Raw genomic sequence first — 263,950 nt, 5'->3', positions numbered from 1 at the left:
CGCCGCTTCCGCCGCGCCGGCAGGGGGGCGCGTCGGCAGGGGGCGCGCGTTCCCCGAGAGCGGGAGGGGCGGGGCGGCGGCGGCGGAGGGCGCCGCCTGGCGGCGCGGGCGGGAGCCCCTAACCACAGAATTCCAGAGGGGATCGGGCTGGGAAAGACTTCTCGAGGTCATCGAGACCAATCTGTGACCGAACACCACATTGACAGCTGGCCCGCAGCACTGAGTGCCACATCCAGCCTTTCCTTAAACACCTCCAGTACTCCACCACCCCTGGGCAGCCCAATGCAATGTCTAATCTGTGAAGGAATCCCTCCTCATGTCCCAGCTAAACCTCCTCTGGTGCAGCTCCAGACTGCATCCTCTCATGCTGTCACTGGTTGCCTTGGCAAAGGGGCCAAACCCCAACCAGCTGCAACCTCCTTTCAGGGAGTTGTGGAGACTGATAAGGTCACTCCTGAGTCTCCATTTCTCCAGATTAACCCACCCACAACACCAGGCACCCACTGTTCACCCTCCTGCCTTGAGCACCACCTACCTCCCTTCCCAGTACCTGCCAGATGTGTGCAGTCCTCTTTCTCCAACCCCGCTGGAGGTGCCACAGCAGCAGCAGCAGCAGCATCCATGCCTGGTGCCCACTCGTTCCCACTGCAGTTCCTCAGCATTCCAGACACGTGGTTCCGAAACGGCATTCACGGTGCTGTTAAATCATTCCTGGCTGCCCGACAGCTGTGGATGTAATCCCTGGATTTAGGTATAAAAATTTTAAAAAATAATGGATTTACAAATAAAAATCAGTCAAAGAAGTAAGTAGTGTCCCAGTGACGCTGGGTGCAACTCCAAACACACAGGTGTTGATGCAGATACCCTACCTGCTAGGATGGCATGGAGCACTGTGCCCTCAGCCTTCGGTGGGATGAACTTGGCCATCTCTTCCACATCTCCTCCTGCTGTGCTTTTCTGACCAGCTCTCCTCTACAGGTACATCATCTGCCTGTTGGACGTCTGCAGCTGCTCAGCTGAGCAGTTGCACTCAGTTTACCGTGTAACTGTTTCCATTGTCCTCCAATTAATAAATGTGCAGTTGTGCATTTGCACTCTTTACTGTGTAACTGCTTCCACTGTCATCCAATTAATGAAGCGGTCACAGCCCCAAGCCTGGCAGAGCTCAAGAGGAATTCCGACAGGCACATGGTGTGACTCTTGGGGCTGTCCTGTGCAAGGCCAGGAGCTGGAGCTTGATGATCCTTCTGGGTCCCTTCCAACTCTGGATATTCTATAATTCTATGATTTTATTAATTTACTGTGTTATCAGTATCATATTCTTCCCCATTGCAAAATAGTTTGAGCTGGTTAAAAAAACACAAAACACACAAAAACCTACCAAACCAAAATTTTCCTACATTATTTACTTGGCAAAATATACCCAACAAAAGTCATAAATGCTGTTTTCATTTTGAGGCAGACACAGGTCATTTGCTGGTTTTCATTTCTTTTTTGGTTGTATGATGGAGAGGCTAAAAAATAAGTGTACCAAGGGAGTGATTTGATCTGCAAGTACATTTCTATTTGTATGACAAGAACTCTAATTTCTATAATACCAGTTTTTAGTTCTAGTTTCTATAATACTGCTCTAAAAAGAGTAAAAATTTAAAGCGAGCCACTAAAATAATATAATAACTGGTTATTATTAGAGCAGTACTATAACATTTCTGGAAAAATATTTACAATTTTTTATTAGAAAAATATTATATATAATTCAAAATCCCTCTTGTTTCTCGGTAATAATTTTGTCTGTCATTTTGAGACCCCAGAAAATACTCTTAGACAACTGTGACAGAAGACAACAAATAGAAATTATTTTTTACTCAGAGAAGCTGCTGATAACACAGTGGAGCTGCTAAAAGATGTAATAGCATGGGAAGAACCTAAACCTTGTTAGAAAATATTAACAGCTGCTGAAATAGAGGAGATAGAGACAGAAATATCTGCTTTTAAAAATAATCAGCACTCTGATTAGATATCTCCTGCCCAAGGTTAGTGATCCATTGTGAGTGGGAGCACAGCTCGTAGCATCATGGATCAGAGAGCAGGGCATTTGAAAGGTTGTGCAAATTCTGATTACTGAAGTGGTTAATTGGTCACAGAATCAGAATTATTAAGTTGGAAAGGAAGTTTAAGACCATTGAGTCCAATCAATAACCTAACTCTGCCAAGCCCACCATTAAACCATATCCACAAGTGCCACATCTACACATCTTCTAAATACCTCCTGGGATGTGACTGCACTACTGCCCTGGGCAGCCTGTTCCAATGCTTGACAACCCTCTCAGTGAAAAAATTTTTACTGATAACCAATCTGAACCTCTCCCAGAACAACTTCCTTTTCCTCTAGTTCTGTCCCTTATTACTGGGGAGTAGAGACTGATTCCCACCTGGCTGCAACCACGCTTTCAGGTAGTTGTAGGTGTTGGTCCCCACACAGTCCTTTTCTCCAGGCTAAACAGCCCCACCTCCCTCAGATTTTCCTCATAAGACCTCTGCTCCAGACCCTTTACTAGCTATGTTGCCCTTCTTTGGACACATTCCACGATGGAGTTGATGTACTTGAAAAACGGGATAGTCAAACAATGATTCTGTCTAGTCCTTCTACAGCGTCTGCAATACAAATAAAGCTTTCAGATTCTGGTTACTTATAATTCCTCTTGCTTCTTTATCTGTGTCCATTTTAGTATTCAATAACCTTTTCCTTTAGTTCCATTTCTCCCTTGAAAGCTCAGGCTTTGAATTTTAGCTTGCCTCACTGCAGTGCGGCATGTAAGACTTCACAGTTTGAATTCCTGCTTATGTCCAGGCATATCAGTCTGCATCTTGATCTGCTTTAGTTCATCATCTCCCATGCATGCTGAGTTTCTGCTGGGAAAAAAAAATCTTTCTGCCTGTAGTTAAGGTGTTCAAGTAAAGACTCCTGTATCTTAAGACAGATTTGAGGGTTGACAGCATTTGACAGGATTCCTATCTTTTTGGTCCAGGGACATAACTCACCTGTCCATCCTTCTCCCTTCACCAGATGTGCAAGAAATACTTATGAAGAGGCAGGGTCAAGGAAGAATTTATTTTAATCCAAAGAGCAGATTTAGTTTTCTACTGAAAAATGGGCAAACATTACATATATTTCCTTAGATGCTATGTAACCTTTCAGGATGTTGAGAGGAAAGATGATTTACATATTAAAAGCACATGAAGGAAAATGAGGCACAAAAATTACCTATCTTGGTCTTTGAAGTTAAGACTTGGTTGCATTTAGTGGCATATTGGATAGATTACACAAAGTTGTCCCACTCCCACCAGTCACAACATCCCACAGCCTGTATAAACACATTCTGCTTTGTACTAACTCTCAGTTTTCCACAAGTTGCATTAGGAAGACAAGACTGCCTTTCCAGACAGGCATTTTGGTTCAATGTGTACTGGCAGTGTTGCAGTACTGCATTTTTAGGCAAACCACCAGTGATGATAAGCCACAAAGATGCATTGCCTGAGAAAGCTCCCCCAAGCTGGTCACTGGGAGATTTGAGTAAATACAGCACAACCATACTGCACACTCCATATCCAGGGGCTTTCAGGCTGGGGCAGCCTCATCCACTAAGCAACTATTGTGTGGTGCAATAGAGCATGCACAAACCAGCTCAGACTTGAAACTACCTTCTACATGTATTTGCAGTATTTGCTACACTGAACTAAAGCTTTTTTTCCCCTCCCTTTGAGAAACCTTCTTCTGTGGGGAAAAAGTCTTGGAGGCACACAGTCCTGCTTTCCAGGGTACGCACTAGTAAGCTGATGTGTTTGAAGGAGTCTAACTGTTTTTATGGGATTGTTTCTTTTTGTAGTGTCTAGGAGAATGGCATAAGCAGTAGCTGATTATCTAAAGCAAGACAGTTTGTTCTGACATGTCTTGCTTGGGGCCCATCAGGGAAGGTGCCCCCCGTGGGGTGGTCTCTGGTGGGACAACACCAACCCTGAGGCTCTGCTCTGAGACCAGACTGTGCTCAAAACACAAACACACAGATCTAGACAACATCACTAAAGCCCTCGGATGTAAGTACAAACTTGTTTTAAGAACCAGAAAAATTTTGGCTGCATGATTTCCTTTGGGGGAATTTAGCTGTTGCATTGCTATTATACATAAGTCATCTTTATAAGTTCAGGATATTCTCAAAGACATGCAAGAACTTTTTAGAGGTTAATTGTTTTCTTCCATCAAATCTGTTCAAATTTGTAATTTAAACACCAACTATTAGTTACCAGTGCTGTAGGACATTGCTTTTTACTGTATGCTGTAAAACCAATGCAATAAACATGAGCATGCTAATCACTTTTACGACGTTTATCAAATCTCTCCAGTAAAGCCTTCCATATGTTGCCTGGGATTGTTTGGTGCTTGGTTATGAGAGCCTGGACAGCAGTCTTTGTCTGAAAAGAGAAGAGAAATTTGCCTTTAAAGACCTATTTTATACATGGAAGAAAAGCCTAATCACTAACTTCTCAGAGGTTCAAGAGGCTCTACTGTAAGAAAATAATTGTTTTATATTAACTAGCTGTCCTAATGACACATTTTTTGGAAAAGAAAGGAACAAAAACCATGACTGCATTTTGGGTAGGCTGAAATTATTGAGATTTATCAAATGTAGTCATTATTTAGTCAAAGTAGTTTTTAACACATTCAAACATCAAGTTTCTGCAATCTCCCATCCCTGAAAATTTTCATCAAAAAAGGATGGATAAAACCTGACTCACCTCATCTGATCTTATAGCTGACCTATCTTGGACTAGGAATTTGGAGTAGGAATCTTTGTCTGTCCTTCCCAACATGAATTCTCCCATAATTTTGTCATACATAGCATGTACATAAGAAAATTCGTTATACTCATTACATGAGATTCAAATGAAAGTTTAGGAACAAAATGAATACAATATTCTATATTTCTAAAAGAAATAAGAAATTATCTTCTTTTGTTTTCCCTCGTGTGTTCAAACTTGAAATAAGGGTAGCTACATACTCCACTGATCTACCCCAGAGTTATAGTAGAATATCACTGTGAATATAAAAAATGAGTAGCCAAACCTTTCCTGACAGATTCATGTCCTAACTCCATTGCAGGGCAGGATCAGAGAGAGGTCAGTTAGGCCACTGCTCACCTCAAACTTCATTTATATTACATTTTTTAAAGTAATATCAGCCACAGAAGACCTAACTGTACTCCCACCAAGGTGGGTGGTGGTCAGAGGGGGCAGCCAAAGGCTTGCCTTAGGAAGATAAATCAATATCATGGGAAATTTCAATTTCATCTTTGCAGGTACACAAAATACTGTTCCCCTAAAATACAAGAATATCAATAACCATAAGGGCAGTCATATTGCTTCCAGCCTCCTAAAGGTGCTAAGAGCAAACTCTCCAGCTTGCTGGGGCTGTTCCCTTGTGACAGACCAAACCTGTCTTTCTGGTTTCACTTTTGTGAAGCTCAGCACAACCTGCAGTAGACCCTTAAAAAAGGAAAAAAGAAAACAAAAGAAGAAAAACTAGCCTTGTTGCATCTTTTTGGGTGCAGTGAGATGTTTTTTAATAAGTGATTTCTGACAGTTGATTTTTTCATGTATTTCTAGCTTGTAGCAGATTTTTTTTTCTTCATAAAATCCTCCTTTATCTTCCATGAAAAGTTTTAAAGCTGTATTTTCAGTTTAGCTTTATATTTTGAAAAATGCTTAAACTCTAGATCTATAAACACTTTTATGCTCTTGGGCATCACTAATTTCACCAAACTGTAGGTACTCAAAATATTTTTATATTTTGGATGCAACTTTTTAACATTTTCATTTTGACAATGAGACTGAAGCTCTTGAAGAACTTTGCTTCTAGAGCCCTATGCTATTTGGTGAAGATTCTCAAAGTTATTTGTTATTTATTAAATTTATTTTCATAGTTACTGAAAACTGCATTTAAAACATAATTTATGTCATTTCAATTATCATAATTATTATCAAAGTTATCAAAGGCATGGGAGAAACAAAGTTAACATAACAAGAAGACAGAGCTCATACGTTTGGAAAGGATGAGGGCATCCCAACCAACTGTGACTATGTCATTATTTATTGGTAGGTATTTGTACATTAAATGATCCCAAACCTCAACTACCCATAGGTGAACAAGCTAGTAAAAGTGTATTTGTCTTTATTCAAGCATGCAAAAAACTGGTTTGCAAGTGCACCTATAGTAGAAAGCAAAGTATGTAGTTCAATATTGCAAGGAGAGAGAACTTACCTTTTCAGCTAATTCCTCTGCAGTTATATTAGGATCATAAGGGATTGGCTTCCCAATGTATGTGCGAAATTTAACTGGAAGTCCTCCGTATGGAGGGGTAAAAGGCAATCGAGTGCTTTCATATAACTGTCTAAAAAATCCTGAAATGGTTTATGGGAGGAAAAAATGAGATTATAGTCACTGTAAACACAATCCAAACGTGAAATCTGATTAATGTAGAATACTTCGTAAAAATTCATGCTTTATTTGACAGTCAGGAAGTTGTTACAGGATTGAAGCAATTGTTCACCAAAACAAAGCTTGATAGACTTAATAGGCCATAGAAATAAGACAAATAGACCAGAGAAATAAGACAAATCACATACACAAACCAGTTATGCACAAGCTATTTCCAAATTTGAGCTATCTCCAACCCACAGCAAGTGTTAGAGAATCCAAAGTAAGCAAAAGTCCAAAAAGCAAAATCTAAGATAAAACCAAGAGAAATCTGAGAGAAAAGAGATAAAACATTCAAAATATATAAAATATATTTTAAGTTCTTACTTCTTTCTTTGAACATCCTATAGCCTTCACGGACATTTTGAGTATACATTGGAATGATGGGCTAAGGAAGTCGAAAAAAATAAAAAGGTGGAAATGTTATACCAGGTTTGAATTTCTGCTTTAGTGCTTGTTAATGCAGCTAAGAAAATCACTCAAATACAGAGGGTAATTACCAGTTAGTTAAGTAGTAAACAAAGAATTGCTTTAGTGCTTATTAATGCAGCTAAGAAAATCACTCAAACAGAGGGTAATTACCAGTTAGTTAAGTAGTAAACAAAGAATCTTGATTTTAAAAACTCCAGAATAGAAATAAAATGCTATTTTTCAGCTGCCATAAACACCTGTTTTAAAGTCACTATCTGTAAATAAAATGACTGACACTGTACTAGGTTTTATATAACTTTTATGTTATGTGTTTACTGCAATATCACTGACTGGAACATAAAACAAATTTCTATTGTTTCTCTGTCTAAAGCTTTCATTGTGAGTGGTGAATAGAGAAGTATTCAGTTTGTGAAGTCTTGCAGAAAGCAAGCAGACATTCACGGTTGGCTCATCTCATCTGCTTTTCAAATAGGGTCTAACTGAAGCAGTAATGTTTGGATAAAACTTCACTGGAAAAGACTTCTGCAGATCCCTGAGACAAAAAAAGGCAATTGTGTGTCCTCATTGACCTGGACTACACACCTTCTGAGGGTGGATCCTTAGGCACTTACAGGACAAGTTCACTTCATCTTTGTGACTGAAAAGACACGCTTGAGATACCTGCACTTGAAACAGCCATGCCTTACAGCCTGAGGTAAGATTTTGTAGCTTGTAGACAGACTGACAGTAGTTGTACCCATATATGCAAAGACTTTTTTCTCCTCTATTGTCCCTTTTTCTGAAACTCTAATTTGAACAGACTGTGGAACAACTTGTCCAGAAGGTAATGAAAGAAGACTTCTGTACTGTTAAGAATCACTACCACAGAACAGAAGCTGCAGGATGAGGAAAAAACAAGCAGGAAAAAGACCTAACTAGAGCCTACCAAATAACTCATAGTGATAGAAAGTATTAAAAGGAAAAAATACCTGAGGGAGAACAAAAGTATTAAACATGCATAAAGCTGTAATAGTAAACTTTTCAGAATGCAAAATTAAGGGAAATTGTTAGAAATAAACCCTTAAAAATAATCAGTAATGTCTTTTAAAAATATATAAGTACTGGACACTAAAAATACCAAACTTTGTTTTAGCTATTAATTGAATACTGTACATCTAAGATGTAAAATGTTTGAAACCTATCTGTCACACAGACAAAACACTTTAAATTTTAGGAGTAGTACAAAAGAAACATATGGAAGGCTACAAAGAAATCTGGCAACTACAGAAGTTACTCTCATACAATGACCAGCAATTGATGTGCAGGGTAGGCAGCAACATTCAGTCCCTAAGCTGGAAAACACAGGTATGCACATAAAATCTTACATTTGTAAAGCAGCACAACCAGATCTTCACACACATTCATACTTGCTGTGTTGGAACTGAGCTGGATCATCCCCAGCCAGCTTGAAAATCACAGAATTACAGGATAGTTGAGGTTGGAAGAGACCTCTGGAGATCATGTAGTCCAAACCCCTTGCCCATACCAGAGAATTTTATAAATCATAGTTCCTGTTTATATTTTACCTGGCTCAGCTTGAAGGAATTTTTTGGCACAGGTAAAATTGAGGGATCTTCAGAAATTATGATCTCTCCCTATTAGCCTGTAAAAACCAAACCATAGACAGAGAGTATTTCTAAAAGTCATGGGTGAATTTGACTGAGACAAATATATGTCCGAGAGGTACACTGAGTCATAACATTAAATAGTAACACTCTGACTCCTGTTAAGCAGAGTAGTTACACAAAATGAAGTGGAAACCAAATGCAGAAACTTTACAGGTAAGGACTGAGGCTGAAACTACCTTCCTTGTTTGCTTTTCTTCAACTTTTTCAGTGGAAGAACTATTGAACTTCTGTAATATGATGGATGGGAATGTCTATTCTTATATAAAGTAGGTTTTGTCTTGAAATCCCCATTCAAGTGACAGGTGTGACAGGTTATTAACCACCATGTAGTCATTTTGATAAAGTGTGTGTAGTACTTTGAGGTCTACACTGTATACAGAAAAACTTTTAAAATCCCTTATAATTCTATCTTGCTTTCATTTATGATATCTGAGTAACTATTAGCAAATTTATATTAATTGCTACATAATAGAACAAGTTCTGATACCTGGATGAGTCTATCCCCAGTGTATTTGGGTTTTTTTGGCCAGATTTTGGTAGAGGGGGAGCTACAGTGGTGGCTTCTGTGAGAAGCTGCCAGAAGCTTTCCCCATGTCTGGCAGAGCCAATGCCAGCTGGCTCCAGGATGGAAGAGCTGCATGCCAAGGCCAAGCCCATCAGGAATGATCACAACACCTCTATGATAACATGTATAAGAAGGAAAAAACTGTTGTACATATGTAATTGTGGACAGAGAAGAACAGGGTGAGAAAATGTGAGAGGAACAGCCCTGCAGACACCAAGGTCAGTGCAGAAGGAGAGGGAGGAGGTGCTCCAGAGCAAAGATTCCCCTGCAGCCCATGGAAGACCACAGCAATGCAGCGATCCACCTGCAGCCCATGGAGGAGACCCACACCAGAGCATGGATGTCTGAAAGAGAGCTGTGTAGGTGCAGGAAAGCAGTGCTGGAGCAGGCTCTTGGCAGTGGTCTGCAGACCCATGGAGAGAGAGGCCCATACTGGAGCAGGTTTCCTGGAAGGACTTGTGACCCTACAGGGGACCCTTGCTGGATCAGGCTGTGCCTGAAGGACTGCACCCTGTGGAAGAGTGACTCACATGTTCATGGAGAACCTGTTGCCCAGGGGATGGACTCAGTTTGAAGTTTGCCTCCTGTGGTATGGACCACGCTAGAACAGGAGAAGGACTCTTCTCTCTGAGCAGTGACAGAAACAACAAACTGACAACGACCCCCATTCCCCATCTGCCTGTGCCACTGCAGGGAAGGAGGAAGAAGGGAGCCAAGGAAGCTCAAGGAAGCTTTCCTCAGCCACAGAAGAAGGGAGAGGTGGGGAAGAGGTCTTTTTAAGACCTTTACTTTATTTCTCATTGTCTTGCTCTGATTTTGTAGCTAATAATTGCAATTAATATTCCTAAGTTGAGTCTGGTTTGCTCATAATAGTATTCGGTGAGTGATTTCTCCCAGTCTTTATCTCAGCTCATGAATCTTTTCTTTATTTTCTCTACCCTGTCCACTTGTGGAGGGCAATGATAGAGAGGCTTTGATGGGTGCCTGGCATCCACTATACCTCAGTCTTTGGTCAACCAGGAAGACTAGTCTGGCCAGTATTGAAAAGGATGCAGCAAGAGCAAATAATCAAACTTGAAATGTGTCAAAAGATGGGATCCAGTGACTACTGTGGACCTAACTTTATACAAGTGATATATAAGGTTAATATTGCCCTCTTTACTGTTAAATGCACATCAGTTCCCTTTTTTTTTTTTTTTTTTTCAGGTGTTTAATTATATAAGGTATTAGTGATTCCAGATTTCCAGAGAAAAATCAATGATGCCCAAAGTTCAGTGAAGCTTGCATGCTAATTACAGCAATGTCCACCATGCAGAGATCTAATCAGACTTCCTGATCATAAAAAACCACAAATCTGAATGAGGGTAATAAAAAGAGTTATAAGAACTGCCAGCACTGTAAAGGTAAGACCAGGCTAGTAGCTGTCAAAGGATAATATATTCTCTCTGCCCTCCTGGTAACAGTCCTACATAGTGCCTGTTTTACTAAACATTACTCAAAGGACCACTTTTCACACTACAAGAACCTTACCCTCAAAAATACCCAATTCAATAAATAAAATTTTAAAAACCTCCATCAAAAATCAAACACAAATTCTGTCAAGAAAAGGAGGTAACAATATTATGTACTACAATTCATTTATTTTCATGTGCTTCTATATTATGGAAGACTTGTAGAATTAGGAGAATTACTGGCAAGGATTCTTGTGATGTGTTTTGATGAGGGTGGCAATCTATGTAAGGGCACTCAGAGTTTTTAATTCAATTTCTATTGAAAAATCCACAACCTGTTACATTGCATTACTGTAAGGTTCCAGGTGAAGGAAGAATATCTGGCAAAAGTTTTTCCAGATGTTTGAAGTAGCTTGAAAGACAGACATGAAAGCAAAATCAATTGAAATCTCTCAAGTTTTTAAAGTGACAACTCTTTCTAACTGTCTCAGCATATTATTCATTTAATACATAAGAATGTATTAAATTCAATGGGAACTCAAGATGCCCATATGAATTTGACTGAGTTTATCCCATTCACATTTGGATACTTTCTTTGTAGTGGTCGTGCACAGGCCCACACAGTATATGAAATATTATGACTAACATTTACCCTTTTGAAAAAAAGGGACAGGAAAGGGAACAGAAGCACCTAAAACCTGACTTTTAAAAGGTCACATAAGACAAGATGTGGAAACAGGATTCCAGGCCTAAAATTATTTTATCCATTGGGTAAATGCCCCTAATTATTCTAGTGTTTAATTATATACCCACATTAATTTATAGATAGAGTTATGAAGAAATATTAACCTGAAGCATGCATTTTGCACCTTCAGATCCTTTGTACTAGGAGCCACAGCACAAGAGACCAAAACAAAGTTTGAGAAGCAACAAATCAGATGAGGTGCAAAAGTGATATAACTGCACAAAAAGGGATATTAAGAAATTAAAGTTTCATGGGAAGAACTCACCTCCCTGGACAGCTTCTCCTATATAGACAGAAAACTTTATGTGGAAGATCAAAGAGCACTGCAAGTGATGAGATATTCATAAGAATGTCAGAAAAAAGGGATGGTTGTACAGTTCATGAGAAAGCAGCAGAAAGTGCATGGCAGAACAGATAAAAAAGCCTGGATTTGCACCAGTATTGTCAGACACAGAAATCACTAGGTACGCTAAGTCTTAATTAAGGAAGAAAACTTGTGTCTCAAGGTGGTGATGATGATGAGGATTGGCAGTTAGGAAAAACATAGGGTTGCTGCTCTTTCAGCTGCATGCCATCCCAAATAAAATAATTTCCCAGAGACTGCGTCAGACAAACAGTCTCCCATGTAGATTCAGATACAAGAAGTCAGAGTTAGTGGTAGAAGGTTGTATTTGTAGATCATCATCCATATGGAAACTAACTGAAACCTTGGCCATGAGTACATTGGTGGAATGAAAATCGAGAGAAGTGCTCACCTAGACGATGCTGAGAATCTGCACACCAAACACATTTCAGTGCTTTGTTTTTATCTAGAACTAGTTCATGTTTGGCACCATTGACCAAGACACCATTTGACACTGGAGAGTATTAGGTTCCAATTTTGGTTTAGTTTCAGCCAGAAGGAATGCAGCTCAAGTATTCTAAAGTGTTCCTTCATGTGAATGAAAGCATGGTGAGGGAAATGCACAAACTGCTTCAAAAGTGCACACAATTCAAACTCTGCTGATGTAGACACACCTTGAGTTAGTTGACGCAATCTTTCACAAACATGAAGAACAGTAAAGGTAAGGACAAAATCCTAGACCCTTACAGAATAAATGAGAAGAAAAATTAGGATAATACATTAAAGAACCATAAGGAAATGACTGGATATGTGGAAGTAAGATAAACATGTAAGTCTATTGGGATAAGAAAAAAGAATGAAACCTTAGGGCAATATGGAGAAGGACCACAGTGAAGATTCCTGAAATACAATTAGGATGAAACACTGGATGCCTGCATGATGGAACCGTAGGCATGGAAACACAGAGATGGATGCTTTGAAACAGTCAAGAAAAAGTTTGACAGTTCCACAAAATTCTTGCTCCTTGTGCATGAATATGTTCGAGGAAAGCAATGGGAAAAGGAAATGAAATCTTTACTTTCCAATCATTTCTTCTGTAAGATTTTCCAACAAATGCTCCTAAGCTGTATTTTATAATGCAGCAGATATGCAGAAAGCATAAACTGGGAATGGTAACGTATGGCACTCACCACTTTTGCTTCTAGAGCGACCTGAGCAAAGCCTTTTCGATTTCCCCACATGAGCTGATAACTTTCATCGCTGAACAGAGCTTCTCGAACTCCACCCGGTGAGATGGACACCAAGTATCCATTCTTCAGGGCAACCAGACACTCCTCCCTCGTACCTGGTATGACACCCGTCACTCCCAGCAATAATCTAAGTCCTGAAATAAATAAGGAGCAAATCTACATTTAATATAACAATATATATCCCAAATGCTCTTTGCATGGAGGAGCCAGATTACAGCTAAGTTAAAATCTACTAGCTATATATTTAGGCTAAGACAAATTTTTATAAAGGAAGTAAGACACCTACAGAGTAAATGCTGGCAAAATGACAGATACGTGACAATATTTTTGCCCAAATATTATGAAGATGAACCATATTGTCAGGAGCACTTCAATTAAAAAAATGCTTCCACATGCTATCTTTCATAATGATCAACCAAATTATGTAAACAAAACTTGTGGGTCATAGCTAGAAATCAGAAAATAAACATCTATTCCTCTCTCCTTTTCACACATTTTAATACAGCAAAAAGAATCAGTACAATAAAGATTGGTACAAAAATAAATACCTGACAAGCAGCTTTTTTTGATCTTCTTTTAGAATGTGACATTTAACATTTTAAACATTGAGGTTTTGAGTTGTTTAATTGAGTATTTTGTGGTTAAATTGCAAACTATGTGAATCAAATTAAACTGCTCTAAGACTGTCAAGATGCATGAATGACAGAAACTAGCAGGGCAATTTCAGCACCACATGAATGAATTCACCACAGTGAATCTCCTTCCTCTGTTTCCATAGCTGGGATTTCTCTAAAGGACAGATTGAGAACCATAGAAGTACTCGATGATTTCTAATATTATCTTCATATTTTAAATATATCACTTTGGAACTCTGATAGAAAGCAAACAAGCATTTCCACAATCTTCAAATTCCCTGTTCAAAGAGCATAGTTTGAAAATAATTTTTTTATATTAATAAATGGAAGCAACAGCTCTGGACTGATAGAGGTCTGCAACAAAAACTTTGGAAGACAACAGATAACAGTGCTGAATCCTGTAATTTAATTGTATTTAATCTTATTCAAGGTATCATGCTTAATAGATCTTTCTGTCAAAGACAGATGATGACTTTGTTTAATCATCTTTTGTGAACTCATATCTGTTTCATCCTAAAGTCAGGAATGCCATACTGTTATTAAGCAAAGAGGTTCTTCATTTACTTGGCTTTAAAACTTTTGAGAATTATAATGTATCACATGAAAATATTATCACTTCTTATTCTCCTTTTCTAGGTCTCACAGAATTTCTTATCCCTGAGCCATGCAATGCTTCTGTCTGATGTCCTAGCTCTTCCAAGGAAGCTATGCCATGCCTCTGAATCATCCTTATCTTTTCTTTGTATCTTTATTACTCAGAAGCTATTCTGAGATGGAGAGACTTATTAATTCACAAGAAGAAATCTCCTGTAACTGTAATTAATCCTGTAAATAAACTGAATGAGGTCCAGCATAGGCTCATGAGCATTTTTTTAATGAACCAATCTGTGAAGTGTAACATTTCTCTGCAAAAAGTAAGCAGAGTAGAGCAAAAGAAGGTTAGGGAGGAATTTCACTTATAGCCACATCTTCTGGTAATGCAGTGGGGAGGTCTAACTTCAATTATTTGTAGTCTTTCTTACCAGATAGCCTTTTTGAAGGCTGACACAGCATTTGCCACCTTTTGTTGCTCTAGCATGAACATAATGAAATCAATATGTTATGTACACACCGGTATTCCAGGAACTGCACAGCTGAGAGTGTTGCTTAGTCACAACAAATGTGTATTTTATATTTGTAATAAAAATCTGTGCTAAAGACACTTCAATTTGAACAGTGCCCTCTTATTTATCCCTTAAGAAAGGAGTCTCCATTGCAATGTTTTGCTAAACTTTCTCTTTTTTTGAGGGTACTCTTCAAAGCCAGTCATCTTTTGATGATTTCATACTTCCAATGTGCTCAATACTATACAGTATTTACTAAGTAGGACTTAAGAAAATTATTGTTATCTATCCAGGAGTGCCTGAATATGGTTTTAGCATCAAATGTACTTGAGTTTATAATATTTATGTTCAGGAAAATAAGGATATCCTTCTAAATAGCTTCCTCTATTCTCTATTTTAAAACAGCTTTCAATATTAGTGGCATAAAGGTGCCTTTAAATAATTCCTCTGCTATTCCTTCTGGACTCTCTTCTTTATGCCTTGTTTTTCTAAAATTGAATTCTCTTTGCTTCTCTGTATCTTCTCCTGACAGGTCAGCACTAGGTCAATAGTAGAGTCCTATCCAGGCACTTTCTACTGACAGATGACATTCCATCCCAAAAGAATTATAATGTCTGTTTGGTGGCATTGGAATGTTACCAATGTTTTCACTGAAAAGACAAGATAATGCTACTCTGTTTGTCCTGTTACATCTACCAACTTTTAGTCTAAAAATCTAAAAGCATCCTTTTAGTTTAAAAACTCTCTTTCAAGTATAGTAAATGTAAATTTCACCAAAACCAGGAGAGGTTTTGAATCCAAGAATCTTAAATACAAGAGAACAGGTTCTTACCTGGTAAACGAAACACAAAATGATCAGCTACTGACAGGCAAAGTCTTTTCTTCCACAGAAAGAGTCTAGACAAAAAGTAAAGGTAGTCTATAGGAATAGCTCCATGGTAATACACCAGAATGCCTGGTCCTTCTGGGAGGTTTTTCACACCATGAAGCTCATAACCTGATTGGGACGGAAAGCAATACAATGATATCTGTAAATCATCTGGCAGTTTAGAAAAATTTTTTACTTGGTTAAGTGAGCTTCAGAGACTTGTGAAACCCTCTCTAGTAGCTTTCAAAATACTTAAGTTCTGGATGGATCTTTTGGTCAATACCACAGAGAAAGTCCCTCAGACAGCACAGCATATCACTAGACTGATTTGTTGGTCAGTTTAATCATGAGATCAGACTTGAACCTGACATTTTTCCCAGTGAAGGAGCTAAAGTAATTATTTCCCATTAGGAACTTTTTGCAAATAGTACAATAATAATACTTAAAAAAAAAAAATTAGTAACTAGTGTGAAAATGCTTCATTTTCAGAAATAGTGGGCAACAGTCTGGATACTTTCCTGAAATCTGGAAGTATGAATCTCCAATCTGTGTCAATGAGAATGAAGAGTTTGGTATTTTCCACAATAAAGAGTTTCTCTTTTAGAGAAGGTGAGATGTTTAAATTGAAACCATAATCATTAAGAATCCCAAAGAGAGGTTCTCCCCACAAGAGTTAAATATATTCACTTCACAGTGGGAGGGAATTTCCTCACAGACATGCTCTTCTATGAATCCTTGTTGTGATTCTTCCTACATTTGATTCAGGTGGAGTCACAAAGGCTTGGGAAAGACACAGCTTTTGCCAACTAAGAGCTCTGTTCCACCTTGTCTGCCTTCATTGCCATCCCTGCTACAGCTCCTGCCATGAGCCATTGAATGGGATTGGAGTAGGCAGAGTCCTAGGAGCAGGTGGAGACAGTTTTATACTGCAGGTTGTTCAAAGAAGCCATACAAAGTATAATAAATGTAATTTATTTGCAAAAATTAAAACTTCTGTGTATTTACCACTTACTGTAATTCAATACTTCAGACAAGTCAGGTTGTACTTACCATGCCATATTCTTGCATATATATCCCAAAAGCTTGCTATAGTTTTTCTTACACTATTCCAAACATCACTCAAGGGATCTGCTTTTAACTCATTGTTCCTCTGATATATTAAAAGCAAAATATTAGTAAGATAAATGAAAAAGACGATTGCTAAAGGAACTATAAAAAAAACTAATATTGCACTAATTGTCAGTGAGGCAATGATCAGATGAAAAAGGTATTTCTTCAGGAACTCCACAACAGTCCATTCTTCCAATGCATAGAAAAGGCAGTTGAGGCTGGTCATTGGTAACTGTCCTGAAGCACAGGATTCTTTTCTACCTATCATGTCCTGCATGGAGAAGAAAAAAGAAAAACAAAACAAAACAAAACAAACCAGCTGTAGTTTCTCAATTTAGGAAAAATTTTTCTGTAAATACACCTGATCTGTATTTTGGTACAACACAGATTCAAACATTTTGCGTCTCTCTGTCGTGCTAAGATAGCTGCTGATTAGGAGATTGTCCATGTATTTATGGAATAGGGGCTGAAACAAGAAGGACTGGAGTTCAACAAAGCCTTAGAAACCCTGCAGCATGGCTGATCAGACGATTTCTCTCAAAAGAGAGTAAGTGGATAGTATTTTTAGCAGGGGAGTGAGCAGCTGAAGGGACAGCAGCAAAACCAAGGCAGTCATGGCTTCTTTGCAAGGCCTGGAAGTGTCAGGGACAACACTTGGTATTGCTGTTAACACTGGGACAAGCAGCCTCATCCATGCAACACACCTTTCTTTCAGATCTTCCAGCCCTAGCAAAGGCCAGGAGAGCTCCATGGTATGTTTTCCACATGCAACTCCCTAGTTTGTCTATTCCTACAACTGACCCTGCCTCCCTGACCCTGCCTCCCTGACCCTAGTAGGTAGTGGTTACACGGGAATGCGAGAGCTCTCCAGCGTTGCTGGCTGCTTTAAAGAATCTTGAGCATTAGCCAGAGATTTAAACATTGCAATCCAGCTCAGCAATCCATAACTGAATACGGATTCTCTTTGCCTGAATCAGGTTGGTGCTTGTTTAATGAGTGGATTTTTCCGCTCCACCACCAGAACAAGTACCTACAAGAAACAAATCGTGAGTGCCAAAGTCAGTGCCAGGATCAGAAAATACAGCAAGCTCAGACCTCTCTGACTTTACGTCTTCAGCTGTGTACTTATATGAGCAAACCTGCTATACACTTCTGTTTTACTTCTTTGAAGCTTTGGGTAGAATATAGGGGTGGACTGGTGTAAAGCACAAATCCCTTCAGAATTACAGATGACCAGGGGTACAGCAAACAGCAAAAGTGGAAAGCAGCCATGGCCAAGCACTAGAGCCTAACACGCATCAAGGCAAGCAAGCCCCATGGCAAGCCCTGCAGCATGAGTAGCTGCAGTAGCTATAAATTTGGTCTCATACACCCCAATGAAATCTGTCCTTATCTCAAACCCTTTGAACTCCACACTGGCCACAAAAAGGACCACTTGGTTTAACCCCAGCAGGCAGCTGAGCACCACACAGCCACTCACTCGCTCCCCACTGCAGTGAGATGGGTGACAGAATCAGAAGATTTAGAGTGCAAAAACTCTTGGTTTGAGATAAAGGCAGCTTCACAGGTAGAGCACAAGCTGGAAGGTTAGTAAACAAAAAGGAAGCAAGCATTGTGTTAAAAGATGTTCAACGTGGTAAAAAACAAAATCACTATGACAAAAAGTAACAAGAATTAATATAGAATTGTTTATATCCTGATCACTGGTTCCTCACTAAGATACAGGAAGATCTGTACATTTTCACTGAAAAGAGATTTATCAATAACATGAAATAAAAAAGGAATAGTGTGCATGATTCAGATATTAAAATATCTGTTTAGACAGTGTTTAAGAAGGATAAAACTGATGGTATGGTGCCACACTATTGTAAGTTATTGTTTATAAAGTTCTGATAAGAGCAAATACTCAGTGTGTGCAAAGCTCTGTGCTGACAGAGCCCAGGAGAAGGCCATGTTAAGGGGCCTTGCCTCAGCCTACTAAATCAGAAATACTGAGCTGTACTTGGAATAATTTGTTCAGCCTGCAACATAGGGTGAAGGAAGTGAGTGGATTTTGTATTGTTATTGGGAGGTCTGGAACACAGACTACTACAGCCAGCAGCAAAAGTATCTTAAAATCACAGATAAAATGTCCATATCCATAGCAAGTGCATCAATAATGACCTCGATATGATATGGGGATTAATTTGGATATACAGATCACTGATGAACAAGAGATTGTATAATCTACCAACAAGATTTATGATGATTCCAAAGCCCCCAAGCATGAGTAATTGCAGACTCAACAGCCAGATAAACTTCTGGCGAGATAACTGAGAAGATGGTAACTGATGCCACTCATTCTAATTCTGTGGGAAACAGACCTTGTAAACAAATTCACTTCCATTTTTTGAAGAAATTAAGTTTAACAGCTTGTACAGGTTTCATGCACATATATTTTTAACAGAAGCTTCTTAAAGAGTCACTTTAAGCCACTACTTGAAAGTCATCCTTCCACCAGTGATTCACTCTATGTTCTTACCCCAGCCTAATCTCCCACAGGATCTCCTGGCTCCCTACTAAAGAGATGCCAGTGAAAATGATGGTGCAAGTAAAATCACTCTTGGGAACAGCCCAAACTTAGGTCAGTATATGCACATATATTACCAATGCCACTTGACATTTTTATTAAAAAATAAATCTCTTTGAAATTGAGCATATATGCAATGAATGATGCAATCAATTAGCATGACAAAAAAGGATCCATCAGTGGTAGAATCTCTACCAAATAAGAACTGAATCTATTTTCTACCTTATTCAGCATTTTCAGAATTTTCTTCTAATAGTAATAGGATGTTTACATTGATCAGTTTTAATAGTGTAACATTCCACTGATTCCTCTTCCTCCAACTCAATTTTTATGTAGCAGAAAATTTCTTTCTGGCTGGAAAACCACTACCATTAACTTTGATAGCTGATAGACTACAGTATAAATTAACATCTTACTAATTTTTGATTTTAAGTTCAATATAGACACTGGAAAAATGCTTTAGAAAGGAAATAAAATGCACCGATGTGCAAAATCATATTTTTTAAAAACCTACAAAACATATTCAACAGTACAGATTTGACCAAAGATATCTGAAAGTAGTTGTGTAGATACAGAGTGAATTCACCTTCTGCCAATTAGCTGGATGGGTGGGATGCAAGCTAATTCAACATCATTTCAACTGAATCCAAGAGCAGAAAAAGAATAAATGATTGACTGATTGAGGAAAAGCTAGAAGCAGCATGGCTTCTTCTGGAAATTGGGTACTCAACCGTGGTTCAGTTACTGTTCTCACAGTTCAATTGCAGACTACCTCCAGTATTTATTAAGAAAAGAATGAATTGCAGCCACTGAAACCTGGACCCTGATATTTGGACTATATGATGCAAGTCCAACATGGCAAATGCATCCCTCTGCTGTCAGTATATCAAAGGGCTACAACAGGACAGGACTTCTATTTTTCCATGTTCCACTGGCTATGTCTCACCCATCCGCTGCTGAAACCCCAAATACAATTTTGAAGCATTCTTTCTATCAAACACCATATATTAAATTATTATAACTATGTGAGTGCCTAGTGCAAGCCTGTTACTAACAACCTCCTTGATTATGTTCTAGGAGACAATGCAGGAGTGCTACCACAAAGTAAACACATTTACTTATAATGGCTTTGGTTTGCCCCAAATGTCAAATTTAAGAGAGAAATTTCTCTTCTGCTTTTATCGAACCTGAGCCTGGAGCAGCTCCAACATACTTCAATACTGAATATCCTCTAAAAGGTTAGCAAGTGGGTATAGTGGCATATTATTTAACAAAAAACCCAAAACATTTTTTTAATTGTCTACATTTTTCTTATCTTATGTAATGATGGACTTGAAGCTACTGTTCTGAGTGATTTCTTTGTTCTTTCTTATAGAGAACAAAGTCATGTCATGTGTGTTGACATGTGAGGTATTTGTTTGGGCTCCACCTCTAAAGAATATCAAATTCCAGAGTAATCACTGTATCTACAGTGTAAAATTACAGGTGATGTCAGAGAAAGACAGAACTACTGTCTCCCTACATAGAGAGGAGCTTCCCTTTCAACAAAAGTCTGATGTAGTACAAGTTGTTCATATCTAAGGTCTTGCTGCAGCATTATTTGCTGATAAGGATAATCTTACCAACACTATAATCCCAGGGAAGAACAAAGCTGCCACAAGAAACTTACTACATTAAAATTAAAACCTTGTAGCTGGCTTTCAGTCATGACTGAAGTCACAATCTTCGTCCTGCTGCTCACTAGTTTGCTCTTGACAATAAGTTTAGCAGATCATAGTGAGAAGACGCTTTACACAGAAGCAAGTGCAAGGTAACTGCAGACTCTTGGAGAGATAATTTTTTGACTCTTGCTCTCTTGTGACAGGCTCCTACTCCTTGCTCCGACTCAATTGTTCTGTTTCGTGAGGGGAGTCATCTAACAGCTACAATTCTGCCTCTTGCTTTTCAATGTAAATTAAATTCCAGTTTTATATTTCATGGATGTTTTGTGGCAGTTCCATGGCAAATAACTCTCTTGCTGGTCACCCTGCCAGAACCCACTTTATTCATCTCCATAAATCCACCCATCTTGTACCCTCCTGTGTTTGTAGAGCTTCCCCCACCTTCAGCACATCCATCCCAAAAATGGTCTATCCCCTCCAGACAGAAACTGGCCATTACAGTGCTCGGTCCCCCAGGTTTTTGCAGCCATTCTACCTTTTTCACACACTGAGGATACTAAACCCAGAACACTGTTTCCCATTTACAGCCTGAGCGTACATGAATAACTGAATTCCCACTTGGGTTTGATTGAGCATGTGGGTATTAGGCACTACCCCTAGCTGAGCATCCTTGCTCAGCTTGGATGCCAGAAATGTGGCAGGTAAGAGCTAGAAGAATAATAAAATCATAGAATGGTTTGGGTTGGAAGGGCCCTTAAAGAGCATCTGGTTCCAACCCCACCTGCCATGGGCACTGACATCTTCTACTAGCCCAGGCTGCTCAAAGCCCAATCCAGCCTGACCTTCAACATTGCCAATGATGGGGCATCCACAACTGCTCTGAGCAGCCGGTCCAGTGTCTCATCGGTCTTATGGTAAATTTCTTACCGATATTTAATCTAAACTTCCCTCTTTCAGTTCAAAGCCACTCCCTCTTGTCCTGCTGGTTACACGCCTGTGTAAAGAGTACTCTCCCACCCTCTTGTAGGTCCTTTTCACACACTAAAGGCTGAAATGAGGCTTTCTCTTCATCAGCCAGAACAATCCCAATTCTCTCAGCTTGTCTTCGCAAGACAGTCCTCTGATCATCTTTGTGATCCTTCCCTATACCTGTTCCAACAGGCCCATGTCTTTACTACACGGAGAAGCCCAGAGCTGGATCAGCACTCCAGGTGATGGCTCACGCCTGGAGCACGGTAGATGGGAGGAATCACCTCCCTCACCACATGGTGAGGGATCCAGCCAGGACATGGTTGGCTTTCCTGACCTGTGAGCATACATGAAGAGGGTGTACAAGGAGCAACATCTGGCTTCAGATCTGGTACCTGTCCTGCTCAGGCACAGGTAAAATACCGCAAGTGCCCAACACCTACATTTGTCCCTTTTCTTCACCCGGAAATGTCATTTAGCGTTTCCAAACGTCAACACCGCGAAGACTCGAGGGTTTCCTCAATGTCTGGCTCTAAGGGCCCCAAGGAGCAGATCGCTGCTGAAGCGCGGGAGTGCTGGAACGCGGCTGGACCTCCCCCCGGCGCCCCCCGTCCCGAGCCCTGCCCCGCTCACCTGCCCGCGGCGGCGGCGCCGTGCCGGACGCCGCGGAGGAGCCCCGTCCCGGGATAAGCGCACCGCCGCCCCCGCAGCCGGGACGAGGAGGAGGAGCTGCGCCTGGCGCACGCAGCAGGCTCCGCGCCCACATCTTCGTGTCATTCTTCAACGACAAAAATCCCGGGAGCCCCGCCTGGGCGCGCTGGGATGGAGGAGCCGCTTCCCATCGCAGGGGAGAGCGGGACGCGCAGAGCCTTCTGCGCCCTTCCCTGCTTGGGAGAAGGAAGGCTCCCTTGGACGTGCTTCCAGTCAGTTCGGGTCTGCGTTGATCAAGGAAACTTTCCGGCAGTGTCATTGACTGCTAAGTTGAGAAAATGCGCTGGTTTTGCAACGGAAATAACCTCTTTAGAAAGGTTAAGAAACTTGGGTGTCACATGGGGTTGGGCTATAATTAAAGCAGAACACAGACAGAACATGTTAACATGGCTGAATTCAGCAGAGGGAACCTGAAATGTAATAAATATCTTTACGTTGTACTGTTGTTCACCCTCTTCCCTATATCACGGAGGTCTTATTTAGACTGATACAACCAATAGGTATCAGTTTTGAAATTCAGGAAATGGTCAATCCAACCTGTTTGAGGCAGGTGATTAAATTTCGTTGATTTTATTTGATGCAGAACAAGAAATTGGCTCCCATGAAGTAAAATGCATGACTGCAATTCATTGCTTCCCACACACGTACAGTGCTGTAGCTGTGGTCCAGGGGAAGGGGAAACACACCTGCAAAAAAAGCATCCACCACTGATGCTTTTCTGTTGGCTTCTGGTTTTTATGGCACAAGACAGATTTGTCCAGAAACACATTTTCTTGTGAGGGAATAAAAATCTTGATACTCCTTGCCTAGCATGAAGCAACAAATCATTGGAAAAGTGGTTTTGCTAGTAGAGACTTTGATAGAATGCAGATAGAAGCTATTTGAGAGGCAAAAGTATATTTAGATGATCGGTGCAGAGAGAAAAAATGTTGTACATAACACTTATCATCACTTTTCAACACTTATCAACACCAAATGTAGCTGAAATTATTTTGTTTTGTTCACATGTGTTTTGTTTCCTTTGTGTTTGCATGATAGTGTACTATCACCCAAAGAGTCTGGATGGAAATACAAGAACTAAAACTACTGTTGAAGAACAGAACTGGAATGAAACAGCAACATGATAATATGGATATTGAAAAATGCATTGGAATAAAAAGTACTGAACAGTATTGTGTGAAGAAGAAAAAATTTTTTTTTTTTTTTCTTGAGAGTCATCTTGAAGGAAAAGAGTGAGGCTTTTTCAAAGTATTTATAGGAATCTGATATGGGCTTCTTTCAGCAGATTTGCATATGAAGGGAGATTTCTAATGGTAGACAAAACTACTCTGAGGAATTCATGTCATTACATGAAATAAAAATATAAGTATTTGGATCTCAGGGAGTGGGAAAATATAATAAAGAGATGCAAAATCAGTCCGGAATTTTTAGGTGAAATAATGGTCAAAAATTTTAGAAAGTTTCCAAAATTCCTACAGATACCTGGTGTACAATGTGTATTATCATGACTATAAAGATTCTACAAGAAATGGAGCAAAAGGAACTGATTGGTATAATAAACTGTGTTGTGTGAATCAGAAGCATATGTTAAACTTCAGCTAAAAATAAAAGTAGCAATCAAGGTGAGATAAATATAAAAAATTAATAGAGCTGAAAAAGTACTTTGCTCTAATTTTGAATTAAGGTAATGAGATGGAGAATTGGCAGATTGATCATAAAGACGAAGGAGGAGAAATAATAAAATGGAAATGAAAAACCAAGGTTCAGATATGGTAAGAATAGAACCAGTTCATTTTCACAATCTGTGCAACAACAGGGTCTATCAGATTTCATTCCAGGCCAAATAGTAAGTGGTTTCGAGTAGTTTTGTGGGGTTTAGAATACTATGTGACCAAGAATAGCAGATTGAACACTTATATTTGAGAAATTAAGAATAATTAGGAGTCTCCTGTATTCTACACTACCCAGTGTGTTCCAGACCAAAAAGTGTTAAGAAAACCAGAGTTCAAGATGTGGAGAAATGGTAAACTTGTTTCCTTTTCTAATTGTTAATGTTGCCAGGCAGTTCCTGCCAATGGCATGAAGCTATGGGAAGAGTAAATATAACCTTAGGGCTTATCTCACAACGTTACAGATAGGATTACTGAAGTGTTACAGCTAACATTGAAGGCATGGCTGAAATTTCTGAAATATTTTATATAATTCTATTTCTTCCTTGTTTACATAGATCAATTTAGATTGAAACAAGGACAGAAAATGGTCCAAAGAATGAGGCAGATGCATGTGGGTTTTCTAACCTACTGAAATGAAATTTAAAATGGGATATACCTGTTGCTGTTAAATAATTTTGGGAGTAAGAAGGTAAAAAAGTAACTCAGTTAAAAGTCAGTCAAAGCACAGAATAAATCAGAGTTAATGGCAGTATAACTTTGGCATATTTTATATTCCAGTAAGTTTTCCAGCAAGAAAAACTGAAGTTATGAATCTGTTTATAAGAGAAGTAATAGAGTTTCTACTGATATTTGAAAGTTCAAAATAAATAGGTTACAGAATTTGGCAGTCCCAGTCTGGTGTTGCTTGCATGACACTGCAGGTGAGTTGTGCTGGGAGCTGGCTCCCCTTCATCAAGGATGATTCCAGTAGAACATGGAATGATTAATCCTGTTAGTAGCTGATCATGAGTGGTGTTCCCCAGGGCTCAGTCCTGGGGCCTGTCCTTTTTAATATGTTCACAGATGACCTGGATGAGGGGATTGAGTGCACCTTCAGTCAGTTCACAGACAGCACTAAGCTGGGCAGGAGTGCTGATCTGCTGGGTAGTTGGAAGGCTCTGTAGAGAGATCTGGACTGGCTGGATTGATGTGCCTTGGCCAGTTTTATGAGGTTGGACAAAGCCAAGTGCTGGGTCCTGCCTTTGGGTCACAACAACCCCATTGTGGCTCTGCAGGCTGGGGCAGAGTGGCTGGAAATCTGCCCAGTGCTAAAGGACCTGGGAGTGCAGCTGAACATGAGCCAGTGTGTGCCCAGGTGGCCAAGAAGGCCAATGCCATCCTGTCTGCACCAGCAATAGTGTGGCTAGCACCACCAGGACAGTGATTGTCCCCTGTACCCAGCACTGGTGAGGCCACACCTCCAGTCCTGTCATCCCTCTTCTCTACAGCAACAAGCAAGATGAGATGGTGTCAAGTTGCACAAGGGGAGGTTTAGATTGGATATTAGGAAAAACTTCTTCACTGAAAAGGTTTGTCAGGCATCAGAACAGGCTGTCTAGGGCAGTGATGGAGTCACCATCCATGGAGCAATCCTGGAGGTATTTTTTTTAAAAAACAAGTAAATGTGGTGCATAGGAACATGGTTCAGTGGTGGACTTGACAGTCTTAGGTTAATGCTTGCACTAGATCATAAACGTCTTTTCTGCCCTAAATTACTGTGATTCTATGCTTAACATAAAATTGTGTTATAGCCTCCAAACTTGTGCTTGGAGGCTATAACATTTCTTACTAAAATAAACTAATTACTTGGTTCAAAAAATTTGCCTCAGTCTTGCCTCCTGTCTTAATACTTGCTTGAGCATATATGCCTATATATGAACCTAGACAGGTTTAGCAATTGCTGCTAACCCCATCCTGGAGCAATGGTGGTCTTTGTGGGTTCTTAGGACTGTATCCTATTTCAGGCAGTAATGTTGCAGAGTGATGGCAAGAGATGACTGTCTTGGAGGTCTCAATAAACTGAACTTGAATGCTTTTCTTTTTTCTTTCTTTTTTTTTTTTTTTTTTTTTTTTTGTTAACATTGACATTCTAAACATATCAATCACTGATGCTAAAATATGGGAATCAGGATAGTACCACAGATGTGGGATTATTTGCAGGCAGGGTTGGAAGCTTTAGAGGTGGCTGCCAGTTTTTATCTTCTTGGAGAGATGTTTCTCTGATGAGGAAGAAAATGAGCTTTTCCTTTATTTCCTGAAGGAAACATCCCCCACTAACATTCTTGGAAAGCTGCTATGTGGATGGAATTTGCTGACTGTAGGTGGTGTAAGAAACTACATTGCTCATGCAGGATATTGAGACATTAAGTGTGGAAACTTGTTCTGTTTTTTCCTATGTAAATTCAGCAGAATCAAACTAAATTCTGCCAGGGCTCAACCAAATCCTGTGCTTGCAAATATCGCCACTGTCCTGGAGGAAAAAAAAGGTCACTTGGCATTAGAATTTAGTGGTCTAAAAACTAACTCAGTTCATTTGTCTTGAAGCAGAAGATGTAATCTGAGGAACAGCACTGAGTATTTACTCCTAGCTCCAGGAAGAGCTCCTTCATCCAGTATCTGTGTAAGCCATCCTCTTACATATGCAAGATCATAAGAGCCAAGGCTACTTTGCTGCACAAGTCTCCCAATTCCTTTTTCATAGCCTCAATTCCATTCTCTTCTACAGCTGTCAGCGTGGGCCAGCTGGCTCTAGATTCAGCATCTAACTACTGGCAGGGACAGTGATGTCAGCCTGCAGGGCTGGAGACCTCCTAACCACTGCAGCTGGAGCTTGCAGCTTGGCAGAAGGGTATCCTTCACTATCCCACAGAAGGGTATCCTTCACTATCCCACTATTTGCATCCTGCCTTCTTGTTATCCATGGTTTTCAGCACATCATTTGCTGACAGCAGAGATGTGACAAATTCATCAGGAATTTTTGGTTCTCATCCAATTTATAAGAAACTATGGTCTCGAGCAGGTATTGTTATTTCTCTTTTCTATATACCTTAATATTTTGAAAGTGTCCTCTGCATTCTTTTCCAATATATGTGCACTCTATTGACGTTCATATCATTTTCCTGCCTTCCCTTTCTTTTTAACCTAATTTCAGTCTGCATTATTCTTACTCCCTATTGCTTTCCCAGCACCAGTTCTTAGGCTGAGATTCTCTCTCCTACTGTATTTTTTCTATTCTCAACATTAATCCATCTCACTTGAACAAGCTCTGCCTTGTCTCCATCACCTTGATTCCTAATTTCTTTGCCCAGCTTATCACAGTGTCATCAAAGGAAACTCCCTTCTATGGTTAGGTGCACTCTTCCCAGCATCCTTCCATTGACCCCAAATTTCTGAATCTCCACAGCCTCATTATCTAGAAATGCCATTGTCATTCCCAGCTCTTTTACACACCATGGTTTGTTTGAAAGAAAGGCTGTTCCCCAGCTTCTTTCCCACTCTGGTGTCTGTAAAACCCCACTGATGTTTCAGAATTCCCACCCTTCCTTTGCATAACCTTCACTACTCCCTTGCACTTCTCTTTCACTCCAGTCTGCTGGAATTCATCAGTTGCCATAAAATTTCATTTCCTGCACTGATAATGTTGTGTTGTTTATGTGCCTAGAGGCAGAAAATAGAATGATTTTTCCTGTTTAATTATTATTTTAGCCTGATTTAGTCGAATTAACACTCTATCTTGAGAAAAATATAGCATAGATCATCTAGTTACAACGCCTCTGCCATTTAGATATTGAGGTCTTAAAAGGTGACACTTTTCTGAACATAGGCACACTACATTTTTTATGCTTCGTAGTAGGTCAGCCTAGATTGAAGTCAGAAATATATCTGGTGATTTCCCTCCATTCAGTCCAGTGTCATAGTGCACAGTTTAGCCTTTGAGTCAATGGCTCAAAGGCTAAATAAGCAGTTGGAAATGTAACCAAGAGCAACATATGGGTCAAAGGATAGAAATACTTTAAATTTACCTCTAGACCATAACAATTGTGTCACACACAACCTGCTGACATCAAGTTCAGAGAAGAGGGAGGAAGAAACAATTTATCCCAAATACAAACAGAGGTTCAGAAATGTTTGCGGTAGTTGCACAGTTTCCGGGGTTGGAACACCCACAGCACCTCAACAAAACCATGGACACATAGTTTCTCTGATAAATCAGTGCTATTTTGAGCAGAATAAACCAAGACCAGTGTGGTGTGAGCAGTCAAAATACTAGTGATGGCCATAAATGTACATCTCTTAGGAGGACTGAAGTGTATCCAATGTACTCACCCTGTGTTGCTGTTACTAAGAAACACACATGCAAATAACATGGCTATTAACTCTTACATCCACATTACATGGTTATTTTCTAAACTCATGTACCTATAGATACAGTAGAGTATGGCCTTATCTCATTAAACATTTTCCATTATGTAGAGTTGTAAGGCTTATCCCATGGATGGACTCAGGTCTTCCCTTCAGTGCAGTCCAATGGTTCCATTTCTCCTGACTGGTTGTGCACCACTTCAAGCATTATAAACAGCATTCACCATAAAATCCCAAAATCAACATCAATAATATAATTTAGGTCTGGATTGTCAAGAGTCTGAATGACTTTGCTCTAGTTATTACTTCAGTTAAATACTGTAATAATAGCATTCTTTCAATTGCAAACTGAGTGGGTGTATATTATCTATGCAATTATCTAAGGGGGTAGAATTTGCACAGATGAAAATGAAGCAGATGACCTGTAATATCAAGTGTGGGTGACATCCTCCCTTTATACACCCTTTCACCTTGCCCACGCAGGAGGTACACACCAAACAGAGCAGCCTTCTGTAGGCCTGGAAGGTCATAAAACCTTACTGGAGCATGGGTTTTGATGAATGGATCTGTCTAGGATGCTTTATGCTTCAGGAATTTAAGAGAAAATACTTGTTTTGGACACTCATGAAACTGTAACTTTAAATATTCTGCCTAAAATGAAAATTTTGAGAATGTTTTCTTCTGCATAATTAAGAAAAGGTTATGTGAATTATAATCTTGACTAAGCCATAGCAGATAAGATTCGCTAAAACCTATTTCAGGAGTTTTTTGTTTTGGAGTTTTTTGGTGGGATTTTGGGGTTTGGTTTGGTTTGATTTTTTTTTTTTTTTTTTGGTTTTGTTTTAGAGAGAAACCACAATTCTTTTCATAGGGGAATGTATTTAAAGACAAATGAGAAAATATTGTAATATCATTCCAGATTGCAGGTGTGTTTCATTCTTCAATAAAACCAGAAAACTCAGCCTGAAATGTGACAAACATCACCTGTAGGTTGACAAAGAGTCAGAAGCTGCAGTCAAGTTTCTTACTGAGGCAGTTTTTCTTATGGTAGAAAGTACAACAGATTAATGCCTCAATAACATGCTTGGTCCAGCGTCACTAAGACATTTGAACCATCTCTTCAGCACGAAACTGGAAAGGAGTGGGTCACCTCAAGAGGGAATCAGATTCATCCCCTTACTTATGGCAGTGCTGCCTGTGTCTGTGTTGTCATAGATGTTTGTCTGTATCAGTCTAAAAAACAATCCAGTGACAGATATTACCCCACAACCCTCCAACATGATAATTAATATTATTGTTTTGTTATGAGTCTTCTGTAAAACAAACGGGCATTTCAGGAGATAAAAGATTGTCTCATGGAAGGGACTGAAAGACAGTAAATTAAAGCACTTTACTATTCCATTAAATTTAGTGGTAATCAGAGATACACATTTTCTTTGCTGCAATTTTAAATGCTCATTGCATGACACAAGAAAAAAATTTACGAGCTGTTCAGGAGCATGAAAAATACAGTAATCTTCAAAATTAAACAATAATAAATCATGATTTCAAGTAATTTTGCAAAGGCAATGCTATTAGCTGAAAGGAACCTAAAAAATGGGGAAAAACTTAAGCTTATATTTTAGTAATAGAAAGTGAATCAAAAGCATCACACTTTCTTAATTAGACTGGCTTAAACCTTTTTTCTCTCCTGCATGTTTTTCAGTCCTTTTTTCCTTCTAGAAAAAGTACCAACGTGCTTCTTGACCTTCCTTTTTTTTTCTGGATTTTCAGTTTCTAGCTTTTCAGTCATCAGCCACACTTTGTACCAAATCAAACAAGTATTTTTCAATATCTCTATGACTAGTAACGAACTAAATAGCAGATTTACAACATGGAGAATTTATTCTATCTTAGATATACTGGTATCTAAGGTTACATTGTGTCATGTTTTAACCCCAGATGGCAACTAAGAACTACTCTGCTGTTGTTGAATCCACTCCCCAGTCTACAGGCAGCATGCAAAGGAGAATCAGAAAAAGTTGAAACATGTTGAGATAAGAACTGTTGAATAATTTAAATAAACTAAATAATAATAGTAACAACAACAACAACATCCATGAAAAGGGAGTTAACAAGAAGAGATAGAGGAGTAAAACCCAAGACAGAGAAGTGATGCTCACTACAGCTGCTCACCAGCTGCTGACCAATGCCCAGCCCATCCCTAAATTGGGACTGGCCCCTTGCAGCCAACCACCCCCAGTTTATACACTGAGTATGACACTCCGTGATATGGAACATCCCTTCGACCAGTTCAGGGCAGCTGTCCTGACCTGGCCAGCCTTCTCCTGGCTTCCTGTGCACCTGCTCACTGGCAGAGTGTGGGAAACTGGAAAGTCCTTGACTTGGGTAAGCCCTGCTTAGCAAAAACTAAGCAATCAGTTATCAACATAAATGATGTTATCAACATCATTTACATACAAAACCCAAACCAAAAAACTGTACCAGCTACTAGGAATAAAATTAACTCTATCCCAGCCGAAACCGGGACACATTTGTAACTGCAGTGGTGACTAATAAAACTTGTTAAAACCTCAAGTTTTTAACTTTGTTAAAAAATTAATTCAACATGATTCTGAAATAGAATTCTTCATCCAAGAAGGAAAAAATACCATCTTTTACATGTTTCAGAATAAAATCTGAATTTACTAGACCCACTGCAATGTGTTAAATCACTTTACTTCATTCACTGTGCCCCAGACATATTTAGGAGTACTGCCGATTCAACAGAGCAGGATCCTTGGTTCTCATCCACATTTGAACTCTTTTTATACTGCTCTAGCAGAGTGAGGACACCTGAAACTTACTACTTACTATTCATATATCTCTGGGGCTTCTTTATAGTCCTAAAATATAAAATGAGGTTTCTGTAAAAAGATGCAGTTTATATTTTAAATACCATTCACCTAATGAAAACGTAATTCATTTTAGATGCAGTTCATTTTGAAAACATGTCTTGTATTTTCACACATATTCATTTTCATGCCCAACATGGGAATGTGCCTATGCTTGGCCACCTCAGATCAAATAATCTGAATCACAAAAATCCTTCTCATAATTTCTTCTGAGGGTATTTTGTAATAAGTACTGCTTTGCTTTGTTTGAGGATTGAACTAGTTTACTTTTTCTGTCTGGATAACTGGAGGGATTTTTCCAGAGTTCATTAGGTGCTTTCCTGGAAGATATTTCTGGACATGGATTCTGAGCCACAGAACAGTCTATTCAAGTCATTGAACAGCAGGAGATAAAATGGTGTTTCCAGCTAAGGATGCTGGCCTTGATCTGGACAAATCACTTTGATGTAGTTGTTTCTTTTGTCCTTTATTACAGGAATATTGATAGGAGCTAAAAAGTACTGCCCAAAGACATTGTCATCACTTATTTCTGGCTCTGCCTATGAGAAAATTATGGAATCTTGGTCAATCCAATATGTTCTTGAATGCTATGATTAAAATGTCACTTGATAATTTAGCATTCATGGGAATGAAAGAGAAGGAAGCAAGTGGCAGGGAAATTAGGGAAATTTCCCTGTCTTTTTCAGTGAGAAATCCCTGAAAAACTTTAGCTTTGACTTTTTATTCCCAGCTTAGCACAGAATTCTGTGATACTCTTCTATTCCAGCCCAGGGATGCTTGACATAAGAATTCATCTGCATTTGTAGAATGCTTTTTCTTTCCTTGTGAAACTGTTTTCCTTGTTCTTGCTAACTATAAAAATGGATCATGATATGTATTTGACAAAATACATCAGTTTATCAGTTTAATGTGTTCTTGCCCCTTTCTGCATGCTGATTTTTAATCATTCTGAACTCTCAGTTACAGCTGAAGGAATCTACAATATTTTTGGGTCAGTCAAGAACTGTATCATTTGGTAGCTAATCTGGTAATTCATTTAGGCTACTGCATGTCACTTCTATATTTCCACAAATTTATATATATATTTCAATATTTTAATATTTCCATATCAAATTACACACAACTGTTTAAAGGAATTGGCCAACTTTTTGCCCATCTGCAAAAGACTGTCACTTAGTAAAGACCTGATGTAGGTATTTGCAACCTTCCTGTATTCACCTATTGAGCTCCTGGAAATTTATTCATCATTACATGCACTCAGGAAGGTGTTTTTCCCAATGATAACAGTTTCCATGAGATCCTTGAGTGATCAAGACCATTGTGGCTGCTTCTTCAAATGTAGTATTCATGTTTGGATTGGGTACCTCTGAAACAAATTTTTCTCAGATGTTAAAATTCAGTCAGGGAAATGAGCTGTGCTCTTTCCTAAACTTTGCCATTCTGAGGCTGAGGTTTATGCTGCAGATACCAAGCAGGTCATCTCTTTTTCCCCTCTTGCAACACTATTTTTTCCCAGGCAGACTGTGTAACCACAAGGCAGATTGCACCAAGGCTTGTTATGACACTGCTAAGGTGGACAGAAGTGCACTCTGTCCTCACAGCCCACAGCACCAGTGTTCCAGCTGTATCTGTGGCCCCAGTGTTCTGAAGATATACTGCCATTCTCACACAGCCCACACATCACCTGTGACTTTCTGTAACTGCATCCACACTGCTTCTCACTACCCTGCCACTACTGAGCCCTTCCAAAGGACTTACTCTAGGGATAAAGCCTTCCTCATTCCTTACTTGCCTCCAGGATTATAAAACACATAACTCAGTAACTGTGAACACCTCCTGAAAATCTCCCATGAAGTTTTAATAGAAACTTAAACAGCCATGTGAAATTAAAAGAGAATGTGACTACTCCCAGCTGCAGTCCTTTAAAATGCATTGCCTTTATGGATATTTGCTTCTTGCCACTCCTCCTTTCTCTTTCAGAATCTGCTAAGAATCTGGATTCTGAGATTTTGGCATCAGGAGAGAGTTTGCTTGATGCCAGACATTTTCCATCCCACAATCTCATGCAGCAGGCATGGAGGGAGAAGGGGAGATTATGATCGATACACTTTAAGAGTGAAAACTCTCCAAGCTCTGCAGACTGGGCATGCCAGCATGCAAACCTGGTTCACACACTTTCAAGACTCCAATTGCTTTGCTGCTGAGATTACCTAACAGTTGGCATAGTCTGGCTAGTTCTTAATGCAGCAGCAGCTTTGATACAGGACAGACTCGGGACTGTCTCATGTCGGAAATAGCCTTAGCCTACTGACCTTTGATGGCCAAGGAAGTTTGTTAATGCCTAAGGAGTGAAATAATTAATTCTGGTGGGAGATTATAAAAGTATCTATAGGTTTTTAAATGCTCTGTTATTACCTCTGATTGTTAGGTAAAAGGCAAGAGCACTCCCTCATGATTTGGTCACGGTATTACAGATTTAATCTTTAATGTACGACCTCTTTCATCTGCTACCCTAGGCTTTGTGCCTGCCTGTGTGTTACATGACTCAGTCCCCAACCTGAGATCATTCTTGTTTCCAGCCATTAGGGGTACTGGTTGTCCACATAACTCTAAACCTAAAAACTGAAATGGCAAACAAAATACCATTGCTCCTGGTAAGAAGTTCTTAGTCCTGTTGTCCTCAGGTCGGAAGCTACTGAAATTTTCACCATTTTTATTTGCAAATATGTGGTCGAATTATGAGTTGAACAGTACCTGAAAAAAACATGTCTTTTTAAAGGAACTCTTTAAAATAGAGGATATTTGCTGAGCACTGTGTGCAGTTAAGTGCACCTGTCATTACACGGATGTTTTCTATAACATCATGAGCTCAGCTAAATTGCTAGATAGCCTACTCAGTTAACAGGACTCTCAGAAGTTATGTCTTCTAGTAATAAAGTCCAAGGACCCCTAACAAAACACTTGTTTCCTATACCCTGCAGGGCTTTCAGTACCATGTCTTTGGATCATTCACCCAACAAGGCAGTTCTGCTAAATGTGCAGCTGAAAGTAGCCAATAAGAAGAAAAAACAATATTTGTTCGATTTTTCTTTTCTTGGTTTTCTTGCCTCAGTGTTGTGCCTCCATGGAATGATGCATCAGTGAAAAAGCATCTCCTGACCTTCACAAATGTGGCCAGTATGAGAAACACCTTAAAGTCAGGGAGTTCTTTGAGATTCAAGATCCCTTTTTATCCTGCTCAGAGCTGACCAGGCTCATTAGAGTAAAAGTAAGAGAACAAACCACTAATTGATTGCACATCTGTGGGTCAAGACCATTTTTAAAACCAATGAAAGGGTAATTTACCTAGACACTATAAAGAAAAAAGCAGATATTAAAGTACAGCTTCATAAACAGCTTAATCACAGTTCTAACAAATAATTAACTCTTGCATTAACACTGGCCGGATGTGGAAATAATATTATTAATCATCCTGGGAAGAGCAGAGCTTGTAAATAATCTTGCATAACAGTTGACCTTATGTAGAGCTTTTCTGCATAGAAATTTTTCTTTATATATTTTATATGTCTAGATACAGACTGAGGTTTTGGGGGTTGTTCCTTTTCTAAGAAGAATCTCATAAAAATTCCTATTTAAAAACAATTTTTTAGAATAACAACAATGATGTTAAAAGGATTTTTAGTTCCTTTAGTGTCTTGATGCTTCTGCACCCACTTGCACAAACTAATATATGAAACCTATGAAAGGAAAATTATGCCTTGATCATCTAGAAAAGAGACCAGCTAATGTAGTATTGAGCCTGAGATTGGCAACTTGTGATATTACATTAGCAAATCTTAACATCCTTTCTCTTTAGCCCTTGTTTGCATAAATCACTTGTGCTTGGCACCAGAATGCAGCAAAGGTAGCCTGGCTTACATCTAGAGCTGGAAAAATCTAGTAAGGTGGTTGCTCCCAGCATAAATGGAGATTTTGAGGGAAGCTAGAGGCAGTTTGAATAAAACTCATTATCATACTGGACATTTGCTAGGTTAGAAAATCGTGTTCTATTGACATGCTATTATTACTGTGTAAAGTTCATAGGAGTCCCTCAGGCATTTCCAAAAGCTATGCATGTGATAACTGCCATTTTTCCCAACCAGTTAAGAAAACAAACCTTAATTTTGGAGGGTAAAATGTCTTTTTCATCTCTGACAATATATACCTCATGGCCACAAAAGGATCATCAAGATTTTTTAAAAAATAGTCTGAAATAATCTGGGTGGTCTGAAATTTTGAAAAAGCCCTGCTGAGACTCATAGCATTCTGATATCAGAATATCCACCTATTATTGTCCTCCCAAATTATCACATCATATCCAAATTATAAGGTTGACTTAAAATCCTGTGGAATTCTTGCAAAAAAAACCAAAACAAAACAAAACATAACAAAACAAACAAAAAAACCCAAATGAAACAACAATAACCAAAAACCAAAACAGAAACAATCAACCAACCAAAAAACCAAAACAAAACCCAAACAAAAACAAACAAACAAACAAACAAAAAACCCCAACAACCTAAGGTATATAAAATTATAAAAAAATTTTAAAAATACAGTGCAGAGACCTGAGGGGTCATCTTGTCAATCCCTGCTCTAAAGGAAGTTCAGCCATCTCTCATTTCTCTGCAAGACAGTCATTTCACATGCAGTCCAGAGGGATCAGGATTCAACCCTATGACTTCCCCTGTAAGATCTAGGATCTGCCACTAGAACCCATTGAATGAAAGTATTTCGCTATATTACCTTGCTTGCAAGAAAGCTTTTGTAGATCTTCAGTATCCGCACGTTGGCTGGCAAAATCTTACCTGTCTAAATATATCTGGCTTGAATTAGTAAAAGTGTATTTTGAAGCTGCTCTTTGACCACTAGCTCTGTGATGAGTTCACAGATTTTTCCAACTACTGGTAATTTCCTGATTAGTTGCATAAGCATTACATAAAGTTGTTTTGTTTCTGTCTCTTCCCCAAAATGTGTATTATTGATTTCTAGTTTGGTGAATTTTTTTTCCAGTCTTCTTTGCGATTTTAACTGTTTTGTCTAAGGCATTTTGGATAGATAGTATTGACTTCTTGAGGTGGATGTCCATGAAGCCTCCATGGACGCCTTCATGCACCTTCATGCAGTTCCACTAAGTGTCAAGACACTGATCTCAGTCTTTGTGTTTCTAGAAAGTAAAAATTACTCCAGAAGTGGCATCAGACTTTGCAAAAGGGACAACATATGATCTCTAAGAGAATAGGTCTCCAAATACATTGTGTGGAAGGCTACAATATTACTTTTAATCCACTGTTGCCTAAAATATTTTTGAGACCATGAGATTTTTGAGACCATCCTGAGATCATGGCAGTTTCTCAAGAAAGGGTTATAATAGAAAACAACTGATGTGTCACTGTCATATTTTCTGGAAAAATCTCTTTGTCCAGGATTCTTCTCCTGGGAAGCTGAGAAGCCTCAGAGAAAAATGAAAACAATAATTATCTGATTTGCTTCTCCTGTGTTTTGCTGCTTTGGAATGTGGTTTGGACATTGTTTACCAACAGGTGCATGTTTGATTGGTTTCAAATGAATTGTTTTGACCTAATGACTAATCACAGTCAGGCTGTGTCGAGACTCTGGAGAGAGTCACGGGTTTTTCATTATTACCTTTCTAGCTTTCTGTCTGTATCCTTTCTCTATTCTTTAGTATAGTTTAGTTTAAGTATTCTTAATATAATATAAGATCATAAAATAATAAATTAGCCTTCTAAGAACATGGAGTCAGATGCATCAATGTCCTTCCTTTGATGGGGACCCCAGAAACTACCACACTGATGGACTGACATTACACTCCTTTTGATATGCTAGAAGAGAATCCAAGTGAATGGCTGCACTTTGCATGGATATTTCTTCTCCAACATGTAATTTCTTATCAGCAGTGTGAACACAGTTCCCTAATTTTTCACAAACTAAATCTGGAATACATTGCTGGCTGGTTTTAATGGCATGCAATTCTAGAACACCTTTTCTTTTTTTTTAAGTCTTCTATAATTTCACATCCTCATTTCTCACACTCTTATCTTTTCTTTAGCAGTTGAGTGCAGGAACAAGACTAATTTCTACTGAACATGTCTTTTAAGTTCTGTAATCATAATTTCTTATACTGGTATAATGTGAGGTCTTCATACACAGCTCCACTTTCTTTTGCTTTCCTTCTTGAAGAACACTGTTTTGATTTTTTTTCTCTTTTTCTTGTAACTTAATGATAATGAATTTAATGCTAAGTACTTTTTATCATTTTTCTTCTCATTAAACAGCAGGGAAGATTAATTGCTTAGTAAAAGCAAACACAGGCAACTTACTCAGGAGTACAGATCAGAGTTTTGAACAAATAAATAAAAACAGAAATAAAAAATAGCGATAATTTTCTTTTTTTAAAGAGTGGGATTTTTAACCTTTGGCAAAAAATTTGTTCTGGCTGATTTTTTCCTTCTCAAAGAATATATGTAATATGTATACATACATATATATATATGGGTGATTCTTCCTTGGTGGCTTTCCTTTTATACTATTCCTTGGTCTGTAGAGAAACTGCAATGATGCTGCCTGATTCCTCAGAACTGCTTCCAAGTCCAATACCACCTGTTCACAGGGCACCTGGGTCACCCTTGCCACAGAGAACAGAGATCCAGAACTACAGGTAGTGATTTTCTTGACCCAGGCAAGATCAGAAACGTCTCTGACAGAATGCTTTTATCTCATCCAATCTTATTCAGATGAGAAAAATTTTACAGCTAGTCCAGAGCAGGCATCTCTTTGACAGCCCCCTAGCACTGTAACAATCTCTATTCAAACTCAATTTTATTCAAATTTTAGCCAGATTGTGTACTTTATTGAGAAAACATCAAAATTTTATCTGTTTTGAAGAGTTGAAAAGCTAGAGGGATAAAATAGATATACACTGTAATTTCTTCTCTACTTTTCTTACTCCTAAAAATATTAACTCCTTTAAAAATCCATTATCTTTTTCTGGCTAACCACTGAATTAACTCTTCTCCTAATTCTTTTTTCAAATATCTTCCATTTGATTGTCCATATATTTGTAGGGATTCAGAATAGTAGTCCACAACTTTGTGGATACTGGTAGCTAATTCAAGCAGGAGGTGAGTCAGTAGTTAAGCATGGTTGGTTCACCAGGTGACATCCTTCTTGAGAAATGCAAGATCTCCAAAAGGTAGGCTGTATGTCCAAATCAAACTTGCTTTGTTGCAACATCTTTCCCTCAACCCTTCCCAGTGATTATCTCGGTCTGTTTTGTCAAGGAGAGCTGGATCACGCAAATCTAAACACATACAATTAGGTGGGATAAATATTTCTGTCTTTCTGTTTCATTCCCATGGTGATCAGCAGAGATTAAATTTGTACTTTCCAGGGGTAAAAAAAGAGCCATTAGTGTGCAGAATAACTCTAACAGGAAGAAGCTACTCAACTCCTGTTTGCAATATAAAAACACGGAACTGAAAAGATCTGTATGAATCCAGTCTCCAGAAAACTGTGGAACAGGCTACTGAAGAGGCCCATAAAGCATCTACTCTACTTGCAATGGCACATGATGCTTCCACATCAGCTAGCTTAAGAATTTTAATACGAAGTCAAGAGCCACAGCAATTAAGTGTTACAGGACTAGGACAGGACAGATTAAGGGAGTTGTCAATGACAGAGTTATCTGCAACAAGAAGGAATTTGTTGAAGGAAACTCACAGATGGTGGCAAAAATCTGTTGTCCCTGCCAGACTGACTTAAGGAAAGATTCTCTGTTGACAGTAATTCTGGCCAAAGGTGTCAATGCTGAACGTATAAGGAGTATACACTAGAAATACACCTGGAAGTTTTAAGTCAATAGAAACACAAAGACATTTTGTCCTGCAAGTCCAGGGTTAAGAAAGAGGTGGAAAGATTAAGAAAGAGGCAGGAAGAGCTTTTTGTTCTACTCCAAAGACAAGCACAGAAACTGACACATAGATCAATATAATGTTTGAATTCTGTAGAGAATGTAGAAATGTAAATAAAAGTCCCTTTTTCTTACTCCTTCAGAGGCAGTCCCACATGCAATATATAAGAACTTGATTTTTCTCCCTGAGAATTTTCTGTAGAATCTTTTCAAAGTGTTTCAAACTCAGTTTTGAAACTCTTTAGGTTTTTCACATTCAGGACATTATTCCAGAACCATGTTTTCTGATACTGTTTTGATATAGTTGATTCTTTTTATCAATCTGCCTGTATATCTCAGGGCAGATTTTGTGGCAACTTCGTCTATATTTGGTTAGAATATTTTTCTTGAAAGCAAGAAGGAATCTCACCTGATTCTTTCCCAGCTACTCACCAATGGTGTGTTCTACGCTTTCTCCCTGTTCCCTCCCTTATTCACGGTCTGTTTTACCCCAGGTATAAAATCTAATAAGTATCTAAAGTATCTAAAAGCACAGAACTGCAAACCCAGTTATGATAAGTACCAGATAATCACAAAAGGTCTGCACCTGATCCAAACAGCAAGTGGAAGGCATTCTCAGAGAAAGCAGCAGGACAAGTAATAACAGAAATAGACATTTTAGTAGGGCAAATTGCACTATGTATTGTTTCTACCTAAGTTAAATCACAAGTTTAAAGTAGAGAAAACCAAAGGAAATGGCTGTAAGCAAAAAGTGTAGAAATGCTGGTCTTCTTACCTCTGGCAGAAGTGGCTGCAGGGTGTAATGTTAGGCTGGTTTAGGTAACCACAGCAAAACAAAATTAAGTTAAAATTAGATCTGATTGTCAAGACAGGATATGACCAGCTATGCATATCTACCTCCTCCAGTTTTAATGGAGTTTCATTTTAATAGTAAGATTAGAAGGGAAAGGCTTGTCTTTGAGGCACAGCTCCCTGGCCCTGTGTTTATGCTGGTACTCCCACCTGAAGGTGCAATGAGACTGTCATTCTGCACCATATTATCTTGAAGTTTAGGCAATGTTTATCCCTAAGAGACCAGCCTCCTGCATCTGTTTCTTAACAACTTAGAATGCATACATTTTTAGTATCAAGATTCCTATCTGTCAATGAAATTTTGAAGTGTCATTAGGGAGGTACCTTTTTCTTCCGGCATCATTTGTCCTGTTTTGTTTTATTCTCTATATTAATTTCTCAAGATTTTGGAATGCAGAAGTTCCAAATCAGTTCTAGAGCCAATCCCTTGAACAATTCACAGAGATTAAGTAACCATACAGCTCATTTTACCAATAAATTAGAACAACCAAAAACTGTTTGTGATGAGTTGCAAAGTGCTTTTGAAGTAAGTTACATTTGATTCATAATTCAAAAAAAGAGATCCTGGCATTTAGAAGAGAAGGCAGAGAGAAATATGGCTGGGGTTTATTTTGTCATAAAGGCAGCAGGAAAGGTGAACAGAGAACTCTTCATCAACCCCACAGCACTGGAACTAAGCCAAGCTCAATGAAACTGATAGATTGGTTTAAACAAAGATAAAAGGAAATACTTGATTACACAGCAGATGCTGGACTTCTGGAATTCCCTACCAAAGAAGCTCATAAAGGCTAAGGTTATCAATGGGTTCAAAAAGGGTTCAGACAAAGTCATGAATAACTGGTCCTTTAACAGGACAGGCAGAAATCTACTCTGTAACACTCCTAATATTTTTGCATGCTGCAGAAATACACAGGTAAAAGAGAACACAGCCAGACTTACATGGTCTTCTTAAATAGCATCTGCTATTGCCTCTTTCAGAGGTATTGGGCTAACTAGAATTTCTGGTCTATTGCAGTACAGAATGTCTAATATTCTTGAGAGAAAAACATTATTTGTGCTGGATGCACTTGCAAGATGCTAATAAGTCCAATTTCCCTTCCTGGTATTAAAGAAAATATTTTTGTATAAGATAACAAATATAATATAATATAATATAATATAATATAATATAATATAATATAATATAATATAATATAATATAATATAAAAATATAGATGTAAATGAGCTATACTTGATAGCTGTATACTCTAAGTGTTAAATACTAAGTTACTTGAGACATATACATAGAAGAATTGATAAAGGATAAAAAAGACCAAATAAAGCCTAGTTTTGGTCCTAGGCCAGAACTGTAGAAACGATGGACATGTCAGTTGTAAAAATCTGAGATGGAAATAAACGTAAAATTAATTATTACTAGATTATCTGTGCTTCATCCTGAAATAGCAGTCCAATCACATATCTGATAAGCAGGCTGATAAAGAATCAAACATACAAAATTGACACACAGTGCCAAAAATGTGCAGTGTGACCCTGGTTTTTTTGCAAAATAAAAAAAGTCCCCTGTAATTCTATAGAAAAGTGGGCTCACAGGATCTTAAACCAACAGGTTATTTCATGTAGGGGCATGGCATGGTTCTAAGATGACATCTGTTTGCAAAGGGCAAATACAGATATATGTCATGCAGACATGTGCTCACGCTGTAAAAGAGAAGTCTATTTTGCTCTCTTGAGGAATCACAAGGCAGAAGGCAGAATTTGCACAGTTTTCCAACCAATCCAGCCACTCGGATGGATAACAGACTGTCTCAGGTACATACAGCAGATTATAGACTCTCACTCTTTAGGTTTGGTCATATTTCATCATTTACAGAGAGATTTTAGGAACAATATATATACAGCTCAAAAATTACCCAGCAATTATTTATTGGGTAACAAAAAGCATGAATAGCTGGGACTACCATACAACACTGTTGCTCACCATTTTTTTTTCATTTGAAAATTCTTTATTAAGAAAAATGACCCAAAAGGCAATTTACCTACGGACAGTCCTTTTGTTTGTTTTCTAGGTAGCACTGTGACTAAAAGCCTCAGGCAAGATTACATTTCCATTTTCAGCTCAAAAATTCAAGAACTCCCAGAGACTTCTGCAGCATCTTCTAAAGCTTACAAAGAAGCTTGAACAGTTACAGACTGCCTTGGATTGTTAATTTGTCTTGTATTTGGTGGCAAGCAAACATATCACAAGTGCAGAGGCTTTGGCCAGCTCAAAGAAATACTTTTTCCAGAAAAATACATAACGTACAACATCCTTGGAAGGAGATGGAATAAATAGATTATACCAGACCATCCCTTTCCTTTTGTATAAAAGAATCTCTCACCAGACAACATCTCTTCATATTTAATTCCTAATAAAAAACAACCATAAAGATCAGGAAATGTTTTTATTATTCCCTAATTTTTTTCTTGCTATTTTCTGTTGTTCAGTTACTAGCAATTACCATCTCAACAATTACACTTTCCCTGTCTTATTACTTTTCTCATTTTATGTGGCTATTGCTCAGGTCTTGCAGCTCAAAAATAATCTTCTCAAAGCTCTACGTCACCAACGTAAGGCACCAAACTGGACTCGAGGTCACAGAAAGCTGAACCTGAATCCTTGGGCTGAGTTACATCTTCTGTCTGGGTCATTCTTTGAGTAAGTTGTCTCTGAACTCCTCTTTCTTCTGCCAAGGCTATGCTGTCCCCTGTTCCTTTGCACAGTTCTTAAAATCTGTATTTGCCTTTTCTGCTTGTACACAGCAGTGTAGCATGATTTAATTACTGTGTATGAAATCCATTTGTCATGCTGATGTAAAAGGTTATTTTAAATGGTGCACACCTTTGCTTGTAAATCTGACATCAAATACTTGTAAAAATAATTAAGTAATTAATTCTCCCAGTTGACAAGTCTGTGTCTGAATTGAGCATAAATGAAATACCAAACAGAAAAACAGGAAATCCATCCTGTGTATTTTGGTATGAAGGCTGGTGTCTGAATTTAGATTACAAATCAAGGCTCTAAACATTTTATTTACCACAGAAGTATTTACCCAGTATCCTGCTGATAAAGTGATCACTTGCTGAGTGGCAGAGGCAGGCTGTGTTAATGCAGAAATCAACCATAATCTATAAGAACAGCATCATGGTAATAAGCAATAAACAAAGGTCCTTCCAGTGTGGTTTCTGCATCATGCTGTTCATAAATGGTCAGGTGCTCAGAATGCAAAACTTCAAATCACAGCTTCAGGCAAGGCATCTTACAGTGTAACTCCTCAAAACATGCTGAGGACACAGTAACTGAAAATACACATTAGTCAAGATTCAGTGGGCAGTCAAGAATTAAATATTTTTGCAACTATCATTGAGTCTCGGCACTCAAATATTTTAGAATGCCAATGTGGTCAACGTTCTGTGAAGAAAAACCGAGAGCATAGCATATGGCATGCTTTGCTTGTGTAGTGTTCATTTTATTACAAGAGGCCTAAAATTTGTTGATTATAGTGCTCCTGTGACACTTATGTACTTATTACAAGCCAATTCAATAACAGCTTTTTTAGCACCAGTTTGTGTAACTTATGAATACATGAATACATGTACCATGCTATCATCTGGAATTTAAATTCACACTTAAAAATAACACCAAAATAAACAAGCACATGGAGCAAGTAAGAATAATTCTGAAATCAGAAAACTGAGCTGAATATGAAATCATCACAGGCTGAGCACAGGAGATTGCCCTAGTGATAGTTACCCATTTTTTGGTAACTTTTCACTACACTTTGCAAAGCTGCTTAAGAAATCTGTACCTGAGACTTTATTTCTTTGTTGTTCTATGCACAATATAGTATTTCTGCATACAATATAATCAAGTGCAGGAAGCTACTTCATATTAGAGGTACTAAAATTAATGGGGTTTTTTTCCTCTGGTCATTATAAAAGAGAAAGATGCATTGCACATTCACATCCAACAGAGGAAGGTGACAAAAAATTTACATTTAATTCAGAAATGGTAAAGGAAGCCTCCTAATAAAGGAGCAATTTTAAAAGCAAAACACACATACACACACAATTTGAAAATTCTTTATTAAGAAAAATGACCCAAAAGGCAATTTACCTACGGACAGTCCTTTTGTTTGTTTTCTAGGTAGCACTGTGACTAAAAGCCTCAGGCAAGATTACATTTCCATTTTCAGCTCAAAAATTCAAGAACTCCCAGAGACTTCTGCAGCATCTTCTAAAGCTTACAAAGAAGCTTGAACAGTTACAGACTGCCTTGGATTGTTAATTTGTCTTGTATTTGGTGACAAGCAAACATATCACAAGTGCAGAAATTTTGGCCAGCTCAAAGAAATACTTTTTCCAGAAAAATACATAACGTATAAGTCCTGAAAGTGATTTGGGAATGAGAGGACAACCATAAAGATCAGGAAATGTTTTTATTCTTAAATAGCAATTTTAAAACAAGTTGTAATCACTCATTACATATTGCTTAACAGTTTAAATAGCAATGATTGAAAGAACATTTCCACAGTTGTTCTTTCAAAAATGAAAGCCTATTTTCTGACCTGCTGTCATTTAAAATAAGTATGAAAATACATATGCCACTATTAACCTGCACTAATATTTGGAAATTCCAAGTCAAAATTATTTTAAAGGCACTCTGCTAAGAAAACCAAAGGGATGTTCTGAAGAAGTTTGTCATGCAGCACGTTACAGCCCAGTGCACTACAGGCTCTTTCTTTGTTTTTAACTTCTGAACACCAAGTTCAAAGATGCACAGTTCTCCTGCAAGTGCTTTCTCAAAATGAATGAAATCAAAAGTGTCCTGCAAAGGGAGCCAGGACTGCTAACAGCGATTACAACTAAGAATGTCATTAATAAATAGTAGGAATTACGGTGCTAAGGCACAGGTATGACAAGTGTTAGGTGAAAAAAAAGAAGAAGTGAGAGGCAATAAAAGAACATGGCTAAGGTTTTGGCAGGTAAAAGGAGCTGAGGTAAATGAATCCTACTGGGAACAGATAAGCAGCAGTAACTATGATCATTTCCCTGAACTCACGTGGTAACACCCTATATTATTCCACTATCAGAAAAGACCTCTGAAAGTCATTGGCAAAACCCCGCCTGCTTGCAAAGACTCACAAGCTACCAGTGCTCTAGTACAGACAGCCCTAATCCCATTGACAACAGCAAAGGAGCTGAGTGAGCTGCACAGTAAAAAATCACTTTCTAGGATTTTTAAGTGCTGAAAGCGAAGTGCCTTTATGCAGAGAACTGCTTTAAAAGGAAAAAAAAAAATCATGAACTACTATGCTATTTATCTGATGTCAGCTTTATAGCTCTTCTTATTCTGGTCTTACCACTACAAGACTTGTTGCAAAATCTATTGAAATGCTGCAAGGGTGGTGTTTCCAGAGTAGTCTGCTCATGTCTGATTTATTTTTGTTCTAAAAATCAGTTTGGTGGTCTAATCTCTCATCACTTCCACAGGAATCCCTGAAGAGTAGCAGGATGTCACTTGCAGGCTTTTATATCAGCTATTGCACTTTCCTGATTCATAAAGATGTCACTGGCTTTATCTGGTACCATAGATTCACAAGATACCTTACCCAGAGCATCCCACAGTACTTGCACACAGTGTGAAAGATCCTGCTTTTTGTCTCAGACCTTTCCTCTACTTTAAAGTCCCTTATTTATGCATTGAAGCTGTCTGTTGTGTGCTCAAGTGCCATGGCCCCTCATTTTTCCCAGAAATCCTCCCATGCCCATTACTTTATCAGAGCCCTCTTGTACCCTGAAGCTGACCCTCAGAAGGGAGGGAGACGCCAAGAGGCCAGGAAAGAGATGTTCCCCTTCAAGGCAGATAACACCCTGTGTTGAGGGTATTTCTGCTCAGATCCTTCCACCCTCCACTCTGGCCTTTCCCACCATCTGCCGCAGAGTCCAGGGGAGCAGCACTGGGGATCCTGATGGGACCTCCCTACCCAGCTGGTCTCCCTGGTGGTGGCCTGGTTTCAGAATTTATGTAATTCAAGTTCATCAGGAGACCTACAGCAGCATACATGGCTTATTCTTTTTTTCTTTCGTCAGTCTTGGTTAGCTACAGTTGGTCAGGGCTGAAGAGACTGAGGTAGCACCCCCTTTGGTTTGTCCCTTTATGTCACTTTTTTCCTTACCAGAATTACTGTAGGTATACATTTTTATCTGTGACTTTCATAAAAACCTTATAATCTAAAAAACTTCTTATTTAGCATAATCTCATACAATGAGAATATTTCCCTGGCATTTTAACTGTGAGATGACCAGCTATGGAGTGACAGAGCCTGTGCCTCATGCTGGACAAACCAGCAATGTTAGTAGGAGTCACCAAGGATGTCTCCATAGTGAGTGATAGACCACCTGGTGTTTCTTCCACCCCCACAAAGCTCCTCTCCTGTCAAAACCATAAAATGTTATAATAGTAATTTTATACCAGTTGAGTTTCAAGGCAACAAAACCTCCTGATTGACCTGTCTTGAAGAGTAACTCATTGCATGAAAGGAGAGTGAAAACAGCATGTAAAGACAGGACATCCCAAACTGCCTGATCTGAGAGAACAGATCTTTTACCCCACAACAGGAAATTAATAATGACAATGTTTGCTTACTATAGGGATGTGTTGGATTAAGCAGAAACCAGGGGATTGCCGACAGGCTTTTGAGAAAAGAGCATGGGAAGTATAAAAAATGGAAGGAAACTTGAGACTGTGGGGTGGTGTGTGGGAGTGGAAGGCACTCATCACAGCAGTTTGATCCCTGGCTCAGATGCTGCCAGGACTCACCCCACTGCCATCATGTCCTGTATCCTCCCAAAATGGGGTGCAAGAGCAAAAGAACCCACAGCTTGGAACCCACGGAATTCCTTCTCGGCAGCACATGGACTAGCAGGTAGCAGAGACCTGCACTGGGACACACAGGAACCCCCTCTCCAGCAGGAGAATATGCATGGCCACAAGAGAGGGGTGGACATGTCACCCCCTGTCCTGTCAGAGAGAGAGGTGCACACCTAAGCATGCTCCTGTGGGACTTATGAATGGTGGAGATTAGGGAGTTTAGCAATTTATAGGTGTGTTTTAACATCCTGCAAGTGTTTTGCACTCTGGTTTATCTGTCAGCCTGTTGATATTGATCCAGAAGGTGAAGTTCACAGAGTGTCAGCTAATTATGTGTCATTAATAAATCAGTAAACCACTTAGATCCTGATCTGAGTTAAACCACTTAAGTGAAACAAGTCTTGCCTGCCATAGTCCCTGGTGTTCAAAAAGTCATATGCTATTAAAAACACAATGAGCAATTAGCTTAAGTACCCCTGAATTGCACTCAAGTTACAATAGGCATTTAACTCAGATGATTGACTATTTCATTTCCTAGCAGAAACGCAGTAAGAAGTTAACATGCTACTTCTTGATGCTCTAATTATCTCAGAAACAGTAGCTGGCTACAGTCCTGTGCATTCCTGTGACATTCCTCTCTTTATGTTGTCACCTTAATATGAGCTTCTATTACAGAAATTACATTTCAGTAGGTAGTCTCTTTTCACATGCACTGGTGTAATTTGCAGCCCAGATGCTGAACCTGGGAAAATACCTCCCAGGTGAACAGTCTCTAATTTCTCATAGTTATCTTGCTATAACTAAAGAAATTAAAAATAAGTGATGAGCTGAGAGAGTGCTGAAAGAGCAGAATTAAATAAAAGTTTTCTCTTCAACAAAAGCATTGAAAAGTAAAATGTAGCTAAGGCTTTTGGATCCTCAAGTATAAACTGAAAAGCAAGAGACTTCAACGATTAGTTTCAGAGAAACAAAACATCCCCTAGAATTTTATTAAAGATATTAATCATAAAACACTGCAAATAAATTTAAAACACATCATTCAAATGTCCCATGGAAGAAATACACATATAATCATTATATATTTAACAGAAAGAAAATAATAAAGCTACTGGTCACCTAAAGTTTTCAACCTAAAAAGAAGCTCTATCAAGGGGCAGCCCACCAAGGACATCCTTGCATCTGCAGATCAGGACCTCAGCAAGTACAAGCTCAGTTTCAGAGGAAGATCCCTGCATGGAAGACCTGTTTTCTGTGATGGAAGGACTAACATTAAACTGCTTTACTTGCAGAGAGGCAAGGGCACATCCCTAATTTGCCACCCTGTTTCTTGGGAGGTTAGATCCATCACATTTGTTTTGTTACCCTGCAGTTACTTAAACCAGCAGGATCTTGTTTTGTGGTTAGTGGTGGCTGTTGAGGTGAAAATTAATGGTTTCTGAAAACACATGCCCATGGCCATATGCTTTGAATTGTCTTTCTTTGACATCACTTTTTGGTCTGAAAGCATAAAAAGTCTTGCATTCTTCACACAAAGTTGCTACTCACTCTTTAGATTAGAAACAATCTTTTCAGTGAGATGTAGATGTTATTAAGTATAATGAGTTTATGATTAAGGTTCTCATACTATGACAAAAACTCCACAATTATTTTAGTAAAAAATAATAACCAACAAGAGAAACATGAAGTTATAATTTCAGGGCTATATTGGAAAAAAGAGCTCCTATAAAGCACTATAAAACTTACTTATAGGAATATATATATAAACCCAATTACATGATCAATATGCTTTATGATGAAGAATAAAAGCTACACATCTTCAAAATAATTTTTAAGACGTCCCTGATGGATTCACAGTCCTATTATGTGGCCTTCTTTGGCTTAAACTACATCAGCAGCACTTCCAAAGGTGCAAACAAATAGTGGCCATTTGTAAAATAAATGATCTGGTCCATTATCTATCTAAAGCTATGGAACTGGATATGATTTAACTGTATTTACTACCATACAAAAAAAAAAAAAAAAAAAGTTAAACCAAGACAACACTGGGCAGAAATAGAAGCATTAGGTTAAGAGTGTCTGATAACTGGCAAGACAAAATAGGTACTGTTCCAATTAATTACAATTCCCACATGATTCAAAGGTGCTTTGACAGCAGCAGGCAGCTGAATTTGCTCACAAACAAAAAAAAACAAAATCAAACCCACAAAAATTGCATACACATTAAAAATACAGAACAAAACAAAAGCAAACAAGACAACAACAAAGAAACCCAGAGCACTTCACTATATAAATGTAAGAGCAATTAAAATTCATATTCTGTCCTAGAATCACAGAATGTAGAGCTGTGGCTGAAGTACCCTTTATTATTGTTTTCTAATAGATTTTCTCTTAAACACTTCTGTATTGCTCTGTGAATGTGAAGTAATTACTGTTTAACAGTATTATTGTTTCACTGTAGCTGCCAATACTGAACAACTCAGCTAAGGCAACCACAATGATTACAAGGACCTGCAGCTCCCACAGATTTGGCTAATGACACAATCTGAGTACAGCTACAACATAATTAGAGGATTCTGCCCATTACTAGAAGGCTGAGACTTAAGGTGTCTTTAAAAAGGCAATTAGGAGATAAAAAATGCACTGTATAGTAAGAAACAGACTTAAACAACTTGTCTGGATACAATGTTTGCTCTGTGTCTTTCTAAACATTTGTTTGGCTTATCTACCATTAAAAAAAATACCCAACCTATCTGGGATGGCTTCATGTTCAAGCTGGGATTTCCTTCATGAGGAAATGGCCTCAAGCTGCACCAGGCGAGACCTAGGTTGCATTATTAGGAAAAATTTCTTCATGGAAAGGGTTGTCAAACATCGGAACAGGCTTCCCAGAGAAGTGGTTGAGTCACCATCCCTGGAGGTATTTCAAAGACTTGCAGATGTGGCACCATAGGACATGCTTTAGTGGTGGGCTTGGCAGTGTTAGGTTAATAGCTGAGCTCAGTGATCCTTTCCAACCTAAATGAGTCTATGTATTTTGAAATAAAAGCAAAAGCTGAACAAAAATTAGAAGCACAAAGTTTTCAGGAGGATCATAGCTTAATTCCAGCTGAGATAATATTGCCACATAAAATTAGTTTCTCATGTGCCAGATCAGTCATATCTAAGTGTCAAAGGGGACTTTGACACAGAAAAAAAATCCCCTTCTACCACAGATGGTCACAAAATCATATGTCAAAAACATGTGATTTGCATTTGCTTAGTTGATTCCCATCTTTACCAAAAAAAGTGTAAAGGAGATATTACTGTGAGACCTCTAATTCTGCAAGATAAATAGTATTTGAGTATTTGGTTATTTGCACATTGGCCAATACCTTTCGAGAGGACTGGAGTGTCTCTGAAGCTTAATCCAATTGTATGTCCTTCTGTATACATCTGCAACTGGTGAAGTGACATGTGACATCTTCTCCTCTTTATTAGAGACTATTTTTAAGCTAAAAGAAAAAACCCTCACTTAGCTTGCCATAATTTTCCATACAAGTTCCTCAGATGTCACCATTTGCCACCTTCTGGTCCACAGTTCATTGGAATAATGCCCCTTGAAGCCATTCTTTTTCTTATATGTGTGAAGCTAAAGACTGAAAAGGTACAGAGAACCAGGAAGAAAAAATTCAAGTACAAAGACCATTATAACTAGCATTGTGATCAGCCAGAACCAGGGCACAGGTTGCAGAAAGTTGTCCAGATACTTCAGCTGAATCAAATCTTTCCATATATGAATTACAGGGATTAGAGATTCTCATGTAGGGAATTCAGGTTTACCTATCCCTTCCTGCTAAGAGATAATGCAATGCATTGACTTAAACACTCTCAGATATTTCTCTCAGCTTATCCACCACATAAAGGTGATAGAATCACTTGTCTTTAGAAACATGCAAATTAGAAAATTTTACTCTGTTTAAATACTGTTCTTAATTTCTTAATCTTATCATCTGCTTATAAAGGGAGATGTTGATAAACTATTTGATTTTTTTATTATATTCAGATACATTTCTAATCCAATAATTTCCTTCAAGGAAACAGTGAACGCTGTTTTCTAAGAGTTCATACATAAACATATAAAAAGCTTCATCTTGTGTTAGAAATACTTATTTGTCCAGCACTATTCTTACATGGTAAGGGAGATGTGAATGTAAGGGTGGAGCTCAGAATTATTGAGCAGGTAAGAGTTACTGTGAGAATATGTTCCATTTTATAAACATTGCATGTATTTGCTTTTGTTTTATTTTTAGTAGCTACGGATGTTATTCCCAGAATCCTTCACATTATCATTATTTGGTCAGTATTTGTCATGGAAGTAAGCTTTGAAAAGGTATTTGAAAAGGAAATAATGAAATGCTTTAAAGCCAGTTGGGAGGCAAGGTCACCTTCTGAGAAGCACAGATAAAAGCAGCAAAGCCAGGATCACTGCAAAGGGGAGTCACCTCACTGTCACCTAAGACATATAAAAAACATAACAACAGATAGGTCCAAGAAGGTCTTTGAAGCTGAGCCCCATAACTGCATGTGAGAGCAAGAAGCAAGAAACAGAAATAGGTGGGGGAGTAGAAAAGAAGCATTTCAGAACAGGATGTACCAGAGGAAAGCAGGAAAGGCTGGGCAGGGAAGGGCAAGTGGCTTGAGGAACAAGCTACAGCAATGCAGGTTGCTTTGGTGTCATCCACCTGGATCAGGCAAATTATTCTGGTTCTAGTGGAGGGACATACCAGCCCTGCACCAAGTCAGTGTGAAGCAGTCCATTATCTTCCTGTAAAACAGGCTCCCTGTCAATAGCAAACTCATTTCATTACATATGACTTTTTAAATCAGTAGAATCTCATCAGCAGAAATTTTTTAAGAACGGCTTATTTTACTTTAATTGAAACATGCTACTTGCCAGTGCAACCTCAAGTGAAACCAGTGTTGTCACAAGCCTCTTTCTGCTGGTGTAAGTGCCACATTTTAATGTCACGTGTGCTAGAAATCACAGCCCAAGTGCATTGCCCTGCCTAGGTCAGACCTATCAGTGCAGCCTTGGTCCCAAGGGGGTATCTGTAGTAGGCCATGGTACAACAAGAAAAATAGAGTAATAGAGAAAACCAGAAGTACAGACCAGCTCCCAGAGGAGGAACATTGGATATGCCAGGGTTTGTCATCTTGGAAGAGAATGTAAGGACTGATATCTATAAAATTCACCAGTACAGTAGCTGAGTATGGATCAATTTCTCATTTATTCTCTTCCTATAAGGGAAGCATTTGAAGCTGGGAGAAGCCATTTTCAAAATGAAAAAAGTTCTTTCTCATGCAACAGCTGTGGGGTAAACTGGACAAACATCATGAGAAGAAATCTACTGCCTTACTGAACAGGCAGAAAACATGCCATCAGCTGCAGGTGGCTGGGGAATTGGAGAGCATCAGGAGGCTTTCCCACATAGGTTTAGCCTTACCTGAGGGTGGCTGCTCCTGCAGGCTGCAGGATATTGGGCTGCAATATTATAAAAGAAGAGGCATCTTCTTCTTATACAATAGTGCAACTCACTGCATGTCATTAAAAATGTAGCATCGTTTCCTTAAGAAGAGGAGTATCATAATTCTCAAAATATTTTGCACTTCACAATTTAATTTTACACACAGCATTTGGCTGTTGCTAAACAATTTTTAAAGGTTTTCATTTTACTGCATCTTCACTTCTGAAATATGAAGGTGATATATCATCCTAATTGCAGATGCAGTTGGACCCCTACGAATGCTAGAACTGGTGCAATCTTTCCCTGTATTTCTAAAGTATTTAATTACTGTAGTGATAGACACATTCAAGCCCTGACTAACATTGGCTTTTTTTTTTTTTTTGTTTATACCACAAGTAAAATGGTGGGTGATTCAGGATACAATTAAGATTTTTTTTTTCTGTAAATGGATGGAATTTGTTGTTATAGTTGTGCTACTGTCACCTGAACATCCTGCTGCATCCAAACTCCTCTTTGCATATCTTCTGTAAGAAATGTCTTATAAATCCTGAGCACATCTTGCACCCTCATGAGGCTGTACAGCCTTGTTACCTAAAATACACTGATGCAAACAGAAAGAGACAGCACAGCAGACAAACTGCACACTTATCATGCATTGAATGCAGGTAACATAACACCCAGTATCCCAGCTTGTCAAAAACAAACATATTCCAGAGGGCCTGTTGTGCTTTAGGAATGGTATTCTCCATTTTAGCACCACTGCAAAAAATTAACCTTGTCCTGGTTGAAACCAGGACAGGGCCTAAAAGCAGAGCAGATAGGAAGCTATGTTTTTTTCTCATACTCTTTCACTGTCCATTAAGCAGGTTAGCAGGTAAGAAGAGATTCCAAAGTCTGTATTTTTTATCTGAGAAAGCCTGTCCCAGTGATCTCAAGTGATAATGGCCTTTAGAGACATTAATTTCATGCATCTTATAGATAAACTCTGAGTAATCTAAGTAGAACTGAACAGTCTATCACCCAGTGTTTCATGCAGCAAATCTCTCAAACCTAGTGCACCATCATATAAATTCTTTACAGGAGATAATAGGATAGAATCTGATTCTACAGGGCAGGATCCTGTGGTCTGCTCATCACTGCACTTTCCCTTGTGTCCAACCAACCTCCTATTCTAAACACGCTCCAACTCTCTCAAGTCGTCAGATCCCTCAATGGCATTTTCCCAGGTTATATCTTGAGCTACTGCCTGAAGCAAGGCCCCACAGTAAAGAAATCTGTGAGCAAAACATGGTTATCTGTATCACTGTACTCTATCACACATGGCTGCTTCCCAATGGTTTCCTCCCTCCCTACCCAACCTCTGCCTCCTGAGCCTCATTCCAACCTTGCTGCCTCACCCCAAGCCCCTCTTCTCATCAGGCTTTGTTTTCATTCTGACTCTCTGTGCCCATGCTGTCCCCACTCTCTCACCCTTTTAAGCTCTCCTGTTCATTCTTTACTGTGAGAGAGGTGAGGCACTGGGGTTTCCCAGAGAAGCTGTGGATGCCCCATCCACAACTGGATGTGTTGGACGTGGAAGTGCTCCAGGCCAGGCTGGATGGGGTTTTGAACAATCTGGTTTAGTGGAAAGCGCCCCTGCCCATGGCAGAAGGGCTGGTACAAAGTGATTTTAAGGTCTGCTCCAACCAAACCATTCTGTGATTCTGCTCCCGTCACTACTCCAAAAACGCCTAGCTCGCTTGTTTCCCGCACCCGGTTTTACCAGATTTTGACAGCTCCATATTTTAACGCAGGCTCTTGCTGCAGTGCCCTTTCCCCCCTCCTTTTGACCCTCTTTGAACCCCACCAACACGCTCGTACCCTCATGCAGGGCCCCTGTAAGCGCAGGCCCCGCCTCGGGGCGCTCTCCCGGCCGCGGCGGGGCGGGCGCGGGCGGCGGTTCCGGCGGAAGGCGGCGGCGGGGCCGGCCCGGCGTGGGAGCCGCCGCAGCGATGGTGCAGGAGCCGGGCCCGAGGCTGGTGGCCGAGCTGCTGCTGCGGGCGGGGGCGGCCGGCGGCATCCTGTGCCTCTGCTCCCGCGCCTTCGTCGAGTGAGTAGCGCCGGGCGCGCCCCCGTGGCCCGGGAGCGTCCGGCTGGGGCGGGCGGGAAGGGCCGCGCTGCTGCGCCAGGGGATGCGGGCGGAGCGGGGATTTGCGGCGCTGTGCCCAGAAGCACCCCGGTATGTTTATCACTGGTGGGGGGAGCAGAAAAGGGTGAGAGGAGCCCCCAGACGCCGATCCCTGGGCCGGGGCTCAGCGCGCCCTGCCGCCCCCTTCGCGCCCCCCATCCGCAGGGGAGCAGCCGGTTCCTCAAAGAGAGGAGGAGCGGAACATCTCATTCCGGAGTGTACCGCGTAGTGCGGCGTTTTCTGAACCTCGCTCCTATGGGCTTTCCCGTCAGGCTTTAATTAAAGTGTTGCCTTTTCCAGATGTTGTTACTTTTTATTTGTTTCGCGTGTCTGGAGTCACAGGGCAGCCCGTGTGGGAAGGGACCTTGGGAAAGGTCCCTTGGTCCTGCCTTTCGTGGGAGCAGAGCCTAGAAGAGGTTAAGTACCCCATCAAGGATCATCTTGAAACGTCCACTGCTGGGGATTTTATTGCATCCCTGGGGAGGTTTTTTCCACTGAATGATTGCTTTTACTGTAAAAAACATTGTTTCAATGGTGACTTTCTGCATCTGTGTCTGTATTTTTACAGAGATCGAAAATTATATAAACTGGGATTAAAAGGATTTTATGTCAAAGATGACAATGACAGTACAGGTAAGCTAATGCAGTGTGCTATACAATGTGAGGTGCAGTCTCAAAGTGAGTTATTTATGGTTATTTAAGTTGTTCCTATTTCTGTGTTTTTCAGTACTTTTGCTATGGAGACAGAAGTGAATAATAACTTAAAATTTACATAGCTTTCAGGTTACCATAATATTGATGTAGAAGTTTGTGTCAGACCTAGTGCAGTGCTTATTTCTGTCCAGATAAACTTTACCAGCTCACATAATATTCACCTAGTGCATGGAACAGATTATATCACACATCCCTGACCTGGTGATCCCTTGAAATCCCTGATCCCTTGAAATCATAATTGATCCCTTGAAATCATCATTTCGACTTAATTCAATATTGATTGCATAATGGAGGGTCTGTGGATCCTAGATGTTTGTCTCCTCTGTCTCTACCCCAGCCTAGGATGTTAGCTGTTGCTAGTTAATCTGCTGAGCCAGAAGTAGAGAAGTGCAATAGCACTGATGGGGAAAATTATGATTCACATATATACAATGAATCACATGAGGAGAACCAGAAAAGTAAGTCTCTCACTTGGCATGCTTGTAATCTAGGAATTATCATGGTATACTCTCTAACAAATTCAACACCAGTCCCTTACTCCATCTCCTGCATTCCTCATGTTTGCCTATCTGACCATAATTGTTTTGGTATCTTTTTTAATCATTGCTGTGTTGGTAGATCCAGCAGCATAATATCTTGATTTGAAAGGAAGTCTGTGCAGAAATAGAAGCTGATAAATAATACCACAGAATAGATTGAGGCAATGTGAGAAGAATGAAAGGAGATTGTAAACTATGTTTTTGTATATGTATGAGTGATTTGCAGTGAGAATAATAAGTTAAAAATGGAAAGGTCTCATGTTATGTGATAATTTGGTAGTAAATGTGTCCTAAACAACCAAACCAAAAACCTTGAATGTTTCAGTATTCTCAACTGAGTCAAGAGCTTTTGATTTCATAATTTTCATCCATATACAGCTCCTACTTTCTCAATAATATTTGTAATTTTATTTTTAGTATGTTTTTGTTTAACAATTTGATAGAAGTGCAAGCTTGCTGGGGAGGGCAGAGTCGGGCAAAGAGAAGGTTATGGAGGCTGTGTGAGTACTGCTTAGCAGTAGCCAAAACATCAGTGTGCTGTCCACACTGTCTCAGCCACAAATCCCAAACACAGTGCCATGGAGACTGCTGTGGAGAGCTTAACTCCTTTCCAGACAGACCCAGTCCAGTGCTTTGGCTGTTGAAGTTACATTTTGATTCCTACTGATAGTTATGCAGAAATTGAGCTGTTTATGAGGAAGATTTTTAAGTGAGAAAGAAAGCGTAAGAGGCAGTTCTGCTATCTTTTGTGTGCCTTGCTGTGGCATTGAGGTGTCAGAACCAGATTATATTCATGAATATAACTTGTTAACAGGGGAAGAACAAGCATCTGAGGAGGAGAACCATTGTCCCAATGTGAGATTAAAGGTGAATGCTAATCATGCCCTGGACCTGGAAGAAATTGAATTAGACTCTGAAGCTGAGCTTATGAAGAGCATGGGATTGCCTCTTCAGTTTGGTGGACAGTCAGCCCACAGGGACTTTGTGGTAAATCTTTACTTGCTTTATTTGTTCTGTTTGTGTAGTGTTTCCAGACCTAGGGACGTGTCTCCTCTCAGTTATTTCTGAGATGGCAGTTCATGGAAGTGCATGTGAGCTGCCTTTAAGCTGCCTGCATTGCATCCTGGTAACAGCACACAGCACCTTGGTCTGTCCAGGTTGTAAAACCCCTCTGCCAGTTGGACTAAACAGGGTCAGGGCTGTGCTTTATGTGTCTGTCTATACTGCTCTTGTGACTAGAGAAATGTGATTTAAAACAGCTGTGATAAACCTGATGCTGCACATCAAGACAGCTAGTACACTCCAGTCTGAGCATGTGTTTTCACACTGTCTGCTTTAACCATTTAGCTTTTGATAGTAATGTAAACAGCAGGTTTTTCAAATCTCCCTTGCAGCTGATAAAGCCAGGCTGTTCCAAAAGGCAGGAGTGAGGCTTTGGTGCTCTGCTTCCCAGAGGGAGCATTTGGGCTTTTGAAGGGGCCTGAAGTTTTCACTGATGACAAAAAGACAGTGCAATATTCACAGTGTCCTCTTTATGGAATACAGACTGCCCTGACAGTGAGACAGAGCACTGCATGGTTCTGACCTAATTAATTTGTAAATAAATAGGAGAAACTTGTATGTGATTTTAATGGATAACTTGTAAATAGACCATACAGGTATCCAACTTCAACCCAAAGTATGTGTACAGTTTTTGTTCATGTGTAGTAGTTTGCAAATAAGTTGAATGGGAAAATAATGCATTTTCTTATTAGATTACTGCTAAGCATTGTGCATTGGACTGTGTATAATAACATGAGGGATGTGGATGAAAGATCAATGCCAATTCTTCTGTTTTAACTTTATAGTCCACCTTACATTTTTGTCAGTGTAACAAAACTAAGGATTGCAGCTGTTGGGGCATACATTCACAGTCCTTTGTCCATGTGAGTTTTGTCATCACAGGAAGTCCCTCTGAAACAAGTGAAGTTGTAATTGATAAAACCAACAAGTTACCTTAGTGTTCCTTTCAGGAACAGGTTTCTGTCTTCTGTTCCATCAGATAACTGTTGTAGACAAGTTTGTTGTTACGAGTGAAATGGTTGTACTGCACAAATGAAATGAATCTGTTTGGGCAGGAGGTTGTTGTTTCCTTGTTTCCTATTTCTGTTAGCCAACTTGGAGATTATTATGGGATGGAAAAGGTATTGCTCCCCTCTTTTGGGTCACTCTCTTCAAGACAAACAGATTCAGCTGCAGGATTTATAGAGTTTTTGAGTACAGGGAATGATTTTTTGTGTGTGTGTACAGAATCCAAAAATAGCAAGTATTTAACATTCCATGAGGTGGAGCATTATGTTTGCTATCCTAATAAAACTCCAAAAAGTGTTTCCTGATAGGGCAGATACTAGGTAAAAGTAAGGGTCAGCTACCACAGCCCCATAAAACAAAACCTTGATGTTACCAAGACAGTATTTTGCTGTTGAGCTCAACCTTGTCACCCTTCAATTCCTGACCAACTTCTCTTTAGGATTTTATAGTGTTTCTTGTTGATGACTTTCCTTCTGAATCTTTGAGCTGCTAATGACTTCCCACTCAGCAGCCCCACTTCTGTCTATCATTCTGGTTTTTTGTATTTGTGTGCTTCTACAGCTCTTCCTCACACCTTCCTCAGAAGTGTCACTTGAGGTTATGTAGCAGGGCCCTATCAGACCCAGAAACTCTACAGCCTTTTTGGGGAGAAAGCTAACAGCAGGGTTGCACTGAGAGGGAGGGTTCCAATGGAAACAGAAATGTGACTGGAGAGAGGACAAGATTGTGTATATGTTGTGGACTTCTAACTTTTCCATTATCTTTTAGGAAACAGAAAATTATAGAAAGAAAAATAACATGAAGATTATGAAAAAGAAAAAGAAGAAGAAAAAAGAGTTACAGCAAAAACACAAGGATAAAATGGGGCAGGAATGCCAGGATGAAGCTTGTAGTGGTTTTATCCAGTCTGTTTCTGGTGAGCTGGCCCTAGCTACAGAGCAATGTGAGATGAGCAGCAAACCTCAGGCTGTAATTAAAGAGAACTGTGAAAGTTCAGAAGGCCTTGCAAGTGAGGCTTTATCCAGTGGACTTAAGGAAAAATGGGAGAAGTACTGGAATGAGTACGGAGAGGGCCTTCTTTGGCAAAGTTGGTTGGAAAAGCACCAGAAGGTCTCATCATCTGAGGGCATCACAGCCTCTGAGCCTTGGAGTAGTCCAGATACTAAGGAAGAATGGGAGCAGCATTATAGTGAGCTGTACTGGTATTACTGGGAACAGTTTCAGTACTGGACAAGTCAAGGATGGACTACTGAGAGCTCACAATGTGACAAGGTGGAAATTAATGGGGTTACACAGGAGACTGTATTTTCAGGAGAAATGGGCTTGGTTAGCCCGGGACCTGAGCACAATGAAGTGCTGAGCTTTGAGCTGTCTCCCTCCAACACCAGAAGTGAGGAAATGCTCCCTTCAAGTGCTGAGCCCCACAGTGAAATTATCTCTGGGATTTGTAATTTAAATCTGAATTTGGAGGAAGTGGAGCAGGGTAGTGCTGCTCTAGCAGTAGCCCATGAAGATGCTGAAGAGCAGAGTTCATCTGACAGTGGAAGCGAGAAGGAGCCCTGTGATGGAGGAAGCAGAAAAAGGAGAGCATCTTGTGAAAACAAGAGTGTTAACCAGTCAGGTAATACAAAATCAGATAAAGTTGATTATCATAATTCTCTAGGTAGTTGTATGTAAGAAACAAGGGCATGTCTGTATTATGCCATTTTTAAAAAAGTCAATTAAGTATTTTGTGGAATGATTACATACTCAATTCCTTTTTCTTCCCTTTGCTTCTTTGGATGATTTCTCCTCTCTAACCTGTATATTGCATGTGTTCTTCAGCCAGAAATGCTTTTAACAGAAAATGTATTTCATAAATCTTCAGATGTACTACAGATATTGGTGAGAGATCCCTGTTAATGCATATTTAATTATTTATCTTAGTCTTGATACTGCAGCTGAGAGTTAAGTCTGCTGCTAGTGACTTTATAAGGGAGGAGGAAGCAGATGTGATCCCAGCTTGGTCCTACAGTAGAGCTGGAATGGGAGAAGTGAAAAGAAGATCTCCTTTTGAAAAAGAAATGAGAGGACTGTTTAAATCTTCCCTTTCTAAATCTGTGTGAATATCTTTGCATAGCTAATGAGATGGAAAACAAAGTTTACACACAAGGAGAAACTGTTTCAAATTTTGTATCTTGTAGGCATTTTATTTTTCATGGAGAGATGAGATAATTTGAAGTTGGTACTTCATAAGATTGTTAACACTACTGTGTAATACTGGAAGCTTTATTAGTATGTTGTCCCTCAAACAAAGACAAGTAAAGATGTGTGTTTGTTTGGCACACACTAACTAGCTGTAGCTGCAGGGGTTCTTTGGGGACAGGAAGGTAAGGAACTGATTTATGCAGAAGGAAAATATGATGTATCTTTTTTTAGGTCTGCAGGAGTCATGTAGCTCGAATTCAAGTGAAAAAAAGCAGTTGCTGCTTCATGACCAAGATGAAGATGAGGATGAAGAGCCTCCTGAATACAGATGTGTCAAAGTCAAGAGAAGGCAAGTCATGAAATTTACATGAGCTTTTTTCTTATGCAGTCCAGCTCCAGGAGCCTTCTGATTTATACCAACTATACCTTTGATTGAGGATAGAGTTAAAATGTCAGTACAAAGCCACATAGTCTTCCATCACTGCTTACTACTTTGCCTCACAACAAGCAGTGGATATTTCCTCTCTTCCAGTGCTTTACGTAAACAATGTAAGGCCTTGATGACTGTACAAGGTGATGGTGCTATTCTTGTGCCACTGAAGTGTGCAAGATTGTTAAATTGCATATGGCAGCTTGCTTATTTAGGTCTAATTAGTATAGAAAATACCAGAACAACAGTAAATAATCTGTTGTGTTTAACTGCATTGAATGCTGTCAGTAAAATGCTCAGAGCTGTAGCAGGCATAAAATAGACAGTATCTGCCTTGTCAGGGTTTTTTTTCTTTCTTCTTTAAAAATATATAGTCTCAAAGATGGTGAGGTGGCTCTTCCTCTCCAATGAATTTGCAGACTCAAATGTGAAGGAGTGGGTGGAATTGTTACCTGCTGGTCACATAGCTGTGGTTTCATTCTAGTATTTTGCTGTTGCCACAGCATTAATAATAGATAATAATATAGATAACGTGATAGATGATGAAGATAATTTAGAAATAGGGTGAACAAACACTGTCTTAATCATGTAGGGTTTGCCATTAAGTATCTTAAGAGGTCATTCAGAATAGCTGGAATATTACAACCCCAGTTATAATACCTCAGTAGAAGGGCATATGTCCATAGAATTGAGTAAAAAAACCAAACCATCCCAAAAATTCATGCACAAGAATAGAGTGGTGTTATTTGCTTGGTTTGGTTTCAGCAGTGTGGGGAGGAACTTATTTGAAGATCACATTTAAATGTTTTCAGTTTGCAAGATTTTTAGTGGTATAGCTGTAAAATGATTGGTTTTTTCACACTAAGTGACTTTGTCATCTGTGTTTTTTCCTAGCCATGAGCTGGACATGGATGAGAACCCAGTGGAAGATCCTGAGGAAACCTGCTCTGTGTTGGGTTTCAAGTGTGGCACAGGACAAAAGTAATTACTTACAAGGAACTGTGGGGCTTTTCATAGCAAGTCATCCATCTTGTTTTTATAGAAATAGACCATTCATCTCCATTTCCTTTTTGTTAAACTTTTGAAGCTGATTCCCAGAGTTAGTCTCTGGGAATCATTTATTCAACTGAAAGTACCATACGTTTTACACTAAGGTGTAACATGTAAAGTACTTTCAGTTGTATAAATGTTAAGTGGTTGGTCAGCTACTTAAATTAGAGCACAAAGGCTCTGACAATGAATGGTCCTCTCAGTCTGGAGTCCTGTAGGCTGAGATCGTGATTTTTAACTGTTTCATATTGGAATGAAGTTCCTTTATACTAGTGAAATATTGCCATACTAGCAAAGTATTGCCAGGTGTTGGCCAGTGAAGCTTTTTATAGTTGGTTGGTTTTTTTTAATTACATTTGCCAGAAGGTAAAAGTAGCTGTTTTGGAGGTTCTTGACAGCCGCCAAAAAGATCTTTTATTCTTCTAATCAAGATATTTTTTTCATTTCCTATTCTTCAGGCTGGCCCGGGAAATTGTTTTCATCTAAAGTTATACAACTACTAGAAAAAAAAAATCTAAAACTAATTAGGTTAAACATTTTCAAATAAAAATTTTTAACATTTTTGCGAAGGTACAATGTTTTGCAGTTACACTCAGGCCTATTTTAAATGGAGCAATAAAAAAAATACTTAAGTCTAAATAATATTTTTGTAAACATCAACATTCATGTTAAAGCTTCTAAACTGGAAATTAACCAACTAAGTCCTTATGAATGAATGTATCTGTCTGTCTATTTTCAGGTATGGTGGAATTCCAGATTTCACCCACCGAAGTGTGCAGTACTTGGAGAAAAAAGCAAAACTCAAGTCCAAATTCTTGGATATGCGTAAACCAAGGAAAAGCAAAAACACACACATCTTCTTTACAGAGGAATCTGAAATGACATGCAAAAAAAGCAAAACTTTGAAGAAGGTATGTTTATTTTTTAACACTATTGTAATTTGTAGATTTATCTGTTACCTTAGCTGTTGTTGTATTATGAAAATGAAAAAAAAATATTAATTGCCCAGAGTAGATGGCATTTTTAAATGTCAGTCCACTGCTCCTTCTTTCTTTTTTTTCTTGTTTTCTCCCCCTCCTCTCTGCCTCCCACCGATGTGAAAAGTATTTAGATTAGCATGGCTATGGAAAGGCATTGGTAGACCCTGTCAAAAGGAATGTGATCTTAAATGGCCAGGTTATGTGAAAGTTATTCCTAACATCTGGGTGCACATAGCTTTAGAGGTGTGTGTAGGTTTTTGTTGTTACTAAAAGTAGCTTTCATTGTAAATTGCATGTGAAGCCAGTTGTTAATGCTGGCATTTCAGCAGTAACAGAAAATCTTTGTGTAGATTAGTGTATTTCATGTAACTCCACATTTTTAGTAATTTGGAAAGGGTTTTGCTTATACAGCTACCTGCATTTATTTTCATCTATAACTTTATACTTTTTTTTTTTTTAAACTTAGAAATTGCTAAGAAGTAGAAACGTGTTCACTGCAGATTTTACTTAGTAAAGTCTTTCTGAAAATCTGAGGGCACAGATTTTAATGTTATTTCCCCTTCTGGGATGCTTGGCATTCCCCAAAATCCAAGTGCAAAGCACTCTTTTCTGGTGGTGATGATGCCATACATATTTTATTGAACTCCAGTCACATTGCTATAATTTCTGATTAATTTTTGATTTTGTACCTGGGACCAATATAGTTTGAGGGCAACTTTAATTATGTGAAGGGAAAAAAGTTATGAATTTCCTCAGACTTCCAGATAAGGAACTGCTCCAGGTCTAGAGCCACTCAGAGCAACAGTAATGTAAAAAGGAGCATCTGCATGTGCCTTTGAGGAGTTTGGAGAGGTGTCTGTGCGTTGGTTAGGAGCTTATGTCGAACTCTCTGCTGTGCAGCAGAACCCTTTACCATCTGCACCATTTGGTACATCTTGAAGGTGAGGCAACAAATGTGTGAAGGTAATTTTACCTGTTTATGCTAAAAAACTCTTCCCTGAGAGGTAGAGTACATCTCTGAAAGCAAATTAGAGAAAGATAGTTGCGAAATAGTAAACTTGGTCACCTGGGCTGTGGCAAGTGTGACTATTCAGATATTACGTGAGACTTATTACTGTATTTATCAGTTGATCTTTTTTGTTGGTTGGTTGATTTTTTGTTGCTCTTTGCTACCTCTTGGAGGTAGCTGGCATCCAGTTCCCAAAGACAACTTGTTTCTAAATATTTGTAAAAGGGAGAATAGTTAAGGACTACTTGTATGTTTTGAGTCTGGATATTTTAGTGTTTTCAAAATACACACAGTAGAGAGTACCTGCAGTGGCAAGTGCTTTTGAACTGTAAGGCTTTTAAGCTGTGCTCTGGATAACAGATCTGATCATCTGTGATATTTGACAATTGCAGGTGGAAATGTTCCTGAAGCAGGTCAGTAAACCTGAGGAGGAAGCCACGTCCCAGACAGGCACCCCTCAGGGTAAAGCAGAGGCATCGTCTGTGAGCAGCAGCGACTCAGAGGGTCAGGAGGGCATTGCTGCCACACGGAGTGCGACGCTGGATGCTGAAATCCAGGAGCCACCATCTTCCAGTGTAGCCTGCACAGGAGCTGGAGGGAGTAAGCTTGAGGAGGAGGTGCAGGACGCTGCGGCGAGTGGCTGCGATGAGCAGGGGGCAGGCAGGCCCAGGTGTGGCGGTGGGCGGCAGCTTGTCCCTCTGGATATTCCTGATTATCTCCAGCCAGAGACAGAGAACATCAGCCAAGGTAAATCAGTTTCCTGCAAACTGATGAAATGAATTGGCAGTGGACTTAATACTACTGCCTTCTCAAGTTACTGAGTCATGCATTACTTACTTATTTTGTTAATTTTAATGAGACTCATTAGGTCTGAGGGGTAATGAAAGCAATTGAGAGCTCTGCTAGTGGAATGAGCTTATTTCTGGAATGCCAGAATCCCAGGTCTTGTCTTTAATGGTGACAGTATTTCTTTATAGATGAACAGTCAGTTTATCCTCGACATGGTCTAACAGGTTTGCAATTCATATCTTTTTTACACTTTGCAAGGATGAGGGTGATTAAACCTCAGGTAGCTGCATGGACCATCAAGTTTTGTGTTCAAATGCACATTGCTGAGCGCTAGGGAACATATGTTGTTAAAATTATTTTATAGGATTTAAAAAAAAATCAGTATTATGAACTTTTGTATTTAACATGAAGCAAAGGAAAGCAGGATTATTCAGGTTTTTAAATATAATTTAATCCTTCCTACAGTAGTTCAGTTATGTTAGATTCCTACTGTAAAACTCTTGTCTAGATTGGTTTTTATTCATTGCTGATAAAAGGGCATTAAACTGGTCTCTGAGTCACTTGTTTGGTCATTACATAGAGTTTATTGTCTCCAATTGAAGATTCAGGCCCTTAAATAATGGGTGAACCGTGTTGATTTTTAGGACTGTGACTAGTCCCCTGAAATACAGGATGCTATTTTTTTAATTTAAAGCTTTTAATCTTCATAATCTGGCAAACAGTAATAAAGAACATTTAGCAATGTTTTTAAATCTTAACACTCCCTACCAATTACATTCCCTAGCCTACAAGAACAGTGACTGTTAACTTTTGCAGTATCTTCCAGCTGTGGATGAAAAAATTACTGTGAAGAAGGAGACAAAAAGGAGGAGGAGGAATAAAAATGCACTGAGAACTATACCTCCTGAGATTGCTGCTGATCCAGAGCTCCTCAAATACTGGGCACAACGCTACCGGCTCTTCTCCCGGTTTGATGAGGGAATTAAACTAGACAGAGGTGTGTTCATTACTAAGTGTGCTGACTTGGTGGTATATGTGAGGATCTATCCAAATCTGTGGTCCTTCTTGCAGTTTATTACTCATTTTCTTAAAGGAGGAGCACTACTGAATGTGTGTTTGCACCCATGGATAAATTCCTCCCCCCCATCCCCCCAGCAGGCTGGTAGAAGTCTTGGACTTCAGAAGTGCTTTTAGTGTGGGACATCCCTGTCTGCATTAGTCCTTACATTTGCTGAAGATCTTATCAAATTATACTTTGTCAGGACATGTTCAGAAACTCAGTGGTATTTTTCTATTTCTATATTTTATAAAATAATTTTGTGAAACTTCCAAGTATGCTGATGGATCTGGTTTCATTCTGTTTTGTTCTGACTTGCAGCAGTCACTTGCAAAGCACTTCAAATCATAAATTAATAGGTAAAGGAGAAATTAGGATTACCAGGTATTTTTTGTTGGTTGGGTTTGTAAGCCTTCAGTTTCTAATGCTTTCCCTCATAAAGTTGCAGATTAATTCGCAGACCAGACAGTGTGGTGAAGAAAATAAAATGGTGGATAAAGGAATATATTTCAGGTTTCATTTCCTACAGAGCATCATCATGATGTATAAAGTTTTTCATAGCTGTGCTCGTGGACTTCTCCTTGATAAACTAGAATCTTCAGCACCAAGGTCAACAAAGCATGTACTGAGATTAAGGCATATCAGTTTGCTTCAGTTAGACTTTGTTTGCTTAGCAAATCTCTGGACTGAGCAGAGTTTATCGTCTTCAAAGCCGGTATTTCCTGGTGGAATGCACTAAGCCAAAATTCTTGGGATTAATGCTAAACCTTCAGTTTTATGTGGGGCTTGGTTGTTTGTTTTTAAATTAGTTGACCTTGAAATGAGAGGTTAAAATACATTTCTTCCCCTTCCTCTGCAGAGGGCTGGTTTTCTGTTACTCCTGAGAAAATAGCTGAGCATATTGCCGTCCGCGTCAGTCAGTCGTTCAACTGCGACATCATAGTGGATGCGTTCTGCGGGGTTGGAGGAAATGCTATTCAGTTTGCATTGACCTCAAAAAGAGGTAAGTAGGTGTTGTAAAATCTTTTTCCTGACACTATTCAGGTATGTGCTCTGTTTGTTGATTTATTTTCTTTTTCAGTGCTTCTGTAGCAACAGCAGCTGTTTCACTTCATCAGACTCACAATATGACCTCTCTATTTTCAAAAAGGACCAATAAATCTGCTTTTGTATTTTAAGTCAAAGTCGGATTTGTGCTGTACTAGTCAACGCTATTTTTGTGTGGCACAATATCTGGTCTGTCAGATACTGTGGAGATCACTGGTAAAAGTGGACTTCTGTCAAAGCTGCTGCTTTTCCCCGTTCTTACTTAGTCTATGTACTCAAAATAAAACCAGGTTCCATGTGAACAGTACTTAAAGCACTGAATGGAATCACCTGCAGACTCTGCAGAACTAAGTACACAAAAGTGATGATAACTTCATGTTAATCTAATGCCAGCTAGTGATATTGTAGTGAAATGGTGAGAGTACTTCCTGTAAAAATATTTCCTGGTAGATACTCATCCCATTTTATCTAACTCTTCTGACTAATGTTTGAGCAAGACAAATGGTAGTTTCTACTGCATTAAATTTGGTAGGCTATGATCCAGTCTATACATCTGACTTGGCTTTTTGTATTTCCTTGCTCAATTTTAATTTCTGTTATTATGTACTAATCTTGTATCATCTGTCTCTCTTGGGCTTTGTTGGTTGGAGCTTTATCAACTCAATTTTCAGAGCTATGTGGCCAGCCACAGATAAATGTTTCTCTTTAACAAAGAAGAGTAAGTTTCTAATGGACACCATTGAAGTTGTCAGGCTCCTGCCCAACCTGAGACAAGAAGGACTTGCTCTCTTGGGCAGACAGTGCCATGTCTGGTCCTTGAGCCTTGCGCAGGGCTGTCACAGCAGCAGTGTCTGGCCGCGGTGCCCTGCCGCCGGTCGGATGGCATTCCCGCTTCCCGTTAATCCCAGTGTTGGCCGTCTCTCACGGGCAGTGATCGCCATCGACATCGATCCCGAGAAGCTGCGGCTGGCGCGGCACAACGCCGAGGTGTACGGCGTGGCCGAGCACATCGACTTCCTGTGCGGGGACTTCATGGCGCTGGCGGCCGGCCTGCGCGCCGACGTGGTGTTCCTCAGCCCGCCCTGGGGCGGGCCCGACTACGCCACTGCCGAAATCTTCGACATCCAAACCATGATCTGCCCAGATGGATATCCTTTCCGGGTTATGCCTTGTGCTGGGCTTCTCCCTTTCCTCTCCTCCCTCTCTTCCCGTGGGGTTTGCATGCCCAGTTGGCTGACTGTGGATGATATGGCTGGCAGCTGGAGTTCCAGATGCAAATCATTTGTTTAGTCCTCTTCACACCTAAATTGAAATATTTTTATTTTTTATTGTCAAAAAAAACGGTGATGAGATTTTCCTGAAAGCAAGAAATCCATCAGTGTATTGAGTAGCTCTCAACTTAAAACATTAATTCAGCAGTTTTAACTCCTTTAAATTATTTTATTAAAATACTACATAGCATTCAAATAGCCACGTGGTGTGTGTATGTATATATATACAGATAGATAGAGAGATAGATAAAATAAAAACTGGTTGTGTGAACTATGACCTTGTCATTAATTCCACTTTTTAATTGATTCATAAAGGGAATATCTCATTTAAAATACCTTACTAAAACTGTTCTCAGTCATAGCACCTGCCTATGACTTGGAAAATCACAGAAGAGTGCAAGCAAAATATTAACTCTTTTAATTAATATAGAATTGCATACTAGCTTATTAACAGTGATACTGAGCACTCATTCATCTGGGAAGGTATTAACATAATAGTTTCATCATATATTAAGTGTGGGGTTTTTTTTGTCACAGAATAATCTTAATTTGGTCCCTTTTTTGCTAAAATGTAGCCATATTTGTAAGAAAATCTTGGTATGCATGTGTGAGAGATATCACAAAGTGGATTAAAAAACAAATGTAAGCCAAACATACTAGCTACAAACATTCAAATTTGTCAAATACTTCTCTGTAGTTCTGTCAAATTTTCATGAAAAGTGAGTGTTGGGGGTATTTCTACTTTTAGGGCACTTATGGTGAAAGAGAGTTTCTGCATTTCAGAAGAGACTCCTACCCACACACTCAAAAGATTAACTACAATTTAATTGCATAATAGCTGAAATTGAGACATACTTTCAAAATTAATCAATCTAAAGAAACTTTTCCTTCCCCATTCTTGTTTTTTTTCCTTTACTAGCTTCTACATTTGAAATTTTCAGACTCTCCAAGAAGATCACCAACAATATTGTGTATTTTCTGCCTCGGAATGCTGATATTAACCAGGTGTGTTACTGGATGAGGTCTCGGTAATGAATAAAATGCTCAGCTGACTTAAAACATAAGTATTATAAACACATACATAAGACTTCTAAGTCTGTTCAGCTGAATATGGGGTATTTGTGTTTTTAAATTTAACCCTTGTGTTAAGTGATTTCTGTGTTTGCACTATTTTTGGTATATTTACAAATGGGAGTAGAAGATTATTTCCATGGTTTTGACACTGTTTCTTCTTAAAGCAACAGAATGGAGTTTCTTGTAGAAGTTTCAAAGCCAAATTACTAGGCACATACATCATTATAAAAATATCAAAAAATATATTTTGACCAGCTCTCACTATCTGATAAGTTGGTGAGTCTCAGACTCCATGGCTGTCAGTTTGTGTAAAAGGAGTTGCAGGAAATCACAGCCTGCAGTCACTGCCCTCCAGGGTGGTACTGTTGGTGTCCACACAGGTGTGTGGTTCCTTATAGGCTGCTTGCACTGAAGTGATGTGTGATAAACACAGAATTTGTGGCACTGATGTGGGGTTTTTTGTATTAGAGGTTTTTGGTAGAAGTTTTGGGTTTTTTTAAGCAGTTACTTGACTAACAATTCCCCTGAGTGTCTGGTTTAGTTTCCTCTGTGTACTTTCTATGTTAATTATGTCTTGTAACTTTTTGGAAAGAAGGAAGCAGTTCTCACTGGCAAGATGCACAGGACTGGCAAGATGCACAGGACTTCTTCCTGCTTTTCCAAAAACTGCATCTGACTTAGTGTAGGCAGGGTATCAGGCCATATGGTGGCTTGTGGAATTGTTGCTGACAAACAGCTGGCTTGAGAAAAAGGCTGAAATTCACATGGCCTGAGTATTAGCAGACTCTTAAGTCCATGCTGTGCACAACACCATAGTTTTGGCAGGTGATGATTCAATTCCTTTTTGCATTTCAGGCTGGTGAAATCTCAAATTGGCTTATGAATCCTTGAACAGGGACCTTAATTTTAGGTAGAGTTTCTCTAATTACAAAATCGTGTTCTAACACTGCATTTTATCAAATATTTCATTCCCATGATGAAGAGTGACCTTAGAGAGTTTTCTGCTCTACTCATGAGCACTTTTTACTGGCTTTCTAAATGGCCAAAGGCATCTACATTTCACTTCTGTTTCCACAAAAGCATGCAGGAGTACTCCCCACAGGCCTGCACCTTTTTCTTCAGAAGAGCTGAGTTCTGGGTGATTGGGCCAGGTATCATCTCTACATCTCTGCATCTTGGTGGAGTTGGCTCTGAATAATGTTGATTACATCCATGGGTTTGGTTTAACACAGGTAGCTGCAGACTAACAGCTGTTGCTCAAAAACATGGCTCAGTTGTTAAAAGTTCATGGCTGAGGTCCTGAGTTCAGTTCAGTTCAGTGTTCCAGGCTATGGGCTACTCTCAGGAAGAGAAATCAGCTCCTTATGCCTTTCTTTAGAAATAGTGTCAGTATAAGAACAAAAATAACCCCAAAGTTTGATGATCTGAGAGGGGGAAAGAGAATGTTAATCAAGCCCACCGTTTAAGGAAGTGTCTTCATCCTATGGTGACAAAGGTGTGTCAAACATGTCCTAAACATGACCTTGGTGAATACTCTGGTTCACAGAAGACTATTATAGGTTTGACTACCAAAATCTCTGGCTGTATTTAAGCATGAAGTTTCTGAATTTTCTGCCACTACACTTCCAGGGCTGTGAATCTCCAGCAAAATGAAAATAAAAAATAAATATTAAAAAAAATTTTAAAAACCCAGTAGTTAGAAGCAATCTTGCAATAAAAAAACTGTTTAACCGTTAGTTAAGGTGGTTCAAGTTTAGTGGAAAATATGTAATTTTTATGGAAGATAGCTATCAGATCACTGTTAGATAGCAGACATTAAATAGGGGTACAGGGATCCTGCTGCTGGAGGGAAAGCAGGGTGCTCCCTGACCTTGCCCTAGCTGTGTCAGAGGACTCGGTGTTCATTGCCTTATTGGTAGACAAAATATCCAGCCTTGTTCCACTTGACTTTATTGCAAAAACAGCACTTAATTCTTCTGCAGGCATGGCCACGTCAGTGTGGAGTTGGTCTTGTTGAGTGAAATGGGACTCTTTGCATTCCCTTTAAAAAAATCAACGGAGTTTAGGTCTCAGAGAAGCGAACTTTTGTACTTCTGCCTCAAGAGGGAGCAGCGAACCAGTGCAAGATGGTTGGTTCATTTACAAGAAATATAAAAACATTTCCCTGAATTGCGTCAAGTCTCCTTGTTTACAAACATGTTAGAAAATTTGAAATGTATGGAAGTCTGGTTTTAGGTTGAATTAATTTTTAACAATATTCTTTCTAGCTAGGAATAATCAGGAATAATTATTATGTGTGTACACATACATTGAAAAATATGTATATTTATTACTGCCTGTTCATAAATGTAATTTATGAAGTGTTTATGAAGCTGTGCTTTGCCTCACTGGGCAGAGTGAGAAGTGTGTACTCACCTCTAGGAAATGGAGTCATGCCAGGTAGTCCAATCTCTTTCACAGACTCTTTTCTGTACCAGATAATACTTCTGCATGTTAATATTTGCAGCAAAGAAGGAGGAACCTGCAATTTGTTGCTGTAGGACCTTCTTGCTAATGGTGGAATCTGTTCTTTTCATCCTGTTGTGGAAGTTGTACTCAGTTACTGTTGGTCTCTCACTGATGGTCGCAATGTTGTCAGGATGCATGATGGCTCCCCCCAATAAACCGGTGAGCCTGAAATGTTGGTGACCTGGTCTGTTGTGAGACAGATAACCACATCAGCAGCTTTAGCAGCCTAGCCAGGTTTGGGAGATGGAGTAATGGGGAATTGGAAGTTTATTACTTATCCTACTTATGCATGGTTAGCAGCTCAGATACTGGATTGTGCCTTAGCGATTGTTTGAAACATCCCCATTCTTTGAAGACAGGCATACTGTTGTTTGTGGTAGCTGTGTCTCATTTTGTCAAATTGTGCTGTTGTTTGGAGGTTTTGCTGTCCTAAATGTTGGTGTCTCAGACATGGCTTTTATTTCAAATACTGTCAGAATACAGGAATGGCTTTTTGTTTCTTGTCTAGTGTAGAGTGGTTCTATGAACCTAGAATTAAGCAAAGTGTTCTGGACCTTGATGGTCCTACAAAACATACACATTATGCTGGTACTTTTTTTTATTTTCTTTGTTCTCACCTCATCTCCATCAATCACTTTGAGAAAATCTGGAGTTAGACACTGAGGCCTTGTTCTGTCTGCAATATACTGCCTGGATAGAAAAATATGTTTCTGTGTTGCCGTGTTTCTGTTTGTGAAGGACCAGTTGTTAAAAATGACTGCTCAATGAAGGGAGTGTGAAGATGAGTAAAACCCATTTATTTATTTGAATTCTCTCTTTCAGCTGTGATATTTTAAAATGGAGACTAGCCAAATAGGACTTGCCAAGCAGAGTCATCTTTCTTTAGGAGTAAATAGAACAGCGAGCAAAGCAGGGAGTGAGAGGCCAGTAAATGAACAGAGGTTGATTTGATAGTATTTTTAAGATGCTTAGGTATTAGGGGAGTTGGCAGGTAAAAGACTGTGGCTTGATGTGTTTTGGAGGCTGATAATTTCTAAGTGAATGTAATTGCATACACTTCAGCTGTGATTGTTGTGTTAATAACAACAGCTTTTAAGCAGCCCACTTGAAACTCAGGTGTTTTCTCTGTCCTTGATGAAAGAGAAAGCCAGAAGTTACCCACAGCATACACCAAGCCAGAGTGATACTTCTGAACTTCAGTCTTCCTAAAGCTCATAACGCTTGCATACTGAATCATAATTTGCCTACACAAAGTAAGAAAAAAATAAATGCATGTCTGGCCTGTTAAAGGGTGACAGCACCACTGTGATGGTGTCATTATTCACATGCATATCTCTACACTTTCAAAAATGCTGCCTGAGAACATTTTATTTTATTGTGTTCAGTGCAAAGAATAGCATTTTCTTCTTTTTCAGGTGGGTTGGGTTTTGTTCCCCTTAGCTTTTAGGTTGAATACAGGGGGAGGGGATTCTTCATTTTAGTAGTATTCTATAATATTAATTGATTCACAGCGTCCTTGTGTTACTGCATGTCAAGTCAAAAAACTTGTACTTTTCATACCTCAGAAAAGTTTCTAGGAGGGGAGAAAAAAATATGGTAAGTTTTTTGTCCACAGTTATATTAGTTGGTGGCTGGAACAGATGGGAAGTTACTTTACTAAAAGAGTTTCAGTATGATTAAAAGATGTTAAAAAAAACCCCAAGACCAGTAGGAAAACCTTAAAGATCAAAAGTACACTTGAAAAATGTAAGGGAAGTTTGCACCTCAAGCAACTTGTGCTCCTGAAGTAATCTTCTATGTTTGTTTCCCCTTTCATATTTTCATCTTTTCTGATGTCTCCTTTTCAAACCTGTTGGCTGCTTTTTTGATGTGTTTTGGCTGTGGCTGTAGCTGTGGACTCTTTTTAGCAATAGTCACTGAACTGAAGGATGAAGGTGAGAGGGTTGCAGGGAGGTGTTAAATGAAGTTGCAACCTTTACCTCTGCCTAGGGACAGCAGCACAGCAAAGGAGGCAATATCTGTCCACCCCGGTAGTGTGGGTTTGGACTAAAGAATAAACCAGGGTAAGGAGAGTTGCCAGCAGGGAATCATTGTATGTACACAAGAAAGTGCAAAATAAATACATTTTGAACTAGTCAAGTTTTTAAAAGAAATTAAGAAGCCTTTCTGTATTCACCATTGTAGTGCACTGCAAAAACAGGAGATGTTTATTGGTATCTCTAAAAATAGCTGAGCACCTTTGTTTTTCTCAAAGCATCGTTCCTCAATCTGCTGTTATTTTTAGAGGGTGTCCCTCTGCCAGGCCAGACCCTTCTGAAGCTTGGTGTGTGGCAGCCTTCCCTCACTACACTTGTCGGGGTTGACTGAGCCCTGCTGAGGAAAACTTGGCAACTCCTACGTAATTAAATCTGCAACCTCCAGCAATTTAAAACTAAGCATTGTCACAGAGGATTTGCATTTCTCTCCTCTGTGTATCGGGCGTGTTAGAGTGTACAGTACCAGATCTGTCGCAGCAGAGCTTATTCCCATGTGTTTATTTAATTTTTTTTTTTCACCATTGGGTTTATCCAATACCTTTAGTCATTGTTTGAAATTAATCATAGTTATCCTGGGTTTAACACTTAGACACAGCCTCTGTAAATTTTCAGCTGTCCCTTGGTGGATACCACCCATCAGTGCAGGGGCATCTTGTTTTACTTGGCCTTCTAAGAGAAATGTTTAGTAAATACTAGTGTTTAATATCAATGCATTAGTCATACTTAGATATGCTAGTGGCACAAACTGTGCCCAGAAAGCAGGAGTGCATAACCCCAATACGCTAATTTCTGTATTCTTATACTGACTAATCCAATTAATATTTTAAAATACTTAAGTGACATCAGCTATAAAGTGCAAAACCTCTTAATGCTTTTTGGAAAGGACATTCCAGCTGCTGTTCGTCAAAAATTAAAAGTTAACTTCTTCCTAGAAAAACTATGGATCAACCCACAATGCTTTGTGGATTTCAAGTAAGAACAGATAAGTTGTAAAATTAACATTCCTGATCACTTGCCAGTTTTAGATTCTTGTGCTATTTATAAGTCAGCCAGCCTCTGGTTTTTTACTTAAGTGGCAGGTTCCTCTCTGACAAGAACGCAGAGCGTTTTTTCCTATCACCAGAAGCTGAAGGATGAAGAAACTGCTCACACTTTTGTTTCTGTCTGCAAAAACAAAAAAAATGAAAAGGGAGAAAATCAAAACAGAAAAGTAAATGCTTGATTTAGATAAGTGTGGTGGTTTTCTGAACAAGTCAATAAAGGTTCAAAGTGTAGTTTAAATTAATCTGTTATTTTCTCTTGATAGTAAGCTGTCTTTTTACTCACGATAAAATAGAGGAAGTTCAACATGTTTATATTTAAACCTGCACTACAGAGTCAAGTCTCAAGGGGCTTTAGAAGTGTTAATAACACAGCTTGAACTTAAAGTTTCAGCTGCTAACATCATCTCTGCTTAAAGATGATTTAAAATCTACTGCAGGCTTGTAGACCCTGATAACTGTGCCTGGGAATTTCCCTGCATGGGGAACTATAGAAACAATTTTCCTGCAGCAGCCTGGGAGAATGGCAGCATGGAGCAGAACTGGCTGTGGAGCATGGACTCCCCCCACAGGACAGGTCCTCAGGGTCCAAAGTGGAGTGGAAAAAAGCTGAGCTGATAATGTTCAGTTTTGATGTTTGTCCTTCTGACTGTGCGGTCTCTCCTGATGAGGAATTGATGACCATAAGCTGTTATCCCTCAGAGGCATCCTGAATAGGAGCAGGAGAGGGGAGAATACTGCATGCTCCAGTCCAAAATGCAAAGTCCTCTGTGAAATGATGTCTGTCCGTAAATATTAAGCATTAAATGTGTGCACCAGGCTCAGTCCAACAGAGCATGAATGGTGAAATTCTCACTCCAGTGATCATAAACACAAAGCTGGGACCGGTGCTGCCTGACAGGCTCCCCCAGCCTGCAGAGGCACTGCTGCCCCAGCCTTGCCCTCAGCACTGCCTGCCACTCCAGTGCAGACAACAGCTTTTTCTTTGGTTGCAATAGAAACAGCGATTAACTGTGACCTTTTTTTGTGAGTTTCTCTGCATATTTGGGGCTTGGGTTTGTTTGGGTTGCTCCCTTCCACCCTGCCACTCTTCAGTGCCACCTTTATGCTTCCAAATTCTAATTACTAAAATTGGTTTTACTCTTCCCCCAAAATTTGGGATGTGACATCTTTCAAGCACAGCTTATAGGTTGCTTTTTGCTATACTGGCATGTCTCAAATGCCAAGTACCATGCAAACCAGAGTTTAGCATCTCTTGCCTCAACACAGCATGTCAACTTCTGAGTGTTTCTCTTTGGCTCTGAAATCCTCTTGTTTTCGTGATTTGGGTGAGGAAGGTTTTTCAGTCACAAGCCACAAACGGCTTCTGTGAGTAAAAGGAGACATAAAAAGAGGATCAGAGGCATTAGCTGCCAAGGAACATTTTCCACCAGTATTAACAGAGCAGAGATATTTTTTCTGATTGTTTGTGCTTTAGAGGGTTTGGGGTTTTGCCTCTTTTCCTGTACACTGATTGGTTTACTTTTTGTTCTTTGTTTTTCAGGTGGCTTCCTTAGCAGGGCCAGGAGGGAAAGTTGAAATAGAACAAAATTTTCTCAATAACAAACTGAAGACAATAACAGCTTATTTTGGTGATCTAATAAGGCATGACATCTCCTGAACTCCTTGTGGATTCTTCCAAACCCATCCTCCCTAACTGCTGCTTTGCTTAAGCTTTTGTACAGCTGGCTGGTCAAAAATGACTTAAAGCCATTTTCTGCTTTAATTTCAGTTTACAAAAATTTGTTCTGTTTGTACTGTCAATAAATGTTTTATAACAATTTTGACAAAACTGTAAATGTAGAAAAACTGTGAATGTATGAAGAAAGCTCTTTATAAAATGCAGTCTTTCAAGGTTTGAGCCCAGCCCATGGAAGTGGGGTTCAGGATTTCTTTGTAACTCTTACATGTGCCACTTCTGTGCTTGCTCTGGTTTTGAGCACCCAGAGGGTCAAGAAAAATGGCCTGAAAGCCGCAGGAGCTGCTGTCTGTGCTTGAGAAGCAAAAGCATCTGAACATCAGGTGGAACTAGAGGGTCAGGTGCACCACAAGAGGTTAACCCCAGTCCACCTCTCTCGCTCCCTGCTCTCTGAGAAACCTTTTCAGGTTTTCTTTACAGGATGAAGGTTCACATGTTAATTCTACTGAGTGCTCTGGCTTCTTGCAGTTCAAAGAGAGAGCTGGGTGTGTTTGTGTCTGGAGGTGGGACCCTACCCTCTGGCTATTGTCATTTTATTTTATTTTTTATCTGCCTGCCATTCCTCTTCATTGCAAAGATATTTTGAAGAAACCTTCTGCCTGGAGGTTTGTATCAGTAAGCAGAGGAGTTTCTGTCCCCCTTCTTTTTTAGCCCTTTGGAATCCTCATGCAGGCTTCAGGGAGGGCAGAAATAAGCCAGTTTTTCCTGGTGAGGGCTCTCTGCTCCCACTTGTAGTTTGGATGGGAAGAGGCCTTTGTGCAGTTCTCCAAGTAGAAGAGGAGGCAGGTGAGAAATGCCTAGGGCATGGCTATGGTGCTCTCACTGAAATATTATTACATTAAATCCCCAAGCTCAATTTTGAGCTTGTTTTTGAGGTAAAAGTGTAGGAATAATAATTTCTAAGATAAATTAATGCTTCTCCTCTGCTTTGAATGAAGCAAGATGCTGAAGGCAGCAGAAACTAAGCACTAAACCATGCATTAGTGCTATCCAAGAAAACTAGAATTACTGTAGAATAACCGAATAAGAGGATCTATTTTCCCCATTAAGGAATGAAATCCAACTCTTCAAAACAGCTGAAGAGACCAAATTGTTTGTGTGTTTATGGATTGTTATGACTCAGTGTGAGTTTGCAGTGCAGTAAAATAGCCCTTGGGAAATAGCTGTTTTCTGGCTTTGCTGTCTTTCCAGGTCCAGACAAGTGCTAAACTGTTAGTGTCACATTCATGCTTCATGGAAGGTATTTTATGAAGATGCTTTGGCTAATTTGGATCACTGCACTTTGCCAGTGCAACAGCAAGGAAGAAGTCTTGTGCTGGCTCTGCATCAGTATTTAAAGGGAATTATTAAGGAAATTTCTTAGAAGTTTTCTATTAGGTTGTAGGGGAATTTGGCTAGAGTGCTAATACTACAGGAGCTCTAAACCTACTGTGGCAGTGGCATGTGAATGAAATAATGCTGTTGGACTTACCACTACAAGCTACAAACAGAAATCCAAGTCCATGAGGCTGAATGATGAATAGATTCATTTATATTGTGTATGTCGCACTACTCTACACTAAAATTTTCCTATATTTGTCTTATTGCTGCTTGTAGAAATACCCTTGTCTTATGACTTGGTCCTCTTTTTCTCTGTAAGGAGATTCTTTAGAAGCATTTTGAGATCTTGCTGATGCTACTCCTGTAAAAGGAAGCTCTGACAGTGAAATGCTTGTGAATTTACTTTTACCTTCTGGAAAGTAGTTAGATTTTGTTCAGTGCCCAGTATACAAAGTGTGGAAGTTAACATATAAAAGGTACGACATTTACCCGTTTGAATTTTTACTTACAGTGTAATGAACTTCCTGGTAAAAACGAACAATTTCTTAGAGGTGTCTGGTGAGTTTTGCAGGCACATGGAGTATCAAAAGCAGAAGAATATCTTTGTTCATAGCTGTTCCTCTCTCTAACCAAGAAGGACAAAAGGGGCTTTTTTCTTTGGTCGTTTTTTTTTTTTGTTTTGTTTTTTTTTTTTTTGTAATTACAGCTTGAAGTCAGAATACACTCTTCCGGGCTGTGATAAATGTTTGCCCTCACTTCCCGCTTGCACAGAACTGGTGAAGTTCCCCAGGGCTTTGAATCTACCAGTCTGTAAAGTCTAAAATACATCTGTGAGTACTTTTAGTTTTTTGTTAATAATTTCAGCCAACAAACCCTTCATGCAGGAGAGCTTCAGCTGTTTTAATATCCTTTCTGAATTTAGGTAGTATTTTGTAAATTATACATTGGGCAGCAAAGAAGTTACATTGCTACTGAAAATACTCATAGAAGTTTGATCTTTTACCCATTCTAAGACACAAAATATGCTACAGGAAAAATGTAGATTTTTTTTTTCTAAGGATAAATGCAGTAAATGCATACTGAGTTCTACTTTCTAGTACACTCTTGAGCCTCTAATCTCTTCAGGTTTATCTTCATTAAATCCAGCTTTGAATCAAGCCCATTAGTTTCTTTTTCTAGTGCATGGGATGAAGAGAAGTGATGGAAGATGAAGTTAGGTGCATTACAAGGCTGAAGCTTTATTGCAAGTTCAGGGGAGCCGAGCAGAGCATCAGCAGGGCTGAGCAGCTATCTCTTCATGGTAGAACATCAGTGTGCCCTTCTGTGAATGAGGCCCCATTAGAGTTAAGGGAAAAAATTAACTGTTCCATGAAGTTTTCATGTACAGGTTTTAGAAAACCTTCCCCAAGTGTACTGTTTCTGAAACAACATCTGGGTCTGTATGTGCAACTGAGAGGTTATATAAGCAAATTAATGTTACACCACAGTGACCGTGGTAACATTTAGCAGAGGGAAACCCCGTAAATAGCAGAAGGAAAAAATTACTTGCAATAACTCATTGAACAAATCAGTAGAAAATTGGGTTATTTTCACTTGGTTTACTCTCTCAGCTTTCATATGCCTCATAGTCATTGTTTGCTTTATTTGTCCTCCCCTTGTACACAAACCTTCCCATCTCCAAATACCAAGAAAGGGGGGCAGGCCTGCCACTTAATGATTTACTGTTGCTGGTGTAGCCTTTCCAGCACAGACGTCTTAGTATTCCTGCCACTTTAATCTTTGTGAGATCCAGAATACCTATATAAAGTTGATCTTCAGTGGTGAAGAAGTTTCAGATCTCTTTATGAAGACAGTAGAGATATCTTTGAGTGTGTGTTGCAGTGGCAGAGGAATAAATGCTGTAAAACCAGGCTTGAAATCAGTTCAGACCCTGTCCTGTTTCAGCTGTCAGATGTTGAAGCTGTGGAGTGGCTCAGCCTGGTCCCTCTGGATGGAGTATTAGGAATATGCACTCTCCAGCAAAGTACATGTAAGAGCAATGCTGTGTTGATTCAGTTAAGTGAAATCCCCCAAACACCAAAATTAATTCATACCAAAAAAAAAAACCCACCCAAAACCATAAAAATGCCAGAACATCCTTATTGCTTGGGAGGCTGCAGGGCGCTGCAGAAGCTATCAGCAGCTGAAAGGAGGCAGCAGGGCTGGCTAAAGCCAGCTGAAGTGACTGAACCTAGTGAGGCTGGACATTCACCCAGGCTCTGAAGATCTGAGCTGCACACACGCAGGGAGGAGGCAGCAGTGAATGCTGTCTGCAAACAGGGCTTGTCCCCCACAGGGTTTGGTTTCTGCCTCTGCTCAGCGTGGTCCTGTGGTGTCTCTTAGCAGTGCCTAAGGTTTGATGGTGCCTCTTGGTGCTGAAAGCACGGCTGCTGCCCAGGGCGGAGGTGTGGGGAGCAGCAGCCCTGGGAGCCCTGGCAGCACTGGGCTCTGCTCAAGGGTTTCCTCACCCAGGGGAATTCCCAGTCGAGCTGTGCACAGAACTCTGCAAAACACTCGCTGCAACACCCCTGCAGCCTAAGGGGTCAGCCCTGGATTTCTCCATAGGGACCCAAGGATGGGTGTCTTTTTAACATGTGTTGCAGTAGGGTGTCAGGGAGTGTGGCTTTGCTGCCAGTCCCTGGTACTTCTTCAAGTCTCATGCAAATGTATTTTCTGAGTTCTTGCTTTCCACACATCTCTGAGGTCTTGGCCTGCCACCTTGCAAAGTTCCAAAACCAGAGCAAGTTTCAAGATGCTTCCCCCAGCAGCGTTACTAAAACCCCGAAACATTGCTCTGGGTTTCTGGGTTCTCAGACTGCTGAGGAAAAAATTATGCTGTTGGAGGCAGTCTGGGTTCGATGACAGCACAATTCTTCCTGTCTCTCTGTGTGCCTTTGCTTGTTCTGTTCCTTTTTTTCAAGATTGTGCTTCAACCTTCTTGTGAAATCCCTGTGGTTTATTAGAGGAGTGCAGTGGCAGCAGCAGAGCTTTAGCCCTGTGTAAATATGAGTACAGGGGCTCACAGAGCACCTTCAGTGATTTGGAACTAATGAAATGCCTTTCCCCAGGATTTTATCCTAAAATCTGGCCAAAGAATGGACATCAGAGAGGATATGCCTCTGCATAGTCACCACGGGTTGCTGCAGGTTGAACAAACACTTTTATCACATCAGTGCGTTACTACCTAAACCTCTGGGGGGTCTTTCACTTTGTTGCAGTGTCAGATATAGCTATGGTAACAGTGGCAAGAGCATTGGTGAAAGGCAGTATTGTGATTTGACAGCAAAACCTGTCCTAAGGTATTCATTAAATTGTTCCAGGCACTGGGACAGCCTATGATTATGTCAAACAGGGGAGCAAATTGTACGCTCTGCTTTCCCGGTATGCACAAACTTAATCTTAAAGTCTGCCTGGGAAGGTTAAACACAGACAGCTTTGTTTAGGAGAACTCCAAACTGGCAGAGCCCATCACCCCAGAGGGTCACCTGTGGGGGACTGCCTGTGCCAAACATCTGTGCTGGTGTGGGAATGCTTTCCATGGGTGCAGGTTGCAGCTGAGCTTGTCCAAGGGGTTCCCTCAGATGTCAGAACTTTTGGATGCTCCCAGCAGATGCAGTGCTATCTGTAGCTCAGGCTCTCATCTGTGCTTCTGGAAAGTGGTCCCCAAACAGAAGCTGGAGTTCCCCAGGAAGCAGCTGCGTGGGGAACTCTGGGCTCCTCCTGCAGGAGAAACCACGCTCCAGGAAGTGTTTAGTGTGGGGTTTTGACACGGAAAGGGCTGCTTCTCACAACAATAATGAACCTTGTGGGACTTCTAGACCTTACACAGAAATTACCCACCAGGGTATTCCTTAACCCTGCCAGGAAGAGGTGCTGGTAGAGTCAGGTTTGAGAACAACCCTTGTGGTCATGTAATGCAGAGTGGGACACCAACATGCAGGGGCTCCTGGTGACTCAAAGAGTGAGCCAAGTGCTGGGAGCAGGATAGAGCCAAGGGCTCACGGGGCCATGTTCAGCCTGCAGAGCTGAATGCCATAGTGCCAGGGTTGTGGCTTCTACAAGGCACACTGCTTTTCAGCTTTACTGGCAGTCTTTTGATTTATTTTTTTTTCTGCAGCTTGTAAAGAGCATTGTTGGAAAAAAAAACCCCAACCTTCATCTAAAAATAAATCTGTAGTCCTTGCAGTTAAAAAAAAAAAAAAAATAGAAGAAGAAAAAAACCAACCCAAAAAAATCCCAATAAAACAGCTGACATAAAACCAAGACCGGCGTGCATTACGATAGTTCAGAAATCAGATAAGAATGTCCAAAACGTAACTAATTTTAAATTGCTTTGTAAGCAGGTTCACCTCATGTTTTGGCCTGAGGCATAGAGATAGCAGCTGACATGACTTTTCAGCATTTTGGATTGACCACACTGCTTGTCCCTGCTGCTGCTCCAATTTATCAGCTGTGTTTAAAGATCAAAGCATTTAGTATAAACAAGTTGAAGTTGGAAACAGTCTGACTTCTTACATGTTTATTTCCTCTGTTAATGAGAAGAATTACCTAATCCAAAATTGTTATCATTTTTTCTAAAAATTCAAAGTGGAGAAAACATTTTGTTGCTTTGCAAGTAGAAAAGCAGTTTAAAAATGGATGCAGAGGCTGCAGAACCAAGGCCTGCCAAGAAGAATACAATCTGGCTGAATTGGCAAAATCAACAGTCCAGATAGCTAAGAAAAAAGAAAGAAAGAAAAAAAGAGCTATGCCATCACAGAAGATGCAAAATCCCCTAGAACCTTCATGATCTCAATTCAGCCCAGAAAAGGAACCAGCAAAGAGCAGCTGTTTGACAGCTATGAACCGTGAGTGAAGTGAACGTGAGCATCTGACCAGCTCAGAGCACATTGACAGACATGGTGAGTGACAGGGATTAGGGACCTGGGAAAACTTCCAGGAGAAGAAATTCCAAGGAGCAGTGGGTCCCATCTTGGCAGTCACCTGTTTGGGTGAGAAATAAAAAGAGCCAGAATTTGCAGATCATTATCTGGTCCTGCAAAAAGTTTCATGAGTTTTAAGAGAGAAAGAAGCAGCAGATTGTTGTGCCCAGGCTACTGCAGGTGCTTGAGGGATTGCCTGGGAGCAGACCTGGATTACTGCACAGTTTTTGCTTGTGCTAAAAATGCTGCTGCCCTGCACTGCTGCAGGACCATCGTCAGCAAAGAGGAATGGCAAAAATCCGTGGAAATTTGCAGGTACTTAGATAAAGCAGAATTAAGGAAAGATCAAATTCCTGCTGGAGTCCAGGTTTTGTTAAGCAAACTCTGCCACTTCCTTTCCTCTCTTCATCTGTAGTAGGAGTTTTGTATTGCCTTTTGGGCTGTAAAGGGATCTTTATTTTTCATTTACTCAAGAAAAGGAATCAGATGACCTTGGTGACAGCTATCAGGTCATGTTTTTGAGACAACACGCTGAGTGGCAATGCTAGGATCTCCACCAGCACTATCAATTTCCACAGCTTATTGCTGAGGAAGTAGGAACTTCTGGAACCAGTAGGAACTTCTGGAACCAGTAGGAACTGGCTGCTCCGTGCTGGCCATAGCAGGACTCTCAATCCCTGTAGCACACCAGGCAAACTGCATGTTAAAGAAAAATGCCACAGATGCTTACGCCTGGAAGACAGCTGGGGGTAAAGAATAACTGGCCAATGCAGCCAGAACAGGCAGCAGGGTGATACCAGGTACCATCTTTACAGTATCTGAAACACTTCAAGCTCCCCATGGGTCTCCAAAAAAAGCCAGGGGAAGGAGACAGTGGAATGAGTGGCCAGTCCCCATCTAGGCAGGTTAGCACCTCCACTGCTCTTTCCTGGTTAGATCTTTATTAAAAACACGTCAAAATGTGTCTGGGCTTTAGGTGATGGCACCTTCTGTGGTGTGAGAACTGCGTGTTCTGACCACAGGAGAAAATAACAATGCTGCAGTTTGCTGCTTGCACTGTAAAATGGATTTTCCAAGGGCATGGGGGGTTAACACGAAAAAGCTGCAAGTGAATTGTGTAGTAAGTAAGAAATGTATAGCAACTTTTGAATTATGAATTCTTGCTGATACCTGGTTATTCTAGCTGAATGCTTACTTGGTACCATGGATATCATGAGCCCCAAACCCCTTCCTTGTAGCCAAGGAAAGATTCTCTGTCTTCTCTCTGTCATATTGCCTTCCTATGAGGGCAACACAGATTCCAATCCCAAAATCAGTGTCCAGCCATGGAGAAATTACTATAGCTAGGTCCTTATGAGCAAGTCACACAGCAGCCTGGGAAGGGAACCTGCAGGGGAAAACAGCCAGTGCAGAGAGCCATGCAGCCACACATCTGGGTGGTTTTACGCAGCCCAGCTGCGATTCCTGCGGGTGCACACGCGTTGGTGGTTGGAGGGATGTGAGTGAGTTTCCCCTGGCAGGAAATTGGATTGCACGCTCCAGGGACTGTGCTGCAGGGAGAGCCACAGTAAGGGGAGCAACCACAAAATTATTTTAAAAATGTGTTTGGTGTCCAAAATAAACTACCAGGCTGGAGATACTAGAGATAACAGGTGCCTTGCCCAGTGCCTTAATTCAGTGCCTTAATTCAGTACCTTATTGGTGACTGAACCCTACACAGCTCAGTATCCTGACACTTTCTAGCTGGCAGAACTGGAGTGCCAACTGCACCTTAAAAAAGAAGAAAATCCCTGCTAACTATCTGTCCTTCTCCATATTTTTGTGTCTGTCTGTCTCTATGGGCAGCAACTGAACACTTCTATTTTGCATATCAATATAATTTCACTTTTCTGTCACTTAAAATGTGTTTCAGTTTGAGGTGGCTGTTGTCAGGCTGGCTGGCAAACTACCATTCTCTAGGGAACAGCAGTCCCAGATGGGACTGTACAAGCAGGGGCCACCAGCTGCAGGCAAGGTCCATGTGGATGCAGAGCATCCTGCTTCAAGCTCTGAGGGCTGGTTTGAAGTAGAAAAAGGCAACTGGGAACTGGAGTAATGCTGGCATAGCCTGGGACAGGGAACACCCAAATCCTGGCTGCCTCCAAAATTATAATCCTTTCCTTGCCTTGCCTTGCCTTGCCTTGCCTTGCCTTGCCTTGCCTTGCCTTGCCTTTCCTTCTTTCCCTTCCCTTCCCTTATGGACTAAATCTATGTGTCACCTCAAGTGACAGCAGCAGATGTCGTTACAGGTGTTGGCTCAGAGATTAATTTGCTAATAAATATTATTCTGTTAATTATACATCTGCCATGGGTTTTCCTAAAATACCGGATGCTGCTATGTGAACGCCACAGTTATCTAGATAGGTTATCTCACACCCTGCCTCCCCCTCTTTTCCATTTGTCTCCATTATGTGATGCCTCAAATGCCTGCGGATGCTGGCCATCCTTACTCCCATGGATGCTTGGGACTACACAGTTCTGGAGCTGCAAGGTAGAAGGGAAGCTACTGGGTGTAAGTCAGAAAAGAAATTATGCAACTCTTAGAAATTAATTACATAGTAGCAAGTAGGGCAAGACAGGAATTAATAATTATTGCATACTAAGCTGGTTATGCATCCAGGCTGAGACGTACAGAGTGGGTGGGCTGCACTCAGCTGGGAGGAGCAGGGCACACAGCCAGCCCTGGACAATGTGTGTGTTTGTGTGCCTGGTGGCAAGCAAATCCGTCACCCTCTTCAGAGGGTGGTGCAAATGGGACTGGGGTCTGCCAGATGGCAGACATCCGGAAAGGCACAAGGAGACAGTCCAGCGTGGCCACATCGTGGGTGGCAGGCACCACACTGGGGCTGTCCCCAGATGGAAACGGGCAAACCACAGCCCTGGGCTGAGCTCAGGGAACACTGACAAAGTCAGACCCCAACTCCCCAGATTCCTCTGAGAAACTGAAAAATCAGGATGACAGTCTGGATCAACCTCATCTTCTAAGGTTGCACAAATCTGGGGGAAATGGCAAGCCTAGATGTGGCTGAGCTGATCTTGCAGCAGGGCTCAAGAAGACAAACTGGTTGTAGACAAACTGATTGACAGCTCATTAGTTCTGGAGCTAATTAGAGTCTGGATTATAATCTGCAGCATTTCTCTCTCTATAAATCTGTCTATGCACTAGACAGAATACAATTCCAAAATGAAAAAGCACAAGGAATGCAAATACGTTCCCTTTTCCAGCCTCCTTTGCTAGTCACTCTCCCTCAGCAGCCGCAGGATAAGGTATCCTAGAGCAGCTGAATGCCAATGTAGAATAGGGAGGGGGAATTTTTATGTAGCTATTTTCTCAGTTGCATCATGCTACTACTCCCAAAAATGGAATTCCATTAAATAAAGACAAGAATGACTGGAAGGAAAGAAAGTGCTTTCTTTCTTTTTTTTTTTTTTTTTTGGTTTGGTTTGGTTTGGTTTTGTGTTTTCTTTTTTTTCTCTACAGCATCCAGTGTGTATTTTACTAAGTTTCATGCTTTTTTACAAAACCTTTTGTCTTTTTCTCCCTTTCAAGGCAGGCTGAGGAAACAGAGCAACATGAGACTCTTGCTTGTGTCCTCCTCCCCTGCCTGGCCTGCCTCAGCTCAGCACACAGGGGGGCAAGGATGAGCTGCATCTTCCTGGGGAGAGGGTATTTACTTGAGACTTGTAGCTTAAGCAACGAGCCTCTGTGCTACACACTGAATCACTGTCCTGTGTGATAAATTGGGCCAACCTTTTAGCTTCACATGTCCTTTGGTTTTATTCTTATCTCATATGAGCCCAAATAAGAGAAGGCTGAGACATCTGTCTTGATCCAAGCAAAAACAGATAGCTTAGAATAGTTGATTTAATTTACACCAAGAAACAAACCTGCTTAGGCAAGCCAGTAAATATTTTTGAAACCAGCTACTGTAAAGTTTTTCTGAGTTCCACCTTATACCAGAAACAAAAAGACCTTGCAGAAACACCACGATTTGGGTGTTGGTCTGTGACATATTTTAACACCTTCTGTGCAGCAGCTCCTGAGACCACGATGGGGTGTGTGTTTGTGTCAGAGATTGACAGAAAGGTGCTTTGTAAAGGTACAAGGCATTTCCATGCTGCCATGATATAATGGGTTGTTAGTGACTTGTCAGTTCATGTTTTCAATTACTGTTATTACTATTATTTCTAAACTGTGGGAGTTGCTAAAATTGCTTTATATCAGATAATAAGTATACTCTTTCTTCAGTTACACTAATTAGAGTTCTGAGTATGATTCTGCCACCTTGATGGCTCCAAGAGCTGGGACTGGTTACCATATACACAAAGCTCTTAGCTCTTTTCCATAAATAAATTACAACCTTAAAGTTTTAACTCTTGATGTCCCAAAGACCATCTTTCCTACCTCTGGCTTTTCCATGGCTCATTCCTGTTATTTCTTTAGACTTCCACTCCTATCAAATTATGTATCCCACATAAAAAGTGAATCTTTTTGTCCAAAATAAAAGTGCAATCCCTAAGCAATACCCATCCCACGGCATGTTGCTGTAGAGCACAATTCTTTGAAGCTTCCTGAGTGAACAGCTCCCATGTTTTCTTCTCCTGGGCCGCTCTTGTGTTTCCTCCCAGTTGTGCATGCATTTCCCAGCCCTGGGAGGGGACACTGCTGACCATTGCCAGGCTACGGGCTGGAGCAGCCTAAAAATGCTGTGCATGCCCATCTAGCTGAAAACAAAGCTGGTGAGTAGTGGGTAGAGCTGAGAAAAATCTTGCTTTTAAAAACTGCCTTAAAAAATATATCTGAGTCTGGTCTAAAAGAAGAAAAGTAGCAAAGCAAGTCAGAGCAAAAAGAGGGGGGGATTCAACAGCCTGGCACTACTGCTTACAATAAGCTTCATGTAGGCTATTATACCAGAAAAAATGTTTTCCTGAAAATGTTATGGTATTCTACAGGTCAGAGCTCTAAAGGGGCATTGCAAAGGAAGAACAAACCAAAGAAAGAAAGAAAAAAAAAAAAATCCAGACCATATGAAACCTTGTAAGATGGTCCACACGGACTTGCATTAAAGTGGGGAAAAGGGACTAGGTTAACTAATAGAAATGGCTGAAATTTTTTTAAAGCCTTGTTTAGGAGACTGTGTATGCACTTTATGGTCCACCTCCTGTATGTAGAATATAATTTTCTAAATCTGCCCTTTTAATGATTGGAAGTTAAGCAGAGCCCAGAAACTGTGGCATAACCAGCTCTATTTAATCAGGTAAACTGTTTTGCTCCTCACTAGACTATGCTTGCATGTCATTCACTTCCCTGATTACCTTCTCACCCAGAAATTTGCTGCTCTCCTATTTCCAGATGAAGGGTCCAACCGCTGTGAACTGATACGTGGCTTTCCTAAAGATGCAGAAAGAGCCAAAAGGACTCTTCCTTTAAACATGCTGAGGGGAGAACATAGTGGGTTTATTTCAAGGGAAAAATATACAAATTCTCCTTTTTCTAGGACATTTCTTTGATATCTAGCAGGTCTATTTGTAGCAAGTGTTTCCATCAACACTATGAGACAGCTCCCCAACCTAACCTATCAATGGTCCACTTACTGCATACAATCAATATATCCTTCTTTCTGAGCTAATTGGATGTATTAATAAAGCAAACAACAATCAAATAATAAAAATGAGCTCAAAACACTGCTCATGGCTTGGTTTCTGCTAGGGGCCACATTGTAGATGTGATGAAATCAGACCCTTTTCCTTGTTTCTTGACGTGCTGAGAACACATCTTTGTGTGCCAGAAATGCCAAAGAAGCTGTGTAAATCTTCCTTGAAGGCTGCATCCCAGAATAAACCCCCTGTCTTCAGGAGAATAGTACCAACCTAGTACCAACCCATTACCAACCCTGCTGTTAAGGAAGATCCTAGGTCATTAAGATTCTATGAGTAATATGTTTGAAAATGCAATTTAAAAGTTTTTCAATCATTCATGAAAACTCTTTTGATGCAGAGTGAAGCTTGATAATGTCTGTGATTGTGCCTTGACTGATGAAAGATCTGAATGGAAACTCGTACAGTAGGTAATATTTATTCTGGCAGTGTGTCAGTAGGCAATGTCTACTGCTTTTATTGTTTTGTGGAATAAAAGTTTTGAATTTTCCTCAGTACTGAACCATTTATTGTCTTGAAATTGGCAGCAGTAACACCCAGCTGGATGCCGGTATGTTTTGTGTTTGCGAACAGACTGATCCATGGGAAACAATCTAGCAGACAAATCAACTTCATTATGAATTAAACAAAATCTTTACTTGGGTATGAGACATTTGAGCCTGAGGGAGCTATTATTTTGGAAAAGGCCCATAAAAGGACTTTTTAAGACAGGGACTTTGCGAGTTTTTATGATATTCTTAGACTGCCTTTAGTTATGCCTTGCTTTGCATAACACAGTGGATTTTATAAAACAATAACTTCTATGTAAATGGTACTGGGGTCCAAAACTCTGAGATGAAAGTCAGAACAGTGCTCGGTGCCGGGCCAAACCAGTGAGATGCTTAAATTGTTCCTCTTCTGCCTGTCCCCAGGACAGGAACTGCCATTTCCTATCTGTATCTCTATTGCATAGCACTGAGAAAATCTTTCTTATAAGCAAAGAGAAAGGTAGAAAATTTACCCAGAAATAACTGAGTGCTCAGTACCAAAACTAAGCATAGTATGAAGAGATAGCTCTGTGTGCTTAGAGCCAGTCCTATCAATTCTCACAGACTTGTGAGTGTCATGGGATCTGATGTTTTCTTAATTCCCCAGCTGATGGTAATCAAGGGACCACATGATAACCTTGACTTCATTAAAACAATGAAAAAAAATCACATGTAAATAACTCACTTTGTAATTGCTGAGTAAATATGAAGCCAATCTTAAATCCTGAAGATAAATAAAATCACCTGATGGTAATTCTGACCCTTTATTCACTCTTCATGGGTTATCATTCCCAATGTTTCTTAACTGCTTCTTAGACACGACCACACAAAAACTTGGTTCTTCATGAAATATCCTGTAGCAGTCTTTGCATTCACCCCCAGTCAGCAGCCTTTATGATTAATTTTTTTTTTCTCCTTTGCTGGTCCAAAAGCGTGTGCTGACAATCAGCCTACAGCAATGTGCATTGGATAGTCTCACAATTTACACGTGATTTGTTCTCTCTGTAGCTTTAATGAAGGCCTCGTGTGCTCTACTTCTCTGAAAATGTTGTATGCCCCTGCTATTACACATGCACTTTTAGGAAATGGTTTCCATTCTCACAGACATCCCACGTGATTTTGGGGAAGTCGCCCTAACAGTTCCTCCACTCTTTCTGTATAAAATGAGGATAATTGTAATTCCCTTTCTGATCTGTTTTGGACAGGTTGTTTCTTAGTACAGGTATGTTATATAAAGCAAGGCTTTATAACCCATCTCTGTTTACTTTCTATGTCCCTTGGAGCAGTGACAGGGATTCAGCCTCCCCCACTGCCAGGCTGGGCCAGAGGAGATGTGACAAAGGGAGGAAGCAGACACGGCTTGTCCCCACAGCTGTGCACAGGCTGAGTGCCAGCGATTGCAGCCTGGACACTCACAGGTGAGCAACCTTGCACTGGGTTACATAAAACACCAACTGAGAACAGCTTAAGGCTGTTAATGCTGCTCTGATCTGGGGCTGGCATGATAACCATTCAGGGGCATTTTTAAATTACCAAAAAAAAAAAAAATCAGGTTCAGTCTATAACCCATGTCAAATTCTTTGCTCTGGGCAGGACTTTTGCCAGTGATTGGGATGATACCATTTGCTCTCTTATAGCACAGCTTTCAGAGATGGGCAAGCAGATTCTTGTCACGTGACTTTCTCTGGACTATGGTAAGCTTCAAAGACAAGGTTTCCTTATTCTTGCCTTGAATTCATATAGCTTTAAGATGCTGCTTAACCATAGCTTTAACCATGTTTCAGAGTTTGAATGCTTGATATTTGCAGGAAGAAACATGAAAAAGAAAGAAAAACATAATAGTTTCCGATCATCAAATATTTTGGGTGAGTCATTCGCCTGCATCGCCAGATAAATGCAACAGGACATCCTGTGACCGTTGGGCAGTTTCTTTAACTTCTCCCTTTTTTCCCTACAACATAAATAGCAAAGTAGGAAAGAAAGTGGCAGTAGAGTCCTGTCTGGGCACCTCCTCTTTGCTTGGATTTTCTCCCACATCAGGAGAGGGAAGTCAGTCACCTCGGGGGTTACTACCTGCACTGGTGCTGGGATATACAGATGGATTGTGGTCTGCTCCTGGCCAGCAGCAGGTAATCCAAAGGCAAAGTCTCCTGAGTGAGTTTAGAGAAGCTGATGTAATTTTCCTGAGCCTTTTGCCTTGTGAAGGAGTTTCTTCACTGGAGCTCTTCTGGGAAGGACCTGGAAGGGGCATTTCTGTGCCACCAGTCCTCTCTCTTACCCAAATTCGACACTAATCATCCACAGCTAAATTTTTAGGTCTTGCATGCCTAGAAGAAGAATTCTTAAGAGATCTCACTCATTTCTTTTGGATGCCAGTAAAGGGATACAGATTACCAGAATACCAGTAAAAGTGAAATAACTGAAGTCAAACAAATGCTGCTCCCAACAAAAGAAAGTAATAAATTAGCACACCATAATTCTGGTCATAGAGTTGGCATATTTAAAGAGACAGAGGGAAAAGCTGAATAACTGGAAAAGTAAAACACTTCTTCTTTCTACTCTATATGCAAATACAAACAGAGCTTGGAACCTCTGATCTATAAAAAGCCAATCTGATCTTATGTAAAGGCCTTGGAAAAAAAAGATCTGATCCAAGGAAGATAAACATCTAGTAGGAAATCTTAGAGTAAGCATGAGAGACAGTTTGCATATGTGTGAGTATACATATATAATCACCAAAAATTAAACAGACAGCTTTATGTTGACTGTTCAAGTAAGAGGGAATTAGTGGAGAGAGAAGAAATCAATAAAGCACAACTGTCAGTAATAATTCTTGGCAGAATTTTGGAGGCATGACTTCACATGAAATACCTGGAATCTCCTGAGATTTATCTCCTTCCTCAAAATCCCTTTTCCAAACTTGTCACTACTATGGCACTTAGAAGTTGATGAAACAGAGATTGTCATGTATTTAAAAGGGTTTTATTTAATTTAAAATTGTATTTTATTATATATTCCCTCTACATCATGTCAGGAAGCATTCTACTTTGCTTATACAGTACCTAGCATGGTGGTCTTCTGTTGTGGCCATGCTTTCAATTAACCCCACTAATAATTACCAGGAACAAATCTGTCAATAAATAAGTCTCATAACTTCATGATCTGGCAGTGAAATGAAGAAATAACAATGTCTAACTGCTATCATGTATGTTTAATTGTGGCACTGTTCTTCCCCTCTCTCCCATATACACAGAGCTTCAGCAGGCAGAACAATAAAGATAAGGCTCCGTGGTTTCATTTGTTATTTAATCATCATTACCTTCAAGGTAGAAATTCCCCATAGTTCTTTTACACACCTCTCATCTGGACTTCTCCCACTCCCTCATTCTTCGAGTGTTTTCCTGATCTGGTCACAGGTATGCTGGCAGCAGGCATTCTGGTCTTTGTATTGGATGTTTTTCCCCCCATTTTTCAATCACTGATTCTTTTCCTCTCCCAGTTCCATCTATTTCACAACAGTTTTTGTCAACAAAACACCTTCTACTCCCTATCTGCTTTCCACATCAGATTCATGCCTTAAGTCTAGACTGGAAGTCTTTAGGGCAGGGACTGTCTCTAGGTTAACATTTGTGTATGTTTACTTATCCTCAAAAAGCCCCAGCTTCAAACCTCAAAGTCCAATTACAGTAACTAAAATTGGTGTGGGTGAAAAGGTTTTAGCCTATTAATTTCAGGAACCACTCTAAACACTACTTTCTAGCCTTAATCAAAAGTTGGAGGTTACTATCCATTTCTTCCTGGCCCTCCTAACCCCTGAGCTCTTCTTTCATCTAGCTTCAGGTTCTGCAGCTTCTCTTGAGACTGTTCAATATTTGTAATAATGAGCCTTTTCTTTTTCTCTCTTTTATTTGCAATAGCCTTCCTGAATAATATGGGCTTTCCCGGCTTTTCTTCAAATATTACCTGAACCATATCTTCCTCTTTTAATTGTTCTCACGCTATTGTTTTCTAAAGCCTTTGATTTAGCTGGCTTAGTAAAATATGCTGTGAAAAAAATGCCACAGGAGAAAAAGCGTTCCTTTGTCCCAGACGTTATTTGTATTTCTGTAATAGCTGGGAACTCTATATATAGTTTACCCACTAACCTGCTTTCAGTGTTTGTTGTTGGTGATTACGGTATCACTTTTCTATTACGTTCTTATCACCTAGTCTGGTGTAATCACTGTAATTCTTCACTGCTCTTTGTACTTCAGAGCACACCTAATACTCCAGTTTAAAGTTGTACTTGTTTCCTTTATCTTTGATGACTGACACGGTTAAACCAGTTCACCAAACTAGTCTTTTCTGAGTAGTTAGTTGCAAATATTTTTTTTTTTTTAATCATCCCAGGAAATAAACAGTGGAGCTGGGAAGGTTAGGTTTTCACATTTACATTTAAATTTTTTTTTATTTGTTTTTGTAAAGCCTGCTTCAGTGTAACCCATTACTGGATAATGTCAAAAAGCATAACACTCACAAAGCAAGTGCAGCAGCATATTCAAAGGTGACATACTTGTTTTTGTATGAGGATTGGGTAATTCTCCACCTACTGCTTCTATCTAGCCTGCTTTGTCTGGCCAAAATGCATCTCTGTCAGAGAACTGTGGATGGCTTACACAGAGGTCACACTGCCCCTTTCCTTCAGTGTGGCACAAACAGCCCTCAAGGTTCACGGTCTCGTTTGCAGGCAATGCAGGAGAATGATAAAGGAACAAAGGAAGCTGCCCTTTCATGGCTTGGCTTTGCCCCAGTCTCCCGGGGCTGGAAGCCTGGATGATGGGGCCTGCAGCTGCAGAGCAGGGGTGTCCCAGGGAATGACATGGCCTCCCAGAAGCTGTGGCCTGTGCCTGGGGCTGCCTGAGGCTCTGGCAAATGCTGCGCGACCGCTCTGCACAGGAGTTTGATCCCGGCTGGTGCACTCAGCCTGAGCTGCAGACAGCTGCTGCCAGAGGCAGGGGCACAGCGTGGTGGTCCTGGGCAGGTGCTTCCTGACCGCCTTGGAGCTGAGCTGAGGCATTGCCTTGCCGTCACCCACCCAGTCAGCCGAAAAAGGGCCATCAGAATCTCCTACAGACATCTTTGTGCCTTGCAAACATCTGCCTCTGCCTTCACATCCTGCCACAGCCCAGTGTGGCAGACACACTCCCCCTCTCTGAATTCACACGTACAGGTAGCATGAGCAGCCCTCAAACCACAGCCAAAATGCAAAGAGTGGATTTATTTAATGACCTTGCTGACAAGGCCTGGCCACAGAGACACAGGGACACAGCGACCCTTTGGCTAAGTTCATCCAGCCGGCAGCAGGGACAGGGGCTCGCTGCCTGCCTCACCACGACAAAAGATGTCTGCATGTCCCTGACAGGAATTCTCCTCAAAAAAAGGCAGGGGATGAACAGTAGCCATAAGAAATAGTGTTTTCCCGCATCAACATTTTTAGTGTTCCCAGCTTCAAGGTCACTTTGACCAAAACTATTCCCTCCTCATCAATCTTCCCGTTTTAACCCTTTTCTCCCAAGAGCCTCACAAGTGCAACACTCAGGAAAGCAGCCCTGGAATACTGAGTGAAGCTCACCCACATTGGCAAGGGGGCTGTTGTTCCCCCCAGGCCTCTTCACATTCACACAGTCCCCATTTGAAGGTCCAAAATGTTTTGGGATCTCCTTGTCACTTCCCTCCTGGCACATGCCACTGAAGTGTGGCTGTTCAGTGGAGAATTCCTCTATACTGCCAAGTTCTTCCTTTCTCTGTCTATCTCATGCAACCTGGCAGTTTCTTTGAGCAGTGGGAATCCCATGGGACTCCTTCACAGAGATTTTCACTGTTTCTCTTTTTAAAGAAGTAGCCCATGCTGGTTCCTGTTTATCTTCATTTGTACTCTCCACTGTGCAGATAAGGGGGAAGCCACGAGATCAAAAGTAAATGGGCTGCTTAGTCCTTGAAGACTTTATCTGCTGTGCCTGAGGGATCTGTCTTTTCAATGACATTTCTAAGTGCCAAAATTAAATATTTTTATCACAGAGTCAATTAGGCTGGAAAAGACCTCTGAGATCATCAAGTCCAATCTTCTCATCCTAAGCAGTTTGTGTTCTGGGCTTATTCTTTCAGGAAACACCAGCGTGCAAGGTTTCTTTATGTGTCTACAATTACTGAGCAGCCTTAACTTTGCCCTGCATGCCATAAAAGCAAGTTAATACTGCTGTTGGTAGTCAAAACCAGACTCTTGCAAAAACTGCTATTCATTACTCTCCTTTCATGAAACAACATATTACAGACTGCAGTCACCATGCAGTTATCAGATATATATATATATATATGTATGATTTCGATAAATTTGCAATTACAATATTTATTATCATTATACAATTATAATTGTATTATTACAATTATCATAATTTTGTCCTTTTTTCATATTTTTCATACACTTTGCCTCATACTTGGGGCAGATATTTCTTAATATCTCTGTTGGTTTTGTGTTTTTCATCAAGGTTTTGCTATTCTTGTCATTATATTGGATGTTAAGAATGATATTTCTAAATCTGGCTTTTAAATATTAAGATACAGCATCAGGGTACAATTTCAACGGGTGGGTTCAACCCCATAGGCACCAAGTTGGCTGTGACTCTTCCAGCAGATTTCTTGGTCAATCGATTTCTTCTAGCCACTATCTGCAGATCAGCAAAGAGCTAAAGCAAGTTCCTCCTGTTCAAAGACAACCAGGCATGGGAGAGCATGAAGAAAAATTGCAGAGTGGGAGGTGTGCACATGAATAAAAAGCATGGTCGCACTTTGGGGCCCGAATTGCTGATGGCTGACCAGGTAGGGAAAAAGGCTTGACTGGGGTGGATTGAAGAGAAGCTTATTTGAGAAGAAAGCCTTAAGGAAACAGAGATTAGCAGATCAAAGACATTTAATGTTCAACTTCCCACTCAAATTAGGGCTTGCTTCAAAGTTGGATCAGGTTGCTGAGGGTCCTGTCTAGGATTTCTGACTATCTCCATGGATGGAGATCCTATAGGCTCTCTGGGCACTTATTGGTTTAACTGCCCTCATGAAGAAAACACTTTTCCTTAGATCCATCTGGAATTTTTACAGCTGTAACTTTGGCCATTGCATTTTATAATTTCATTCTGCACAGCCAAAAATCTGGCACCTTCTTCCCTATAACACATCTTCAAGTAGCTGAAGACTAAAATTAGACCTTCATCCAGCCATTTCTTCTCCATGATGAGCACAGGTGTCAGCTTTTCCTCGTGCATTCCTCATTGTGATGCATTTCTCCAGCCATCCTTGTGGCCCTCTGCTGAACCAGCTCTAGTCTGCAAATTGATCACTGATGAGGAAGGGGTGAAAGATAGTAAGGTAGGAGAAAAAGTAGGAGAATAAAGATAACAAGGATGGAAACCTTCAAAAAGCAAAGTCCAGAGAATTAGGATACCACATACAAAAGAAAATAGAAGGTAGGAAGGTGAAAAAATAGCATGAAAAAAGTGGCCACATAGTTCCAACTCTGCTCTGTAGTAGCTCTTTTACTAGATTACCAGAGCATCTCAAGACTTTTTTTCAAAAAGCTTTCATCTGAGAGAGCTGTTGTTCCACTGATTCATTCTAAAGGTTAGTGTTGATGTGGTTTTCTCCCAAAAATGGCTTACTAGATGTCTAATTAATTTTGCAGTGGTGTGCATAAATTATGGAGAGTGTGAAGTAGGAGGTTATTCACATAAGATATCTGCCCAGAAAGTGAGTGATACTGATTTTTAAGTGAGGTCTGTATTGGGACCAGTGTTATTTGTTATTTAATATCTTCATTAATGATGAGTGCACCCTCAGCAAATCTGCAGATGACACTGAGCTGAGAGGTGCAGTTTCCACACCTGATGGATGGGATGCCATCCAGAGGGACCTGGACAATCTCAAGAAGTATGGGAATCTCATTTTAACAAGGTTTAACAAGACCAAATGCTGGTCTTGTTAAACCTTGTTAACAAGGGGACAGGGCAGCCCCCTGTCCCAGCACAGGCTGGGGATGAACAGATCCAGAGCAGCCCTGCAAGAAGGACTTGGGGGTGTTGGTGGATGAGAGGCTGTGCATGACCCAGCAATAGCACTCACAGCCCAGAGAGCCAAACGTGTCCTGGGCTGCATCCAAACAGCATGGGCAGCAGGGACAGGGAGGGGGCTCTGCCCCTCTACTCCACTCTGCTGAGACCCCACCTGCAGTGCTGCATCCACCTCCGGGGTCCCCAGCACAGGAAGGACATGGCCCTGCTGGAGCAACAAGTTCATGCAGAGATCCTCCCCCTCCAGAGGAGGGCCACCAAGATGATTAGAGGGATGGAGTACCTCTCCTAGGAGAAAGGAAAGAGAATTGAGTTTGTTTAGCCTGGAAAAGAAAAGGCTTGGGGTGATGGAATTGTGAACAGAGCCTGCAAAAAAGATGGAGAGGAGATGAAGGATCTTTTTGCAAGAGCAAAAAGTGACAAGGACAAGGGGGAATGACCAAACTGAAAGAGAGCATGTTTAACTTAGACATTAGGAAGAAGTTCTTTCTGTGGGGGTAGGAGGGCACTGGAACAGGTTGCACATAGAAGTTGTGGGAACCCCATCTCACCCCTGGCTGAATGGAGCTCTAAGCAATCTGTTCTAGTGAGAAGCATCCCTGCCCATGCCAGGGGCTTGAAACTAGATGATCTTTAAGGTCTTTTTCAATCCAAACCATTCTGTGATTTTATGATTCTCTGAATCCAACTGAGCTCTTTTGGTGACAATATCCAAGGTGCTGGGAGTCCCTTAGTAGCTACACACCTTCTGGATAGTTCTGATACCCTCCATTCTCCTTGTAGCTCCCTATTTAGTAGCCTTCCTGGGAGGTGAAAAATTTGGAAAACATATATTGTCTTTTTATTTTTCAAGCCCAAAATAATGTTTTTCCTGTTTACCTTCACCAGCTTTATTTAGCACAAATGTAAAACTGGAAAAACTCTATCTATGATAATTTATATAGAAATTTAAATTAAATTAGAATCTACGGTATATCATATTTTAGTTAAGAACACTAAAGATTGGGCTCATTCACTTTATCTCTGGGCCTACACAGTTCATAAGACCACTCACAGCTGCCCCTAAAGAAATTCTGCTATAGATAAGCAAACAGCAAATTAGCCATAATTATCATTAAGCAATTTGCATGCCTAATGCCATGTATGCTTCTCTGTTGGTTTGGGGACTACACAGTGCAGGTCTGTGTTGAGTGAGCTTGACTTACCTCTGAGTACCAGGAAGCTAGAATTTAACCCTTTATGGGCAAGAGGGCTGCCTCAGCAGCAGCAGTGTGTACACATGCTGGAACCTAATTTCAGGTTGCACTAATGACCTTGTGTTAGTAATATGAATGGTTCAACTTGTTAATGGAAGCTGTTTAATAAAATTTAATGTTACAGCATGCACCACAAAAAAAAAAAAAAAAAAACAACAACATTGCCAATATGCTTGTCAATTTATTTCATATGGATGAAAATTAATTTAAATAATCTGACATCTCTTAACAGGCATGCCATCTACAACAGTAGCTTAATTACTCCAGAGCTCAGTCTGAAGTTGCTTTTGACATTTGAGTTGTGTTTCTTGTGCCACCTGTGCCTCCAAGGCTGTGGTCCAACACAACGGTAAACCTCACTTTAAATACTACTGGACCAACATTGCTGCAGCTGTCTAATACAAAACACTGCTCTGATACATACAATGTAATGTTTTGATAGTTTAAGTTTATATCAATGAACTTTAAGCTGACTTTAAATTAAGAAGGTAATAAGTATAAATTCAGTGGCTCTTTCACAGCTAGCACCATTCCAAGAGTCTGCCCAACTGCCCTGTTGTCTCTGCCATGTTCAAGGATAACCATCCTTTGATATCAGCTGCAAGCTTGCAGTCTTACTTGTGTTGGTCATCTCTGAGGGACACTCACCAGTCAAATTTCTTTGTCAAGGATCTCACCCTAGATTTCTGCCTTGCCTCACATATTCTCACCAGATATTTTCCTTAACCCTTTCCTTTGCCTCAGCATTCTCTTGTGGTGCTAATACAGCACCATCCATCACTGACCCACAGCCAAGCCATAAACTTTTGCAAGCCTCAAATACTGCTGGTGCTCCTCTGAAACCACCCTTTAGGCTGCGCCCCACAGAAACTGCCAACAGCTGAGCTGAAACAGTCAGGGCAGAAGCAAGTCAGAGCAAACAACCTTCATAAATTTCATGACTTGTTTAGATAAGGAAAGAACAAGGATTACTTGTATTCACCTGCTAAACCAATTCAGATGACTGTGGCCAAAAACAGAACAGCAAGAACAGGGTGTGCACGGTAGCCAGTAAGCTCAACAGTCCTGTGGCAGCAAGTGGGTGGACACACTAAAGAGGAGGTTGTGATACTAAATAGAGTATCCTAGGACATCCAAAGAGTGGATCCAGGGGACAAAGCTCACATGTACTAGCACAGACTCAGAATAGGTTGATAGAGAGTATCAGCAATTCCTACTTCCTTAGAATTTCCTGCTACCTCAGACTTAGCCTTCCTGACTGCTTCATATCTTATCCTAAACACTTCCACACCAGATAACTTAGCAGCAGCTGCTAAGGAACAACTCCTACCAGAGCAGGCACTGCCAGCAGGAGACACTGTAAGAGCTACTTGCTACAACCTGGTCCAGGACAAGAACTCTGGTAGTTCCCATCCTCCCCACCCTGTGTGTGTGTGTGGAAATAAAGCCTGTGTCCAGTTTTGTTCAAGATATGATTTCCTTTTTGCCTTTGCTTTTCAATTACTTTCTACTTTGTTTTCCAGCCAAGACCATTTTTTGGTGGCTCTCATAGAAAGGCTGGATGACATCAGAGATGTCCAGGGTTGAAATTCCAAATATTCCAAAGTCTGGGGCAAAGAGCTGCAGAGCTGAAATGGATGGGATGGCACAGCTGGGATTCGAAATCCACTAGGGCCTGTCTCCAAGAGCAGGATACAAAGAGCTTCGTGGGGAAACAAGAACTGGGAACAGGAAAGTCAGAGAAAAGATGATTTACTGCTCGTGTCGGACATATGCGTGATTTCAATTTACAGCAAACAGCTGTCAACCACTCAACAGAAAACAATTAGTCAGGTTGTCCCTGACAACATGACCCTCACAAATTTCACAGGAAATGATCAAGCTGCAGCTGGTGGAGGGACTGGCTGTAGTTCCTCTTGTTACACTCCTACCCTGCCACCATCTGCTCTTTTGGCTCTCTGAGTTTTTGTGAAGGAGAGCCTGCAGACGGGAGCCTGGTTTGGAAGGGCAGTTCAGAAGTCGTCCAGCAGCATTTAGACATGCTGCACAGCCATTTGGAAACCCCATCCTCAGGTGGTAAATCCAAAGGTCCCAGCAACAGCTAAGTTGCTGCTAAGTGCAAGAACAGGTAAGCAGGCTCATTCAACATGAGAGTTATTCAGCAACTCCAGTACTCCAAATGGACCCAGCAGCAGGTTTGTACATGGCACGGCTGCACAGCATCAGACAGGCAGGAGATATGAAAGATGTGAGTGCTGTATGTCCTGCTAGACCAGCCAGCCCCAGCTGGTCTAGAGCTGAGAGTAAAGGATCTGTGAAATGATCCACACTAGCTCCTCTCGACATTCCTGATGATGGAAAATTGTACCAGGTCAGGAGACAGGGAATAAAGAGATCACCCCTATGAGGTTGCCCTTACAGGCAGCACAGCCTTCCAGCACATTCTCCATGTCCACAGAAAGTGCAGGCTTTACAGATTGCAGGTGTCACCTCCTAATTTACATAGGTAGCTGTCACCTTCCCAAGCCCAAGTTGATGGGTAATGCACCAGAAAAAAAATTAGACTTCTAGGTTTCATATAACTAAGGCAACCTTCTTCTAGATGCTCAGAGTTGCTCCAGTGACAACTACTTTCTGTCCCAGATAAGAGCTGCTTCTCACAAAACCTGTGCAAGAAGGGGAGGGGTTTGATGAATTGGTACCAATTTTTTACTCAGTGGTACCAGCTGTGACTTCATTAACTCAGCTTCCAGAAGTTACCTGATGCTCTGTGCTGTCCCAGAGGAAAATGAAAGCTGCATGTGGTCCATGGATGCTTCATACAGCTGTGTGGCTGTGAACAGCAATGGGGTTACCTGCCCACTGCAGCTGTTCAAGGGCAACCTGAGCACTGCGCTGCCCTTGCACGGCAGCAGTGCTAACAATGGTCCAGGGCCTTGCCACAGGGAAATCTTCTGCAGCAAGATTTCCAGCTCATCCTGGAAAGGGAAAGCTACTTTTCAACAACAGCCCACTGGGGAAATGCCTCCAGAAACACCAAGTTGCTTCTGAACTAGCAATCTCTGTGGTGCAGGACCTGCAAGACACAGGCTGACTGCCCATCCAGGCTGGCAATAGGAGGTGCAATGCCCCAAATACAAGGCAAAAAAAAACCAAGCAAACAAAAATATCACCACTGTGTGATCTTGCTAATTTGAAATGATCACAGAAACCTGCTCCTGGATTAGCTCAAATCTGTTCTTTCAGGTAATTCAAAATTAGTGATCACAGAACTGTGTACCAAATTAAGCATAAATTAAACACATTCTTTATTAGTGTGGGCAGTCTCTTCAGATCAATAAGAATATCTGCAAATGGCCACAAATGTTTAAAAGAGGAAGATTCCTGGAATCACTTGTCAACTCAACCTTCTCATTGCCTACCTGAACGAACTGTGAAGAACCCATCAGTCCAGCTGCTTTTCTTGGCTCTGTAAGATGATATTCATAAGAACAACAACAACCCTTTATGTGAGCTGTCATTTCTACAGAAAGGCAATTAGGATATGCAGAGTGCACATAGGCCATTTTCAGTCTCCATCAAGATACTCAGGATGCTGTCCCACCAACACAACCTGGTTCAAGGCAGATGGTTCTCAAATTGCCTTCCAGTGTTCAACCTGCTTTGATTCACTGAACAGCAATTTTTCCACTTACAGCCATGGAACAAGTGGAAACAAAATGGGAAAGATTTCTATGTATAAAAACACATAACGGCGAGTGAATAAAATATTTAAAATCAGCAAAGATGCAGAAGAAGCAGCTTTTACTAACTTTCAGCATTGGAGGATCTCAAGCCGAGAATTTTTTCTATCTGCTGTATTATTATGAGTTGTTCACAGAAACTGGAAGTAACAAGATGAAATAAAAAATGCTGAATTGAGGATTATGGCCAGAAAATATCAGTGTAATAAAATGCAAGTGGCTGTGCTTTATGCAGACCACTGCCTACAGGAAAGATGCCAGTTTTCCCAGCTTTAGCCTAGTTAGTATGTGAATTCTTAGTCTGAACAACAGGTCAAATGCATGTTGAGTCAATATACAAAGTTTACAAGGATCTGTGCATTATTCCCAAAAGTGTTTTTAATATTTTCCAAAATTTTAATCACAAAATTAGTCAAAATTGTAAATTATTGTGTGATACATTTCAAATAATCATGATGGAACTACTTTTAAAAACTAAGATTTTGTTTGTTTATTTGAATTTCTCTTTACAAACTTAATTTTCTTAATTTCAAAACTTAATTTTCCCAGGTTCCAAACTGGAAATGAGAGCAGGAACTGACAGATATCCACATATAAGGTGCGCTAACTTGTTGTCTCATGCTTCAGAGTAAAATTTATTTTCTATTTTATTTTTCTTTGAACAAACAAAAGCAACCCACGCACATGAAGGGCATATATAGAATAAAATTTATAAATATTCTACTTATAGGTCATCATGACTTTCCTTAATAGGTAGCAATAGTAGGTGGCAATAAGAAAGGAAATGATGAAAAAAAATCCTAAAGAATATACTGCTTTAATTTTCTCCAGCAACTCTGAGTGAAGAATGACTGTGTGACTTGTATCTCAGTTTTTAAAATCCACTCTTTACTACTTGCTTAAAAATTGCTACCTTATTATAAAGCATGTTGACAATATGCATTTTACTTAATGATAATGTGTTGAGATAAAATTATGAGAAAAACAATACAAGTAGTGACTGTGTAAGTGCTGGAATTTCTAAAGAAAAGGCATTTTACTGTGTCTACTGTGATCCCAAAACTCTGGCTCTAACAAAACAGCCAGATGTCTAAATGTTTCAGCTTTACATGTGTCTGTGCTCTAGCTTTCCTTGTTCTTTTATAAAGAACTTAAATCCTTACAAATCTATTTTTGAACAAAATTATCTTTTCTCTGCTTTTTCCTTAATTGAATGAACTCAGGTATTCCTTGGGATCTCCCTCAAATTATTTCCCTGGTTATGCCATTTATGCTTTACTGACTGTTTTTTAGTCTTCTATTAATGCTCTGCTTTTGTATTCAAACATACTGCAGAAAGAGCTCAGCAACAATGAGACAAAGGAATATATAAAATGTAGACAGAAGTTGGTTGCCTGCTTTCATTGTCCACGACAAAGTTGGATTTACTACCCAGAGTCACTGTTCCCTGCAGTTTGTGCCTCTTCTTGCCCCCAGACACAATCCAAACAGGGATCAGCAGCAACTACCTACACAGGTATGTAGAGGGATTGGTGTGGACCCTACAAGGTTCATTAAGTCAGTAATTAACAGTGCCCAACCAAATATCACTGGACATTCCTCTGAGTCTACTGACAAATTGCTGAACTCATCCCTTGCCTAGGCCACTTTCCACTCAAAAAATATTCCAGAGCTGAACTGAAAGTTAACATGGTGTCGTGGTTTAACCCCAGCTGGCAACTAAGTACCAGGCAGCTGCTCACTTACTGCCCTCTTCCCAATGGGATAGGGAGGAGACCTGGAAAAAGGTAAAAACTCAGGGGTTGAGATAAGAACAGTTTAATAATTGAAAGTAAAAAAGAATAGTAGTAGCAGCAGTAGAATAGTAGTAGCAGTAGTAGTAGTAGTAGTAGTAGTAGTAGTAGTAGTAGTAGTAGTCATGGAGATTTCAGATTTCACCTGAACTGCTACTACTACTACTACTACTACTACTACTATAATAATAATAATAATAATGGTAGTAATGAAAAGGAGAGAGAGAGAGAGAGAGGAATAAAATGCAAGAGAAAACAAGTGTTGTCCAATAGAGTTGCTCACCACCCACTAATCAGTGCCCAGCCAACCCCCAAGATATGATCAACCCCCTCCTGGCCAACTTCCCCAGTATATAATAATATATATAATACGTTTAAATACTGGGTATGACACATATGGAACATTCCTTTGGCCAGTTGAGGTCAGCTCCATCCTGGCTTCTTGTGCACCTGCTCACTGTCAGAGCATGGAAAAGTGAAAAGGCTTTACTTAGGGAAAGCATAAACAACTAAACTACAGTGTGTTACCAACATTATTGTCATACTAAATCCAAAGCAATGCACTGCATCAGCTAATAAGGAGAAAATGAGCTCTATCCCAGCAGAAACCAGGACACATGGGCCCATTTGGGGTTGTCCCCAAGTTCTGGATGCCAAGAGCACGGATGTGGATTCCTACATTGCCAGCTGGCCTTCGTATTGGAGCACTGCCTTGCAGCCATGCTTAAATCAGCTGCAGAGACATTGTCTGGGAGTCAAATCTTCCCAAAGCGGGAAATCAATTGCTGGGCATGAACACTGGCTGGCTAATGTGACTCACAGTCCTTGCTGCAAGAACTTCCCCTTCAGTGACAAGCTTGAAGTTTCATTCTTGCCCCATTTTACACCATCCCCCAACTCTCTTGATCTATGCACAAAGACATTTAAAATGTGATGAACAGCTGATCTACAGATGTAGTGAGGCTGGAATCAGCTTTTTTCCCCCCTTTTGATGAATATATAATGAGAGAGAGTTCCTTTCCTGCTTACACTTTCTAAACTAGTTTTTGAATATATTCTTAACAGTGGGAACAAGGATACATAAACTCATGACATTTCAAGGGATACTAACCTGTCTTTTTAATATTTTTTATAAAGCACAGTGTATTTATTCTACTCTAACCCTTCTTCATATTAGTTCTTTTAGGGCAGACCTGATGAGTTTGTTATATGTCTCCTCAATTTAATATTGCACAGCAGTCTATTAAGGGTAATTCAGCACCTCTTTTTATTTTTCCAGATTATTCACATTATAGATAGGATTGTATTTTACTAAACTGCTGGAATCTATATACATTTATGAAACTAAATTTTATTTTCACCAATGCTTTGTTAGGTGAAGGTGAATATTAAACTCACTAGAATACTTGATAATGAAATGAAGATATAAAGAGGAGAGGAGGGAGAGCAAGACAGATGTGGGATATGTGCACTACTTCTCCAAGAAGAAACTTACAAGATCAAGGTGCTTGCCCTATAGAGGAAAAGGGAAACATGAGGTACTGAAGCGCTGCGTTTTGAGGTGGGGGCACCCCGGGGATGTCCCCGGAGGGCCCCCTAGGCTAAATAGCTCATTTTACATAAACTTTTGGAATCCAAATTTTCTACCAAAATAAACCCCCAAACCCAAGACAATGTATATTTAGTCAGATCTTCCCTTTTTGTATAAACTTTTCACTGGGAAAAAGGTTGTTGTCTGGTTTGTTCCTTTTATTGTTGGTTTCTTTTAATTGTTATTGTTATTATGAAATATCTTTACCTAAGCTGGGGGAGGGGAGAAAACATTTACCAACTTTTTAATAATAGATCTTGAGGAATTCCTTACTGTCTCACCCTGCAGTACTTTTAGAGGCTGGTCTGAGTATTTACACATTATTTTAATCACTGATGATACAATTCAAAGAAGACCAGAAACTATTGCCCGCTACTTTTCAGAGCTCCACAGATGCCCAGGGACATCTGGAACTGATTAAGAAATGTGACAGATTACAGTCTCACTGCTTCTATGGACTGAGAGGACGAAGGCAGTGACTTGTGTGCTGGAGCCAGGGCACGGGGAGGGGACTGCAGCGCACACCAACCAGAGTGAAGTGATTGTGCCAGCTGCAAGTCACCAGGGGTGCCAGGCCTTTACATCAGCACCACAGATCTGTAAGTCCCATTGACATTAATCAGGCTCTCCTCATAAACCCAATCGGGTGTGTGAAGAAACGTGTTTCCTGGGCTGTTGGGATCCACTCCGGCTAGCTATAGACCCTTGCCCACACAACACTTCATAGACAATGGTAAAAGATTAGAGAAGCGCTCTCCTCCACGTGGGAAATGTTGTCCTTTATTCCAAGACACACATCAGGCGGACAAACCCATGGGAGAAAAGAGGGCATTCCCTGGCAGCAGGGAGCTTTTATACCCCCTGGGATGGGGACAGAGGCAGAAGTCCACAGCCAATGGAATACCAGTGAGGAGTGGTGAGGAGAGGGGTAACCCACGGAAGAGACCACCAGGTGGTACCGGGACAAGTGAGGAGAAGTGATCACTGGGATCACCGGGACCATGTGATAGGGGAAAAGGAGTAACAAACCACATGATATAACATAAGCTATACAGTGCAATACAAAACTATTCTGTGTGAATTCCCAATCACCCAGTGCAAGAGAACAACTAAACTGGTGCACCACAACAGGTGTGAGCTGCACTGAGTTATTTTCAGCTATTTGGGTGTCCTGTTAGAAGTCCTCACCAGCTCCCGAGTCCACTCCAACCCACAGTTCGGCTGTACTGGTGGACTTTGGGAAAGTGTACAGAGGTGCCTTTGAGTGACACTTTGACTATTTCTCAAACTTGATCCATTATCTAAACACTTTTAAATGGAAAGTTTAAATGCTTTGCATTTGAAATTCTGCCTTAGAAATCTCCATGACCTGAACTTGCCCGTGTGGTCTGGCAGCACACACATGACACCTTGACTCTAGTTCTTGCAAAGCTTTTCACCTGCATCCTCTGGCTGTTATGTCCACGCATTCATATTTCCTGTTTTGCTGACCTGTGAGATTTTTATTTCACTTTTCACAAGGCTAGTAAATCATTCTTGAAAGAAAAGAAACATTGAAAGATAAGCTTACTTGTTCTTTGTTTCTCTCAACCAAGCCTCCAACGGACCTTAGAAGCTGCTTACAGTGGGTTTTTGGGGTTCAAGATGTTTTTTTGGCTGTTGATGGAACAAGAGAGCCTTTATTTACCTCTCAGACTAACAGGGTTTTATCTAGCTGTAACTTTTAGAGGTTCATGATGGCTCGCTCCCCTCTGAGGCAGCTCGGCGGGGCTGACCCCCGACACCCCGGCACAGCCTCCAGCCGGAGGAGCTGCAGCCGCCGGGCCGGGCCGGGCCGGCCCCCTCTCTGTCGCTCGCCCCGCTGTCCACCACATGCAAATGTTCGCCGGCAGCAGGAAGTAACCGGGCTGCGAGCCTCCCGCGGGCCGCGCCCCGCCCGCGCAGCGAGAGCAGCGCTGCGGCCGCGCCGCCCGGGACACGGCTCCGCGCCCGGCGCGCTCCCTGCGCTTCGCCCGCTGCCGCTCCGCGCCCGGCGCACCGGCAGAGTAAGTGCCTTCCCCCGGCAGCGGCGGGGCCGGCGGTCCCGGCTCGCCCCGCTTCTCCGCGGGGGCTGCCCGGCCGCGCTGCCTGCGCGCCCCCGCCCCGGCGCGGCGGGACCCGGCGCGTTCCGGGCGGCTCTCCCTCGCTTCTGCCCCCGCGGGGAGGTGCCGCCGCCGCCCGACCTGCCCGGTAGGACTGGATGGGGTCTTAAGGGGAATAACCGCGTTTGGGATGAAAGGATGGTTCTCAAAAGCATGATTTATCTCGTACCCCTTTGCCTGGCTTCTGCTGTGATCGGAGGGCTCGGCTGCCTTCTGGCTGTTTCGTGCCGGGGAGCGTGTGAAATTAGCTGGTTTAAGTCCGCAGTCGGCGTTTCGAGCCAAAACGTTAGCCTTGACTGAGGTGAGGTGATGTGATCCCTGGGTATCCCTTCTTACGCCGCTTTTTTCTAGGAGCGTATTTTCTGGTGCGTTCTGCAAGTTAAAGCTTCTTCCTCTTAAGTGTGTGTTCAAATGTGCTTGAAATTAAAAGAAAGATGAGAAAATGGTATTGTGATGTTTGGTGCACGGTGTTTCTTGTAGGCTGCTATTATAGATGCTGTATTCCTGAGGAAAGGTCTTGAAGGGTTTTCTCCTTACAGTTTTAGTTTAGGAGCTGATGCTGTACCTTCAGTAAAGCAGTTAAGAGTTTCTGTTGAAATTGCATCTTTCAAGGGTTTGCAGTGAATGGGTTAGCACAAACTCATCTTGCTGCCTTGCTCCCCTCTTTTGGCACTAAAGACCAAAGGGATTAACACTTAAAGCTTGTTTAGCCAGGTTATATTCCTGTAGATATAAATAGGGAGCACAAAGCTGGTTTCGTCTGGAACCCCTGGTCAATATCCCATCTGAAACCCCCGGTCAATATCCCATCTCCTGCCTTTCGTTCCCACCTCTGAAAAAAGATAAACGTTCTGACCAATCTTAATGTATTGCAGGACCTCGTAGTACAAAATGAAAATGAAAATTTTTAAGCTAGATCCCATGTACGACTTTTGCAATTTAAGAATAGTAATGTTAATGGAAAGTATCTGTGAAGTACAAGTGCCATGTAGATAAGTCTGCACTCAACACAGTATCACTATAGAGTTAAAATAAAAAGCAGAAGATACGTGTTGAGAAATTGCAAAGCTATGTTGGGAAAACATAGCTCAGTTTTACCAAAAGGAGAGTCAAATTGTGTTTGGGTGGATTGTTTCCAACCCAACACTGAGGACAGAATAGCTGTTATCTTTTTAATATGTACCATCAACAGCACTGAAAGTATGGATGAGGAAAAAAAATCAAACAGTTTTCTTTGAAAAAGTAGCAACAGGCTAGAAATCAGTTAGATACTGTTAATAGGATGTTATGAAACCTTGGAGAAGGATCGAAATTAATGAACTAAGATCAAAAGATGTCTCATTTTATGGATCTCTTCTGAGATTTGAAGCTTTTTTCTTTCTCTGTTTCAACTTTGTGAGCTACAGACTACTTAGGAAAGAATTCTTAATAACATAAAAATCTCTTAATTGTTTGCTGTTGACATAGATTTTTTTAAACCATGATGACGTAGAACGATCATCTTTGTATAGTAGCTGGCTGATTTCAAGTTATTCTGCTTTTCTCTATTTTTTAGTAAATAAGAGATTTTTCCTGCAGAAATATGCAGAAGACATGGTAAGGTTTAGGCTTTCCTTTTTAAGCCCCTTGACCAGTTGAGTTGTGCAATGACTCTGACAAAGCAATCAGTTGTGAAACTTTACAACACAAAGTTAAACCCTGTTACCTTTAAGTTGTTTAATACTATGGGGTTCAATGTTACCCTTTTCAAGAGAATTTCCATCAATTTGAAACTATTCCTTGCAGGTATGTATGAATAGATAAGTATTTATGAATGTATAAGTAACTATTTCATAGTATTTCTCCCCTGCCCCCAGTTTATCTGTGTAATTGAAGTGACCTCTCTTCCTATGGCCTTTTTGACTCCTAAGCTAAATGGCATCACAGAGCAGCAAGTGTTGAGGGGAACAATTCCTGTGACAGGCTATGAAAACAAGTCCAAGGTCTCCTGGCTCAGCTTAATTCTGTTCTTCAGTGGGATAAAAACTGTCTCACCAAATGAGAGATGCTACAACTGACCGTTCTTGTGGGGCACGTTAGGGAGCAACACTGACCTCTCTGTAGTTATTTGGGAAAGTTTAAGTGCTGCCGTATTTAATCTCAGATGTTTTTCCATTGCTGTCACAAAAAGGAGGTGTTTGCTTACCTCTGCTCTGCATGTTATTTTGAATCTTAATAGGAATCTTTGAGATTTTGGGATGAACACATGTTGATCAGGAGACAATTTTTATTTTTGTCAAAGGGCTAGGTGATCTGGGAAGGGGATGAGATCTTTCCTCCTTTCCATAAGTGCACATCCTGAGTAACTGAGTGACATTTTTTTCTTCTGTCCTGGGAGTTGTAAAGCCATTTTTACTCTTAGGGTTCAGGGAGCCCTTTTCAAACTGAGTGAACACCGAAGACAAGTACATGGGGACTAACTAACTAACTTAGCTAACTAATTAATGGGGCAGGTGTTAGGTATAACCTAGGATTCCTAGCAATCTGCTGTGGTAGCATGGCTGTACACAGAGGTGGATGTCTGCTGCCACAGAGATCTCAGAAGGATATGAGCCATCAGGTACTAATGCAAGGGATGGGAGGAGAATCCATGGACTGTGGATCCTGAGGGTTGTGTGAGCTTTGTATGCTGGGAATGATACTTCCTTTTGAAGCCAGGGAGCTGAGTGTGTAAATAATTACACCAAACCATGTGACTCTGTTAAGCAGCATTTGTTATAATATTGCCTCTGTAGGATTTCCGTTTCTAAGCAAAAAGGCTTCATTCTATACAAAAACCAATTGCCCAGCTGAGAATTAGGATTTCTGTCCTGTTGCTCATATTCCTACTTCATATTTCTCCCATTTATTTGTCTCTCCTCTTTAATGACAGTGTAGGAATGCTAGAGATGGTGTAATAAAAAAGGCTTCCAGACTTGCTAAGCCATGCCACAGGAAACTGTAGATAAAAATGTAAAATTGCATTTGTATGAAAACAGTCTTTAATGATGCATGCAGGGTGAAAGAGTCTGCCACCCTGTAAAGAGTAATGGTGCCTTCTCAAAGAAATCAGCCTGTACTAATAAAAGACAAATGCAATGTAACTGTCCTCAGTGTGACTGTTCCTAGTTTAAACTTCATTGTCCTTCAGGGAAGGATGGAAAGGTCTGTGCTTTCATATTTATTTTTGCCTGATTCAGATACATTTCCTGTTGACATTGTCATTAAATGCTGTAATTTCCGAGACTGAATTATTCACGTTTGAGTTCAGCATCTTTCCTGAAAAAATGTGGCTTCATGGAACAAAACGTGAAAGCAGAACTCATCATGTGCTGGAAGCATTTCCTCCAAATATTTATGGGATACTTGTATTTGTTCTGTGCCCTAAAGAACTAGTCATAGAGGTAAATAGATTGGTTACTTTTGTCAGGCAAATGTCAGAAGAAAAATGATATTTTGACAGTAACACTTTGCTGGGGAAAAAAGAAAGGAGGACAGTAGGGAAAAGTGGAGGGAATAATGGGTCGATCTAATTTCTCTGGTGGGTTAAAAGGGTGGACTAGTTCTGTCCAGGCCAGCCTTTGATCTCCCTTAGGTCTGCATTGCCTGTCTTTTTCAAACTGCTGGCATCTTAAGTATCTACAATTGGTTCCTGTGTTTGCGCAGCACACTTGCCTTACGTCTTCAGTTCAAAGGACTCCAATGATAAACAGTCTGAACCAAGTGTCCTTCTTCCTCTATGGTCCCTGCTGCATGTGGCAGAAGGCTTCTTCTTCCTGTGGTTGACATATTGTAGAATCTCTTACTTTAATTTGCAAAGTCCAGCTGTGATAGGAAATAGTGCAATTTTAACCGCAACATGTTCACCAGAGGTGTTGAAGTATGGGATGCAGCTACTCTTCTGCAATGGCGCTTTTTGCAGTTTTCTCTATTTTAGAGGGTTGCTCTAAGTATGGAAATTATAAAATTTTGAAGGGAAAGGACTCCCTCTGGGATGTGCTTTTAACTTCTCGTTTGTTGATTTAAAAAAAGCAGTTTCAGGAAGTTCGTCAAAAAAAGCATAATCTGTTAAGTGGTCTTTCTGATGTGGTATCTACAATCTATTGCTTTTTTTCATGTTTCCTTCAATTTTTTTGTTCAGATAGGTGTATAAAAACCTGTTTAATTTTTTTTTTAATGAAATCTTGCTTGGCTTTTACCTTAGGTTTAAGCAATATGGTATCACAGGAATTAGTACAGAAGTATATTTGGCTGCTAAGATTTTCTCTTTCCATGTGTGACTGTACTAGGGGCTTAGAAAAAAATTAATACCAAAAGCTAAAGACCATGTTTGAGTGAATTGCTATGCAGTGGTAAAACATTTATAAATCAGTAGGTCTGACCTATGGCTAAGTTCTACTCTATTCAGACTAAAAGAATATTTCCTGGTAGTATCAACTGAGTAGGGAAAGATCTGAACAGTAGCACATCTATTGCATATATTGAAGTTGCTTGCTTGAATGTCCCTTGCCAGAATATTGGAGTTTATATTCATTAGATCCAGTGGCCAGAAAATGGTTTTCTCCAGGGCAGACCCAGATTTACTATGTGTTTTTTTGGATCTTTAAAACCCTTCAGTAAGTACTAAATGCCCTGGGGAGCTGTGATTCAGGTGTGAGTGGACAAGGACTGGAGAACCAGAGTTAAGTGATCACCAGAGCTGGTGTCACTGAGGAAGTGAAAGTTTTTGGTAAACAAACAGGAAGGGGATGGGCAGGAGAAAGAGGAAATCCTATATTGGATGTTCTGTGTTCGACTTGTTCAAAATACATTGCAAGAGTCATTTGAATGTGCCGTTGTGATGTAGCAGAATGTGCAAATGGGATTCAAAGTACATTTTTGTAACTCTGGACTTACCATTGCAAAAGATATGCTGAACTGTGCAAAGGCTGGGGGGAAGCATTGCAGCCCGTGAGGGGTGTTGGAAAACCTGCCTTTTAAGAAACTCTTCTGCTGCATTGCTGGTGTTGCAATTTGTCCTCCTTTCTCTGTCCAGCTATACTTGCACTGGGTTCAAGAGGGATTGCAGCAGCTGTCGTGGCACCAGTGGAGAAGCACCAAGTCATACTGAGGTGAATTCTGAGCCCATTTCTCTTGGCCTGATTGATGGCAGGCAGTAGACAGCAGTGCTCCCTCTGTGCCTGACCAGGAGAGCTTGCCTCTTCTCAAAATCTCCTGCTAAATTTCCTAGGGAGCAGTTCCCCTCCCTCTGCCATAATGCTTACCAGTGTTTCCAAAAAAGTCCTTGACCCACACTGCTTCAAATGTCTTCATTAGTAATGATGTGCTGTTTGTTTGAGGCTTTTGCTCCCCAGTTTCCTGGAAAAATCCATGTTTCAGTCTTTGCCCTGCTGTAGGAGTATTCCCTAGCATGATTTCCTTTTTTTCTTCTCCCATAATTCTTTTTTTTTGCCAATGTTATTCTGCTGTTTCTTTCTCTCCAGTCTTCAGGACTGTCAGTGTTATAAACTGTTTATTTCATCTCTTGATTTAGACGTCTACGGCAAATTTTCTTTTCCCTTTCTGGAAAAATAAGCCTTATCAACTTTTATAATCCAGTTATCATTTGTACACTACTTATCAGGGAATACTCATCCAGAGATACGTACCCCCAGCCTCTTGAAGAGATATGAAGTCCAGTGGAGTATCAACCTGGCAGAACTGACATGGCCTTCAAAGTATTTTAAGGCTGTGCCTTGTTTAAGGGCAACTTTGTATTTCTGTAGGTGGTCAGCAAGGACTCTTCTGTGTAGAGTACATTTTATGTGTATTTTCTTGATCTTTAGAGACAGCTAACTGCTGTTTGACTCATCTGATTTAAAGCTGTGACCTCAAACTGACTTGAAACAGGTCTCTGTCTTGAAAATGGTCAGTGTGGATTGTCCCCTGCCGCTTTGTCTGCGCTTTTTGTGATGCTGCTTTGACTTTCTCTGGTCAAGTTTCTTTTCTGTTGCATGCAGGTTTTTGTGTACTGTGTAATGGCACATGTAAAAAGTTTTTGAGCCAGCATTGACCCTCCTTGTAAACACTTCTGGTTCAGGGAAGTAGAGCATAGTTTTATCAGCATGTGTGCTGGCCTGTGGAGAAGAAATCAAGTCTTGGTATTGTGGAGATGTAGTGCTGAGACAACAGCTCTTGCTCCAGGATTGATGTTCTGTGCTCACTGGTGTTGGTGTGCCCCATACACTGACCCCACAGAAAGTGAAACTTAAGAAATTTAGCTTTGAGAAGGCAGTGCAAGTTTAGGAGAACCTAGTTCAATGGAGCTGGCAGCAGCAGAAAAGAGTTTTGGTGGAGTGAACAAGTAGGAGAAGGGCGCTTCAGGTGAAATACTTCTGCTCTTAATGGAGCATTTAAGCAAGGCTACAAGTGTCAAAAATGCATCTGAGTAGCTTATTCAAATACTATGTATTGAACTAAGTTTGGATGAGGGAAAGGTCCTTTCCCTACTCCTGCAATAAAAGCAGGTGGCTTGTATGGTATGACACAGGGAAGCAATTTCTCCTTGGAGCACAGAATACATAGGTTTGTTATATGTTCTGTATCTTATCAATCATACTGATTGAGAGTTTTTGCTTTCCTAGGGACTATAATTGTCTCTACCCAATTAGTTATTATCCTTTGCATTCTTATTTGATTGTTTTTTCTCTTTTTGTCTTTTTGCTTCTGCAGTCTTCCTGCTTAATTTGTTTCTCAGTATCAACCCCAATTCTGATTTCTTAAGGTTTTTGGCCTCCCCTCCTACACCTTTTCTCATATGGTTTGTGTTGTCCTGAGGTCTTCCTGTGCATGGTCAAACAATGAAGAAGTCCCACCAGTTGTTAAAGCATCTTCTTTGCACAACACTTAATACTGTGGAATTAAAATGAACGCTGTGGACTCATTACTGTTCTCCTGAAACAAACTTGGATACCCATTGTGGACACTGGTTTGGTTTTAGTTCTTGCTTTGAAAGATAGCTGCGTGGGCTGGGAGTGCTGAAGTCACATTTAAACTCTGGGGCTTGCGCACAATCTAAGGCAGTTTTTCAAAGCATAGCATAATCACATGTCCTGCCTGTGAGCTGTATACTCTTGAGTTATGTGGAGTTATGAAGGGTATAAACTTTAATGAGCAGCCAGTATGGCTGTAATAATAGTGCTGTGAAATTCTTGCACTCTGCAGTATGAATGTGAAAATAATCATTGTCATGGTCCTCCAACTGGCCGTGAGTATAAATCTGCCAGAATTATTGTGAGTGCTGGCCTATTTTTTGAGGTCTGTGTGCTGCCCTTTGTGCATAAAGTCCTGGTGTGAGTCTCCTGAAATCTGTCAAGTTCCTGCAGGCTGTGTGCTGTCACTTGCAGGATCAGAGCCTGGTTCAATGAAACTTGCTATGGTTGTAACTGCTGGGTCTTCATCTGCTACCAACTGACCATGAAGCAGGACTAGAAACAGCAGAAAATACTACGTGCTGTACAGTCCAGTGGTGGCATTTTGTGAATACCAAAATGTTAGTTGTTTTTAGAGTGAGCAAACAAGAAATTTCAAGGCAAAGTTAAAATAGTAGCAGGGGTCAAATTATTAATCAGTTTTGAAAATTAAATAAATTAGCATATTGAGCAAATTCAATGTGCATCTTTAAATCAGTCCCCAAGTCAGATCTTCTGTTTAGTATAGAATAATTTCTCTCAAATAGAAAAGAACTTTAACCAAGTTAATACACTTGCATAGCTGCTGTCCTGGTAATATGGGAGAAACTGTTCATTCTTGCCTTTGGGAAAGATCATCAGCAAAGACATACCTGTGTATAAAATTGGAGCACTCCAGCTCTTCCTTAGAACCTTTGAAGCAGGAATAGTCAAGTGAACTGTCACACCAGATATTTACAATCTTTCCGTCAAAGAGAGCTTTCCAAATTCTCTTTCTCACACCTTTATGAAAATAGAAAGCATGTAAAATATTTCTAATTTTGGTTAACTTTAGTGCTCATGTGTTTACTAAATGTGAAAAATATGCTTAGAAACTTGGGTGGGAATTCTTATTGATGTTCATTCAGTGACATATTTTCTTCGGTGAGGTATTTCCTTTTACACTCTTACTGCCACCCCAGCTTGAGCTGTAGTTTCACAAGACTTCAGTTAGATCATGCTTTCCTCTTTACATGACAAGCTTTCAGACCCAAACTGGTGAAATTTTGCAGCCCCTCACGATATGTTTGGTAGACTTAAGAGAAGTGTACTTGTATCTATTAAATAAACTCCTCTGATTTCAAGGACTTAATCTAAAAACCTCCCCAAATTGCTAGTCATAGAGCTCTTTTAATTTTATTTATCATGTTTGTAGCAAACTGTTAGTTCAGATTATACTCTTTGGTGCTGCGCCATCAATTGTGACAAATTGCAACAGTGACTTGAAACAGTTTACTAAGCTGGGCGAAAAACCAACTGGTACATTCCTTGTTTAGATTCATGCCCTTGAAGGAATATAATAATACAGAGTTTAAAGTTAAGTAAAAAAACTGAGTTATAAACAGGCTTCTGCGAAGTGCCAGAACCTGGAGGATGTTTGTATACCCTTGAAGTTAAGGGAGGTTCTGCTACTTAACATCAGTGAGAACAAGCCATAACATCAGTGAGAACAAGACAAGGTGTTCCTCCTGTGGATACTTTAGCAGTTAGTGCTGAATGCTGGTCTAGTATCCCTGCAAAGATTAAACAGCAAAAAAATTCATTTCTGCCATGTAATTTATTGGCACCAGATTTTTTTTTTTTTTTTGAGAACTCTTGCAGTTTCCTCTTGCAACTTGAGCAACCTTGTCCAATGTTTGCAAACTTTCAGGAGGAACTGTACTTTGAGTGTTAGCTCACGTCAGCATGAATGATTTAACCCCAAATCTTTATCTGAGCATAGAATTCATTCTTGAATCCATATTACATACCCCAGTACAATGTCCTCTGTTTCAGGAGAGTTCTGTGTTTATCTAGTGCTGTACAGCTAATGAAACACAATACAATCTGCAGGAAGAGTAACTTTTTTTTTACAGTTTAAATGTATGCTGGTGTTTGAAGATAGTGAAAAAAAAACTGCTTCTCTTTTGTGAAATTCAGTGTTTTAGACATGCTCAAGATGCAATATGATGCTATTATACAAGAATGCTATGTTTTAGTTGCAAGCTTAGTCATGAGTACATATCAGCATTCAAACATGGAGGTGACAGCAGATAAAGAAGCCTTCTGACCAATGAAGCAGAATTGCAAATTCAGCACGGGGCAAAGTAATATGAGTTGCACAATGGAAAGGCTGTTAACAGTTAGGATCCATTGACATAGAAGTCATTCTGCCCTGATTTAGCCATAACTGTCATAAGCCATGTTGAAAGAGGATTGTAGAATGCATGAAACCAGAATGCATGGTAAGGATTATAAAAATTTATTTATACCCTGGAGATATACAATTTGAAAGAACAAAAGCTAATATGCACTTATGTTCTGTTCCCCATTTCTCTTTTATTAAACACACTGAAAACAGAAGATAAACCCAAAGGAGAAGTGGCATACTTTATATGAGACCACCCTCAAAACCTTCATCAGGGCTTGCTGGCTGTGAATTTTCTGTCCTCCAGCATGTTTATATTGATGTGATGGGGGACTTGGACAGGCTGGATTGATGGTTTGAAGTCAGTTGCATGAGGTTCAACCAGACCAAACAGTGGGTGCTACCTTTGGGTTGCAACAACCCCACACAGCACTACAGGCTGGGGGCAGAGTGGCTGGAAAGTGGCTTGGCTGAAAAGGACCTGGGGATGCTGGTCAGCAGCCAGCTGAACATGAGCCAGCCAGGTGGCCAAGAAGGCCAGTGGCATCCTGGGCTGTATCAGCAGGAGCAGGGCAGGGATTGACCCCTGTACTGAGCTCTGGTGAGGCCACACCTCAAATCCTGTGTTCAGTTTTAGGACCATCTTTACAAGAAGGACATTGAGGTTCTGGAACGAGTCCAGAGAAGGGCAGTGGAGCTGGTGAAGGGTCTGGAGTTCCTATACCACAATTATTGCTCTGATCACTGAAAAGGAGTGGAGAAGAATCCTTATCCTAGTGGGAGGTATAGACATACATAGCAACATACATACATACATAAAGTGCAGAGCAAAGACAGACTACTGAAAATTTAGCACACTGCCATTGTTGGCCAAAATCACCAATTTAAAGCTGAAAAAGCCAGTATGTGAGTCATAGATACACCCAACGTGGAAAGTAGATGTCGACCTTGGGGTTTGCTAGCTGGATTGGGACACTTCCTAATAGTTAGGAAGAATGTTGATCCTTTTCAGTGTAGTGGTTTGGCCAAATTTTGATTTGGAAATGGAGATTTGGTTATATGAAGCTGCTGTTTGTCATTACTTAGAGTTTTTACCAGTCAAGAAAATGACATTTTTACTTATAGCTTGCATTACACTTTAAAGTCTTTAAAGTATTTTGGGAACCTTTGCTTTAAGTTGGTTAACGTGTTGGCACAACTTTTCTGTTCCATGTCATATGATCCTTTTGAAGAATTTGATAGAAGTATTTATTCTGTTATGTCAAATTAAGATGTTATTTGACCTTTTCCCCTATCTTCAAAAGATATAGTACAGTGGAAAAAAGTTGAGGAAATGGAAGATGTGGTTGCCTGAGGGCTGGCAAAGTGAATTAATTCATTGTTGATATTGATTCAAAATTCTGAGGATGCAGTTGAGGCAAATGATTGTAATAAAATGAAGCAAGTATTATAAGGTCAGAAAACAGATGTTATTTTAATGTTTAAAATGGTTTAAAATTAGTGCCAAAAATACTGACTAAATGAATCTGGAACATTTTCATAATGTATAAAGTCTATTATGGAATGTTAGCAAAATTACAATCTTCTGTGGATTAACTTTCTTGTGTTTTGGTATTTTTTTTCTTCAAGTCAATAAACTAGGATCAGTAGTTTGTACAAATTCCACTTTGCTTCAATGTGATGTTTTGTTTCAGGATTTTATTTTCATCCTTCAGAAAGCATTATAACATCATTATACCACCACAGTGACATTATTTTCAGTGTTTCTTGATGACTTTTATTTACTTTAATGTGTTTGGTTTTTTTTTCTAATGACTGCCAAAATTCCTGCATGAAAGCAAAATTTTAACTAATCTAGACAAAACTAGTGAATTTTCAGAAAAATTGAAGATTTTTTTTCCTGGCCAAAGCTTCCAACCCCTGTTAGAGCTACTTTTCATGTCATCAGCTATGATGATATTTATTTTATGTGTCATTTATGAGCTCCAGCAAAGACTGTGTATTTTAGCCAAGCACTGAATAAAGTTACCCTCTCCATGGACACTTAAAGGCAAGACAGGAAAAGGCTGGAAAGTGCCATTTGAATATAGAAAAGTGTTTACTTTGATAGAATTAGTTTTACCAAAGCACTCCTTCCTATTGGAAGTTTGAGGTGTGAAAACTTAAGTCACTTATTTGCCATTTAGTATAGCAATGTGTTAGTTCATATTGGTTAATGAATCACTAAAAAGCCTCATCTAGTAAGAAAAAAAAAATTAAATGGGGAGTATAGGGAAAAAAGACTGATGGTATGATATAGGATGATATGATATTGCTGCTCAGAACGGGTCTGCCTTTTCCAGAAGCACATCAATACAGCATCAGTATGGCAACTCCAGATATTTTATCTCACCTAAAGTTTTTGTTCTTATGTCAGCTGTTGGGGGATTTTTGCTGTATGACTCCTCTATCTTGTGAAGACAGGCTGAGAGAGGTGGAGTTGTTCAGCCTGGAGAAGAGAAGGCTCCAGGGAGCAGCTTTCCAGTACCTACAGGGGACCTAGAAGAGAGCTGGAGAGGGACTTTTTGTAAGGGCATGGAGTGACTGGACATGGGGGAATGGCTTTAAACTGACAGAGAGCAGGTTTAGATTAGATATTTGGAAGAAATTCTGTACTGTCAGGGCGGTGAGGCCCTGGCACAGGTATCCCAGAGAAGCTGTGGCTGCCCCATCCCTGGAAAAGTTCAAGGCCAGGTTGATGAGGTCCTGGCACAGTTATACCAGAGAAGCTGTGGCTGCCCCATCCCTGGAAAAGTTCAAGGCCAGGTTGGATTGGGCTCTGAGTAACTTGGTCTAGTGGAGGGTGTCCTTGCTCACAGCAGGGGGCTTGGAGCTAGGTGATCTTGCAGGTCCCTTTCTACCCAAACCATTTATTGATTCTAATCCACAGTTCACTGCCAATATAGTTGTATGGCAGAACACCTTTTGGCCCCGTTGTAACTTGAATTTCCATTTTAAGGAAGTGGACTTGAGATATAAATATTGGAGAGTCCTTACCCTTCATTTCAATATGAAGGCAAATGTGAGAAAGAAAAACAGGACACCAAACAATAGAGGAAGGGGTGGTGAGAATTTCATTGAGAACAGTATTTAGCTTGGTAGAGGGTTCAGGGAAGGTGTCTGCCAACCCAGACTGGTTTAGTTGGACTGAGATATTTGTGCATTTATGTTGGGAATCAGGGCTTGGAAAAGGAGAGACAGAAATACTGGTACAGGGCTCAAAACTGAACATTGCAAAAGAAGTAGAAATGTGATGTATGAGTGCAGTAGGAATGCAGGTGTTTGGGACCATGAAGGGTGGTACTTTCTGTAACTGATGTGGGAAAGCATAAAAACAATGAGATGGAATGGACAAAGTAGAAATTGTCTTGGTCTCAATTGCTAAGGAAGGGATTGTGAAAGAAGCAGAAGAGGGGGAAGTGCAGCAGACAGGAACCACTACCAGTCTCTTAGCAGGACCACTTTCTGTTTCCTGGTGTTACATTAGCATTACATTGAGACTTTAAAAAACTACTTTCATTTGCAATGAAAAAATGTGAGATCCCTTGTGATATTAAGAGGCATTAGAAACACACAGGTGGCTGAGAAAATTGTGCATGACAAATAGCCTGGGAAAAATAATGGGGAAAAATTTAATATCAGCGTGTAAAATAATGCCACAGGAGATAGGAAAGTCTGCTGTGACAATAGTTTGTCGTTTTGAAAAGTGACACAAACCTGGATGTCTTATTGGATGACCATATGATGATGAAAGGCCAGTGTGATGAAAGTGTGAAAATCATAAATTAATTTCTCGGATTTATTGAGTGGTGTATTTCAGTAGATGGAAGAAATAGTAATATTATTTTCTTCAAGGCATTGCTGAAAATCATCTTGAAACATCTGGGCAGCTCCAACCTCCTGTACTTAAGGGGGATGGGTTCAAAGTGAAACAGATGTGGAGAAGTGCTGCTAGGATAACAAGTGGAAGTGGAAAAAACTGAGAGGGTTTGGTTTTTAAAGTCTAGAAGACAGGCTGAAAAAGATGTGACTTCTTCCTAATCTCCCAAGAGGATGAAGGGCTAAATGCCATTATTGTCTCCAAAACATTTTTAAGACTGGGACTTACGTGACAGCTTCTAAGCCAAGCAGAGTGAGATTCTGAAAAATTTCAGCAATAATATTTTGTTCTTCTCCACCATCACCCATTAATCTCTCTAAAAATGGAGCATGGAAAACTTGCTTCTGAGGTTGTGCCATGTGATTCTGCTGCTTAGAACAGATCTGCCTTTCCAGAGAGTATTTTATAGTTCTTTGCTCTAATCATGGTTGGGAAACTAGGTAGCGATGTTGTCTTGCTGTGACAGACATGCACCTCTGGAAAATTTGAGGGATTAAGTGAGACCAGGTATGAGGAAATTTTAAAATAACACACTTGTTGCATACTTTTTCACCACAATTATGTTGGTGACACTGGGGATTAACTTGTTTCTCTTCTTGTTTGTATGGATATTTATGTCAAAATATTATTTTAACTTTGTCTCACCTTTTCCACCAAGAAGATTGAAGCAGTTAAAAGAATTCCCCCATTATTTTTTCATTTTCTTTTAAATGCTGGCAGCTGGACTATGGCTTCTCACAACTGAGGAGCAGTGGGAGTCTACAGAGGGCAAGTCTGTCACAGCTTCTTTCCAAAAGCGTTGCAGGGAGCACGTGGTGATTTGTGCCCCTGTGTGTATGCCCATGTGTATCATATAAGGCATAAATTCTATTTGGGAGACAGAGAGATGGGGTGATCCAGACCTACAGAAATAAGCTAAATGTAACAAGGTACATGCAGCAAGGATTGACTGAGACAAACAGAACCATTTTAGCAGAAAGGCAATGGAGGAAGAAACTGCCTAAGTTCCCCTAGTTAGCTGCCAGTGCAAAAACAAGATGTAGGAAGTGAAACAAGCTCAAAATGAAAGCTGACCCCGGATTTCTGCATTTGCATGAGTCTAATTTGTTGAAAGTTATCAGACAGTCAGGATTTACAGTAAAATTGTAATGTGTATCTATAGATAATATTATATCTTATTAAATTAATATATAGCTATAGGTATATATGTGGTGAATTGCAGGTATAAGAATAAGGCTGAACAAGCTTAAATCTAACAACTTCTGAGACTGGCGAGGAACAGAAAACGACTTCTCTTCAGCTGCTCTCCAGTTGCTTTTTTCATATTGCTCCCAACCACAGATAATTTATTTTTGTCACTCTTATTCTCACTGTGGTCTAGTGGCAAATCTTCACTGGCACAAATATGTGTAGACCAGTACTCATAAGCAATTGCTGAGCTTTAACTCCTCTAGTTAAATTCCTGCTCTGTATTCCTTGGCAGTTGCTTTGCCGTGTAATGATGGATCAGAAATGAACCCAGATTTCCCAGAAATAGTCTTCCTCAAAGTTCCAATAACAGAGATAAAGGAGATCCTTGAAACACTTGGGTAGCACAGATGATGTGGAAGCAGATCAATGTAAAGTGAAAGTAAGCAATGAAGATTAAGGTAAATGAAGTTACATTTAAGATTTTTAATTATTTTTTTTCGAAGAATTATAAATTTGAGCAGTTGATTGAAGTGACATAGAATGTTGGATGAGCTTCTGAGACAGCAGGTGTTTGTGTCTATGAGCAGAGCTGGCTTACAGTCCTTCCTCCCCAGCAGTTTTATTCTAAATTGATCACTCTGAGTTTTGAGACACTTCTGCCTTGACCTTGAGTGAAATGCACAGTAGTTCAGGAGATCTGATGAAGGCATTGCTGTGTTACCTCTGACTATAACTTGTGAAGTAGCAGCAAACCAACTGGTATTAAAGGCCAGAATGAAGCATCTAAAGCAGAAGAGGTCAGTGGTATTGTTTTCAAATTTTAGAAGAGGTATTAAAAATAAAACTATTTACTCCTCTGCTCTCTAAGCCCCCTTTAAAGCCCCAGGTGTGAAACCAGTTGGGATTTTATATACAGATGTAAACAGTTTCTTCCTGCTCTTTGATTCAGAAGTTTAAATGTAAGTCCAAGACTCAGAGTAAGTTGGGGGTTTTCATTTTTTTCCCCATATTCTTACACATGAGAAATTTGTGGTGTAAAGGAAGAGTTTACTCTTTGTGCTCAATTGAATACAAATTTATTTTATTTATGTACCTCTTAAAATGCATTTATATATATCTTTTAAAACCCTAAGCCATGTAGGTGTTTTGATAAATGATTACTGACCTTTTCAACAGATATTTATTGGATAAAATACATACTTTGATAAAGTAGAGCTTGTATGCTTAGTATTGTAGTTCTAATTGTTTTTAAAGGTACTTTATTTTTGGAAAAGCAGAAGTATAATCTATGAAGATTTGAGAATCATTTCCATGAAGACATGACTTTGATCAAGAAAAGACCAGGCATGTCAAGTGGTTTTTTTAGGAAAAAACTTCTAATATGCACCATATATGTTGTATGTAACAAAATCACAAGGGAGAGAATGGTTATAAACACAAAATGAAAAATTATATCCCCTTTGTAGATTGTACAAAGGGTAAGCACTGGGATGAAATGAAACCCCAAATGCTGCTGATGGGGGATGGACAGGTGATGGTCACATGGAACTTGGCTGCTTGCAGTAGGAAGTATTGTGTCTTTAAACACATTACTTTTCTGGAAGTAGAAAAAGGCATATAAAGCAGTTCTATTTTGGGGACAGACAGCAGATATTAAACCTGGCAGAATGCTGCATTTGTTTCTGACTTCCACTCTTCCCAAACCATTTTGGAATGAAGACCCAAGTGCTGTAGTAACAAGAGATTCAGAGAGAAAATTCAAGGCAAATGTAGACATCAAAATCAGTATCTTGGAAAAACCCTCTGCAGAGGCTCTGTGTGATAGCTCTTATGGATAGCCCTGTGGCTTTTTGAAGGGTGCCTGAACCTAGATTGTTGTCACCTTGCTGCAGCTGTTAACCTAAGTACCTTGTGTTTACTTTTTAGCCATGAACTACAGTATGCTCTTTGTTAAAAGAGAAGCTGTTACTTTTTTTAGATATCTATTTATAAAGATTAACAGCTATGTAAAATAGAATTTATTCTAATTCAGTGTTTGTTTTTCATGTCTAGAAGTGTGGACAGGACAATAAATGAAAAGCATGAATAGGAAGTAGTGTCTCCTGTATTGCAGAACTGTTGGAATGGGAAACATCTGAGTAGGGACTGGCAGCATTTTCTCTGATGTATGGATTATTTTTAGAGCTGATAAAGAATAATGGAGTTTGGTTTGTAATGATGCAGGGCTCTCTGTATTGCTCTTTGCTTACTGTATTCTCTTTTTTATCAGCACAAAACACTTCCTTGTGACACAGCAACAGAGTGCTGGGGAAATAAATATTTACAGCAAGTAAAATGTTTTATTTATTTATACACTCCTCCCTGCGCTGGTGCTTTGGTTAGGTCAGGATGCCACTCCTGAAGCAGTTGCCCACATGCTCAGCTGTAATCTGTGTTCTGGAGCAGAATTAGAATGCAAGAATGGGGCTACTTTGGGAGAATGCAGTGTGAGGCTCAGCTTTAGGTAAGCCCTTGTTGTACTAGATGTTCAATCCTTGGGGCTATACTGGAGTGAAAGGGGCAAAAACCCCCTTGAACCAGCTGTGGGCTTCAGCACCCACTGTTGGGACTTTTTGCTCATGTAGAACCAGCTGGGTCCTGTGGGGGCTGTGGACTTTCACCTCTATGAGGAAAAGAACCCAGAAAAAACAGTGCTTCATGATGAGGCACAGGATCTTTGTCTGAAGCCATCACAAGGCTCATCTCACAAACCGATTTGTGTGATTTCACATGACATCAAGTAAACTTCTGTGTGATTTCAAAGCACCTCTACATAGTTATTACTGATCAGTTCTTACTGTCATGAACAAATGAATGCCAACCTTGAGCTTAACACAGCCTCACAGCAGATTTAACTGACAGTTGTTCATGTGCTTGCAGCTGCAGAAAAAAATCTGAGTAAAAAATGCTTTTCTCTGAGTTTACAGTAACACTGGGCATGCTGCAGTCTCTAAAGATGTGCTCAGCTTTCTTACAGGAATACAGAAAGGGAGTTTTGGCTGACAACTTAGATCAAATTACTTCATGCCCTCCACTTCAGCTGTTTGTTCTGTACAAGCAGAGCTATTCAAGAGCAGAAAGGTTAGCACTTAAGTGGATAAATACCTGATCTTGCAGATACAGCAGGTAATTAAACACTGGCCTTCCTGATGTCTAGGGTGAGTTTGCAAACACCAGTCTGCCTGTGGGTGTACAGAAATTTCCTATGAACCATTAATGACAGAACAAGAGTCATCTACATACCCACAATTATAAATAAATAAAATAAATTTTAAAATCCTTCTCAGTATTACAAAACAACTAGTGTGCAACCCATATGTAGCTGAGCATTACAAAAATTAAAGCATTAAAATTAAGCATTAAAGATGTTTGCTTCTAAGGAAAGCTCCTGCATGAAGATGTGCTCCAGTGCTTTCAAATAAGTGTGGGAACACTGAAATGTTGACAGTCAAGAGGAGGAAACTTTTATTCTCTGCCTGGTCAGTGCCTATTGATTTTCTGTAAGATTCCTTTTATTTTTAGTTCCAGAGAAGACAAGAAGGGGAGCAGTGGGTTCTAATGCTGCTTTAAACCAGGATCACAGATCACTGCTGAATCTTAAGGACATCCAAGACTTGTTGGGAATAGGTGACAGATAATTTGCAGAAATGGTCGGAGAGGAACTATCCTTCTGTTATATTTAGAAGAAAACACTTTGCCTGTGGGTAGGACAGTGCATTGTGTCATTATGTAGCGCTTCCTCAATGGCAGGATGGGACGTTAAATGAAGGTGATGCTGGAAGTTGAGACTTGCCATGTGAGACTGCTTGTTGCCTTGGTTTATTTTTGTAATCAGTTAGGATTGTGATTATCATAGGTACTGCTACAGAAGTATGAGTCTTAACATGAACCCAGTCCAGTCTGGTTAATTTTTGCAGCTGCCAGGTGCTGTCCCATTGATACAGTTGTGTCTGCCAATGGACACTTCTGCTACTACTCTACCTGTTCACTACCATGAACCTTTTCTATCCTAGAGATGAAGGTAAAAGTGGGACGAGAGTCTTACAATGTGCTTTAGCTTCTCCAGCTGTGTTTGTTTACTTGAGCCTATATTTTCACTAAGCTCTTATTTTAGGTTTTTCATTGTTCTTCAAAGAACTGGCTTTAAAGATTAATTAGGGCGGGGGGGGAGTGAGACTGTGTGCCTGCAAGGGAAAATGTGACTGTGAACCTAGCATTAGAGCACTGACCTGAAAGGAGGGAGAGAGGAAGGAAGGAGAGGGTTGAAAAGCATTCATAGTGGATTCTTTGAAGAGTAAGTATAATTACTCTCCTTGGAGGGAGGATTGTAGAGATAATGTTGTATATATATTTGCTGGAGTACTATGTAATTGTACCACGGGATTAGCAGTCAGGTTCCAGTCATGCAGATGCCAACAGCTGTGTCTCATCTGATTTAGCATGGATGCACATCCTGAGAGAAGAATTAGCCTTCTAAATTATACTGAAAAAGAAATCCTTGTGTGGTGATTTGCCATCGCTGGCACACACATTGGCTATTTTAGGCTGTTGTAATGTGCCTGTGTGAACAAGGAGATGCATTGCTGAAGGTCACAGTAGCAGTGTGTCTGCCATGGAGCTGGAACTGCACAAGTCATCAGCCTTGTGTGAGACAGGGATTTGAATCAAACACAGCTCCCTGCTAGACTGGCATCTGCAAAATGAAGTGGGGAGATACAGGCATTGCTGCCTTCAGCTGCAGTTCTCAGATTTTGGACAGAATTTTTTTCCTATATCTTCCAAAAGAGTATTTTCTTTAAAATATACCAATAAAAGTTATCCCTGCAATAATTGAATTTTTGTTATATTTATTCCAGAGCTCAGAGAAGTATCAGAAAGATACAAGGGGTTTGGGCAGGGAAAAGTAGACTGGGAAGAAAACATAAAAAATCTGAAGAAATGGTAAATAACTATTTACTTCATCTGTGGATTGAGATGAGGTAATTTCTTTCCTTTGCAACAGAAAAGAGCAGTCAGTGTGCGGGCCTAACCTTCAGTTGTTTTTCCCTTGAACTATTTTGTATGACAAGGAAGAATATTTTTACTATGTAGCTCAGATGATTTCATGGGAAAGGGCTTGGTTTATGGCGCAATGATTTTGTTTAACACCTTTTTTATTTCAACAGGAAATATGGGGTGTATAAAATCAAAAAGGAAAGAGAATCAGCATGGAGATGGGCTAGATTTCAAGAATCAACCAGTACGTAAAACTGAACGAACTATTTATGTGAGGGATCCAACGTCCAATAAACAGCAAAGGCCAGTAAGTAGATAGTCTCAGGAGAGAATTCCTGTAGCAAGAACAAAGCATGACTGGCGTAACTTAAATTTCAATCCAAAGCATATGCATGGAACAATTCAAATTGTATGCAGTTCACTCTCAATAAATAAGTACCTAGAAGAATAAAAATTAAAACATGGTGGTTTGCTACTTCATGTTTGTCACAGTTTTCTGCATAAAAAAGTAACTTAGCAATGCTTGAGTAGATATAACTATGTAGAATAATGCTAGATGACATTAGAAAACCTGAAGTAGTTTAGATCCATTTTTTAAAGCATTGGTGTTGGGTTTTTAATAGCTATGTGATCCAGGTGTTGGTTATTCCATTTAAAGGCTGAAGTAATCATGGGTGATTCTTTACCAGCTCTAGTCAGCTTTACTCACTGGAGGTCACTGCTTGGCCTTGCCTGAGGTGTGTGGGTAAGGTTGGGAGGGTGCAGTGGTGCAGGGAGCAGCACTCCTGTGCTGCAGGAGGAGCAGGCTAACATGTTCCATGTGTGCTGCCTGGCATTGGAAGGAAGAGTGCTGGGATGGGAAGTGCTGGGTGCCAAGTGGGTTTGCTAATTTGCAGCACGACTGGTACCTTTTTTTCCCCTACCTTCTCTGCTGTGCTGAGGAAACTGTGTCCTGGCTGCCTGTGTTCAGGGACCTGCTCTCTGCAGGTGTGAATGGCTCCCTGCTCTCCTCTCTCCCCAGCTGACACAGTGAACTCTGTGTGCTCTCAGTTGATGAACACACATCACAAACTACCTTTTTTTTTTTTTAAATTACTCTTTTTTTTCCCTTGCACAATCTTAGTGGCATAACCATCCTTGCTGGTCTTCAGCATGACAGCTACACGGTAATAACTGTCCTGCTTAAGTGCCCTACCTAAAGCCACTTCAGCAGAAGTCCCAAAACTGTGAACTTCTTCCCCACAGATTGTTCCACACCTTCACAAGATCTGAGCTGCTCAGTTTAAAATCTAGGGGGACTTACTATATTTTATATTGTCATATAAATAGTATATGTTTTTACAGATAATACATAATACATATTTTGAAGAATGGTGGGAAAAAATCTGAGCAATTCCTTTTAAGACATATGAGATGATACCAAAGCAACTGTATAATATGTAATTGTAATTTTAAGATCATCACAAAGATCTAAAACTGCTTAATTAAGGGCATATTTTATTGTAGGCAAATCCAGAGGCACAGCTCTTACCAGGACAGAGGTTTGTCAGTCAAGGTATGTTTCTATAGAAATCTCACAGCTGTGTGCTGTGCCCATGTCAGGCTGCAAAGTGACGTGAATGTCTTTCTGCTTTTGTAGATGCAGAGGAGCAGGGAGTCATTGTGGTAGCTTTGTATCCCTATGATGGCATTCATGAAGAGGACTTGTCCTTCAAAAAAGGAGAAAAACTGAAAGTTATTGAAGAGTAAGTATGGCAATATTTGTTGTATTGCAGATTTTCTTTGGATTCATCTAATTCCCTCTACAATGCGTTAACATACTACTTGTACCATGACTGTATGAATGATAAGTGAGCTCTCTTACATGTAATAGTACAAATGCTTTGTAGTTATTCCAGGTTGGATGGGACTTTGACAAACCTGCTTCAGTGGAAGGTGTTCCTGCCCGTGACAGGGATGATCTTTTAAGGTCCCTTCTAACCCAAGCCATTTTTGAGTCTACATCTCTCTGGCTTGGCAGCTGGCCTCAGTAACAGCGACCACACATTGATCCAGGGGAGCCAGTGGCTTCTCAGGGTGCTTGACCTCAGAGGAAAGGTTGTGCTTCTCTCTCCAGCCTGGGCAAAGCTCTCAGCAGACTAGAACCCAAATAACAATTTATCGTTTTCCTTTCCTGTGAATACTACTGGGTTTGTTTTTCAGATCTGGAGAATGGTGGAGAGCAAAATCTCTCACGACAAGAAAAGAAGGTTTCATTCCCAGCAACTATGTAGCAAAAGTAAACACCCTGGAAACAGAAGAGTAAGTTCTCCCAGTCTCCAAATTCTGGCAAACTTCTTCACCTTAGTGGTGTATCTTTTGTGGGTGGTTCTAATTCTTTGAAATACTTTCCAGATGGTTCTTCAAAGACATAACCCGAAAAGATGCTGAAAGACAACTCCTGGCTCCTGGAAATGGTCCTGGAGCTTTCCTTATCAGAGAAAGTGAAACATTAAAAGGTAGGTTTTGGGGTGGTACTTTGGAATTGATATAGAGAGAAAAAACATGCAGTCTACACAAAAATTGGCATTGGGTGTGGAGTAGTTTCAGTGCATCCTATTGTGTGAATTTTCTGGAGTTCTCTAGGAGTGAGAAGAATGAGAAAATTACCAGAAAAGGAGAGAAGAGAGTTGCAGGCTAACACCCAAAGCTGAGATAAGGGGGGAAAAAAAAGTGTTACGTGTGTGATGACACTGACAAGATGCAGGAATGAATGAAGTGGCATCTTTTCTCTTCTTAATGTTTCTGTCTCCTTTATTGAAAGACATGTTACTGTAATAGTAGCTGCTGCATTCTATAGTATTCCATTATTGGGTCTGTATCCATTGGTACAAGTTTAAAATTGTAATTAGTGCATAATGAGGGTTTTCACTTCTATACAGTGTAGAGGGATTCTTTTCAGAAAGCTTTTTGGTAAAATTTTGTGCTATAAACAGAGTGCTTTGTGCTGAAAAGCTTAGTGAAGTCTCCAGGCTCTTCAGCTTTGAGAAGAGTAGGGGAAGTTCTGCCCCAGCCTGTGGACTCTGACTGTAAGTGTGGATGGATATTCCATCTGGATGCTATAACACTGCATCCTTCAGAGGAAGACAAGTGAAACCTTTCATCAGGTCATGCCTCTCTACTCCACAGGATAGCTTTTTTGGCTCTAATACTGCAGTTTCTCGACTAGGTACCATCTGTAATGGGCCCATATCATTGTGCTCTCAGATGAAGACTCCTAAATTAAGTTCTCAAAAGAAGTCTCCTAAATTCTGCATAGGGTACTGAGAGTATGGGAAAGTACCCCCCAGAATCACTGGATATGTGTGTGAGGAGAGATAAGGGGGTGAAATCCTTTATCCTTTGAAAATGGGCAAGAATTGTACAAGTAGAAGAAACAAAGAGTGCTGTAGCTAAAAGTAGATGCTCTCCTACCCCAATTTAAATCCCAGATGATGTTAGGCTCCATAAGGCTGCCTAGGGATCAACAGATCTGCTCTCCCCCCTCTATGCCTGAAGCCATCCCCAAACCATCCTTTTGCTAGTTGACAACCAGCATGTTCCTTTTTCAAAATGCTGATCTCCAGATTTCAGCTTCTGCCTGAGCAGGGTGACAGCCCCGGTCCTGCTCTCCCAGCCACTTCTACTCAAGCTGGGGGACTTTCTGCAAAACTGGGCACTGAATGTGGAGCTGCCTGGAATATGGAACCAGTGAGTTTGTTGCATAAGATTGAAAAAGAAAGTGTGATCGTAAGCATTTTGGTGACCAGTTCAGGGTTGGTTTTTGCCAACTTCCTCCTGTGGATTGCAAAATGCTTTTTGAGGAAATAAGGGAGCAAAAAGAAAAGCAGACAAGTTGGTGATTTTCTTAGGCTCAACTGTGCATGTGTGGACTCTGTAGATTTTTGCTATCTGTTAATGAGGGTTCCTTCTTTATCCACAGGCAGCTATTCTCTCTCCATACGAGACTACGATCCGGAGCATGGCGATGTTATTAAGCACTACAAAATCAGGAGTCTAGACAATGGAGGATTTTACATCTCTCCAAGAATAACTTTCCCTAACATCAATGATATGATCAAACATTATCAAAGTAAGTTAAATCATTTAGTGAATTACTTATTAGAATGCTGCCATTATTTCCTGTGAAGGAAAACAAATAGTTTCTTCTTTTGTTTCAAATCTTTTCCTTTTTCTCTTTATTTTAGCCCTAAATAAGTTGGGCATGCATGATATCAAAGATAAAGTAAAACTAATTGGAGCCCAAGTATTGTTGTTACTATAATCAGATCTAGTTCTGGTTGCTCTGTGGCATACCATTGTGAGATGAAGACTAGCTTTGTAATACAATTCATCAAACTTAGGGTGATGTGAAGCTATAATGGGAATTACCTGCATTGTGAATAATATTTTATTTGAGAGTAAATTTTTATTTGTAATTATCAGAAATACATATAGACTGGTGAATGTCTTGTAGCTAATGTTGAGTGTGAAATTGGTTTTATTTTTCCTGTAAATCTGTTTGTTTAATTATTTATTTTTAAAGCAAGAAATATTCCATATACTTCAAAGAAATAAAATTGCACCCACATAGAATACATACATTTATTTAAAAAAAGAAAAGGTGGGGAGAGGAAGGGACAAGTCTATCCATGTTTTAGCTGCAAAACTGACTTCTCATTCTGCATAACCTATTGCTGAATAGCTCCAAAATTCAGGGTTTTTTTCTGATTTTGTACCTGGAAATAAAGACAGGGCAATAAAGTGTAGAACATAAAATCACATAGTAGTTTTTCAAAGCCATTCTGAGGACTTAGCCATGAAATTTTTCTGAATAGTTAGATATGTTTTCTAGCTGTTCAGCACAGCTGGAAAACCTGAGAATTATTCAACATTCATATAAAAGTTATAGCTGGTCAGAGTCTGGAGAAAAAATAATGTTGACCTACTTATGCTTGCATGCACATCTGTCTGAAAATATGTTGCAAGAAAATTTAATGACAAATTCAGAATACAGATCCCAAACCTGACTGCAATGTGCATCTTAATCAACATAGTGTCAGGAATAAGATCTGATACTCTATTTACTTGCAAATTGTACTAAAACCCCTTAATAATCTGACAGTAACCAGATGCATGTGATGCTTTTTTATTGAATTCGTCTCTGAATGCCAAATTTCAGATCAGAGGTGCTTAAACTTCTGTGAAAGCACCAGAAAGGCTACATTTTCATCATAGCATCTGGTTATTTTGAACATTATTGTGGGCTGACTAGTGCAAACAAGCAATGTTTGTCTCGAGTCATGCGGCACAGGAGTGTAATGGATTTTGTATTTGCTTTTTTCTTTGAAAACCAGGGCAATCAGATGGCCTGTGCAGAAAGTTGGAAAAAGCTTGTATTAGTCCCAAACCTCAAAAGCCATGGGATAAAGATGCATGGGAAATTCCACGGGAATCGATTAAATTAGTGAAGAAACTTGGGGCTGGTCAGTTTGGAGAAGTCTGGATGGGTAAGTTTATTCTTTTGAAAGAAGTATTTAACTCTGAAGGAAGTATGTCATTTCAGAGTCATTCAAAAAACATAGTGGACATAAAGCTGATCCTGTATGCTTGTAAAACAGCAAAATCAGGCCCAGAATATACCTGCTTGTGAGGAGAGAGGGCTTGTAAAAGGGAGTAAATACCTGACAAGGAAGTGGAACAAATCCTTTTGGTGTCTTTTAAAGGAAAAAAATAGTGAGTAAGCACTGTAGTTTAGAAGGTCAAAGACAATAGAGTCTTTTGTTATGTTTTGAGGCAGAAATACAAGATCACAGTAGATGTGACTCCTGAATCTCAAAACCAATGAGCCTCTCAGAACTTTGTTTCAAATCAGAAAGTGCTAAAGAATATGAAAGAGACAGAAACAATGTCTTTTAGTGAATTGTGGATAGAGATATTATAGTCCATTTGTGAAGAAGATGCCTCCTGCATGGTACTGCCATACTGGGTGAAAAAATGGAACAGACATAACCCAAGAGTGTTGTCTGCCAGTGTGCTGTTCAGAAAGTAGGTGATTTTATGTAGTAAGAAGACTAGAGATTGAACAGCCCATACCTTGACTCATCAGGCAAGACACCAATAATAAAACTGTCATAAGACTTTTTATTAATATATCATATATATTATATAAACATTAATATATACCCAGCAGAAAATGATAGCATTAATTATTATAACTCGAATAACCTGCTTTGTTGGCTTCTAAGCAGTATTTCCTCAGCCTTAGTGACTTTCTATATCCCAAGGGGCTATGCCCAGTGTCACATTCTGTGAAAATGGTTTAATCATCTTGCTTTGGAAGTGCTGCCTATTCTGACATCAGAATATTCTTTTGGCTTCCTCATTGCATGTTCTCTGTACTATTCATTGCTTACACACTTTTTGCCAATTAGCATCTTATTTGAGGTAAACTATATCTTCCTCCCAAAGTCTTCATTAAGATGTTTTTTTCAGGCCAAGTCATTCACTTAGCCTTTCCCCAAATCTGTTTTTTGGGGTGTTATGTTTAAATAGGAATAAATTTGTTGTACTTATAATAAAAGATCAGATTATGGTGATGATGATCATTATTAATTTTAAGATCTAAGATTCTCTAGGCAGAGCATCTTTGAGCAACTTAAAAGTATATCCCAAAGCTGGCTAGAATTCACAAAGCTGTGAAGGGGTCTCTGATAATCCATGGGAATGTATCAGTCTGATGGGAATGTCAATGCTTTGAAGAGATGCTCTCATTTAGAAAAGCAAAGCACTCAAACAGTGCTGTTTGAATGGCAGATTAAAAACACCCAACTACAGTGTCAATCAGAAAGCTCTGAGTCTTAGGTGCAATCTTTTGGTATAAATCACGTAAAAAGTGCAAGCAACACATCTCTAACGTAATACAGCCAAATTCAGCCTTTTATCTGCCTTCACAAGAAGAGGCCTAAGAAACCCTCTAGCTATGATATACATGAATGACAATTTAGATACTAGTCAGGACAAGTGTCAACCATTGTGCAGTTATTTCTGCCTAATAAACCAGGGCAACAAATGTTTAACTTACACTGAAACACTGTGGAAGACTTTCTGGATGGAGCTAATCACCTACTTGAAAATGCAGATCATTTTGGGAAGTGACTACTTCTGCACATACACACAGAAAAGAATAAAACTTTAAAAGGGTGTTTCTGCTTCAAGATGCTTCCTCTTGTTTTTGTCATTTTTTTTTAACATTTAAGCTGGGCCTGAACCCTATGTCTAAATTGCTGCACTGTGAGAAAAACTAATGTACTGTGAAAGCAATCGCTGCATTTCCTCTTCTTTGCTTTCTTTCTGAAGCGAAAGAAGATGATTTGCATGGCACAGATCCTCTCAAATCAGGAGCATGGTTAATCTTAGAACCAAGGAAGTTCAAGATGGAAAAGAATATTAGGTCAGCTGTGTGGTGCAGGATGTCAGCAAACACTGTGTATTGTAGTGATCACCCTGGGAGTTATGTAGAGGTACTGAGCAATAATCTGGTTGCTGTGCTCTCTTCATTTGAGAGCTGGTTCTTACACTGCCTCCTCACAAAGAACAAAAATTTTTTCAGCCATTGTGTGAATTAGAAATATTGTTCCATGGTTTAATTACTAAATAAATTTCTTCTTGATAAAGGATGCTTAGAATTGTGGTTTCAGAGGGAACAGTGTCCCACTCAGAGTAATTGTGCTTTTGAGTAAAGATGTAGAGCTACTGGACAAAATCCCACCAAGAGCCACAAAGATGATGAGGGGACTGGAGCATGTCTCTTTCGAGGGGAGGCTTAGGGGGATCCTGTCAGTGCATGTAAATAGCTGAAGGAGGCATGCAGAGTGGATGGAGCCAGGCTGTTCTCGGTGCTGCCCAGTGACAGGGCCAGGGGCAACAGGCACAAACTGGAACACAGGAGGTTCCTGCCAAATACTCACTGTGTGAGTGACCAAGCAGTGGCACAGGTTGCCCAGAGAGGTTGTGGTGTCTCCATTCTTGGAGAGAATCAAAAGCCAACTGGACACAATCCTGGACAGCCAGCTCTAGGTGTCCCTGCAGGTGTTGGACTCAGATGCTTTCCACAGGTCCCTTCTGTGTGTCTGAGAGATATGGGAATATAGAGATAATGCTGATACTGCAATGTGAAGACATGCAATTATAGCTTTTATGGTATTTTCTTTTTAGTACATCTATAACTACTTTCTGGGCATCCATGTGGACATCTTCCTCTTGAACAGTTTGGAGGAAATTAACTTATATTATGGAAGGAGTAAGAAAATCCTAGGAACAAAAAGCAGGCCTCCATATGCTCCCAGCACTTGGCTGTGTTCCTGGATGACCTGTGCAGAAAATCTGTTTTATGGAATGGGCAGGTGAATGTCCTCCAGATCTGAAGAGTTACTTTTACACAGAGAAAAGTTGCTATCAGTTTTCCTGGGTTTTTTTTTTCTATCAATGCGAGTGCAGTTTTATGCATTTTATAGAGATTTTCTGGGTTTAGGCTACCAAGTTAGTGTTTATGTGTGCATTTTGGTCATCAGTTGTGCAGCCTGGGCTTTCTGCCTTCACATTTAATGGGCTGTGTGGAGATGAGTGAGAGATGGAGCCGCTGCTGCTTTGTTCTGTTCTGCAGCTGAATGGTGGCTGTAGGAGGTGAAGGAGTGAAGTGCTGATGTGCAGCTGGATGCAGAGAAGCTGCACATCAGCACTGCTGTTCCTCAGACTCTTTCCCAGTACCTCCCCCAACAGTAATTGCTCCAGCCATTATCTGCCTTCTAGCAGTGTCATATCTCCAACAAGTTGTTCCCAGTATACCCTTCAGGGAGTTACTGGAAAAGTAGAGGAAGGAGAAAGCTGCATATTAGAGGCTTATTCACAAAGCTCTGCATCTTCAGAAATGGTTCAGAAATGGTAGGCTCAACCTCACTTGTCTAAGTGCATATCACACCTTGGCCTGATTAAGCCCTTGCAAGAATCTGGGGACAACCTGGCTGTGCAAGACACTGTCAAAATAATAGTAATCAACTTCAAAATAAATACCTGAAACACTTAATTTTTTTGAGAATTCAATTCAAACATGTAGGGAAGAACATGGCTCGTTGTGTGAGACATCATCACACAATCCTCAGACTTCCTTGCTGTGGCTTGCTTCACATTTGATTTTTTTACAGTAGCTAAAACTGCCAAGAGACTGACTTCCTGCCATGGTATGAAAGGTTTTTAGACCATGGAGTTCAGGGCATCTGGGCAGCTGCTTTGGTGATGTGATGAACCAGAGCAGCACTGGTTTTGAAATGGTATGAAAGGTTTTTATAAAGGGTTTTAGCATCTGGGCAGCTGCTTTGGTGATGTGATGAACCAGAGCAGCACTGCAAGAGCAGGGTCTATGTTTTATGCATTTTTGTTCCTAGTGAGAACTGATATGATGTGAATCATGATGCTCTGTGGTATTAATAATCCATGAAGAGACTCCTCAAGCAGGGCTAAGAGGAAAGTTAACAAGGCAAATGCGGTGATTATAGTGTAGTTTATTAATGAGTCACATCTTGCTTGCATCTCAGGCGTAAAAGATTTTCTTATTCAATAAGCTCTGAATTAAAATATAAGTAACATGTGCTTTGGAAGTGTATTTTCTTCTGCAGTTGTTAGAAATACCAGAGTGTGCTCATAGAGCTCATGGCCATCTTGTTTTGGTGTCCCATCCCTCCCAATACATGATGAAATAAATGAACAAGAGAGAAATCCAAGATCAGGTATTTCTAGTGCTCTCACCAGCTATTTGTTTTTTAGAATGCCACCAGAGGGTCAAGGTAGACTTCTTTAAAGCAGAAAACCTCAGTATCACAGAGATGTTGTAGTAAAGCAAACTATCTTTTTTAAAACAAAAGACCTGAGTTTGATGGATATCTTCAGTGAATGTAAAATACTGTTACATAGTTAAGGTTAAGCGTGTTGATCATAATTGCTTCACTGAAATAGTTATATTAATTAGTATATTCAGTAGAGAATTCAACAAATTGAGAGTGGAGCTCAGGTTTTGTTTTAGGGCATGGAATGGAATGGTAGAAATTATACAAATAATCTTTCTGCTTCTTAAACAGAGAGAAATATATTTATTTTCTGTTTTTCTGATAGTTATAAATCATATACCTGAACTTTAATAGCAGATTTGACCTGTAACTGTAATTTCTTACTATTAGGTAACTTAGAGAAATGTCTTTGTTATGTTCTGACCTGACCATCTTGGAAAAATAGATTTAATAATCATGCAGGTGAATATTTTGTGCTTGTGGCACAGTGGTTTTTCTCAGGTGATGATCCTTCTTCAAAAAAGATGCAGTGCTCAGAGCAATCACTTAAGATCTGGAAACGAGGTCCTTGCTTTGCCACTGATTTCTTTTGTTGGACAATAAATAGCATAAGGTGGATTCCAGTTTAGAGGTGTATCCATCATGGCAATGATCTGGATTGTTGCTGAATAAGGAAATGAGGCTATGTTGTTAAGTCATGAAGGTTTTACCTCTTCTGAGAAATATTTCTACAATGTTGCAATGGGTATGGTGAGGGATAAAAGTTGCATTTATATCTCTCTTTCTCTCTCTTTTCATTTTTCCAATTAGATGACTTCACAAGATGAACTTTAGGATCAGTGCTTGCTACGCTATATTTTTAATGCTATTTTAACATTTATTTATTGTTTGGCAAACATTAAATCTGAAAATAATTCACTGTTTTTCTCTTTACTGATAATTGCTTTTTATATAATTAGAATGTTGCATTAGAAGTTTTGCTAAACCTTCAGAGAAATGAACCACAGCCACAGTCTCTTCCACTCCTGGCACGGGCTGTGTGATAAGAAGTTATCACCTTTTAAATCTTGTGCTGAGCACTGCAGGATTGCAGTCCTGGCAGCGTGTCCTTGTTGGTCACGAGAACCATTTGGCTGCACTTTCCCGTAATGCTCCATTTTGAGCACTAAGGGTTACAGGAAGGATTATAAGCATGAGACTGGCATGCATGAAATAAGTGTAATCATGGGATTTAAGATACTTCAAAAACTTCCAGCCAATCCTTGGACTCTATTGTTCTGAGGCAGTTCAAGTGGACATTCACTGAAGCATGCCTTGCCGAGTATTTCAGGGGCTACTTGTGAATGGAAACTTGGTGTGAAGTAAGATCATTTGCTTGCTTTATTTTTTTTATAATTTCTAAAAATAGGGAATGGATCATTTTTCTCTGCAGTGCTGTATAAGTTGCAAAATAAAAAGGAATTCTAGCATAAATATTTGTGCTACATCTGGCACTTGTTTTCACGCTCTTAGCTATTCCTGGAATCCAACCTCACCTGCTCCACGAATTCCTGCTAGTCAGGACACTGTGGGCTGCAGAGTGACTTCAGTGCACTGATCCTATTCCCTCCTTGTAGGTTATTATCATAACAGTACCAAAGTGGCTGTGAAGACTCTGAAGCCTGGAACAATGTCTGTGCAAGCCTTCCTGGAGGAAGCCAACCTCATGAAAACACTTCAGCATGATAAGCTCGTTCGGCTTTATGCTGTAGTGACCAAAGAAGAGCCTATTTATATTATAACAGAGTTCATGGCAAAAGGTGAGAAAAACATCGGATCTGCATCCTGGTTTGGGCTGAGATGGAGTTAATTTTATTCCCGGTGGGTGTATGGGGCTGTGTTTTGGATTTGTGCTGAACACAGAGCTGATAACACGGAGATGTTTTTGTTATCACTGAGCAGGGCTTGCACAGAGCCAAGGCCTTTCCTGCTTTTTGTGCTGCCCCACTAGTGAGGGGCTGGAGATGCATGGGAGGGTGGGAGGAGACACAGCCAGGACAGGTGACCCCAACTGACCAAAGGGATATTCCACACCATGTGGCATCATGTTCAATACAGAAAGTGAGGAAAGGAGGAGGAAGGAGGGACATTTGGAGTGACTGTGTTTGTTTTCCTGAGTAACCATTACATATGATGGGGTCCTGCTCTCCTGGAAATGGCTGGGAGTGCCAGCCATTGAATGAGAATGCCCATGGGAAGCACTGAATTACTTCCTTGTTTTGCTTTGCTGGTGTGCACAGCTTTTGCTTTTCCTCTTCCTATTAATCTGTCTTTATCTCAGCCCATGAGTTCTTTACCTTTTACCCTTCTGATTCTTTCCTTGGTCCCACTGGTGAGGAGTGAGTGAGTGGCTGCCTGGTTGATGGCTGGGGTTAAACCACAACAATCTGCAAGCAATAGTTTAGTGAACTCTTCTGCTTCTCCTAAACTACTTCCTTTTCTTCTTAAAGAAAGGAATGGTAGAGTTATTTTTGAATGTTCAAATATTAAGGGAAGGAGCACCTATCCTTAAGATGGGCTGAGGCTTTAATTTTATGACTCATTACTCTATTTGGGAAATAAACCATTTTTACAGTCTTCTTAAATGCAGTATTTTCTATTGTTTCTGAATTGGAGGATAATCCCCAGAATAGTTCTGGTTCCTCTGGACTCCCCACCTAACTTTTGTTTCTGCTATCACAGCAAGGCAATTAAAGCAAACCTTAGGAATTGCCTTATGTGGGGCTTCAATTGAGAAAGGTGTGTGTAATAAGGTGAGTGAGGAATGGTCCTGCAAGGGTGGCTGCACTACTAGGAAAGGACTCTATAGAGCATTACTACACAAAATATGCAAAGTTTCGTTCCCAGATTATCTTAGGTAGTAGTTTTTCTTGTTTTGTTGTTTTCAAACAATTTTGCTGGTAACTTAATGAACAAATGTTGAAGCATTTAGTCTGTATGAATTGGAAAGGATTGATGTATGTGATTCTCCTAGACAGCTTTCCTGATGGTCCAGAGAGTAAGATGCTTATCAAACTCAGCCCCATTGAACTTAGATATGGTCTCATGGGAGTTTTCCACAGCCAAGGAAATTGCAAAACTTGAATGTCTGACTTGCTGATTTGGGTGTTCCTGTTGTTAAATCATGCAAAGAGACTGTCTTACTGCAGTCAACTTGAAAATACATCAAAATACTTCACTGCATCAGTTTTGTTATTCAGATGTGACGTTTATTCTTGTAATAAGATGCACTGATCTAATCCTTTTCTGTTTTAACAGGAAGTTTGCTGGATTTTCTGAAGAGTGACGAAGGAAGTAAACTGTTACTTCCAAAGCTAATCGACTTCTCTGCTCAGGTAAACTTGAAAAATGTGCTCAAAATTATTTTTTTGTGGTTACTTCTCTTAGAGCCTTTAACTCATACTAGGCCATTTTATCCTAAGGATTTTTACATTACAAAAATGCAATTTACAGGTCAATTTTGAGTAAATACAGTTAATTGAAAGGAGGAAGTTGATGGAAGAGTTTTCAAAGGGAATATTTGGTTAGGCTTAACTCTTAGATACCACTAGTGACGTGTTCAGATGGCAGCAGTACCCAGCTGCCTTCTGTTGTGAAAAGGCTGCTTTCAATTTGAGCAGTTACAAATTGAAAGTGTAAGGACAAGTTTGTGAGTTTTTGCTTAGCAGATCCCTTCAGAGTTAATAAATGTGTCATTTTTTTACTTCTTAAGTTAGGTTAACTGGTCAAACTCCTCTAACCTCAGGGCACTCTTCTTGGTTTCAAATTCTTAGGTAAATTATTGTGAAATGGTGTTTCAGGTACTAGTGTATGATTTATGAAACAGGATGATTGTTTCAAAATATACAAGTTATCTCTGTCTTAAATGAAATCTGAAGAGAGACTCCAGAGTGATTTGTGTGTCAAAGCCTCAATCAAAGCTCGCAGAGCCGGTGTTTTGTCTTGGGCAGTTATCAGAATTGGGTGTCCAGGGAGGCATGTAGCAAAAACAGAGTAATAATTCTTCTTTTGCAGGTTGTACTTCATGTTAGTAGTAGGTAATTATGGCATTTCTCGTAGGTTATTGTTAACCTACCTTTTTTGGGGTTTTTTTTATGTGTATTAGCATTTACAGATTGTTGTACCCTGTTATGTTAACTTGCTATAACTCATGAGGAAAGATGGGAAAACAATAATAGGCATAATAAAGCATTAGGAATTTATACCAAAAATTCACAAAAAGGATATTATATAAGATTCTATGTAATTATTGATATACAAATAAATATAGGATTAGATATTAGGAACTATTTAAATTTTTTTTTAAATTTATTTACCAAAAAAGTTGTCAAACATTGGAACAGGCTTCCTAGAGAGGCAATCAATGCCCCAAACCTGTCATATTTTAAAAGTCATTTGGTCAATATCCTTAATATATGCTTTAATTTCTGGTTAAAGTGGCCTGAAGTGGTAAAGCAGTTGGACTAGATGATCACTGAAGGTCCTTTCCAACTGGAACTGTTGTATTCTATAGTATATTATATATCAACTATTGTTATATAGATGTTCAATATATCAAATGCAGGTTTTTATTTCACATAGACTCAATGGAAGAGATATTTTTCCTGTAGTTGTTGGTTTAGTGTGGCTATAGGCTCTTTAAATTTTCTGAACTCTTTGGGCAATTTGTCCTTGAGAATTTATTTTTAGTGGATAAAATCTTTGTAGATGTGGAAAACCTGCTGGATCCCAGGTCATGGTCTGAAGAAATGAGTGACAGTGGGCAGAAAAGAGGTAGCTTTGAAAATAGTGTCTAGAATTCAAGAGAGAAAAGAATATCTGTGTGTACTGATGTGAAAGGAGACCTGGGATGGGGAGAGAAAAGCACATGTGGTTTCACAGCCGACCTTTTCATTGGAGTTAGGGACGCTGTGTTCATTTTAAATTAATGCTGTGTTTTTAGAAATTTAGGGCTTGAAAAGGGTAATGAACTAAAGAGCAGCTCTGTGTACATCTTGAATAAATCACTTCAAGATAACAAAGGTCAGAGATTGTCATTCACAGAGCTTTGAAGGTCACTTCAAATGGACATCACTTGTCACCCTGATCTGACAGCAGCCTCTCACAGCCAGCTCCTGCACTGGGCCCCAGAGGCCAGTACCTTGTGCTGCACAGGTGATGTGAGAAGTCCCTCTTGTCATATAAGATGTAGACCATCAAGAGAAATTGCTGAGACTGGCTTGCAGTCATCCTAAAGGGATGTTCAGGAATGCCTCTCTGAGGATTTCTGGCTGAGACCCAAACAAAACTTTGGAACAGAGATACTGGGATTTTTCTTATGGAAAGAATTTGTAGGGTTTTTGAGCTCATTTGTGAAGAGCTCTTAATGCCACTGTGTGATAACAGGAGTGTGTGGAATAGACTTGCTGGCTGCGTGTGTGTGTGGTTCCAGACCAGAGATTTCCCTCTGACCACCACAGATGTTCCACTGGTCTTCTCTATCTCTGGCAGTCTGAATTGACTGATAGGTCTTTAGGGCAAAAGATGGACAAAAAAACCCTTTTCAGACCTCTGCTAAGGTAACCTGTGGATCACACTTTTCCTGAATGTAGGCTGTGTTTGAAGGAGAACACAAGGCGAGTGTAGTTTTTTGGCGTGACTCTGGTTTGTACAAATGGAACAGTAATTTATTCTTACAGAAGTGATGTTAACCTCTCTGCAGAGCAAAGAGGAAAGAAATTTGGAGAGGTATGTTTCAGGAGAGTTTAAAATTAATAGAAGGAAGCTTGTGGTGAAGATTCTTATTCTTAGATAAGATCAGGCTTTTTTTTTTTTTCCTTCGTGGACACGCACTTGAGCTCTTCGTTACTCTCTGATCATACCATTCTGGTAAAGTATTTTGCTTTATCCAAACTTCTCAGGAACACTGAAAATGCAAGAAACAGTAGCTGTGCATTAGCTTTTTTTTTGCCCTCATCCATCTGTGATGTTACAAGACACAGGAGGGACTGGGAATGGGAGAAAGGGAGAGGAGGATGTGGTCCCTGTGACCATTAGCTAGGTAAAGAAGGCAGTTGTACAGGAAACCCCAAATGAAGCTGATTTTCCAAGTCAAGAGCACTGTGGGCTGTTGTTTGCATTGCCAGGCTGTTGTTGAGTGCTCTACTCTCTGAGCTCATTGTACCTTTGCCTTGAAGAGTCTTGAAAAAAATATGTGTCTGTGAAACATTCTGACTTTGCAAAATGAGGACAAAATGCTCCTCTAGGTGAAATAAACAACTTTTTTAAAGTAAGCATTTTTGAAGCAAGTAATGAAATACACTGCTGCTCTGCTACACTGACTTAGCTGTCTGGTTAGGTGAACACACCTGCTGATGGACATTTTTGGCAGAGATAGCTGTTATTGGGTTACACTTACATCTAGTGCCTACCTTAACTTACAGCTGTGGGTTCTGGACTTTGGTGGTTTGCTTTCTGTACTAATGGTCACGTTTTATGAAATTAAGTTTGTGGAAAAGATGGCAAGAAAATGCTTGCTGAGAAAGTGGTCCAGCTCAGTTTCTAAAGCAACCTGCTCTCTGACAGAGCTGAAGGTATCTCTCGTGTTTTAATCAGTGCATGTGAATAGGGGAATTTAACATTAGCTATGCCCTGGCACAGACAAGTTTATCCATTGGAGGTGAATGTTAGAAGTCTCTGAAATGAGAATGTTTTAAGTGAAACTGAGTTTTGCAAGCAAATCTTCAAGCACATTCTATCTACATTAGTACAGAGTAGAGCTGTGGCATTTCCCGTAGGAGTCAGCACCAGCCTGGCTCCTTCAGTTCCTAAAGCAACTGGAAGACTCAGGGTTTTGCTAGCTGGTTTCTGTCTTGCCTCAGAGGCAATTTACCAGAAGAGCCTCCAATTCTTTGTTTCACATTTCCTGAATTCATAGTTGCTCCTGCTTGATTAGATCTGCTGAAAACATGACACGAATTCAGCAAACCTTTTGTATGTGTAAACTCTTCCTGCTTCTTATGCAAATCCATTACCTTCTGTGTGGGATGCACATGTGCTGTGGCTGTGCTTAGGAAAACTGGACCTGTTTTTACTAAACAAACTCATAACTTTTGAAAGGGTCAAAGCTTTGTCCTAAAAACAGTAATTTCTTCTTCCTCATGCAATGCTGATACTTTCATTAATTCTTCCATGATCTACAGCTTGACTGGCAACTTCTTGCTGTCTTCCAAGGCTACAGTGCCATTGAAATAATAGTAAGCTTAGAATAAAATTAATGGAGATTTTTGATGCAGTGTTTTAATTCCTCTCTGCCCTCATTTTTAAAGTCATAGTAGAAAGTCATCCCTAGATTACAATTAATTTTAAGTCTTATTTGGCATTGTAACCTTTCCACTATGTATTTCTTTTCATGCTTCTTTGAATTTTAATGATACGTTCTAATGTTCCAGTGCATAATTATATATATTACTTTTATAATATTTTTTTTCCCTGTGAATCTGCTTTAACTACATAGCTGTTTGACTGGGACAAGAGGAATATGATTTTGCAGCCTTTCCTGACTTCACCTTTAGGATAAGCACTGCTGCAAACTGAAAATAGTTATTACACTGATGTATCATTTGAAGATATCTGTCTTTTGCAACAGTTTTGAATGGTCAGACGCAAAGGGTCTACACCCTCTTCCTAGACAAAGTGTCACGGGAAGATGAACTGTCTTTTTGAAAACTCTGTGATCAAGAAATGTATTTTATTTTACTATGCATCTGGACATTGTTGAAAGGTGCAGCTATTGAAAGGCTGATCCCAGACCAAAGAGAGCCCTGTCCAGATCAATAACACCTCCACAGTCTCCTGGAGGACTTTTCTTTCGTTTTTACCCTGGGTATGTAGTCTCTAATATAGTAAATAGTCTCTAATAGTAAAGATTTGTTTGAGGTTTTTTTGAAAGGATTTAATTTGGGTATTTCTAAAAATGTGTGTCGGTACTTCATTAAAGGTGACTGGGAACTACTTCCTTCTTGGCAGTAACACTTGAGCAGTGTAGGCAGAATTCTCTTTTAAAGGCCACAAAACATATTCCTGAAGCCCAAATTAGCTTTCCCATTCTGCTCCCAAATAGATGTTACGTGTAGCTGAGCAGTCTTGACAGGTACCAATGATCATTAAAAGAGAGGGAAAAAGGCTTTAATTTTCTTTTGTTCATATGAATTTCTCTAGCATTAACATTTCATTTAGCAATGAAAACCCAACAATAATCATTAGAAGTTATCACGTGGGCTCTGGCACCCATCTCAATCAAAAAAAATCTCAATTTTTTTCTTTCTTCTTTTCCTAGAAGCAAAGGTTTAACATGACCAGATGTATGAATTCAGTTGTTTGGTCACTGTGTTTCCCTTCCTTCGCTGATTCAAAATTCCTTGCTGTTAATTTTTTCCTTCTTTGGAATTTTCTACATTTTTCAGTGGATCTAGCACAAATAAGAGGAAATAAAATCATCTTTCCAATGGCTTTTCTTTGTTGGACTTGGAAACTAAATATCACGATCACAAATGTTTCTTTTGTGAAGTGATCCTTCATTCCCTATCCAGCAGTTCACCCAAATGTTATATCTGTGCAGGGAAGGAGGGAAGCTGATTCCTCTGTGGTGTTTGATGTATTTTTGGTGGCATTACCAGACCTGTGTGCATTTTGGGTGTATCTGCCATGCTGGCCAGTCCAAACTCAGCATCAGTCTCACAGCAAAACCTTCCTGTTCATCTCTGCTTCCTCCCCAAACCCATGTAATGGCATGGGGAGCAGAGAGAGGCAGAGCAGATGCTAAATTAAATACTGCTCTTCTATTGTGTCTGTAAGACCCTCTGTGGCAATTGTTTACTAGCAGCTACTTCCTTCATTAGTAAATGTTTGACTTGTTTCTAGAAAATGTGAAATGCAGGTGTTGCTCATTCTTTTCATCAGTTTCTTCTTGGTTTAGTGTGAGAACCCCCCTGCACTGTACAAGGGCAATGTCACACTTCTCTGGAGAATGTATCTGACTGTAACAAGAGGTTTGCAGCGGAGGAAGTGGGAGGGCAAGTGGCTCTATTTTTCCATTGCTTAAACCGAAAAAGAGGAACGAAGACTGCGTAGTTTTGTGTTGTAAGTGGTGGCAGTGTGTGCCTTGGCAGTACCCCTTGGGGACTTTTTAAAAACGAATAAGCAGAAGTGATGTTCATGTTCTCTTCAGGTTTGGTCAGCTGCTCTGCCTGCTTTACTGCACAGCTGGAAGGGGCACCTCTGGTGCTGGGGAGGGATCCCTGCACTGTCTGCTCCTCGCAGGGAGAGGAAAGAGCCTGTGGGGAAGGTGTCAGGGACAGGCACTGGTCCCTCACTGCTTTACTGCTGCTCCACTAGCAGATCTGAGGGCGTGGGTGCTCCCCAAATCATGTGGCCAAGAGGGGTCTGTCACCCACAGGCATCCCAGAGAGGTACCTGTGGAACCTTGACTGGGAATGTCCCATCACCAGTCTCACAAGAAAGATAGAAACTGATGGCTCCCAAAGACAGTGTTTCTTTGTTTCTTAACTCTGCTTAAACTTTTGGACAGAATACAGTCTACATATCAGTTTTATTACTCTGAGTTTAGAAACTATCATTTCAGGTTTTTTTTTTTTTTATTTTTTTTTTTTTTTTTTGTTTGTTTTGTTTTGTTTTTGTTTTTTTCCTGAAAGGGAAAATGTTCTTCTTCAGGGAAAAAAAAAAAAAAAAAAAGGTAGTCTGGAAAATATCACCCCCTCTGCATATTTTTGAGGTTATTAATCCTCTTTAATTTGGTTTGGAAATCAATTTGGGCTGCTGAAATGCAGATTATATTTACTTACGATACTATCTGAGAGCTGGCTCTTGCCAAAAATTCCTCATGTATGAACAGGTACGTGTTGCAGAAGAAAATAAAGTTGTTTTCCCTGTCTTAGTAATTGCTTCCTAATTTTCCAGGCTTATACTGGGTAGATAGAAAGTTGTTGGGTTTCTTTTAACTTTCTCTGCACTGTTGCTTTATCAGTACCTGCTTCATAAGAACACCTGTATCCTAAGTCATTAATTCTTTCTATTTTCTTAGTATTTGGAAAATAAGCTGGTTAATAATTTAGGAAAGAGGATATTTTAATAGAAATCTTAGGAACATTTTATTCAAGATTCTGTTTCAGGAAATGTCTTCCATACGTCTCTAATCCTGCCAGCTGTTATTCACCCAAATAATTCTTTCAGAGCTGCTACCGTAAGCAGAGTTTTGCAGGACTGGATCTGTGCATAGGTTTTCCATTGCAATCCCCCCTTTCCTGACTTCCATCTAAAAAATTCTCCAAGGACACCAATAATGAATAAATGGATGTGGCTTTGCTGATACCTTCGAAAAAAGAAGGATCAGACCTGCTAATGGAGCTCTGTGGTATTGAAATATCAAAATAGTTGTTCTTTTGGTTACAGATTGCAGAAGGGATGGCATACATAGAAAGAAAAAATTATATCCATCGAGACTTGAGAGCAGCGAATGTTCTGGTTTCAGACCTGCTGATGTGCAAAATTGCTGATTTTGGACTGGCGAGAGTGATCGAAGACAATGAATACACAGCAAGGGAAGGTATGTATTTTTATTTTTGCCCTTAAAGCTTCTGCCTCTGGGAGGCAGTGAGGCTGTATCTAACAGAAATATGGTCACCAAGGATAGGAAGTGCTGTAACAGCTTCCCAGGGGCTGCATTCTAATGCCAACAACTTCTAAAATTAATAAAGGAAACAAATAACCTTTCTGTGCTGCCCAAGCTTTTTGATGAGTTTATTTTAAATAAATTTGAAAGACAAGGACAGCCTAGAGTATTTAACTGCACACAATTTTTTCCTAAATTGTACAAAGTGATTGCATAGTCTCAGCTTCCATCTCACAGAATTAAAGGCCAAGAAACTGTGATCTGATATTCTCTTAACATCCTTAAGTGCCTTGTGGACCTCCTTTCACAGGAAGAAATACTAGCAGATGTAGTTGCTGGTAACAAGAAAAGCTTGAGCGGAACTGGTTGTTTTGGAAGCTGTTTGAGGAGCTGCAGCATTAATTTGCATGTTCAGCATCATTCTAGGGACACTGGAAGGATGGGTCAGGTCCCTCTTCAGCACATGGATGGGAAGTAGCCAGGTCAGGACTGGCCAGAGGGAAAACATGCTGTGAAAGGTGTATGTCTGGGTTTTGCCATGAGTGTTTTGCTAATGTTGTCAAGGATCCTTTCAAGAAGTGCATTGTTGGTTGTAGTGAAAAGTTTTTATTTTTGCTTCCATGCTTAAGGGTAACTTTCCAGAGTGGTTTGTTAGCTGGCTTTGCCCTTCTCCTTTTAAAGACACTGCCTCAGGTTTTCACAATCTGGATGGATACTCTGGTAACATGGGCAAGAGGGGAAGCACTAAAATATGAAGAAAGAGAACAAGCACTACAGCTGAGATTAAAGGAAGATGAGCTATTCAGCAGGCACTGAGTTATAGTAATTCAATAGATCAGAGGGAAACTGATTAAGCAGTTTTCAGAGGTGCAGACCCATATCTGTGTGTTTTAGCTAGCTCTGGACATTGTATATTGATTAAATTAACTTCTCAGGTTATAAATTTTTATGTCAAGTTTCTTTGATGTGTTTTCTGCTATCAGAAAAGTTTCCTAGCTCACCTGGTATTTTGTGCCAAAATGTTAGAGCAGGCTAAAAAGGGCTCAGAGAGACTCTGCTTGTATTACTCCTCGTTGTCAAATGAATTAATGTAGTATTCCCAACAAAGGCTGCCTGAATGTTTTTATTTAACTGTCAGGAATTTGCTTTTATATGGCAATTTCTGGAATCAGTTAGATATGAAAGACAGTAATTTAAGATATTTTAGACTTTTTAAGGTATGTCTTGCTACTGCTTTTGCATCTATGGCTGAATGTGAAATGGATTAAAGTGACTATTTGAGACTGTACTTTTTTTTTAGGTGCAAAATTCCCTATTAAATGGACGGCACCAGAGGCAATTAACTATGGATCTTTCACTATTAAATCTGATGTGTGGTCATTTGGGATTCTCCTGTATGAAATTGTTACATATGGAAAGATTCCTTATCCAGGTATGGGCCTGTGGTTTTACTCTGTATTTATACTTTGGTGCTAAAAGGCAAAGAAAATATTCAGGAAAAGAGCTGGCATCTGACAGTAGTGATACTGATTGGAAAAATATCTTAGAAGTAATCTTACTGCTTTGAAAACTTGATCCCTGTATGTGTAAGGCACATGCCTCTGCAGGGTAAATTTTAGCAAACAGACTAATGGCCCTATGGGTTATAGTCATTTTTATGTGTTCTAAACATGTTGCAATTGCAGGAAATTCAGATCCTGCGTTTATGACATCCCTGTTTTGTGGACAGAAGCACAGTCCCATGTCAAGGATGCAGTGCTGCAAGTTCTAATAGTGCTCTGTAAGCTGCTGGGGACTTTAATAACATCATATGTGAAGATACTAAGAAAGCAAGTTTTCACAAGCAAATAGGCTGTAATAATTGGTCAGTGCTAGCTAGTCTAAACAAATATGAAAGCAGACCCTAAAGCAGTGTTGATGTACCACTAGGAATGTTTACTGTTTGTTGTTCCATACAGTCAGGTGCAAGGCCACAGAGGTGTGCACATCAGATGTGCTGCACGGGGTAGCTGTGGGATGGTCGTGTGCTTCATGTTTCGTTTTTCGTTGTTAATATATATTAATGTTTCCAGCATGCAGAGACACCTTGTATGAAGGGGTTTTTTATGCACATAAAATTGTTACATCTCAAGCATAGATGATTAATTCTGGGCAACAGATGGCATTCATTTAAGCTTACTGATTCCCATAGCTTGAATTCCCTTATCTTGTGGGCAAATGGGGAATGTACAGCTATGTTCACCTGCACTGCACATCTCATAGGCAGAGTAACTTCTGAGAACAACGCTGGGATCCTGACAGGAAAGGGAGACCAGGTATTTCATCCAAGCAAAGCTTTCCCAGTGCTTCTGGTGCAGCAGCTCTTGCTGTTTAAACAGTGAAAACATTTTCACCACTTCATGAGCAGCTGGAATTCTGCATCCTGAACTGCCAGAGATGGTCAAGAGGCAGACCCAAATCCCTGAAGTGACAGTAGGCTGGACCCCTCTGGACACAGGGAGATGGGAAATCCCACAAGACTCGGGCAGTGGGAAGGGGGTGATGGCACAACTTTACACTGATATGGAAAAACATGTTGACTTTCCATACAGAGGTGGAGCCAAACCAGACATTCTCATGACACAGTTCTAGGCCAGGAAAACACTTAAGCTCAAGACTAGCCCCCTAAACTTCCTGAGGTGATAGGGCTGCTTGTACAGCTAGGTGCTCTGGGTCACTTTGTAGGTGAGGGCTATGAAACACTTGACAGCACAGCAGGTCCTCCCAAGGATCTTCTTAAACATGCTCATGGAAGCACTGCTTAAGGAGGGTGGATGAAGGATCAAGGAAGGGAGATGGGAAGGATCAGAAGGGAGATGTGTGCAGCCCAGTAATGCATGGCTCTTCCCACAGTCAAGATACCTTCTTTTTTCCCCGTTAGCGCTTGCCTGTGTGTACACACACCTCCTGCACTGAGCTGGGCTCACAAGATTCTTTCTGAAGAATTTCTGCTTAGAAAATGGTCCTTCTCTGGGCAAACCTACAAGGTCACCTGGAAACCAGCACTACAAAAATACAAAATCCAATCCATTACTTAATTCTGAAGCTAAATCTGCTCTCTCTTTACCTTCATAAGCCATATCAAGGTTTTATTCTAAGAATAATGTCCATCTGTACAGCAGACGTGGTACTGCTGCACTGCTGTGGGAAAATCTCTCTTCTAGGGGAAGTCAGGGCAATATTTTTTTAAATGTGGTGGCATTTTATGAGCACAATAAATACTCCATGCACTGTGGATTCATTTATCAACCAGCAGTTACATATGGAAGGCTCTTGACTGCATATTAGAAGATTTTAATATTGCAGGTATTTTGTTTTAATATTTGCAAGTATTACTTGCATTAAAATGGGTGAGAGATATACCTCTATTTTAAACAGAAGTATAAATTGAAATAGCCTATTAGACTGAAAGTATATTCTGAGCACCAGAATCACAGCAAAATACATGGGTGACCAATCTACTTTACATGAAGAGATGTGACAGATTTGGGCAAATTACCCCAGCATGGCAATGGTAACCTGGTGATAGGTTGTAACCAGTAGCAACTGGACAGAAACAGTAAATTGATTTTTCACTTCTAGTGGGAATGCTTCAAAATAATATTTTCAATTATTAACCAGCTCTAGCAACCAGAGTATTCAGCATACAGTTGCATATGAAACAGCTGGAGTTGAAATTGGCAAGTAGCTAATACCTGTACTCAACTTGGTAGGAAGCATTTCTAGCCAAGAAATTTAGAGCTTTTGTGATCTTTGTTCTTAAATTCCAGCAGCTGTTTCTCCTCCTGAGTAACTCAAAGCCATTAGAGGAACTAGAGTTTCAGGAACTACTTCTGAAATATTAAACAAGTATCTGATTCTCTGGGCACATAAGTTGAAGTGGTAGTTAAAACCTAATTTCTGGGTGATTACATAGTATGTCAATACTGGCAGCATCCATAATTGCGTTCCAGTTATGCCTGCTACTCTTCACAAGGTGTGACCCTTTCTGTACAGTGGGATTCTTCCTCCTTACCACCCTGTTCACATCATTTCCCAGGCCCTAACATAAAGAAATATGTCTTTGTGAAACCTAACAGGTACCACAGCATAAATTAACGGACGTGTACCAAAACTTTAGCATTCAAGAGGGTGTGAGTGTGATAAATACATATGTGGGATATATTTCTGTTGCTGATTAGGATGTAGATATGGTAAGACAGGTGATTCTTTAGCTACTAAAAGAAAAAAAATTGAAACAATTTTTAAAAAGTAAAGTTAAACAAGTAGATATTTTGGGATTACTGTTTGGACTGTGGATAACCCTTTTTGTTTTAAATAAAACCCCAAACACATGAAGGATGTATATGACATATTTACTATAAAAAGGTTTTAATTTTTTGCTTCTGAAGTCAAATGGATATTAAAGAGATAGTTTTCTGCAGGGTAGCTAAAACACAGGCTTTGTCCTTAGCATTCACAATATAACAATCAGTCCTGCAGACAGCAGATCTAAGCGCAATCCTATTAAGTACTTAAACCCAAAAAATCATCCCCATTCTGCACAAAAGCCCAGTAGCAGCAGTCTTCATGCAGCAGCACAATTAACTAAGATTTTGTAGGGTAGGAATAACTGTTTTACTCCATATATTATATGCAATCCGTTTCTCGAAGTTCAGGCAGTCCAATCACTGTTCTCTATAAAATGCTTTATTGACTTTCTTCCTGTATTTAATTTGTCTCTATATAGCAGTAATTCCTCATTCTGTGACAACATTCCCTTCCCCTACTTTGAAATACTTCTTTTCTGCATATGGGCAGTGTTAGTTCAGGAAAACTTCCCTTCTCCTTCCACAGAGGAACTGAAAATACAAAAGATGTGCCCAAAGTAAGAACTTTGATCCAGACTCAGATTACATGGCTGAGGGTATTTTTGGAAAAGCTTGAAGCCAACAAGCTTGAGCTGAAGTCAACTATATGAACTATGGTCATCTTGAATAATCCAAGTAGTTATACTGGATAAAGCTGTCATTTGGTTGTAATTCAAATGTGTCCTCACCTGCCAAGTGGCTCAACCCACAGCCACAGCAGTCAGATAATATGTGCAGAGGTCTGCAGAGCTGCAGCAAGGATTCAGGGGAACACCACATCTGCATCTCCACTCTTGACCCTGCTCAGAGCAGGACCCATCTCCCCTCCTCTCAGCTGAGCAGAGCTGCTCTCCCTGCACCTCTGGGGAGCTGGTGTGTGCCGGAGACTGTCCCTCATGGACCTGACCAGAGGCTGAACGGCCTGAGAAAACCTGGAGGAACTGTAGTCTTGGGCAGAACTGCGCCACATGGAGCATTTATCCTCATTTGTGGCCAGTGGCTGAGAGGTCTGGGATACCCTTTTCAAAAGGAAAAGCCTTCTCTGGTGAGCATAAATCTCTAGGCTGAAGCACAGGTGCTTCCTGCATGCCCACCCATCAGAACAAACAGCAGTCACTGAGTACAGAAAAGAGTCTGTGCCAGAGAAGGTAATGCAACCACTGGGATGATTAGATTTGCAGAGGAAGGGACAAGCCCAAAGACAGGTTTCTGGGTAGGAAGTGGTGAGCCTAAAATAGCAAAAGCTGGCCCTAGCATAGCTGACTTTCTGAGAGTAGGTGTTGAAATTGTTCTGTGAACCAGTTTCTCAAGAGTTTGATAAGGGGGGAAGGGTGACAGGAAATTTAAAAAAGGGGGAGAAGGATGGAGTCTAGGGCAGGACTCTCTCATGTGACATTAGCTGGCATGTGGGACACAGGATGTATCGCTGGTACTTACAGTTCTTGTCCTCTGGAAGAAAACCATAGCAGGGAAAAATGCAAAGCTTAGCACAGCTGGCAAGATGGTTTTGCATAACAGGAGTAGGACAAGAGGGGAAATTGCCTATTACAATTAATGATTTCATGAGTGACTGTCCAGTATCTTGCAATCAGCAGCATTTACACAAAAGCTGATGTAGAAGAAATCCTGAAAGTTTTGGGCAGGCTGACTGGCAGTGTGGTCAAACAGGGAGGCTGCTCTCCATCTCAGGATGGATGGGTCTCCAGCAAGCAGAGCAGCAGCTCTGCAGCTAGAGATGAAGGCTGGTGCCAGGGCAGGCTTTTGCTGGGAATCACACCACCATGGGAAGCAGAGTAAATGAGAACAGGACTGGTCAGGAGAACAGAACAGAGATGGTTCTGGAGACAAGAATTGTGATTTTTCCCACAGTCTTGTTAGACTTGGCACTAAGGAGGTTGTGGTGCTCAGCTGCAGAAATGGAAATGTTCCCACCAGGATTTTCAGAGCAAGTCCCTCATTGCTTGGTGCACACCTTGACCTTGTTTATTGAACTCATGCTAGGAGCTACCTTTAATAAGTAGCAAAGGTGTTATACTAGTGGGAGATCTTTGGAGTGAAGTAAAAAAAAGAAAAAAAAACTTCTCTGAACTTCTCTAGGAATGGAGATAATTTCATGAAATCTTTTTTTTTTTTTTTTCGAAGGTATGAGCAATTCTGATGTGATGGTTGCTCTTCAGCGTGGGTACCGAATGCCACGCATGGAAACCTGCCCAGCTGAGCTTTATGATATCATGAAAACATGCTGGAAAGACAAAGCAGAAGAGAGGCCAACCTTTGATTACCTACAGAGTGTGCTTGATGACTTCTACACAGCAACAGAAGGGCAGTATCAACAACAGCCATAGAGCAAAGAACACTTTTTCTATTGCCACAGATCATTGGCACAGACTGTCTTTAGAAGAGACTGCTCAAACCAGTTACTTCACGCATTCAGATGTCTTAACTGAGTGTGGAAGCTGAAATGCTGAAGAATAATTCTGCAGAGAAATAATGGTTTTATTTAGTTGAAACAGTTCCTCTAAAGCTTCAAGTTCTCCTTAAAGGCTCTGTGGTTTGCATCTGTAGATACACCCCAAAGCAAGCAGGCTTTTTGGGGTGGAGAGGGCAAAAGAAGGAAAGCAATCATGCCCTGGTACAGTTTGACAAGACCTTCTTAGGATCTAAGTCATGCACTGTGTTACAAGGAGACCTTGATAAAAGGGTTGGGAGGATGCATGAACAGCTATTTTCAAAACAAAAAGTCACAAAGGAGAACTTACAGATTTAAGACATGGTGATGTTCTTAAATCATCTTTTTTGGAATACAGCATATTGCAAAAATTATTTTTTCTATGCTTGTTATTTCACATTAGTATCAGGCATACTATCACCTCTTGTAAGACTTTCTAAACAATGTGAAGGTTTCCTTGGAGGAAGAGTTATGTAATGTGTGCAATTCTTTACCCTGAAAAATGTTCCCTAAATTTAAAATCTTTTCAAAGCATTATGGAACCATCAAATGCAGAAGTGCAAGACGAACACACGTGACTGCAGACACGGCAGCACACCTCACTCTCTGTTCAAGCTTCAGCTTCCCACAAGGCCAAAGTCATTGTTTGAAGTCCATGGAAAAGCACAGGACTTTGAAGGAAGTTAATACCTTCATTGCAGTCGCTGAAAATGTTACCAGTGAAAATATTTTAATCTTCATTTTTAATCCTCTGTGGTTATTCAAGAATATTCCTTATATTTTTGCTGCTTTAATCAACTAACCTCAAATCTGTTTGAAAGCTAAAACTAGCTCTAGCACTATCAAAAACAATTTGTGGAAACATGCAATAAGATATCAAGTTATATTGCAGTGACACTGTCATTTGTTGCTTAGTATTACAAATCTGATTCTTAAAAGGCAAGTTGCTGTGCTCTCTACATTGAATTGTTCTATCAAATTACTTATCCAAAGAGATGAGCTAGTGCACTTGCAATGTAAGCACAGCCCAGCATAGATTACTTCTTTTTCAAAGTGACACTGGTTCTTAAAACTGAAACCCAGTACACATCTTTGCCATCCTTCAGCCCAATTATTTAGGCAAATGGTACTTTGCAGAAGCTTAAAACTTTTCTGAGAAAGCTTCAGTGTGCCTGCAGTTGAAGCTCAGCAGCAGAAGTATTCATGGCTTTTATTTTCCAGGGGCTTCCTTCAGTCCAACTGTGCAGTTTAAACAGACTATCAGTTAAATATGTAAATAGTTTCTATTGTATGGTGATTTTTAATTTTAATAAACACTTAATCTGAAGCTAGTAGTATGGTAGTGATTTGAGATAAAACAGATGGCTGATGTTCTATCCAGTGGTAGCTTCATGTGGAACAGGGCAATCTCTGATTATCACCACTACCAAGATTAATGGACTCTGCTCTCCTTACACCTTTGAGAAACTGAAAAAGACCAAACCCACCATTTTTGCATCCTTCTTGTGGTTTCTTATTATCCTGGAGGGCTTGAAGAGAAGAACCAACCCACAACTATTCTTGAAAACAGCTTCTCAAAAGCCTTTAACATAATAGCTACACTGTGCAAAAGTTTCACAACTTTCGGGAAAACTTTCACAGTTCAGCACAGGCCAGTAGTTCACTACAGGCTTCATTTTATTTTAAGACTAAAAAAAAAGAAAAAAAAAGCTCAAGGTAATGTAACTTTTTCTTTCAAACTATTTCCTGTAGCCAACCAAAGAGCTCTGGGAAGTAAGAGGGAACATAGAAAGAGCAGTTGCTCAGGGAGTAGGAGGTTACAGTTAGTGTTACATAAAATTGCTAGACAGGCTGCCAAGGTGTAGCATGAGGTAGTTTGAAATGGTATTATGGAAATTTTCCAGTATTAGCCTGTTCTGATCATTTTTTTAACTTCTGTTTTAATTGCTTTTCCTAAAGCAATTTGTACATAACAGCTCTCTTATTCAAGAGATCAACATTCAGTGTCTCATATAACTACACCAAAATATTTTTTAATAGCTGGAATAGTTTATGTGGGAGTAGACAAATATTTTAGAAATTCTACCTTGCAGGGATTATAGACCTTCAGAACTACTAAAACCAGATAACCCTGTATTTAACAGAAACAGTTCAAAACATGAGACAAGCAGTGGCTGGAGTACAGCCTCTACAGCCTCATTAAACAGATGTCAGAGTGATTACTGATCACAGACCAACCCAAAACTCTCAGCAGCCAGGCAAGAGGAGTCACAGCAGAGCAGGGCTGTCCTCCTGTCACACGGGAAGGCTGCACCACCTACTGTCTCCCCTGGGAGGGTGAGGTTCTTGCTTTGAACTCTGTCCCTTCCACTGTGAGAAACTCCCTTCCAGGCACTGATCAATCCAATTTACTTAGAGATTCCACAGCAAGCCTCCAGCAATTACAGGCATTGTACTTCCACAGTAGTTAAAAATCCCCTCACCTTCACTGACTGGAAAGGGCTCTAGGAAAACTGCTTCAAATTTTATCATGCTCCAGTCTTCCATCCTTAAGCTACTAGATAAAAAGTAAGTAATATAATCAAAGATATGATTCTTTCAAATCAAGATCATCCTATACAAATCACTGTCATTATTTGGGCTCTAATTTCATGATCTTTTCTTATCTTGGTTTTGCCAATTGATAAAATGAAGAGTCAGCTGAATTTAGCAATGGAAAACTTTATTAAATACATGTTTCAAAACTTAATACATATTCCTAGTGGAAATTCAAATTTTATTAAAACAAATTTCTTTACAAAGCCAAGTTCGCTGAAAAATAGCAAGGAGCCAGATCAGATTTCATTTCATCACCTTCTTTAGCAGCTTGCTTAGTTTGGTCCCAAGAAGGGAGTCACCAGGTCAAAACCAGATTAACTGAAGAACCATGCTATTTTAACTACTTAGGATTAAGTTTACAAGCCATGTGATTTCTAGGAATCAACAATGATATAAAATAACTTATAAACATAACGAACAGCAGATGAGGGACATTCCACTTTGCATGAACCACACATTTATCAGTACAGAAGACCATGATAGCAGTTACTCCAGAATTAAAATATACATATATTTCTCAAATCACATCCCTATATCAACAGTAAAAGCACATGTCTAGACTCAAACTTTTATAGCTCTAAATTCAACCCTGATTCAATTTAAGAAGTTCTGTATTAAACATTTTTCTCAGTCAACATGAAGATGGACAGTGAAGATGGCATTTAAGAGTAAGAAAGGGCTACCAACAGTTTGGTAGCTAATGAAGAAGCCCAGTAATTGCACACTTTGGTTTCTCAAATATTATTATTTTGCTTTATGTGGCAACAGTTCTTGTTTTCTTGAATAGGGTGAAGCCTCTTCATACTTCCCCCAGCCTTTACCAAGAGGTGTACTAGCAGTGGATGCTACTGTGGATTTCAGGTTAGCCAGCAAACCTCTCCTGGATTTCTGCTGTTTTAACTCCTCTGAAAAGAAATTCTTTTTCTGTTCTTCAAGCTCTTTTTGCAAGGAAGACACTGTTTCTTCAAGCTCAAGAACACGTTTAGCCCAGTTCTGAAGACTATTCATTTCCTGATCCTATGAGGATAAGGCTGTGTAAACTATGGGACCGCTGCATGGTCTCTTTCATGCAGTTAATTTTCTGGTTCACATTATTTTATTAAACCCATAAACACCCTTGTTATTACTATGCCATATGGCCATTCACTACCCATTTCCTCTAAATTACATCAAAGTAATTAAAAACCCAGCAAACTACAGAGCCATCCAATCTAGTTAGAGACCAAGTCCCTAAGAAGCTGATGCTGAAATGCTCTGCCACACTGTGCAAAGAATTGATGATGTTCTAGGAGCCAGATAAAGGTGGCTTTCCTGCCTTGCAATTTCTGAAAGCAAAACTGGCCAAATCAAAACTCTCGTAGCATAAGTGTGCTAACCAGGATGAGTAAATCCTTTGCATGGGCAGAATACAGTGTTAAATACACTCTTTAATCTCTGTGGTTAACAAAATCACCTTCCTATTAATGAGGGATAGGAAGGTAACTTCCAATTAAAAAGTTCAAGTCAAATAATTTTCAGTCTCAGATTTAAACTAAAAAGTATGCAGAAAATAATCTAATGTTCAAAGAAAGACATCACTAAGCAGTTATTATACCTGCAGAGTGAGTTATTATACCTTACAAGTGAGGCGTAGATCCAAAATGCCAAGAGTTGAAAAGTTTCATTTTTTTGTTTAGGAATCTAGTTGATATCTGAGGGTAGATGCAGTAAACTTTAGGAGGTCCCTGCTTTTGAAGGAAGATGTCTATTTCTGTGTTAAACATTTTATCTGCCCATATCTTCATCCAGTTTGGCCACTTCTGGCAGCACCATCAGTATAGCTTTAAAGCCAAAGATCCTTAGGCCTTGTTGCAGTAGCATTTGTGCACTGGCCTTGCTTGCCTCAGCAACATGGCTCATGATGAGTTCTAAGCAGTATTTTCTTTGCTTGACAAGAATTCATGACATCTTTAGATTAGCAGGCTTTGTCAGCAGAGTTACCCCATTGACAGAGTCTATCACTTAAGTTGAAAAATGAGTTTTGTCTTACAAAATTCAGAGTCAAGTAGTGAAACACAAGGGCTCTGAGCTCATAGTTCAGGAAGTTAGGCACAGAAAAAATGCTAACATCAAAACAAATGCTAATTTAACAGTGGTTTTACATGTAAAAAGATGCAGAAGCAGCCAGTACACCTATAGATACAAGCCATATTTAAGTTGTTTTTAAATCATTGACTAACCTTGAGCATGATTGTGTGCTTCAGTTGACTGTTTTCTTCTGCCATTTTTCTGTAGCCTTCATTAGCTTCTAGCAGGGCTTCATTTAGTTTCTGTATTTTAAACTTCAGAGATTTTATAAGCTGAAAATAAAGCCCATACACATGGAAGTTCAGAACAGCATGTTTTACGTTAATTTTGTTTATGACTAGAACAGTCCAAACTGCAAGATCAAAACAAGAAAGTCTGCTTCTCCCAACCTCCTCTGTCCCAGCTCATCATTTCAGGTGATAAAATGCAGTTGGAGCATTCAAAGGCTGCTGTGTTGAAGCTGCTGTGATTTACAGACCTGCCAATCAATAAACAGTAGCACAGATCAAGCTACATCTGGAACAGCCTGCTCCATTTCAGTAAGAGTAGTTCAAAGAACACTTTTGTCTCATTAATACTATTCACATTGGAGAGAAGTTACCACAGAAGACCTCACCTTTCAGATGGGAAAATTAATGGATTAATCCTAAACCCCAAGAGGCAAAAAATTCTTAAGTAGAAAAATAGATGTTACTGTTAATTTGCTTCTACACAATTGCTAAAAAACTCACACCCTTAGCTCATGTTTAACGGCTGAATGGGAAGAAAAAAGTGGTGAATTACAAGTCACACATGCACTGATCTTAGGCAAAGCAGCAGAAAGGCACTGATGGAATGAACTGAGAATGATTCCTGGCAATAAATGAAGTGAGACTGGTTTAAACCAATCTCATCATTCTAACACTTTCTAGCCACACAAACCAACCAATAACTCTATCCTCATAACAAGCATAAAAGCCAAACTTTCACCAAAATTTGAAAGTGACATGGGAAAATGATGTAGAGCTCTAAAAAACAGTGGAAAACAAATCCTACAGCCATAGCACGAGACATTAAACTTGGTAAGGAAAAAAGTTATTTTTTGGACTATTCTTTCTCAATAGAAAGATATTTAAGTTCACTTTCCATTTACATGGCAAATAAGAACCAGCTGGAACTATTGCTCCAATCCCTACTCATATTTGCTATTAGAGAAAGAAGCAAGACTCATGTCTTCCCTTTTCCCCACATCCTCTTTAAACATGGGAAATTAACTGTATCTTTACAAGAAGATCACTCAAGGAAGAATAAAAATACATACTTTAAAATTATTGTTTTCCATAATTCCCACCTCTATATGGTACTCAGAGCACAGAGATCTTGTTTGAAGAACAGACATATTCACCTTTACTTAAGTTTAGGGTGATAGTGGAATTGAGTACTTCCAGAAAGGACTGCTTTAAGGCACTATTTTGATTTTAGCTCTAAAATCTAAAGTATTACCAGGTTCTATAACTGTTCCCTATGCAGAAGCAGGCAGCATTTCAGGAAGGAAAGCTCTGAGGTCATGGCAGCAATATTTACAATAAATTCCAGCCCAAAGCTAAACATACTTCCTTCCTTCGGCATTCACCATGACTTGTTACAGTAGCAAATGGTTTTACAGGCCAGAATAATGACAGAACAGTCTCTGGCAGAAGTCATCCACAATTGAGCAAGGGTATTTTTTTTTTTTTTTAAATAAGCTCAATGCCCATTTGCAGGAATCTCCATGGTTTTTGTCTGCAATGCACATCTTTAGGCATCGAACCATGATAGGGTTTACAACCATTATCCCCAGACAAATACTAAGCAAGAGCTACCTCTTCCTTCTCTTCACATTGTTTCTGCAATCCTTCATTGGCTCTCTTCAATGTGCTGTCCATAAGATCTATAGGCAAAAGAAGAGTTTGTTTGTTTATATACATTACCAGGAGTAAACTGAACTTTGGATACCCAGATGACATTCCTACCTCGTTCCATGTTATTTTCAGTAGTCGGAACATCCGAGCTCAGACTTCCCAGAGCCAACAGCCTCCCTGACTGTTCATCAAGCTGCCTTTCCAATTGCAGTATTTTCTTCTCTCTATCCTGAAAAAATAAGGGCATATGGTAGAATTTGTCTGCATTTCTGCTTGATCTGATGCATTAGTGCACATCCTTCAATTACACCACACACACGTGTAATTTTAAATTATTTCACAGGTTATGCTTAGGAAATCACAGAAAGGGATAACACTCAGGTCACAAAAACATCTAGGAAGAAGTTGCAAATGAGTCAGCTCTTCCAGTCTGAGCATTTCCAAACTCTATTAAAAGTAACCATATGGCAAAAAGGAAACTTTAGCATGTATGTGCTAAACATTGTTGCAAGTTACCTTGCTAACTAAGGAAAAACTAACTTCACAGAGCTACATTTTAATCTCAAACTCTTTCCCAGTATCTGTCAGATTGCTGGCATGGTATTTCAGAGTGAGAAATCAAACAAGTGGCATCATCAAGAAAAGTTATTCATCTAATTCTGGTTCTCTGAAGCAGCCCACCCAGATTAATGCTGTTGTCTCCCTTTGTCAACTAACCCTTCTACATCTCAGGAATTTCAATAATTTCTTCTCTGACTTGCTACCCAAAGTATCTTGCTCTTTGATTCTTCCCTTATGCAGCCTCTTGGCCAGTATAAGAGCACTATGAAAACTCTTTCTGTCCACTCTAATATAGTCTATAGCTAGGATTTAATTGAACACAGAAAAAGAGTCCAAATGAGGAAAAGAGACAAATTTGAAGGAGATGGAAAAACACAGGCTATTACATAATATGGTGTTGCCTGTCAGCACCCAAATGGAGAGCTGTAAAAGCAGAAATATTTATATATCACAATCTACAGGAGAAACCCACTTATATCTTGAAAGGAACCTGCCTATCCATAGAGTGTGATGGCTTATCAGTTCCAGAACAGGAGACTGCAGTGAGAAAGCTCCTCTGGTGGACACCACAGCTGTTCTATTCTTCCACTAAAAACCTTCTGAAAACAACAAGACCCACAGGGCTCATCTGCTGCCTGGATGCACTTAACCATCTATGCAGAGCTCAGAAAACTGAGTTGCTCATAGCTAACCTGGCTGCATTGCAAAAGGAGTAGCAACTTACTAATGCCAACTCTGAGCAATTCTGCGTTTAAGTACATTCAGGAGATTCAGTTCTCTCCTGCATGAAGTTGGATTTCTCATGAGTTTCTTATCCCACAATGCTCCCACCACCTCCAGACCAGAGATTAGATATAATTAAAATAGCTATCCTGTAACAAATTCCCCATCACCCTTTCAGAGCAGCATTTTAATCTACATCCTATGATCCCAAAGATCTCTAGAAAGCCGGACTCCTGTATACATCATTTCCCTGGGTGTTCCAGCCATTGCGCCACAAAGATAAAGACTACTTGGATTTAACTGAACTGTGCCCTCAAAAATCAAAATGTTTAGGTGTGCACTACAGGTGGTGCCAGAGAGAAGACATCTGTATGCTTATGGTGAGCATTGAACACAGAACAGCAAGGCTGAACTGCGAGTTATTTTCCTTGTTTAGTGTTATACCCAAAATCCCAGAGTGATTCTGTTAAAGAAAAGCAAAATTTACAGTTAAGAGGCTAGAGCATACTTTAATGGCAGTCAAGCCATACCTCAACTTTCTCTTGTTCAGCTAGAAATTCTTCTATGGGAACATAATTCTCTTCAATTTGTTCCATTGCACACATATATGCATGTTTCTTAATGGCCTCTTTATACATTTCAAATTTGCTCTCGAGTTTTTCTTCATAGCTGTCTTTCATATCTTCCAAGCGGTTGCTGAAGAGAACATGTTCGTTATGAACAATGTGTTTGCATTCCAGCTAGTACATGTGACTACATGTATTCAACTGAGCGTATTCAAGTCATTTCTCTAATCAGAAATAGTGAAACAAAAAGACAAGTACTTCTTTCCTTTTAATCTCAATGATCCTACAGACTTGCACCAAAATATAACTTCTACTTGGTATATACCAAAGAAATGCTATAGAAGAACACACACTTAACACCTGTCCAAAAAAAAATTACAGAAATTAAGAAAACCCACCAACATACAACAACAGAAGTGACCACACCCATTTAGAAGTTATATTTGAAACATGCATCCTGGGACCATCTTTCACTTTGGGTATTAGTTTTTTCCATTCAAGATAAATGCCAAATTAATTTTCATAGAATCATAAAGTGGCCTGAGTTGGTAGGGACATTAAAGATCATCTAATTCTCTCATCCCTATCATGGGGAGGGACACTTTTCACTAGACCTTTCCAACATGTCCTTCAAACACTTCCTGGAATGGGGCATCCACAACTTCTCTAGACAACCTGTTCCAGTGCCTCATCACAACCACAGTACAGAATTTTTTCCTAGCAACCAAGCTCAACCAACTCCCACAGTTTGAATCCAGTCCCCCTTGTCCTGTCACTACATACTCTTGTGAGAAGTTCCTCCCCATCTATTATTTCAATACTTTCCATATTTCTGTCAAAATTTAAAAACGTGCCCCATCAATGATGCAGAAAATCACCTCATCTGAGAAAAAACATCAATGCTAATTCATGTGTTTGGCCAAAGGCAACCTAACAATTTTAAAGCTAGTGCGGGGGTTAAACCATAGTGTGCTCAGCTGGCAACTTGGTATTAATTTTTTAAACAATTCAAACAGCAGGAAACTGATTTAAAGAAGAGTTAAGAGGAAGTGAACTCAACTTGAGGAATCTGGACTTAAGAAAAAAAAATTCCTAAATTAACATCAGTGCAGGGTTCATAATTCATAAGATAATTCATAAGGGCACAGTAACTCATAAGATAGTAAACTAACAGTGGCTCATAAGTCATGCAGAGGAGCTCAAAAGAGATGATTCAAACTACCTTAAGCACATGCATGCATATTAACATGACAGTCATGTTTTTGGAAAAATAGCCTCAGTGGGGTACCTGTAACAATTTTCCACATCTCCTAAGTAGTAATAACAAGCCAGGACAAGCTTCAGTAATTGCAAATTCAACAGAGGAAAGTTGAACAGAAAGCAGCATTACTTTTTCACTGTAAATGGGAAGAGGCTGATCTGAACAAGTTTAATGTTTTTTCTTCCCTTTCCTTCAGAGGTTTTGAAATTGTCCAGCCCTGTCTTCTCTAAATAACATGAGTAGATATGTCCTGAATATACACATGTATGCACTTACACCACATGTGTGCATTTATACATGTGGAACCCTTTCAGTCCCAAAGCAGACTGCAATGTGACTTGCCTCCAGGCTTCCTCAGTTTCCAGCAGCTGTCGAAACATTGCTTCTGCCATCTCTTTGCGTATCTTCACCTCCAGAAGGAGCTTGCTTCGCCTTTCTGCAGCTACCTTCTCCTTTAAGTCCTCTGCAGCTTTCAAGAGGTCCTAAATTGAAAGTATTTCAGTTCAAAAACCAAGACTGAAACACTTATTGACATGCATCTCAAACAAAATATTCATACAGGCAGACATCCACAGAGGGTACTTTTTATAAACTTATGTTTTTTTGGGGGTCTGTGCCAAAGTTTAAATATTTTCAAATATAAATTTCTACTGCAAATACATCCTGTGTTCATCTTGATAGTGTCCACTATGAAAAAGTTCACTTCCGTTATGTCATTTAAATATTTGTTTGTACAGCATAACAACATAAAACCTACTTGATTTTTACAGTTTATTGCTATTAGATTGTATAGCTTTGTTTTTAAAATGCTGTGTCTTAACTAGTTACTGCTGTTACTGAAAAAAAGAAAAAGGTACAAAAAACTAAATTATGTTATTTTAAAGATATGTACTGATTCCTTAGTCTTCTTGTTGGGCAATCAGCTGAATTCCAAATTTAGCACTTGACCTAACTAGAAAGCCACAGGGCATCCTTCCACAGCTACAGTGAACTAGGCCACTCTAAGTCTAGTCAGTCTGACACTGAAGAGAAACTTAAACTTCCCATTTGATGCAGCTTTCAGCACATGTCTTATGCTAAAACAATATTAGAACTAACAGGATGGCTTTCTTGGGTGCAGTTCTGAGTAGACATGTATTTACCTCATGACTCAGAATGGTGATGTCCACTTCCTCTTCTGCAGAGGTTTCAGCACTGTCAGCAAAGTCATCTACAGATGTGTTAGCATCAAAGTGCATCATAGGTTTGCCATCACCTACAACTAGCTTTGGTGGAAAATAACCAAAATTTTTGGGCAGGATTTTCTGGATAACCTGAAAAATCCAGAGATGATTTACCAGTGCTGTCGATATTGTAGGTATCAGGATACCAGGAAGAAGCAGCATGAATGCATTGTTGTATTTACACAATATTTAATGATTACATGAATGTCAACAAAAGCTTGCATGCCTTTTAGCAGAAAAAAAGAGAATCCATCAATGTAACATAATTCTTACAGGAACATAAGACTCAAGTACTCTAAAAAGAGTGAAAATGGAAATATTATCTGCTAACAAACTTAGCATACTTGTCTAGACAGGTAGTTTCTCTTCCCTTAAAATATAAGGGTTTTGGTGTAGTTTCCTGCAAAGTTAATGAAAAGCAGAAAATCCCTACAACACTTGCTCCTTCCTGAAACAACAAGATGAGGATTCAGAAATTCATTTTATTTACATAGAGATTTTAAGTAACTATGTCATAGGACAGCATGTCAGAGAAGTTTGTCTCCACAGTACACTCTTATAACAAAAGTCACACCTGAAAAGAATTAGAAAAATCTTCCTCTGAGATCATATTAGACATGCTATTACAGATTTGTAATAACATGACAGAAATAATCTGCAGCTCCAGACTAAAAAATTACTGAATTTCTGCCATGAAACACAGCACAGCCCATCATCCCACTCCCTGCAAGAAGCAGCTTCAGGGAACTTGGATGAGGTTAAGGCCAAACATCAACCCCAAGTCCTGAATTTAATGGGAGATTGAGACAGGGAGCAGAATGAGGCCCCCATATTCCAGGAGGAAATGGTCATTGACCTGCTAGAGCATGTAGACACACACAGGTCTATGAGGCTGGATGGGATCCACCCAAGGGTACTGAAGGAGATGGAGAAAAAGCTTGCCAAGACACTTCATTATTAATCACTTGCATTTAACCAAATAGGAGCAATGCAGTTGCAAAATATGTCATTTAGGCTACAGAAGAAGATGATACTCCTTTTACCACCAACAACTGTCCAAGAAGTTGTGAACAACTCATCTTGTGCAACAGATCTTTAACTGCACCCAGGTTAAGTAATTCATCAAGAGTTTGAATTGAAATCCTGCATTTGCTCAGATATATGGTATAAATCAGTCATATCTGAAAGTGCCCTGTGTTTTACACAGAACATCAGTGGTGTAGAACTGAACAGTCAGACACCTGCAGTTGTCTTAACTTCTTACCACAAATAGGTTTGAAGATGGGAAAGACTGCTAGAAGCCTTTTAGAGAGAGACACATGAAGAAGAACTAATATGAAGAACCAAGAATCCAAATCACACTAAAATTCATACAACCTGATCATTTCAAAAATCACTACTACCAAAAACAAATAAAAAAAAAAAAGCAGAATAGCAGAGAAAGTAGATATACTCTTACCTGTCTGGCTATAGCTGAAAATTTCATTACATGCAGTGTTTCATCATATGTGGAAGTATGCTGATTGATGTTTACAATCATACAAACTTTGCCTTTCCCACAAAAAAATGGCTGAAACAGACGAGTCAGCTTACTCTCTCTGAATGGAATATAGATTGGCTTCATCCTCAGGGAGGGAAAAAAATAAACTTGTGAAAAAAAATAAAAATTTTAAAATTGTGGGCTATTGTAGCTCACCTTAATTCTGTTTCTCTCTTTCAGGAAAGACACCCAGTAGGATGCTCGTATTTTAAGCCGAAGTGATTTTACATCAAAGAGCAAGATCTTTCCTGGATTTCATAGGCTCTCCAATAAACTGAACTATTTAAAAGTAGCATGTTGTATGCATCACAGTTTCCTAGTGTTCCAAGGTAGATATATGACCTGTAGTTAGCTTTTGGCTTGTTCCACTATCAGCTGCCAATGAATCTACTTGTATAATTTGCAGGTGGAAGTGAAGATGACAAAACTGAAGCTTTGCGTACAAAGTGTATTGTTCATATACACACACTAAAATAATGTTGGCAGTTTGCTGCAAATTGCCTTTTTTTGCTCTACACAAAAACCAGTTAAGGAGAACTCTGCAGGTAATACAGTGACATCTATAATAAAGAAGACTTAAAAGATTTTGTAGATTTCTAATTTTCTCTGTGCAAACTACTTGCAGAAATGTAAAGGGATATTTAGTGTTTCCACCTGAAACTTGGCATGTAAATAACTTGTCACTTACTTTGGGTTTTGATTTTGCTTCAGTGCTGCAATGCACTTTCCAAGGATGTGAAGAGTATTATTAATATTTCCTGCTTCTTTTAGTCTCTCTCCAAAGACATGTGTTTTATTGCACCTCTCTGAACCAGCCAAGTCACAGAACGACAACCTGCATGGAAGAGTTATCCAGAACACACACATGAAGTCCTTCCCAGCTCACCTCAGAGCTCTTTGCTTGGCTACAGCAATTATCTGCTGCTAAACTCAGGCCACTGAATTGTCCCTCATGGCACAAGAAGGGTACAATCAGAAAATCATCCTGAATAATCAAGGAATTCCACAAATTTTACTTTATATTAGGAAAGCTGTTGAAATACAGGAAGCTCTGGAAGTTGGATAATTTATGTGACCATACCATTACTCACTTACACATAAATTTATTTAAATAAAATAATTTGTAAGACCATAAACTTTCATACAGCTAAAGTAAGTCCTATACAAATTAAGGCACATATTTCAAGTGTATGAAAGCCTTATGTTCTTTATCCTTTCCAGCACAAGATTAAAAGCTTTTTTCTTCCTTAAAATACCAACTCTGTCATTCACCTAACAGCTGCTGCAAGTTTTGCCAGGGGGATATACTATGATAGAGAACAGCAAAAAATATACAGATGCAGGCATTTTCTCAAGTTATCTTTTCTTGAGAGTATTTATCACAGTAAGATCTGACATTTAAAGGTGTTATCTCACAGTGAGGTATATTTATTACCATCCCTGCTCAGCAGAGACAAGAGAGAAATCAGCGGAAGCTAGGACTGAACTAAAACATTGTGTTACAGGCTGTCTTCATTTTTCTGTGCCAAACTAAATTAATCAGAAGACAAAAAGACACACTTTCCCAAGAAAAGCTATCTAAATGGCTTCAGGCCAGAAAATTAGGCTGCTTCCTTTAAACAATAAAAGAGCAGAGACTTAAGTGTAAGGACTGAACACTGCTCTCACAGGGTGCACTTAACATCAGCATTTTACGTTAATGGAGAAGAGTTTTTAAGCAAATCATTTGATGGCCCCCTCCTACTGTACATTGGACCATGGAACAGTCTGAGATCATGTCACCAGAATTCTTTTGGGATGATAGATTTTAATTTGCATTCTAGGAGCACACCTAATGTGTTGCCACATTTGACCCATGAAGACTAGTCTGGTCCCAAAGCAGAAAGATAGATTGGCATAGGCAATGCCAGCCCTGGGGCTTTCAGCACCAACTGCTGCCCTCCAGCTGCAGAGATCACCCTCTACCAGCCAGACACTTGAATCCTGCTTACCAGGACATATAGTCTGCTGCTGCATAGTCTTACTCTGCCACCACCTCCCCATTATGTGAGAAAATACACATTTTCCTCAATTTGCACACTACTGACAGAGCTGCTCCAGCAAAACCTTAGAGTAAGAGACAGGAAAACACTTCTGTGCTTGTCCCTGTTGAGCTTCCAGTCAGTTTATGTGCTCAGTAGAGCTCTGATTTCCCTCCCAGCTCTGAGAATTTATTTATTTTTAGAAAGTTCAGCAGTTTGGCATGCTTACACCTTAATAATTTTTCCAAAATATTTATATTCTTGGTAATCACATGAAGCTTTCACTTACTCTGATACTCCAAGAACACGTGGCTGATGCTCATCAGTTAGCTTAAGTAGCCTGATGGAAAATATACTGTGACTGAAATGGAAAGAAGTTCTTTTTAATAATCAGTTATGAAAATTAAGCAGTCACTGAAGCAAAGTAAAATTTGTATGCTACAGAAAGCTCAGTGGTAAAGACAGGACAAGAATTAACTCACTAGTTATCTTGGTATATTACTTTTGCAATGCATTCATTCAGCAGCAAAAAAAAAAAAAGCTTCATTTTATGACTTTCTTTTCACACAGGAAAAGGAAAAATACCATGTGAAGCCTACAACCTGTCTTGGAGAAAAACACCAAGCCAGTTCACTGATCAAAAGAAGAGTAGTCATGTAGCAACTTCATATAGAAAACCTTTGGCAGTATCTGAACTCGGCAAATCTGAAGGATTAACTTAGAAACAAATGATGGGGAGAAGAGAATAAGTTCTAGTTTTACAGTCCTGTAGTTTTGCCCACTTCAATATGCACAGTTACTTGTTTGGTTTTAAACTAATTCTGTTTTCCAGAAAGGTTGAGTTTGTAACTCTGGTTTAGACAACAATCTACACAGGCAGTAAGCATGTCTGAAACCAAAGAGAAAAGTCACAAAACCAGAAGTGCCCAGTTTCTCTGATTCATCAGGAAGAACAGCACACAAAATTCTTTAGTATATTCCTTAAGCAGTGGGCATTCTAGGCATAAAACTCTGTAAGAAGAGCATGCAATTTAACAGCAGCTATCTTTAGCTAATACAGAACATAACTCTTGCTTTTTACAGAAAAAAAGCAGGCTTAGTAAACACTATGATTGTATTAGCTAAAAATAAAACATGGCCCTTTCACACTTAAAGGGCAAATTATTAAGAGGTCATTAAAATCAAGAAAGGAGGCACTTTCAATAGACATTATATAACCTTCTCTATTTCTTCTCACTCCATCAAAAGCCAGATTCTCCCTGATCCCGGCCCAGAGCTGGATAAAAATGTAGGGGTTTAATTCTTAAGACACCAAGTAAGCTCAGCTTGAACACAGCAATCCAAAAGCATCTAGAAAATCTAGCAGCACTGCAAGATACAACACAACCTGATCCTTCCTATATCCCCCAGTGACAGGCTCCAGGTTTCCAAGAATTATACTGCCAGTTATGAAAGATTAACCAGCTTTTCCTGCACCATCCTCACACAGCCATTCTCACTCAGCACCACTAGTATTTGCCAAGATGCACAGCCCTGCTGGCACTGAAAAATGAACGTGATTTGATTTTTTTGGTTGCCCAAAGACATGAATAGCAATCTGAGTGCAGCTACTACTAGTCACAGAGTCTCTCCTGGCTTTCTTTCAGAGAGAATTTCATAAAAAAATGCAGAATAATCAAGGGAAGTATTAAACTATTATTGAAGAGTGGTTCATTTCACACATTCTGAAGTGCTCTCCCTTCCCCTCAAAAGGGACAGAGTATGCTGATAATTACAGGAACAAACCTTCTACTTGATTGCTCATTCATTCTGGTGCAGGCAAAACTTCGGTTCTTGTTTCCTATTTTTAGTAGTCTGCAGGCTTCTTCAGTGCTCTGAACCTGAATCCACTTTAAATCTGCAAAAAGAGATCCTTTACATACATTTCTGATAATCAGAGAAATTCTGTGTAACTGCCCAGGTCATAAAACAGTATTATTACCTTTAATGTAACAATTTCCTCCTTGATCCTCACAAATTCTTAAGACTCTGCGCCTTTGAGGTTTTGATGTAGACAAAATACTCAATAGGTCGTACACATATTCATTATAAATTTCACAAAAGGAAATCCACACAGATGCTTGTGTTCTTTGGTGCATATTAGTCGTATGAACATCAAATGGAACAAAGTTCTTCTCTGCTAACCCAAAACAGAGGAAGAGTTCAAAGATCAGCTCATTGACAGATGTTAAATCAGTATATAGAATCCTCTAAAAGGACCTACATAGCCTGCTAAAGGAGAAGGTTTAGATACATCTGTATTGTACAGTCAGATAAACAGGAATAACTTCAGCTTTATCCAAAAATGTCCAGACTTCTCCGCAGTCATCTGTTACAAGAATATGCCCAAGTTCTAAGCTGGTGGCCTCGCTTTATCACAGACTTTCAGCAGTTTATACATTATACTTGCAAAACTAAGTCTCCCTCATCTCCCCAAAAGGAGTGAAACTACCAAAATATTTTTATATAGTTGTGCTTTCTCCAGAGGAAGACAAAAACATGGTAAAAACCTATATATATTTACTTTGCAGTATAGTATAGGGATTTTTTTTATCCATTGGCAGTAACCCACTAATATTTCTTAATTCAAATTATGCTTTTCCCCACACACAACCGTTTTCCACTTTACCTAGGGAGTTAGAAGGGTGATTGTCTGAAGTACAGTTAGAAGAATCCAACTTCACATCACAGAAATTTGTTATAGCATTTGAGATGCTCTCGGTCTCCTTGAGAAAATAAAAGAGTATTAAATCCACATGAACAGATGAGAAAAGCAGAAGTTAAAAATGATGTCTGCATGATTGTTTCTTGAGTATTAGAGGTCCAACCACAGCAGGGATCCTCTTCATTGTTTGTGAAGTGCCAAGCAGGATATGGGACTGACACACGTGGTATCCCTTCCATGCATGTCAAAAATGCAGTGGAATTTAGAAAACCCAGTACCATGTTACTTGTGCATGTGATAAGTTTTTGTAAAGGTATTGTGAGAAAATGGAGTGGATTAACTGTTGCTCCACTGCTTTTCAAGTGAAATACAGAAGAGAGCATGAAGAAGACTGCCTAAAAACAAGTAGGAATGAACAGGAGGAACTGACATTGTTTGCCAATAACAGAAGCTAACATTTAACAGGAAATACAATAACAGGTGGGAAAAGGAATGCACATAAAGCATCTTTTAATCCCATAAAAAACAGTGTTTAACCCCATGAAAAGAACGAGGAAAGGGAAGAAAGGGAGGGTATGAACCACCCTAAGCAAGAGTTGTTGCAGCAGTACTGCACACAGAACATAAACAGTACTGCTGCAGTAACTCAGAGCAGTTAAAACTGGGAGAATGAAGCTCTTTCTCACTCTATCAAGTGAGATATGTAAACTGAGCCTGGGAAAAGAGCCTACAGAAATCCACATCAACCAAAGCCAAGCCCACCAAATCGTATCTGCTCTCAGGTTACAGCTGAGGGAGCATCCAAACAGTGATGCTATTCATTCACAAGCTATCAAGAAGCACAGCTTCAGAACTGGGGATCATTGAGTTATCCCTGTGCAAGCATTGTAACACACAAACTGGGTCCTGTCATGCAACAGTTTCCTGATTCATCTTCACCTGTCCTTCCTGATGGTGAAGCATTGCTCTCTTTGCACTGCAGTGCATCAGCATCTAGATCACCTACTGCAACATTCAGTTACCAAGCTTCAAGTAAGTCAGACTGATTTAATAGAAGGAAATATTTTTATAGAGTTATCTTCAAAATAAGATATTGATCTTTTGTTCCAGACCCTGGGCTCCTGCCTGTTCCTCTTTTCAATGCTGTAGCTTCCGTAAAATTTTTGAAGGTATTTACTTACTATCCTCCTAACAATCTCAACTTTTCTTTAAGATGCCCTCCTCCTCCATGTGCATACACATACTCCGAGACACTTGCAAAATAAATATGTAATCTTTCAAATCTTTCAGATTTTTCATCTGAAAGATGTTTCCTCAAGAATTAATCAGACTCTGACTAAACCAAGTTTTGGGTTGCAGGATTTAAATTAAGCAACAAAATTTAATGTGAAACTTAACATATGGATTTGAATCACAAGATATTTTGTCAGGGTTAACTGGAGCACTTAAACAAGGTTAGTGTTAAAGACCACAGAAAAAAAGAAAACCCAATCATTATTTCTGTGCATCCCAGAATTACTTTAGAGTTGCTTTGAATGATAACCAGCTGAGCCTACTGCATTCTGGGATTAGATGCACAGAACCACCGTTCAGGGGAAAATGTTCTGAGCAAAAGAAATCTGACAGCAAACTGCAACTGGTCTTAGAAGTATAAAATAGTCCCAAGTACATGGATGCCCATTTTCTGGTGAGACAGTTTCTTACCATAGAAACAGAAATTACTAGATAATAACAGGAGGGTTGCCACAATAAAGACTTCTCTATTCTACCTACAGTCTTCAAAGATCAGCCTTAGTCACATACTATCCCTTAAGGCAGACAGGAGTCCTTTTAGAACATTGATTTTGTGGCATCTCACTCCACTTGCTGAGTCAGAAAGCTTCTTTATGCAATTATACAAAACTCAGGTTTATAAGACTGTTTTTAAGACTGGTCTTCCACCAAAAGGGACTCTCCCTGCCTTCTTCACTGCCTCTGCTAAGACAGTGCCATCATCTCTCCTGAGCTAGTCCAAGCATCTGAATGACTGCACCAAGATCCAGCCTGGGAAGCCGACCTGCAAGAAGAGCCACTTAACAAGAACCAGGTTTTAGCTAGGTCAGGTAGCTCTCAGACTTTTCAAAGGCTACTCTCATCACAGTGTCAGAACTGCTCCTCTAAAGAGATTTCTCACTAGAAATTGAGATTTGGCTTTCTGATGATTTTTGGTTTGAACTATGTGCTGCAGAAAGTTCTTCCAGTTTACCCTGAGCTCCAAAAACAGCCAATTGTCTTATTATTCCAAGGTTAACCAAATATGCATACTGTAGATTTATATATATATATATAAAGAATCAATAGTGGAATAAAGACTTTTAAAACTTTCTGTCTTGCAGAACAGCTTTAAGAAGAATTTGGACACTGACCTCTTTCAGTGATGCAAGAATAGCAGTTTTTAAGGCTTCTTCTTGCTTAACTTGTTCATCTTCTAGTTTCTTAACATCGTTGCTCAAATATGGTTTGAAGTTCATCTTCAGGTAATGTCTTCCTCTTATGTGTTTAAAAATCACATCAAGTGAGCGAGGTAAAATACCAAGATCTTTTGAAGTCCCTTAAAAATATTAAAAAATTAAGTGTAAACATTCATGTAAGCTGGTCATTGGATTTGACTCGGGTTTTGTACATGCAAATATTTTATACCTTGGATAGTGAATGTCTTGCCTGCATTTGTAACTCCATAAGTAAATACCAGTCCATTCACTCCATTAACATATGCTCTTATGATATCTTTCATTGAGCCTTCAAAAAATTCACTCTGAGTAGTTTCTGGTCCAAAGACCTAGGATAAGGGAAAGAAAGAAAAAAGAAGTGATAAATGGCACAAAGAAGTTTAATAAGCCAAAATATTAAGTAGTGATTAGACATGACTGATTTTTCAGAGCAAGCTGGGAAGGAGACAACACCTTAATCTCCTGTCTTGCCTGAACCCCTTCTGATTCAGTGTTTTCTGTTGGGTTCTCACAGGATGCCTACTTAATTCTGAGAGGCACTCAGGCTTACACTCATTTTTTAATATTTTCCTACTCCTAAAATAAACTGCTTAGAATTCTATTGAGCACATGCTGTTCAGGGGACACTTTCAAGAGCTCTGCTGGTGATGTAAAACTCCCTCCTCACTCTTCACCAGTTACCCACAATTGATGAGAAAATCAGCATTACAAAGGTTTAAATAACTCAATCTCTGGAACTGTTTATCTTTTGGAACTGTAAGAACAGAACTTCTTGCAGTAGGCAAAGCTAAGAAATTTGCTTTCAGTATAGAAGGTTTAAGCAGTTAAGCTGCTATGCTTTCAAAAGGAAGTACCTAAGTACATGCTTACATAAATTCCTACAAACATAAGGTTTCTGAGATAAAAGCGTCTGCAGGAACAGCAGAAGCACAGTACGTTTGTGCCTACAAGGTGTTTCTGTAGCATCTAATCAAAGAAAACCACAGACCTGCCAAAGAAGCTTCTTTGTCTCATCTAATAGACACCTCCATTGTAATACAGCTTTCCTGACAGCTTATCAGTAATTAATAAGCAGGTTTTTTTAAAAAAAAGGCAAGTATCACATATAATTAAAATAAGAAAAATCACATTGCATGACATAATAAAAAATTCAGCTTTCATTGTAGTGAAAAAAACAAAACCAAAAATTTGAAAGAATTTGGCCTACCTGAGAAAAGGTGAAGCTGTGCACAGCATGACCAATCCCTCTTTCACTGTTTTTCATTGCAGAAGACTCTTTGGGTGCATTAAGAATTACTGTCTGCGCATCTTCAATAGTTACACAACCCTTAAAAAACAAGACAAGGTAAACCAAAACACAACACAAAGTTATTCAGGAAGAAAGCTATCTGAACAAAACAAAAAATGAACACCCCCTCCAACAACCCCTGAAAGCCAAGTGTCTTCACCATTTACCAGAGCTACAAGAAGTCCCACAATTTACCTATGTCATCTCAAAGCATGTCACTATAGAGGCATCCACTTCACAAGAAAGCCAGAGTAGACAAAGTCAAGGCTCAAGGCAATCTTTTGGGGTTTTCTAAGAGGTAAAAACTTTTACTTGCATTCCTTCCAGCAATTTTCCTTGGGAACATTTTCTAAACACTCATTTTGTGATTGTGACTTGCAAAATCACTACAAAAATAAAATCACATAGAAATCTATTGGTTTTCCACATCAGTCATTTTCAGTGTGAAACAGACTACGAGCAGAATTAATGAAGTAAATTAAGTCTGAAGCATTATCCTTTGATAAACAGTGTTACCACTAATGAAAGAAACTGAATCAGTTTCAGGTAACTTTATTGCTATTCTCAATTAAGTAAAGGTGAAATACAACTACCAAATACTTATTAGCTAGATAAATGTAGGATGCAGTGTTAAAGAAAAATTTATTTAGGCTACCAAAGATGCAAAGTGAACTCCCAATATAGCTTAACAATGTCTTGATGCATCATCTGAAAGGATTGGTTGTAACTTAATCAGACATTTATGTTCAGAGACTGGCCAGAACTTCTAAAGCCAATAATCCATGTGTGGTATGTACGTAGGAAGTACCGCTGTTACTTGGAGCCTCAATTAACAAGTGTGATTGTTAACTGATATAGAAGCTCTATGCCAGTAATTAACTGGTACAGACCTCATAGCAGCCTACAGCTTGCTCACAAGGAAATGAAAATGGGCAGGCACTGATCTCTCTGGTGACCGGTGACAAGAACTGAAGGAATGGCCTGAAGTTGTGTCAGAGGAGGTTTAGTTTGGAAATTAGAAAAAGGTTCTTCACCCAGAGAATGGCTGCACACTGGACAGAATCCCCAAGGAAGTGGCCACAGCCCCAAGCCTGACAGAGTTCAATAAGCATTTGGACAATGCTCTCAGGCACATGGTGTGACTCTTGGGGCTGTCCTGTGCTAGAAGGGACAGAAGATGGACTTTGACTATCCTTGCAGGTCTCCTCAAACCCAGCTTATTCTGTGCTTCTGAGAAGCTCTAAGAAACTGCTTTCTGAATTTAGACCAATCACCTCCTCACTGTGCCAGGCTCTGAACCTATGTAGCCTTCAACATTTCTCCCACATCAGCAGGGACAGGAGTGCTGGTCAGATGTACTAAACCCTAGAGAGCTACAGAATAATCCAGGATCTGCAGCATGTGCCATCAGCTGCCACCAAGCTCATAGCAGCCTGTGAGTAGAGGCCCAAAGCAGTCAGACCTGCAGAGATGGAAGCCAGCTGGTAACAACTCACTCCATTTGTTTCCCCCAGCTAACCCTGCAGGTAAGTTGGCAGGAGCTGGACCATTTCTGGCACCATAGACATCATTTGTATCCAAAAACCATAACTTCTTACTTTCCCACAGGTGACTCTGGAGAATTGCTGACAGGAGTACAGAATTTCACCCAGAGCTCTTAAGCTTTACTTCTATAAACCATTATTTCTATAAGCATCAACTGATCAGTTAACCTGCTGATTGTCTTTGTTTAAAGCATCAGCCTGTAACTATAAGAAATAGGTCTTGGGTTCTAATTTTTCTTTTTTTTTTTCTTTTTTTGTGCCACAGATTTGGAACAAAGGTGCTTTTCCGAAAATTATGCATGGCAAGGAAGAATAAAAGACCTAAAAATTAAATTGATCTGTTTCATTTAACAATTAGGAAGCGGGGTTAACTTCACTGTTTTGTGTGGGTTTCTTCCATTTATGACCAAGCATTTTCTTCTTGGATTCAGGTGATAGTAAAGAAAGTAGAAAACAGTAAAAATGTTCAAGATCTTTCAATCATTCTGTTTTTGGAGGCTGAGAAAAAAGCCTTAATCCCAAGCAAAACAAATTCTACAGCTAATAGATTGGAAGATCAACTACTTCAGCCTGAACTACTTGCAAACAAAAAAATTTAGACAAACATCAATGTTCACTTTTTCCTCCCTGCTTTTAAGAAATGTCTCACTCCAAAGAGGATTGTACTAAACTCCTGAAACAATTTGATTTTGCAAATCAATTTACACTTGGAGCCAGCTCAGACTGTGGAATTTCCCAAACTGGAAGCACTGTGGAAGTACACATTATTCAAGGAGATCTAAGAAAAAGCAAAGGGAAGTTGGGGGCAAGGAGGGGGGAGGAATTATCCGAGTGAAAACAATACAAGGTTCCAACTCTGGTAGATCAAAAGCAAGAATGCATTTTCTAAAAACAATTTGCAAGAAGCAAATAAGAACTAACATTAAATCCTTCTTAGAGCTCTTCAAGCTGGCCTCTCCTCAATCAGACAGCCTGCAAAGACAAGGGCTAAGAGATGATATAGAGACCTTGTCCTTCTCAGGACAGACAGCTAAAGGAATTCTTCACATCAGTGACCACAATGAGGGAGAGAGGAGCAATTCTAAGTGTTTGTACATGTGTGTGTATAAAACACTGAAGCATCTGAATCTGACAGTGTAGAGGTTACAGAATATTTTGGATGGCTGAGCAAGAAGCCACCAGGATGAGGTAGGAGATTATTCAAGCATTTCAAAGAAGCTTAAGGGTCAGATACTCAAATTATGCCTAGAATTGCAAAATCTCTTCCATGGAACGCCTCTGTATCTTGAGCACTACAGAGAGTTGACACCAATTTTTAAATAATGTACCCAGTGAAACTTTGAAGAGCTACAGGTGTGCATGTCTATATCATACAAATTATTAAAAGTCATGGGGGTGGAAAAAAAAATTGTGCATCTATCCATCCAGATGCCCAATAATTCCACATAAGGGCAGTACATGGCTTATGGAAAAAGAAAGTTCTGCCTTACAACAACTATGTGTTGTTCAGGGGAGGAAAAAAATTTTATTTCTTAGTTCTACAACAAACCTGGGATTCATGGCTTTCAAGCTCTGCTATAGAAAAGGGCCTCACTCTCAAGAAGACTTTCAAAGGCTCATACACCTATTCATTAAAAAGAAAATACAAAACACCATTATAATTGCCACTTTTTAAACAGAACAGCCCCAAATCATATCAGCATACCATCTGACACAGTGTTTCCTATTTTATATAGATGTCTTAAATTTTCCTTTCATGTCAAGTTCCGACTCCAAGCTTTTATTTGCCTCTTTCCCTTCTACTGTCCTCAAGTAACCCTTTTCTTGTGGGCTCCCCCACTCCCCTCCCTTTAGCATTCTTTCACGACAAAACCAGTATTTTGATTTTAAAAGAGCACACTATCAGAGGCACAAACTGCAGTGCTTCCACCTTCTGGCCTCCCGCTGCACTGAATTCAAGCTGTGTTATCCTAACAGCTGCTGCACAGCACTTTCATTTCCTATGGAGCATTAGCACTGACTGACACATTCCTAGCCTCAAGAGACCACTTCCTTACCACCATCCCGGCACCAGACCCTCATCTTCCTCACAGTAACAAGCAGGAAACCATTCTCAGTTGCTCAGGTGGCCTTTTCCATCCCCCAACAGTCTCCCCTCCCATGTAAAGCAATAGTAGCAGGGAGGATTTTAGAGGGATCCCAGCACTCCTTCCTTTCTCAAGGAGTTTTGGTCTTCACTTTGGCAACATTTCATTCAGCAGATGGATTTACCAGAACTCTCCACAGCCCTGTCATGACCAGCAGCACTAATCAGACAAAGCAAAGTCACCTGAGGAAAACTCACCCAGGAAACAAATCCCTCTAAAAAGGCAGAGCTGGGAATATTATCTTCTGCTTGAGCACAGCAGAGCATTATAGATTTTTATTTCCAAGCACCTAATCAGCTTTCACATCAAGGATCCATGTATTTTTTAAAGCTTATTAAAAAGAGCAGTACCATCTCATTACATTCAAATTTTACTGAAGTCCTTTACTTTTTTTCTCGAAGTATAGCTCATCAGATTGCATAGCATTGACCGTGTATCTGCATTTGGTGCTGGCTATGACCCATGTGACATACAAGAAATAAGCAGAAGAATCAAACACGTCTCAGGGGAAGAGGAGTACAGCAGTTCTTACCAAAGAAGCATTTATTAAAGCTTAAAAAAACCCAAAATACAACCCAGCATCACCAGAATACACCTTGTAAAACCAATCCACACCTGCTGTTCCTCTGTATTAGGCAATACTGTTGACTCCAGGGGTGAAGGTTTATCCTCTACACTCAGAAAAGAAACCGATTCCAACACATCACATACTTCCGTGGGAACATAGTTTTTCCCCTTATCAGCCATCGTTCTCTGCAAAGGAATTTAAAAGGGGGAAAAAAATTTAAAAAAAAGCAGCCCATCATTTTCTGAGAGAACGGACAAAAATACATACGGAGCATGACAAAGATGGGGCCAGCTCGTATATAAACAAGCACTTCCGAGGAAGACAGGACAATCTAGAGAAGTTTGGGGAGTACGACCTTTAAAAGAAAAACCACCCGGCAGGTTATACTCGGAAACACTCAAGGGAAAGCGCGCTAACAGCCTCAGCTGGGCACGGCTCTCATCCACCTGCAGCCCCCTCCCCGGCAGGCTCAACACCCGCAGGCACCCGGGCTAAGGGGCACCCGGGCGCCCGATCCCCATCCCGCTCCCCCTTCCCGGGAGCGCCGCTACCTTGGCGCGCGCGGGAACCCACGAACCGGGCCCGCGCAGGGGTGGGGAGGGCGTTTTGGGAGGAGAGGCGGGCGCTGATTGGCCGAGAGCGGGGGAAGGCGGGCGCTGATTGGTCGAGCGCGGGGCAGCGGGGAAGGCACGGGCAGAGCTCCCTCGGCCCGGCAGGGGGCGCCGCCGCACAGCGCGTGGCAGTGGAGCCGCCGGCTCGGCCGGGAAGGAGGGAGGGAATGGGGGCGGCGGGATGGAGCGGAGCGGCGTGGCTCGGTACGCAGGGTTTGCTTATCGTCCGTAGTAAGGCACGGCAGTAAAGAAGAGCTTTGAGCCGACAGCCAGGCGGCGAGAGGAGAGGGGTGTTCTGCCTGGCAGAGGGAGAGGAGGAGGAGGGGAGGATGGGCGGGGGAGACGCGTGTACCTAAATGTTTCCATCCGAGCGGGTTATATAAAGTTAGCGTGGGTGTTACGCAACCGTTCCGGCGCTGCCGCGGTGTAGAAGTAGAAAACGAAGTTAGGAAATAAATAAAATCGCGGACCGTGCGGGTCACGCGGAAGCCAGGAGTGTGCAGGTCAGGGACGGCGGGCAAGGCGGGAGGAGCCTGGAGGAACTCCGCGGTCCAGCGCCTTCCACAAGCTAAGGACCGAGCCTCCCGGTAACAAACGCAAAGCCCTCCTGTGTGAGCCGGCCTGTTCATGCAGTAGACGGGCAGCAGAAATATCTGCACAGGGCGGGACCCAGACACAAAGGTACAGTTGCATCTGCGTTTCTGAGTTGGAGACAAGTGAAGAGATGACAAAGGAAATTGGTCCCTGAAGTGCCGCAGCTGAAAGATCGGTGGGACTTCAGGTCGTTTAGGTGTGTTTAAGAGGCGCCCAGCAAGTCAGAGGCACAGCCAGATGTAAGCAGATACAAAACCTTTCCAGTTTTGGAAGACAGAAATAGCACCAAACCTAGCCTAGATCCCTCCAAGTGCTTTCAGTCACAGGGCTAGTCTGGTAATCAGGAGGACTACTTGTGTACAAGTAACTAATGTCAGGGAGTGCAAAGTATCTCCATGTGCTATTTGTTTGCCCATTTATTCCTGTAAAGAGCAACCCATATAATAAACAAGTAATTTTAAAACTACAGCTAGAAGTATTTGTCAGACAGCTTTTATCTGTGGCGTATTACCAGAAACAGACTTTAAGGAAGACACAGGTGTTTTGTGATGGGGGGTATTTTCCCCTCTGCTCACATAGTTGTTTCTCAAAGTAGGCTTGACAGAATCTGTTCCCACTAACTCACTCTTCACCTCCCTTCTACCAAAGCTCTCAAGCCAACTAACTGTAGGGTCAGAATCCTTGTAAGGCCTTCAATTTCATGCCTCTCGTATCTCGAGTAGGAAAGCTCAAGCTTTGGTCAGTTTTAGGTCTTAGCAAACATTAACAGGACCTGAACCTGCTTGTGGAGAACCACCACTCCTTGTTTTAATTAGAATTCAAGTTCTCTCCTATGCTCGAAGCAGAAGCAGCAACCTGATCCTTAATGGATTAAACAAAACTGTTTTCTCTAACTCTGGGCTTTGTTTTGTTGGTTTAAGGATTAATCAAAGTTCCCTTGAGAGACTTAAAAGCAGCAATAAAAATGGCTTTTGTTGCTTTACATATGAAGCTTACTCTTAGCATTAATATCTATGGAAATCTAAACCTGAAGACAACTAGGTAGTTCCATAGTTCAGCTTTGTGACTCTACATGCACATCAAAAGAAAAAACTTGTTAATTCAATGTGTTCACCACAAATTATGAACTTTTGTAACTAGTCCCTCCCCCAAGATCCTTTGATTGTGACACACTTGGGAAGAAAAAAAAAATCCAAATAAGCTAAGCATTAGTTCAGTCTTGCACAGCAAGAACAAAGAGCTGAAAACTTGGTAATTTTAGCTAAATATAAATTTTAATGCAGGTACTGTGTATAATGTCTGTGTATAAACTATAACTTCAGCCAAAATCAAACCCTAAATTATTGAAAATATATTCTTCATGAAGTGCAGCACAACCATACAGCTGCCAGCCTCCAATGAAACCAGGACACCCAACTGAAATTTTCCTGATATTTACAGCTTGCATGTTCTTCCTTAAATACAGTCCTCTCACACAGCACTCTGATTGTGGTTTCTGTTGTGCTTCCTCACAAAAACCATCACAGAACTATCTCTTGGCACACGTAAGAAGAGAAACAAGTGATGAAAATTTGTAAATCAACTTTATTCAACGATGACCATCGCTTAGGCATCGGCAATAGTAACTTCAACTTCTACCCCTGGTTCGATGCTGATGGAAGTGATCTGCTTCACGATCTCAGAAGGGCTGTGCAGGTCAATGAGCCGCTTATGGATACGCATTTGGAAGCGATCCCAGGTCTTGGAACCCTCACCACAAGGCGTCTTCCTGGTAGTGATCCGCAGGGTCTGGAAAGTCAAAGATGGGGTATTTAGCTGATGCACTGAGAGGAGTAATCTACAATCATATGAAAAGATGATCACCTAAAACACTGTATGGTACCTATGCCATTAGAAAGTTACCTTTTAAGTTATGGTCTGCTGATGTTAACACTCCTTCCCTATATATTTAATTTCATTTAAAAAAATGAGTTCATTACTAAAATAAAGTGAACAGAAAAGACCCTTCCACATTCAACATGTTTTGCACTTAACAGTTACCCTAGGTGTCCAAGCAACTTGTGAAATCATCTTTTTACATGTGGTCACCCTCAGTTTAGTAGCACTGCTTTTCACCTCACCTTTTGCTCTTTTAAAAAAATATCTTTTTTTAAGCACACAGTTGCAAAAAGAAAACCAACTTTTAAGACAGGAAAACAGCATCAAGTACCTTGGTGGGCATGCGAACAGGTCCCTTCACCTTCAGGTTTTTTTCCTTAGCACCTCTGATCAAGTCCGCACAGACTGCAAAAAGACATGCAACAGCTCAGGTTTGCAACTATTTTACTTGCTTGATTTTTTAAGCAAATATTTTAAACAAGATGTTGGCTCAGAATAGCGTATGAGTGATCACTGCCATTCATTTAAAGCTTTATCCTCATAGCCAACCATGTACAACTGGAAGTGTTGTGACATGATGAGCAAAGTCATGGTGCAACAATAAGCAACAGCCATTACCACAAGTTTAAACCATATTTAAGCTGTTATCACCCTGAAGATCCTGCAAATAGTAACTTTTTTTACATTTTTATTGTATGATTAAACACTGGCAAACCCAGTTCCTAAACAAGATAAAAACTTTTTTAAAGAATGTTACATAAACTCTTCATAACACAAATAACAAAATATGGAGAAACCAGTGTCTTTCAGTTCTTATACATTCAAAGTGTGATAACTATTTCAAAATTCTCCATAAGAACTAAAGGGAAGAAGCTGCACTCTTACATGAGTCATTACGACATAAGTTTTCCACCTAATGAAAACCCCCAAAACACTAACTTTCATTAAAAATTAAATCAGAATTTGCTTTCTGGTGTATGAAGCACTTTGGGCTGGCTTTGCGAGCTGAGGCATGTACAGAAAGGCAAACAGCAACATCTTTAATTACAACTGGTTTCAATACATTGTATTTTGCAATGCCTTACACAGCACCTATTATTCATTACTTGACAAGCTACCCAAGTAAGCAGAGAAGTACTACTCACCCTTCTCCAGTGATTTTACATTGCGACTCGTCAAAGTGATTCTAATGCGATGAATCGCCACCTCTTGTTCCACAGGTGCTTTGCCAGTATCTTTAAACGCCTAAAATGTTGCAGTTACAAATATCAGACACTACAGTGAACATCAACACTATCTTAGAAACATATCTCTGAAGTGTAAAGAACAATTATAAATAGCTATGGGACTATTTAACACTATTGACTAGAAGAGCTATCTGAAGGGCACGGCAGCATGGTAAAAATAATGGGAAAAGAATGAAAGGGGAAAGTCCTGACTCTAAGCAAAAGCAATTTTTTAGTGTCTAACTACACCTCAGGGTGGGAAGCTGCAAGCACACCCTTCCTGGTTTGCCTATATACAGCTGGCACCAACATTCCTTTTCCTCAAAAAAAAAAAAAAAAAAAAATCAGTCTTCATGTATCTTACAATTTAATCTCACCACAAATGAAGCAGCAAAGACTTGATCAACAAACCTGCAACAACTCACTCCACGAGAACAAAAAGGGGCACCTGGCCAGAAAGACTAATTCGGCCACTCAGGAAACTGATTTGAGGAGCTTAAGCAATTAAACATTGCAAATAATGGGACATTAATGTGAGTTAAATGAGCTGATGAAATAGGAATAAAAATACAAAGGAAGGTCCTAAGAGAATCAGAATTAAATATATATTTACATGTGCCTCTATAAAAATGTAAACGGGGGTTGCCCAGAGGATGGAGCTCTTCTCGGTGGTGCAAACAAGTAAGACAGGAGACAACGGGCAGAAACTGATGCACAGAAATTCCACCTGAACACGAAGAACTTTTTACTGTGCATGTGACTTAGCACGGGAACAGACTGCCCAGAGGTTGTGTGTAGCCTATCCCTCACTGGAGACATTCAAGAGCCGTCCGGACTCAATCCCCTGCCATGTGCTCCAGGACGACCCACTGTGGTCCCTTCCAATTCGACTGTGATTCTGTGAAACACGGGATGTCACACTGACCATGAGGTGCCACCTGCCGCATTACCTGGCCGCGTTCCCTAACAAGGGCCGCCGGTGAGGGCAGAGACACGAGGCCGGATCAGCACGGCTCAGCCGGGCTGCTGCAGCCTCCCCTCCGCCTGCGCTGCCCCGTGGTGCCGCTCCCGACAGGAACGGCACTGCCGGGCCCCCAGGCCTCCCTCCCTGCCCGCCGGCTCGGGGGAGCTCCGGGAGCCGCCCCAGCAGCCGAGCACCCTCCGCGCACGGCCGGGAAGCGCAGCGCTTTCCCGGGGCCCAGGGCCTGCACCGCCCGGGCCCGCAGGGCGCCCACGCGGCGGGGCCGGCACGGCAGCCCCGCTCCCTCCCCCGTCCCCGGCGCTCCCCCGCCTCACCATGGCGGCAGCGGAGCCTTCCTGACCGACTTATTCCCGGGCTCGGGCGGCGCGGGGCCCAGCGAACAGCGGTGAGCCAGGAGGCGGCGGCGGCGGCGCGGGAGAGGCGGGCGCGGCGGCGGCGAGCGCTTATATAGCGGAGCGGCACCGCCTCCATCCGGGAGCCGCGGGACCTTTCACCCGCCCGCCGGGCGCGGAAGCCGGGAGGGCTGCGTTTCCTGCGGGACGGTGGCCCTGCCGTCCCGTTCGTGGCGAGCGGAGCGGGAGCTGGGGCCGGCAGCTGCTGTGCCCCTCCTCGGGCTTGGCCCGTCCCGCGGGACACAGCGCCCTTCCCGCTCGGGTCCCGCGGGCATCTCGGGTCCTGCTTGCCTTTCCTGGGAGATTTCGGCGTTCTGGGGGGAGGGCCGAGATTTGGCGCTTCCAGTGATATCGAGCCCTTTCCCGTCTGAGCCTTTGGGTCTTTTTATCTTCTTCCATTACTGAAAGCGACAGGACGAGAGGACATGGTCTTAATCTGTGCCAGGGGAGGTTTATGTTGGACATTAGTAGGGATTTATTTATTCACAGAAAGGGTGATTACACATTGGAATGGGCTGCCCAGGGAGATGGTGGGCACTGTTCCTGGAAGTGTTTAAGGAGCGAGTGGATGTGCCATGGCCTGGTTGGACGTGGTGGTGTTCGGTCACAGGTTGGACTCCATGGCCCCAGAGGTTGTTCCAGCCCAGCAGATTCTGTGAATCTCCAAAGTGGAGGTGCGAGAGCAGAAGTTTTAAGTAAAAGTGCTTATTTTATTCATGCTTAAATGTAAGAACTTAAATGAATTTTATTTGTGGAAGTTCCATTATCTGTTCAGGTTGGGCATTGGAGGGATATTTTTTACTGAGCATTGTCTTTGATTTGGCCTGGACAGTGGTAATTATTAGTCCCAAAGCAAGCTGAAAATATGTCTGTTTCAAGTTACATTGCTAGAGAACCTGAGATTGAAATGATGGCCTATAGTAGCATTACTGTGACTATCTTTTAAAATTAATAATTAAATTCTAATTTGGAGTTCTGACCAGGAATCATAGACATGTATAATGTTAGCATAACTACTGCACCTCTGGAAGCTTAGTTATTACTACAGTTATTCAAGAAAGTTTGCTTGGTGTTTTAAGATGAGCTTACTTTCAGCTGTCACGCTCTGCTTTAATGGATATTTTTTCCCCTACCGGTTGCTTTAGATGTCTTCATTTGGTCCTTAAACCCGATGTGATGCAGTTAACTTTTATATGCCAACTATTCCATTGTTTAGGCTTGTTTGCACTTGGATTATTTCTACACTTTGAAATCTCTAATTTACTAATATCTTCTTTGAAAGTACTAGAAGTTGTATTCTGATAAAGCAGCTCCAAAAAATGTGGATAAAAAAGTTGTCATCCTGTTGCTTTTTCCTGAAATGCAGCAATGTCTTTTGCCAGTGGAGATCAGTACGTGAAAAATCTGTTTTTGATGATACTCACATGGTCTTTTCTCTGGTCTCTTCCACCCTGCAATGAAAACATAATTTGGTTCTGGTGGTTTGTTTTGGAGCCATTTAACAATTACATATATACTATTTTTGAACTCATACACAAGGAACCCATGTTTATTCTGTTACCAGCTATTCCAGCTACTTCCTGAGGAAGTTTTCCATCTATAAGTTTTTTAAATTCGTCACTCTTAAATACATGACCTCACACTGATCATGCTGAAGCACTTAGTTTCCCAATAATCCAGATGTTTCCCAATCAGCAGCCTTGCTGCACTGTTTACTTAGAGCTTTTATGAATGTTCTTCATAAACTTTATTTCCAGATAAAATACTGAGTACCTTGCTGCCAAGAACTAATTCCTGTGGGATTCAATTAGAAAGATGTCTGACTGAGACAGACCTGTAGCCTTAGTTTTAATTTGCTTGCTATGAACTGTAGGTGCACAACTGTGCCAGTTTTTCTGTGTCCTACTGAAAAAGTCAATGTGCAAATGTGTTATATCAACACTGTTCCTATTGTATACCAACAAATGCTGTAATTGCATGAGAAAAAAAAAAAGTCATTCCGAAAAGATACATTTTCCATACATTTAAGCTGTGTAATTTAAGTACAATTTGCTCATTTATTTCTTATTCCTGTATGAAGAAGTTGGTTTGGGTTTGGTTTTTTTTTTTTTTCCCTGGGATTAAGGCAATTTATTTCTTATTCCTATATGAAGAAGTTGGTTTGGGTTTGGGTTTTTTTTTCCCTGGGATTAAGGCGAGGTTGACTGTAAGTGCCTGAATTTGTTCCTTTCTTACTTATTTTCCTAGTATTGGCATTACCTCAGCTTTCTTTGAGATTTTTCCTTTTTTTTTTTAACTTCCCCAGATTTCTCAGAGCTTATGGAAAATCCACATTAACAGCACACAAGTCTCCTTTGCCAGCTCTTAAAATTCTTGGATGCAGGCTATCTGGAACTGCTGATTTAAAAACCGCCTCACTTCTGTTCCTATGTTTAAGGCTTGCCATGGCTATTGTTGGAATTTTCTCATATGTGTTGTTTTTCTTCACAAATGTGCTACAGAAATTTATCTAAACTTTGTTTTCTCTGAAATATTAAAAAATGCTCCTTCTTGCCATTCATGCGAGTAAAAAGTCATTCTAAATACAACTTTTTGTTTATCTTGTATTTTGTCATTCTTAGCTTCTAATTCATATTTTGAATTCTGCCTGGTTTTCCTTTGATTACATACTGCTTTTTGTGTAGGTTTTTCTCCTCAGACATGGTAACTTTAGTTAAGAGATTGTGATTCTGTGACTTAAATTAATACCCAACAGCCTGTACTTTTTAGATGAAGCTTTCAGGAATGTTTCCCTTATGTCAAGTAATTAAGAAGATTAATGATAAGGAAGCAAGACATGCTTTTGACATGATTTAGTAGTCTGTAGCAAAAAGAACTTGATACCTAATTTAATGACTTACATGCAGAGTATCAGTCCATGTGCATTCATACTTTCTGACTTTTGTTTTGAGGTTTACAGATTACTGGGGATTTTTTTTCTCTCTGCCTTTGACTAGTTTGTCCTTCAGAAGAGTAGGTCCTGGGACGATCTGTCGGAGTGTGTGCTGTAGTCAGTCAGGTCTTTTGTAGTAACTTAGTGAAATGCAGATTTTTGTTGTCTTCTGGTGAATGTCGAACCTTTCTGATGAACTTTTGGCTGGGTCAGAGGACAGACATACTCCCCAGGCTTTGCAGCTTGGGTTGTGAACACCATCCATTTTTTTAGTATATTTATTCTGCTTGTTTCACACTGGTGGCCCGTGGATGGTTTTGGCAGGGCTCACCAAAGTAGCTTCCTTAAATCTGCTGTGTCACTTTTCATAGTGGTTATTTCATGTGTGCAGCTCCCTGGAAGCTGTCTTGGTTATGCCAGGCTAATACCTCTAGTATTTGCTTTCAGTGGTGATGAACATATTGCTATTTACTTGTCAATCACTTCCTTCTCCAAGGTCATTGGGATCTGAGCATACTTTTAAGGGTTTTTTTTTGAGCTTCTGGTCTTCAAATACCTGTGAAGCAGGATCATAGGAAGCAGGCTTCCATGAAGGTCATCAGTAGATAGCTGAGTCTCGAAACCACTCAGGACCAATCCAATGAAATCTATTTTCAACCCTTTTAAGAAAGACTACCATATCTGCTTGGTCTTAATTGTAGGTATCTGCTGATCCTCTTGTGTTAAGTTTCCCAGTTGTATCATGTTGCAGAATGTTCATCCAAGTTCTTTCCTCAGCAATTAGCTTTCTCTACGAGTGCCTGAGCTACTGGAACTTCAGAAAAAAAACCTGAAACTAAAAAATACCCCCCTTTAAAAGACTGATTTGTGTGGATGGGTAGCTGCTAACTGGTATTGCTCTCTGCAGGTAGCAGGCAGACAGAATGCACAGCTGCAGTTCTCATATTGCACCTAGCCTATCCGTTTTACCATGTCTAAATTTTCATGCCAATTCTAGCATAAAGCTCAGCATATAAAAATGCAACCACCACTCAAAATGCTAGGCTGTCTTTACCTTTAAAAGCCTTTATGTAAGCATGGAAAACATCATCTAGGTCTGTGATTCAGGAAAAGAGCAACTGTGCCTTGATGGAGTCCTTTACTGTTGACAAACATTGCCACAAATACTGATTTTTAGGAGATGTTTTCAAGTGGGCAACTTGAACTTCATCATTATCACCACAAGCTCTTTCTTTCTAAATATGTGTTTTCGCCTGGTAGGTAATACACTTGGCTTCTAATATCATTGATGTGGTTAGAGCAAAACTTCTCCCTTGTCACCCTGTTTTGCCTTGTTTTTCTGACACAGGTCACTGTGACAGAAAATACATATTGATATGCTACAGCATTTCTAGTGACATCAAAGCTGTGATATGTCATTACAATATGTCTTCAAACACTTGGGGCTGGAACAGCATTGTCCATCTGGGAGGCTTTCAGGAGGATACTTAATTCATCCTTCTCTAGTTCAATCATAATTTTTTTCCAAATTGATGGATTATATGTTCTCTGCTTTCGTGGAAGAATGTTTGTTTTCTCTCCACTCCTTGCTCTGCAGATGTGATGCTTCTGTCAAATTCGTAATAATGAAAGAAACACCTCTGGCAGAAAATGTCTGTGTAACTCACACAGCCTTGATAGCAACCAAGGTGGTTTATTGATTAGCAGCCTGTGATTTGCTGGTAATCAATGAACTCTATATTGTGGATCAGTATCAGCACTATAAGAGAAATCACAATACTAGAGGCTTACAAACAGCTGGTAGGCACCTACAAGTTTCATACCCTTCTACAACTGATCCCACTTACATAGTCACACATTTCTTACATGCACTTCCACTCTCTTGCAAGAAATGTGCATTACAATACACAGTCCCACTTTCGGAAGCCTGTGCAGTCATTCCACATACCAGGAGGGGTGTGGATCCTTACTATTCCTTCATCCTGTCAGTCCCCCCAGTCTGTACCAGGAGTGGGGTGGCAGCTACTTACCATGTCTGATGAGGAGGGTTTTAGAAATATTAGCACCTACCATAAGTTTTCTTCTAATAATCTCAAATTCTCATGCTGCTTTTCAAGCTTTGTGTTTTTCCCACTCAGAAGGCTCTTGTTAATCTGATTCTGTGATTACCATTTAATCTGGGGGGGTCATTGTCTTAAGCAAGCTTTGTTATTGTTGATTTCCTCTTAGTGTTATCAGGTTTTGGGCAAGCATCCTCTCAGTGCATGCTGTTTTGGGTATTCTGTTCACACACACTATTTATACTTGCATTCCTACCCTATCACCCGTTGTTATCCAGGCCAGGTTACCAAGAGTGGAGGCATGCAATTCCTGTACAAAAAAATCCCCAGCATCAGCTCAGTGAAAGCAGAACTAGTGGGCATACGAACAGAACTGTGGGGTTTTTGCATCCAGTTTTCATTTTGGAAATCACGTCAGTCAGACGACTTCATGGGTAAAAGTTAATCAAGTACAAAAAATAATAAACTCCACAAATCTCTCCAGTCTGGATTTGGCCACTTGAGGCAGCACCACTTGGCACTGTTGTGGTCTGTTTCACTTTGTGAAAATAGTTCAAGAAGACTGCAATAGTTCATAGAACACATTGAAAACTTGCTCCTACCCAAATAATATCTATGTGACTCATTGAACAGAACAAGCTGTTTTAAGATCAGAATTGGAAATGGCTTCTGGGACACAGGTGGTTTTGCTGCTCTTACCTCACTGGCTTCTGCATGGATGCTTTGTACTGAGAGCATTTAGGAACTAGTGGCACATACTGGTGCATGCAAACTCTCGCAAGACTGTGCTATGAAAGACTTTGGAGTTGTCTTTCCTCTTTGTGTCTACCCCCTGCAAAGACTGTGGGAAGCTGCCAGCCTCAGGGTATTAGCATGGTTGGATGTCTGTCCTGGGAGGGAAAAATGGTGTTTAATTTTACAGCAATTCTGTTTACCAGTATATGTAGCCCATATACGTTTGCCCATGTGTTTTAGAGCCCAGATATGAAGTCACTGATCATGGCTTTTTTCATCCAAAGACCAGTTTAATCTAATGTAAGTCTTTGGCGAGACAGAGTAGTAGGGAATTGTTTCACGGGGCTTGTGCTGCTTCTCTGCCATGGAACAGGGATAATTTAAGGAATGGTTCTGGCCTCACACTGCCTTATGACTAGAAGAAAAATTTCTCTTGATGTGGAATGCATCATGCCCTCATGTTTATGGTTTTTTGTTCGTGAAAAGTGTTTCCTTATCTCTTTAGGACTGGTGTCCTTTTGTGATAGTCTTGATCCAATGAGTTTTCAGATATTGAATGTTTGCAAGCACAAAATTTGGCAAATGCTTGCCACATGATGAAGGGACTAAAAGCAATGGGTGATTTCCACCTTGATGTTGCAGGACTATTAGAGCCGGATATTAGTTGCAACTTGCAATTTTATCTAGATTACATCCAGGTGTCAGCCTTCTCTGGGACTTGAGGTGCCCTTCCCAACCCTGGCATCTGGAAAGAAAGATTAAAGCAAATTCAGCAATGCTTCTCCTGTTGTGACCTGACCCTCTGTGAACTAGCCAAGCTAAATTACTCAAAACCTGACAGAAACAGGAATAGTAACATAGAACTTAGGACCTGGAACTAAAGGAGATACTGTGGTGTTAAAGATGTGCTTTAGAAACAGGAGTTAGTAACCGCTGAGGAAATCACCACGCTGTGATTGCTCAGAACAGCTGGTCGGATCCGCAACATGACATGAAAGTGATCCAAGAGGCATCAAATATGAAGAAGTTCTGGTTTCAAAGGGTTTACTAACTTCTCCACAAGGCTAATGTGGCAAAGTGGCAGCTGCAGTTTACTGCATGGAAGTTATGCGGTTGCAGTAGCAGGGCAGGAACAACAACCATAGAGTTTGTAATATCATTCATAGAAGGCCCAGAAGTTTTCTTTAAGAGAACATCTTACTAGGAGATTACAGCAAGTCTATTAGATTTATCTTTCACCTAGATGCATGCCAGAAGTTCCTACTTCACAAGTTCCTACTTCATGAAAACAGGGCTTGTGCATGGCCTTTCACACCAGTCTACAAAATGTGGTTGTAAATGTGGAATACAGTTTGCTCTATTTTTCCCCTAGGAAATGATATAAAACAGAAAAGTATTTTTTCCCCTGCAGCAATCACTTAAATAACATAAGAGTAACTATATGTAAATTAATATGCACTAATATGCAAATGATTGCATATCCGATATTCCTGCCTCCGTGCACAGTGAAATCCCTAGCATCAGGTCTTCCAGATCAAGGGAAGCAGTATTTCCTACAGGTTTTAAACTGAGGAAAAGATAGTATTAACATTTATTAGGGTTGTGGTCAAGCATTCAATTTTTAGGCAAATAAAGTATTGTGGTAAACATAGAAGGTGGGTTTGAGTATGGTACCTCTATCCTCTGCAAAAGATTCAGAAATATTAATACTTGCCATTTTATCAGCATTATGACCTCAGGTTTTTAGTTTATGTATGAAACACATATGTTTAACAATACCGTTTCAATACTTATGACTGTTGGAAATTGTTCTGAAAGCATCCAGCAGTCACTTCATCCTACCAATAGCCCATTACCACAGTGCCACAGGTGTATTTCCCTTTTGAGAGTCCCTTACCTGTTCAGAGAAATAACTCATTTTCATACACTCTTGTGAGATGTTCCTGGTGTGAGGTAGAGCCAATCCCTTTGTTCTGGCAGGAACAAATGCTTATGCTAATACCTAGGAATTATTTCTCATTTTTCCTAGGAAAAAAAAAGGCAAAAGCAGCAACACACCTCTGATACAGACAATGGAGTTTTTTACTCTTAAAAATCTTCTGTATATAAAGGAAATTTCTTCTCCAATGAAAAAATCTACCATTACTTGTGTACTAACATACATTGCTAAGTCATTGGTGCTACTTAAATATAGCATTAACTAATGATAATTAGTGCAATCATAAAGAAAAGGAAATTTTAAAACCCTCTCAGGCAGTCTGGGGATTAGTAATGGCTTGCAGAGCCATTAAAATTAGACACGTTTTCAAGATCAGCTGGGGTTTTTGGGGGCTGGGAGCAAGAGGAAGTCTATGCTTCTTTCAACAAACCAGGAGACTACTTTGACCTGGTGGAAACAGGTGACCACTCTGAACTGAATCTGTGGCCTTGTCTGATGTTAAGCACTAATTCAAGACCTTAATTTAAGACAAGCAGGACCCTGACAGTCCAGTGGGCAGGTATCTCCAGCATACAACACAGAAAGCCACACACCAGTATAAACTTACTTTTCAGTGAGAGCTTCACTGATTGAAATGGTTGTAGCAAATACGTTTGGATTTTGGGGTGTCTCCTGTCTCCTTGTCCCTGGCTTATCTCCTTGCCTCCTCCAGCCCCCTCCCTTGTTTCCCTGGGCAAATGGCTCTTTTGCTGTGATTAGTCAGGTAGTGCTGATTTTTTATGATCATGACATTTTTTCAAATGCTGTTTGCAATGCAATATACAACTTTCTAAACAAACAGTGCAACCATGAAAACATTTTAATAATGTACTGCTAACTACATTTGTTTCCTCTGAAAGTCAGCTGTTGGCAGGAATGATTTATTAAACTTTAGGAATATCTCATTTTCCCCTTTAAATCAGAAAACATTTCATAGCAATCATTTCACTTCCAAAAGCTGTGCAAGGATTGACAACTTTCTGGGAGGACTGGACTTCTGTAACCTTCTTAACAAAGAGTAATCAATGTGACATTCATCTATTGGTGTGTTAGTACAGTGATACATTCCTTCAAAAGCTTGGCATGTAGCTTTTGTGTTATCTGTAATCCATTTTATTGGAACTGTTGGATAAGAGAAAAACAAGGATGTAGAAAAGGTGTATGGTATGTCTCTAAATTTACTATGTAAACTATGTACTATATGTACTATGTAACATATACTAGTAACTACTATTAAAAGAAATCCAGCCTCCCCAGCCTATCAGTTCCCTTATTTACATTCAGCTTTTTTACAATTTCAGTTCAGGTGCAATTGCTATACTTGCTTCTGGGACCAGCTTAATTTGTGCCATGTCTGAATCAAAACCCTTTCACCATTTTTAAGTGATCGAGAAAAATACATGGTGTGAAAATAAAACTGGTTTTCCTTCTGCCCTTGTGGAGGGAGTGACTTAAAAAGAACTGGACATTTACATTTCCAATTTGCAGCCTACTTTGCTCTTTGTAGCCTGGCACATGTGCAGTAGAATATTTATTAAGTTATGAATTGCCCTATTATCCCAGGTGCCCTGCAAAGGCAAATGCAATCACCTCCCTGCTCTGCTGAACACTTGGGCTATTGAACTTCAGGCTGGGTCAACAGCAGAACTCAGCCTCGTGCTCAGAGAAGTCCAGGGGTGGGTGGTGGTGCCTCGACTGTCAAATTGTCCCATGGCATCCTTAGCTACTGGCAGACTGGGATAGATGCCAGTAAACTTTTTTTGTTCCATTTGCCTTCTTTAACTGGTTTGAAGGCTTTTCTTTGACAGGCAGACAAATATTTGGCAGCTGGGTTAACTGAAGCATAGAAAGAGCCTCTTTGAGTGCTGCTTGAAGGTATTTGCAGCAGATAAATAGCTAGAACAAAGTAAAAGTAAAATACTCCACATAGAGTTAATTTTAAAAATAACCATTAATTTCCTATCCCTATTTTCATCTTAGTTGTAGCAGATGAAATTATGTACACAGATACTAACACTGCAAAAAGTTGATACACAAGTCAAATAGTAAGCATCCACTTAAGTCCCATTGAATTTACAAATGTTTGTGGTATATTGTATGAAACAGTTTTTGTTTGTTTTCTTTGCTGTGGTATATCTTACCACAGAATACAGAAGCAACTCATACTTCTTCAGACTTATGTTTTCATGCTTCCCATCTGACATTCTGAATTGACTATGTGCCTCCTTCCAAGTAATGTAGTATTTTTATTGTTTGAAAATGGTGATGTTATCACTTTCTTTCTGGATTGAGATAAAGCATAATACAAAAAAAAAAAAAAAAAAAAAAAAAGTAGAAGGAGGACCAAACAACAGAACAAGCCGAATAAAGAGCACAGCATCAAGCATTGTATCTTATGCTAACTTCTTTTAAAACCTATAATGGAATGTCTCTTGATATTTCTACTTGGGATCCAAAGACACTTAGCCTTCAATAATAGCTATTGTAATTGATGATTAATATGGAATTATAGGCTTCCATGCTTTTTCTTTTCCTTATTTCTCATTTTTCCTAGAAACTGTTTATTATAATTGCATTGTTCCCACGCTTCTAGCCATCTTTTCTTGTCTTTATTGTAATCACTTGACTGCTAAAAGAATTGTTGCGCTTCGCAGAACTCAGGATAGTGTGTAGACGTTGCTTTTCATTGTAAGGCATGAAAAAACATTAATTTTTACCTAAAACCATTCTAGCACTAATTAGTATTGGCTCTTATCTGGGGATTCAGTTTGAATTAGGTAAAATTACATAAAATAATTTATATATTAAGTGCATCCTGTCAAGCTTTACACATGTGCCCATTTGAGGAAGGAGACTTGTCAGGGGAGATTGGGAAGGTGAATGCCATTTTTTATAAAATAAAAGAAAAAAAGGCCAGAATCAGAACTTTTAACTCATGCTTTCCCTTAGTGGACAATACTGTCTGTATAACCAAGAAAGCACAAAATACAACACTCTAATATGAATAATATGTCCAGGCTACTGCTGTTGGTTAGTACCCATGAGAATGGAAGCACTTTACAGTATCTTCTTTACATGTACTTTCCAAAATCAGGAAATGCAATCAGGTTGGTAGTTAGGTACTGGGAGATTAATGAGAAAGAGCTGAGGTTTCCATGCAGGCTGTGGTTACCCCAGACTGCTATAAGGCAAGAGCTAACCCACCCAGTTTCTGAATAGTTAGCTCTCAGTGCTGCAGAGCTGGAAGTTTGAAAGGCTGCTTGTGCTGCTTAGGGACAGAGAACATAAAACAAAAAGCTCACCTTGAGAAGCTGGCTACTGTGACACGGCATCCCAGAGTCCCAGAAGCAGCACTTAGCACATGATAAACAAAACCCAAAACAAACAAATAAACAAACTAAACTAAACTAAACACCAGAATAGTTTAGTTTCCAAGGAAAATAAGTATATCAAGCTGTGAAACTTGTTTAATAGTAAGACAGATCTGACCTGATCTTAAGATCTGATCTGATCTTAATAGAAAGATCTGACCTTTACATTTACCAGCTGGAAGAAATGAGGCTTTGTTCCTTCCCCAGAACACAGTCAAGATGAGTGGTGATTCTTATTTGAGGAGGTACACTCTTATTTGGTGTTCTAAGCATCAGATAGCCCATGCCTTGAATAGAGGCTGGCTGTCAGAGACATTCCAATACCACCATTCCCAGACCTACACTTGCATTATCTGAATCTCTGCAATACTTCAATGAATCTTCTTTTTAGGCTGATCAAGCTACTGGCAATCAGTTCTAGAAACAAGGAGTATAAATGAACTTGGTACAAGTAGCCCTTAAGGTTTGTAACTTATAACCATGTCTTGCTAACCACCTGGAGCTACATATGTATGGGCAAGGAGAGAGAGAAAGGACAAAACCAGTTTATAGAAAGGGAAAAACCTGGATGAACAGAATTCCCTTAGAGTTGTGACGCAGTTGTCTGCAACTGCTCTGCTAGCATCATGTGCCTTCTACTGACAGTTTACTTGGAGGCATGCAAGTGTGACAAAGTTAAGAGCAAAGTGCAGCTACACTCATTAGATCATTCCAGCTTTAGGAGCAGGAAAGAATATTTTAAAAACCTGAAGCTGGGTCCAGCTGAAGAAAACAAAAAGGAAAAAAGTCTGGTGGATTACATGTAAAAATAGAGGGGGAAAAACCTTCAAGAAACTAACATAAACTCCATAATTTTTTATTTTCAGAATATCAAGAACAATAAATCTGCCAAGACACTCTGGCAGATCTATTGATCTCAGGTTTTTAAAAGAAAAACAAAGCAAAACAAATTTTAAAAACCCCTTGAAAACAAGACCAAGACTACCCCCACCTAAACATTTTAACCTGTTTCGCCCCCAAGACAACAAAGCCATTGTAAAGAAGCAGAGTGATCCTTGAGCGTACGTTGTCCCTAAAGGAAACACAAAATAGGCTCAAGCTAGAAGGATTTTTGTAGAGCTCAGGAGATGTCTGTAAACGTTATTCTAATTGGAGAACTTCTGTGGTTAGAAGCGACCTCTGGAGACTGTCAAGTCCAACCCCTCCAAAACAGGGTCAACTGGGCTGCTTGTTCAGTACCATGTCAAGCTGGCTTCTGAGTATCTCCATGGATGAAGACACCTTAGCCCTTCTGAATAACCTGCTCCAGTGTTTGACCATTTTCACAGTAAAAATGTTTTCTCTTGCATTTAAATGGGCTTTCCTGTCCTACTTGTGTCCATTACATCTAGTCCTGCCACTGAGCAGCACTGAGAGGACACTGGCTCCATCTTGACTGCCTCCCATCAGTATTTCTAGGAGCTGGTAAGATCTCCCTGAGCCTTCGTTTTTGAGACTGAACACTCCCATCTCTCAGTTTCTCTTCACACGCAGAGGTTCCAATCCTGTGATCAACTTAAGGGCCCTTTGCTGCACTCCTGGTTCGGTATATCCGCGACTTTCTTGTTTTAGCAGAGCCCTGAGGCCACCACATTGCCCCACGTGTGTCTCCCCGGGGCTGAGCGAAGGGCGGGGATGATCTCCTGTAGCCGCGCTGGCGGAGCTGGCAGCAGCCTTTGGAGCGCACCCCAGGTGCTGTTGGCCGCCTTTGCCGCAAGGGTGCATTGCTCGCTCACGTTCCACTCGGGGAATGCCGGCAGCTCCAGCTCCTTCCCGAGAAACTCCTTCCCAAGCAGCTGGCCCCGGGTGCGTCCTGGTGCACGGGCCAGACGCTGCAGCTCCCCGCACTGGATGCCATCAGCAGATTTCTCCAGCTCGGGAATGTCTCTGAACACCAGCACAACCATCCGAGGTATTGACTGCTCCAATTCTGTATCACCTGCAAACTTGCGGAGGGTGCTCCATCCCATCATCCGAGCCTTTAATGCAGGTATTAGCCTGCACTGGGCCCAGTGCTGATCTCTGGGATTCACCACTAATGACTGGTCTCCCACTGGACTTCATGCCACTGATCGCAACCCTTTGAGCCCAGTAGCTCAGCTAATTTTCAGTTTTCACTATTTAGTCAGTACTTCATCAGCTTCTCTGTGAGGATGTAATGACAACAGTGCTAAAAATCTCCCTAAGGTCAAGATGAGCAACCACTGCTGCCCTCCAGCAGCCAGTAATCTCACGGCAAAGGGCTACCAAGTTCATCAAGCATGATTTCCTCCTCGTAAATTCCTGATGGCTATTCCAAATCTCTTTTTGTCCTTCATATGTTTGGCAATGATTTCCAGAGTTATTTGTTCCACCAGTTTTCCAGGGATTTAGATGAGGTTGACTGGCTGTAAGTTTTCCAGATCCTCCTTCTTGGCCATCTTGCAGACAGGAGTTACATTTTCATCTTTCAGACCTCAGAATTCTCTCCTGAGCACCATGATCTTCCAAGGACAGCCTAGAGTTGCCTACCAATGACATTGGCAAGCCCCCTCAGCATTTGTGAATGAATCCCATCAGGGCCAACGAACTTCTGTACGCCTTGTTGGTTTCAGCGTTGCCTAACCTGATCCTTCTTTATCAATAGTAAATCTTCTTTGCTTCAGACCCCACACTGGTCTCTCAACGCTTGTGTATTTATTATTTATGCTTGACTTGAATCAGGAGCTCATTTTTCATCCTTGGAGGCATCCTGTCACCTTTACCTGATTTCCTGCTCGTGGGGATGGACCAATCGTGAGCTCGGAGAAGGCAATCCTTGAAAATCAATCAGGTGTTGTTGGCCCTTCTTCTCTCCAGGATCATATCCCAGGGAAGTCTTTAAAAAATAAATTTCCTAATTACATGAGTGACATCTGTACAAGATGCATTAGCAGATTCTGTATTAAAGGAAATAACAGATACATAGACATGATTTGTTTAGAAGGAGCCAATATTGCTTTCATTGGAAGAATTGCACTTCAGAGTTGTGTTGGATTGTATTGGAATTCTTTAGGAGCAGTGACAGCATGATGATAAGGCTTTGATTGATATGTTCCCTTAGGGTTTCCAAAGGTATTTGAAAAATCCTTCACTACAAACTTTTGAAAGGTATTAAGCAGCTACAATTAGGAGAGAAAACCCGGAGCTGGATAAGTCAAAAGATAGGCACAGGGGGTAAAACTGTCAGTTCTCTCAGCAGGAGAAAGTGCCCACTGCTGTTTCAGGGGATCCTCTGGTACCCAGCACATCCACAAATGAAGTGCAAGATGGGGACCCAGAATATAAACAAATTTGCTAATGGTGGAGTTATTTAATTGCAAGGGCCAGCTACAAACTGGCAGAAAGAAATTCAAGGTATATTGGTGTAAAGTGAGGCAAACAGGCAAACTCACCATCTCACATAGAACCAATAATTCTGAGCTGTTAGGCTTGAGCTATTTCTTGGTTAGTATTAACTCAGAGCTCATTAGCAATCAAAAAACAAAACAAACCATTGAAATTAATAAAAAAAGAGACCATCATTATGGCAGCAGAGTATGGTGTGCCTACACCTTGAGTGCTGGGCAGAGTTCTCTCTCACACTATCAAAAGAGAACCCCATAAAATTGACAGAAACATCTGCAGAGCTGATTGTACTTCAAGAGTAGACCTTGGCCATTCAGTATCCTTCTGTCAAGCACAACAGAGAATTTGAAGGGTGCTTGATTTTTCACAGAGGCTCAAGTAGCACTTGTTGATGCTAAAGTATCATTAAGCAAAAAATCACAGGTTTCCAGCAGTATAAGCAGCAGGCTTCCTAGACTAGCAAAATCAATACAACACAAGAATTTAGGAACTACTTTAAAAAATTAATTCAATTTTTTATTATTTTCAAAGCTGCAGAAACATTTTGATTGCTTGATGTTAAGGCACGTCAATGGCTTTATCTAAAAATTTATCTTGCATGCCCTCAGCTAATCATTTCAAAAGGTAACTAACTTATTATCATAACTTCTATAAAACAACTTCTTTATTAAATAAGTTATACAACATTCACACAAAGTTCTGGTTCTATAGCATAATTATTTTGACAGAGAAACACAGGAAACTTTTTCCAGAATTTACTTCAGGGTTTTTTATTCCAGCCAGCATTTTCTATTTCCACTTAAGGGGGACAGAAGACCAAGAAATAGTTAAGCTTAGATATGCTTTATAAACCATTAATTTCAATTACCAACCCAAATACCATAAAGACCTACAGAATCATCTCAAATTCACATAGTTGCTCATTTCCAGGATTTCACGGGGCTAAGAACAGATGTGTGTCAGAAATCAGGAAACGGGCTCAATTCCTTTGGGATTTTTTTTTTTTTTTTTCCAGAATGGAAGCAAGGGGGAGGAAGGGTAAAGAAGAAAAACAATTTGACTGAAACATCACTCTTCCTCCTGTCTCAAAAAGAAGCAGAGGCTTTGAGCAGAACGGCAATATCATCTACAGCAGGCAGCTCCAGATAAGGGTGCAGATGTACAATTATCAGTTCTGATAAGTCAGGGATCAGAGCTTTTTGTCTTCAGTGTTGCCTACAGCACTTCCTTTCCCAGACACACTACAACCAGATTAGGAAAGATAGCAGATAAGACATAAGCAGTGCACAGGATAGTTCAACAGTGCATGCTTTGAGCACCAGCAGAGGAACATTATTACTGCTGTAAGCAAACTTCCTTTTCAGTACTTCCAGTATCTTGTCCAATACTGAGCCATGTGTTATAAAGCAAAATAATCCTCACTTGACCACTCTTTCCCCCCAACATTTTTTTTTAACTCTATTCTGCACAAAATCTTATAATGCTTCAAAATTTACAGTGTTCCAACTAGCCAGTTGCTACTGACACACCTGGTAGCAGGGAAGCCTTATAAAAAGGACAGGTTGTTAATACAGCTTCTTACTCTTAGTAGGCTTAGATGACAAAAAGGTTCTTTATTTCAAGGAGTATGTGAGTAGTTCACATTTTCCATATCAGAAGCAGCATACTTTACTGAAATTAAGCACGTCTAAGAACAGGTTAAATAGACCACTGACACACTGTATTTATTTTCCGGCATTTGTAATACATACTCATTCCTTGGTAAGTGAACAGGAAAAGCTCAAATACACTACCCTAGCTGGTATCAAGGACTACTCATATTTGACATTTTAAAAACACCAACAGGTATTATGCATAAAGAACCTTCCAAAAGCAGACCCTTGTTTGTACTTCACTTACAATCAACAATTTTTCTGCACATTTCCCAGTAAGCAAGGCAGCACACAACACATCAACCAGAAAAAAATTGTGCCTGCCAACATCTTCATCTTTGCCACTATCCCCTTCCAGGGTAAAACCCCACAGTTTCATTAAATCTCTTTATTTTTCATTTTCTTATATCAAAACAGTTCGGGGTTTTTTTTTTTCAAGTATAACAATCAGCAACAAAACCTTTAGATCTCACAGTGGCTAAACTAATTATGTTCAGAGGAAGGGTAGAGGGAAAGAAAAGTTGACAAAAGGAATATAAAGAGTCCTGAGTTTTCCTAGAGGCTCTGCTTGAGGGCCCTGAGGCTGGGGAGCAGCTGGTCTGCACGCAGGCGCTCCTCTGCGTTGGCCTTCCAGCAGCAGCTGATGATGCCACACAGGGTCCGGCCCGCCGGTGACCCGCGGAACGCCTCGGCGGCCAGCGAAGGGCGCAGGTTGTAGGCGACCACGGCGTAGAGCACGTGCTGCCGCTCGCCCAGGTACGGCTGCTCCCGCGTCACCATCTGCCAGAGGGTGATGGCAAACGAGTAGATGTCCGCTTTGGCAGTGACCCTCTCCCCCTTGAGGAGCTCAGGGGCACGGTGTGTGTATGTGCCCCCTTGCTGGCAAACACGGGCGCTCTGGGACGAGCCCTTCTCCAGTTTCTGGGAGCACCCAAAGTCTCCAATCTTGCACACTCCCTGCTCAGTGATGAAAACATTTGCAGGCTTCAGGTCCAAGTGCACAATGTCCTGTGAGTGCAGAAAGGCTAAGCCTGTCATGATGTCACAAGAATAGCACACGGTCTCTTCCATGCTCAGGGCCTCCCTTCCACATCCTTCTTCATCGTCCTCCCCCTGTCTCCATGCATCCCCAGTGCCATAAATTACATGGTGCAGAGTGATGTTACCCACATACTCCATGATGATGGTGCCCAGGCTGTTCTCGCTGGCCGGGGCACAGGTGCTGGCAGCCACCACACGTACCACATTATCGTGTTGGAGCTGGGCCACGTTCAGCTCAGCCCAGAAGCTCTGCCGTGACGCCAGCCGGTTTTTGCTGCTCTTCTTCACCTGCTTCACAGCCACAATTGCACCATGGTAGGTGGCCTTGTAGACAGAGCCAAAGCCCCCAGATCCTAAGGGCTGCAGGAGGCAGAGCTGCTCCCAATCAATGGAGCACCAGGACAGGCGTGAGGGCAAGCGATGAGTCCTGGCTGAAGAGGCTCCCCCCAAAAAGCTTTTGCTGTCTTTGCCAGGGATAACTAAAGGGCTGCTGCAAGGGCGCAAATTCGCAGAGGGGGAATATTCAAAAGAAAGAAAACAATTAAGAGGAATAGGTGATGGCATAATATGAAGGAGAAAACAACAGGCAGCTACTAAGACAGAAGACTAGAAAGCTTCCCTGACAGAAAGGGCTGTAAATCAGCTTCCAAAGCCTTTTATCCTCCCTTCACTATTTTCCCGCCCTCCCCCAAATGAACTGCATCTGTCAGAACCAAATCAGGTTCACCTGAAAACATTCCTCTCCAGTCCTGATGCAAATCTCTAGAAAGTCAAGGCAAATTGATTTAAAGCTAAAAAATTATTAACTCATAAGTATTTCACATAATTTCTAATCTAAAAAGAAAAAGAAATATGTTCTGCCCATTGAATGCCTCTAGAAAAATGGCCCAGGAGTAAATAAAGCAGTGACAGGTGAATGCATTTAACCATGGCTTCAGGCAGAAATGATCAGCATCAGGTGCATTAAACAGCTCAAAGTCTTTCTCAGTGGAAGAAGCTGAAGTGGTGAGTGATAATGTTTGATGATGCTGTGGCAGGCATAAATATAAATTGTGTTTGTAGGACCCTACCACTTAAACATGACTGGGACAAGGGGGATGATTTGGGTATTCAGCTTTGCCCATGCAGTGCCACAACCTTAATAGAAGCATGAAGATAAATTATTGTTGTGCATCATCCTTTGGATACAGTAACTAGAATTACACATAAATATTTGGTCATCTTCCCATCACACTCCATGCAGTACACACTACTAGGTGTGTATTTTATTTCTAGATCCTTCTAAGAAAAATTATTGCTGAATTTACAGAGCTGTTCTGGCAGAAATCAAAGAAACATAATTTTGTGTTAGTGGCCCATGTGGTTTTTAAGGAGCTTTTTAAAATTTTGACCCTCTCACATATTTGCAGTGCTCGTGCTAATTGCCACAGTGTTTGGTACCAGCTGTACTGCCCAGACAGCAGAGCACCCTTATGGGACCTATACAGTTAAGGAGTTTTGAATATTCCACTATCTTTCTGTATATGTTGACAAGTATCTTGGAAAACTTGGAAGCCATTTCCTACCTCCTCACTCTTCAGAACCTTCCTCTGGATATCAGATTTTTCAGTACAGATTCTGCCATGGGAATTTGGACTGACAGTTCCTCTTTCTCCAGGGTTTATCTCTGGGCAGCACCAACTCTGCAGGCAGTCCTGGTGGTTTTTGTTTCGTTTTGGTTTTTTTTTTTTTTTTTTTTTTAATTTATGTTGGTTTGTTTTTGGTTTTTTAAAATCTGGATGTGTATAATGTAGACTGCAGGCTGCTGAGAGGGGGTTTCAAGGGTACTAGACCACGTGCAAGCAGAACTGGAGTGTTCTCCTCCTTGAGATGGGTTCAGTTTTTCACCCTAACACACAAACCTGACGTCCCAAAGTGATCTTCTGACCCTCCCTGAACTTTAGATCAGCTGGACCGGGGGGTCTCAAAAGACATCACTCCTCAGTGAATCAGTGATGGAGTGTATCTTCCCCAGTACTGAGACTTAGGAGAATCAGGAGAAATTTGCCACAGCAATTCACAAGGAAACAAACTTGGACCACAGATGAGTGGGAATGGAGAATTTGGGTTGTCATCTGGCAGTGTGAAACAGGCTGGGGGAGATCTAGATAAACAGGTGCTAATAGGATTTAACAAGTGAGAGACAAAGACGAAGGGATGGCCCTTGCAAGGGCCACGGGTGGGACAGTTCCTGCAGATGGGGCTGCCTGACAGCACAAGGCTCCTCTTTCCTGGTCCCTCCCAGAAGGGACTGTGGCAGTGCTGAGGCCCCTGGACCCGTCAGGTGCTACCACTGCCCGTTGTACAGCATGAGCCAGCCAAGAAATATCCTACTGCTACCCCCGCTTCGGGGCATTTCTCTGGCTTGTCATCAGTTACACAGGGAAGTTTTAGAGGTCGGGGAGGACCACAGGATCTTTAGTGTGTTTTTAAATACACAGTGAAATAAGCCATGGAGAAAACAGGTATTAACTTTCCTTTCTTGGGCAGCACTATGATGTTAAGCCTGTACGTAGAAGTCTTCATTTCCAATCTTTGCAGAGAAAGTCTTCTAGGCAGCTGAGTTGTGGTGGAAATGAAAAGCTGCAGAAAGTGGACGAAGCTACATAAGAGAGAGAAAATATTTTTATGCCTGTTTTCTGAATGCTAGTAGGGCTCCAGTTCTTCAGCGGGCTTCTGTGCCACACAGCATACAAAAGCACCAGAAAGATATTTCTGCCCTGAATTCTCCAAGCCTGTTTTTACCAGGCTATGGTGGCAGTGAAGTTCAAAGGGAAAGCTGAGTGTGGAGAGGCACAGGTAGAAGGATGTGTGAATGAAAAAACTGAACATAGACCTGTTAAGCTGACAACTATAGCAGCCTTTCTGATGATCCTGAATGCTTTAAAACAGCAATAAAATCTATGTTCATAAAATAGACAGGATTAGGGCTGTTTCTAAATTTCTTTGATTGAAATCGCATTCGAAAGGCTGTATCAGACCTTCCATATTACTATTTCCAAGCTCCATGTCCACATCTGTCAGCTGTCCTTTTGCTACCATTTCAGGTAATTTTCCTGTTACCCTTTTCTGTCAGAAATCTTTCTGTTTTGCCCTGCCATTGTAGACATTGTTGTATTGTTCTTGGGGAATACACTGAATTTTTTAACAGGAAGAGGGACATTCTCTGGGATGTAAAGTGTCTCAGTCTTATGGCTGAGGACCGAAGGAAGGGAACGTCTTTCAGTGTGAACACAATTAAATCTGGTTTAAATGCAAGCAGGCTTTTATTCTTAATGAAGCAGCATTTTCCTGTAATCCATTGGTGATTTGGCCCAGTGACTTCCCAGGAGCCACAGCCACTGTAGGACATCCACATTAAGCTTCATGGTCCCACTTAGCTCTGGCTTTACCGCAGGCTGGGGTAAGCTCCCAGTGAGGCTGGGGAGCCACCTGCAGAGGGGAGCAGGGCTGCTGGGGACATGCTGCACCTTCCCTCCCAGCCACCCTTCCCCAGGGCAACCCTGAGCATCCTCCAACCACAGTGTTCCATTGCACTGCATTTTCCATAGGGGAAAAGGAAGCTGTAGGAGCCAGAAGTCATCAATACAGAGTGCAATAGGAGCTTTTACAAGTGACAGGAGGGAAGCACACAGTCTGTGTCCAGTGGGCTCCAATATGTCACAGCTACAATAAACTGCAGCATGAATGGGTTTGTTTCAAGCTTGTGTGTTGCATTTCTGCAAGTAAAACATACCTGTGCACCCAGTGCTGCACCAGCTGCCCAGTCTAGTTTGTGCTTCTGAATGAGAAGGAATACAAAATCTCGCTTGGCTCCCCCATCCATATTTCACTTGCATATCAGGAATACAGAGACTCTTTGTTTGCCAGTGTTCTTAGTTACTGCTGCTGTTTGTTTGGTCACTGCACAGCCCCGACACCCAGGGCCTTAAAGGGCTGGCATGGATATAACCCAGCACAACACAGGGCATGTGCCAACCACCAGTTTTGTTTTCATCAAGGCGCATCACTCTTGTGCTTAATAGTCAGTTTTGTCTAAAACAGGAGAGGGACAGGGCTGGGGATTGGAACTGACTTCAGAGAGTTTAGGAGTGTATAGTTATCTACTTCTCAATGATTACTTTATTTGTACATTTGGTGGTTGTACTATGTAACAATCCCTTGAAGGCTTGGTTATCCAGAGGCTTCTACTGCTTTACCATACAGAGGTAGCATTGTGTTTCTAATAGGTTACTTTGAAACCTTGCTAAAGGAGCCAAGTGGAGCTCTTCAGTACTTAAATTACAGTCCTACTCAAAGCAAGACAGTTCCATAGCCTGTGGCTTAATGTTTTCTGGGAGGTTTTCTTCTCTGTTTGAAACCAAGAGTTTTCTTTTTTCTTATTCTACTGTTAGTCTGTCTGTTCTCAGTTTAGGATTTGATGATGAACCTACATTCTCCTCATGCACAGTTTCATAGTCCAAGTGTTGCTTCTGGCCACACCTCACAGACCTCAAATGATATTCAGAGTTGCCTGAAAGGAATTCTGATATGATCAATTACACAGGTGTAAGTGATAGCATTGTCTGGAGCCAGTCCCTACACAGGCTTGCTCTGAAGATAGGCCACTGATTAACAACTTTGGTTCCTTCCCCCCCCGCCCCCCGCCAAGAACAAGCCAGAAAAGAATCCAGTTCATGTTTCAGAGTTTGGCTGTTTTGGTGAGACAAATGACACCTTGGAACTGCAAATACAAGCAAGTTTTCATTAAAGCAGTGAAAGGTAAACCGAAATGCAAGAAAAAAAAATACATCTGCAAGAACTGTGATGCTGTTTTACTGCTGAGACATAATAATAATAAACATTTTAAAAGGTTAAACCCTCGTTTATAAATAATAAGATCAAGTTTCAAACACACACTGCCAAACAGCTGTTTGATGCTTTTTTTTCCTTCACACTAAGGTTACTCCATGTGTTCAAGAGCATGAAGCAAAGGTTCTTCTTACCTGAACACACAGAGGTTTTAACTGGAGCCACTGGAAAGTCAGGTGAGGTTTCACAGCTAATTTACAGGGGGCTCAGTGACCAAGGTGGACCAGGGATAACAACCTGAGACCTGCTGCTGTAGATTAATACTACAATTTCAAATGAGCACCTTATGACAAGATAAAAGAATCCAAACTTAGTGATAAGGACAATGAAATGTAAACTGCAGGCTCTCACCCACAGCAGTATTTTCTGGCCATGCAAAGACCGGTACCTATCCTGGCAGGTTGACTGCTGTCATGTGGCAGGCACCTTGTGCAGTATTTTCAGCCAAATTGTCCAAGACTGGTTTTGCAGTCTTGCCCGTGGAGCAAAGCTGACTTTGCTGGGTCACAGGGAGATGCCAAATATAGTGGTGGAGTTTAAGACTTGTAGCTTAAGGACTAGGAAACAGCTTCAGTGCTTAATGAGCAAAATTAATCATGTACAGCAAAGGACCCAGGGGGGTAATGTTAGTGCTAAGTCGAGCACTGGGAGGCTGCTGCTTTGCCAGGTACATGGATTTAATGCTGATGCCTAAAGGGGTGAGTCTCTCCCAGCAGCTTGCACAATCCCATTAACACAGATCACACCCAGCTCTGTGATGTATATTAAATACACTGCCATAGCAAATGGGGTGGCTTCCTGCAAACACCACCTCTTTGGAGAGTTGTAGAGGGGAAGAGGCAAGAGAATCAGCTAAATTTGGTGGCTCTGAAGTGGTGGCCTGGGTAGTCTGGTGGGGCACAGCAAATTCTCAGAGGTTGCCCTAAGTCAAAAGGTTTTAAGCCCAACATTAAAATGGATCATACCATCCAAATACATTATTGCAAGGCTTTCAGTGAGTAAGCAGAAGCTTCTTGTAAAAAACACTGCTGAATTCAGCCCAAGCTGAACAGAGCATATAAACTACGGGGCAACCCTGTAATACTTCACTGGTGTAAGGAGTCAAACACTGACAAAATAAAAGAGACAATTTTCAGGTGAGACTTCAGAAAGTTTGGGACTTTAGTCTGTGTTTATTTGTCATGAATGTTTGTTATTTGATAGTCTTATGTTACAGCTCAGATGTTGCTGACTTATGGTAAGCTCCTAAACCATACAAAGCCTGTATTTTATTTTAATTTTCAATATAAGTACATGTGAAGGAACTTTAAGGATTTACCCACGACCATGAGTGTAACAATTTAACACAAAAGCCATACTAAGCCAGAGCTGAGCCTAATTTCAGAGGCACAACCTACAGAGCTTTTCTGCTGAAATTGTATCTAGGACTACACAAGGAGAGCTGACAAACACCTTCCTCACTGCAGTCTGTGCACCCTTTAGATAAACTGCTGTCTCTCATAGATTAATCAAGTAGTTGGAAGAAGCTCTGCCAGCTTGCCTGGGAAACCATGCACTGTGTTAACTTGGGGATACCTTAATAAACAATATGATTCACTTTGGATTTGTAAAACACAAACACTTTAGACTTAAACATTTTGGAGGAAACCAAAATGAAAAAAAACCTAAAACCAATTTAACAAGTTTTCAAGCTTGGATTACTTTCCCATGCATACATACATGTGCACACAAAACATTCACCGGAGTTTAAGCAACGTACTGATTTTTAGGAACTCTGACTCTTCAGGTTTTCTGCACTATTTAACACACATCAGAGATCTGACATGTGAAAGTGACACTAAACCATTCTTCTTTGTACTTGGCAGTTCAGTGCAACAGTGAGAATCAGCCCCATGGATAAAATATCAAGGGATCAATTAAAATTATTTCCAGCTCAGCCACAGCAGCCATTACCATAGGCCTGTTTTCAGAGAGCTCAACTGGCAGCTGATGTCTCTTCAGTCCCCTCTGAGGCAAACTGGCTTTGTAGCTGATGATCTTGTGATACAAATATCACCAAAGAGAAAAGACTGAGTGATGACAATGACAATGAAGAACAGAATTGTTCATTACAGCAGGCAAACTGTTACATTTTTATTAAGAGCAGAAAAAGTTTATACTGAATTACCTGGGATATAGCACGAGCAGGAAGTTGAAACTTCACACCACTGCTGGGGTCTGTCATTTTCAACACCATTATCTCTGGTGTTGTTCAAAACAGAAATACAGTGTTGCTGTTTATTTGCTAAAGGCTCCAGCCTACACTGATAAGCACCAGTTAATCTTCCAAAATACTTCTTGAACTATTAAGTACAGACTAAATTTTGTAACAGAGTTTATCTTGCTGTCCCACTTGCTGCCTGTTTGTGATCGCCAATCCTTGCTGTGCCAACTGCAGCAGCTGCCACTTCGGAAAACTTAATTTCTATCCGATTTTATAGAATGTTTTGATTTGCAAAGCAGGGAAACCAACAGCATGTAGCTGCTCAGTTCTTGCTCATCCAGCAGTAGCTCTGCATCAGTTCTGGATTTCTCTGTCAAAAACCAGTTTTCATCCTAGGACATGCTTGTATGTGCAAAGGAAAAGAAGGTGTAAAGAATGAGGGAAAGTGAAGGGGAAAACCAGAACAGTCTTCCACTCCTGGAGGACAGCGAGACCAGCTATAGAGGATACTACAGAACCATTTTTCTGTACTTTCTTATGCAAGTTTGGAAAGAGATGGTTACAGGAGAGACAGAAGAGAAAATGTCTGTGGCTCTGAATTTAAGAAGGAAATTCTTGAGGGATTGCATCAAGAGATCTCTGTAAAACACACAGATGTCATCTGTGCAATCCCATTCCAATTATTGCAAAGGCTGATGGAATTTCTAGGGGCTATCTGCTTGGAAGGAGGGCATGTTAAATCAGTTACAGTGGGCGAGACCAGCTAGGACAGCAACACAGTGAATGGGGTTTTCTCTCGAGGGGTGTGGGGCGTATGAGTCTGTGGGTGGTTATAAATTGTTCTGCAGAGTATTTCATATCATACAGCATGTGCTGAGCTTTTGACTCTCAAAATAACAAGGTCAACACTCTCAAACAAGTTAGAAACCTGCGGAACAGAAGCGGTAAGTCAGCTCAGAGGAGTGGGGTAGGGATCACAAGAAAGGGAAGATGTCTGCACGTGGAGAAGGCGAAAGCCACCAACTCTAACAATCATTTCTCTCCAACTGGGTTACAGCAAGGAACCTAAAAAGCCAAGATTTGGAAAAGAGAGGAACTGGAAAAGAGAGGAACTCGAAAGCAGGGAAATCCAGACAATGCTAAAGATGTTAACAAAGTATGTTCTGAAAAGCAATTAAATGTGAAATGCTAGTCTTTTAACTTTCCTGGCAAACAGTCTATGCCAGGGAACACCTGCGTGGAACGAGCAGAGGTAACTTTCTGCAGTTGTGTGCAGGCTGCTTGTCTGGCTGCGAGGCACCTCTTCTCCAAGCATTAGCCTGGCTTCTGCAGATGTCAGTGCCACAGCCAGCCAGACATCTATGGGATCAAAACAACTGAGTTTCTCCTGGAAATACTGCAGAGAGACATCCCACATACTGTGTCTAGCACATGGCATGCCTTTAAATTCTGTCCTGCAAACTACAACAAACGATGTATGATACTTGCACTGATCTGCAATGATGGGGAATCACCTATGTGTCCCAAAGGAATGGTCCCACTATGGATACCCTATACTTACCTTGCAGTGTCTCACAGTGTTTCAAAGTGCAATTTGATGGCAAACTCAACTGCTTCCTTCAGTTCAGATCTGTCTTGTCACAGACACAGTAGCATCATCCCATTTGTTCCTTGGTGAAATCATGAAACGCAGATATTTATGCCTTAAGATTTTCTGAAAAGCTGACATTTTACCAGCCATAAATTATAAAGACAGTTATGCCTTTGCAAACTACTCCCAGCAAAACTGGATCGACTCTGTAATTACTTCTTGCAATCCCAAACACGCAGATCAAGATTATCTATTGAAATGCCAGGCATAAGTTATTCATTAACTAAAACCATTCTGTAATTTTATTGATATATTTTGTGGAGTTCACATATTTTTGTACAGCAAACATAACACTGTAGGCCACAAGAAGCTGCAGCACTATTGTTTAATAGCAGCAAGGTATATTTTATAATCAGGGTATGTGGACAATAAATAGTCTGTTTCTTTGGATGTGAATGTTTAAAATGAAGTTCTGCTGCAGCTTCATAACGTGATTGCTATTTTACAGAGCTTATACACAAAAATATATATGCAATCTTTTTGTCTATATTTTATACAAATACAACAGTAGTTTGTGAATACACTTTAAAGTACATATACATGATAAGCAACTCAATTTCCCATATCACAGGATAGCAAATTTTAAATGCAAGAAACATATACAAATTCAGTCTGGAATGCAGGGTTTTCTGTGTTCTTTTTTTTTTTCCTCTATTTTTTTTTTGACTCAAAACTTTTATCATTAAAAACATTTTAGCATACAAGTCCAAACAATTTTTCCACTAGCTAAAAATATAATTTCAGCAATCTGAGTCAGGTTTGGATGTGACATCATTCACCAATATACTCTTCCCAGTTTTTGTCTGAGGCTTTTAGTAACATATAGTATGTTCTTCACTCCACACCATATAAAAAGCCCACAGTTAACATTAACTAGCAGTCACCTATTTTTGTGAACAAGAGCTGGGCTTGTCAGCGTTTAAATTTGCATGTCCAAAATTTTACTTTTGCAAGTGCATATGAATACATTGTGGTGTTGCACAAAAGTTCATTAATGACAAATTACGTCACAGTATAAAAATATATCATACAACTATAGGTCTAGTATAGTCCTTTTTTTTCTATGGGTAAAAATACATCTGAATGAGACAGGGAGGTTTGTAGCACCATGAGAGGAGTTGTATCCCAAGTTACATTAGCAGCATGATCCAATATAACAATATTGCAGGAGTGTTTCTGAGGAGATAAACATTCACTCTGGTTCAACTGTACCACTGAAGCTTATACTGAAAAGTGTTTACATATGATTAGCAATAGTTCTGTGTCACTTCCAGGGCTAGATAACTGTTATCAAAAGACACTGCCTTCCAACAAAAGTAAGACACCCTTATTGCATAAAAGCTTTGGGACTACCCAAACACATTTTGAACTACTGTGGCATTACTTGTAAGTTGAGCATGATGCTAAGTAAGCTGTGGTTTAAAACGTACACTGGGGGGAAGCAGGACAGGCAGCTAAGCCTATAATGGTTTACTACATACCAGATAAGTACATATATTTCAGAGGCTATAGACTGAGAAGAATACAGGAGAAGCTGCTAAACCAGTGTATGAGACAGACATAACAAAGGATGCAGGATCCCCATAGCATTTACGGATGCAGGATCAGGCCCAAAGTTAACTTCAGACAGCAGCATAGCGATGATAGGATGTGATAAAAAAAATCTGCATCAAATACTGCATGTTAAATATTTTTGACAAAGTTTACCATCGAGAACTCCAGAAGACAGTTTGCAAATGGTGAGGACAAACTCCTAATTGTTTTTGACTGGTATTCAAAATGGCAGTAGAAGACAGTGTAGTTTGAAACATGTAAACCTAGTAAAAACCATTGTAAAACCCTTAAGAAAGACACACTGGTTCTGTGCAATATAGCAAATTGATAAGAAAACACTGTAAAAATGTACCTGTTTAAAATTACAATGTCTACCATTTTGTACACAAAGCATTATACCAAAGGCCTACATATATGTAATCTAATGGCACTTGAAACAAATTATAATAAAAGGTTTTATAATAAAAAGCATAACCTGTAAGAAATTTTCTTAAAAGGTTTAGGTTTTCTTTTTGAAAGTGCTATATCTTGTAATATGTGTAACATAGAGGTTGACCAAGCTTTATTTTAAAAAATATTGGCCTATAATACAAGTTTAGCTCACTAGGCAAATGATCCTGAAAATATGTACTCTTAACATTCATTATTAGCTTAATAAAGCAATCAGCTCTGGCTCATGTTTCAGTCAGTATATGGTTTTTAAAAACCGCTACTGCCAAATTAACAATAAATCACTCTATTCCACAATTTACTACTAAATAAAGCACAAGCAACAAGTACACAAAAATATATATATTAAAAAAAAAAAAAAACCAACAACAAAACAACCTTACTAGAAGTTTAGAAGTTGCACAAAGAGTGGTGCATGATCAGCCAGCCCTCCCCCCACCCACCAAGAATCCATGGGAAATCAAGAAAACGGGGTTTAAAAACTGATGGTTTAGTAGTGGCCAATATTGACTCTGCCTAAGTGATGCTCAAAAGCACTCTGGTGGTGCTGGTATTGCTTAAAGGGTCAGTCTGCTTCCATGTTACCCTACATCCTAGTTCAGCTGCAAACACTCTGGGTGCAGTCACCCACTGAAACCCTGACTGAATGAGGTTCAATATCTTGTCTGAGGTCTCCATTTCTCAAATGAAATGTATATCTAACTCCAAGTGAAATGTCAATCCCTTTTCAGGAAGCTAAGGCACAAACAAGGTAGTAAGGGTTCTGGCTATGCACTAAGAAACAAGTGTTGGCAAAGTGTCTGTGGGTTTTGGTTTTTATTAAGTCTTTCAGCAGCTGGGGCTGATAACAAGTGGCTGCAGACTGGAAATTTGTCTGCCACAGGCTGCCCAGGAAGGGCAGCACTGCCTGGCCAGCTGCAGGATGCCAAGCACCTGCAGCTTTTCTCTGCGGCAGGGAGAGTTGCAGATGCTCGGCATAACCCACTGGAGGAATTAAGTCCATTTATCTGCATCTCAGATTAAAAGGATTGAGAATAAATCCAAGTTTTTCTTAGATGCGTTACGGTCGTTCATGTAAACTAGAGCTACATTCGGTTGCATTCAGCTTGTGCTCTGTTCATCTGTGTTTTTCTTTCCTTTAGAAAGGTGAATGGAAAAAAAGCAATATTGAACAAATCATTCAACTAAAGATGTAAGCAAGCGAGCAATCTGTTTCACAGAAACCAGAGGAAGCAGTCGTGAAGCAGAGCTAAACGCCCACTTTGAGATAACATGCTCCTAAAACCAAAATCTAGGAGTAGTTTGCAGAATTTCAAAAGGTATTTTCCTTATTAATACATCCTTATTTTAATGCCTTTGGAACATAAACACATTTATAAAAATGTTATTTTTCAGTAATAAAATTTAAATACACATATGTATAAAATAGTAAAACTACACCTGCATATTGCTCCTAGCATTAAAAAAACCAGTAGGAGCTACTGATAAAACATCCGGAGCATGAGCTCCTTAAATGGGAGCAACTTTTGTTTCTGTGAAGTATATTCAGTTTAACCACTTAAAACCTTGTATGAATTCTCATTATTGTTTGAGAGATACTAATGTACTCGATTTCCATTTTTTAATTCCTTGTACAAAAATGACAAGGAAAATAATGTTATTGTTGAATTACAGCAAATCTAGTTTGCTTTTACGCATCACAGGGTTGGTTGTTTTTTTAGGGTTTTTTTCCTCTTTTGGTTATTAGGGGTTGGGGGATAGAATATATATTGCATTAGGTAAAAGTGGTGTAAGCAATATGCTTTTACTTCACTCCTAAGAGTCCTGTCTTTAAATCTTGGCAATGGGCAAAAAGTCCCTAACCAAGTACCCAGGTGTAGAAAGTGTAATTAACATCTAACTTGTTGCTTAGGAGGACATAACACACCATGTAACACAACTGAAAAGATCACTCCAATAAAAACAAAACAAAACAAACTGGTAGTTGCAAATTTACATTCACTTTCTGACTGCACACTAGTTTTGAACTGAAAATAGGTACACACTTTCTGGCTGGACTTGATCCACCCTTTGGCGGTGGCAGCGGGGAGAAGACTGACGCCTACAAACGTGAACACGCTACTGGAAGGTTCCTATGCAGTACTCTTTCTATGCTACTAAAGAGAAAAAAACCAGCAAGTTAAGAATTAAAACAAAAACTGCAACAAAATATTCTGCATTACTACATTACAACACTTTTATATTTCAAGATCAGCCATTAATTTTGCCTGTTTCCCTATACCAGAGTCACGAAAGCACAACAGTTTCAAATTCAACTTGAAACCTGTCATTTAGGCAAGCAGAGATTCTCTGTCAAAATTCTGTTCAGCCCTAATTTTAGAGAATTACACTAATTTTTTTTTTCTTCTGTTATCCATAACAGGCCACCAAAATTTAAGCCAGAAAATGGCAAAATTCTTAACAACTTTTATAATGACTTCAATACAAGTCAAAATGCTATATATATGCACATGTGTATATATGGACTTCTATATATACACACACAAGTTTTCAGAAAAATCTGAATTCTATATTCATTTTAAAAATTTAGATTTGTCATTATAGAACAGGTCAGATGTGTCACCATTTGGGAAGAGGATTCGTTTGGAAACAGACTGGAGAATTTTTTTCCCAAATCTCAGGAATCCTCGTGATACATATTTTAAATGGATTATTTGCAAATAGTAGAATATATTAAAAGGTAAAAGTGGCAGTTCTACCACTGACATCAATAAAACAGAATAGCTGGTATGGTTGAAAAAGTTTTAAAAACGGGATGAGTGTTGTGAGTTTGCTTGGGATGACTTTCTACTGAACATTTTGAATGTGTAAATTGGCAGTGAAAATGAAAACAATACAATGAGACTGTTAAAAAAAAAACCAACAAACCAAAGTAAACACAGCTGAGAATAAACACTTTCAAAACATTTTAAAAAAGTTAATTTAAATTTCTTACTGGCTTCATGAGATTGGTACTGTACAAAAGCAGAGAATTTATAATGTCTTATAGTAGGCACTAAGTTAAAAATGGTCACCTAAGGCATTTCTACAAATAGACAGTTAACAAGCCAGCTTTGTACATCCTATTGGAAAGCTTGATGAAATCGTGGTAGGGTGGTGGTTGTGCTTAGACTGCTTGTGAAAGCTGCTGACAATGAGTGCAGAGACCCAAGACCTATACTATTGCTGGGATCTTGTGGATCCTGGGCTTGTGGTGGGAGTTGAGTCATAGAAGAATGTGCCTCCTCTTGCGTATAACTCATCCCGAGGTTTCCCACTGAAACAGAAGGATTATAGGGAGGGCCATTTACAGGTATGAAGTTGAACAGCTGAGAAAAGTCCAATGATGGGGCATTTAGAGGTTCACTAATAGGAACGGAGCCCTTGGAAAGGGAAACTTCCCCAGACCCATCATCTAGTGGCCCTACTTGTGGATCCAGCCCTAGTTTTGATGAAGATGCTTGAGAATCCTGGGATGAAGAAGGCATACCACTTTGCAACTCCATTAAGTAACTTTCAATTTCCCCTTTCAATGGCTGTTCTTTTTCAGGCATAGAAATTGAGTATGAGGTAGTACCGAGCGGGTATTTCAACGATAGCTGGTGAGAAGGGTGGACAGACTCCATATCTATTGGACAAGGCATTCCCAATGGTAACGATGTGGCAACCATTTGGTGTGCAGATGCAGAACTCTGCATGGACTGAATCTGAGTGTTGTAGAGATTTAATTGCAAAGTGTTTGTAAATGGCTTTGATGTCAGTTCACTGGAAGGTAAAGACATCACTGGAAGCAGCTCATCCTTAATAGGCACAGAAACATTGCAGGTAAAGGGATCTAGAAGGTCCATTGGCTCTGTTTTGACCTTCAGAAGTTCTTGGTTGTGACTTTTCTTCATGTGGCGCGTGAGGTGATCCTTCCGCCCAAATCTCTGTGCACAGTACTGACAGAGGAAGTCCTTTCTTCCAGTGTGCACTACCATGTGTCTGCGGACATCCTTTCGGGTGTAGAACCGACGATCACAGTGTTCACACTGGTGCTTTTTCTCCTTCACTCCACCCGATGACTTGCCTGCATGAGTTTTTAGGTGCTCCAGCAGCACTCCTGTGCTTTCAAAAGTCTGCAAACATACCTTACAGGTGAGGTCACCACTTGTTGCAGCATGCAAAGCCAGGTGACGTTTGAACCCAAGCTTGGTATTGTAGTTCTTTCCACATTCTTCACACTTAAAGGCCTCTTTGTTGGGATTGTGTGTATGTAGGTGATTCTTTAGGTGATCTTTTCGGTGAAACATTTTCTCACAATAATTACACTTGTGGGTTTTCTCAGGAGAATGAGTAGCCATATGCCTTTAAACACAGATATATTCTGTAAGTAATTATTTTGATCAAAAAACACACGTGCTCATTTTTTAATGGCAGCTAAATACTACACTAAGGGCTGCTTTGCAACAGAACCTTTTAACTGAAAGCATGACACTACAAAGACAGTTTGACAAATTTAAATATTGCAAAACGCGAGCCATTTCTCTTAAATTGACACTTTAGTTTTGGTGGGTCTTAGCTACGGTAACAGGGGTATATGGGCAAGTATGAAAGTACTCATGTAAAAGTCCATAGCCAAAGAACTTTCAGTCCATACTCTTTTTCTTGTGACAATTCCTTATACAAATGAAAATTCTACGCTCATTAAAAACAAAACAAACAAAACAAAAACAAACAAACAGAAAACAAAAGCAGAAAACAAATTAAGAAACAAAATCAAAGACATTAGCTTGCAAACTTAGGTAATTTAGAATTCTAGAAACAATCCAATAGCTACTTTAATTAACACATCCTCTCTGCAATCAGCTGAAGGCGTACAGAAATATATACTTTTACACGGCTTAACACGGCCAACATAAAATAGATAATATAATCTGAAAGATAAATAGAGTTTAATACCTTAGTAATTTGTACTTAGAAACAAAGGCCTTGGTGCAGTCTTGTTGTGTGCACTTGTAGGGCCTCTCTCCTGTGTGAGAGTATGAGTGAACCTTTAATTTCTCAACACTGTTAAAGGCCTTGTCACACAGTTGGCAAGGAAAGTTTTTTCTTGGTTTGGTTTCACCACGCTTACGTTTCCCTGAAGGGACTTTCTGGGTATCTCTTACTTCTGACAAATCACCAGGAATGACAGTGGCCATCGCAGCCTAAACCAGGCCTTCTTGTTGGACACTTGGGAATTGCCCAACTCCACTAAATGATTTAGCTTTAGATGGCTTCTCAAGTTTCATGTGGTCGTAAAAGAAAGCAAAAGGGGACTGGAAAAAAAAAATAAGAAACAACTAGTTTGTAACTAAACTTAGATTTTGAAGTTTACTTGCTATGTGATGCTTCTGAATAAAACTTAAAAATAAAGTTATGTTCAGCTGGTCTAACGTAATACCTACAGGTTTCTTTATACTATTTGCTGCAACTGTTAAAATGCATTGCTCAGGATGAACAGATCCACATATGCCCTGAAATCACACGTCACAACTTTCCCCTCAAGCACTGATGGAGAACAGCAGAGTTTCTGTCAGATTAAGGGAGGCATCAGGCAAAGGCCTACCTACCCAGGCACCTTTTGGCAGCTTCCAATTTCAAAGGAATCGCAGCCGCGCCTGTGGTGTTTGCACAGACATCCCACCCCCCCCACACACACACACAACTGTCAAAGCCTGTAAGCCTCAAAATGTTTGAAAACCTGCACAAAACACAGCAGTACCCATGCAGACACTATGGAGGGCAAAGCTCATGTTCCCTTTTGGATATACCTCCCTCCCCGTGATTACTGCACATCTATGCATCTACTCTGGGAAAATGTATGCACTGCCAATGATGCCTAACACCAGGTGAAATTCTCCTGTAAACTCACCCTCTGCTAACAGAGACTTGATCTGTGAATGGCAGAAGTCCCATGGATTAGGGTTAGATTAGATAGATCAGGGTTTTATCAGCCCAGTGCTAGAGACCCCCAGACTCCTCACACTACCCTGTGAGACACAAAGGCTGTAAGCACTCAGACTCAGGCTAGTTCAGGATGGAGGCTCCAAGTCCTGCCCCTGTGGCATAGCAAAATGTCAACTAAACCAGAGGCTTTTACTGTCAGGAAGTGTGTGACGTGATCCTTGTGTCTGACTCGCGGGTGAGAAGTTTTCGATTTGTCATCTGGTATCATATAGTGGCAACTGGGCACCTGCCACCACAGGGCACTCAACAGCCCTCTTTTGTCAGGGGTTGCTGACAGCTTCGCTTCATCCTTGGAGCACAACTGCTACTATAGATACCAAAATCCTGCGCTAGCCAGAAAGGGAAGGGTGGAGCGTGAGGTCCGCAGCAGCAGAGACAAGGAGGACAGCAGGAGAGCACTCAATGCAAGCATTTTTGAGGGCTGGAAAGCCCCAAAATTTAGCCTTTCTCCCTTGAAAGTGCCACCACCCACCCCCAGCCCCGGTGTCACGGCTGGCAGCTGCTGTCCCCTCCGGTCTCTGCCGGGGCAGCTGCGCAAGAGGCGGCCGGGCCGGGCGGCACCGGGGCCGGGCAGCGGCCGGGCCAGGGCTCGGCGTCCGGGCAGCGCCACAGCCCTGGCAGCAGGGCCGGGGAAGCCACAGCTGCTGGGACAGGTGGAGCTGGGCAGCTGGAGCCGGGCAGGCACCACCAGGCTGCAGCTGCTCCAGCCCAACGCCGTCTCCCTGGAAAACAAACCGGGCTCTTCCCTGCTGGCAGTGAGGGAGGCCGGGGAGCTGGGAGGCAGCCCCGGCCTTAGCTGTCCTCTCACCTCTGCTGAGGCTCAGCAGAGATGGAGGCAGGCAACTGCTCCAGAGAGGAGTGGAGAGCAGCGCCCAGGTGTGCCAGGGGGAAAACTACACGGTCCTTGCAAGTGCCCCAGCATGGTCCTGGAAGAAAGCAAGTAGGAAGGAAAGCCTGTGTTTTCTTCAATGCATGGCAGGACAGGAGAAGCAGGGAGAGGAAGGGAAAGTGCCTCTTTAATGTCTGCATTATAAGAAATCCTCAGACTTGAGACCCCATTTGAAATGTGTATACAGAGCATGTCTTTGTCTAAGCCTTCTCCTCCCTCATCCCCATTTTCCCTTATATTTAGAGGAGGAGAGAAGTACTGGTACACCAAGATGGAAATCTGCTTCCTTTCAACCCTGAAGTCCTTGAATGACAGGTTAAACTACGCTACCTCCTTTAACCTAGCAGTTCTGCAAGACCACCTTATTCCCTTAACTTCTTTTAAAAATACCTAGTGAAAGAAAAAGCATTTCTTTAAGGACTCTCTTGATTTCAGATTTGTCTTAAACTCACTCCCACTCATGGGATGAAGCCTGGAGACATCAGTTCCATGAGTGAGAAAATGCACAGGTCTTCAAAGTACCAGCTTAATCTTATTTTCTGTCTCATAATCAACAATCTAGTTCATTAATTCTAGTTCATAAGGAACAGTTGTTTGGAGACATAAGAGCAATGATTTTTTTCAATAAAAGCAAATGAAGACCAGTTCCAAAGACTTCAATGAAGCCACCAATGTAATCAAAAGGAGAGTCTGATTCACATCAAAGTTGCAATATATCTGTGGATTGAAAGGGTTTTTTTTTTTAAATATATGCTTTAATTAGAATCTGATAATAAAATTAATTTTGTTCTTCTGTTAATGAACACACTGGTCTTCAGTGTGGTCTTCAGTATTGGCCTGAATGTAGAACGAAATTTTGTTTTAGTCTAATCTCTCCTGACAAATGAAGTTCAGGGGGGAGAAGAAAAATCCAACCTGACCTACACTTGCACAGGGTACTTTTACACCACACAGGCACCTGCATGAGACCCACCACACAGAGCTGTGAGCACAGCAGTCACAGCTCTCACTGCATGGCCAGGGCACACTTACAGCCCCAACGGGGTACAAGGGATCCAGCACCTCTGGCCCCCCAGCCAAATCCATACCTAGCCTGAGACAGGGAAGGCAGGATTAGCAGAAAAGGCAAGGGACCAGCCTCCACAGTCTGCTGCACGAGAGTCGTGCTATTTCAGCTCAGCAGCAAGCGGAGTCTGTGCCCAGACAGTGACAAAAGAAACAGGAATAGCAGGAAGGATACAGGGAAGGAGGATGAGCCACCACAGGGAGGGAGAGTGGACAGAACCAGGATGGGGATGTAGGGCTAGGGAGGCTCAGGTACTGCTGCACAGGCATTGGGAATATCTAAGGACATGAGGATAGGGGTAAGCTGGTAACACTGGGGTGGGTGGAAAGGAAATGAACATGCATCAAGCTGGGGAGATGCAGGATAGGAGGCCATGCAGAAGGGTGAATCTGATGTGAGAGTAGCCTTTGTTATGAAACAGCATATTAAGCTTAACAACTTAGCATCTGACAACTTCTCACTCCTTTTCTCAATGCAAAGATCATACCTCAGGCTGAAGACCATCCTATATTCAGGCCAATATAAGACTACTGTTGTCTTCTCCAAAATTTCAGGTAACCTAGCTGCTGTACCAGTCAGAACATTCACAGGGACAAAAAAATTTGGGTTTTGCTCCTCTACAATCAAAACTAATTAAGCTGACTTTGAACTGTGTTTAAGTGTCCTTAAAAATGCACCACTAGAACAAATATAGTGTGGATCCAATCTTTGACAATGATAGAGTTTTATTAAAAAACACGTATGCACTATTATTTCAGTATCACTTCTCAATAGGTGAGGCAATTAAGAATGTCAGTACTGATCTCTGAATAGCAAATAACCACTTTTTTTTTCCTTTTCTTGGGTGTGGATATATAGACTGAGCAATGGAGATAAAACTTAAAAAAAACCACTGATCCTCAAATATTAAATTTTCCAAAGACCAGCTGAAAGAATTTTATGAGTAATATTGCCTGCTTGTGTCTCAACATATTATCACTTAAAATCCATATTCTTACTGGTGCTTTCACAACTGCAGGATGAATGATTATATGCAGTATCAAATATAACAAACACATTACAGAAAAGCTTATATATAACATTATTTTTAAAGAAGCATATACTTAAAGAGGATTAAAGCAGCCTCTGTTCAATGCACACCTGATGTTTGCCCACTAAAGTCCTCAGATTTTGGTCTTAACCAGTTCCGCTGACTCTTCTTGGAGGAAACCAGAATCCAGTACTTCCCATTTTTACTGGTCTGAAAAACAAAAGGAACAATGGACTAGACTCCAGCGAAACCAGCGCATTCATAAAGGCTGTGATGCGGCAAGACCAGGGATTGGAAAGAATCAGAAAGGAAAAGTTAAAAGGGACAGATCCAACCCATGCACAGAACATTATATACTGTTAATTATAAACTGGAGGAATCATTATTGCATTATCAGTAGCAATTATGCACTTCAATTTGCAGTATACTTACATAATTTCAACTAATGCTATGCTGGACAGTGACACATAAAGAGATAAAATTAGACAAAAGCAAAGGAGTTTTCATATAGTTAAAAAAAAATAAAAATCCACAGACCACAAATAATTTAGACGTAACAGCAAAACATGTGAAATGCTGGGCCCAGACTTGAGTTTCTTACTCAGAAAGGACTGAATAAGAGAAGATTCTGGATTAGGCCCAACTTTACTAGAACCTAATGCCTTCATTCTGCTTAATTATACAGGAAATAGCAGCTTAAAAGGTGACCTGCAAAGGAAAATAAAATTAATTTAAAAAAAATAATAAAACCTCTTAATGATGAACATGCTACAGGTAAATCTCAAAGGAGGGCAAGTCTAGGTATGCCTGAGCAAACTGAGAGGGCCTTTTTGGAATTTCCCTTGTATCTCCCTTTCCTCTGCCATCATCCTTTTGCAAATTTGTAGCAGGTCTTCCTTGTCTTGCTAGAAGGCCTCCTGGATGACACAGGTATACACAGAAAACATGTTCAGTGCCTCATTGTAATGGGGAGGTTTATCCTGTCCAATTCTTCCAGATGTGTAAAGGCAAAGCCCTGTACATACCCCACAGCAGGCTGAAGCTGCTTGGCAGGAGCCCTGTAGTAATGTAATGTCTCCCCCCACCAAACAACATTTTCCCTTCTGGCTTCCCATTCATTCCAGAAATCATTCTTCCTTTTGATACCGAGTTCAGCTCTGCACAGCCCCAGCATCCTCTGTTGGTGAGTGTGAATGTGAGCAAACAGGTGTCCCTGAACACCCATTAATGTCAGAAGCACTTCAGAACAACCAACTGAAGCTCTCTGACGGCTGAGGAACATTTATGTGGGGCTTTGTACATACAGGCAGGAGACAGAAACAGCTCCAGTACTCAAATGAAAAGTTTTGTTTTCAACTAATGAGCACAACCCTCACCTCCACTTTTTAGGCTTCCCAAATCATCTTGTTTAAGGGAGAAAATGATGATGACTCCTTACCTCCTCTCCCAGCAAGACCCTTATAAATCCATTCCCCTGCAATGCCCATCTCAACATCCTCCACTATCACAAAGGAAGAGTTTCATTCCCTAGATGTTTCTACTGAGGTACTACTATGGTTAAGCGTTTCTACTAATGTACTATACTACTGTTAGGTAGACAATATTTAAGACAGACACATAGATGTAATGGACTAAGTCCACATGGACTTAGCTCCTTCACTGTTCACACTTTCAGACTATTTCCTGTTTGGAAAAAAGACCCCAACAAATCCTGTTAAAATATTATCAAGTCCTCTCAGTGGCATTTAACATTTCCTCTCAAATGTTTATAGTCCTCAATGTTCACCACACATCTAAAGTCACTCTAGCAAAAAGCAGATGACCTCAGGGACAGGCCACTAGAGACATGGAAGGACTATGGAAGCAGGGGAAAATGAAGCAGCTTGAATAAGTAAATAAACAAGATAAACACACGATGTAGCTAAAATGCTGAGGAGAATGAAGGAGGACAGTCAGGTACTCTCATTCATTCATTACCTTACAAACACAGCAAAATCACAATGCAGTGGATCCAGGTGAGGGCAATGCTACACCTACAATTAGTGGGATCTCAATTTCTACAGGGCCTTTATTATGTAAAGAGCTCAACAATGTACACACAAAAGGGGCTATGTTTATATGAATAATGAAAACATTTACTCCATTTACAGGATTAAGCGAAAAAAATTCCTATTCTTTGCAACAATAAACATGCTATTGGATAAAAGACTTTTCCTTATGAGCAGAAGACAAAAGTTGGCCATGATAATGCTGATTTCTAGACCACCTTTGTCAAAAACTTTTGGTGTTAGAAAATGTCTGAGGCATAATACTGGACAAAGATGTACCATTCTCCTTGTAACTGCTTATAGTCATAGTGTTACTAAGCTTTTCACCTAGATGAGGTAGGAAGAAATTTTAATGAATAACAAAGTTCAAAGTATTCTCCACATGAAGCAGAGAAGCATCACACTGCAAAATGCATTGTCATATGCATGTGCCCAAAGCCCAATTGGGTATAGCAAAACACAACTTCTCTAATTTGTGAGAATTCTTAGAATTTAACAGATCTTCCATAATTTGTGAAGCACTAATTTTGCTAAGTCTCCAAACACCCTGATAATTCCAGGTTAGATAATATTTCAATTTCACCTAAAAAAAGTGCCCCAAAACCCTAATGTGGAATATAAGTAATATAAAATATAAAATAATCTATTCCTTTTTATTATTAAAAAGAGTAACACTTTTTTTTTCCCAAATTCACAGTTTCTATTCAAAAATCTGATAAAATAGTTACATTTGAAAATATTTTATAACATTTGATATCTCAACTAAAATGATAATGAAGACAATACAGAAGTATAACCAATAATCCTCCTCCTAACTTGCATTTCATACTTAAGAGAGTTTAAGCACAGTAAAGGAAAACAACAGTTTCATGGTTATTTTCTTTCAGAATAAAAGTGCAATAATGAGAACACAGTACTGAGAACACAGTATTTGTCATTTTGCCTTTTATATAAAACAGCAGATCTAGCTTCAATTCCTGAAATCAATCAGCTTTAAACCAAAGGAAGGGTCCTAGAAGTATCAGAATCATAATAATGGTAGAACTCAGTAAGGAGATAATAGCATTAGAGTCATCATGGGTTTCAAATATTCTTTAAGGAAACAAAATGGAAAGCGGTTACTTACCCTACGGAACCTGTGATTCTTTAAGAAGTGCTGTCTGCACAGATCCCAGGTGAGCACGTACTCACACGGACAGGACCAAGTCCTCTGAAGTCAGTTATGTCCATCCAGGCCGTGCCTGTGAACCACCTCAGCTCTGCACAAGGCAAAGGACTCCCCAGCAGTGCCACGCTCTGCCACCACTGCCCCACCTAGCACGGCCAGCAGCAGTGGCAGCTCCCACCTCTGCTCTTCACTCACACTGTGGCACAAACCCCATCGCCCGCACCACTGCCGCCAACGCGCTGCTTTGGCAACCTCCCTCTCCCCTGCTGCTCCCAAACCTGCGCTCCCACCTCAGGGGTTTAGGTGTTGATGTGACTTGAGCTGGCAAGGTTTGCTGTGGTTGATGAAAGGGAGCAGGGGCATGGAAGAGCAATACATGGGCAAGAGTTGATATTCTAGCTGGAATTGCGTGAGGTTTGGAAAGCTGAAACACCGACTGGCAACCTAGTTGAGGAAGAAAAGAGGATGAACAAATGCAACCCAAGGAAGCAAGGAGTTGCTGCTGCTCAGGGTGGTAATGGAGCAAACTAATCTCAGGATGCCCCAGTCCAACCCCCAAGTCAGGTTTGCCAACAGTAAAGACCCATTCAGAGTAAAGGACAACAGATGACTTTTGGTGCTTCTACTGTCCATGTACCAGAAGAGCCACCATTACCACAGCATAAGTAATGATTTTTCCTCTTTTCTGTACCAGGTGACTAATAGTCTAAAAAGCACTGACAAGCAGTCACCTGACGAAAAAGTACTGACAAATGAAATCTGCTCTGTTGGAGCAGTCAGGGACAGCTGGGGGAACTGAACTGGTGAAATCATCAGCAAGAGACAGCTGATCTCATCATCGTGGCTCAGAAGAGCCAAAATGATTATCAGACAGCACCTCCATTTGTAGAGAGGCAGTCACTGGAATATGTTTCCCAGAGAAGCTGTGGATGCCCCATCCCTGGAAGTGTTCAAGGGGACAGGTTGAATGGAGCTTTGAGCAGCTTGGTCTAGTGGAAGATGTCCCTGCCTGTGGTATGAGGGCTGGTACTCGATGATCTTTAAAATCCCTTCCAACCAAAACTGTTCTACAACTCCAACTACAAACCCCACCCCTTCAGCTGGAACTCTTAAAATGGCACAAATGTTGCCAGAGCTCCTGAAGACAAAGGAATCTAACCCCACAAAAGGTGGGTTAGTGACAAAAGAAGGAGCACCACGTATCCTTCTCTGGCTTTCCCTGTGCTGTGGGCTTACACACAAGCCAGGCAGTTCCATTTTGTGGGGGAGCAGATTTAATCCTCCTGCTGGTTTAGCTGCTGGAAGGAACTGAGGGCAGAAGTGGCAAAGTGCCTGTACTGCTCCAGGACAGCATGCTGGGACCTGCTGCCCTGCAAGGCTCAGACACCCTTCCTGGATCAACAAGGATCAACGTGCCTACTGCACACTTGTACAGGCCTCAGAGAGAGCGGAAGGTCAGCCCGGCTCTGTAGAAAAACACTAGATTTTTTGCAGCAGATGCTTCAATTCAGAGTAGCTGCAGGCAGCAGAAGTTCCAACTTCCCACCTGTGGCTTTCAGAGGCTCCTCTAGAGAGACTTAACTTTCTGTAAGGGAGGATCTCAGATGGAGAAGCTGATCCCACCAATGGAAACAGTCAAGCAGGTAAGAAAAAGCCATGCAAAGATGTTGAAGTATTGATACTTCAACCTATTTAGGGGTGCCTTTCTCCAGGTTGAATTAAAATCAATCTTCTGACTGATTCAGGGGTCTACATCCCTGCTTGTGCTTGGCAGGCCATTTGACCTGCATTTATTTGAACAGCATGTCACTTTTCAAAAGAGACAGCTGAGGGAGCCTGGTCACCTTTGCTCATACTTAGAAAGAGAATCCCGGCTTTGGTAGGACAATGCAGATCCTTCCCCATTTGTTCTTGGCTGAATAGGGGTGGAGAGGGAAAGGGGCAATGAAGGTCTCTCTGTGGTACTACATCTGGAAACTCAAGCTGAGGCATTGATGCTGGAGGGCAGAAAGGAAGAATGGGCATTGCTAGGGTGAGACAACAGAAAGTGAGTTTGGCCATGAAGTCTCACTAGGTCAGGAGAGGCTCACACCTGCACTTTCACAAAGTGAAATTTAATTTAATTTTCTGTCTGCTTTTTTGTGTAATTTGGAAGAGATGTGAACAGCAAACAACATGTGCAGACACCTGGCACAAGTGTCCAAAAATAAGGCACTGCCAAATGGCAGGAGGGACAGATCTTGGCCCCCAGAGCCCTGTCTCTGGCACTGTGGCCTTTTGTATGGCCGGCAGCGAGAGGGGAGAGCTGGCAGGTACCATACCTGAGAGCAGCTGGAAATCAGCCACACTTTTACAGCTCCTCTTCTTTTATAAGCTGACAGACAGATGTGAAAAGACGAAGGGGTCCAACACCGAGGCCCCAGTGGGATAAGATGGCATTGAGAGGTGGGTGATGCCACCTGGCCATCTGCATTTTCAGGAAACAGTTACTCCAAAGAACCATTCAAAGATGCAGGCACTGGCTCTATGGTACAGCAGTGCTTCGTGTAAAGGGAGCGCGCACACATATGCAAACTAATCACAAAAGAACAGATAGTTTTGCTGTGTCGGTTTTTAAAAGATATATACAAGGCTGTATTTATTTTGTCTTGAACTTCAGGACCTGCTTATAGCACACAGCTCATTTCAGGGAAATCCTGCTCCAAAGATTCAAGTTCTAGCCTACAGTGCAGAGGGGTGGCTGAGGGAGCATGGTAGGACAGCAGTGAGAGCATGCACAGGCTGCAGGAAGACACAACCAAATCCCCAAATCCAGACATGCAGCAGGAGAACTGCCTGCAAAAGCTGCTGCAGGAAAATGGGATGATGTGGGCAAAACACTGAAAATATCTCTCCAGCGATCTTAGATATAAACATAAGAATGACTTAGAGATAATAACACATAAGAGTTCACCCCTCAGGGAAATAGCCTAACATCTAGAACACAATGAAATAACATAACCACTGAAACTAAAACCAGGCAACCATTGTAGTCTACTGTTAGTGACAGCACATTACTAATATCTACTGTGTGCAGAATGATGATCATGCTGCAAAGAATATAATATAGAAGGCAGAAAAATACAAGATTCATCAATACTAGATTTTATTTAAGGCTTTGCTGTTTTTTTTTTTTTTTAAACATCCATAAAACCTACAGAGAAACCTACAGAGAAACCTACAGAGAAATCTACACAGAAACCTACAGAGAAACCTAGAAAACTGCAGGCAGTTAAGCAGAAAAAAAATCCCTATCTCTTCAAACCAGTCTAAAATTTGGGTAGCAATGAAAACAAATGCACTAAAATGACTAAACATATTTATTTTCTTGTGGGCAGTAAATACACATATTTCAGTAGTAAACATCTGTTAAATATACATATCTTTAATTAATTAATAAATAAAGCACTTGGAGGAAAAAACCCACTAGATTCCTGTGGGACAGTAACCATCATACAAAAAGAGGTATTTATATAGATATGACTATTAAGTTTAATAGTTTTTTTCATTGTCATAATTCTATGCAATTCTGAGAGCTGTACTACAGTCATGAAATTTGGAAAACTAGCTTTTTAATTTTAGAAAGTAACTCATTGTTATAATATGCTACACTAGAAATAGGATTACATAACTTTTTTTTTCAGAATATAGAAGAAAAATTCTATCATGCTTGTCCTTTTTTTTCCCCTTAAGTTTCTGGAAAAGTAGAACATGAACTTACTAATGTTTATTTTAGCATGACCTAATAGTCTGTAATTTAAAGAAAAAAAAATCACAATACCATCCAGCATCTCTTTGTGAGCTTTCCATGTTTCAGATTACTTAGGTCCACTTTAAATCTTGAGAGCTCAGTTTTGGTTACTAAATGTTCCAAAGGATTCCTGGTTATATACTAAATTAAAGGAAACAAGAGCTGCCTAGAGCTAACCCATCTGATGATTGTGGTTTTATGGACTTTTTAAGAATCTCTATGGCACTGCATAGATGTTTTTCTAAAAACTTCAGAGAGACTGTGATACAAATAACACTGTTAGTGTAATTACTGTTAGAATTTTTAAAACCTGCGGAAGTGTTTTTGTGTGTTTTGGAATCACACCACCACCACCACCACCACCACCCCTCCTCCTCATGAATAATCTGCACCCGTTTTTAAAGTGATGATGCTTTTGTGAAAACAAACTTTGGTTACTGTTTAATCTGCATGCAGGCCCATACTATTTTTATCATAAAATGCAAAGGAAATCCTGTAGATGCACATGCAAGCATGAACATACCACCTAAAGGTACGTGAGATTATACACTAATATGGTCAGAAACTAATTCAATATTTCTAAGGAAAAGTATTTTCCTTTGCCACAAGGCACCTTAAAATGAGCGTGGGTGTGAGGGCAAGGTTAGTGCTACATCTAGGCCAGTATTCTATCTTCAGTAATAGCCAAAAGTACAGAACAGGTCACAGACGTGTGATATTTCTCTGATTCTCTTCAGACCCCTGCTCCTTTGATGCAGGGGACCTTCTGAATCATATGTGGTTTCTGTTTAGCAGCTTTGAGCACATCACCCTTCCAAGCAATAGTCTGCAATTCTCCTGGAAATCATATAATTTTTTATAGTATCTACAACATGTTTAACAAGTCATCCCATAGGTCTCTCCACCACTGATTTAATGGAGAACCTCTTCCTTTTGAAGGCTCTGAATGTGCCTTCCCTTCTAACTGTGCATGCTTTTGTTTTGAAAGGCAGTGGTTAGTACTCATCTTCCTTGCTCTGCACATGTCCACAACATTGTCCTCAATTAATTACTTCCCCAGACCAAAGTTCCAGTTTACAGAAATGTTCTTTAATAGAAGCCATGTATGTAGATCATCATCCTTACTGACATTCTCTAAGCTTCTTCCAGTTCTAATATACCTTTGAAGGCTCCAGAAATACACACAACACTTGGAAGCAACTCAAACATACACTCTTGTAATGACATTCTCAAAATTTATTCTGTACAATTCTACTCTAAGATTTGGATTGTGTTTTGGTGACCAATGAGTTCATGATCTCACAGGATTGCCAATCACAATTCCCAAATGTTACTCCTCAACGGTAATACCCAGCTCAAACTCTTAGTCCAATATATAAAAGGGATTGTTCTGCCCAGTTATCCTTCTTAGTTATCATCATAATTTATCTATATTGAATCTTATCACAAATTTTATTGCATAGTCCTCAGCACTTTAATGTCCTTCCATTGCTCTCTACAGCTAGCTTTCTTCTTCACAGCAAAGTTGCTCACCCAACTGCTCATCCCCTTACTGATACCATTCATGAACGTGCTCCACAGGTCTCTGTGGAAATTAACTGGGACCCTCCTTTAACTGAGAACTGACCTTCTACTTCTACCCTTTGACTGTACCTCTTAAACTGTCATTTACTTGTGCCGAGACCTCCCCTCTTACATCATCTTTCCTTAAAAAGTCCTTTTGATAAAGTTCACTTTGATTTTTGAAACAGAAAATCTTTACTTCTTGCTGATCCTCCCAAGAACACAATTCCCCAAGACAGGACTTCCTCACAAATGCTTCTTTGACTCTTCTCAAATTATCATTCCTATGCAGTTGGCCACCAATGCTACTCTTTATTACAACATCTACCACCCAAATACAGATTTCAGATTTGCCTGATACAGGCCTGCCTGGCCCAGACTACTCCTGAAACCATGATTTTCCATACTTGCATTTCAGAAGATTTTTCTGAACCTGAATACTCGAACATGTTCCATTTAGACAATGTAATTAGGTTGCAGAGCACAAATAGATCAGATAGGTGTTAAAAAGTTTTGCTTTTTGAGACATTCACCTAACAAATCATAACTAAACATGTTTTTAACAGTTTCAGCTATCATTCAAGTAAAAGGTTTCTGTTGCTCTAATCCTGCTAGTTAACACAAGCTCAAATAAGAGGGGCAAGTTGGTGATTGAAAAAAAATCTCAATACATCATAGAAGCTGCAAGGACTGTGCTAGGACAAGGCCTTCCACGGGAGCTGATTTCTCTCATGATGCTACACTAGATGGTTGAGAAGACCAATTTTGGAACAAAACCACAACTCATGCAGGACAGATACAAAGTGACTGAGAGACAGGGTAGTCTCCCCACTACATAACACCACATCCTGAGTATAGGTGGCAACCATGCAGTAGTGCAAAGCCTGTGGCAGAAGCACAGTCCTGCCCAGAGTCACACTATCAAAACAACATTGCCTGTGGGTAAAAGCTGTCACAGGGTTTAGCACTGCTTTTCTGTAACCTTGGATTTCTTTTAACCATTTTATTTATTGGAGCTATTCCAACTGAAATCTGATGATCTTGGTCGCCCTCTTTCCTCTACTTCTTATCCCAGCCCTCAAAGAAAGGCAACAAGTAAGAAAGAGTGACCTATTTCCAAGCAGTCACTTCCAACACAACCTACAGTCAAGGAACTGCTGTTCTATCTGAAAAGAAAATACTTCATAGATTATTGTAGCTTTACAGTAAATAAAAAGTGTTACATCTAGCCATGATTGCTACTACTGCTACAACTGTGATGCTGGATGATGGTATCAATGACCTTATGAGCTAAAACACAAAAGGTTTAAGGAAGGTTAAGTGAAAATGCAGAATACTTAAGGTAATACCAAAGCAAATCCCTCTTCAAAGCTGTAACCAGTGAGCCTTTCTGAAGCTGCACAGCACAGACACCGAATGTATTTCTGCCTCTGTTCATGTACCAGCTTTGTGCAATGCTGTTAGTACACACCTAATTAGCTTACTCTGACTAAAGTGACTACTCAGAGCCCCCACAAGCCCTGTTGCTACAAGAGCATCCGTGTGAATAAGGTAAGCACATAGCTCTGCATTTGTTCCCATTTCCCAGTTGGCACTTTGAGCATTCTGCTCCAGAGCACTGTGATGCCATGCAATGCAATTTGGGATGCACATCTCAATGCATAAGAATTCTGAGATTTGATGCCAGATTAGTGAACAACTAAAAGCAGTCATGCATAATTTAGAGCTACACAACTGAACACTGCAGTGGGAGATAACGCAGGCAGTTAGTATCAGAATAGCCACCTGGATTACATTATTTGGATTCAGGTGACCAGAAGCAACAACTGGATCAGTTTCAGGCAGCAAAGCCAGAATCTGCTAGACGTCCACACAGACTTTGTCCTGGAGCTACACCAACAGAAAACCATTTTGGGAGCTCCTGTCAGCTTGATGAAATGTCACAACAATGTGGTCACCAAACAACTTTACCATTAATTCACAAGATAATCATCATGTTATTGGCAGGACAAGCAAGCCAGGAAGGCTGACAGTAGCACAAGATTTCCCCATGTCATGTCAAGGGACAGGGATAGGGTTCCCTGCTGTCACAGAAACAGGTTGTGAAATGCATATGTGCTCCCCTACTCTGTCCCAAATCCACATCCAAACACACCAGCTTAAGACTTTCTCAGTCTTGCTGGACACAGTTTACCACAGTAAGCATTCACCAACACTGGCTGATCTACAATGAAAGACCCGGATTTCCTGAAATTTAAATTTTACTCTCCACAGTCTAAGACACCAGGCTACTTACAAGCTCTCTTTTTTTAAAGCAAGTTAGTAGACTCTGCTTCCCTGATTTCAAGCCTACATTAAGTGATGTGAGAAAAACACATGCAAGATTTTGCCTTGAACAGCTGCAAACTGCTAGTAGGGCAGGCTTCCAGAAAGGTGGAAGGAAGATGGTGACAAAAAAGATGGAATAAAAATAGTCTTATGACTGTATGGTATGCATCAATGTTTCATGCACGTTATGGGAAAAAATCCTGGAGGGCAGATGGAAACATGAAATAGAGATGCTTTTGTGAATCCCAGAGAATGTCTTCCTCTAAAGTGCTCTCCAACAAGACGCTTGAGCTCCTTTCCCACTGTGGGAAAGTAGCTCTAGGCTAGCAAAAAAATTGTAACCAAAAAGTATGTTTAGTTTAATTTTATTTTTAAAAAGTTGTGAAGAGATGAATTTTACAACAGTTGTGTGTTCAATTAATTTTTCAAACAGGTGACTAGACAAATGGATTTATTTACTGATTCAGCTGATGGTGAATTTTCTTCAGTGAAAAATAATGACCTTTAAAACAAAGCAAGTCTTGCACGGAGTGCTCCTCTAGATGGTATACACAAGAATCAGAGTAGTCAGGAAACATTTCAGCTCAACTGACGCAGTGGTCGCAATCTGAAATACCTTCTATGTTTTGCACGGTGTTGGTGATAAAACGCTTGACCAGTGTTTTGTTAGAACTGTTTAGATTTAGCACCTTTGCACTATCTGTTTCTTGTCCCCTTCCAGAAATGCATAATCCATCACAAACTTCTGGGGGTTCTCCAGGAAACCCTCCTTTCACCATTCTGCCTTTGCTGAGCTGACAGTTTCAAGGTTCAGAGCGACCTTATTTCATCTTCTGAAATCTGATGGCTATATTTTAGCTACTAATCCCTCTTCATATAGGCTGCAGCTTTTTTATGTGCTAAGAGAAATCAGAAAAAATAAAGATGTTACTGGTCACCCCACTCACTACGAAGTCTATTTCAATCCTGCTAACTAGTTTCTTCCCTCATGACCACATTTAGATTCTGTTCTTCCAGTTTCTCTTTTCACCGTGTGCCCTTCAAAACAGCAAGATGCTTTCCAAATTACTTCCACATACTACATATGCTGTTGTAGGTTTTTCTGAGACATACGTAATGGGGTAAGTTGGTTGCTATTGTTTCAAATCTTGTAATGGTCAGACACTGTTGGATAGGGAATTTGAGTATAAAGGGTTCTGCTTTTGGTTGTTTGCTGGTTTTTTGTTTGGTTTTTAAAGAAAAAGCTAATACGCATTACATATTTAACTGCATACAAACTAGCTATCCTTATGCTGAAGGACAGCACTCCCTAACAAATTCCTGGGAGACTTAAGGACCTCATTTATAAAGACAGCAGGCAAACTGTGATAATGCACTGCAAGGTTACCTATCAACAAGCTTCCTTCAGGAGTGTTAGAGGAGCATTTCCTTTGACGGGAAAAAAAAACAGACCCCAAAACGAACAACCCGACACCTCCTTTACCTGCACTTTTTGTGTCAAACCCCCTTCTTACACACTATTTTCACTCCTTTTATGGCTCCTGAAAATTACTGTAAAATACACTGCGAAGGTAAGAAATTTCTGTTGAAGCTTTTAGATCTACACAAGCTCACTCTAATACACAGAAGATACAGAATAGCAACAGAGTTGAAAATTCTTTGTCTACTTCACCCTGAGTGAAGATAAGAGCACAGAAATGAAACTCTGCAACAGCACAGCTTTGTATTTGAGACTGCTCTAGGATGAATAAACACTCTGAGCATGACTAAGGTCTGGAGCAGGGGGGCAGCATAACCAAAGCTGGGGAAGGCTGTGATTAGCGAGGAGGAAATGACAGATCAAATCAGGAGAGAAAGGCGGCAGAAAAGTGTGAATCATGTCTGGGACTTGGCATAGCAAAGAGATACATCATTAAAGCTTCGAAGTAAGACTGTCGATAGATGACATTTCACTGAGGGGAACAAGAGTGAAGAAAAAAGCATGCAAAAGTATCAAACAGTGTGATCAAGAGTTCTTGCCATGGAGTTAGGTACTGGACAGACTACAAAACATGAGTCAGCAGCACAGATGTGACAGTCACTGACTGGGAGGAAGGCAAACCAACACTTGCTAAGCTGAAGGATGTCACATAGGCAGGGGTGCAGGCAGCAGCAGAAGGAAGCAGTCCCATACAACACTATCCATTCTCTATGTCTGTGCACACCCCCTGAACACATGACTCTCTCCAGCCTCCAAACTATCTCACCTTGCACCAAACCTGAGGAGCAGAGCTCCAGGGAGCGTGGAGGTGAGCCATGCCATGGCTTCAGCTCAGCTGGGACAGGCAGCTCCTTGCTGTGTCTAGCTGGGCTGGGCTTTCTGCCTTCCCCACAGCCTCAGGGCCCCCAAGGCAGGGAGCAGGCAGTGAGCTCCATGGTGACATCAACACCAAGAGCAGGGTCAGCACTCTCCTTCTGGAGATCTCCAGGCTTTCCAAATAGGGCAAGGTAGGTACGGGTCAGAGTTGCAAAGATTTGGACAGTGAGGATAACTGATCTGGGCAGCTAAGATAATTTGATGCTATTCCTCATGAAATGGGTCTTTTACACAAAAGGTACAGAGCACAGAGAACAAGGAGAAGGAGAAGACATGGGAGGTATCAGGAAGCTGATACAGGAAGTTTCTGAGAAGTCCTTCAGTACAGCTGGACTGGTAAGAAGGCAAGGCTAGCTGAGCAAAGACCAGGGAGAGGGGTGGGGGACACTGACAGTAAAGGCTGATACTCTAGATGACAGAGTAAGAGAAATTAAATGATGGAGGGGCACTAGCTGGAGTACAGAAGTTTAGAGGTGGTCAGTAAGTGACAGCACATCTGTGTGGATGAGGAGCTCAAAGAAAACAAACAAAACAGGAGCCTGACATAAGTTTGAGAATAGTTAAGTTAAATTGCAAGGGAAAGGCTGCTACCCAAGTGGTGGACCGATGCTCCAGAAAAAGTAGTTTAAACCCTCCTGTGAAGTTATTTTGCAATTGGGCATGCAATACTTACCGGGTAAGTTTCCTCCTCCAGCCTTCACAGGATCCTGTAGCTGTTTCTTGGGTATTGTTCACAGCTGAGGAGACACAGGGCTTTGCACAGGCCAGGAGGACACTATGGTATAAGTGAGGCTACTGACTTTTTTTTTAACTCATTTACCTCAGGCCTCTGTTGTGGCACTATGTACCATCTGAGAGAAAAAAAATAATTCACTCCTGGATTTGGTGGCAATGTCACTTGCAAAACCACAGCCCTGAGCATGTATGAGGGTACCAATCAAGAATCCTGCTGAGTTTCTTTGTCTTCTGCTATATCCTTTGTGGTCTCTTGTGCTGGTTCCTTCCTGAGGGCAGGTCCAGGTGTGTTTTCTCTCCTTCATTTATGTGTGTACCTGTACCTGTCCATCCCATCACGATTCATATCCGAGTAGGCTCAGTCATATATGAACTGGAAGCCACCAGAGCCTCAGCAGACCCTTCAAAACTAATAGATTATTATAACCAACTTTCTTACAACCTCCACCACAAAAAGTAGCACTCTTGCCTACCTGCCAAAATGTATGGAGCATATACCTCTACTCAGAATGATCCTGGAGTAAAGCAGGACATGGGTAGTGAGCCAGGTGGGAAGAAACAAGAACTCCAGCACATTATAAACAATCAGTCCAAGAAACCCTGAGTGGAACCCAGCTCACCACAACAACTATATTTACTATAGCAAATAATCTTTTGTGATGCAACATTGAGAATTCAGTTCAGCACAGACACATGATGCTGTAATACGAACTGCACTGTATTCAAGGTGACATCCTACTGTGGTGTAAGCCATAGTGAATTGGATTTGTTAATTATTTCTCAGTAATCATCAGCCTAGAAATTCTTTCTCACTTCATCCATTTTAAAGTTCACAAAGGGACAATCCTACCTATTGTCTGCTTGAGTGAATCCTATGTTTCCACACTTACAAAAGGAAAATAGAAGTAAAGAATGGAAAATGCAGTGAATTTTACATGTAGTTTCTGCTTGTTAGAGAAACATATTTTCCAGCATATAGGAAGAATATCAGAATGTTAAAAAAACTCCAAAAAACAAAATAAAACAACAAACAAAAACCCCACAATGGGTTATTCCTCATCCCCTACCTTTAAGAGGTTACTCTAACAGATTACACAAACGGATTTGTAATTACTGTATTCAAGCATCCTCTATAAGCCACTAAGACACCAAAGGAACGGGTCAGATGGATATGTACACTTCAGATCTGCTAAGCTCTGGTCCCGTCTCTCTCACATCCCTCTCTGCAACTTTGAGAAAGGCAGCTCATATCTAAGGCATATCAGCTTACACATTTTTATTAACTTCCAGTCCTTGCTTAAAGAAAGAAACAAAACTACTCAACCAAATCCAGCCTACCTCTCTGCTAAGTCTTCCCTCCTCTCCCAACAAGACCCCTGTTTCTAAAGTGCAGCCCCAACCACCATGCTATTTCAGAGGCTCCACTGCCCATGAGCAGCTGCAGAGCCACACTCCTCCTTCCAAGGCTTCCCTGTTCTGGTGGCAAAATCCAAGGAATCACTTCAGCTCCTTGCTGCCAAAGCCTGTAGGTCACTGTGCATCGCAAACTGAGTCTTGGAGATTTCTATCAGATGCACAGGCTGTTCTTTATTTACAAAGGCTTGGATATTAAGAAGACACCACTACAAACAGGAGGAGTATTTCTTTACAGATATCATTAGCAATTTAGAAGAAAATGAAATGTCATATAGGAACGGCTGAAGCACTGAGCAGCTAACTGTATGTTTCAGTTATATTAAATTCAGTATTGCATCAAATGTTGTAAGAGAGCAACAGATCACAAGTGCCAAGTTAGTCATTTTCAGTAACAGTTCTCATGGAATTTTTTTCTTCTAAATAATCAAAACAATTGGTCATTGGTCCTTATAAGGAAAAGTGCCATACCAAACAGAATTTCATAAAATACAGCTGTTTTAACTTCACAGTTCCCTCCAGCATATCCGCAGCACCTGAATTTTGAGGCTGCATTTTTATGCTTGTGTCTTTGTTGGGTTTTTTTTGGTTTTTTTTTTTTTGGTCTTATTTTTTTTAACAAGATAACAAGATAAAACTATTAAAATTATTGGCAGTGGAGCAACTTATTCAGATTCAGAGTAACAGGTTTCATCTGTTCTTATGACAGAGAGACTCAATAAAGCCACAGCATAGTAAATTTTAAACAAATAAACAGCCACAACTTGTTGTTTAACAGCAAAGTATTAGCCTGTAAGATTAATTGCCAGAAGGTAGCTTACAGTCAGACAGATGAGATTTACATAGATAACTAGATCATCCAAAATTATAATATGATTTCAAGAGGGCTTCAGGAAAAAGTAATAGCAACCCTCTTTTTCCAGGACAAAATACAAATCAGCAGAGAGTTAAATAAGAGACGATCTTCTCTGTATCTTACAGTCATACCACCCCTTGAGTCATCTGATAGCACCCAATATCAAGACAAAATACAGGACTAAACAGAACAGTAGTCAGAATTCCTGTGTTGTACTAGATCTAGAGAGGATAACACCTTTGTGGACTCCAAACAGCAGCCTTCCATCTCTCCAGAGCATCTTTTCAAACATGCAATTGAGCTTGCCTCGAGTATAGCAAAGTGTATGTTTTAAGACCTTGGGCACTGGGATACCCGCCAAGTCACAACAAATATGTATACATAATCTAATCTACTTAAATTCTGAGTGGAAACTCAGTGCCCTTCAGGTATATTCCTCAAGGCTACAAATAGTATGCTTGTCAGACAGGATGAAGTTTCCCTGTGTAAGTAATAACTGAGTGCTCCTGGCATCTAACCACGCCTCCCAGCTTCGTCCAAACCCAAAGATCTGGGAGGGAGGAGTCATCAGCATGAAGGTGAGGAGGTTTGGAAATAGGGGCAAAATGAGATTAAGGAAGAGGAAACCGAGACAAATTACAGTGGATTAGGAACAAGAAGGCCCTCTTAATAAAACAGTTTTAAGAAAGCCCTCTTTTCCCTTCAGCTGTCCCTTTATGTGGCAGATGACAAGTTGGTAAAAAGTCCCCAAAACAGGGATTCCTGTGAAGAGGAGAAGGGAGCCTAAAAAGTGAAACGAAGCCAAGCAGAGGCAAAGCAGCAGAGTTAATGAATTGCAAAGCAATGCTGCAGACAGGATTTTTCACATCATTGCTATGGTCACCTTTACTTAGGAAAAAGTGGCTAGAAAGAAAACCAGTGAAATCCTTTGGAGCCTGTAAAGGCTTATACTGCTAAAAATAAAAATAACCAAAAAAAAAAAAAAATCAAAATCAAAACAGTTTAGGATACAGACAAATGTAAACACACAGGGGCAAATGTTGACAGCAAAAAGCAGTAACTGTTGTCTTCTGAAATGATGGAATACAACTATTTTTCTTGTGACTATTGAGTATGAAATTTCATACTGCACTTGTTTCTGTGATCTATGAACCCTCTGTTAAGAAAAGCTAAACAACTGGATAAATTTTAATAAGAGATCTTTGCATTTGGACTCTAGAATAAAGATTTCACTGGCAGCCTTACATCCTACCACGAACCAATCTCTTAAAATACAGTATCTACTAATCCTTTAAAACGCTTGGTTTAATAGCACATGATAACAACAGCTTGATCTGAAGCAGATCTAGTGTGTTCTACCCTACTTATTTTAGCAGGTTTTTTTTTCCTTTACTTCTGATAGATAATGTTAGAATTACAAATTTAAAACTGCAAATGCCCTACTTACTGAAATCTGAGTCCCAGAGGGAGGAAAGGGAAATGTGGAGACTCATGCTCATTCTATCAGTGTTTTTAACTGCCCACATGAGCAGTCTTTAAGAAAAAAAGCAGTACCTGTGAACACGAAGCATGGATTCATGACCAGCTAATGCTGGTAATACAGTCTGACAGCAGGGCAGCCACCCAAGCCTTCTATTGGTAAGAACACATGAAAAAGTAACATACAAAAACTCAGCCGTAAAAATGACGTTTCTTTCCTGCCTCCTATCACCTCACAGAAATGTGCCAGAGCAAAGGAAGGTGTGCATCCCCTTCTGCAGGAAGAGCTGGAAGCTCATCTTACTAAACCACACTTGCTACATACCATCAACCACACACTATACACTTATTTATGACCTGCAGCTTCCATCCCGCTCCCCAGACTCACCCAGTCCCGCCACCTTGCACAAGCTGCCACCATGACTAGTGCTGGGGGGAAACATCTGCTAAAGAAAAGGGTACAAAACGGTCAAAAAGAGCTAGGGTTATGCAAATGAATGGCTAAGAAAAAAGACTCACTACCAAAACAGGTACAATGAATGGCCTGATGATTTCAACATGTTTCTTTCAAAAATCACTTGCTTCCTTACCAAAGCATGGGGGTGCTTTTGAAAGAGCCTTCCCCAAATGAAAATACAAGACATTTACATTTGAATTTCTCACTGCTACCCTACTTGTCACCACAACTTTGAGGTTTGTACCCAAAAGGCTGTACTTGCCAAGATGAGGGCTGATATTTCCCTTGAATTACACACAAACCAGCACTCTGAGGCATCAACTTTTCAAAACAAAACTCAACACAAAACAAAACAAACCTCTGAAAAATCACTCAGAATAGATACAGCTACAGTAAAGATAATTGCTGTTAGTTAACCTCAAGGCCTGATCCGTCATCAGATTTGATATCTGCCTTGGCAAGCAACTTCAGCAGTTACCTTCTCATCTCTGGATCTAATCCCAAAAGCAAAGCAGCTATCTCCAGAATTAGGTAGCTCCACCTAAGCAAGCATCTTGTTTACTGGGTCAAGCACAGGCAGAGGCAACCATGCCCAGCCAACATGCCAAGCTGACCAGACACAAGCCACCTCCTTGCTGGAAGCCAGACGCGCAGCAAAAGCAGCTGAGCTTTTCAGCTTTTCATCCACGAGCAGCTCAGAGGCAGGGGTAACAGCTCTGGCACAGCATCTTGGCTATGCTTTGGGATCAGAGATGGACACATCTGTCCAGCTGTCATGCTGAAGAGAGCACACATCAGCACTCTGTTAGTCTGCCCAGAACTTAGTTATTTTCAGCATGCCTCCACACTGCAACAGTTCAGTGCTTCTTCCTCCTTCCCTTTCCCCTTCCTTTTTCCTTTCCTTTCCACACTCTGTGCCAGGTCAGAGACCTAAAACATTCAAGTTAACCATGGAGAGCTAAAACAGTCAAATTAACTCTAGAGTAAAAATTCCAACCATTTCCATGCAGTCTAAGTCTTTAGAGTGGTTTTGTGCCAGCACAAGAGTAGGCAGAGAAGAGCCACCTCATGAACAGGGATGAGCAGTTTGGGATTCCCACATCTCTAGCCCCAAGAGCATGCACAGATTTCCTGTGGTCTCTTGGTACTAACTGTATTCAGTAGCCATTCAGAGTCAGGAACAGCAGCAATTTCAGCACCCTGCTGAACATGGGGACTTGGCACCAGCTCTGTCCTGCAGACCCAACATCTGAGAGGAACCAACCTGATGGAACAGACTGAGCACAGCAGACTAATGGAGTATCACGGCACTGTGATATGCACTCACTTTAGCAGGGGTGACAAAAGGTGCTAAATGACCAAGTTCATATTATTATTGGCAGTGCATAGATCTCCTTGAATAAACTTGGTGTGATCTAAGTCTGCCAAACACCTATAATCACAACAGGGAGAGCACTGGGCAACTGTTTGAACTCACTACTCCTACTAGAGTGAAAAAAATGTAGAAGTTTACAGTCCTCTGCACCACAGATGGCTGTCAACCACAGAGACCAACACAGGGCCTTCTGAAAGGTGAATTAAAAAAAAAAAAAAAAGTGTATCTACCACACTTATATAACCTTACCTTTTATATTGAAAATATGAATACTATCTTCTGATTTAACAAGAAGCAAGGCTGTGATGAGATGGAACAGTCTCACAACAGCATCAATTCCAAGTACACACTTTTTGTCTCATTTCAATATTGAGAAAGGTGGAGAAAAGTTATCTGGACATACAACTAATGATGATAGCATGGCCTCTTTCTTGGAGCACATTTTCAATGAAAGAATGAAAACATGAAGATAAAGAAAAAAAAATCAAACAAAATGTCACATGATTTTTAAAACCATGAACCATGTCAAACATCCAGCTTTTCTTCAACATTACAGTCTTTATTCAAAAGAAGCACAACATTTCTAGCCTCACTCAATAAGGATTATTCTACACTAACACTTGAGCAGTAATTTGTTGAGCTGAGAAGAGAGGAGTTAGTTCAAGAATAGTATGACAGGAAAAGCAGCAGATCAAGAGGAGATGACAACAGATTTCTTTCAGAAAAAGGTGTAAGGATGTTAGCTAGGGACTTCTGCCAAGATTGGTCTCTAGTCTTTTTTGATTCAACACTTCCATTTAGAATTTTTTTATGCCTTTAAGTGAGCACTACAAAAACATGCAGAAAATATGAAACTAGGAGGTAGCAGAAGTACAGTGCAGACTGAAACAACACACAAGAAAAATGGTAACATATCTTAAGGACAGAAACAGGATGAAAAGGAACAACAAACAACAGAGTAATGATCTTAGAGACAGTGGTTTTTGCTGAGAAGTGATGAACTGTTAGTTGGAAGCAGCAGAAAAGGAAAAAGTTTGAGTATAACCCTCCTGTAAGCAGCTAGTAAAAGTCACTGAAGAAAGCTCTTACAGAAGGAATAAAATATAATGATTCAAAAAAAAGCAGCTGTATTTTCAGTGCAGGAAGACACCACTATAGTGGACTACCAAGATCTTGCTGGGAACACCATGTATACATCTGGTATTATACATATTCACAAAAAAATTATCTGGGATAGCACAACAAAACATCTGACCAAAGGGAAAAAAAAAAAAAAAAGACGATCTTAAGAAGTAAACCAAAGAGACTGTCAGTAGCGCTGCAATAAAGAAGTGGAAGTGTAAGCTTATCAAAATAAGTTTAGGCTGGAAATTAAAAGGCTTTCTAGACAACACAACACTGGCTTTAAGTTTACATGGAAAAAACTTCACTAGTTTGCAAGTGGCTCTATACAGGTTCACAGAGACAGACGTGGTTTCTGTGACAGCGAGGCATCTGGCTCAGCCAGGGTGATTTGTTCCAGTTCTGGGTGATTTGTTCCGGTTCGGGGTCCCTGAATACTCATTGCAACACAATGATGGTCCTTGCAGGCCAGAGCAAAAGTCCATCAGCCCAGAAGCCTTGCTCCAGGAAAAGCCAACAGCAGATCATGAGGAAGACAAATGCGCAGTATTTGGGGGAAGTATCACCACTTGTGATTTAGGGACTTAAGAGCTCCAGACAGATTTAATACTGCACTCTTCCACTATTTTTGCAGCCCTCTCTCACGCCCATGTAATCTTTTGTACCGACAACATCCCGTGGCAAGGAGTGCCACAGCTTAATTTCACATTTTATTAACAACAGCTTTCTATTAGCTTGTTCCGAGCCTATTTGCCACTATTTCTTTTTCCTCTTAGCTAAAGATTTTGCTGACCCTTTATCCCATCAATATCTCTCATGGTTCCTTTATCATTTTGTCTGTGATATGAAATCTCTGTTTGTAGTACTCTCCCTTTTGTAGTCTCTTACAGAGCTGAAAAGTCTAAACCAACTTAGGCCTTCCATGCACTGTTTATCTTTTTCATTCATCAACTTGTCCTGTATCTTTGCCATGCTACATACTGTATTGTAGCTCTTGTACTGTATTGAGGAGACACAGCACAGGTTGCTGCCTGTCTGATTTCTTTCCTAACAATTAATTCCCAATATGCAGTGAAGTACTATACTGACATCTACACCAGGCAAGAAAGCATAAACTTCAATGAACAACTGGGGCGTGGGTAGGAGGACACAAGAATAAATGTATAGTGAAGAAGCAACATAGTTTAGAAAAGGATGTCAAGCTCCAAGAAGCCAGTGGAGTTTCTGGAGAAATCAATACACATGAAGAAAAGGGAGATGCAAATGAATAGCATGCAAGTATACCTCAACTGAAGCAGGTGGAGAGACATAAAACTGAACAGACTGGCAGCTCTTCCAATGAAAGAGCTGGAGATGTGAAATTAAACAAAAGGACACAGGTTTGAGAAGGCAATGCACCTGTCTTTTAAACATATCTGCAGTTTAACTCCTTGCAACAGCATGTTTAGATACTTCACAAAAGTTCAATAGGTAACACAAAAAAGTTATTAAAAAAGTCCAGTAAAGGTTAGTAAATATAAATTTATTTTGTTTAGCTCAGGAAGCCTTTGACAAGTGGATTATTGAAGATCAGGAGAATACTCTGGGACTATCATCCCTATTCTTCTTAACTTTTCATGACAAAGTTTGGTTTTGCCAGTGCCAGAAACAGAGCACCAGGTTTTAATATGCACACAAGTATAATTATTCTTACTACATAAAATGCATGGATAGAATTTGATCAGCATTTATCAGATTAAATAAAAATACTGTCATCTCAGGCCTTGATCAGGCTGCAAAACCCTCCTGTAACAGTTCTTTAGCCACCCTTGATTTCAAAGCAGGATACTTCCTCTGTTAATTTGCACAAAAACCAACACTGCTGTCAGTAAGTACAAATGTGAACTCAAATCCAGTATATTTGACTATTTGCAGAATGAGTGGGATCACATTTCACTGTGCTGCCAAACACTTGCCATTATATGATAAACTCCTCTATTTAAGCCAACCTACAACTTTGCCAAACTGCCATTGTTTGGGCTGAAATTTTACAAATTAGTGTCTGCTTCCCTGTTTTGTTTCTTCAGTTTTTATTCATTAAAAAAGTGCATTTCTAAAACATAAAGGTTAATAGAAAAAAAAGTTTTGTCTGTGTCAAAAAATTCTGGCACACTTTTCCTACTTTTCCTTTGAACACCTTTCTTTGAGATGGAGACTTGAAATTAGACAGGGATAGTGGTGTAGCTGTCATTCCTGTGAACTCTACCCAAATTCAGCCAGTTTTCTAATTACTTATTCCACAATCCCATTAGTAACTCAGAAATCAAAGTTTTGAGTTAGATAATTGAACACTGTCCTAGAGGTCTCCGATTCTGCTAGAGATCTCTGTGTCATTTGAACTAAATGCTACAGAGAAGGTCATTAATTTTCCCAGTCCTTGGCATGTGTCTACAAGGAGTGATTTGCAGAAATACTTAGTGCCTGAAGCTGAAGTGAAAGGCAGTGAAAGCTGCATTCTAAACAGATTATGAAGACAATGGTTTTGAAAAACGCTGCCTAGTAATCTCAGAACAGGTTCTTCCAAAAATTCCACCGAAATTTGATTCTTAAATAAACAACTAAAGAAAAAAGCCCACAGGAGTAATTTACTTTATTCTCACTGCATTTTATCCTGTGCATGCACTGCAGGCTCTCCTTTGGAATCAAGGTGCTTTACAGTGTAAATATCATGGTGCAGGTTGGGAAAGAGGTGTCGCTCCATCACAAGAGTCAGAAACAGCGTTACAAGCAGCTCGGCATTTCACCAGGGCAGGGACTGTGGCTGTAGGGCAGGTTTTCTCAAAGTATCCAGAGCCTGAAGCAAAACATCCAACGTGCTAGAGAGCATACCAGAACTCTGTATAAATATGTTCCATTGTCAAGATCCATGTATAAGTTTCCAGCCAGAAAACTGGCTTGTGAACTCCCATCTGTGGGATACATACTGCTCTGAGAACCAGCATCCCACTGGATATTTGCCTTCAAGGATCCACGGCCTGAAAAACAGGATAGCATAGGAGTGCCCACAGTGATGACTGAGAGGAACATAATTTGGCTTTCTGAGCCTCTGTTGTGCCATACTGTTAAATTAACACACAAAATTAAACAGTGCACACACATGTAACTGCAAGTACTCTAACTGCTTTTTTCCCTTTCCTTTCCACATGTCTCAGTTCTCCTCTTTCAAGCAATACTGTTAGCTTGTCAGGGGAAGGATAGATGCCTGCTGTGTTTTCCTTTTCAGCCTCTAGTACACTGAATCCTAAAAATGGATGCTATTTTTTTTTAAAGACATTAACAAAGCAACACAACTCCTAGAGCCTCCTTTAGTTCTATTTATTCTTCTCCGGTCACCGGTGCTTGGAAACAAACATTCTTCCTGTCCACTGCTCTCCTGTGAAAGACCACAGTATCTATAGTTACTGGAGAAGAGTGTTTCAGTTATCTAGGCTCCAAACCTTCCCATGCTTTACTTTTCAGCTTGCCCCAGAGGGCTTGCTCTCTCCAACATCAGAGCTAAGATTTCTTGCTTTCCAAAGGTAGCTACTAAAATTCTCTCTCCTCACCAGGAAGCTCGTCAACTCTTTAGAGAATCAAATACCACGATCACATCTGAAACTGAAGAGCTAAGAGTCTCTTCTGATCAACTTACAGCTTCCAGACAACTTGCCAGCCCCCTCCCCCCGCCCCCCTGCCCTCCCCAGTGCAAGAAAAAAGAGGTGAGACAGCAACTCTAGCCCTAAGAAATGCTGTCAAAGAGCACAGGTTGAGGCTTAAAAAAAAAAATAAATTACCAACTTCCCCAAAACCATTTTTTCTTCTCATTTGTAGGCCTTCCTGCCAAAGAAAAGCATACTGGGCAGGTGGCACACACTACCACAAGTTGACACTGCAAAACTCTCACCGGAAGGATACAAATAGTATCAGAAACACCACCTCAACTTCCTTCAAAATATCCATGATTTTCTAACAGCCCCAAGAAGCAAACACCAAGAAAATTCCCAATCCTAAGAATGGAATGGCAAGACTGAGCAGGGGGAGGAGGACTATATCAAGAAAGAATCTTTCCTATTCCTTTCTTAAAGCATGACTGCTTTCAAGAGGCAATCTCATACAAATACAAGATATTTTTGTCCGATCTTGTTCAGCTGCTTCTCCTTGGACATTTGAATACTACATTTATCAAAAGTGACACTGTATTTTTGGTTAGAGGTGGATTAAGAATTTTCCTCCTTAGAATCTATGAGAAGATACTTCCCTCTTTAGTTCAGTGGAGGAGCACAAACTTGTGGCTAAGAAATTTTGGGTGTAATTCTGAAAGGTACAAGCAAACAAGCCAAAGTCCAAGTTAATGCAAAAATCCTCCCAGGGCAGCTGTTTATTTTATATAATTCTTCCATCTGTGCAAAGGTGCTCTAACAAAACAAAGCACATTGCAGAAGAAAGGACAAGAGCTCAACAAAACTGCACTATGGCAGAGTTCTTCCCTGGGGAGAGGCGGCGGGGCGGGGGGGAGGTGATCGGGGCCGGGGTAGGAAGTCCAAGCCTGTGAAGTGGCTGTGGCACACAACACAGGGCAGCAACACCCAGGAGCTGAAACCCTGCTGGCAGATGGATATTTCAGATGGTTCACCTCAAGGAATGTGTTAAGAACGGCGTGCAAGAATTCAGTGAAGCATTCAAGTAGTCAGAGGATCGATATATTTTGCAGGTATGTATATCCTTGGTCACAATCTGCTAGTGCTTTATCTATAAATTACTTGTCAATACACAAACACTCCTGCTTCCTAGCGATCCTATTTCACAGACCATCATCGGACTAAGAAGTGCAGAAACATTTTTCTTTTGCAACTGATGAGTAATTTGGAAGTGAAAACTGAAAGCAGAATACAAAAGAAATCTGGTACAGAAAAAGGGTACATTAAAAAAAGAGTAGTAATGAAACATTCAGAAAGAATGATTCAAAACAAAACCTAAAGTAAACTTTTCCTATAAATCACAGATTTCAAAACACTAAACAATAAGAGCTTTGATTATGAAGAAATCTAAATGTGCAAAAATAAGAAGGTCAGATAAAGGTGTTTGGAAGCATTATTAAAATGATCATCCACCTGGAGAAGGTAGTTTTCAGATGCACTGACTGCTCTGGGCAATCTTATTTTATGCCCTCTCCATCTTTTCTTAGAGATATAACTGAAAACCATTGTTGAGTAAAGCTGCAGAAACTTGGAATAAACAGGAAAGAACAACAAGATGAGAAAACAAGTCATTGCTAGACAGAAAAATAGAGAAAGCAGAAATCCGGAAAACCTGAAGCAAAATAACAAACAAACAGTTTAACCTTGTTCAGGACACTGGGACAGAGTGATGATAACTAGGAACACACATTCTTCTGGTCCTCTTTTACTATAAGGAATTTATCATGAGTTCAACTTCTTGTCTGATTTGGCTTTTTAAAATATAAAAGCTCCTCTTTGGTAAATACATTCTCATCTTTAAAACATAATTATGGTCTGAAAGTTAACACTAAAAATAGCATTAAGGAGCTTCATATTTACATCATCTTGATTTCTGTATCAATTTACTCGATTGCAACAGTCAAGCGTATGTTCTCTGGTCCTCAAGATTCAAAAGAGTTCTCCCAAGGGTTAATCCTGAAGATAAGTTTGACAAAGTTACAGTTTTCAGTTTAAATCCATAAATTATAGTTGAAATTCAATGTGTAACTGTAAACACATTATGTCTAAAGAACAAAGCATTCACAAATGTTTAGCAACTCTCTTAAGAAAAGCAAGAATCTGAGCAAAAAAAAAAAAAAAAAAACCAACAAAACCAACAACCAACCAAAATTAGATTAGGGAAACGTAAGAAAAAAAAGAAAAAAAAAGAATACATATTCCACTAATCCATACTGGCATGCCAGGAAAACTTAAAGACAATTTGGAACAAACTTCACAAATTCTTACAATTAGGAAATACATGAGGAATAACATCATGAATAAGTCTTCAAATTAGCAAGTGACCAAGAAATACACACTTTGCCAATTTCAGTTCAAATCAAAATACTTCATGATACAAGCATATTTTTAGTACTTTTACAAATAAATGAGTTCTTTGGAATAAGATCCTTCACTCACTAACATTCTCATTTTTTTTCCTTGCAGTGTCAGAAACAGCCATTTCAAGCTGACTTTTCCAAATCTCAAAATTGAAAGGGACACTTCACATGTAATCTCATATGAAGTTAGAGTCTGAAAAAAGGACAAACATCTTTTAAATATGAATCTTGGAAAAGCTGCATTTGGGGTTTTTTTCCCTTTAATGACTATCTGAAATAACTACTGCACTAACCTGATGACACACTTATTTATTATATTTTCTTATGCCTGTTATTCACTTTCTGGCAGTAATACAACTTCATTTAGCAATAGTTTGGACCCCTCAGTAAGGGAATGTGTACATAGTAGCTCTCTAATCTTGCTGCCCAGCTGCTAAGACAGTCACATGAGTCACTTGCTGCCTTTAGAGCAACACACACCACTTGCTGAATTTAGAGACATTCTCTGTTTCTGCACTGGCCATACATATAAATTGAGTAATACCCTATCCTAACTACATACAAAACTCTCTAGGTATTTGTTTTTAGGTTTTTTATATTTAAATCGGTGAGTCAAAGAACATTTTTTTTACTAATGCAGTTAACAACCCAGCTCCACAAAGTGATTTATGTACCAGTTTTCAGTGTTATCCCTCTCACACCCGTTGGGATAATTTCAGCAATCAGTACAAATGTAGGTAACTGCATCTAATTGTTCAGTGAAAATCCAGCCCTGGAAGAATGAAGAACTCTGTCTGCCAGGACGATTCAGTACACAGCTTCAGAACAAAATACTTTACAACAACTTCTTCCTTATCACTATTTTAAACTGTGACTGTTTGGAACACCATCATATTCAAGTGTCTATTTAAAAACAATTTACATAAAGACTGGCATAGCTGCTTCCATGCAGCACCTGCTAATACCTATAACTCCTTGTGGAAAATACTTTATTTACTAACATAATCCCTAAGTGTTATGTAGGAAGTACTATCTCATGCTACTTGGTGCAGTGCCTCACAGGAAAGCACAGCGAGGAGACAGTTCTTTGGACTATTGCTACATCACCAGTGTAGGCCTGATGATGTTTCATTTTTCTCTGCATCACATAATACCTTCTTTCCTATATTCTCCCTGTGTCTCTTTACAGCACTGCTCTTTGCAGATGGTTATACAGGGACGAGATCAAAGCCACGATGTACTGTGCTCTGGTCATATGTGGTTACTGACTACCAGAGTAACAAAACCCCCACAGAATCACATCAATGGACAGGGCTCATGCCACCAAACCTGAGGAGACTTACATTGTATGAAATACACTTCTACATTCTACAGTCATTCTATACACACTACACATTCTACAGTCCAAAACCACACTGGCACAAATTCCAGAAGATGTTTCAGCGGGCCTGAAGAAGAAAGCTAAGGTTTGGTACGCTGCTAACTCTGTTAGTTTCAAGTATGGCCAAGCTTGCCTTAAAACAGACTTCTTGCCAGTAGGAAATCACAGTAGGCAATGTCCCAACTTGCCAGTCAGGCAATAGCACATTTTCAAGTTAAATATTCTAATCTGTCAGATAACATTAAATAGACCTCCATAACTAGCCAGAATAGCGTATCACATAGTAACAACTAACAAGGTTTTTTACTGATGTTGTACCGTTCTGAATTAGCATTTAAAAAATAAATGAAAATGGTTACTTCTATGCTCTTTCAGCAAATTTTGCACTGTAATCCAACTAAATACAAACAAATTCCTTGTATTGATATTTATTACCTAAAAAATTCTAGTCCTTGGTGTACACAGAGCCAGTCAACATACAGGTAAATTTTAGATTACCACACATATACATGCTGTTCTTAAAAGCAACACTTAAGATTTCTGAAGTCAAAAGATAGGACAGAACTCTATTTTTCTGTTGCATTTTTTCCACTTTACCGAGTTTTCTGCCAAGTCAGTATTGCTGTTTCCCACGTCTGTGTGACTCTTTACTCAGCAACAGTATACAGTTACAAACATTGAAAAGACAACTTCAGAAAACAAAGTGGCAGAGGAACATGGGGCAAGATTAGCAATTGAAACAACTAATCCAGATGAATCTCAGAGTCTCCAATCCAGCTGGCACAAATTCTCATACACCTCTGTCTTTTCCCTATTCAGTACAGTATTTGGTCATCACAATATAATATTCTCCATCACAATTAGGAATAACTACCCCCTCCCACTGCAAAAAAAATTTTGCATGTGCCAGTTTTAATCATCAATTTGTCCCCAATAGCCAGAAGTTCTTAGAGGAGGCCAAAACATGCTGTCAGTTCTTGGAAAAAAATATTTTCAATCTGATAATGAAGGTATTATGCATTCTATTGAGGACATTTCTCTCCTTAAGAACTTAAGTTCATGGGTATATTTCTGGGCTATCCTGAAATCTCTCAGATGGGATCTGTAAGAGGTAGCTGCTTAGAATAAAAACATTGCCTAGAGAGTAAAGTATGATGACTTAGTGGATTAGCATGTTAAAAACATAATCTCTTTTGACACAGCTGTTTTTAAGTGTTCTTAAAAAAAGTTACAAAATGTTAATTCTGTTTTCCAGTAAACATAACTTTCGATCTGCTGAGTCAGAGATGTTATGCATAATAATCACAGCAGGAATACAATACTATTTGTATTTTTTTTTTTTTTTTTTTTTTGGGGAAAGAGCATGAGCACAATTTTGTGCAAATAATAAGAAAAAGAAAAATCACAGAGCAAAATTCAATTAAAGGCAAATCCACCAGAGGGAAACTGTAGTTCTAACAAAACAAAATACTTGTTTTCCTAGGTAATTTCCATATTTCTAGAAAGTTAATTCCAGAGCCATGTAACACCCACATACAGGTTTTATAATATGTACTTTCTACACTGGACTAAAATAATTCGTGCTACTAAGTCAGCACAGTACCACTTTTCTACGTATCACTTTTAATTCTGAATGTAAACCCTCCAAACCAACACTCACTAACTTTAGAAAGCACTTTATCATGCACTATCTGAATGTAGCAGAAGAGCTTTGTGTTTGTACCCCTTCCAGAAATCATCATGGAAGCTTCTGAATACCCAGGCATATCTAGGTTATGAATGTATGTAGACACAATGTAATTTTTTTCTGTGATTGACTTATGATGGTTTTGTTATCAAAAACTATAATCTTCTAAATTATGTACATTATGTATTGTATTAACAAATATACTAATATACCAACATTCTCTTGTTGAGGGATCCAAGCTATTGCTAAATTAATCTCTCATGACACATAAGTATTATTTACTTCACTGAAAAATATTACCAGATTAGTACAGCAGTTATTTTTCTTAGCTTTCAAGACAGTTTAATATTTTTTGAACATTTTAACTTCATTTGTGGTTACATTAATTGCCCTTTCAAGTTGACAGGCTTGTAAAATCATCCTTAAGTGCCCATTTCTGATACTTCAGGAAAAAATCAGAATGCCAGTAAGTAAAGGAAGCATCTTATTCCAAGTAATTAATTTATTTGCAAAAGCCAGAATTAAGCAGTTCCCTGTACACACTTTAGAAAGCAACCAATCCTTCACTGCTGGTCTGCTCCTTCCACATTCAGGACACTGTAGTTCCATCATTAAGAGCATCCCCTGCCGAGAAGCACATGACTCTACTGTTCCATGATGTACTCTCAATGACCACCAGCTTCTGAATGAAGCTACAAAAATACTGGTTTTTATTTACTAGAAAAAACCTTGAACAGCTTGCTTCTTGCCCACCTGAAAGACCATCCCTTTCAATGAGTGCCACCTGAAAAAATCTCAAATGCATGTTACAGTATTTAAAAAAAAAAAAAAAAAAATCATGGGGAAATACCACTTGCTCCCTGAGAAGCACTTCAGTTTTAACACAAATCTCTCCCTCTGAGACGGGTTCATTATGCTGGCATTACAGACCATACAGTTACTACTATACATTTACTAATGACCTACCTAGAATTTGACAGATGGAAATGGTGATGTTTGGAAAGCATGAAATACAGGCTTTGTATCTCAAAGGTCCACAGTGAAAGGAATTGTTAGCATCCAACTAGATTCTAATAAGTTTTGCAAGATGAACCTGGGCCATCCATTTTTACTAACTGTTTAATTTAATTTGTTTTCATTTACAGCAAAGCACTGTTGAAAAGAAAAGGAAACTTTCAAATAATCTGGTCAAGATCAGATGGGAAAACATCTCCCTCTTCCACTTAGAAATTCTATAGTTCAGATCACTCAGTAACTTTGCCAGCCACTGCAACATACTAAAAAAAAAAAATCAAGAAACACACTTCCTAAATAAGTGACAAATGCAGAAAGTAGAGGTTAAAAAAATGATTAATTTTTTTTACCCCCTTATAACCAGTCTAAAAATACTCAAAGCAAGAAGACATAACATGCACTCTGTGGGTCAGAACTCTGCCATGCACAGGGAGTGAAGTGATTTTGACTACATTCTCTCAGATGTACCCCCAAAGACAAAATCACATCACAAAATCACAAAGTTGCTAAGTAATAGTTAATTCATAAGTTAATTCACAAAGGCAATACAATCTTTGTCCAGGAGACCTCATAACCTTCCTACAAAGGCCCAAGTTACAAGAAGTTTGGATATATCATAGAATTGTAAAATGGTTTGAGTTGGAAGGTACCTTAAAGATCATGCAGTTCCATGGGCAGGGACACCTTTCACTAGACCAGGTTACTCAAAGCCCACCTAACCTGGCCTGGAACACTTGAGGGATGGGACATGCAGAGTTTCTCTGGGCAACCTGTTCTGGTGCCTTACCACCCTCACAGTAAAGAATTTCTTCCTAATGTCAAACCCAAATGTACCTGCTGCCAGTTTTACTCCTTGTCTTATCACTACAAACCCTTATGAGAAGTCTCTCTCCAGAGGCTCTTGTCAGCCAAAATGGTGGCAAATTTTACATCTATTTGGGAAGGAAGAACTAACAGTTAAGCTCTTTCTTAACTGTTCTTAACTGCTCTAAATTAAGCTCCTTCTTCTTCAAACTATGAGTCTTATAATCCAAAAGAAAGAAATGGGATTTAAGTATACTTCACAAGACAGTTACAAAGCACTTGCAACCTGACAGCTGATTTCTGCCTGCCTTCTACCTTTTTTTTAAGTTGCCTATATGAAACTTTCACACTAGAACTACCTTCAAATACCAAACTACCTCCTTTATGATGAAATTCGGATGCATAGCAGAAGGGATTATTTGACCTTCAACCACAGTTTAACACCTAAAACTATGACAAGAGCAGTCATTTAGAGTATCCATTAAATCTTGGAGGCTGTGCTCAGAGTTGAGAGACTTATTATTGTTTGGTTCGTGATGAAAAATGGAACAAGCAGCACAATACTCAAGTTCTTATTCAGACAAAACCTTTAGGAAATTTAATTTGCTAATGAAGAATTATGGAGTTCATTTCAAGATAACTGAATATATTATCAGTTTCAAGGTTGCAACACGACTATGTGACTGATATCACAAATTCACATGATTTAAATATTTTGAGAGGACTGAGGGGCAGTGATTTAAGTCACCAGAGCACCTTTTTGACCACATCTGTCTTCTCACTTGAGGATTGAAGAAAGATCCAGTTTCTTTTTATGTTCAGTTGTTTTATTAGTCAAACTACAGAAAAATTGAAAATAATAACACATATCCAACCTCCCAAAACTAAAGTATCTTGCTACTCCAATCAAAGTGACAAGCAATCAGTGTAGTTAAAAACTGCTCAAATGCACTTTCCTTTCAGTACAAATATTTAAGTATAATAAAGAGCAAGAAGTTTGTTTTACATGATGCATAGATTAAAACTGTACTAGAAATTTAAATGTATTTTTCAATATGGGCTTTACTTACTTGTTATCAAATACTCTGAAGTGGCCAAGTTTTCAAAGGTGAAATAATACAGAGGAGACCTCTAAAACCATTTTTTCCCCCCAAGAAACTTGTTTCACAGTTTAACGTTTCTGAAAGTATAATCTAGATTTCTGTTTGCCTTCTACAGCAATTGACACTAGAAGTAGGTTTTTCTTATGAGAAACAATGATAGCACATATTTGACAAGACCTGACATCTTTTCCTCATAGGGAAGTTTAATATTCATCCAGTTAGGGACTATTCCCATCACCCAGACACCATCATGATTAAGTTTCCTGTATTACTCTGCACTCAATTTTTCTATTTGTAGCATCACCAGCTCAAGTTAATGTCACAGTACTCCTTGGCACAATTTTTGTAGTACAAAAATTATCAATACTAAACTTAAAGAGACACAAATAGATTCTGAGAGAATAAAAGAGTTCTAAACAAGTTAAAGAAGTGCTGAGTTCAGAAAAGAGTGAATCCAAAAGAAAAGGATACACTCAGGCAGCTAAGACAAAAAACCCTTTAAAATTATAACTGGGAAAACATTACATTTTACAAGTAATGAGAAATTAAACAAGTTTGATATAAATATTTCACGTACACTTTTTAAAGCAATTTCAACACATACTAAAACCAGCCTGAATAATTAGGATAATTAACATATTAGGATTCTTGGTTAACTTTTTAAGTAAAAAATAATGTAACTTTGTTGTTTAGGAATAGAACTGATTTCATTGTACTGGTATGCTTATAACTGTACTTAAACACCATTTAAAATAGCATGTAGCAACACCATCCTTTGACAGATGCAATAATATTTTTATTACTTTTTCTGAAACCGATTAAAATATAGCCATAAGCAATATGTTTGTGCTGGGGCATAATTAGGAGTGGTTTAGTCTGAGCACAATCCTAGTATTCAAAAGAATAAAAGAAAACTTCAAATCACAGATAAAAAAAAGCCTAAGGATTTAAATAACTGGAATTTATGTCTAGGCTCTTCTCTAAGCTAGGTGGTTCAATATTTCCTCGTGTCTACTAGTACTATGTAAGTATTGATCACAGTAACTTCCAGTGAACAAAATAAGCTTGAACAATACTGTGTTTAGCTTTTAAACAGAACACAAAACTCTGACAATATTTTATATTTGTTTTATTTTACTTTCATACTCTTCTTAGAGTACTTGTGAGAAGAGCACCAGTAACTGATAGCAGGTAGCTAATACCATAAATTTACACCTTTGTAATGTATCATCTTATGAAAACATAAGAACAGCCGCAGGCAATTTTTACTTTTATATATTTATATTTTATCTATACTTGCATGTGATAAATGCAGTATGACTAAGCCTTGCATGTAGGCAGCTGCAGTAAATGCAAAATAGTATAAATGAAAATTCCACACGTGACAGTAGGAGTTTGAAGAAACTTAACATTTACAAACTTGTAAATGTTTTATTACTAACTATACTGGCTTGATTGAAATTTAATAGCAAGCTGCCAGAATCTCTCATTCTGCCTTTCCTTCAAAAAGATCTCTTAAAAAAAAAATTCCTATACCACAACTGATTCAAAAGACATGATATTGTCCCTAAATGTCTCCTAAAAATGTGTACATGTCTGTATCTATCCCACATATAAATGTAACATTCATGATAAATACATATACCACACAGTAAACAGTTTTATTACAAGTGACAAGCACTTGAGACAGTAAAATCTGATTTGCGTACACAGGGTCTTTCTGCTGCTCAAACATGTAATATAGAGAGATCTCATTAACTCAGAATCAGATGATTTGCAGGGTTTTTTAGAAAACTCATGCACTAGCAAAAACAAGTACATACTCAATACATGAAGAGGGAAGCTAAGTTTTCTGACAGCCTCGTTCTTTTTTGGTTATTTGGCAATTCACAGTAAATGTGCATAAGGCAAAATCAGCAATCAGCAATCCACATCTTATTTCCTAAGAAATACTTTACACTTGCAGACTGCCAAATCTGATGTGACTCACAACCATAAAGAAAAGCTTTTAGGGTTAGAGATACACAGTGTCAGGCTACTGGTAAATTACCTGCAGAATACCTAAGTAAACCTACATGCAATCTGTATGGCTAAATTGTATCAAATAAAATATTATTACAGCAATATGGAAGAGATTATTATTAGTTATCCTAACTTAAGTGAAAAAACAACTCTGACAAATAATTCCCTTTAAACACTTTCTAATCTGATTTCTAGGGATATTTTCCTTGAGAGAGGAATTTAGCACATTAAGTGCAAAAGAAGATTATAGCAATTCAGTTTACTGTAACAGACACTTTTTGCATTTTTCCAAGTTTCTTTACATAGTTATTTCTTAATTGCATATGATGGCAATTCTTAGGTTTTACTTTCCTGACTCCCACTTGACTTTCTCAAATCTGATTTGAGGTATTTTACTTCAGAGTTGTGAGCTACTGTTGTATGCATTATACCCACACTTGCCTGAATTCGTTTTTTTAATCTCACTTTTTGGTTTTATAATAGCTCAGACCTGTGGGGTTTTTTCCCCTCTCTTTCCTTTCCTCTAAACAAATACCCATTGGGCCACATTTTATTTTCTTTGTGCCCCCCTGTAAGTCTATAAAAGCCACCAGATTTGGTCATGAATAGAATAGCTCATCACTCTGGGCATGTATTTTAATGCATTTGACAAGGTATCTCTACACTCTGGACAGGCAATGAAGCAGGAAGGAGAGAGAAGGCTACAGAGAAGGCTATAATAGAAACTGGTTTATTCCTTCAACATAAGAATAACTATATATCCTTTCCCACTCTTCACTGTCAGGTATGTACTTACACAGTCATCTCAAACCCCTAACACATATGGTGGCTAATTTTAATGCCATGATCCTACAGTAACCGTTTGCTAGACATGCAGGGTCCATTTAAATATCAAAAATTTTAATACATCCTATGAGAAGGCCCCAGCCTTTAAAACGTGAGCACACAACTACTCTAAAAAGCATGCTGTATCTTTTCAAAAGTCAAAAAACTCTCTCTAGTTCTATTAATTTCTGCTATTTGTTCTAAGATGAGACAATAACAGGTGAACAGTGGCACAGATGTAGACAGAAAACACTTTAAACACACAACTAAATAAAAATAAAACTGAATCTGCAGTAATGGTGACCAGTTCTGTTTAATATTAGGTTTTGTGAACTTGCATACAATTAGGATCTTTTGCATTTGATATCTGGTGGACAACTGTTTATTTAAAATGCATTAGTAGCTGCAATCTATGCAATTTCACATAAATGCTCACTATATTCCTTGACAACTAAAAAAAAAAAAAAGCATCTGTGTAAGTGATTATATTGAGAGTTAATCAGTGTTTTACATTCAAGTTACAAGATCACACAATTCAAAAATCAATATAAATTTAATTAAATTCTAGATGTGGGGTTTTTTAGATTAGAGGAAAATACACAACTGTCTATTATCAAAATGCCCAGATAACTGCAAAAAAACCCACTCCAATGCTTCAGAAATTTAAACATTTTATATTTGATCAATACAAATGTTACTTTGTTTTAATATTTGAATTATTTTTAAATAGTTTTTTAAGGCTACCTAAACATTTGGTAATCAGTTAAAGATGCTTAGCAGTTCAGTGGATAAATACTGCACATTTCTTTCAAAAGCTCTGCAAGCTAAATCCTTAGTAGTAGCAGATATTTGGAGAATAACTCTTTGAAAGCAAGTTCTCTATCACTTCAGTGGTGGTCACTGCTAGCTCCTTTTAAGTCTATACTGATTTGAGAATGGTCTAAGTACTTGAACAGATTTCATGTTTTCCAGAATATTTCTGCTTGGTAAACATATAAATTTGTTCAAGAACCCTACCAAAAAGTATTTGTTCACAAAAACTGGTTTTAACAACATAAAGGGTTATCGACAGAAAATTTTAAAAACTTTTGGTTTAGTAAAAACATCTATTTTACAAAATAACCTTGAACAGTTACAAACTGGTTTATTTACAACATGAGTAGTGCCCTCCTCAACCCATTAATTTTAAAACATATGCAATACCCTGAAAGAAGGTGACTTTAGGGCACCATTTTGACTAACCAGCTGCAGAGATGGACAACCATTAGAAGTGGCTGCATTTTGTACGCAGTGCCTTTTGGAACTACACAAACTTTTTAAAGGTTTCTTAAATTAAATCTCTAAAGTTTTAAATTGAAAACTAATTTTTTCAGGATAATTACTAAATTAAAAGTACACACCAAGAGACACATTTGAGCTAAGCATTCAAGGAAAGCTGAATGCATGTCACTTTAGATTCCTGTATTTGCTTCTAATGTTGTAGAATACTGTAGTTATTAATTTTTAAACATTACTGAATAGGATTGGTAAGTCTCTAGAAAAGATTTTAATACATTTACACCTCTTCTGTTTACCTAGAAAAAGTAGGTTCACTTTACCAACAATAGACCACAGTATTTGTTTCCTCAGGTGTTTTAATTTTAGAAAATCTTGAAAAAATCAAACTGTATCATGTATGGAATCAGACCAATACATAATAAAGAAGAATATCTTAACTCTTAGAATAAGCAAGCTTTGAAAGTTACTTTGTATTTTTATTTAAAAAAAACACTTAATCACTGTAAGAATTCTGTTTTCTACAAAAGAGTAAGTTTGTAAAAAAATAATCCTAAACAACATTTTTTTTCTGCTATTATTATCATCTCCATCTGGATTATACCTTAAAATTAAATCCAGTTTAGAAGAGTATCAAATTCTGAGAGAACACCCTTTCCTCTTTCTCCACCCTAAATCCTGAATTTTGTACTATGGTTGGATACACTGAATTTACTTTGTAATACACAGCTGTAAGTCAAGAAAGATACTCCACAACACTGCTTCTTTCACATTGTTATTACCAGTGTCTATACCTATTTTCAGCATTAAAATATTTATGATTAAAAAGCTCCAAATTAGGTAAAAATGTAGGGGCATGTTAAGCACTTCATACTGATGGTCACAGAAGCAGCATTTGAAGAGTTCTCAGTACCATTAACTAGTTTATTTAAGTTAGTTCTGCACATCTAGTACCATCTGTCTATCTGCCCTGCTACATTAAAACTACCAACATATGGTGCACTGCTATTAATTTATCAAATTTCTATGCATTCCAGGGTAATGTTACTTCAGTCAATAAAAATAATAGATCAGTTTAAGAAATATTCAGAAAGGAACTTTAAAGTCTGAATTCTTACTAACTACAAAAGAGATCTGTAAACCATAAAAGGCAGTTTTGGAAAAACATTCAGTATCATTCCTTTATACAAAATTATTAATATTTCTTCCTTAATGACCCTTTTTTCTAACCTAAGAGTAGTTAATGTGATTTAATTTTCACAACTGTGAGTCACTGGAAAACTTTGAGATTTCTGCCCAAATCTTTAACCACAAGGCTATCCCAGGCAACAAGTTTCTTTGGTCACACTTGCAGAAAGGGAACAGATCATTTGCAAGCACATGCTATTCAACACAGAGGGCTATCACAACTCCTACTCAACTTCCACAAATCCACAGAAAACATGTGCTGCAACAGTCTCCATCCAAGTTCAGTACCCCATCTCCCCTCTCAAGAACTGCATACCTGTACTCAGTTTTCAATCTAGAACTAAGCACAAAGACTCCAAAAACAAAGCAAGTGTAAAGGCAACACTGCAACTGCTCATAAAGGTATCAAATTGCCATGTTAAGAGGCGATGCTAATTTTTTAAAATAGGACATTTAAAAATAAAATGAAAATACATAGGAGATAACAGGGACAAGCAGAGCATTTCACATCATCACAGTTAAACATTTACAAGTTAAAAATTAAGAAAAAAACCAGTATCAGCCAGAACCCATGCTAAAAGCATGCATGCATACACACATGCACATATATACATGACACCAGACCACAGTTAGGATTACTTTTCTCTCTTTAAATAAAGCCAGAGGCAATTCTTCCAAGTGATGTTTTAACTACACACCTAAGGTGTACTTTCAATGAGTCCCTACTTTAGCCAATTAAAACCTACAGTTATTTTTCAGTATTTTCAAAACCTTTGGGGATGGTTTAGAAGATTTAGGCATAGAATAAACTTTTGAACAAACTCACATGTTCCCAACAAAACTGAACGTATTCAAAGTAAAAATAATGCACTTCACAACTTTCACAAAATGTCTGTGAAATTGCCCTACACACAGGGAATTCATCTCCTCCCAGAGAATTCACAGCTAGCAGAACAGCACTAGATCTTAATATTAAACAACCTGAGACTATTTCATTTCTGCAACATACAATCCAAAAAACACTCTCCAAAACACAGCATTTTAATTAACACACCAAAAAAAACTCCCCTGAAGACCTGCTACACACAAAAGAATTGCTTTGATCCCAACGATTCTGCACGTTTCCTCCTGTTATCCTTCCCTAATTTACCAGGCTAGGGCCGATTTGATACCTTTCCATGAAAAAAAAAAACAACGAACCACCCCTCTGCTAGAGGCAGAGGTGCTGCAGAGGTGATGATAACCCTAGGAAAAGAGAAGCTGTCTCTTTAAAATGCCCTGCTATGTCCCTGATCCCACGTGGAACCAACATCAGCAGCACTTTCGCATTAACTTCAATGTGAGGCGAGATGAGGCATCATTATTTCACATAAATAAAACGAGGAGACTGCAGAATACATTCTTTGTAGGAGACAAACAGGTGAACTGAACGTGCCAGGGAAATCAGCAACCACCCGCAGAAGAGGTGCCCTGCCCCCGAGCCCTCTCTGCTCTCCCTATGGAGCATTAGCTCAACTCTACACCACTCTCAAGAATCCAGTTCAAATACAGGAGTGAGCCACCAAGAAAACTTGAAATTCAAAGGCAACGAAAATGCACTTTATAAACCGGAAAGGTTTACTCTTTGCCTCACACATCCTAATTAGATCAGGAAAGTGACACTACAAAAGCATTACATTCCGGTCCGAAAAAAAAAAAAAAAAAAAAAAAAAAAAAAAAAAAAAAAAAAAAGGAAAGAAAAAGACAGAGGAAAAGAAAAGAGCCCCCATCTCCCCAAATCCCCCAAAAACACACACACCAAAAAAGCATTAAAAAAGGAAGTTATAAAGCACCACATCCAGCATTTATCTTATCTAGGATCACTCCACATTACCCCCAAGTTATACACTTTCTGCACCATCATCTCCCCCTACCTCTCTGTCCTGAAAGGGATTTTCACGTTTTCTCATTGTCGGTGGCGAGTTATAAGAGGCTTTTGCCTTTCCAAAGAATTCATCAACAAAAAAAAATAATAAATATTAACTCCTTGCTCCCTGAAACCTTAAAACGGTCTCGGGAAGACACGGGTTTTATACTGTTACCTTGAGGAAGAAAAGGGGGAGCAGCCCCGATTTTTAGGTATTTTTTGGCATTTTTTTCTGATTTTTATTTTGTTATATGCCTCAGTTCTCCCTCCATTTTGGTTGTTTATGATACTGACAACAAGCTGTCCCTGCTCTCTCTCTCTCTCTCTCCGGATCTCTCCTGCTTTCAGTTAGCAAACCCCCCTCCCCAATGCAACACGACTCAGCACTTACTTGGGTTCACACTTTTCTCTAAACACACACCGATGGGGAAGGGAAAAGCTCCTGGGCTACTCGGAGGGGGAGAGCAGGCAAATTCGTTTCTTTATTACGAAAAAAAAAACTTTTGTCCAAAAAACGACGGGAAAGGGGGGTCGAGTGCCCCAAAGTCACTCCGGATCCCCCCAAAGACGCAGCCGCCAGGTCCGGGGGACACCCCACGGGTAGCCGGGTCCACGGGGGAAATTTCTGTGCAAAATTTGTCCGGTTTGAGGCGGTGGGCGAATTTATATTAATTTTTTCCCTCATTTTTCGGCACCGCGGTCTCTAATGTCTTCCGCTCCCTCTCTCGCCGCTCTCGCCGCTGTCACTGCATTCACAGCACAGGCTCCGGAGAGGCGAGGAGGGGAGGGGGCGGCCGCGCCGCTCCTGCCCCTGCCCCTGCCCCGCGGCCCCGGGCCCGGGCCGCCGCGGGGGTCGGCGGCGGGCACCCCGCGCCCTCCTGCCGTCCCCCGGGCAGCCCCGCCGCCTCGCCCGCTCCTCGCGAACCAGCAGAGCGCCGCGGGGAGGGAGGGGAGGAGTGGAGGAAACTCCTGAGAGAGGTTTTTCTGAAAATCATCTCTTTCTCCCTCCGAGGGAGGGGAAGGGGGGTGGGGGGGGCACCGCTCGCCTCGGCTCCCCTCCCCTGCTTTTCCCCCCGGGGGGGTCCGACGCGGGGCGGCGGGGGGCTGCGGGAGATGAGGGGAGAGGGATGGAAGGGAGGGATGGTTAACACAAACTTTTCCTCACTGCTCGCTGCTCCTCTCTCCTCTCCCCCCTCCTTCTCCTCCTCCCCCTTCATAATTTAAATAACCCTGATATTTCCCTGCTAAACCCCGGCGCCTGCCCCCCAAACCCGCAGCAGACTCACCGCGGGAGCCTCAGCATCCCCTCTGCGCCCCGTTTCCACCCTTTACAGTGTTCTCCGATTTTTCTGTAATTTTTTCCCCATATTTCGGGCTGGACGCGGCGGGCCTGGAAATTGTTTGCTTTCCCGTCTTTCCAGCAGCCATTGTAGTGTATGCGCTGCGGTGCAGCCCAGCCTGCCGCACACGCCGCGCCCACACCGCCCGCCGCCCACACGCACCGCGGGTTGGACGCCTCCCCCAGTCAGTCAGGGCCGCGGCCGCGCCCCGCCGCCGGCGCCTGCGGCCCGCGCCGCCCGCCCCGTTGGTGGAAGGAGGCGCCGCTCACGGCCGGGGCGGGCGCGGCGCC

The 263,950-nt window shown here is 40.2% G+C and overlaps 7 protein-coding genes and 1 non-coding gene across 14 annotated transcripts; 2 read left to right on the top strand and 6 right to left on the bottom strand.

Moving 5' to 3' along the window:
• Nucleotides 1-4,365: 4,365 nt before the first annotated feature.
• Nucleotides 4,366-16,969, bottom strand: LOC121356876 (transmembrane protein 68-like). The gene is made up of 6 exons (XM_041473746.1): nucleotides 16,642-16,969; nucleotides 15,556-15,720; nucleotides 12,926-13,119; nucleotides 6,860-6,920; nucleotides 6,317-6,456; nucleotides 4,366-4,470 (listed from the first exon to the last, which is right to left on the bottom strand). Exons 1-6 carry the CDS (start codon nucleotides 16,967-16,969, stop codon nucleotides 4,366-4,368), a joined length of 993 nt encoding a protein of 330 aa, XP_041329680.1.
• Nucleotides 16,970-54,769: 37,800 nt separating this feature from the next.
• Nucleotides 54,770-76,604, top strand: TGS1 (trimethylguanosine synthase 1). 2 transcript variants are annotated; one of them, XM_041473773.1, is made up of 13 exons: nucleotides 54,770-54,904; nucleotides 55,551-55,615; nucleotides 57,050-57,222; nucleotides 59,074-59,926; nucleotides 60,724-60,841; nucleotides 61,817-61,903; nucleotides 62,712-62,883; nucleotides 64,354-64,708; nucleotides 65,577-65,747; nucleotides 66,667-66,810; nucleotides 67,786-68,002; nucleotides 69,052-69,130; nucleotides 76,327-76,604. In XM_041473773.1, the coding sequence occupies exons 1-13, from the start codon at nucleotides 54,807-54,809 to the stop codon at nucleotides 76,441-76,443; spliced, it is 2,649 nt and encodes an 882-aa protein (XP_041329707.1). In that variant the 5' UTR covers nucleotides 54,770-54,806; the 3' UTR covers nucleotides 76,444-76,604. The 2 variants fall into 2 exon arrangements, with proteins under 2 accessions (XP_041329707.1, XP_041329708.1); XM_041473774.1 differs by lacking the exon at nucleotides 67,786-68,002 and having other exon boundaries at nucleotides 69,045-69,130.
• A 30,868-nt stretch (nucleotides 76,605-107,472) lies between these two features.
• LYN (LYN proto-oncogene, Src family tyrosine kinase) lies at nucleotides 107,473-155,873 on the top strand. Of its 5 annotated transcripts, none has more exons than XM_041473704.1 (13): nucleotides 107,473-107,550; nucleotides 127,315-127,451; nucleotides 128,651-128,699; nucleotides 128,784-128,889; nucleotides 129,347-129,445; nucleotides 129,539-129,642; nucleotides 131,106-131,255; nucleotides 132,520-132,672; nucleotides 138,621-138,803; nucleotides 140,302-140,378; nucleotides 147,493-147,646; nucleotides 149,013-149,144; nucleotides 154,243-155,873. In XM_041473704.1, exons 2-13 carry the CDS (start codon nucleotides 127,320-127,322, stop codon nucleotides 154,443-154,445), a joined length of 1,542 nt encoding a protein of 513 aa, XP_041329638.1. In that variant the 5' UTR covers nucleotides 107,473-107,550; nucleotides 127,315-127,319; the 3' UTR covers nucleotides 154,446-155,873. The 5 variants fall into 5 exon arrangements, with proteins under 5 accessions (XP_041329638.1, XP_041329641.1, XP_041329642.1 ...); XM_041473707.1 differs by having other exon boundaries at nucleotides 107,492-107,550; nucleotides 127,315-127,388; XM_041473708.1 differs by lacking the exon at nucleotides 107,473-107,550 and adding an exon at nucleotides 107,820-107,947 and having other exon boundaries at nucleotides 127,315-127,388.
• Nucleotides 155,874-157,340: 1,467 nt separating this feature from the next.
• Nucleotides 157,341-179,908, bottom strand: LOC121356865 (kinesin-like protein KIF20A). Its single transcript, XM_041473726.1, has 18 exons — nucleotides 179,777-179,908; nucleotides 178,564-178,638; nucleotides 175,390-175,509; nucleotides 174,373-174,511; nucleotides 174,099-174,283; nucleotides 171,658-171,754; nucleotides 170,971-171,168; nucleotides 170,775-170,886; nucleotides 169,279-169,350; nucleotides 167,657-167,803; nucleotides 166,888-167,053; nucleotides 165,348-165,518; nucleotides 164,548-164,687; nucleotides 162,909-163,074; nucleotides 161,206-161,323; nucleotides 161,056-161,123; nucleotides 159,367-159,486; nucleotides 157,341-158,164 (listed from the first exon to the last, which is right to left on the bottom strand). Exons 1-18 carry the CDS (start codon nucleotides 179,906-179,908, stop codon nucleotides 157,892-157,894), a joined length of 2,499 nt encoding a protein of 832 aa, XP_041329660.1. The 3' UTR covers nucleotides 157,341-157,891.
• Nucleotides 179,909-182,498: 2,590 nt separating this feature from the next.
• Nucleotides 182,499-185,487, bottom strand: RPS20 (ribosomal protein S20). Its single transcript, XM_041473756.1, has 4 exons — nucleotides 185,335-185,487; nucleotides 183,958-184,057; nucleotides 183,144-183,217; nucleotides 182,499-182,722 (listed from the first exon to the last, which is right to left on the bottom strand). The coding sequence occupies exons 1-4, from the start codon at nucleotides 185,335-185,337 to the stop codon at nucleotides 182,540-182,542; spliced, it is 360 nt and encodes a 119-aa protein (XP_041329690.1). The 5' UTR covers nucleotides 185,338-185,487; the 3' UTR covers nucleotides 182,499-182,539.
• On the bottom strand, nucleotides 183,296-183,359 carry LOC121356911. The gene has a single exon (XR_005955655.1). It is a non-coding gene; the product is annotated as a small nucleolar RNA U54 (small nucleolar RNA).
• Nucleotides 185,488-202,100: 16,613 nt separating the features above from the next.
• Nucleotides 202,101-203,223, bottom strand: MOS (MOS proto-oncogene, serine/threonine kinase). The gene has a single exon (XM_041473770.1). It carries the CDS (start codon nucleotides 203,148-203,150, stop codon nucleotides 202,101-202,103), a length of 1,050 nt encoding a protein of 349 aa, XP_041329704.1. The 5' UTR covers nucleotides 203,151-203,223.
• An 8,757-nt stretch (nucleotides 203,224-211,980) lies between these two features.
• Nucleotides 211,981-263,796, bottom strand: PLAG1 (PLAG1 zinc finger). 2 transcript variants are annotated; one of them, XM_041473677.1, is made up of 4 exons: nucleotides 263,607-263,796; nucleotides 222,460-222,559; nucleotides 218,315-218,673; nucleotides 211,981-217,720 (listed from the first exon to the last, which is right to left on the bottom strand). In XM_041473677.1, the coding sequence occupies exons 3-4, from the start codon at nucleotides 218,554-218,556 to the stop codon at nucleotides 216,457-216,459; spliced, it is 1,506 nt and encodes a 501-aa protein (XP_041329611.1). In that variant the 5' UTR covers nucleotides 218,557-218,673; nucleotides 222,460-222,559; nucleotides 263,607-263,796; the 3' UTR covers nucleotides 211,981-216,456. The 2 variants fall into 2 exon arrangements, with proteins under 2 accessions (XP_041329611.1, XP_041329612.1); XM_041473678.1 differs by lacking the exon at nucleotides 218,315-218,673.
• Nucleotides 263,797-263,950: the final 154 nt, after the last annotated feature.

Source organism: Pyrgilauda ruficollis, unplaced genomic scaffold (genome assembly GCF_017590135.1).
Source record: "Pyrgilauda ruficollis isolate IOZ18807 unplaced genomic scaffold, ASM1759013v1 scaffold30, whole genome shotgun sequence".
In the NCBI taxonomy this organism is placed as follows: Eukaryota; Metazoa; Chordata; class Aves; order Passeriformes; family Passeridae; genus Pyrgilauda; species Pyrgilauda ruficollis.
The sequence above is the reverse complement of the archived record's forward strand: the minus strand, read 5'-3'. Positions and strand labels throughout refer to the sequence as shown.

Bases quoted from the DNA above. Each gene is read 5' to 3' on its own strand.
- LOC121356876 (XM_041473746.1), bottom strand. From the start codon at position 16,969: ATGATAGGTAGAAAAGAATCCTGTGCTTCAGGACAGTTACCAATGACC. The intron at 6,921-12,925 runs GTGAGTGCCATA...CGACTTCCTTAG, and splicing joins TCGCTCTAGAAGCAAAAGTG to CCCATCATTCCAATGTATAC. The intron at 4,471-6,316 runs GTAAGTTCTCTC...TTCTCTTTTCAG, and splicing joins CAGAGGAATTAGCTGAAAAG to ACAAAGACTGCTGTCCAGGC.
- LOC121356865 (XM_041473726.1), bottom strand. From the start codon at position 179,908: ATGGCTGATAAGGGGAAAAACTATGTTCCCACGGAAGTATGTGATGTG. The intron at 165,519-166,887 runs GTAAGAGTATAT...TGGATTTTTCAG, and splicing joins TTTCAGCTATAGCCAGACAG to GTTATCCAGAAAATCCTGCC. The intron at 158,165-159,366 runs GTTAGTCAATGA...TTATCCTCATAG, and splicing joins AGCACACAATCATGCTCAAG to GATCAGGAAATGAATAGTCT.
- RPS20 (XM_041473756.1), bottom strand. The intron at 183,218-183,957 runs GTGAGTAGTACT...GTCTTTTTGCAG, and splicing joins TGTAAAATCACTGGAGAAGG to TCTGTGCGGACTTGATCAGA. The intron at 182,723-183,143 runs GTACTTGATGCT...TTGACTTTCCAG, and splicing joins CTGTTCGCATGCCCACCAAG to ACCCTGCGGATCACTACCAG.
- LYN (XM_041473704.1), top strand. From the start codon at position 127,320: ATGGGGTGTATAAAATCAAAAAGGAAAGAGAATCAGCATGGAGATGGG. The intron at 131,256-132,519 runs GTAAGTTAAATC...TTTGAAAACCAG, and splicing joins TATGATCAAACATTATCAAA to GGCAATCAGATGGCCTGTGC. The intron at 140,379-147,492 runs GTAAACTTGAAA...TTTTGGTTACAG, and splicing joins TAATCGACTTCTCTGCTCAG to ATTGCAGAAGGGATGGCATA.
- MOS (XM_041473770.1), bottom strand. From the start codon at position 203,150: ATGCCATCACCTATTCCTCTTAATTGTTTTCTTTCTTTTGAATATTCC.
- PLAG1 (XM_041473677.1), bottom strand. From the start codon at position 218,556: ATGGCCACTGTCATTCCTGGTGATTTGTCAGAAGTAAGAGATACCCAG. The intron at 217,721-218,314 runs GTATTAAACTCT...CTGTGTTTAAAG, and splicing joins TCTAAGTACAAATTACTAAG to GCATATGGCTACTCATTCTC.
- TGS1 (XM_041473773.1), top strand. From the start codon at position 54,807: ATGGTGCAGGAGCCGGGCCCGAGGCTGGTGGCCGAGCTGCTGCTGCGG. The intron at 61,904-62,711 runs GTAATTACTTAC...GTCTATTTTCAG, and splicing joins AAGTGTGGCACAGGACAAAA to GTATGGTGGAATTCCAGATT. The intron at 62,884-64,353 runs GTATGTTTATTT...TGACAATTGCAG, and splicing joins AAAGCAAAACTTTGAAGAAG to GTGGAAATGTTCCTGAAGCA.